The sequence below is a fragment of the Carica papaya genome, chromosome 8 (genome assembly GCF_054855325.1).
Source record: "Carica papaya isolate Zhongbai chromosome 8, ASM5485532v1, whole genome shotgun sequence".
NCBI classification, from domain to species: domain Eukaryota; kingdom Viridiplantae; phylum Streptophyta; class Magnoliopsida; order Brassicales; family Caricaceae; genus Carica; species Carica papaya.
In genome coordinates, this window is record NC_142316.1 from 1,028,026 (window position 1) to 1,316,383 (window position 288,358).

Genomic DNA, 288,358 nt, shown 5'->3' on the forward strand with positions numbered 1-288,358 from the left:
AATAATTGTATATTTAAAATGTTGAGATTTTTCATGGGCCAAATTCCGGGCCTGAGTATTATATTTGAAATCAATACTGAGTGATCCACTTATGTAGACTTAGGGTGAGAAATAAGAGGCCTCATCCGTGATAGCCATCATAAATAGATGACTATTTTATTTGTAATCTTAGTACCAAGAGATCAATGAGTTTTGAATTTCAAATCTTGGATGGGGTTAAAAATGACATGGGACAAGGGTTTAACAACTTTATCCTCGAGCTTTACTCCCTTGTTCTTGCCTAGATTCTTAAAAAATAAACTATTTCTTCCCTTTTTACCATTCTACTTATTATTAAGATTAGGGAGCTTTCAACTCGGGATTGATAAATTAGAGTATCCCATATTCATCTTGAGAGTGAGTGTTGCACGAACAACCTAACCCATTGGGACAATCTGTAACGCCCGGGAATTGGAAGAGGAAAAAAAAAAAAGTCACGTCAGCAGACCCAGTCAGCAGTCTCGGCCAACCAGGACCTGCCACGTGGCAAAACCACATCGACCGGGGACGGGCCACGTTGGCGATCCGCGTACGTGCGATCGGACGGCCCAGATCAAGCGGGCGTACGGATGGCCCAGATGAAATCGCACGGACGGCCCATATTTAATCAAAAAACGAACGGCCCAAATTAAAACAAAATGGACGGCTGAGATCAAAAGGCAAAAGGGTATAAATAGAACCCCCACACCAGACCACACAAATCCTAGCCGCCTGCCCTCGCCGGAGAAGACGAACCAGACGCTGGAGACGCCGGCCGCCGCCACCCGCCGGAGAAGTGATTGTGTAACGGCCCCGGAAATTTAAAATGAAATGTATATTAAAAATATCAAATGCGGAAGCGAAGTCAAAAATTCGATTAACATCCCTTACACTAAAACAAAAAACGTGCTCACAAAATATAAAAGATCAAACTACCTAAAGGAGAAACTTGAAAATAAAAGCTACGAATATGACTATGGAGCCTTTAGGCGTCCCCTTCGTCGTCCTCCTGCGGAACCGGCTCGGGAACAATGTCTTCCTGATTTGAAATGATTAAATAAGGAATGAGCTACACTAGCCCAGTAAAGACATCACGATATCTCACCGTCACGGAGGTAAAGGTGGGTAGAAAACACAAAAAGACCAATGGAGCATAATTTACAACAAATTCTTTTATCAATAATAAATCATTCACCATCCACTTACCTCGGTGAAATTCATAAAACAGTATACGAAAACAATAAAATTATTATCAACATGAAATCATATATGAACTGTATAACATAATACTTATCAAGCCTTTTGTAATTCAATCGTTACACAACATATTTTCCTCACTTACCAGCCCACTAGTATCCATGGGGATCCATAGGGGTCCCGCTACCCGTTAACCCTTAACACTTCAAATCATATTCCAGGGCCGTCCCCATACCCCGTCCGGTATGGGCGCCAAAACTATAAACCTCATTACCCCGTCCGGTATGAGGGTGAAACGGGTCGTCCCCATACCCCGTCCGGTATGGGCGCCAAAACACATAAGATCTCCATACCCCGTCCGGTATGGGAGACCACAATCCCGGTAGGGTTCCCTACGGACCCGATCCGTCCACCATCTCCCAGGATATCTAGTCAGGCTGACCACATTATACAATTATCCATTTACATAATCTTTCATTCTCCTTTCCCTCAGTCAGCATTATCAATCCACATACAAACAAGCAAAACGGTAATTTATGCCAAACAGACAACATACAGCATCAATATCCCAGTCATTCAATCCATAATCGGTAAAACAGTAAAATATGCACACGAAACTATAAAATGAAAACATCAAACCTCATACTGCATTTAAAACTGTAAAACAGTCCAAATAACAGTTAACCGACAAACACACTAGACTCGGGCTCCATTAGCGACCTTAAGCAATTTCACACATTCGTTGATTCATGAAATACCATTTTATCATTTATTGAACTTTAATACCGTTATAGGAAATAGGGTGAGGGGTCCTTACTCGTTTCGGGGTTCGAACACGGCTTCACAGTGCGCCTACAGGCTGTTCCTAATTTTTCCTGAATTTTTTCCGGGGAACTGAAACGCACTACTGGTACTTGCACGTGTTCCAAAAAATCACAAATTAGGCCCAGGGCCCTTTTTTGGCCAATATCGCAATTCCGGCACGGCGGCTCCGCCATGCTCCGGCGATGGCGCCGCCGCAAGCAGCGGCGATTCGCCTCGGTTTGGCCATTTTCGGTCGAATTCGGCCACACTTGCATCGATCCTTGCGATTAAACAACTCTAGGGGCCCTCGGGGGGCCAAAAAATTACAGAAAACCGAAGCTTACCGGCGGCGGTGCTCTCGGGTGCGGCGGCTCTCCAGTGAAGTTCGTGTTTTGGTGATTCGGCTCAACCTGTAGAGAAAAGAATGGTGATCACGGTGATATAAAAATTGCATTAAACGGAGGCCGAGAAGGGCCTCATTGGAGGTAAAAACCGAGGAGGGGTGCGGCGGCGCCGCTGGGTTTCGGCCGTGTTTTTCGGCCGTTTGGCTGGGATTTTGGCTCTAATTTGGCCACAGGGGAAATCAGCATGAAAAAACGAGTCAGGGGTATTAAATTTACCTCTATCGGCGGTCGGAAATCCCTCCGGTGCGGCGGCGGGTGGCGGCGGTCGGCTTCTGGTTCGTCTTCTCCGGCGAGGACAGGCGGCTAGGGTTTTGTGGTCTGGTGTGGGGGTCTTATTTATACCCTTTTGCCTTTTGATCTCAGCCATCCATTTTAATTTAATCTGGGCCGTCCGTTTTTGATTGAATCTGGGCCGTCCGTGCGATTACATCTGGGCCGTCCGTGCGATTGCATCTGGGTCGTCCGATCGCACGCTTGATCTGGACCGTCCGATTGCGCATATGCGGATCGCCAACGTGGCCCGTCCCGGATCGACGTGGTCTTGCCACGTGGCAGGTCCCGGTTGGCCGGGACTGCTGACTGGGTCTGCTGACGTGGCTGTTGACGTGACTTTTTTTTTTCTTTCTTCTTCAATTTCCCCGGGCGCTACAAGTACCATTATTAGATAATCTGAAGCTCTTGGTGAATTTATTTGTTTTTTTTATTTATATGACTTTGATGCAACGTTAACTCATGTAATTTGTATCTTTTTCATATTCTTAAAGATTGTATAATATTTAGAAGAATTATACCATAAGTATATATATTCATATAAATTCTTATAATTGATTGATATGAGAGTATTCCCTTATCATAGTTAAATATCAAAAACATTTGCATAGTTATAATCCTCCGTTTGTGTGTGTGTGTGTGTGTATATATATACTGAGCTTAGAATGTGAAATGTATGCATTTTAAAAAAAAATTATATTTAGCTTTCATTAAAGATAATATTTATAATATTAAATATATCAATAACTCATTAAATATATGTTAATAAAACTATTAGATAAACAAAAATATTTAAAATAAAAATAAAAGACCTCCTAAACGAATGTTAATATCATCTTCCATAAAACACCCAAATGTTCATCTTTCTTTCTTCTTCATCTATCTCCCTTATGTTTCTTCTTCATCTCATTTGAGTCAACCATCACAAGACCATGTTACATGGTTTAGGTGAAAAACCCAAAAACTCCATCTATTTGTTATAATTTTTCGGCAAAGGGAAAAAAAAAAACCCTAATAAGCCTCTCATTTCCTCGATATTTTAACAAAACAACTCAGATGAGAAAGTTTTAAACGATTATGTTTATTATGATAATTTTCTCCGTATTGAGTTAAAGTATGTTGTAGTCTCAACTTTTAGTGATATTATTATGTCGATTCCTTTAAGTTTTAGTCTTGCGACCATATTCCTCTCGAGACTCAAAGACTTTAATTTCTCTACTCGACTTTAGTTTCTCGAGAGTTTAATGTAAAGGAGAAAGGAGATTTTGGAGAGATTAATAGAAACCAATTTTTTTTTTTAGGATTATAATTAATTTGATGGGGTAGTTCATATCTGAATCTGACTATTCTAGGGAACTTAATTATATATAGTCCACACAATTTTCTCATGTATTGTAAAAAATTGTGGTAGGTAAGCATCTTCATCAGTTAACCAGAAATGGCAGATGCAGAGCAGAGCAAAAGTGTTGCTGGCATGTTTTCCTTTTTTATATTTTTTAATGTATTAATTTGTTTTTTCCTCTAAAGGTGTCAATTTCTATAGGAAAAAAAAATATATATATATATATATAATATGCTTCACAATTTAATTAATTATCCCTAAAATTAAAGAAAAAATTATTAGTAAAGATTTATATATTTTAATTAGTAAATAGCAAAATAATAACATAATACATTATGAGAATCTAAAAATAATTAATACCCAAATTTCATAGAGAGTACATACTTTAAAATTTGTAATAAAATAAATGATATGTATTATATATTATTAATTTTTTAATAAAAATTTACACATTTTATTAATGATTATTATGTAATAGATTATAAATTTTATATAATTTAATTGGAATTAATAAATTTTTGTACAAGAAAAGGGTGGTTATCAACCACTTAAATAATAAATAATAGAAATTATTTTATTGAATAATTAATATTTTATTATTTTTAAAAATTTTTATAAAATATTATATATTTAAGTGGAAATGTATTTTGATGTGTTTTTATTTAAAATTTATGATGTAATTATTTTACATGAATCACTTGTACGGATTAATTTCTAATAAAAAAAAACAAAACTGATTGGACTTCTTGTTTTTAATAATGAAACGAACCAGACGAACATCAACCACAAGAGAAGCAGCTAGCTAGAAGATAGAGGAAGAGGAAGAAGAAGAAGAAGAAGAAGAAGAAGAAGCAAGAGAAGAAGAAGACATGGGTGTTATAAGATCAGCCATCGGCGATTCAGTCTTGACATCCATGTGGGTTTTTAACTTGCCGGTGATCGGACTTCTCGCCGGCCGAGCATCCGACTTTCTCCGAACCCATTACATCTCCCTTCCATTTACAGGTCTTTTCATAACCATACTCTTAGCCACTATTAACGTCTTGCTCTTCACCTTACTCGGCACTCTTCTTGGCGGCGCCAGCTTCAACCCATCCACCACCGTCTCCTTCCACGCCGCCGGTCTCACCAAACCGGGTTCTTCTCTCATCTCCATGGCCGTCCGTCTACCAGCACAAGCCGCCGGAGGAGCAATCGGCGCAATGGGAATCTGGCAAGTGATGCCAGTAGGATGGCTCAAGGGTGGTCCTTCTTTGAAAGTGGATTGGCATACAGGAGCTTTAGCTGAAGGGTTACTAGCTTTCGCTCATTGTCTGAGTGTGCTTGTTGTTGTGGTGAGAGGTCCGAGGAGCGTTTTTGTGAAGGTTTTGTTGCTGGCTATGGTGACTACTGGTTTGGTTCGGGTCGGGTCGGGGTATACAGGACCGTCGTTGAATCCGGCGAATGCTTTTGGTTGGGCGTATGTGAAGAACTGGCATAATAGTTTGGAGTTGTATTATGTTTATTGGGTAGGACCTTTGGTTGGAGCAACAATGGCGGCTTGGGTTTTCAGGGTTCTGTTTGCTCCTTCCCTGGTGAAGAAGAAGAAGAAGAAGAAGAAGAGGGAGTAATTATAATTGCAGAGGGTTTTATTTTTAATTAATTATTGATTAATGTAATGACATATTCTAAAAAAACTAAGCAGGATTAGTTGCAAAAAAAAGTAATTTAATTAGTCGGTATTTAATGAGTATTTTTATTATTTACTTTTATGTTTATTATAAGTAGTTTTAAATATTTTATGAGTAAAATTATTAAATTAATTTTGGAATTTTTATATTTGTTATAATTTAATTTTTAATTTTTTTAAACATTTAGTTTTTTTATAAAAAAAAATTAAATAATTAAAATATTTTAGAAAATAATTTAAAAAATCTAAATTAATTAAACTAAAAAACTAATAATATTATTATTAATTTATTAATCAATTAATTTAATTAATTAATCAAATTCATTGTTTTTAATTCCAAATAATCATTACTAAGATTACAAAAAATATCAATTAATTGAATTAATTAAATCATGATATTAATTTAACTTTTTAGATTAGATGGAAGTAAAACCCATTACCCATGAGTATTAAACAATTAAAAAAGAAACTTTCGAATACACTATTTTACTTACCACTAATCATGGTTGTATTAGTTAATTAAATTATATTAATAATTAATTTGTTTATTTTAATTAAAAAGTAATTAATACTATATTTATTAAGAACACTTATCACAATCTAATTTTCAAATGTGTTTCCAACGAATAAATTCATCAAAATCTAATTTCTAAATGTGTTTTGAATGAATAAATTCTAAAACATTTTAAAATTCATCTATAAACCTTACTATTCTTTTCCTTATGTAGTTGTATATATTGAAATAAATTTTGGTCATCTTGTTTTAAATAATCATGTCATAAAGTTATATATATGTGTGCATATGCATGTGTGTGTATATATATATATATATATACATGCATGTTAGATGGGTTAATTCTTCAATTCTTTTGAATGGTTGGTTGAGAATCCTAGAATCAATTGGTGATATTATAGGAATCTTAGAATATGACAAGCAAATCCATACAAGAACAAAAATCATTGTGTTAAAAATAAATATATATACATATAAATTCATCAAAATCTAATTTCTAAATGTGTTTTGAAATGAATAAATTCTAAAACATTTTAAAATTCATCTCCAAAACTTACTATTCTTTTCCTTATGTAGTTGTATATATTGAAATAAATTTTGGTCATCTTGTTTTAAATAATCATGTCATAAAGTTGTATATATGTGTGCATATGTATGTATATATATATATATACATATACATGCATGTTAGATGGGTTAATTCTTCAATTCTTTTGAATGGTTGGTTGAGAATCCTAGAATCAATTGGTGAAATTATAGGAATCTTAGAATATGACAAGCAAATCCATACAAGAACAAAAATCATTGTGTTAAAAATAAATTATGTGAGATGTTGATTTTAAGCATGGGAAAAACATGTAGGTCATTTGAAAAGGATGTACACCAAAAAGAAAATGAGAGAATATATATATATACACACACACATATTTTGCACAAACCCTAGAAAGTTACCATTAATTAAAGTATAGAAGAGCCAGTGACTACAAAAGATAGATTTTACAGAAGTAACAAGATTAGAGTTCACTTTTATATGCCACAGTAACAATAGTGATTGAGCATGACTCAGAAGTATATATGAAGCTATATAAGTATTAAGCATATGAAGCTATGTAAGTATTAAGCATCAAATACTCATGTTCGCACACATCTTCTCTTTGTTTCCCAACCCTTTAATGAGTTACGGACAGAGTTCGAAAAGGTCAAATCTTTGATGATTCTATCATACATTGTAGCACCCGGAAAGGAGGAGGAAAAAAAAAAAAAAAAAAAAAAAAAAAAAAAAGGGGGGGGGGCCACGTCAGCAACCACGTCAGCAGGCCCGGTCAGCAGTCCCGGCCAACCGGGGCCTGCCACGTGGCAAGATCGCGTCACTCCAAAAGGAGCCACGTTGGCGATCCGAGTGGGTGCGATCCGACGGCCCAGATCAATCGCGCGATCGGACGGCCCAGATTCAAACGCACGGACGGCCCAGATTAAAACGAAATGAACGGCTGTGATCAAAAGGCAAGGGGTTATAAATAGAACCCCCACACCAGACCACAAACCCTAGCCGCCAGCCGCTCGCCGGAGAAGACGAACCAGAGGCCGACCGCCGCCACCCGCCGCCACTCGCCGCCGCACCGGGGAAATTTTCGACCGCCAATCGAGGTAAATTTCATACCCCCGACTCGTTTTTCCCCACTGATTCATCCTATGGCCAAATCGAAGCCGAAATCCCGGCCAAACGGCCGGAATACGCGGCCGAAGCCCAGCGGCGCCGCCGCGCCCCCTCTCGGTTTTTGCCTCCGACGAGGCCCTTCCCGGCCTCCGTTCGATGCAATTTTTATATCACCGTGATCACCATTCTTTTCTCTACAGGTTGACCGAAGCCAAATCACCAAAACACGAACCTCGTCGGAGAGTCGCCGTACCCGAGAGCGCCGCCGCCGGTAAGCTCCGCTTTTCCGTGATTTTTTGGCCCCCCGAGGGCCCTAGGGTTGTTTTCTGACAAGGACCAATGCGAGTGTGGCTGAATTCGGCCAAAAACGGCCGAAAACAGTCAACCCGAGGCGACTCGCCGCCGCCAGCGGCGGCGCCGTCGCCGGAGCACGGCGGAGCCGCCGTGCCGGAGTTGCGATTTGGGCCGAAAGAGGCCCTGGGCCTAATTTGGATTTTTTTTGGAACACGTGCAGGTACTGTTAGTGTGTTTCAGTTCCCCGGGAAAAATTCAGGGAAAATTAGGGACAGCCTGCAGGCGCACTGTGAATCTTATTCGGATCCCGAAAACAAGTAAGGACCCCTCACCCTATTTTCTATCACGATATTAAAGTTCAATAAATGATAAAACGGTATTTCATGAACCAACGAATGTGTGAAATTGCTTAAGGTCGCTAATGGAGCCCGAGTCTAGTGTGTTTGTCGGTTAACTGTTATTTGGCCTGTTTTACAGTTTTAAATGCAGTATGAGGTTTGATATTTTTCATTTTATAGTTTCGTGTGCATATTTTACTGTTTTACTGATTATGGATTGAATGACTGGGATATTGATGCTATATATTGTCTGTTTGGCATAAATTACCGTTTTGCTTGTTTGTATGTGGATTGATAATGCTGACTGAGGGAAAGGAGAATGAAAGATTATGTAAATGGGTAATTGTATAATGTGGTCAGCCTGACTAGATATCCTGGGAGATGGTGGACGGACCGGATCCGTAGGGAACCCTACCGGAATTGTGGTCTCCCATACCGGACGGGGTATGGAGATCTTATGTGTTTTGGCGCCCATATTGGACGGGGTATGGGGACGGCCCGTTTCACCCTCATACCGGACGGGGTAATGAGGTTTATAGTTTTGGCGCCCATACCGGACGGGGTATGGGGACGGCCCTGGAATATAATTTCAAGTGTTAAGGGTTAACGGGTAGCGGAACCCCTATGGATCCCCATGGATACTAGTGGGCTGGTAAATGAGGAAAATATATTGTGTAACGATTGAATTACGAAAGGCTTGATAAGTATTACGTTATACAGTTTATATATGATTTCATGATGATGATGATGTTATTGCTTTCGTATATTGTCTTATGAATTTCACCGAGGTAAGTGAATGGTAAAAATTTTATTATTGATAAAAGGTTTTGTTGTAAATTATGCTCCATTGGTCTTTTTGTGGTTTTCTACCCACCTTTATCTCCGTGACGGTGAGATATCGTGATGTTCTTACTGGGCTAGTGTAGCTCACTCCTTAATTAACCATTTCAGATCAGGAAGACATGGTTCCCGAGCCCGTTCCGCAGGAGGACGACGAGGGGGATGCCTAGAGACTCTGTAGTCATACGCATAGTTTATTTTCGAGTTTTCTTTCTTAGTTAGTTTAACCTTTTATATTTTAAGTACGTTTTTTTTTGTTTTTCGTGTAAGGGATGTTAACTGAAATTTTGATCTCGCTTCCGCATTCGATATATTTAAATACTCATTTTTTTTTCATTTTTTTTTTTTAATATTTTCCGGGGCCGTTACATACATGATTGAGTTGCAAAAACTTCCGGATAGATATTCTACATCTGAACTGAATTCTTTCTAGTTAAAGAATCTCTTTCTAGTTGTTCTAAAACAATTAGGAGATTCTCTATAAGAAATACAGAGTTAGCTAGATTGAGATAATAGTTTATCTCTTTGAATAAATTAAGGAAATTGTTTACTCTTTTCGAGTCTACGATGTCCGAAACACTTTTTTTTACTTAAAAGTTTAAAGGGTACCCAAGGCTCCAAGTGCAAAAGGTACAATTGCCTAAAGCATATAGACCCCCAAGTCCCATAAGTATAGAATATCTAAAATCTACCAAGGAAAAGAAAAAACAAAATCTAAGTTGCTTAAAGACAAAATCTCCCAAAAGTCATTGACACCTCAAACTTCCTCAACACCAAGTTGTCACTTTAAGCCTTTTAATACGATCCAATATAGATAGAGTATCCTAGATGTATGAAATCTTGGTGGCTATCTCCAGAATGTAGATGAAGTAACATATTTTTGTGGTAAAAACCATCCACTAAGTGCTAATCAAAGGAAAAGAAAATGCTAATCACATGAAAAAGGGACAGACTATTAGACAGACACTTCAAAAATGGAATAGGATGAAAATGACAAGAAGAAGAAATCCATAGAGATCATTAAGAACAAAATAAAGATATCAGAGGCGTTTATCACACATATACATATATATACACATGTTTATAGATGAGAAGATCTATTAGATATAGATTTAGGCACCCATAGACGCAAACTACTGGGAAAAGAAAGCAGATTGCCTGGAAGGTGACACCTATTTTCTATAGTTAATTTAAGAGAAAGGTATCCTGAAAATGCTAAAATGATAAGCCATTTTCAGCTATTCGCTTTCTCATTGAAATAAAAGAATTCAAACATAAGAGCTAGTAAGCATATTAGAAAGAAAAATCATAAGCTAATGATGCAAGAGATCAACTTGCAAACTACTATTGTCATAGAACAAGTACAAATAATCTCAAACTCAGAAACTGGGAAACAAGGAGATTACAAAAAATTGGAAGTGATGACACATAAAACCCATATCCATGGCAAAGGGGTGAGATCAAGGATTATCTTTTTGTTTCTTCCATGTCTAGTTGATGTGAACAAAGGGGTTTTGGATCATGTATTTCTTATAGGCTTCAAAGAATTCCTAACAAAAAGCCAAGAAAGGTTTCTTCCTTGAAAGAAAGAAAAAGAAGCAAACAGGTTATGAAAATAGAATCCAATTCACTTGAAATGATATTGGAGAATACAAGAAACAGAAACATTAACATAGCATAAACACGGAGACCCAAAGATAGAACCAAATAGCAAGGCTGTGAGGGTGCAAGTCTTAACAAAGTATATGAATCACAATTACTCCAATTAAAACAATTAAAATGTGTAATATGAGATAAACCTCAAAGCATGAGGGCATGATTAAAAATAACCACTTGAATGATCAACTCGAACAATTCGAATGCACTGAACAAAATCGGGTTAGATGGTATAGAAAGGCAAAACGAGGAGACAAGTAAAATAGAATGTGGGTATTAAGAATTCCAACAAGACCTTACTTTAGCTATTTTCTTTCTGTAAAATTTACAAATAAGCATAATGGAATGCTAATACTTCTCCAATTCTCCACTTAACCAAAAGAATTCATTCTGGACTAGCCTAATGGACTATCAACTTACTTAGAGAAAATCAAAGACAAACCCCTCAAACCACAAAAGAAAACTTTACTTAAATTCTATTTACGAGAAACTGACTAATCAAACATGTACTCATTCAGTTAACCACAAAGGAAATAATCAAACATCAGAACATGAAAAAGAAACAGATCATTAGACAGACACTTTAAAAATGAAAATGACAAGAAAAAGAAATCCATGGAGACCATTAAGCACCAAACAAATTCCCAGATTTAACAAGTAATATAAAGTAGATAAAAATCAAAATGAAACAAAACCCATTACTTAAATCCTCGCTCTTATATAAAAAATTATCCTAAAAACTTTAAATGTTATGCAACTAGTAATCAAACGAAACCTCAACGAAATTTAATCAACGCTTTGCATGATATCCTCGGCGGTGAATTTGGTTCCCTTATCCTTGTCGGCGGCTGCACGGCCCTTAGCTTTGCGATCGAGTAAGGACTTACGGTCCTTGTCGAGCCTCAGCTTGGTGATGACTACCTTAGAGGGGCAGATACCGACATTGACGGTAGATCCATTGACCTTCTCTCTGGTTATGCGCTCTATGTGGATCACCCATTTCCGGCGATAGACTTGGACCACCTTTCCCTCACGACCCTTGTAGGTTCCTCGCACAACCTGCACTTCATCATCCTTACGTACCGGCATAGACCGGACGTTGTATTTCTGGCGAAGGTCACCAGAGAGAGGTGCACTCATCAGGACTCGACGAACGCTTGATGGGGCGGTGAAGTGGGCCTTCCTGTTTTTCCGGCGAGAGGAGCTAACACGAGGGTTGTACTTCATTTTGGTTGCTGTTGTGCAGATTTCCCTCTGGTCTGGCTAGGGATCCTCTGGAGAGTGACGGCGAATGAAGGAGGTAGGAATGAGGAAGGGGTTATACAGAGTGGGAGGGATATGTGAGGAACGGTGCCGTTTTGTAGTTGAAAGTACAACTAGGGTTTTGTTGGGGGGATTTAGGGTTTCTGTGGACTCAAAACTATGGGCTGAGCCAGAATTGAAGCCCATACAATATGACAATTAATAACCCAAGGGGCCAAAAGTTCTCTTTTTAGTTGAAGTGCTTTGTGCAGCCCCAAATAACTATAAATTTTTACTGATAATTGAATATACATATATTTATATATATATATATATGTTGAATTATTCCATTACATTAGTTGTTCTAACTAAGAAATGAAACTTAAGCAATGAGTTTCAAAAGAGGTAATTGGTTGATATTCTACTTCTACGTTCTTAATATTAACATGTTAGATGAATTTATTTCGTAATCATTGAAAATATTTATCGTCTATTTAAAACTTTTTCTATTTATTACTAATGTTATTTGTTTTCTCCTTTAACTCTCGAGCACTCAAAAGTTTGTTTTGTTCGACTCGAATCATGCGTTTCTTATTTATTTTATTACTTTTATTTTTATATTAATTCAATGTGTCACTTTATCTTATTCGATTATCAAATACGATTATATTATTTTTCTTACGAGACTTATTTGCTTTAGAGGCAAACTTCAAATCTGCCATCGACACACTTTTTACCTATACGAGTTATGCAAACTGGATTGTACTCCATTGATCAGTTCCGCCAAATTGAAAAAAAAAATCTAATCCTGGTTAGCACCAAGGGGTTTGCAGAGATTTTGACTTAGTTTGTTTTGCACATCAACCATGCAAACCTTTCCCCCATGCTTATATCTAGAATCAAATTAGGAAACTGATATGCATAAAGAGAAACCCAAAAAAGGAAAGAGAGGAATAGGCTTCCCCACAATTCAACCTCAACAGGGAAAGAATCAATCATACACAATATGTATATACATACATTGTAAAAGAGCCAATTTTTATTTACTAAGACCACTAAATTCAGTATATCAATAACACATTCTAAAATTCAAGGGAGAGAAAAGGCTTCCACCCTCTTCATATTTAACAGGGAAAGAATCAATCATATACGAAGTTTTAAAAATCACAAACAGAGAAAACCCAAAACTCGAAGAATCAAAAAGATCAAACTCCATTGACGTCTACTTATTCAAATTTACACTCACAATCACAAAACTTTCTACAATTACAAAACCTATCTTGTAAAATCTCCTTCCTAAATCTGTACTTCCGGCCAAAAACGAAAAAACAAGACTCAGAACTCGTAAAAAGTCAACATTCAGAGGTTGACCAACCCGAGCGAAATCCCTTGCAAGACTTTCAAGAATCGTCCGCCTTCGACATTCTCGATAAAGGACTCGGCCGAGGAACGAAACCTTCTCTTCGTCGCTTAAAGATATTCACAGACGGCACCACCGGATTCTTCAAACTAAGTTTCGTTGCTTCTGAGTCTTTTCCCATCTTCACGAGCAAATTCCTGATCGCCAATACCCGTAACTTCAGACTATCGATCGACTGCTTCGAAGACGCCGTTTCTTTCTTGGATTTCCCTCTGTGAAGAGCGCAGCGAAAAGCCCCCGGGTGCGTACTGGGAGAACAGGCGCACCTCTTCTTCTGCCCACCAGTCGATACAGACTCATGGCTCAGACTTCGCTTCGGGGTAGAAAGACTGCGAGAAATCAAACTGGGTCCAATCAAGAACCGTGACGGAGGCGAGGATGGGTTCTCACGGCCGTGGAGGTTGAGACGTGTGGGGGTGCGGGAAAAAGTTGCAGAGCGAGACGCCATTGATGTGGACTTGTGACACTGAAGTAAAGAGAGCAGGAGAAAAAGAAACGTTGCGGACCCTGTTTCTTGATTTTCCTTAATGATTCCAGAGAAACAAATAGATTTCGAGTTTGGCGGAGCGTAATCGTGGTTATAGTTATTTATAGGGGTCGCGTGTTCGAATCCTATTAGGAATATGGTTTTGTTATATTCCTTTTTTCTTCTTAGCCGTTGGAGTTTTAAATCCGTTGGTTTCTTGTTTAAGATGGAGTTAGTTTCTTGTTTAAGATTGATTAAGCGCCAAGTTTATATTTTTCAATCAATTTATATATTTTTTTAAATAGAAGTAAGAATTTGAATTATAAAAAAATTATAAATTAAATTTAAAATTTAAATCTAAGTTTAAGATATTTAAGATTATATTATATAAATGTAATATATAGTTATTGTAATATTAACGAAATAGAAGGAAAAAAAAAATATATTACATAATATGAAATTGATCTATGTTTTAATAAATAAATACAAATAACAATATATTAAAAAAAATGCTTAGGATATAATATACTTTTATTTAGCAATCAAGAGTATGTAGAAAATATTTCATTTTTTTATTGTTTATTATTCATAAAATATTAGTTCTTATATATTTCAATAAGTATCGTAATTTTTTAATTAATACTATATTTATTACTTTTTATTAATTTAGTATTTAATATATGTTTCATAATTCATATATTTTTATTTTATTAAATCAATAAAAGTTTATTCTTATAATTTAAAACGACTTTTATACAAAGAACATAATTATTTATTAAAATAATAAATTAAAAAAAATTTCTGAATTGAAAATAAAGCAAATATTATTATTATTATTATATATCTTATCAAAATACAATAAAAAAGAAAATTGCTTCAAAAAGAATTATGTTTTAAAGCTTTTTTTTTTAACGTTATATTGTCAAGTTATGTAAAGGTTTGAAACCTTAAGAAAATAAATATATATTAAAATAGTATTAGCAAATAATAGTTAGGGTCTACATTACTTATACAGTAATTTAAAATGTCTAATAGAATTACGAAAATGTCCCTAAAAGAAACTTAAATAATAGAAATAGAAATTAATTTAAAATATTATGAGGTTAATCTCTACTAACAAATTTGATGATGTTCAGGATGTAAACTTTACTCATAACCCTTATGTTGTTCAAGATATGAATCTTGATCGTCTTAATCTGAAATGATTAAATAAGAGGATGAGGTACATTACCTTAATAAGAATATCACATTAACCACTGACATGGAAAACTGAAGGTTGGTAAAAATTATAAAATAACTAATGGAGTCATTTACTTTCTTAAATAAATTCATTTAACATAAAACTATTTATTCTATACTTACCGTTACGAGTTTTCAAAATCGATACATAAGGATAATAATTCAAATAACATTATCATTTCATATATAAGTGAGTAAGAACAATAACTTTCATTTTTACCTGTTTACTAGTACCTTTAGGGGTTCATAGGGAAGTCTTCCCTACGGATGAACCTAATATCCAATTTTTTATCAACCAACCGTCCTCATACCCTGTTCGGTAATAGGCACCAAACATACAATCGTCTCGATACCTAGTCCAGTATGAGGGTGAATCATATCTCCCAAACCCTTTCGATATTAGACTTCCCAACCTCGTCCGACTGAGATAACGTTCATAATAGGTTTTTTTTATATGTATTAGCTTTTGTTTTTTTCCTAAGATACATAATAAGCTTTCATACATAGATTTACATTATCAACCAATTCCTAATTACATATTAATATCCCATATTTATCAACTAACAATAAGTTGTGCAAAGAGACGGTATGTAAGTCAAGACAACATAATTGAGACACTTATTGCAAATGAACCAACAATTGGGGATATGCAGTTAAATAAACTAAATAACTGAGAAAGTAGTGGAAACTAGCAATTTAACGTACACAATATAATAATAAATATTTTATGTAGTATAAGAGAAAATAGACAGTAAATTAGGACAAATATACATTGACCGGTTCTGACTCCACTAGTGATCTATAATTAATTTTAGAGTTTTCTAATTTTTAAAAAGCACAGCATTATTGATTATTAAGCATCAATTTGCCTTAACAAAAAAAATGGTGAGGGTTTCTTACCCCAGATTGGTGTTCGAAATACTGTACTATCTACTAAGCCTCCTAGCAGTCCCTAGGTTTTTTGAATTTTTTCTGTTGAATTTAAAACACCCGCCACATATCCAAAAATACTTTAAAAGGCCAAAATAGGCATTGAAAAATTTTTTCAGCCAATTTTAGGTTTTTGACACGGCGCCACCATCGTGCTTCGGTGCTGGCTCTGTTGCCCACGGTGGTGGTTTGCCTTTACCTGGCCGATTTCGGCCGGTTTAGGTCGATTTTAGGACTATTCAATGATTTTCCATTTAGCTTATTGCAATAACGAATTTGGACCGTCTATCGTGATCAACTTCATCTATCCGAACGTGCCTGAAAAAGAAATGCATATGGTCATCTGTGCGCGCGGGATGTGATCTGGATAGTTAGATCGCCAATCACGTGGATCGCCCACATGGCCTCCCGCGTGGTACCGATGTTAGTGTGTTTGTCACATGGCATGCTCTGGTTCACTGTGGTTGCTGACTAGGCCGTCTCACATGGTTAAATTTTTTTTGGTGTGATTTTACCCCCTATTTTCAAATTTTCTTTAAAAAATACTCGTCTTATTCTCAATTTCACCATTTTTCTCCAAAATTATTTTTAATTTCATTTTTAATTTATTTTTCTCAAAAATTTAATAAAATTTAAATTAAAATATGTAACAGCCCCGGAAATTTAAAATGAAATGTATATTAAAAATATCAAACGCGGAAGCGAAGTCAAAATTTGAATAACATCCCTTACACTAAAACTAAAAACGTGCTCACAAAATATAAAAGATCAAACTACCTAAAGGAGAAACTTGAAAGTAAAAGCTACGAATATGACTATGGAGTCTTTAGGCGTCCCCTTCGTCGTCCTCCTGCGGAACCGGCTCGGGAACGATGTCCTCTTGATATGAAATGATTAAATAAGGAATGAGCTACACTAGCCCAGTAAAGACATCACGATATCTCACCGTCACAGAGGTAAAGGTGGGTAGAAAACACAAAAAGACCAATGGAGCATAATTTACAACAAATCCTTTTATTAATAATAAAATCTTTACCATTCACTTACCTCGATAGAATCCATAAAACAGTGTACGAAAGCAATAACATCATCATCATCATGAAATCATATATAAACTGTATAACATAATACTTATCAAGCCTTTCATAATTCAATCGTTACACAACATATTTTCCTCATTTACCAGCCCACTAGTATCCATGGGGATCCATAGGGGTCCCGCTACCCGTTAACCCTTAACACTTCAAATCATTTTTCCAGGGCCGTCCCCATACCCCGTTCGGTATGGGCGCCAAAATTATAGACCTCATTACCCCGTCCGGTATGAGGGTGAAACGGGCCGTCCCCATACCCCGTCCGGTATGGGTGCCAAAACACATAAGATCTCCATACCCCGTCCGGTATGGGAGACCACAATCCCGGTAGGGTTCCCTACGGACCCGGTCCGTCCACCATCTCCCAGGATATCTAGTTAGGCTGACCACATTATACAATTACCCATTTACATAATCTATCATTCTCTTTTCCCTCAGTCAGCATCATCAATCCACATACAAACAAGCAAACCAGTAATTTATGCCAAACAGACAATATACAGCATCAATATCTCAGTCATTCAATCCATAATCAATAAAACAGTACAATATGCACACGAAACTATAAAATGAAAACATCAAACCTCATACTGCATTTAAAACTGTAAAACATGCCAAATAACAGTTAACCGACAAACACACTAGACTCAGGCTCCATTAGCGACCTTAAGCAATTTCACACATTCGTTGATTCATGAAATACCGTTTTATCATTTATTGAACTTTAAAACTGTGATAGGAAATAGGGTGAGGGGTCCTTACACGTTTCGGGGTCCGAACACGGCTTCACAGTGCGCCTACAGGCTGTCCCTAATTTTCCCTGAAATTTTTTCCCGGGGAACTGAAACGCACTACTGGTACCTGCACGTGTTCCAAAAAATCCCAAATTAGGCCCAGGGCCCCTTTCGGCCAATATCGCATTTCCGGCACGGCGGCTCCGCCGTGCTCCGGCAACGGCGCCGCCGCTTGCGGCGGCGATTCGCCTCAGGTTTTTCCGTTTTCGGCCACACTCGCATTGGTTCCTGCGATAAAACAACCCTACGGCCCTCGGGGGGCCAAAAATTTACGGAAAACCGAAGCTTACCGGCGGCGGTGCTCTCGGGTGCGGTGGCTCTCCGGTGAAGTTCGTGTTTTGGTGATTCGGCTCCGATCAACCTGTAGAGAAAAGAATGGTGATCACGGCGATATAAAAATTGCATTAAACGGAGGCCGGGAAGGGCCTCATCGGAGGCAAAAACCGAGGAGGGGCGCGGCGGCGCTGCTGGGTTTCGGCCTTGTTTTCCCGCCGTTTAGCCGTGATTTTGGCTCCGATTTGGCTACTGGAGAAATCAACGTGGAAAAACGAGTCGAGGGTATGAAATTTACCTCGATCGGCGGTCGAAAATCCCTCCGGTGCGGCGGCGGGTGGCGGCGGCCGGATTCTGGTTCGTCTTCTCCGGCGAGGGCAGGCGGCTAGGGTTTGGGTTCTGGTGTGGGGGTCTTATTTATACTCTTTTGTCTTTTGATCTCAGTCGTCCATTTTGATTTAATCTGGGCCGTCCGTGCGCGCGATTGATCTGGGCCGTCCGATCGCGCGCACGCAGATCGCCAATGTGGCCCGTCCCCGGTCGACGTGGTTTTGCCACGTGGCAGGTCCTGGTTGGCCGGGACTGCTGACGTGGCGCAAGCGTTTTTTTTTTCCATTTCCCGGGCGCTACAAAATAAATTTTTAATTATTTATATATATTTTATAAATGAGAAAAATTATCTCAGGCCAAATTTTGGACCCAAGTATTACAACTCTCCCCCTCTTAAGAAGAAATTTGGTCTCTCACTTAGTCAAACAATTGGGGGTACTAGACTTTGAAGTCCGATTCTAACTCTCAAGTGATTTTTTTCTATGTGTGATTTTGCCATAAGACCTTGACGAAGAGAATTTCTCTGTTGTGAAGTATTTTGCTCTTCTAGTCCACAATATTTACCGGTACCTCCTTATAGGATAGATCTTCTTATAGTGAAATGGACTCATGAAATAGGATATGCGAGAGGTTCGGATTGTACTTGCGTAACATAGACACATGAAACATATTATGAACTCTAGATAGCTCTAGAGGTAGTGCTAATCTGTACGCAGACGTCCAATCCTGTACAAAATTTTAAACGGTTCAATGAACCAGAGATTTAATTTTCCTTTCTTACCAAACTTGTTAATCCCCTTAGAAGGGGTGATATTAAGAAATACCCGATCGCCTTTCTTAAATTCCAAATCTTTCATCCAGGTGTTCGCATAACTTTTCTGTCTACTCTGAGCTGTTTGGATGTTCTTTCTGATTTTAACTATTTTGGTTGTAGTCTCTTCTATAAGATTTAGCCCAAATAATTTTCTCTCATCCATCTCTTCCCAATAGATCGACGACCTACATGGTTGGTCATACAGGGCCTCATATGGGGGAAGGGGGGTTTATACCGATACTTGCTTGGTAGTTATTATTATAGGCGAACTCTATCAAAGGTAGGTGATCATCCCAATAGTCTTTGAAGTTTAGAATACAAGTTCGAAGCATATCCTTCAGTGTGCGAATTGTCTGTTCTAATTGTCGATCGGTTTAAGGGTGGAATGTGGTACTGAGGGACAGCTTCATTCCCTTTACTTGCTGAAAACTAGACCAAAATCGAGAGGTGAACCTGGAGTCTCTGTCGGATACCACTGTCACCGGAACTCTATGTAGCTTAATTATCTTCTGGATATAAATTTTTACTAACTTATTTAAGGGGTCAGTCATCTTGTTAGCCAAAAAATGAGGAGATTTGGTGAGTCGGTCAACAATTATCCAGATAGTATCATATCTTGAGCGTGCCTTTGGCAGCCCGCCCTATCACAAAATTAATGGTGATATGTTCCCATTTTCACTTGGGGATTAGCAATGACTGAAGTAGTTCACCTGGGTGTTGATGTTCTGCCTTAACTTGTTGACATACAAGGCACTTGGAGATGAAATCGATAATTTCTTTTTTCATCCCGCTCCACCAAAAATGGGATCGCATACTTAGGTACATCTTAGTACTTTGGGGATAAATGGTGAACTTTGAACTATGAGCTTCTGTCATGATGTTCCTTTTTAGTTCACTATCATCTAAGACACACATCCTATTCTAGAATCTGAGCAACCCATCGATAGAGACTCAGAATTTTGAATTAACTCAATATTCTGTATCCTTCTTGAGAGCTGCTAGAGTGGAATTGATCAATTGAGTTTTCTTTATTCTCTGAATCAATTCAGGTTAGATATTTAGATGAGCCAAAATATAACCATCTTCAAGTCCTGAAACCATATCTGTTGTACAGCTCCTATTACCCTGCATTCAGAAACCATTAAGTGAGTTAATATACCTGCAATTTTTCTGCTAAGCTCATCGGCTACCACATTGTCCATATCCGAGTGATACAAAATTTTGTAATCGTAGTCATTAAGGAGCTCTATCATATGCCTCTAACGAATATTGAGATCTTTCTGAGTAAATATATGCTTCAAGTTGTTATGGTTACTATAAATATCAAAAGTCTCCCCATACAAGTAGTAGCGTCAGATCTTCAAGGCGTGGATAATAGTGGCAAGTTCCAAGTTGTGGGTGGGGTAATTCTTCTCATTACTCTTCAACTACTTATATCCTATATACCTGCACTTTTTCTGCTAAGCTCCTCAGCTACCACATTGTCTATATCCGGGTGATACAAAATCTTGTAATCATAGTCATTAAGGAGCTTTATCCAATGCCTCTAATAAATATTGAGATCTTTCTGAGTGAATATATGCTTCAAGTTGTTATGGTTACTATAAATTTCAAAAGCCTCCCCATACAAGTAGTAGCATCAAATCTTTAAGGCATGGATAATAGCGACAGGTTCTAAGTTGTGGGTGGGGTAATTTTTCTCATGACTCTTCAACTGCTTATATCCTATATACTTGCACTTTTTCTATTAAGCTCCTATGCTACCACATTGTCCATATCTGGGTGATACAAAATCTTGTAATCATAGTCATTAAGGAATTCTATTCAATGCCTCTAACGAATATTAAGATCCTTCTGAGTGAATATATGCTTCAAGTTGTTATGGTTACTACAAATCTCAAAAGTCTCCCCATACAAGTAGTAGCATCGGATTTTCAAAACGTGGATAATAGCGGCAAATTTCAAGTTGTGGGTGGGGTAATTCTTCTCATGACTCTTCAACTACTTAGACCCATAGGATATAACATTCTTATACTGCATCAGAATACAACTCAATCTCAGGTAGGAGGTATCACTATACATTGTGTATCCACTTGTCCCATTCGGTAGAGCCAATATAGGTGCAGTAGTCAACCGCTTATTGAGTTCTTTAAAACTCATTTCGCAATTCTCGTTTCACTCAAACTTGACGTTCTTCTTTATAAGTTAGGTCAATGGAGTAGTTGCGCTACCATTCTATAAAACTACAGATCTCCTTAACCGAAGTCAATTTTTTCCAACAAAATACTGCCTCAACTTTCTGGATTCATTAACACCTTATCATTTGATATTATGTGCCCCAAAAAATTAGCCTGCTCAAGCCAAAACTCACACTTACTTAATTTTATATACAACTTCTTTTTTCTAAGAACTTCTAAAACCTAAGTGAGATGATGAACGTGTTCTTCTTTACTCTTTGAATAGATTAGGATATCATTAATAAATACAATGACGAACTAATCTAAGAACTGTCTAAAAATTCTATTCATAAAGTCCATAAAAATAGTTAGTACATTAGTTAGCCCAAATGGCATGACCAGGAACTTATAGTGTCCGTACCTAATTTTGAAGGTTATCTTGAGAATGTCATATGCCCTGATCTTTACTTGATAGTAACCCAAACGCAAGTCTATCTTGGTGAAAACCTGGGCGTCTTGTAACTGATCCAAAGATCATCAATATGAGAGAGGGGGTACTTGTTCTTGATTGTGACTCTGTTCAATCCTCTATAGTCAATGCACAACCTCAGTGACCCATCCCCCTTCCTTATAAATGTGACTCTAGCACTCATAGGAGATATACTGTGTCGGATGAACCCACTATCTTGCAATTCTTTGATCTATTTTCTTAACTCTTCTATCTCTACCTGACTCATGCGGTAAGGGACAATCGAATATTAAGATCCTTAAGGAAAGGAATATATATTAAAGTAGCATAAGTAAATAATAATTAAGGTTTATACTCCTTACATAGTAATTTAGAATACCCAATAGGGCTACAATAATATTTTTTAAAAAAGTTAAAATAACAAAAATAGAAATGAAACTAAAATCCTATGGGGTTAACCTCCACTAGCAACTTTGATGGGGTATGGGAGGTAACCTTTATTCGTAATCCTCATGCTATTTAGAATCTAAATTTTGGTCTTCTTTATCTGAAATGGTTAAATAAGGGGATGAACTACACTAGTTCAGTAAGAATATCACACTAATCATTGACATAGAAAATCAAATGTTGGTAAAAATTATAAAATAACTAAAGGAGCCATTTGTTTTTTTAAATAAATTCATTTAACATAAAACCATTTATTCTATACTTACCGTTATGATTTTCAAAATCGACCTATAAGGACAATAACTCAAATGACATTATAATTTTATATATAAGTGAGTAAGAATAACAACTTTCTTTTGTACCTGCTTAATGGTGCCTTTGGGGGTCTATAAAGATGTCCCTTCTACGCGTGAACCTAATATCCAAATTTGTTAATCAGCCAGCCATCCACATACCTCGTTTGGTAATGGACACCAAACATACCATCACCTCAATATCTCGTCCGGTATGAGGGTGACCCTTCTTATATGGGACATCTTAGTCTCGTTCGACTGAAGTAACGTTCACGGTAGAGTTTTTTCTATGTACCAAGTACGTCTACCATTTCCTAGGATACCTAATAAGCTTTCATACATAAATTCACATTATCAACCAATTTTCAATTACATATCAACATCCCATATTTACTAATCAATAATAAGTTATGCAAAGAGACGATACGTAAGTCAAGATAATATAATTGAGATACTTATTGCAAACGAACCAACAATTGAGGATATGTAGTTAGATAAACTAAATAACTGAGAAGGCAACGTAAACAAGCAATTTAATGCACACAATATAATAGTAAGCATTTTAGGCAGTATAAGAGAAAATAAATAATAAACTATGACGAATATGTACTAACTAGTTCCGACTCCATAAGTGACATGTAATTAATTTTAGAGTTTTTTAATTTTTACAAAACATAGTATTATTGATTATTAAGCTTCAGTTTACCATAACATGGAAAAATATGAGAGACTTTTATCTCGGATCAGTGTTTAAAATACCGTACTATCTACTGCGCCTCCTGGTGATTCTCAGTTTTCTGAATTTTTTTATGTGGAATTTAAAATACCCGTCGCATATCCAAAAATGCCATGAGAGACCAAAATAGACATTGAAAAATCTTTTCGGCCAATTTTAGGTTTTTGGCACGGCGTCGTCGCCGTGTTCTAGCACCAGCTCTACCGCCCACGGTGGCGGTTTGCCTCAGCATGACCAGTTTCGGCTGGTTTAGGCTAGTTTTGGCTTGTTTTATGCGTAAACCTACGAAAAAATGAGTTAGAAAGTCTCGATTTGCCGGAAAAGGTAAAAAACTAAAACCTAATGGTGGAGGATCTCTGGGTGCGGCGGCTTTACCAGTTCTCCTTCGTGGCTGGGGTTCCTTTTCAACTAACATGCACAAAAAAAAGACGGTGAACATAACGGTCAAAAAATAATGTAAAACAGAAAACAAAAAAGGAGTTATCGAAGAGGGTTATGGGCTTTGGTTGCGGCAGCTTGACCGAGCTTTGTCTGCAGTTTTCGGCTCACCTGTTGATCCTTTGGCTCTGATATGGGTATAGGAAGCCTCATGATTGAATTCTGAGGGGGAAGGGGAAAAAAATACCTGTTTTAGCGTCGGCAGTGGTTCCGGTGCGGTGACGACGGTGGTCGGCCTCATTCTCTGATGTCTGATTCTTTCCACAGTTGGTATTCTTCTTTTTCTCTAGTCACTCCTCTATCGACTAGGGTTTTGATTCCCTACGAAAAGGAGTTTAAATACTCATCTCTATTCAATCCAAGTTGCTCGTTTGAGTCGACGTGGAGCAAGGCGGATTGTTTGATGATTTTCCATTTAGCCTGATTGCGTAACGAATCTAGATCGTCCATTGCGATCAACTCCATCCTCCGATTGCGCTTGAAGAGAAAATGCATCTGGGCCGTCTGTGTGCACAAGATGTGATCTGAACTATCGGATCGCCAAGCATGTGGATCACCTACGTGGTGCTGATGTCAACATGTTTGTCACACGACGTATTCTGGTTTGCTATGACTGCTGACTGGGCCGTCCCACATGACCAAACTTTTTTTTTTTTTTTTTTTGATTTTACCATTTTTTTTTTATTTTTCTTTTAAAAATTCCCATTTTATTTTCAATTTCACCAATTTTTTTAAAATTATTTTCAATTTCGTTCATAATTTATTTTGATTTAAAAATTTAATAAAGTTTAAATTAAAATAAAATTTTTAATTATTTATATATATTTTATAAATGAGAAAAATTATCACGGACTAAATTCTGATTCGGAATATTACAAGTTATATATATATACTCCTAAATAACATTGTATATATAATAATAATAATAATTATTGTATGCATGTATTACTAGAAATATAAATATATTTTTGAAATATAAGATTTATATCAAAATTCTGGAATCAATTTAATCACATTGTGATTAAAATAGTTAATAAATAATTTTGTACACACATATATATATATGTATGCACTAAATTCATTATGAAATTAATTAATATCTTTTATGGTTAAGCTTAATGCGATGTGAATGACACTAAACTTATATATATAAGTTCATATAAGACAAAATGTTATATATATATATTTATTAAACTAATTACAAATTAATTAATCTTTTTAATTATTTATTTATATACAATAAAATTCGTATTAATTATCTATCATAAATACATCTTTTATTTATTAAACAAATTAAAAAATAATTAATAATTTTTTATAAGGTGACTTAAGACAAATAAAATCTACATCTAGTTACATATATAAATATATATAAAATATTAAAATACTACTTTATATGTATATATATTAAGAAATTAAATCGAATTCTAATTTATGGTATGTTTTTTAAAAGACATATTGTCTAACATTTCTAAATATTTATAATTACATTTAATTAAAGAACATAAAATTAGTTTTGGTGGGTTTTTTTCCTTCTTTTTATTTTTTTTAAATTAAATTAAATTCTTAATATATCGTGATTATTACAATTAAAATAATTTAATTATTATTAGATGTTATTTTTATTTAAAATATAATATTTTAATTAATATTTTATATAATTTAATTATGCAAGTTTAATAATATATTAATGAATTAAATTTTTAATTTTTATTAAATTATAATATATTTATTAAATGATATATTTTATATTATTAATTAAATTTAAATTTATAAACTTAAAGTAGAACAAAAAGAATTTAACTATTAAATTATCGTGTCTCTAATTAATAATGTATTATTACTGTGATATTTATCATTACGTAATAACGTAATGCAAAATGGTAAAGACGAGGATGTTTAACATTTAAATTTTATTGAGTCTTATAACTAACTAAGTACTCCCCTAATTCCTCTGTCAAATTTTGAAAATCCGAGCGCCTGCAGATTTGAGAGGAACAGCAACGAAGATGAAGAAGAAGGCTACTTGCAAATCCTCTGTATCTCCATTGGCGGAGAAATTATTCTGTCCTCCTCTTGCGAAAGACTCTCCAAAATCCACAGTCATCAATAAGAAGAAGAGAACTCTCGCTTACGCCTCCACCTCCGCCTCTGCTTTCTTCAAACTCAAATCATCACCGCTTGTTGATAATAATCGCAGCGACAATCACAAAAGTCCGGCCACTATCTCCGATCTGAAGGACTTCGCCTCGTCTCGCGTGGACGACATCAAGCGCAACCTCATCGATCGCTCTCACTCTGAGATTGTCAAGGACTTCGAGGCCTCTTATTCTCGATTACACAAACGCTTCAAGGTCATTCCTCTTTAGATTTTGTGATTTCATTTCTGTATTCCGAAACTGGCTCTGATTTACTTGCATGTACTTTTTCTGCTATTAGAAATAGAGAGAATAATCAGTATACATAAGCTCTTTCGTTTTGAAAAAGGAGTTTTGAAACGGTCAGTTAATTTCTGTTTTTCTCCTGAGGATCTGTTTTTTTTTTTTGGGGATTTTTAGTATGTTCATGTAATTTATTGATATGAAACAGTTAATGTTTGCTCGCACTCGTTGATTATGTATCTTTTTTTTGAATTTGTACGATAAATTTTGAGAACGATTGCGTTATTGGCCATTTAGCATCATACGAAGCTTAGTTTAATGAAGAGTTAGAACTTAGTTTCGTTGTGTATGAAGAAGAAAATTAGAGTATCTGCATTCTGCTTAGTAATGAAAAGTCTGCAAGTTAATGAGGGCTGAGTTGCTCTCCATTTCAATGGTGAAAGTTCACACTTGGAGTTTCTTGCTGTGTTTCGACATGACCTCCTGGCAATATTATTGTATTAGTCACAATTGAAACTTACATTAAAATTCATTCACGTCCTGAAATTTTGATTTTGCTGGAGTCATTAACTGTTCTATAATTCTTTAATTAATTTCATTCTGTAATTTATACAAGCTTTGAAACTTTAGCTGGACCGATGCTGCCTTTTATTAATAAGTGAATTCCTATAGGTATTCTTTTGTTTTACATCCATGAAGAATCCTAGCAATTCCTAGCTTAATTCTTTGGCTGCTCAGTATTCTCATGTTAATGAAAGGTGTTTGACCAATATGGATAATCTTAGTACTCTATTTTTTCCCTAAAGCTTCATGTATCACAAAAAATATTTTGAAGTTTAAACCTCATTAATTGCTTTCAAGAATTTATTTTTCACAATTAATCTTGGATTCAATGTACAGATACAGACACAAATGTGTCAGCAACTAATGGATGAAGTTGAGAAGGAACATAAGAAGATGTCTGAATGGACTAGCGAAACTCAGGAAGCAACGATGGTATATCTTTCTAAAGTAAAGAAAAGAATTTCAATGAAGCATATTCTGTTTCTTATCTTTCATTGGGAGGATTTGTATCTCATGGTTCTTTTACTTTTCATAGGCTTCATATAAAGAGCTCCAGGAAGAAGTTGAAGCTACTGCATCTCGTGGTATTGCAGTTCCATTTCCCCTTTCTGTGATTCTGTATTTTGCATTATTCCAGCTTGAGGAAAAATTAAACAAGCTGCTTACAGAAATTAATAGAATTATGGAACAAATTTTCTTGGTGGTTCTTGTTATCCTAAACTGACCATTCTGATGATAATAGCTAACTGAGTTGTTATGTTGATCATGAATTTTGAAAACTTGGGACATGAATTTATGTTTAATGACTTGTTATACTTGTAACTTTTGTTTGTCAGGCTTCACTTCAGTAAATGAATGTTAGATTCACTCCCGTGCAAATACGAAAAAGTCCATTAATGCTTTTATAAAGGGACCTATTTGTTTCTAGGATACCAAGATTTAGCCACTTAGGTATTGATAGTGCATTATAATTATTTTTAGCATGATACAAATATAAACATTATGAAGATTTATGAGAATAATCATTTTGTAAGTCTTCATATTCTAAAGTAAACACTGAATTATGATAAATCAATTGTTTATATACATCAACTATTATTTAACTAAATGTTTGATACATCTCTCCCTTATAAGAGATTATAGATTCGAGTCAGGTTATGTTTCTTTATGTGTCTTCATTTCAATATTATTTTTTATTGTATTATTATTGGTGTTAAGTTGGACTTTGCTCCTATATGTGTCATCATTTGGAGGTTATTTTCTATTGTATTGTGATTAGTGTTGAGTCGCACTGTACTCTTGTACGTGTTCTCATTTGAAGATTATTTTCTATTATATTATGATTAATGTTTTCGTATTATTATTGATTAATATATGGTTTTTGCTCAAAAAAATTATTTATATACAATGGTATTACAATTAATTCTTTATTATTTTAATTGTTCCAGGGTGCAAAACCACTCTTGAAGAGCTCTCCAAGTCCTTTGACAAAGGAATCAATGACCTTCGAAGCTGCTTTGGGATTCCAGCACCTTAAAAATAGTTTCTGCAATTGCAAGGTTAGCATTGATATTTTCTCATGCCCTAATTTCCAAATGTTGTTTAAATAGCCCTAATTCGTGTAATTGGTTAAAATCTTCTACATCCATGTGAAGTTTGCAAGTTTTAGGGATCTGTCTGGGGAAAAATGATATTGCTTAACAAAGACAAGATATCAGTTATGAAATCTCTGTTAAGCCATGCAAAACTTATTGGTTGTTGTATGTTAAAATTGGTACATCACCAAACTTAGTAGAGTCAACTTGTTTGTCTTATGAAACCTTGTTTAAATCAAAATAGACCAAGCACTAAGTTCAGTACATCAGTGAAAGTTTGCTTTTGAATCTTCGTCAAAAGTTAGGATAGTAAGTTAGTAAGGAAGATTACATCCAACAAATGGATAAGGATCACCATTTAATTACTTCCTGTTGAAACAACTCTTGATTTTGGTTTTAGTGAGGATGAACTTACACATCTCAAAGAATGAAGAGATGATTGTCTAACAGTTATGGAGGCATGAGCCATTGGATGTCAGATTTCTTTTATTCAAAATAATGGTAGCAGAAAGAAGCTAACAAATTCTTAAGCTTAGAAGTTGGTTCAAATGTTTACAGCATGGAATATGAATAGTAATACAGCAAACCTGAGATAAAGTTTTTATTTTTTTTAAAAAAATTATATTATGTTATTCTAATTTCTTTTATATATAATTTAAGTTAGGTATTTTTATAATTTGTTTGTTGATAAGTGAAAATACAAATTCGTTAATGTTGAATTAAATATGTAAATAGAATTATCAACCACTACTTGATTCAATAGTTAGTATGTTTATTTTTTATAAGAGGTTGTAGGTTTGGGTTAGTGTGTACTCCTATATGTATTTCTTTGTATTTTTGTTATGATTGATATTTATATATCATTAATTGATAAATCTATCAGTTTTTATTAAATAAAGAAAAAATTTTGTTAAAGCATTTAAATATATAAATACAATTAAATCATATATATTAAATAATTAAAACATGAGAATTAAATAAGAATAGAATGAACATCAAAGAAGAAACAACTTATGTGCATATAAATATGTTTTAATACCAACCTTCTTGTTTTTGAGAAATCTCCACCCAACCTTGACTGCCAATGCAAAAATGGACTTGATATTCTAACCTTTTGCTTCAGTGTCTAATATTTGAACGGAGCTTGTTGTAATTCTGTTAAACTTCAGCTTGTCTAGGACCACATTGTTGGTGCAAGAGCTTCTTATTTGGCTCCTGGATCTCTTGAATCGTCTGTAAGTAGCAGTACAACAATTTAATTGCTCAGACTTTTGTATGGTTTATAATTCACTGCTTATAAATAAAAATTGCTTCTTATACTCAACCAACATCTTGTGCCTAGCGAAATATGACTGGTTCAGATAATTAAGGACCTTATTTGTAGCATCAATGCGAAAACCACACGATTCATGCATTTTGATTGTTAACTGATAAGTCATCTTTGAGCTGATTAATAAATTTTTCATAACTAATAGATTTATGTATTGTTTTAGATGAGTTATCACTACCATTTATTATTATTATTGTTATAGCATTGATCATCTGCCTCATAGAGTACTACTAGAATAGAGATTATAATCTGTCACAATTAACTATTTTTATATAATGTAGAATCAGAGATTTTGAACTTTGATTATTGCCTATTTTTAGTGATTAACCCATAACTCTCCCTCACTTTTTGCCCTTTGTTAAGATGATTTGTGTTTCATATACCAATTTAATATTTAGGCCCATTCTTTTAGTAACCCAAAACACCCTTTTATTTTAATAGTTTCTTATTTACTTCTAATAAACATTCTCTACATTTTTAATTTTTTTTAAATATAAAAATTATCTACCTTATTAATTTAAAAAATTATTTAAGATATAAATTTTAAATTACACCCCTAATAACTATTTTCCTGTCAAAAAATGTACTCTTTATCAATTATTATGTACTCATCCATCTCTTTCTGTTTGCTATTGGCCATCACTTGTTATTGCCTTTATATTTTACCCTTTTCAGATAAAACTATAATTTAAAAAATTATTTAAGATATATTTTATCATTTTAAAGAAATTATTGATAAAAAATCATACTAATTAATAAATTAAAGAAGATTAGGATGATTCAACTAGGTGACAAGAATTTTTTAGAGAACCATTAGGTGAAAAGATTAAGATAACATTTGTTTGCAGTCTTATCTTACTCTTGTGCAATACAAGTAAAAAATATCAAGATATGCTGTTATGTTTGTATTTCAAAATATAATATTGCAATTGTTAATAGTAGTATCCCTAAGCCAATTATGTAAGATTGTATTATTGTAATAGTTTAATTTTAATCATTTTATTTTATAAAGGATAAGTTATTTAATTTCATCATATTGTTGCAAAGATAATTGATATCAAGATATTCATGTTGGATCCCGTTGTAAGATAAAGTTCATTGTTTTAATACAAAGAATGGATTCTTGCATGGAGTTTTCCGATGAGTAAACTAAGAATCCAAACATAAATGTACTATTTATTTTTTGATTTAATGCCTCCATGGTTTACTCATATGGACTAAGTTATATTTTGATACTAATAGTTCTTGAACAAAGTATCTATTAGGTTCAGATTCTGCATAGTTGTGTAAGTAGTAATTAATGCTCTGCCACTCGTTGTATAAGAGTGATGGTATACTATGGTTGTTCATTATAAATAATTTTAAAAATTTATTATTATGATAATAAAAACTAGAATATTTTCTTATAAATATAATTGATTTAAAATGTTACTGAAATATAAAATGTGACTAAAGATATATAATACTATTCACTTGAGGTTTCATTAGAATTAATGTGTTCATTGTTTTGTTTAGAATGAAAAACAGTACCAAAACAACGTGTTTGGTCTAGATCAAATTGAATCGATCGATATAGTCTACTTTTTGGTTCAAGGTTGTCTGGATCGAGAAATCTAATTTCTATCAGTTTAGTCTTAGTTTGGTCCGATCAATACTAATTTTTTCAAGCTTTTTCAAAAAATAAAAATTAAAAACTCACTTTTCAACAAATGACTTGTTATCGGGTCTGTATAAAATAGAGCCTGACCCGACCCATATGACAAAATCAAAATGCACCGTTTCACTAATGAATGATCCAGTGCGTTCGAGCTTAGATAAGCTTGGAGACAAAATAAGTATTTAAACCCGTCTTTTTTCCCGAAAAACCCTAGTTTTCTCTTCTCTTTGTTACCATCGACAGACACCGAAAGCTTCCATTTTTCTCTGTTTTTTCTTGCATTCTTTTCTAGTTGTTTTGCAGGTAAACACATACACACATCGCACAGCCACTCCCGCAAAGAGCTTCTCTCTTTGTCCCGCTTTTGTGAATTCCACCTTCACCAAGTTTCTCTCTCTGTTCACTCGCTTCCGTACCTTCTGCCTTCACCGAGCACCACCTGTGCAATCCGGTATTTTTTTTTTCAATTTTACTTGTTATTTTTTATACGAAAACGTTAGTTTTTGGATGGCTTGATTGGTAAACTTCATTTTCTTTCATGATATCAGACCACTTCCGCCTTCCACCTCCATATTAAGAATGGAGAGTCAAAATTCTTACCAAACTACTGCAAATCCGAACCCAAATTTTAGGAATTTGGCCATAACAAACTTAGACATCTCAAATATCAACAACCCATATTATCTTGATAAATCACTAAATTCTACAGCGATTTTTGTCCCGGAACTGTTTAATGATAATAACTATTACACATGGACAATTTTCATAAAGCGGACATTGAGTATACAAAACAAAATAGAGTTTATAGATGAAACCTTAACACAACCTATGAATCCAACGGATCCATTGAGAATACACTGGAAATGGTGCAACAATATAGTGATTATTTAGATACAGAATGCACTATCACCTGATATTAAAGACCGACACATTTTATGCTCAAACAGCACATCAACTATGGCATGAACTAGAATAAAGACATTTTGAACAAAATGAAATTAGGGTGTATCAAATTAAGTAGTCGATATCTGTACTCACGTAAAACCAAGAGCTGGTATGAGTTTATTTTTCAAAACTCAAATTTCTGATTGATGAACTCGTACTCATTCTCATATGCACATATAGGGGACTTAAACTGATTATTGGGTACTAGGAGAGAGATCACACAATAAGGTTTTTGATGAGACTTAATGAGTCATATAACCATTTGACATCCCAAATCTTGGCAAAGAAGCCTCTCCATAGTCTTAACGATGTATTTTCTATCATCCAACAAGAGGAGAAAAAAAGAAAAATTTCTTTGAAATCTGTCACTAATTGGGCTATAGCTTTCAGTATAAAAAAGGTCAACAAATCATAGAGAATTGCTAGCCCAAATAAGGAGAATTATTATTATACCTATTACAAGAAGACTGTACATTCTTTGAAAAAATGCTTTAAGGCCAATCTAAATAGACTTGTATGCACCAATTGCAATATGTTAGGATATACAGCTGAGGTATGCTATAGAGATAAGAAACAAGCAAATGGACAAAGGACCCAAAACAAGATAAGATAACCCACTATCAACCAAGTATTCTCTGTTGATGAATAAACTGAACTCAAGAGAAAAGAGCACAATCTATTGACAAAGGATCAACTCCACCAACTTATGGCCTTCATTCAACAAAGTCAAGCTATTGTCAATATGGTACAAAAACTTTAGAGCAAACTCAGGATCAGAAACTCACTGCACTCTCTGGTATGTTTTTTTATTTCAATGTATGCACAATAGATAGAAATATTAACACACACACAACTTGGATAATTGATACTGGGGCCTCAGATCATATAGTACACACACCACAATTATATACTGAGATAACATCAAATGTTAAATTTAAAGTTGTATTACCAAATGGAGAAAGTAGAGATGTGTCTCATATAGTAGTAAAATTAAGTGATAAGCTTCTATTAAACAATGTATTATGTATGCCCTCATTTAGATTTAGTTTAATATATGCAAGAAGGTTAACACAAGATATTAGGTGTTATCTAATTTTCTTACAATAATATTATGTCATCTAGAACCTTTTGACTTGGAAGACACTTGAGATGAGTGAGATTAAGGATGGAATATATCAGTTTAGACAACCCAAGGATTCAGAAAAAACAAATCAACAAATCTTTGTAGGAATGAAACTACAAAGTTCCAGCAAAGAGGAGAGAAACTTTGATATGTGGCACTACAAACTTGGACACCATTCATTCAAATCTAGTTTTGATTTTGATATGTTAGCAAATAAAGACTCTAAGTTATGTTATATATGCCAATTGGCAAAAATGCATAAACTTTCATTATCTGATAGTACTAATAAAGAAGAACAATATTTTGATTTAATATATTGTGATATTTGGAGACCTTGTAATGAAATTTCTAATAATGATTTTAGATATTTTTTAACGATTGTTGATGACTTTACTAGATGTACTTAGGTATATATGATGCAAAGTAAGGCTGAAACAGGTTCACATTTGTAATATTTTTGTACTTTTGTTGAGACTCAATTTGACAGGAAAGTAAGAGTAATTAGAACTGAGAACGGAAGAGAATTTGAAATGAAGAGATTTTATTATGAGAATGGAATCATGCATTCAAAAAGTTATGTGGAAACTCCACAACAGAATGAGAGAGTGAAAAAAAAACATCAACAAATACTCAATACTGCAAGGGTGTTAAAATTCCAAATTGAATGGACACTAAATATTGGAGCGATTTTGTTCTTACTACTGCATATTTAATTAAGAGAATAACCTCCTCCGTGTTAGGTAGGAAGATACCTTTTGAGGTTCTACATGGAAATAAACCAAATTATAGTCACATGAAAGTATTTGGATGCTTAACCTTCGTGTCTACTTTATTGAGTGGAAGACGAAAACTCTATGCAAGAGCAAGAAGATGTGTATTCATAAGGTATCCTTCTGGTATAAAGGGATACAAATTGCTAGATGAAGAGACCAATGAGTATCCCATAATGAACCAAGTTCATATGAGGAGACTAGTAAGGACCCCAACTAGAGAAATGCCATGGAAAACAAACCCCAAGCTCTTGAAGAAAACAAGACTTGAAAACTAGTTAATTTACCGACAGGGAAGAGAGCAATATGATATAAGTGGGTTACAAAGTGAAATTCAAAGCAAATGTGTAACAGCCCCGAAATTTTAAAATGAAATATGTGTATTAAAAATGTCAAATGCAGAAGCGTAATAAAAATTTTGATTAATATCCCTTACACTAAAACCAAAAACATACTCAAAGTATAAAAGAACAAACTAACTAAAAGAGAAACTCGAAAATACAAACTATAAATATAACTACGGAGTCTTTAGGCGTCCCCTTCGCCGTCTTCCTGCGGAACGGGCTCGGGAACAATGTTTTCCTGATCTGAAATAGTTAAATAAGGAATGAGCTACACCAGCCCAGTAAAGACATCACACTATCTCACCGCCACGAAGGTAAAGGTGGGTAGAAAACACAAAAAGACCAATGGAGCATAATTTATAACAAATTCTTTTATCAATAATAAAATCCTTTACTGTTCACTTACCTCGGTAAAGTTCATAAAACAACATACGAAAGCAATAACATTATCATCATCATGAAATCATATGAACTATATAACATAATACTTACCACGCCTTTGCATTTCAATCATTACACAACATATTTTCCTCATTTACCAGCCTACTAGTATCCATGGGGATCCATAGGGGTCCCGCTACCCGTGGACTCTTAACATTTGTAATCAGATTCCAGGGCCGTCCCCATACCCCGTCCGGTATGGGCGCCAAAACCATAAACCTTAATACCCCGTCTGGTATGAGGGTGAAATGGGCTATCCCCATACCCCGTCCGGTATGGACGCTAAAATACATAAGGTCTCCATACCCCGTCCGGTATGAGAGACCACAATCCCGGTAGGGTTCCTTACGGACCCGGTCCGTTCACCATCTCCCAGGATATCTAGTCAGACTGACCACATTATCCAATTATCAATTTACGTAGCCTTTTATTCCATTTTTCCTCAGTCACCATCATCAAATCACACACAAACAAGCAAACTAGTAATTTATGCCAAACAAGTCAACACACAATATCGGGTTCTCAGTCATTCCACCCAAAATCAATAAAACAGTGATATATGCACACGAAACTACGAAATGAGAACATCATACATCATACTGCATTTAAAACTATAAAATAGAACAAACAACAACTGACCGACAAATACACCAGACTCGGGTTCTATTAGCGACCTTAACCAATTTCACACATCTATTGATTCATGAAACACCGTTTTATCATTTATTGAACTTTAATACCGTGATAGGACATAGCGTGAAGGGTCCTTACTTGTTTTGGGATCTGAATACGGCTCTACAGTGCGCCTACAGGCTGTCCTTAATTTTTTCTGAATTTTTTCCGGGGAACTGAAACGCACTACTGGTACCTGCACGTGTCCCAAAAAATCCCAAATTAGACCCAGGGCCCCTTTAAGCCAATATCGCAATTCCGGCACGGCGGCTCCACCGTGCTCCAGCGACGGCAAGCGGCGGCGATTCGCCTCGGGTTGGCTGGTTTTGGCCGTTTCTGGCCGAATTCGGCCACACTTGCATCGGTCCCTGCGATAAAATAACCTTAGGGCCCTCGGTGGGCCAAAAAATTACGAAAAACTGAAGCTTACCGGCGGCGGTGCTCTCGGGTGCGGTGGCTCTCCGGCGTGAATCGTGTTTTGGTGATTTGACTCCGATCAACCTGTAGAGAAAAGAACGGTGATCACAGTGGTATAAAATTTGCATCGAACGGAGGCCGGGAAGGGCCTCATCGGAGGCAAAAATCGAGGAGGGGCGCGGCGGCGCCGCTGGGTTTCGGCTGAGTTTTTCGGCCGTTCGGCCGGTGGTTTGGCTCCGGTTTGGTCATAGGCGGACTCAGTGTCGAAAAACGAGCAAGGGGGAGAAAAATTACCTCAATCGGCGGTCAGAAATTTCTCCGGTGCGGCGGCGGGCGGCGGCGGCCGGCTCCTCTGGCGACTGGTTCTTTTTCTCCGGCAAGCACTGGCAGCTAGGGTTTTTTTGGTCAGGTGTGGGTGGGGGTATTTATACCCATCGCCTTTTAATCTTGACCGTCCATCAAGATTGAATATGGGCCGTTCGATCGCGATTTAATTGGGATTAAATTTAGACCGTTCATCGCGATACAATCTGGGCTGTCCGTGCCTGATTGAATCTGGACCGTCCGTGCGCGTGAATCTGAGTCGTCCATGCGCGTGAATCTGGGCCGTCCGTACGCACGTTTGATCTAGGCCGTCCGTGCGCGTAGGAACGGATCTGGGCCGTCCGATCGCGCGCACGAGGATCGCCCCCGTGGCCCGTCCCCTGGTCTGCGTGTCCTTGCCATGCGGCGCGTCCTGGTTGGCCGGGGCTGCTGACCGAGCCGCTGACGTGACTGCTGACGTGGCACAACTTTTTTAAATTACGTTTTGATTCCTGGTTTTCGATTTTTTTTTCAAAAACACCCCCAGAATCCAAATTTTCACCCTTTTTTCCCAAAATTAATTTTAATTAAATCCAAATAATATTTTTACCCAATTTTATCATTATTATTATTCTTATTTTTATTAAATTAAATTAAATTAAATTAAATAAATCAATTAAAATTTCAATAATTACAAAATAAACTGAATAAAATAAATTAAAAATTAATAATAATAATAATAATAATAATAATAATAATAAAATTAATAGGTGTTACAAAATGGGACTATTGAAAGACATAAATCTAGACTTGTTGCTAAGGGCTTCACTTTGTAATGAACCAAGTTCATATGAGGAGACCAATAAGGACCCAAATTGGAGAAATGTCATAGAAAACGAACTCCAAGCTCTTGAAGAAAACAAGACTTGGAAAGTAGTTAATTTACCTACAGAGAAGAGAGCAATAGGATGTAAATGGGTTTACAAAGTGAAATTCAAAGCAAATGGGACCATTGAAAGACACAAAGCTAGATTTGTTGCTATAGGCTTCACTCAAAGAGAAGGTCTAGACTATCATGAGACATTCTAACCTGTGACCAAAATCGTCTCCGTAAGAGTATTGTTGGCTCTAGCTGCAATCAGAGGATGACACCTTCAACTGTTAGATGTCAACAATGCTTTTTTACATGGAGATTTAAATGAGGAAGTATACATGGAGCTTCCTCATAGACATCCTAAAAGGAAAGAAGGGAAAGTATGTAGACTTCAAAAAAGCTTGTATGGGCTTAAGTGGTATGCCAAATTTTCTGTGTTTATTACTCAACAAAGATTCAAACAATCCAAGGTTGACTGCAGTTTATTCGTGAGAACCAATGGCGAAAGCTTTACCGTACTACTTGTATATGTTGATGACATTATTGTAGCATGTAATGATAAATCTGTTATTAAAAAATTAAAGATAACATGGGATAACAAATTTAAAATTAAGGATTTAAGAAATTTAGAGTATTTCCTTGGCATTGAAGTTGCTAGGTCAAAGAGAGGGGTTCATATATGCTAAAGGAAATATGCTCTAGACCTTCTGAATGATGCAGGAGTTCTAGGAAACAAGATCTAATCACTCCCCTTGGACCAGAATATTAAACTTTCGAATGATGAAGGAGAACCAGTACTAGATCCAACGGTGTACAGGAGGTTGATTGGAAGTTTGATGTACCTCACATTGACAAGACTTGATCTGACTACTCTGTTTAAGTTCTCAGCTAGTTCATGGAGAGTCCTAGAGACTGTCACTTAAGGGTTGCATACAAAATTCTAAGGTATGTTAAGAGTACATTAGGTCAAAGTTTATTTTACTCAAATACATCTGAGTTAAAACTAAATACTTATATTGACAGTGACTAGATGGGATGCCTAGACACAATAAAGTTTGTTACAGGATATTGTATTCTTTTAGGCAATTCATTGATATCTTGAAAATTTAAAAAACAACAAATAGTTTCTAAATTTTCAGTAGAGGCAGAATATAAAGTGTGAGCTAACTTGGATAAGATGCTTGATGATCTTAAAGTGTGTAATTTAGATGCAGCATATTTATATTGTGATAACAAGTCTGTCATATGCATAGCTGCTAATCCTATGTTTCATGAAAAAACCAAACACATTGAGATAAATTGCCATTTAGTTAGAGATAAAGTACAAGAAGGGAGTATAGTCACGAGGCATGTGAGCAACAAACAACAATTAACAGATATTTTTGCTAAAGCTCTATCTAGTTGGCTTCTCAAAGAGCATATGATCAAAATGAGAGCAAAAAATGTCTATTCTCCATCTTGAGGGGGGATGTTATCTGAGCTGTATAAAACAGAGTCAGACTCGACCTATGTGATAAAATCAAAACGTATCGTTTCACTAAAGAGTAATTTGGTGCGTTCGAGCTTAGGTAAGCTCAGGGACAGAATGAGTATTGAAACCTGTCTTCTTCCCTGAGAAACCTAATATGCTCTCTTCTCTGCTACCATCGACGAGCACCAAAAGCTTTGATTTTGTTTTTTCTTGCATTCTTTTCTGGTTGTTTTGCAGGTAAATACGTACACACATCGCACAACCACTCCTGCGAAGAGCTTCTCTCTTCGTTCACCCGCTTTCGCACCTTCCACCTTCACCAAGTTTCTCTCTCTACTCACTCGCTTCCGTGCCTTCCACCTTCATCGAGCACCACCTGTGCAATTCGGTATTTTCCTTTAATTTTATTTGTTATTTTTTATACGAAAACATTGGTTTTTGAATAGCTTGATTGGTGAACTTCATTTTTTTTTTCATGATCTGTACTTGCTTCTTGAGTGTCCTAAGCATTTCACCACCAAAACCCTAAGCTCATGCGATTGTATATGCTGTCAATTGCTCCTCTCACAGTCCTCAGCCTCGCAACCTACTCCCAATCCTGAACGACCAAATTGGCGGCACCACCTACACTTAATTTGTGCTTGAAGTTAAAGTTGCATTCCTCTTCTAAGCTCCATCAAAGGCTTGTTTGTAAATTGAAGTCTGATTTTTTTTTTCTTTTATTTTCATAGAAATTATAATTTTACTATGTGACTTATAATTTTGTTTATAAATATTGATTGTGAACTTGGTTGAATAAATATGAGACGAGTCAATTTTACACACAAAATTTGTGCATTTTACATATTTAATAAAATACTTAAGACAAAAAAATTAAACAAAAATTACAGAGTATCATGTTATAACTTATATTTTATGTTTCTTTAAACATATAGACCATAAATATTTGTGCATTAATAGCATACTTTTTAATCAAAACATATAATTAAGTAGTAGTTAAAAAAAATTTAAATAAAACTAATTACTTATTAATCTATGAGAAAAAAAAAATAGAAAAAAGTTCTATTAATTTTCCTATAATGACAAAAAGTGAATGTAGTCATACGATATTAATATGGACTGATAATTATTATTATTACATGTATGTGCATTTATTAGAACTTGAACTAGAAATTGTTGGAATTATTATAAACACAATGAACTTGTAGAAAACGTCTGAGATTTATTTATTGCTAACGTGCTAAGATATTTAAGTGGAGCACCATTAGGACTAGTTTTTTTGACACGTGTACTTTTTATTTGTTAAAATATGTAATGGATAATAAGGGGAATGTACTAATTTGAAGATATCTTGAAAGTATATGTACTAATTTAATGTAAAATTGAGATAAAAAATTAAGTCTTATATTTTAGCATAAAAAATTAAATTCAAAACTATATAAATAAATAATAAATTAAATACATACAAAATAATAAATAAGCATATGACTATTATACAAGAGATTTAGAGAGGGGTTGGGGGTTTCGGCGCAGTTATACGGGATTCTTTTGACAAGATGATCGTGATATTTTTTGAGATTCCGATTGAGTGTCGTTCGTCTTATATCGTAGAATTTTTGACTTGCAGAAAACTATTTAGAAACAAATCTCTTAGGCCTATGTATTGTTGAGGTAGATGCATTACAGGTTCAAAGAACTCTTGCAGCGAAAAAAACAAACCGTTTAGAATTTGGGTCGATTGCGAAAGAAAATGTAATGTTGTTGCCCATAAGTTGCTGTATTGCTTCTTCAATTGTGATTGAATTAATATCATTTCTATTTTTTTTTTAAAGTAAATGATTATTATAGTAAATTTAGACAATTATATTTAATAATTAATTTCACGATTAATGGATGAATGTTATTATAGTTAATGAAATAAATAGTTTTTTTTTTAAAATATAAATCCTAGAAAGTGAAAAATTTTCAATTGAATTGATTTTCATAATTTCTCTTTATTTTAGAATATAATTACAGAAAGTAAACTGATTGTACTTTGAGTGTAATAATTTTATATATCTTGAAATGAATTTTCTTACAAGCACTGAATAACTGTAATGTATTATTATTATTATTATTATATTTAAAAAGTATGATAAAATAAAAAAATAAAGATGGAAAACAAGAAATAAGAAATTACAAGTTCACTGTGGAGTGTATTTATATACTCCAAATTTTACAAATCTCTGAACTGCATATTTGTGATCTCCTATCAATGTTAATTTCACCTTTTATATTTTTACATAAATATTTCAGTTATGAATGTAATAAAGTTAATTATTACGTGTATATTAATTATTTTTAGGTTAGATTTTTTTTAATTCGAAGTAATTATACTAATTAAAGAAATTTAATCGTCACGAAATATTTATTTTATCCAAATATATCATGACTGATTGAAATAAAATTCAATTTAATTAATGCAGTTCTATCAATATACTAATGAGTTAAGTATTTAGTCCCGTCGAATCAAATATTTTGAGTTGATAGTACATTCACAAATTTCTTTAATAATTTTAAATTTATAATTTTTAAATAAAATACAATAATTTTAATTATTAAATCACTCCGAAGCAGCTTTTGTAACATTTTAAAAATTCTATGGGCTGAGTCCCCCTTATCTTTTTTACTTGTTTTTTTTTATTTTCAAGCTATTATTTGGGTATTAATTCCTTAATAAATTGTTGATTCAATTAAAGATATGTGATATTTACATCAGAAAAAATTTAATTAAGATAAGCAGAAGCAAGTAAAATAGTTTATTCAATTACGATCATTTATGTTAATTTTTATTTAATTTCTGATCTTAATTTTAAATATTTTTGTAAAAATTATTGATATCATATTTTACATAAAAAAAAGGTATATGTATTTAATTTTTTTGGTTCGAGTTGATCTTTATTTCGAATTTTATGTTAATTTATGATATTTAACACTATTAATATTTGTACTATATCTCGTTAAAATTGATATGTAATATTTTTCTATTAAATATTTTTCTTTATTTTATTTTTTTTAATATCAAATGTCAAGTATTATTTTATATTTACTTTATATAACAATCATTTTATTCTGAACGAATCTGAACATGTACAAAATTAACAAAAAGAAATACTCAAATCCTTAAATCCTCAAACCCAATAACCTTCTTCTTCATCTTCTTCTTCTAGCTTCCACGCATCTTCATCTTGTCAATGGTGGTTGACTCCACGGTCTTCTTTTTCCTCACCCATTCTTTCACACACGATGTTCTTCCAAGAAAAATCATAACCTTCTGCACTAACAATAAGTTAAGTTATAGGTAAAATATGTTTTTAACACTCGGAGGTTTAAAAAGAAGAAACAAGTAGTGATTTCACTTGATTCATGTGGGTGTCATAGGTATCCAAGTAAGTAGGTTAACCCAAAAGTTTACATCACATCCACAATATATCATTTAACAGAGAAGAATAGTTCAAGAGTTAAGAAGATGTTTGCATATGTGATGCCATGTTTATGGAGTGCCAGCTCCGAGCAACAATTTTAATAAGATTCTCGTGAAGTCTCTTAAGTATTTTTACTATCTACTTTCAGAACTTGAGCCTGGTAATGGAGTCCAGAGTTTTATAAAATATATATTTATATGTATAATTACTAATTCCTCTCTGTCTGTCGCCTTCATATATATATATAATATAAACTAATATGTACAGCGTATCGTCCATGTTCAACTTATCACATGCCTTTTTTTTTCAATGGTTCCCAGATAATTTTCTTCATCACTACATTGGCTTAATATCCAAAAACTCCAATATGTGAACATGTAATGCTTTTGATATTTTCATTTTAAATACAAAATTTGTTACAAAAGTACCTAAAATGAGTACATAGTGTGTGAAAGGACTAGTTTAAATAATTTAAAACTATATATCCAAAACAAATTTAAATACTACTAACTTTATATTAATTACAACAAGTCATCATTTTATTTTTGAAAAAGACATACGTAGTATATATACATATATATATATATGTATCTCAAATACGTGTCGTGTCGTGTCTGTAACATTTCAGAACTGAAAGAGAGATAAAAACATGAATTGAATGTGGAAGCGAAATGATAAAGTTAGAGTTTACATTTCTTACACAATAATTTAAAATACTCAATAAATTTACGGAAATAACCATTCTAAAAAAATAAACGAAAAATTAAGAAATAAATAAAAAGTAAACAATTAGATATCCTAAAATGACATTCACTAGCCTTTGAAGGGAGTTCTGGTGGTGAACTATTCACAACCCCCTTGTTGATTGGGATCTGGATCTTATTTCTCTTGATCTGAAATGGTTAATGAAAGGGTGAGCTATACTAACCTAGTAAGAATATCACACTATTCACTGATATAGAAACTGAAAGTTGGTAAAAATTATAAAAACAACCAATGGAGCTATTTATTTGAATAAATTTATTTATCATAAGTAAAACCATTTATTGCATACTTACTATTGCAAGATTTTCAAAACCGACCTATAGAGACAATAACTCAATAATATTATAATATCATACTTAAGTAAGTAAGAATAACAACTTTTTCTTTTTATTTACCTACTGGTATCTATGGGGGTCCATAGGGATGTCCCACTACGCGTGAACCAACATATAATCTTGTCAACTAACTGATCGTCCCCATACCCCCGTCCGGTATAAGGATAAAACGGGTCGTTCCCATATCCCGTCTGGTATGAACACCAAAAATACCAATTCTTGATATCTGGTTCGGTATGAGGTGAAACGGGCCATCCCCATACCACGTTTAGTATGAGCAACAAAAATACCAATCCTCGATATCTCGTTCGATATGAGGCGACGTTCACGGTAGGGTTCTCTATGTACCCGATTCGTCTACCATCTCTCAAGATATCCAGTAAGATTACCATTCATTCATTCACTTAACCAACCAATTTTTTGTTTACATTTAATTTTTAGTTTCATAATTTAATCGTAAATCAACGCAAGACAAACAATACATGCATAAAGGAAACATAACTGAATCATTTTACCAATTCCAGTATATTATCAAACATTTAAAGCTGTAGAATTAAACAATCGGTTAAACAAGATAACAATAATAAATAAACAGTTTTGACTCCATTAGTAACCTATAATTAATTCTCGAAATTTTTTAAATTACGTAAAATAACGTATTATTGATAATTAGACTTCAATTTCATAACAGGGAAAAAGGTAAGGGATTTTTACCTGAATCGGTGTTCGAAACACTGAACTTTCAGTTGTGCATACTAACGGTCCCCGAGTTTCTTGAATTTTTATGCGGAGGAAAAAATACGCTTTACGTACTTAAAAATATCATAAAAATCCAAAATCGGTGTTAAAAACTTTTTATAGCTAATTTTGGAATTCCGGCACGGTGGCATCGCCGTGCTCCAGCAATGGCACCATCGGTCGCAGTGGCGGTTTGCCTCGGACTTTTCGACCAATTTTGACTAATTTTATAGCCATCATTGCGAGAAAATAGGTTAAGAGGCCTCGATTTGCCGAAAAAAGTTGAAAAAATAAGAACTTACCGGCGACGGAATTTTTTAGTGCGGCAGCTTTGCCGACTGACCTTCATGGTTGAGCATTTTTCTTTAGTCAACCTATAGAAAATAGAATGGTGAATACAATGGGAAAAAAATTGCACGAAACAGGAAATAGGAAGGGGTTCATCGAAGGTGATTTTTAGTTTTTTTCGCGGCGACGCCGTCGGTCTTTACTCCGATTTGCTCCCATTTAGCTATGAGGGTGTTCAAAATTAAATTCCAAGCGAATAGAAATTTTTGTACCTTTTTTGACGGTCAGAGGTGGCTCCGATGTGGCGGCGGGCGGCGATTGACTCTCTTCTCCGGTGACTAGTTTTTCTTCTCCAGCAGGAGGTTAGCGGATAGAGTTTGGATACAGTGTGAAGTGAGATATTTATACCCATCTCCCTTAAATCTGAGCTGTTCATCGCGTTTGATCTCGATCGTCTGATCGCGTTTAAAGAAAAAATGAATCTGGACCGTTCATCACGATTTGATCTCGACAATACAATCGCGTTTAAAGAGGGAACAAATTTAACCATCAGTTTCTGATTTTTCTTTCAAAAATACTATTTGAACCCAAAATTTCACCCATTTTTCAAAAAATTATTTTCAATTTCATCATTCACCTATTTTTTCCTAATTTTACATTAAATAAAAATTTATAAATTTAAAAATTTTATCTATATATATTTTTTAATTTTAAAATTAATCCCAGACTAAATATCAGGCCCGAGTGTTATAACTCTCTCCCTTTAAAAGAAATTTTGTACCTAAAATTTGTCACTCTCTTACTCAACCAAACAGTTGTGGATACTAGGCTCTGAAGTATAATTCTATCTCCCATGTGACATCTCTCTGTGTGTGATTTTGCCATAAGACTTTAACGAAGAGAATTTTCTGATTGCGGAATACTCTATTCTTTTGGTCCACAATACCCACCAGTACCTCCTTGTAGGATAGATCCTCCTAGAGTGAAAGGGGCTCGTAGGTCAAGACATGAGAGGAGTCCGGGTTATACTTGCGTAGTATAGACATATGAAACGCATTATGGACCCTGGATAGTTCTAGAGATAGTGCCAGTCTGTAGGCGACAGTTCCAATTCTGTTTAAGATTTCAAATGGTCCAATAAATCGAGGGATTTAGTTTCTCCATTTTTCTAAACCTATTGATTTCCTTAAAAAGAATGACCTTAAGGAAAACCTGATTACCTTTCTCAAATTCTAAATCCTTCATCCAAGTATCCGTATAATTCTTCTGCCTACTTTGAGCCATCTGGATGTTCTTCCAAATCTTAACTATTTTGGCTGCAGTCTCATCCACAAGATTTGCACTAAATAATTTTCTATCACCCACCTCTTCCTAACAAATCAACGATCTGCATAGACAGCCATATGACGCCTCGTACGGAGTCATACTAATACTTGCTTGGTAGTTGTTATTGTAGGCAAACTCTATTAAGGGTAAATGATCATCCAAATGGTCCATGAAGTCAAGAACACAAGCTTGAAGCATATTCTCTAGTACGTGGATCGTCTTTTCTGATTGTCCATCCGTCTGAGGATGGAATGCAGTACTAAGGGACAGTTTCATTCTTATGCCTTGCTGAAAACTAGACTAGAACTGAGAAGTGAACCTAGGGTCCTTGCCGAATACTACTGTCACTAGCACTCCATGTAACCTGATTATTTATCTCTTGGATATATATTCTTACTAACTTGTTCTATGGGTCAGTCATCTTGATGACCAAGAAGTGGGAAGACTTGGTGAACAGGTTAACAATTACCTAAATGACATAATGTCCCGAGTGTGTCATAGGTAATCCTGTCACGAAATCCATTGTGATGTGTTTCCACTTCTACTACAGAATTGGTAATGGTTGAAGTAGCCTGTCTGGGTGTTGATGCTTTGTCTTGACTTACTAACATACCAAACACTTGTAAACAAAATCGGTTACCTCTCTTTTCATCCCATTCCACCAAAATCAGGATCATATACTTTGATACATCTTAGTACTTCCGGGATGCATGACAAACTTTGAGCTATGAGCTTTTGTCATAATGTCCATTCTCAGCTCAATATCATATGTAACACACACCCTATCCTAAAATCTAAAAAACACATCGACAAAGACTCAAAATTCTAGATCTACTCCTTGTTCTGCATCTTTTTCTAGGCTGCTAGGGCGGAATCAGCAGATTGGGCTTTCTTTATTCTCTGGATCAACTCAGGTTGAACAGTCAGATGGGCCAAACATGCAACTCTCTTCAGGTCCTGAAGTCGTACCTGTTGTGCGGCCTCTATTACCCTATATTCGGAAATCATTAGGTGAGCTAATATACCTGCACTTTTTCTGTTGAGTACGTCGGCTACCACGTTGCCCTTACCTAGGTGATACAAGATGTTGCAATCATAATCCTTGAGGAGTTCTATCAATCTTCTCTGATGCATGTTTAGATCTTTTTGAGTGAATATGTGTTTCAAGCTCTTATGATCAGTATATATATGAAAAGTCTCCCCATACAAGTACTGACGCTAAGTCATCAAGGCATGGATAATCGCGATAAGTTCTAAGTCATGGGTAGGGTAGTTTTTCTCATGACACCTCAATTGCATAAATTCATAGGCTATGACCTTCCCATGTTGTATCAGAATACAACTCAACCCCAGGTATGAGATATTATAAACTGTATATCCATTTGTCCCGCTCGGTAAGGCCATCAAATGTGCAATAATCAACCGTTTATTTAGTTCTAAAAAGCTCATTTCACAGTTCTCGTTCTACTCAAACTTGACGTTTTTCTTTATGAGCCGAGTCAAAGGAACAGTTAAGCTAGAAAATCCTTCCACAAATTTACGATAATAACCTACCATCCCCAGAAAGCTACGAATCTCCTTAACCAAGGTCAATTTTTCCTAGCCAAGCACAGCCTCAGCTTTTATGGGGTTCACAACCACTCTATACCTTGATACGATGTGTACTAGAAAGGTAGTCTACTCGAGCTAGAACCCACACTTACTCAACTTTGCATACAACTTCTTTTCTTTGAGAACCTGCAAAACCTGAGTAAGATGGTAGGGGTGTTCCTCTCTACTTTTTTAATAGATCAAGATATCATCGATAAATACAATGATGAACTGATTCAGAAATTGTCTGAAAATTCTATTTATCAAATTCATGAAGATGACTAGTGCGTTGGTTAGTCCAAATGGCATGACCAGGAACTCATAATGTCCATACCTAGTTTGAAAAGCTGTTTTGGGAATGTCTTCTGCCTTGATCTTTACCTGATAGTAACTTGAACACAGATCTATTTTGGAGAAGACCTGGGCACTCTGCAACTTATCAAAAAAGTTATCGATCCTATGAAGGAAGTACTTGTTCTTGATCATGATCCCGTTCAGTTATCTGTAGTCAATATATAACCTTAATGTCTCATCTTCATTCTTTGTGAATGTGACTCCAGCACCCCAAGAAGACACACTATGTCGGATGAATCCACTATCCTGCAATTCATTGATCTAGTTTCTCAGCTCATCTATCTCAACACGACTCATGTGGTAAAGGACAACCGAAATAGGCTGGGTGCCTAGCTGAAGATCTATGGTGAATTCAACTTCTCTGTCCACTAGTAGTTCGGGTAGTTTATCCGAGAACAGATCCGAAAAGTCTCGAACTACCAGAATTTCTCGAATACAAATTTTTTTCTTAGGTTTGCCCTGTATAATGTCTGGGTTGGTTTTTGCATGTTGCTGAGTGAGGTTGTAACCCCTGCTCAGGATAGGAGGTTTGGCCTGGTTCTGATTTCTCGGGCACTCTCTCGCATAATGCTGGGCACTCCTACATATACAATAAGTATTGTTAAGATGATAGCATTTCGGTCCCCATGATCCTTACCACAGTGTTGCCAAGTCCTACCGCGTCCTGTTGTAAGAATCTAAGGAGGAACTTGAGTCACTGACCTAGGTTTCTTGTTCTGCTGAACAGGTATAGTGGGTGCTGGTCTACAATGTGAAACCGAGGGCCTGAGGTTCCTTTTCACTAGCTGTGCCTCGTCCAAAATAGTCGAGTAAGTACTAACATCGAACACATACAGCTGCTGTCTAATCTCAGGACGAAGGCTCCACTCGAACTTTCTTACCTTTCTGCCTTCATCCATCATGCTCTTTGGGGAATACCGGCCCAACTTTAGGAACTTTCAGTCATATTTTGATACAGTCATATCACCTTGAACCAAGTGTGTAAATTTTATTTCCTTCAGATGTCGGAGATGTTCTGAGAGGTACTCTGCATTGAAAGCCTTCAAGGACTATTCCTAAGTGACTGAAATGGCAGGGTGGCCTGCTTGAGTTGGCATCAGCAACCTGCCTCTCTCACCAGCGGCTTGCCTCTCCCACCAGTATGTAGGTGGCAAGTATGACTCTTTATTCGGAAATCACCTGAAGAGTCGTGAAAATCTTCTCTGTCTTAGCTAAGTCGTACTCGACCTCTTTAAAGGAGGATGCCCCTGCAAAAGTAAATGTGTTTAGTCTTTTGTATCTCTCATGTAGTCTGGGTCCGTAATGGAAGGAATTGGACCCCATGGAAGATGGACTGGATTGTGCTGGGGATGGACCAGATGGCCTTGTGGTGGTACTAGATGATACGGTGGAGGCACCAGATTGTAATGTGGTGGTGCTGAGTGATGCAGTTGGGGTACCAAGGTATATTATGGTGGCGTCAGATGATGCGATTTGGGCACCAGACCATACTGTGGTGGTGCTGGATGGTACTATAGAAGACTAGGTCGTATCGGGTGGCTCAGAATCCTCCCGCTGCAAGGGTGGCTCGACATGTGGCAGGGGGAGAGAGTCAGGTGGCTCCCTTCTTTCCTCCCGAGCCTGCTGGGCAGCGATGAGTCTTTGCAACATTTCAAATAGTCAGTCAACATCCTCTCGAAGCGAACCCTCCCGGGTTGCTCGGTTTAATGGGGGTCTTCCTCTTCTCATATATCTGTACCTGCATTTCATAAGGAATGGTACGAGTGATAATTCATTTTTTGGGTGTTTTTTAAGGTTTTTGGGTAAGGAATAATTCCGAGGAACGCGGCTCTGATACCAACTGTAATGTCCTGAAACTAAAAGGGAGATAAAGACATGAATTGAATGCGGAAGCGAAATAATAGAGTTAGGGTTTACATTTCTTACACAATAATTTAGAATACCCAATAAGGTTACGGGAATGATTCTTCTAAAAGAACAAGTAAAAAATCAAGAAATAAATGAAAAGTAAACAATTAGGTATTCTAGGATGACCTTCACTAGCCTTTGAAGAGAGTATAGGTTTTGAACTGTTTACAACCCCCTTGTTGATCGAAATCTGGATCTTGCTCATGTTGATTTAAAATAATTAATAAAAGGGAGAGCTATACTACCCCAGTAAAAATATCACACTACTCATCGATACAGAAACTGAAGGTTGGTAAAAATCATAAAAACAACTAATGGAGCTCTTAATTTAAGTAAATTTATTTATCATAAGTAAAATTATTTATTACATACTTACCGTTGTGAGATTTTCAAAACTGACCTACAGAGACAATAGCTCAACAATATCATAATCTCATATTTAAGTAAACAAGAATAATAACTTTTTCTTTTTATCTGTCTACTAGTATCTATGGGGGTCCATAAGGATGTCCCACTATGCATGAACCAACATCCAACCTTGTCAACTAACCGGCCGTCCCAATACCACGTCCGGTATGAGTGCAAAAAATATCATTCCTCAATATCCCATCCAGTATAAGGGTGAAACAGGTCGTCCCCATACCCCATTTGGTATAAGCACTAAAAATACCGATCATCGATACCCCATCCGGTATAAGTGTGAAACGGGTCGTACCCATACTCCGTCCGGTATGAGTGCCAAAAATACTAATTCTCAATACTCCATCCGGTATGAGACGACATTCACGGTTGGGTTCCCTATGTATTCGGTTCATCCACCATCTTGTAGGATATTCAATAAGGCTACCATTCATTCATTCACTTAATCAATCAATTTTCTGTTTACATTTAATTTTTAATTTTACAATTTAACCGTAAATCAATGCAAGATAAACAACACATACATTAAGAAAACACAACTAAATAATTTTATCAATTTTAGTATATTATCATGCATTAAAGCTGTAAAATCAAACAATCAATTAAACAAGACAATAATAATAAATAAACGGCACTGCCTCCATTAGTAATCTGTAATTAATTTTCAAAATTTTTTAAATTACGAAAAATATCTTATTATTGATAATTAGACTTTAATTCCATAACAGGGAATAAGGTAAGAGATTCTTATCCGAATCGGTATTTAAAAAACTGAACTTTCAGTTGCACCTACTGGCGGTCTTCGGGTTTCCTGAATTTTCCTATGGAGGTAAAAACACACTTTACGTATCTAAAAATATCTTTAAAAAATCCAAAATCAGTGTTAAAAATCTTTTTTGACTAATTTTGAAATTCCAGCACGGCGGCATCGCTGTGCTCCAGCGACGACACTGCCGCTTGTGGTGGCGGTTTGCCTCGGACTGGTCGTTTTTGGCCAGTTTTTGCCAGTTGTGGCCAGTTTTATACCCATCTCTTCGAGAAAATACGTTAAGGAGTCTCGATTGGTCGACAAAAATAAAAAAAACAAAAACTTACCGGCGGTGAGATTTTCTTGTGCGGCGGCTCCGCTTGTTCACCTTCACGATTGGACGTTTGTTTTTCGATCAAACTGTAGAAAATAGAATAGTGGAAAGATTGAACGAAACGGGAAACGAAAAATAGGAAGGGCCTCATCAGAGGCAATTTTTTATTTTTTCCGCAGCGGCACCGCCAGGCTTTGCCCATGATTTTTGTCTCATCCGTCATTCCTTTTTCTCTATTTTGGCCATGAAGGTGTTCAAAATCAAATTCCAAGTGAATATGAGAAAATTTACCTTTTTTTCACAGCTGGAGGTGGCTTCGGCGCGGCAGCGGTCGACAGTCAACTCCCTTCTCTGGCGATTGATTCTTCTTCTCTGGCGGGGGGCTGGCGGCTAAGGTTTGGATTTAGTGTGACGTGAGATATTTACACCCGTCTTCCTTAAATCTGGACCGTTCATCGCATTTGATTTCGAATGTCTGATCACGTTTAAAGAACAAATGAATTAGGACTGTTTATCGTAATTTGATCTCGATCGTACGATTGTATTTAAAGAATGAACGAATCTGGGCCATTCATCACGTTTAATCGCGAGCATCCGATCGGGTCTGAGGAGAAAATGGATTTGGACCGTCCACGCGCGCGAAAATGCATTCGGGCCGTCCGATCACGTACACGTGGATTACCAGTATGGCCTCCTGCGTGGCACTGAGTCAGCGTGCCTTGCTACGCGGCGTGCTCCGGTTCATCGAGGCTGCTGACTATGCAATTCTACGTGTTACATTTTTTTTAATTACGTTTTGACCTCTAATTTCTAATTTTTCTTTCAAAAATATCCCCCAAATTTAAATTTTAATTACTTTTTTTCAAAATTATTTTCAATTTTATATTTTATTTATTTATTCCTAATTTTTCATTAAATAAAAATTTATAAACTTAAAAATTATATTTTTTTTAAAATTTAAAATTAATCTCGTACCAAATTTTAGACCCGGATGTATGTGCCAAAAATATATATATACACATAACAAGACATTGTTTGAAGTACTTGTGACATAATGAACTCTTTATTCCAGGCTTCCTTCTCTAAACATGCATTTCCCGTAAGCTGCATCCCAATCACCACCTCCACAGAAAACATCTTCTCCTCCAACTTTCATTTTTCTAGTAATATTTCAGCAAGACCACCAATTAGAATCTCTTGTCAAAACACAACATCACTAGTAACAGTTTCAGACCATGTTGACGTTAGAAAGGGAAATTCATCTGCTACCAGGGATATGTCTAATCATGGTATTGGCATTACCAATTTCCTTCAGGGCAAGAGCTATTTTATCACTGGTGCCACTGGATTTCTTGGCAAAGGTAATACAGTTTATGTGTGTGTGTGTGTATATATATTCATCAATCTGTTAAACGATACTCAGCTTCTTCCTATATGTATATTACAAAGTAACATGTCTGATTTACTCTGATGATCCTTAATGCATTTAATCTAAAAACTGCAGCTTTAATAGAGAAAATGTTGCGCGCAATTCCGGATGTTGTCAACATCTTTCTGTTGATCAAGGCAAAAGATAAGGAAGATGCCAAGGCCAGATTGTATACCGAAGTGTGTGCTAGCAGATAGATAAACACTTTTCTCTTGCTTTCTTTTCTTTTTTTTCTTTTTTTCCTAGCACGAGCTTGAGCTAAAACTGATTAATTCCATGAATAATTATATGCTTTAATATTTTTCAGATCATAGAGTCAGACCTGTTCAAGTTCCTGAAGCAAATACATGGTGAATCTTATAAAGAATTCATGATGAGCAAGCTGGTACCAGTTATTGGGAACATGAATGAGCCTGATCTGGGGATGGATGCTGATACAGTTGATGAGATCGCCAAAAAAATTAATGTCATTATTAATTCTGCAGCTAATACAAACTGGCATGAAAGGTTCTTTTTATATATTATCTTACCATCTATATATACAATCGCATTTATTATCATACATAATTATATAATCACATTCCTTATTATATATGATTATAATACAGGTATGATCTTGCTCTGAACACGAACACGAAAGGACCTTCTCGACTCCTTAGCTTCGCAAAGAAATGCCCCAAACTTAGTCTTTTCTGCATGTTATCAACCGGTATAGATGTGAAATGCATTAGTACTTACTCAAGTCCTATTTATATATATATACACACACACATATACACATGCTATATATGTACTTCAACTAATGTCTCAAAATTGTTGCAGCATATGTTAATGGAAATAGACTAGGAAAAAGCATGGAGAAACCTTTCTCAATGGGACAAAGCATAGCTGCTGAGAGATCATTCGCTTCGGAAGATCCTATCCCAGAACTGAACATAGATGCTGAAGTAGAATTAGCTTCGACATTAGCTGAAACTTTTCACGTAAAGGAAGCAAATCAGAAGATAAAGGATCTGGGTTTGCAAAGGTGACAACTTTATTATTATTATAATTGTTATTGTTATTATTTTCTATGCATTAATCAAATAATTAATTGATGATGATGAAATTAGAGCAAGAATGTATGGATGGAGAAGCACTTATGAATTCACAAAAGCCATGGGAGAGATGGTGATATCAGAGATGAGAGGACAGATACCAGTAGTCATAATTCGTCCCAGTATCATTGAGAGCACTTATAAAGAACCTTTTCCTGGTTGGATCCAAGGCAATAGGTATGTATGTGTTTATATATATATATATATAATTTAATTTGTTTTAAAATAAATTAGTTAATATTAAACTTGTCAATTTATTAGAAGTTAACATTTTCAGTTTATTCTGATTAAAAAAATACATAAATCAGAATGGTAGATCCATTCATTTTGCAGTATGGGAAAGGCAACCTGCCAGTCCTTTTTGGAGATTCCCAAGCAGTTGTAGATCTTGTAAGACCATTTCTTGTTCTTAGTTGATTAATTACCATAAGTTGGAATCTTATAAAATGTCGAACTCTATTACTCATGTTCTATTAATATATATTTTTTATAGATTCCTGTCGACATGGTTGTGAATGCGACATTGGCAGCCGTCGCAAAGCATGGAATTTCAGGAAAACCCGAGGTAAATGTGTACCATGTGGGATCTTCGGATATGAATCCGCTGTCATATCAGGATATGTTCAATTTTTGTTATGAACACTTCATTGCTTGTTCATTGATGAAAGCCAAGATAAGAAAACTTGAAATTTTGAAGTCCATGGACGAATTCTCATCCTATATATACAATGTCATGAGGCCAAGTGAATCGGAAACGGATCCAGATTCAAAGCTGCATCAGAAACTTCAGAAGCAAGCTAAGAGGAAAGCAGAATACTTTATTCAATTGGCAAATATATACAAGCCCTACATGTTCAACAATGGATTGTAAGATTTTTTTTCCTTTCCTTTTTCTAATTAAAATCCATTCATGAGTATACATGCACACACATATAATTACATATTTTAGAACAAAATGATTTTGAAGATATTGTAAGTTTTATCAATACAGCTTAATGTTTGAAGATATATCGAACTGATTGTTGTTGGTAAAAAACTAAAATGAATTATCGATGGCAGGTTTGACAATAGTAATATGCGGAAGATGATGGAAGAGATGTCATTCGAAGAGAAAAGGAATTTCGGGTTCGATGTTTGCAGCATAAATTGGAGGGATTACATCACAAATGTTCACATTCCAGGCCTCAAGACTCATGTCATGATGGGAAGATGTTGATATTTTGTAATTCTACTATATTTACAATTTCAGCAGCAACAGTATATGTATATGTATACATACTTCCATAAATTATCTAGAAGCAGAAAAATCTTTTAACTTTCCTGAGAAACAATCACTAATTTCCATTTTCTAGTTATTTTGCTCTTTTATGAAGCTTGAAATTCATTAGAATCAAATCTTAGAATCTTGGAATTAAATTGTGTAATGTAATTGATTTTGGGGTGAGATGTGAAGAAAAGATAATTTGAAGAAATAGAGAAAATTGGAGATCATAATTTTACTATGAGATCATAATTAATTTCACATATAATCAAATTATGTATTTTACATATTTAATTTAATTCTTAAGACAAAAAAAATTAAACAAAAATTATGGAGAATCATGTTATAACTTTTTATTTTTTTGATATTTTTCTAAACACATAGAGCACAAATATTTATGCACTAACAGCATATATTGTGATATTGAGTATATTGCGAACTCTTATTAGAGAACAAAAAACTTGTTAAATCACACATAAAGAAATGTCACTCACATCTATCTAATAAAAAGGTTACAAACACAAGTATAAACCTAGTTGAATTTTAAGCCATGATTGATAGCTAAGGAAGAAGGATTGTTGTCTTGTTGAGAATATGATCAAGAGGTTGGTTGAGATCAATCGACATGAATGATTATGATACGAACTACTATTTGAATTTGTTGATCGAGAAGGGTTCCGTGATTTTGTTTCATATATTATCCTCGATTTCTTACTCCTTAATGAATAACTATTGCACACAACTGTTGTAGGTTATATATTCAGTAGAAATTAAAATCGAAGGAATTTTGTAAGTTTCTTTCTTGATGGGTTTGTCTTACGATTAAATTGACACATAAAACTCAAATTATAAAATTAATTATATTTGTGTTATTGCACATTTCATTAATGAAAATTAGATTTTGCAAAAGAAAAATTATTGATATCAATCAAATACATAGTCATAAGGGTGAAGACATTGGGAGAATGATTGAAGGGGGTTATGATGTTTCTTGATAATATTTGAAATGTAAACTCATTTTTATAGGAGTTACAATTTGTGAGGGAAGAACTAGATACCACGTGTTATTTGACGTGACAGTCATTTTATTTTGGATAGATTAAAAACCAAAATCCTTAAATTCCCAAACCCGACAACTTTTTTATTCTTATTCTTTTTATTCTTCATCATCATCATCTTCTTCCTCCGAAACTCTCCCGATCTCTATCGAGCATGCCATCCTTCAAAGATGCACATATGTGCATAACATTTGGTGAATAGTGGCAAGCTTCATGGTTTCCTTCTTCCTCATCCATCTTTGTCATGCATGATGTTCTTCAAAGATAAACTAAAATCTTTTTGACTGAAAATATATAAAATTATAGGTAAGATTCATATTCAAACTCGAGATAAAAAAAAAAAAACAAACAATAATTTTTCCAGTGCATCCCCAAAGATCCTATACACATTGGGTAGCCAAGTAGATTGGTCTGTGCTAAAGTTTTTGTAACAACAATAATATATCATCTAATGGAAGGAGAAGTGAAGTTTAGGGTGTAAAAAGTATTTGCAAATTTGATGCCATGTATATGGAGTGCGAGCTCTATAATTAATAACATATTCAATCAAAGTCTATAAAGTTCCTCAATACAATTATATTTAATAATGAATCTAATGTTTAATTGATCAGTGTTATTATACCTTATAAAATTAATAGTTTCTTTTAAAAAAAAACTTACAAAACTAAAAGGTTCTCTTTGGAATTGATTTTCATAATTTCTTATTTTAAATTATAATTACATAAAATAAACTGATTATATTTAAGTGTAACAATTATAATATATATTTAATAAAATGAATCTGATTATAAGTATTGAATAACTTGAATGCATTATTATTTTTTTAAAAAAGTATAATAAAATAGAAATTGAAATATGAAAACAAGATACGAGCGATGGAAAAAATAGAAACCCTAATTCTGAGTCTCGACTTTGCTTTAACGGAGAAGGGGGAGGCACCGCCTTGCCCGGAAGAGCATCGATCCACAAAGAAAGTCAAGATATGGCTAGAGAAAAGTCACTCTCTGATACCTGGTGATGATCTGATGATGGAGGAAGTGATGGCTGCTGAAGAAATGGTAACAGATGGAGCGCCACTCAACCCGGAAGTGAGCTGCTCAAGGAATAATGAGGCGACCCAGCTTGGTGCCATCGGTGATGCGTCTGTGGTAAGCGAACATATTCAGGATGGAGTGCTGGTGGAAAGAGAGGCAAGAATAGGGGTGACGGTGCCCTGCTCTGGTGCGACCCTAGCGGCCCAAATCGCGACCCGGCTGAACTTGACACAAGCTGAGGTTGCTGAGGATGAACAGATGCTGGAAGCATCGGCGGCTGGTGGCAAGTCAACAATTGAGACAATTTTTCCTTGTTCTGGTGCGGCTCAATTGAAATCCCAAACTAGATTCCGACCGGCAGCTAAAAAAGCACCCTTTGAAAATGAATACATGACTAATGTTGTGATAGGGGAGGGAATTTATGGAAGAAATGGGGAGACTATGATCCCCAATCATATAGTTGCCGAGCAACAATAAATCCAACACCCAGGGAAATCTCCATTGTCACAAGGGGCACCGATGGTGAAAATCTCATTTAGAGATAAACTCATCAGTAGTCCTTAGGCTGCAAATAGCTAGGAGGAAATCGAGATCAGGGATGGAGATGTTAAGTTTGACATAGAGAATGAAATATCTAGAATTAATTTTTCTATCAAGTACACAATCTCCTAGCTCAGATTATGAAACTTATTGTAACTATTTGGTTGTTTGGAAAGTTGATTGGGTACAAAGCACTCTGGGCTAAACTCCACAACCTGTGGAAGCCTACAGATTGACTACACCTTATAGACCTTAATAACGATTACTATATGGTCAAACTCCAGTCAACAAAGGACTATCTACATGTTCTTACAGATGACCCTTGGGTTATATACAACCAATACCTCACGGTGCAGTCTTGGTCCCCTAGCTTCTCAATTGCAAACCCAGATGTTACAAATATTGTGTATTAAGTGCATTTTCCTAGTTTCCCTATCCACTACTACCAAAAGAATGTGCTTAGAGCTATCTCCAGGGTAATAGGGTAGGTGTTTTGCATTGATTACAATACAAAATCTACTGAACAAGGAATGTTTGTCCGTTTGGCAGTTGGTATTGACCTGACAAACCACTCATCTCAAAGTTCATGCTTGATGGGTGCTTTCAAAGGGTGGAGTGTGAGGGTTTTCCAACCATCTGTTTCGACTGTAGAGTTTATGGGCACCTCAAAGATCAGTGCAAGAAGAACAATGAGACTGTGATTGATTCAACTAGGAGTGGAAGCACAACTCCCGACGAACAAGAAAATGTAGTAATGTCAGAGGAGACTTACAGTCCCTATACAAGTCCAACACAAAGGGAAGAAAACAAAAAGAAAGGACCCTAGCTTGTTTGTCAAATGCACAAAGACTACAAGAGGTAACAAAAAGAATGGGTCAAGGTTTAGTACACTCCCTGACACGGAGTGAGCTTTAGAAGGACCAAATTGGCTAGTGGTGAGAGATCCTAAACAGGTGAAGGCATTGAATGGGAAGCATCCCCTGATGAATAAAAGAAATGCATCAGTGGTGGGAGGTAATGATTTAAGTATAATGGATTTCATCCCTAAAACCATGGACTCTGCCATGCCAGTCAATAGAACGCCCACCATTAGACATGGCGCAGGGAGAATCCTTAAAGAGAAGCTTGTAATAAGTCAAGGTGCTACTACACTAGAACCTTCTATAAATACAGAAATAATAATTGAGGATAAGTTGGACCATGAATATGAACACAATCTGGTCCCTCCCTCTCTCCTCATGTGACCAACGCTCTCCTTGAGGGATCGCTCTAGGATGACAAACAAACCACCTTATAGGCTTGGTATCAGCAAAGGTATAAAAGTCAACAAGACTTTTAAAAGACAAATTAAGGCCCCAAAAGTAGACCAAGCACCTACAACCACTTCATTCGCTATGATCAGCCCCTTGATGTCGAAGCTCAAAGAGCTTGCCGATAAGGATGTAAGTATCGTGTTATGCGTGGTTGATGCCCTTCAGAAGGAACAAACATAGTTTTCCTCTTGAGCTTTAGCTCATTTCCATCTTTTCTTTATTTTATGGATTGCTCATTTTTAGTGTGGAATTGTTAAGATACAACAAAAGCAGGCTTCCGACGTGTTCTTAAATCCTTTATGAATATCCACAACCCCACCTTGGTGGCTTTGTTGAAGCTTAGGATTGCAAGCGAGAAAGCATACAAAGTAATTAAGACCTTAGGGTTCGATTACTTTTACAGAGTCGAGGCGGTCACTTTTCGTGTGACATTTGAATGAGGTGGAAAGAGTCTATTCAGGTTAATGTTGAATATTATCACTATCAGTTTATCCATTCTAGGCTTAATAGAAATGATGGATGAGAGGACTTTTCTATCTCCATCATCTATGGGAGTCTGAATTCCTAAAAGCACAAAGATCTTTGGGAGGAGCTCACTGCAATTAGGCAGCACAATGATCGCCCATGGCTCCTAGCTGGGATTTTAATGTCATTTTAGAGGTGGTTGACCAAAAAAGAGGAGTGACTAAATGATCTAAAGGTTGCACCCTCTTTAATCACTTCATTGATATCAACTCTTTGCAACAACTTGATTATGTTGGGTTTGACGACAAGGGACCTTATTTCAACGCCTTGATAGAGCCATTTGCAACTAGAGATAGTGTAACCAGTTTCTGGAGGCTACCATTCACCATTTTTCTAAAGTGCAATTAGATCATAAGCCTCTCTTAATCATCCCTTACCCCTGTCATACCCCCAATAAGGACCCTACGCCTTTTCAGTTTTTAGTTGGGTGGTTGTCCCATCCAGATTTTCCTAACTTGGTTAAAACAAACTGGCACAATCATCTCCCAATTTATGATAACATTAGTAGTTTCAATGAATATGTGTAGGATTGGAATAAGAATGTGTTTGGCCATATTATTAAGAGAAAATGCATTCTCTTAGCGAGACTTAATAGGATCCAACAAGCTCTAAAAAGACAACATTTTGGTAAGTTTCAAGAGTTAGAGAGATCATTGGCTGAGGAATTAGATGAGGTGTTACTGCAAGAAGAAATGCTCTGGAAACAGAAATCTCGTTGTAATTGGATTTTCTTGGGGGACAGGAACACCAAATACTTTCATGCTCAAACCATCTCTAAGAGGAAGAATATAATTAATATGCTAAAGGATGTGAATGAAAATTGGAGCACCGATGAAGAATAGTTTTAGAGGATGGCTGCCACTTTTTTTGAGCACCTGTATGCGGCAGATGAGGGATCTATACCTCAGTACCATATTAAAGGCTTGTTTATGAAGTTAACAACTTCTATAGTTATTCAATTCGATATGGGGTGACGAAATAAGAGATTCATGACGTTTCGTTTAGCATATACCTGCTGAAGGCTCTTGCCGTTGATGGTCTCCTTGCAGCCTTCTTCCAAAACCAATGGGAGATTGTTGGTGATTCAGTCTATGTGATGGTCAAAAGTATTTTTCGAGGCGAACAACTACCTGCTGGGATCAATAATACTCTTATCACTCTCATTCCTAAAGTTGCAAGACCGAAAGCTATTAAAGAATTTTATCTGATCAGTTTATTGATGGTTCTATATAAAATTGTCATTAAACTTATCGCGAATAGACTCAAGAGCCTTATGCCTTTCTTGATTGGCACTACCCAAGCTAGCTTTATTACTGGATAGAGTATCATTGATAATATTATTATTGCCCAAGAGATGGTCCACTCAATGCAGAATTTGCAAGGAAAAAACAAGTGGATGGCCAGTATGGTAAACTTAGACAAAACACATGATCACATCTGTTGGAGTATGTTGAGGACACCCTGATTGATGTTGGTCTCCCTCCTAACCTTATCAGAGTAATCATGCATTGTATTTCCTCTTGCTTCATGCAATTGCTGTGGAATAGTTGTCTCACCTATGAATTACGGCCTACCATAGGCATTCGCTAAGGAGACTCGCTTTCACCCTACATATTTGTGCTATGCATGGAAAGACTATACCATTGCATCAATAACTTGTTTAGAAATACTACGTTGAAGCTGATCTATTTTGACAAGAAGGACCCTACCTTTTCACACTTTTTTTTTGCAGATGACCTTGTGATCCTTAGAAAAACCACTGATGATCAGGTTTGGGTTATTAAAAAGGCTTTGGATGATTTTTATGCTAATTCAAGTCACAAAGTAAGTGTGAATAATGTACTTATCTTCTTTTCTTGCAAAATTAATACATGTGAGGCTAGTTGTATTAATAAGAATTTTGAATTTCAAGCATTTAATAACCTTCGTAAATACTTAAGGGATCTATTGTTATATGATAAGGTCAACAAAGAAACTTACCACTATATCATTGAGAAAATTAACTAGAAGTTGTCTAGCTGGATATTAACCTTCTTTCTTTTGTAAGGCGTTTAACTTTGGCCAAGTCCGTCCTTATGACTATCTCTGCCTATGCAGACAATAGTTTTACCAAAGACCTTATGTGATCATATTGAAGTGGTGGTCAGGAAGTTTGTGTGGGGACATGTTAATAGCAACAAGAAGGTCAACCTTGTCAGTTGGGATGATATGTGCATGCCTTGTGATACTGGGGGGAGTGGCCTTCCATCTATCCATAAGCAGAATAAAGTTTTCTTTGAAATTAGGCTTTGCTATGGTGGCTAAACCCAACCTCTTTTGGGTCCAAGTTCTCACCCACAAGTAAAAATGACCTAACTTGTTGGTGAGCTATAAACCGACTAAGACGACCTCCCATCTTTGGCGCAACCTCAACTATCTTTGGACAGACCTTCAAGTGGGCATCAAATGGTCTATTGGTTTTGGAAAAAATGTTAAGTTCTGGGAAGACTGCTGGCTAGAGAACCTGGGGATGCTTAAGCTTCTAGTCTTTGTGTTTATCGAGGAACAGGACATCAACAAAAGTTTTAGGGATTATGTGGCACCGTCTGGATAATGGGATTTGGAGGCCCTACACCAGGTGTTGCTGATGGGTATGCTGTTCCAACTAACAGTGATGTCGATTCCTAACGAGGATGATATCTTGGATTTGTATTATTGGGGTATGAAAAGTTCTGGATGTTTCTCGATTTGCTCGGCTTAAGTCCTTCTGCAAAGCGACTGTTGGCTTCCGGTAGATAGGAACTGAAGAGATATTTGGTGTTAGTCAGGTGCTCAGCGGGTGCGCACTTTTCTTTGGTTGGTTGCTAAGGGAAAGCTACTGATGAATTGAGAGTTTTACCGACATCACATGACCCCTACTACGGAATGCAGTAGGTGTGGCGGACATGTCGAAGATGTGGATCACGTCCTCCGTACATGTAACACTACTAAGCTACTGGGGTTGAAAATCATCCCCTGTTGTAGCACATGATTAGTTAATGCTGAATCTTAAAAATAGTTGGCCCTAGTGCAAGACATTTCAGGATTATAAAGTAACTTTTAGCCTTACTTGCTGGATTTTGTGGATTCATAAGAATAAATTTATTTTCTAAGGGAGTGATAACAATATTAATGAGCTTGCTAAGGAAGTTTCTTTCATGACTGATTATACTTTTATGGTTACTAATATGAATCTTTTTATTCTTTCAAGTATGGCACACAGATTTGAAGAGCTTATTGTTTGGCAGAAACCACCCAGATGATGGCTGAAGGTGAATTCTAATGGTGTTTATCGTGCTACAACCAATCTTTCCTGCTGTGGTGGACTTATCAGAGACGAAGATTGTGTTTGCCTGAGAAGCTTCAGTAGAAAAATTGGTAGTTGTTTTATTTTGCAGGCTGAACTTTGGGGAGCCTACGATGGCCTCTAACTCACTTGGGATACCTAGTGTCATAGCATCATCTTTGAAATGGATAACTCTCTGGTTGTGCAGTTACTCACTAAGGAGGATTACGGGGCTAATACGCATGTTGCCCTCATCCGTGCGATCAAGCACTTGCTACTACAGGATTAGCAGATCCACGTTCAGCATATCTATCGCGAAGGGAATAAATTTGCTGACTAGTTGGCGAATACTGGCTTCTCTCTTCAGAGACCACCCACATGCTCAAGTGCCAGATGATCTCCAACAACTTCTCACTGATGATATCATGGGCATTTCTTGGCCCAGGATGTGCATAATGACTTTTTAGTTTTCTTGACTTTTGTCTCTATTTGTAGTGCAAAAAAAAAAAAATGAAAACAACATATAAGAATTAACAAGTTTATTAAGGAGTGTACTTATATTCTTTAGATTCTACAAATTCTAAACTAGATATTTATGATATACTATAATTAGGGAAAACATGATGTAATAATTTGTTCTTACTCGGCTGGATAACTACTGTAATAAAGTTAACTTCATCCTTTATATTTTTAATGGAATATTTTTTGTTGTCAATGTAAAAGTTAAATATTACATGTACATTAATTATTTTTAGAATTTAGAAATTTCTTTTTGGTGAAGAATTGAGAGTAGAAATTAAAAATAGAAAAAGAATATTTTCCTTCTTTTTCAAGAAATAAAAGGTAGGTTGGATTCTTTTAATCCGATATTACTATACCAATTAAAAGTCTGTTTGGATGATGATTCAGTAATGATAATATGATTTTTTCATGATTTTTTTCTGTTTGCTTGCACTTCCAAGCACATAGTATGGTTTTTTGTGAGTTGAGTCATGGTTCTCAAAACCATGATTTTTTTCATTTTTTCAAACCATCGATTCAATGATTTTAGGATGGTTTGATAAATTTTTTTTCCTTTATACCCTTAATATTTTTTGTTGTTTACAAAATTAACCTTCATTTTAAATCATTCTACGCGAAACTTTTCACTCTTCTTCTTCTGCCCGAATCCATCATTCTTCATTATAACAAAATTCAATTTAGTCACTGCAGTTCTATCATATTACATATGAAAAAATTAATTAGGATTAATAAGAACAAGTTAAATTAGTCGATTCAATTAAAATTAATGGTTAAGATTTGATTATTTAAGTTTTTATTTTTCTTTAGTTTTTAACTATTATTCTAAATGTTTAATTTATTTTTGTAAAAATTGCTGATATCATACTTTAAGTAAAAGGGCTTAAGTACATTTTTGGTACATGTAGTAATTGTTTTGGTTTTATTTGATCTCTATTTTAATTTTGTGTTAATTTAATATTATATTTTCAAAAAATATTTGATTTAACACATCTTAATTTATGATATTCAATGCCATTAATATTTATGCTATGTCTCATCAAAGTTACAATAATATATTTTTGTTTAGTCTTTGTTTCATGTCAGATGTCATGTGTCAATCTTACATGCACTCAATGTAATAGTTATTTTATTGTGGATCAATATAAACAAATAAAAAAAAACTTAGGCCTTTCAAGCCTTAAATCCTCAAACCCGACAACCTTTTTCTTCTTCTTGCTTCCACGCTCCTCCATCTATATGGCACTCGGTATCATTTAAAGGTGGATACACACATTTTGCACCTTATGGACGTTGGTCAACTCCATCGTTTTCTTCTTCCTCACCCATTTGTGTCACACACGATGTTTTTCCAAGACAAACCGTAGTATTTTTTACCGAAAATAAGTAAAATTACGAGTAAGATCCATGTTAAAATGAAAAGAAAAAACAAGTATTAATTTCACCTTATTTAGGTGCATCTTTGAGGACTTTATGGGCATCAGGTATCCAAACAAGCAGGTCAAGACCAAAAATGCTACGTATCAAAATCAATTACACATGTTATCGAATGTTAACAGAATTATAGGATAATACTGTAAAGGAATTAATTCAATTTTTCTGAGAAAGTATAAGGATTAAACTTAATAAAAAACCGAACGAGAGACTAAATCAAATAAAAATCAATAATATATGAACAAAAATTATATTTTAGCCTAAAAACATGTATTTGTATGCATAATTACAAATACGAGAATCATCATAATCAGATAATGATCCTCTATGTCTGTCACCTTCATATACTTATAATATAAAATAATATGTATAGCTTATAGGTCATGTTCCATTTATCACATGTTTTTTTCTTTCTTGCTAACAAGTAATTTACATATTAAAAAATTGTTCTCTAAATAATTTCCTTCATCATTGCGTTGGCTTAAATATCTCAAAACTCCAATACGTGTAACGTAAAATAAATTTAAATATTACAAACTTCATATTAATTATAACAAGTGATCATTTTATTATTGATAATGACATATACATGCATATGTATATACATCGAATAAGCTTCTATATCTGTGCCATATATATATACATACACAATAAGATATTTTTTGGAGTACTTGTGTAAAGGCCTGAAACTTAAATTAAATAAATTTATAATTTAAATGCGGAAATGAATAATAGAGTTAGGGTTTACATTCTTTATATAATAATGTAAAATTCCCAATAGGAATATGAGAATGTCCCTTCTAAAAAACAAACGGTAATTAAAGAAAAATAAATAAATAAGCATCGTAGGACAACCTTCACTAGTATTTAAAGGGAGTCTGGGTGGTGAATTACTCACAACCCTCTTACTGATCGGGATCTGAATCTTAGTCTTCTTAATCTGAAATAATTAATGAAATGGTGAGCTACACTAACCCAGTAAGAATATCACACTAATTACATATACGAAAAACTGAAAATTAGTAAAAATTAGAAAAATAACTAATGAAGCCTTGTTTTAATTAAATACATTTAACATAAAAATATTTGTTTGATACATACCGTTACAAGTTTTCCAAAAAATAACCTATGAAGACTCATATCCATACCATTTTTTATTTTCACACACAAGAAAATAAGTGATGAGAATTTTCCTTTCTTACTTGCTTACTGGTACCCCTGGAGATCCATAGGGATGTCCCCCTACTCGTGAACCCAATATCAAAATTTAACAACTAATCGATTATCTTTATACCCCGTCCAGTAATGGGTGTCAAATATTCCATTGCCTCGATACCCCGTCCGGTATGAGGGTAAACCATATCTCTTAAAATTTTCCGGTATGGGACTTCCCAGCTCCGTCCAACTGAAGTGACGTTCACGATAAGGTTCTCTATGTATTGGGTCCGTTTACCTTTTCCCTGGGTACCCATCAAGCAAAATAACTAATAAACGCATACCAAAATCCCATTTCATATTTACAGATCAAATAGACTACATTTATACAGACAATATAACTTATCATAACAAGGGATTAAGTAACAAGATAACCAAATAAACTAGATAAATCGATGAAACCATTGAAACTATAAATTAAAAACATGCACAATACGATAACAAATAAGTAGGACAGTATAGGAAAATAAACAGAAAATCAATACCATTATGAACTAACCGGTTCTACCTCCACTAGTGCCTCGTAATTATTTTTAAGATTTTTTAACTTTTCAAAAAAATACAAAATTATACATCGTTAAGCCTCAATTTATCGTAACGGAGAATAAGGTGAGAGATCCTTACTCAAATTAGTGTTTTGAGATATCGTGTTGTCTACTACGCCTCCTAACGGGTACCGAGTTTCCTGAATTTTTTCTGTAGGATCCCAAAACACTCGTCACGTACCTAAAAATACCTCAAAAATCAAAAATTAGTGCCCAAAACTCTTTCTAGTCAACTTTGAAGTTCTAGCACAGCGGTGTCGCCGTGCTCCAGCGCTGGCTACACCTCCACAGCAGCGATTCACCTCGGTCTGGCCAGTTTTGGTTGGTTTTACATGTATCCCTATAGAAAAATAGGTTTAGGGGCCTTAGTTGGCCAGAAAATCACAAAAACCAAACCTCCATGAGGCCTTCGGGTACGGCTGCTCCGCCAGTACTCCTTCTCGACTGGGATTCCTTCTTTACCTAACTTGCACTGACAGTGAATACAATGATCAGAAAATCACGTGAAACGGGAAGCTGAAAGGGGCTCATCAGAGGGATTTTTAGGTTTTGGCTGTCGCGGCTCTACCAGGCTTTGCCTGTGATTTCCAGCCCACCCACTGTCTCTCTTGCTCTGATTTGGCCACACAGATGCTCAGAATCGAATTCCAAGCGGGTAGGGGGAATTTTTACCTTTTTTTTGTAGCTGGCAATGGCTTTGGTGCGGCAATAGTTGGCGGTCGGCTTTCTTCTCCAGTGTCTGGTTCTTCTTTTCCGACGGATACTATCGGCTAGGGTTTGGGCTCTCATGCGATACGAAGTATTTATATTCATCCTGTGTCGATCTGGATCATTCATCACGATTGATCTCATCCATCCAATCATGCCTAGGAGGAAACAAATTTGAACCGTCCATCGTGATTGATCTTGGCCGTCCGATCGTGCCTAAGGATAAATAAATTTAGGTTGTTCACGAGCACGAAATCGATCATGGGTCATCCGATCGCAGGGCACGTGGATCACCCGTGTGGCCTCTTGTGTGGCACCGATGTCAGCATGCCTTTCCACACGGAGTGCTTCGGTTCGTCGGGGTTGCTAACTGGGCAGTCCTACATAGACGAAGTTTCTCTATTGCACTTTGACCCTCTGTTTCTAATCTTTCTTTCAAAAACACCCACCAAATTTAAATTTTCACCCCATTTTCTCAAAAATTGCTTTCAATTACATCGCAACCTATTTTTTTCAATAATTTAATAAAATTAAGTAAAATTAATTTATAATTAACTTTTTCTTTATTTTTAAAATACCAAACTTGATCCTGAGCCAAATTTCGGGTCCGGATATTACAACTCTCCCCTTCTTAAGAATAAATTTGGTTCCTCAAATTTGTCACTCTCTCACTTACTCAAATTGGGGATACTGGGCTCTAAAGTTTGATTCTACCTCCTATGTGGCCTCTTTCTGTGTGTGATTCTACCATAAGACCTTGATAAAGGAAATTTCTTTGTTGCAGAGTACTCTGCTTTTTCGGTCTACAATTCTCACTTGTACCTCCTCATAGAATAGATACTCCTAGAGTGAAAGGGGCTCGTGGGACAGAATGTTTGAGGAGTTCGGGTTGTACTTGTGTAGCATGGATATATGGAACACATTATGAACCCTAGATAACTCTGGAGGTAGTGTCAGTCTGTAGGCAATCGTACCAATCCGGTCTAGGATCTCAAGTGGCCCGATAAACTGCGGATTTAATTTTTTCCTTTTGTCAAACCTACTAATCCCCTTGAAGGGAGTGACCTTAAGAAACACTCGATCGTCTTTCTCAAATTCCAAATTCTTCCTTTGGGTGTCTGCATAACTTTTCTGTCTGCTCTAAGCTATCTGAATGTTCTTCTTGATCTTAATTATCTTGGTTGTAGTCTCCTCCACAAGATCTTGACTGAATAATTTTCTATCACTCACCTCTTCCCAACAGATTGACGATCTGCATAGGCGGCCATACAATGCCTCGTACGGAGCTATATCGATCCTTGTTTGGTAGATGTTATTGTAGGCGAACTCTATCAAAGGTAGGTGATCATCCCAATGGCTCCCGAATCTAGAACACAATCTCAGAGCATATCCTCCAGTGTGGGAATCGTCCTCTCTGATTGTCCATCAGTTTGAGGGTGGAATGCAATACTAAGGGATAATTTTGTTCCCATGGCCTACTGAAAACTAGACCAAAACCAATAAGTAAACCTGGGATCTCTATCGGATACTACTGACGCTGTAACTCTATGTAACCTGACTATCTCCCAAATATACATTATTACTAGCTTGTCTAAGGGGTTGATAATCTTGATAGCAAAGAAATTAGAAAACTTGATGAGCTGGTCTACAATTACCCAAATGACATCATGTCCTAAGCGTGCCTTAGGCAACCCTATTACAAAATCTATTGTTATATGCTTCCACTTCTATTTCGGAATCGGTAATGGTTGAAGTAGTCCGATTGAGTGTTGATGTTCTGCCTTAACTTGTTGACATACTAAACACTTGGAACCAAAGTCAACTACCTCACTTTTCATCCTGCTTCACTAAAATTGGGGTAGCATATTTTGATATATTTTAGTACTTCTAGGATGCATGGCGAACCTTGAGTTATGAGCCTTTGTCATGATGTCCCTTTTCAGTTCACTGTCAACCAAAATACACACCCTGTCTTGAAATCTGAGCAACCTATCAGTAGAGACTCAGAATTCTAAATTTACTACCTGTTCTGTATCCTTCTTGAGTGCTGCTAGGGTGAAATCGGTGGATTATGATTCTTTTATTCTCTAGATCAATTTGGGTTGGACAGTCAGGTGGGCCAAACATGTAACTCTCTTCAAGTCCTGAAGTTGTATCTGTTGTATGGCTCCTATTATCCTACATTCAAAAATCATTAGGTGAATTAACATACCTGCACTTTTCTTCTGAGCGCATCAGCTACTACGTTGCCCTTTTTCGGATGATACAAAATATTACAATTGTAGTCCTTAAGGTGCTCTATCAAATGCTTCTGACGTATGTTGAGATCCTTTTGAGTAAATATGTGTTTCAAACTCTTATGATCAGTATAAATCTCATAAGTCTCCCCATACAGGTAGTGGCGCCAGGTTTTCAATGCTTGGATAATGGTGACAAGTTCTAAGTAGTGGGTGGGTAATTTTTTTCATGACTCTTCAACTGTCTAGACCCATAGGCAATAAACTTGTCATGCTGCATCAGAACACAACCTAATCCCAAGTAGGAGACATCACTATAAACTGTATATCCACCTGTTCCACTTGGTAAAGCTAACACGAGTGCAGTACTCAACCACTTCTTGAGTTCTATAAAACTCTTTTCGCAGTTCTCGTTCCATTCAAACTTAACATTCTTCTTTGTGAGTCAGGTCAAAGGAGCGGTTAGGCTAGAAAATTCTTTCACAAACCTGTGATAACAACCTGTCATTCCTAAAAAGCTATGAATCTCCTTGATCGATGTCAATTTCTTCCAACCAAGCACTACCTCAACTTTTTCAAGGTTCACTGATATTTCATCCCTTGATATGATGTGCCCTAGAAATGTAGTTTACTCGAATTAGAACCCACACTTGCTTAATTTGGCATACAGTGTCTTCTCCTTGAGAACCTGTAAAACCTGAGTCAAGTGGTGAGTGTGTTCCTCTTTGCTCTTTAAATAGATCAGGATATCATCGATAAATACAATGATGTACTGATCTAGAAATTATCTAAAAAACCTATTCATCAAGTCCATAAATGTGGCTTGTGCATTGGGAATGACCAAGAACTCATAATGTGCATACCTGGTTCTGAATGCTGTCTTGAGAATGTCATCTGCCCTTATCTTTACCTGATGGTAACCTAAAAGTAAGTCTATTTTGGAGAAAACTTAGGTATCCTGCAACTGATCGAAAAGATCACCGATCTTATGAATGGGTACTTGTTCTTGATTGCGACCTTGTTCAATCCTCTGTAGTTAATACATAATTTTAACGTCTCATCCTCTTTTCTTACAAATGTGACTCAAGTACCCCAAAGAGACACACTGTATCGGATGACCCCACTATCTTGTAGTTTCTTGATATGTTTTCTCAACTCTTCAATCTCTACATGATTCATGCAGTAAGAGGCAATTAAGATAGTCTTTGTGTAAGGTTGAAGGTCTATAGCGAACTCAACTTCCCTGTCCACTGACAATCTAGGTAATTCATCAGGAAAGACATCCAGGAAGTCTCATACTACTAGGATCTCTTGAATGCAAACTTTTTTATTAGGTTTGCCTATGTAGAGAAAACAACTGAGTTAAAGCGCTATGTAATAAGAAAATTGTCATGAGGGAATAATATTCAAAACTTTTATTAACTTGTAAATAATTCTTCATTAGGAGGCTTAAATACAAGTTTCTTGTTGAAACAATCCACGGTGGCATGATACGCCGCTAACTAGTTCATTTCTAGAAATACATCAAGGTCCCTCGTGTCAATATCTATTACGATCATCATGGGTGAAACCGAGTCCCATGAAAAAGGGACCATATGGTGTTAGGGAGGGACCGGGTGGCCTTGTGGCGGTGCTGGATGATATGATGGAGGCTATAAATTGTATTGTGGTGGTGACAGATGATATGGCGGAGGAGCAGGGCTGTACCAGGGTGGCTCCGGATCATCTCACTGCAAGGGTGGCTTGAACTGTGGCAGCATGGGAGGGTCAGACAGCTCCCCCCTTTCCTCCTGGGCTTGCTGGACAGAGATGAGTCTCTCCAGCATATCAAAGAGTCGATCAACATCCTCTCGAAGTAAACCATCCCAGGCTACTCAGTTTAGTGGGGGTCTTCCTTTCCTCATATCCTTGTACCTATATTGCACAAGGAAGGGTTAGACAGTAGTGTGTATTTGGTATTTTTAAGTCTTTTCGTAAGGAATGGTTTCGAGGAACGCAGCTCTAATACTAACTGTAAAGACTCAAAACTTAAATGTAGATGAATTTATAATTTAAATGCAGAAGCAAATAATAGACTTAGGGTTTACATTCCTTCCACAATAATTTAGAATGTCCAATAGGGCTATGAGAATGTCCATTCTAAAAGACAAACGATAATTAAAGAAAATCAAATAAATAAGCATCTTATGACAACTTTCACTAGTATTTAAAGAGAGTTTGGGTGGTGAACTAACTCACAACTCTCTTGTTGATTGGGATTGGGATCTTGGTCTTCTTGATCTAAAATGGTTAATAAAAGGGTGAGCTACACTAACCCAATAAGAATATCACACTAATCACAGATACTGAAAACTGAATATTGATAAAAATCAGAAAAATAACTAATGGAGCCTTTACTTTAATTAAATACATTTAACATAAAGACATTTGTAAGATACATACTGTTATGAGTTTTCTAAAAAATAACCTATGAAGACCCATATCTATACCACTTTTTATTTCGTACATAAGAGAACAAGTGACGACAATTTTTCTTTCTTACTTGCTTACTGGTACCTCTGGGGTTTCACAAGGATGTCCCCCTACTCGTGAACTCAATATCAAATTTTAATAATTAATCAATTATCCCCATACCCCGTCCGGTAATGGGTGCCAAACATTTCATTTTCTCGATACCATGTCCGATATGAGGGTAAACTATATCTCCCAAACCTTTCTAGTATGGGACTTTCCAGCTCCGTCCGACTGAGGTGACGTTCACAGTAGGGTTCCATATATACCGGACTCGTCTGCCCTTTTTCTAGGTACCCAGTAAGTCTTTCACATAAAGGTTCCCATCAAGAAAAACAACTAATAAATGCATACCAAAATCTCATTTCATATTTACATATCAATTATACTATAGTCATGTAAACGATGTAATTTATCATAACAAGGGATCAAGTAACCAGATAACTAAATAAACTAGATAAATCGATGAGACCATTGAAACTGTAAATTAAAAATATACACAATATGATAACAACTAAGTAGAACAGTACAAGAAAATAAACAGAAAATCAGGACCATTATAAACTAATCATTTTCGGCTTTACTAGTGCCTTGTAATTACTTTTAGGATTTTCTAACTTTTTGCAAAAACACAAAATTATATACTGTTAAGTCTCAATTTACTGTAACGGAGAATAAGATGAGGGATCCTTACCCGGATCGGTGTTTCGAGATGTCGCACCATCTACTACACCTCCTTACCAGTACTAGGTTTCCTGAATTTTTCCTGTGGAATCCAAAATACTTGTCACGTACCTAAAAATACCCCCAAAATCAAAAATCGGTGCCCAAAACTCTTTTCGGCCAATTTTAGAATTCCGACACGGCGTTAGCTTTATCGTCCACAGCGGTGGTTCACCTCAATCTGGTTGGTTTTAGCCAATTTTAGCTGATTTTACACGTATCCCTACAGAAAAACACGTTCTTGGGCCTTGGTTGGCCGAAAAATAACAAAAATTGAACCTACCGGTGGGGGATCATTCGAGTGCGGCAGCTCCGTCGGTCTTCCTTCCCGACTGAAATTCTTTCTTCAGCTAATCTGCATAGAAAAAGACAGTGAACGTAATAATTAAAAAATTGCATGAAATGGGAAATGGGAAGGAGCTCATCGAATAAATTTTTAGATTTTGGCCCCTGCGGCTCCGCCGGGCTTTGCCAACGGTTTTCAGTCACCCACCATCCCTCTTGCTCTGATTTTGCCACAACTCAAAATCGAATTTCAAGCGGGTATGGGAAATTTTTACCTTTTTTGGCAGCTGACGGTGGCTCTGGTTCGGCAACAGTCGGCAGTCGGCCTCCTTCTCCGACACCTAGTTCTTCTTCTCTGGCTAGGGCTGGCGGCTAGATTTTAGACTCCCATGCGACGTGAAGTATTTATACCCATCCTGTGTCGATCTGGGTCGTTTATCGCGATTGATCTTGTCCGTTCTATTGCGCCTGAGGAGGAAATGAATCTTGGCCATCCATCACGATTGATCTCGGCCATCCAATCGCGTCTAAGGGGAAAACAAATCTGTGTCGTCCACACACGCGGGATCGATCCTGGGTCGTCCAATCGCAAGGCACGCGAATCGCCCGCATTGCCTCTCGCATGGCACTGACGTCAGCGTGCCTTGTCACGCGGCGTGCTCCAGTTCGTTGGGGCTGCTGACTGGGCGGTCCTACATGGCTTAATTTTTTCTATTTGTATTTTGACTCCCTGTTTTTAATTTTTTTTAAAAAAATACCTCCCGAAATTAAATGTTCACCCATTTTTCTCTAAAATTATTTTCAATTACATCCCTACGTATTTTTTTCAATAATTTAATAAAATTAAATAAAATTAATTTATAATTAATTTTTTTTATAATTAAAATACCAAAATTGATGTCGGACCAAATTTCGAGACCAGATATTACAACTTGTGACATAATGAACTCTTTATTCCAAGTCCAAAAATGAATTTCCCAGAAGCTGCTGCATCCCAATCACCACCTCCGCAGAAAATATTTCCTCCTCCACCTTCCATTTTTCTGGTAGCATTTCAGCAAGACGACCAACTAGAATCTCTTGTCAAAACACAACATCATTAATAACAATTTCAGACCATGTTCATGTTAGAAAGGGAAATTCATATGCTACCAAGGATATATCTAATAATGGTATTGGCATTACAAATTTCCTTCAGGGCAAGAACTATTTTATAACTGGTGCCACTGGATTTCTTGGTAAAGGTAATATAATTTATATATCACTCAGTACTTCCTATATATATAAAGCAACATGTCTCATTTACTCAGACGAGCCATAATGATTTTAATCCAAAAACTGCAGCTTTCATCGAGAAAATGTTGCATGCAATTCCAGATGTTGCCAACATCTTTCTATTGATCAATGCAAAAGATAAGGAAGCTGCCAAGGCCAGATTGTATATCGAAGTGTGTGTTTGCAGATAGATAAACACTTTTCTCTTGCTTTCTTTTGTTTTTTTTTTCCTAGCACTAGCTTGAGCTAAAATTAATTAATTCCATGAATAATTGCATGCATTTGTCTTGTTTAGATCATAGAACCAGACCTGTTCAAGTGCCTGAAGCAAATACATGGGGAATCTTATGAAGAATTCATGATGAGCAAACTGGTTCCAATTGTTGGAAACATGAATGAACCTGATATGGGGATGGATGCTGATACAGCTGATGAGATTGCCAAAAAAAATTGATATCATTATTCATTCTGCTGCCAATACAAACTGGCATAAAAGGTTTATACACAATCACATTCCTTTGTCACATAAATATATAGTCACAATTCTTAATTACGTATTATTAAAATATAGGTATGATCTTGCTCTAAACACGAACACAAAGGGATGTTCTCGCCTCCTAAGCTTCGCAAAGAAATGCCCAAAACTTAGTCTTCTTTTTCATGTATCAACTGGTATGTGATATGTGTTAAGATCCAGCCCAAAGGGGTATATTAGTAATTTAAAAAGATAAGAAAAAAGAAAGAAAATTAGGGTTGCAGCTCATACACATATATATATATATGTATGTTGCTAGATCAAGAAGAATAAGCGAAGAAAAATTTAGAAAAAAAGAGTGGTTGTGCGGAAGAAAGAGAGAAGAAAAAGAAGAGAGTTAGAGAGAAAGAGAGAAGGGTGTGCGGCAAGAGGAAAGGAAGAAGAGAACTTGTATATATATATAAATGTTGAGTGGCTACTAAGAGAAGGCAGAAAAAGTGGTTTTGATTCTCTCTCCTTGATCACATCATCGTTGACATCAGTAATTTTATCCTTTTTTAGGAAAGTTTAAATTTGATTTGTTTACCTTTTTTTTCTACTTTTGCATAGAGAAAAAGTTATTCTTTTTATGTTCTGGGTTTAATTCTTGATGGATTACCTTATACGTATTTTATTAGTAGTGGATTTGATTCGGAACTTGACTCATAGTTTTTTCCTTTACACTGAAGGAATTTTCATGTAAAATTCTATATCTATTTAATTTTGAGATTATTATCTGCTTATTATTTTTACTCGGTTGTACATCAATTTGGCTTGAAATTATTAGTATTAGCTTCTACTAATTAATTTGATATTACCTTAATTTACGCAATTAATTATATCTTTATTCGGGATCCAACAAGTGGTATCAAAGTTTGGTTGACTGGTTTATTGATTGATCTGTGGTATAGAATTAGTTGTACAAATTAGGATCGATGAATACACAGGTACTATGATTAAACTGACGGCTTCAAATTATTCAATTTGGAAGATGAAGATGGAGGATCTTCTTTATTACAGAGATTTGTATGATCCTATTAAATTAGGAACTACCAAACCAACTAGAAAATCAGAAGATGATTGAGAGAAAATGCACAGGAAAGTTGTTGAGACTATTCGACAGTTGATGGATTATATAAGCAAAAAAGTCAATGTACAGGATTTGTGGAAAAAAATTAGAGAATATAAACGAGAGAAAAAATGCTCAAAATAAAGTTTTTATTATTAGAAAGTTGGTGAATCTAAAACTGTAAGATAGACAGTCAATAGCAGAACACTTGAGTGAGTTCCAATATCTGATAAATTAATTGAAAATTATGAAATTAACTCTAGATGATGAAATGCAGACATTATTACTTTTGAGATCATTGTCAGATAGTTGGGAAACCTTTGTGTGTCTCTTAGTAACTCTGCTCCAGATTGTGTTTTGTCTTTATCCATTGTAAAGAATAGTCTCTATTATGAAGAGATCAAAAGGAAAGAAATGGGCATTGATACCTTACAGGCCCTTGTCACATAGAGTAGGGGTAAAAGTAAAAGCAGAGATCCTAAATGACGCACTGAAGGAAAATTTAGTTGTTATCATTGTGGTAAGGAATGACAGATGAAATGAAACTGTAGAATTTGGAAAAGAGAACAGAATAATCAAAAAAATGCAAATGATCATAATACCACAGCAATTGTAACTGATAATGAAGAACTGGTTGCACTTTCTTTTGTTGAGGATCATGATCATGTTATTGATCTTGATACTGAGTGAGTTATTGATTCAGCAACATCCTACCATGCTACACCCAGGAGGGATGTCTTTACTATGTATAAAGTATGAAACTTTGGCAGAGTAAAAATGAATAATATCAGTTATGTAGATATTGTGGGTATTGGTGATATTTGTGTACAAACAGATGTTGGTTGCACATTGACTTTGAAAAATGTGCGACATGTATCTGATTTACGCTTAAATCTAATTTCTACACACGCTTTGGATCTTGATAGTTATTACAACTCATTTGGTGGTAGAAAATGAAAACTCATCAAAGGTTCAATTGTTATTGTAAGGGGTAGACTGTGTCACACACTATACAAGACTCAAATTAAGATAATTAGAGATACTCTGAATGCAGCATAAGAAGATGTTTTGCCAGATTTGTTGCATAGGAGGTTAGCTCATATGAGTGAGAAAGGATTACAGATTCTGGCAAAGAAGTCTCTCATTTTCTTTGCCAAATGTACAAGTTTAAATTCTTATGATGATTGTTTATGTGGTAAGAAACATAGAATTTCTTTTAGTGATTCTTCTGAAAAAAAAAATGAATGTACTTTAGTTAGTTTATTATGATGTATGTGGTCTCATTGATGTGGAATCATTAGGAGGCGGTAGATACCTTATTACATTTATTGATGATGCTTCACGAAAAGTTTGTGTATTTGTTTTGAAAAGAAAAGATCAGGTTCTACAGTGTTTCAAACAATTCCATGCTATGGTAGAAAAAGAAAAATGAACACTTTTAAAGTATTTTTGCAGTGATAATGGTGGCGCAAATACACTTCAACAGAATTTAAAAATTATTATTTACAGTATGGAATCAGTTTTAAAAAGGTTGTTCCAGGTAGCCCTCAGCGCAATGGTGTTGCTGAAAGAATAAATAGAACCATCCTAGAGAAGATAAGATACTTGTTAAAAATGGCTAATCTACCAAAACAATTTTGGGTTGAAGCACTCTACACTACTTAATACTTGATGAATCGATCTCCATCAGCTCCTTTAGATTTTAATATTCTTCAGAGAGTATGGTCTAAGAAGGATGTTAGTTATTCTCATTTAAAAGTTTTTGGCTAAAAGTCATTTACGTATGTATCTAAGGAGTAGAGACAGAAGCTTGATGAGAGGATAATTTCATGTGCTTTTTTGGGTTATGGAGATACTGAGTTTAAGTATAGATTATGGGATTCAGTGAAGAAGAAATTCATCAAGTCGAGAGATGTAATCTTTAATTAACACAAGACCCTACTAGATTTTGAGATATTTAAAAAAACCTCAAGTGAAGAGATTTATTTTCCTATATTGATTCCTCCTATAATCAGAAATGTCAATAGTGAAGGAGATGGAAGTGATTGTGTGTTTGCACCAATAAATGTAAAGATGATGTTGAGTAGGGGGAACAACCCCCTTCACCTCAGATTGTTGAAGAACCACAAGTTAAAAGATCAAGCAGAACACATTATTTATCTACTAGATATCCAAGTTTTGAGTATATTATAGTTATAAAAGAGAGAAAGCCAGAGAGCTTTCAAGAAGTGCAAAATCAGTGAATAAATACAATGAAGCAAAAGATGAATCATTTGAAGAAGATTTAAACTGATCTGGTTAACATAGTGACTAAAATTCGTGACAAGTATCAATCTTGCACTAAAACTGAAGGATTGAGTGAAAATTGAGTAATAGATGAGTGAATACCTTCCATGGGCTGGAAGGGGAGATTGTTAAGATCCAACCTAAATGGGCATATTCGTAATTTAAAAAAAAAAGAGTTAGGGTTGCAGCTCATACACATATATATATATATATGTATGTTGCTAGATCAAGAAGAATAAGAGAAGAACAATTCAGAAAAAGAGTGGTTGTGTGGAAAAAAGAGAGAGAGAAGAAAAAGAAGAGAGTTAGAAAGAAAGAGAGAAGGGTGTGTGGCAAGAGGAAAGGAAGAAAGAACTTGTATATACAAGTTGAGTGACTACCAAGAAAAGAAAGAAAAAGTGGTTTTTAGTCTTTCTCTTTGATGACATCATTATCGACATAAGCAATTTCACCTTTTTCCCATAGAAGTTTAAATTTGATTTTATTTACTTCTTTCTTCTAATTCAACACAAAGAAAATGTTGCTCTTTCTGTTCTGAATTTAATTCTTGGTGGATTACCTTGTACTTATTTTATTAATAGTGGATTTAATTCGGAGTTTGACCCGTATTTTTTTCTTTACACTGAAAGATTTTTTATGTAAAATTCTGTGTCTACTTAATTTTGAACTTATTATCTAATTATTATTTTTGTTCGATTGTGCATCAATTTAACTTCAAATTATTATTATTAATTCTTGCTAATTAATTTGATATTACGTCAATTTACACCATTAATTATATCCCTATTCGGGACCCAACAATATGGATGTTGCATTAGTATTTATTCAACTCCTATTGATATGTGTATATATACATGTATGTACGTCAATTAATGTCTCAAAATTGTTGTAGCATACGTTAATAGAAATAGAAAAGGGAGAAGCATGGAGAAACCTTTCTTAATGGGACAAAGCATTGCTGCAGAGAGATCATTTGCTTTGGAAGATCCGATCCCAGAACTGGACGTAGATGCTGAAGTAGGATTAGCTTCGACATTAGCTGAAACATTTCATGTAAAGGAAGTAAATCAAAAGATGAAGGATCTGGGTTTGCAAAGGCGAACATTTTTAATTATTACTATCTTAATTTTATTGTTATTATTCACTTTGCATTAATCAGTTAATTAACTCATAATGATGAAATTAGAGCAAGAATGTACGGATGGAAAAACACACATGAATTCACAAAAGCTATAGGAGAGATGGTGATATCAGAGATGAGAGAACAGATACCAGTAGTCATAATTCGACCCAGTGCCATTGAGAGCACTTATAAAGAACCTTTTTCTGGTTGGATGCAAGGCAATAAGTATATATATATGTTTTTACAGCCCATGAAATTAAAAGGAAACGCATATATAAAATTCTAAGTGCGGAAGCGAAATAAAATATTATGATTAACATCCCTTACAAAAATAACCAAAATGTATTAAACGTATGAAAGAATAAGCTAACTAGAGTAAATACTATAAATGAATACTATAAGAAAAACTATAAAATCTTTAGGCATCTACTCACCGTCTTCCTGTGGAACGGACTCGGAAACCAAGTCCTCCTGATCTGAAATGGTTAAGTAAGGAATGAGCTACACTAGCCCAGTAAAGAATGTCACACTATCTCACTATCACAGAAGTAAAGATTGGTAGAAAATAAAAACGACCAATGGAGCATAATTTATAACAAATTCATTTATCAATAATAAAACCTTTTACTGTCCACTTACCTCGGTGAGATTCATAAAAACAACTTATGAAAATAATAACATTATAATATCATGAAATCATACGCACTTTGTAATATAACACATGTCATACTTTTAATATTTCAATCATCAAGCAATAAATTTCCTCTTTCACCAGCCTACCAATATCCATGGGGATCCATAGGGGTTCCCGCCATACGTGAACCATTCATTTTAACAACTTAATTCCAGTGCCGTCCCCATACCCCGTCCGGTATGGGCGCCAAAGCAATAAACCTCAATACCCCGTCCGATATGAGGGTGAAACGGGCCTTCCCCATACTCTGTCCGGTATGAGTGCCAAAACATTAAAAGTCTCCATACCCAGTCCGGTATGAGAGACAACATTCCCGATAGGGTCCCCTATGGACCCAGTCCGTTCACCATCTCCCAGGATGTCTAGTGAGGCTGTTAACTTATCCATTTATCAACTCAATCCCATTCCTATTTGTTCTTAGTCTCAATTACCCAATCAAACATGAATATGTAAACTAGTAACGAACATCAAACCAGGCAAATATAATATCGGGTTCACAATAATCAAACCATAATAAATTAAATAGTGAATCATGCATACGAAGCTATAAAATAAACAAATTAGATACTACACTACATTTAGACTGTAAAATAAATCAAATAGGAATTGACCGAAAAACATATCAGATTCGGGCTCCATTAGCAACCTTAATTAATTATACATATCCATGAATTTATAAAATACCGTTTTATCATTTATTAGACTTTAGTACCGTGATAGGAAATAGAGTGAGAGATCCTTACTTGATTCGAAATCTAAAATTAATTTTTCACTGTACCTATGGGCAGTCCCTATATTCTCTGAATTTTTTTCTCCGGAAACTGAAACACACTTTTGGTACCTGCACATGTCCCCAAAAAACTCTAAATCAGACCTAGGGCCTCCTCGACCACAGAATTCTGACATGGCGGCTCCGTCGTGCTCCGACGACGGTGCCGCCACTTGCAGCAGCGATCCACCTCGGGTTGGTCGTTTCCGGTCGTTTTCGGTCGAATTCGGCCAAACTTGCATTGGTTCCTGTGATAAAACACACGTAAGGCCCTCGATGGGCCGAAAAAACTCAAAAAATCGAGACTTACCGGCGGCGGAGCTCTCGGGTACGGCGGATCCTCCAGCGCGAGTTGCGATTTGGTGTTTTGCTCCGGTCAACCTGTATAGGAAAGGACAGTGGTCACAGTGGTGTAAAAATTACATCGAACGGAAATCAGAAATGGCCTCATCGGAGGTAAAAATTTAAAAACCCGCGGCGACGCCACTGGGCTTCGACGGCATTTTTTGGCCAATTGGCCAGTGGTTTTGCTCCAATTTGGCCACAGATGGGTTAAGCATTGAAATTCGAGTCAAGGTGGAAATGAATCTGGGCCATCCATCGCGATGCAATCTTGGCCGTCCGTGTGTGATTCAATCTGGGTCGTCCGCACGTGCGTTTGATCTGGGCCGTCCGTGTGCGCGGGAACTGATCTCAGCCATCCGATCGCGCGCACGCTGATCGCCCACGTAGCCCATTCTGCATGGCCTTCCTGCATCAGCATCTCTGCCACGGGGCGTGTCCTAGTTGACTGGGCCGCTAACGTGGTGCAATTTTTCTAAATTACATTTTGACCCCCCGGTTTCCGATTTTCTTTTCAAAAACACCTCCAGAATCTGAATTTTCACCCCTTTTTTTTTCCAAAATCATTTTCAATTAAACCCCAAAAATAATTTTACCCATTTTTATCATTATTATTATTTTTATTTCCATTAAATTAAATTAAACTAAACTAAAACAATTATATTATTACTTAAATAAATAAATAAAAGAAAAATTAAAATAAAATAAAATTATAATAATTCCAATAATAGTAATAAAAATAAAAATTAGGGTGTTACGATATGTATATATATTACTTTTTTATTATAAAACAAATTAGTTGATATTAAACTTGTCAAGTTATTACAACTTAACAAGTTCAGTTTCTTTTGACTAGAAAAAAATATATATATTAGAGTGCTAGATCCATTGATTTTGCAGTATGAGAAAGGCAACTTACCTGCCCTAATTGGAGATTCCGAAGCAGTTTTAGATGTTGTAAGATCATATTCAATTTTCATTCTTAATTGATTAATTACTATCAGTAAGAATTTTATAAAATGTCAAATTCTATTATTTATATTAATTTTATATAAAAAAAATTATAGATTCCTGTCGACATGGTTGTGAATGCGACATTGGCAGCCATAGCAAAGCATGGAATTTTGGGAAAACCCGAGGTAAAAGTGTATCACGTGGGATCATCAGACATGAATCCGCTTGTGTGGAGTAATATATTCAAGTTTTGTTATGAACACTTTGTTGCTTGTCCATTGACGAAAACCAAGATAAAAGAATTTGAATTTTTGAAGTCTGTGCACGAATACTCGACCTATATATACAAAGTCATGAGACTAAAGGAATTAGAAACAAGTCAAGATTTGAAGCTGCATCAGAAACTTCAGAAGCAAGCCGACAGAAAAGCAGAATACTTTGTTCAATTGGCAAAAATGTACAAGCCCTACATGTTCAATAATGGATTGTAAGTTTTCTTTTTTTCTCAATTAAAACCCAAAACGCACATACACACAGACAAAGACACATATAATTGCACATTCTAGAACTGAAACCTTTTCGAAGATCTTGTAAATTGTATCCGTACAACTTAATATTTAAATATATATCGTACTGATTATTGTTGGTAAAAAAACCAAATTATTTTGTGGTAGGTTTGATAGCAGTAATAAGCGAAAGATGATGGAAGAGATGTCGTTGGAAGAGAAGAGGAATTTTGGGTTTGACGTTGGCAGCATAAATTGGAAGGATTACATCTCAAATGTTCACATTCCAGGCCTCAAGATTCATGTCATGAAATGAAGATTTTGATGTTATGTAATCCTACAACACAAGCAAGTTCAGGAGCAACAATATATGTGTGTATATATATACATATTTTCATAAATTGTCTAGAAGCAGAGAAAGTTATAAAAAATAAAATAATTTCTCTTGCAATTTTGATTCATATGCTTGTGGACGGATTGAATCAAATGTTAGAACTTTTGGAAGTAAATTGTGTAATCTAATTGATTTACGGAAGACTAAACTAGAAATAGATGAAATTAGAGGATTAAAAGAGAATGACGAAATCTAAAATGTTTCGAAACCTCTTCTCAGAAAATTCGTAACCACTTATATATCAAGTGTTGTTGTAACTTACTGAAAACGCATTATATGCTAAGGGGAAAAAATATATTTTTCGATCTTTGAAGATTCTTCCCTTACAATTATTCCTTTTATAATAAACAAATAAAATCAAATTGATTTATTAAACTATGCTTAAGTTGGACTTTTCATGGAACCCTAATTTTTTTTTTTTAGGAAACCTAACACCTTTTTGTGCTTATAGAATGCATAGTCTGCACTTTTCTTAGTAAAAAAGAAAAAAAGAAAGAGAAAGAAAGAATGTCCAAGTTTTTTAACTTTTTTGTATAATTGGAATTGTCTATTTCAAGAATTGAACATTAGCACAATCTTAGGTTCGTTGTATCACTAAAAATTTTCAAAAAAAATTTGTTAAAATTTTGAAATATTTTTCCCTAAATTTCTAAAGAAAATTCAGTAAATTATGATAAATAATAGTTCTTGTTGGTACATACTTCAAAATTCTCTCTAATTGTAGATGTCATTTAATATGTTACCTATAGATAGAAGCTTCATTAGGAAATCTATAATTATTTTCTCATTCGTACATGTTCAATTACATTTTTAACTCAATTACCCACGTCAAAAGTAAAATTTCAGTATGTTTCATTTAGAATAAGGATAACACGAGAGACTGAATTGAAGACCAAATTGTAGAATATGTTGAATCAAGGAATTGACTAAACGAAATTGAAAGTTTTGTGCCCCATCTCTTGATCAAAGATTGGACGAACATAAATCATACTAACAATGTTTGTTACAAAACATCAATAGTAAATTATCCTTCACTACATAACAACCAATTTATTTCAGGGTAGTGATATAATTGATAATACGATTATGTCGTTAATTATATCATGAAAGATATTAGATCATCTTCAATTTAATTATATCATGAAAGATATTGGATTATCTTCGATTAAATTATATATGGTAAAGTATCGTATTTAAAAGAATTATTTAATAGAATTCCTTAATTTGTAAAAAAAAAAATTACTATTTGAATAATAACATTCTTTGTATGTAAAAAATAAAAAATATCGTAATAAATTCATCTTACTATTTTATTTGTCCTTGATATTAAATTTTAACACTTCTCATGAAATATAAAAATAACTTGCAGATAGATAAAAGAAAATCTCTATCCCAAAAAATAATTGAGATCTTTTTCAAGTACAATTAAGTTTAAGAATGTAACACATGTAGGAAACATGATACCAATAGATTATGCTTATAATTAAACTTTAAACGTATGCTAATATAATAAAGTATTTTATTATTAAACGGAAAAAATTAAAAGTACTTTTGGTCAAAGTTGAAGTTAAAATATATTTTTAACTTAGTTTTCTCTTATATTATTTTTTATCATTTAGTATCTATAGTTATTTTTATCAAATACAACAATTTTTTTTCAACTAATAATATTTTTTTATAAAAAATTATTAGGCTTTCGAGCGTCAAGAGGTATAACTCAAATTTTGTTGAGTAGATCTTTAGTTGGCTGACATCAATATAAACATATTGACTAGTCCGAACAGCAAAATTTGAAATAGATATTATTTTGATAAATTTTCAATATATCCCTTCAATGAAATAATTTGCATTTTAACCCCAATAATAATGGATCCTGTCGCACTAGTCCCAACAGTGATAAGGCCATTGAGCTCTCATTTTATCCCTGAAGATATGATTATTGATAAGGTTACAGTGTGGATTTACTTCTTAGAATTGAGCATGGAGTACTTTAATAACGATTTCCTATAGCAAAAACTCAACATTTACTTAGGCTTTGTATTCTTGGTTAATGCCACCATATCTTTAGTCATAGATTGCTCGTACTTACATTAATCACTATGTATAAATAGGAGCTTAGGAATGGATTTACACAACGATTTTATTTTTAGCAAGTTTCCTTTACACTTCGGGAAGCATGATGACGATGATTGTGTGAAATCTAAAAAAGACGATAACATGATTAATTTTATTATAATTTATTTTTATTTCTTTTCCTTTTTTAATTTAGATGTATTTATAATCACTTCCTCTCTTTAGGGTTGGAATAAAAAATTACAAACAGAAATTTGTGATTACACATCTGCACTATAGATTAATAAATATGAATGGAAAAAACATTTAGTCACTCTCTATCACATAATAGGTGTCTTATGCCTTCCTACTGGATACCATATCAAACTCTAAATTTCTAATTTTTTCTATGTATGTCTTAACGTCTAATTTCACCTTAAGAAGATATGCAATAACTCTAAAATTTTTAATATTGATCATTTTTATATAATTCTGTGACATGTCACTGTCATGACACTATTACATGGTTGTTCTCTAAATAATTTTTTTTGTCACTATTTTGGCTTAATATCAAAAAAACTCTTATATATATAACACGTAATGCTTTTTTTTTCATTTTAAATACGAAAATATTATCAGAGTAACTAAAATAAGCACATATAATATGTAATATATGTATTTTGAGATTCTAAAAGTTTTCTTAACTTATTCATGTATTATATTTAATTATAGTTTATTTATTTGAGATTTTAAAAGTTGTGTTAATGCTTATATATACTCATTTACTTGATAATTAATTTGTATTTCAACAAATTAAAAATTGAGTCTTTCAATTAATTTCTCATTTTTCTTCTTTTGATTTTCAATAAAGTATTATTTAAAATTAGTTTCTCTCTTAAATGTTTTTAAAATAGGTGACGTAACTATTTTAAATATTTTTTAAGATTTTATAAAAAAATTAGAACAGTTCAGATTTATTATTTATTTTTTTTTTTCATGTCAGATGTCATGGTGCGCCTTCACAAATTAATGACATACCAAAAAAATGTAACCTATCAAAACTAATTAAACGTGACATTGGATGTTAATGACACTAATCGATAATGATAAAGAATGATTAATTCAAAATTTTTTAAAAAATATTAGAAATAATTTAATATAAAATTAAATAAGCAATCAAATCAAATAATAATTGGAAATTATATTTTAGCCTAAAAAATATATTTGTATGTATAATTAGTAATACAAGAATCATCATAATAAGATGATAAGCCTCTCTGTCCGTCACCTGAATGTACATATATATATATATATATACACACACGCAACAAAACATTGTTTGGAGGACTTGTGACATAATGGAGCTCTTTATTCCAGGCTTCCTTCTATTTCCCAGCACATGATAGATTATAATATGTCCATAACATATAACATGCAGCGAAAGATAAAAAATATTTAATTTAATCTATTTGTGCTTAAAAATTATATTATAAGTCAAAAATTAAATTTAAAATATATATGTCACCGAATTCTTAAATTAAAATTATTTAAAAATACGAACACTTTATGCGTATCTACACTGAAACTAACATTTGCTATTTAACTCTTTGATTAACGGAATACACAGATAAAATGAACAATATATATAAAAAATTTCTAACAAAATCTTAAGAGAAAAAATAACTTATTTTTCTTTTTAATGTGCAGCTAATATTTTAATTAAACTCTTCATCTTTTTTCACAAAAAAAAAAAAACCCACACACCTATATATATATATATATATATAAGTGGAATGAGTGGAATAGATCCTTTTGTACCCTTTCTTTTTGGAGTATTCTGTTTATAATGAACAAATAAAATCAAATTGATTTATAAAACTATGCTTAAGTTGGACCTTTCATGGAACCCTAATTTTTTTTCTTGGAAACCTAACACCTTTTTTGTGTTTATAGAATGCATATTCTACACTTTTCATAGTAAAAAAGAGATAGAGAAAGAGAAAGAAAGAATGTCCAAATTTTTTTGACTTTTCTGTATAACTCAAATTCTCAATTTCAAGAATTGAAACATAACATAATCTTAGGTTCGTTGTATCACTAAAATTTTCAAAAATTCTTTGTTAAAATTTTGAAATCTTTTTCCCTAAATTTCTACAGAAAAATCAGTAAATTTTGATAAATAATAATTCTTGTTGGTACATACTTGAAAATTCTCTCTAATTGTAGATGCCAGTTAATATGTTACATATAAATAAGGGTTTCATTAGGAAATCTATAATTATTTTCTCACTCGTACATGTTCAACTACTTTTTTAACTCAATTACCCACGTAAAAAGTAAAATTTCAATATATTTTATTTAAAATAAGAATAACACGAGAGATTGAATTGAAGACCAAACTGTGGAATATATTGAACCGAAGAATTGACTAAACTAAATTGAAAATTTTGTGCCCCATCTCTTGATCAAAGATTGAACCGATATAAATCATACTAACAATGTTTGTTACAAAACATCAATAGTAAAGTATCCTTCACTACATAACAACTAATTTATTTCAGTGTAGTGATATAATTGATTATACGATTATGTCGTTAATTATATCATACAATTTAATTATATATGGTAAAGTATCGTATTTAAAAGAATTATTTAATAGAATTCCTTAATTTGTAAGAAAAAAAAAATTACTATTTGAATAATAACATTCTTTGTATGTAGAAAATAAAAAATATCGTAATAAATTCATCTTACTATTTTATTTGTCCTTGTTATTAAATTTTAACACTTCTCATGAAATGTAAAAATAACTTGCAGATAGATAAAAGAAAATCTCTATCCCAAAAGATAATTGAGATCTTTTTCAAGTACAGTTAAGTTTTAAAATGTAACACAAGTGGGAAACATGATACCAATAGATTATTCTTATAATTAAACTTTAACATATGCTAATATAATAAAGTATTTAGTATTAAATGGAAAAAATTAGTAGTACTTTTGGTAAAAGTTGAAGTTAAAATATATTTTTAACTTAGTTTTTTCTTATATTATTTTTTTATCATTTAGTATCTATAGTTATTTTTATCAAATACACCAATTTTTTCAACTAATAATATTTTTTATGAAAAATTATTAGGGTTTTCGAGCGTCAAGAGGTACAACTCAAATTTTGTAGAGTGAACCTTTAGTTGGCTAACATCAATATAAATGTATTGACTAGTCCCAATAGAAATAAAAATAATTTTAATTTTAACCCTGATAATAACAAATCTTGTCGCACTAATCCCAACAGGGATAAGGCCATGGAGCTCTCATTTTGTGTAACACCCAATCATACCGGATGGGGTATTGAGATTTTAATGTCTTGGTACTCATACCGGACGGGGTATGGGGACAGCTCTGTAATTAAAATTGTTAAGGGAAATGGTTTACGTGTAGTGGAGACACCCCTATGGATCCTCATGGATATTAGTGGGCTGGAGAAACGAGAGACGGTTATGATTTAGTTATTATTAATGAATATGAATTTATGATATGTTTTATGTTACTGATTGTGCATGAAGTTATGATCTGTATGATGTTATTATTTTTATAGGTTGTTTTCATAAATTTCACAATGGTAAGTGAACGGTAAATGGTTTTATTTTTTATAAATGTATTGTTTTAAATTTAGTGCTCCATTGGTTGTTTTTGATTTTCTACCAACCTTTACTTCTGTGCCGGTGATATAGTGTGATGTCCTTACTGGGCTAGTGTAACTCACCCCTTATTTAACCATTTCAGATCAAGAGGACCTGATTCCCGAGCTCGATCCGCAAGAAGCTTGCGAGTAGATGCTAGATACTTTATATTTTCCTTTACTTTACTCATTTCTCGTGTTTTTTTCAGAGATTTCATTCCGTGATGTTTGTTTAGTACTTTTAAGTTATTGTGTAAGGGATGTAAACCTTAACTTTTTATTTCGCTTTCGCACTTAAATTATTATATATTTCCTTTTCGGTTTCCGAGCTCGTTACAATTGGTATCAGAGCCGCGTTCCTCGGACTCGTTCCTTACACAATAATACTTAGAGAAACACCAAACTAATGAATTATCACTCAACTCTTCCTTGTGAAAAGCAGGTACAAAGAGATGAGGAGAGGAAGACCCCACTAAACCGAGCAGTCTGGGATGGTTCGCTTAGGGAAGACGTTGACAGGATATTTGAGATGCTGGAAAGACTCATTACTGCCCAACAAGGCCGAGATAAGAGGAGGGAGCTACCTGACCCTCCCCCACTACCACAGGTTGAGCCACCACTGTAGCGAGAGGATCCCGAGCCACCCCGGTACAACCTACACCTCCATAGTACCACCTGGCACCACCGCAGTATGATCCGGTGCCCCAGCCACAATACCGCCCGGCAACGCCACAGTACAATTTGGTGCCCCCACCATATCAGCAAATACCACCACAGGGCCCCCTAGTCTATCCTCAGCTTGGCCCAGTCCTTTTTTCACGGGACCCAGTTCCTCCCACGATTGACCCAGGCTACATAGAGAGGTACAAGAGACTAAATTCATCTACTTTTACAAGGGATCCTCTTTTGAAGATGTCAAGTACTGGTTGACAGAGACAGAGAAGGCCTTCAAGACCTTATGGGTGACTTTTGAGCAGAAGGCCACCCTTGCTACCTACATACTAGTGGGAGAAGCAAACCACTGGTGGGAACTCAAACAGACAACCCTGCCTGTTCCAGTTACTTGGGAACAGTTCCTAGCAGCCTTTCATGCAGAGCACCTCCGACATCTGAAGAAGATTGAGTTCGTCCAGTTGATTCAGGAGAACATGACTATATCAGAATATACTCCTAAGTTCCTAAAATTGGGCCGATACTCCCCTGAGACATTATTGGATGAAGGCAGGAAGGTTAGGAGATTTTAGTGGGGCCTCTGCCTAGAGATCAGGCAGCATATATTTGTGCTGGAGCTCAGGACTTATTCAGCCGTTCTGGCCAAGGCACAGCTGGTGGAGAGGAGCTTCCACACCCTCCCTCAGGCAGCAGGGAACCTCAGACCCTCAACTCGACCTCGCAGGCCAGCAACTACTATGTCTATCCAACAGAACAAAAGGCCCAAGCCGGTGATCCAAGCTCTCTCTCAGGCTCCAGTGGCAGGACGTGGTAAGATCTGTCAGCAATGCGGCATGGATCACGATGACCGATTCTGCTACCGCCTCAACAACACATGTCGCATATATGGTAGTGCCCAACATTATGCGAGAGAGTGCCCAAGGAACCAAAATCATGGCAGACCTCCTATCCAGGGCAAGGCTTACAATCTCACCAGCAGGATGTTGAAGTCCACCCGAACGTGGTACAGGGTATGTACACTATCTGTAACTATCTTGCTCATGTTTTGATTGACACCGGTGCATCGCATTCATTTGTTTCACCTATTTTTGCATCCAAATTTAAATTATTATCTGATAAACTTGATTCTATGTTGTTTGTGTCTACTGTTGGGAGTATGACACTATTAGAAGAAGTTGTCTACAGGGCTTGTGTCATAGAGATAGCAAATAGAAAATAGAGTGTGGACCTAATAGAATTAAATACGGGAGATTTTGATGTAATTTTAAAAATGAATTAGCTAGCGGCGTATCACGCCACCATAGATTGCTTTAGCAAGAAGGTTGTATTCAATCCTCCTAATGAGGAGCCATTTACAAATTAATAAAATCATTTAGTACTTATTCCTTGATGGTAAGTTTTTTTATTCGTCGAGTACTTTAACCCTACTATTTTCTTTAACTAGGCAAACCAAGAAAGAGAATTATATTCAAAAGATTTCGGTAGTCTGAGACTTCCCATATGTGTTTCCGGATGAACTATCTGAACTGCCAGTGGACAAGGAATTCGAATTCATCATAGACCTACAGTCAGGCACCCAGCCTATTTTGGTTGCGCCTTACCGCATGAGCTACGTCGAGATGGAGGAACTGAGAAAACAGATCACTGAATTGCAGAATAGTATTTTTATCAAACATAGTGTGTCCCCTTGGGGTACCAGAGTCACTTTTACCAGAAAGGGAGATGGAACTTTGAGGCTATATATTGATTACAGATGATTGAACAGAGTCACAATCAAGAACAAGTATCCCCTTCCCAGAATTATTGAACTCTTCGATCAGTTGCAGGGCACGCAGATCTTCTCCAAAATAGACCTGCTTTCAGGTTACCATCAAGTAAAAATCAGGACAGAAGACATTCCCAAGACAGCTTTTCGAACCAGGTATGAATGCTATGAGTTCCTGGTCATGCCATTTGGGCTAATCAATGCCCCAGCCATCTTCATGGATCTGATGAACAGGGTCTTCAGACAATTCTTAAATCAATTTGTTATCTTGTTCATCGATGACATCCTAGTTTATTCAAAAAGCAGATAGGAACATGTTCACCATTTAGTTCAGATTTTGCAGGTTCTCAGAAGAAAGAAGTTGTATGCAAAGTTGAGTAAGTATAGATTTTGACTTGAGTAGACCACCTTCCTAGGACACATCATATTAAAAGATGGAGTATCAGTGAATCTTGAAAAAGTTTAAGCAGTGCTCGGCAGGGAGAAATTGACATCAGTTAAAAAGATCCGTAACTTTCTGCGAATGGCGGGCTATTACCGCAGGTTTGTTGAAGGATTTTCTAGTCTAGCTGCTCCCCTGACCCGGCTCACAAAGAAAAATATCAAGTTTGAGTGGAATGAGGAATGTGAAAGAAGTTTTTCAGAACTAAAGAAGCGGCTGACTACTGCACCTGTGCTAGCCTTACCAAGTGGATCGGGGGGATATACAGTTTACAGTGATGTCTCCTATATAGGCCTAGGTTGTGTTTTAATGCAGCATAGAAAGGTCATAGTCTATGGGTCTAGATAGTTAAAAAATCATGAGAAAAACAATCACACCCATGACTTAGAGCTTATCGCAATCATACACGCCTTGAAGACTTAGCATCATTATTTATATGGAGAGACCTTTCAGATCTATACCGATCACAAGAGTTTGAAACACATAGTCACTCAAAAGGATCTCAACATGCGTCAGAGAATGTGGATAGAACTTCTTAATGACTATGATTGTGACATCTTGTATCATCTAGGTAAGGGCAATGTTGTAGTCGATACACTCAGCAGAAAAAGTACAGATATATTAGCTTATTTGATGGTTTCAGAATGCAGGCAGATTAGAGCCACACAACAGGTTCGGCTTCAGGACTTAAAGAGAGTCACATGTTTGGGTCATCTAACCGTTCAGCCTGAGTTAATCTAGAGAATAAGAAAAACTCAGTCAGCCGATCCCGCCCTAATAGCCCTCAAGAAAGATGCAGAACAGGGAGTTAGCTCAGAATTCTGAGTCTCCACTGATGGGTTGCTCCGATTTTAGGACAGGGTGTGTATTCTAGGTGACAGTAAGTTAAAGAGAGACATCATAACAGAGGCCCATACCTCAAAGTTTGCCATGCATCCCGGAAGTACTAAAATGTACCAAAGTATGTGACCCCAATTTTGGTATAAATGAATGAAAAGAGATATAGTTGACTTTGTTTCTAAGTGTTTGGTATGTCAGCAGGTCAAAGTAGAGCATCAACGCCTAGGTGGGCTACTTCAGCCATTACCGATCCCATAATGGAAGTGAGAACATATCACCATGGACTTCGTGACAAGATTACCTAAGGCACACTCAGGATATGATTCCATCTCGGTAATTATCGACCAGCTTACCAAGTCTTCTCACTTCTTAGCCATCAGAATGACTGATCCCTTGAACAAGTTATCAAGAATATATATCCGAGAAGTAGTCAGATTTCATGAAGTCCTAGTGACAGTGGTGTCCGATAGGGATCCCAAGTTCACTTCTCGATTTTGGAGTAGCTTTCAGCAAGCCATGGAAACGAAGCTATCCCTCAGTACTGCATTCCCACCTCAGACTGATGGACAGTCAGAAAGGACAATCCGTATACTTGAGGATATACTCTGAGCTTGTGTTCTTGACTTCAGGGCCATTGGGATGACCATCTACCTCCGATAGAGTTCGCCTATAACAACAGCTACCAAGCGAGTATTGGCATGGCTCCGTATGAGGCGTTATATGGGCGTCCATGCAGATCGCCGATTTATTGGGAAGAAGTGGGCGATAAAAAACTATTCAGTCCAGAGCTGGTAGAGGAGACTACATTCAAAATAGTTAAGATCAGGAAGAACATTAAGACGACTCAGAGTAGGCAGAAGAGTTATGCGAACACCCAGAGGAGAGATTTAGAATTTGAGGAAAGCGACCGGGTGTTCCTTAAGGTCACTCCTTTCAAAGGAATCAGTAGGTTCGGCAGGAGGGGAAAACTGAACCCCCGATTTATTGGACCATTTGAAGTCTTAGGCAGGATTGGTACTACCGCCTACAGACTAGCATTGCCTCTAGAACTTTTTAAGGTCCACAATGTGTTTCATGTGTCTATGTTATGTAAGTACAACCCGGATCCCTCTCATGTATTGGCCCACGAACATCTTCCACTCTATGAGGATTTATCTTACGAGGAAGTACCAGTCAGCATTGAGATCGAAAGAGCAGATTACTCCACAACTGAAAAATTTCCTTTGTAGATCGTATGGCAGAACCACACACTGAGGGAGGCTACATGAAAACTAAAATCAGACTTTAGAACTCAGTATCCTCAGCTGTTCGATTGAGAGTGATAGACAAATTTGAGGGACTAAATTTCTTTTATAGGGGGGAGAGTTGTAACACCTAATAATTTCTTTTATCTTTATTTTTATTTTTTTAATATAGTTATTTATTTATTTATTTATTTTAATTTAATCAAAAAATGGGTAAAAATTTGTTAATGATTAAATTAAAAATAATTTTAGGAAAAAGGGGTAAAAATTTAGGTTCTTGGAGCATTTTTTGAAAGAAAAATTAAAAATCGAGAGTTAAAACATAATTTAAAAAAATTGTGCCACGTCAGATGCCCGATCAGTAACCCCAACCAACCAGGATGCGCCAAGTGGCAGAGGCGCTGACACGGGAGGCCACACAGGGGAAGCCATGTGGGTAATCCGCGTGCACGCGATCGAACAGCTGAGGTCCGTTCCCGTGCGCACGGACGGCTCATATTGGAAGCGCACACGGACGGCCCAGATTGAATCGCGCACGAACGGTTCAGATTGAATCGCGATGAACAGTCCAAATTCACTCCCTATTTAATCGCGATCGGACGGTCTAGATCAAAAGCGATCGACGGCACAAATCAAAAGCGGATGGGTATAAATAACCTCATCTGCACCCAAACCCTAAACTTAGCTGCCATAACCCCTCGCCAAAGAAGACAACCCAGCTGCCGGGGAGCCGACTATCGCCACTCGCCGCCGCACCGAAATAATTTTCGACCACCAAACGAGGTAAAAATTTCACCATTTGCTCAGAATTTAATTTTAACCACACCATGACCAAATCGAAGCAAAAAGACCGGCTAATTAGCCGAAAAACAATGGCAAAGCCCGGCGACACCGCCGTAGGGTATTTCAAAAAATGCCTCTGATAAGGCCCTTCCCAATTCCCGTTCGATGTGATTTTTTCCCTGTTGTAATCACTGTTTCCTTCTCTACAGGTTGACCGAAGCAAAACGCCCAATCACAACGTGAGCCGGAGGAGCCGCCGCACCGAAGAGACCCGCCGCCAGTGAGTTTCAGTTTTCTATATTTTTTTGGGCTAATCGAGGGCCCTAAGTGTATTTTCTCACAGAGACTGATGCAAATTTGGCTGAATTCGGTTGAAAATTGCCGAAAATAGCCAACCCGAGGCAGATCGCCTCCGTGTCGAATTTCTGAAATTGGCCAAATAGGCCCTGGTACTGATTTTTGGGTTATTTGGGACATTTATAGGTACTATAAGCGCGTTTCAGTTCCCGAAGAAAAATTCAGGGATCAGGGACCGCCCGTAGACACAGTAAACTATTTAGCTTTTCGGCGTCAAATCAAGTAAGGAACCCTCACCCTATTTTCTATCATGGAATTGAAGTTTGAATAAATAATAATACGATATTTTGTGTGAATTTAGAAAATGTGCATAATTGATCTTGCAGTCTAAAAGTATGATGATTTCTGGTTTATCTATTTTAGGGTTCAAATGCATGTATTATTGTCTTACTTAACCACTGTTTGATTTTGAGATTTGAGACATGATTGTGTTACCTGATGCATGTTTATTTCTTTATTTGATTATATTTGATTTGGTAACAGAGACTAAGAGAAAATAGGAAATGGGTGTGATCAAATAAACAGATAAGACGACAGCCTCACTAGATATCCTAGGAGATGGTGGACGGACCGGGTTCATAGAGAACCCTACCGTAAACGTTGTTTCATACCGAACGGAGTATGGAGACTTAGAAATTTGGCACTCATACCGGATAGGGTATGGGGACGGCCCGCTTCACCCTCATACCGGATGGGGTATTAAGGTTTTAATGTCTTGGCACTCATACCGGACGGAGTATAGGGACAGCTCTGTAATTAAGATTGTTAAGGAAAATAGTTCACGTATAACGGAGACACCCCTATGGATCCCCATGGATACTAGTGGGCTGGAGAAATGAGAGACGGTTATGATTTAGTTATTGTTAATGAATATAAATTTATGATATATTTTATATTACTGATTATGCATGAAGTTATGATCTTTATGATATTATTGTCTTTATAGGTTGTTTTCATAAATTCCACAATGGTAAGTGAACAGTAAATGGTTTTATTTTTTATAAATGTATTGTTTTAAATTTAGTGTTCAATTGGTTATTTTTTATGTTCTACCAACTTTTATTTCTGTATCGGTGATATAGTGTGATGTCCTTACTGGACTAATATAGCTTACCTCTTATTTAACCATTTCAGATCAAGATGACTTAATTTCCGAGCACTAGATCAAGAGGACCACCTGAAGAGATGGTCATTAATAGGGTGACAATGTGGATTTACTTCGTAGGATTGAGCATAGAATACTTTAATAACGATTTCCTATAGCCAAAACTCGACATTTGCTTAGCCTTTGTATTATTGATTGATGCCACCATATCTTTAGTCATAGATCGATCGTACTTACATTAATCACTATGTGTAAATAGGAGCTTAGGAATGGTTTTACATAACGATTTTATTTTTAGCAAGTTTCTTTCACACTTTGGGAAGCATGATGACGACGATTATGCAAAATCTGAAAAGGACAATGACACGATTAATTTTATCGTAATTTATTTTCTTTTCTTTTCCTTTTTCTATTTAGATGTATTCATAATCACTTCATCTCTTTAGGGTTGGAATGAAAATTTAGAGTAAGAAGATCACGATTACACATCTGCACTATAGATTTGATATTAATAAATATGAATGCAAAATATATTTAGTCACTTACTCTCTATCACAAAATGGGTGTCTTATACCTTCCTACTTTATACCACATCAAACTCTTAATCTCTAATTTTTCCTATGTATGTCCTAACGTCTAATCCCACTCTAATAAGATATGTGATAACTCCAAATTTTTTAATATTAATCATTTTTTATAGAATTTTATGACATGTCACTATTGTAACACTATTAAATGATTGTTATCTAAACAATTATCTTCGTCATTTTGTTAGCGTAATATCAAAAAACTCCAATATGTATAACACGTAATGCTTTTGATTTTTTTCATTTTAAGTACAAAAATATTATCAGAGTAACTAAAATGAGCACATATAATACGTAATATATGTATTTTTGAGTTTTTTTTTTAAGTTATTCATGTATTGTATTTAATTATAATTCATGTACTTGAAATTTTAAAAGTTATATTAATACTTATATATCCTCATGTAAACAAATTGAAATTTGAGTTTTTCTATTCATTTTTCATTTTTCTTCATTTTATTTTCAATAAAGTATTACTTAAAATTAGTTTCTCTCGCAACCGCTTTAAACATTTTTTAAAATTTTATTATTTATATTTTTTTTTTTCGTGTCAGATGTCATGATACGTCCTCACAAATTAACAGCATACCAAAAAGATGTAACCTATCAAAACTAATTAAACGTGACACTAGATGTTAATGATGCTAATCGGTAATGATAAAGAATGATTAATTCAAAATTTTTTAAAAAATATAAGAACTAATTTAATATAAAATTAAATAAGCAATCAAATCAAATAATAGTCGGTGGTAGTATGGAAATTATATTTTAACCTAAAAAATATATTTGTATGTATAATTAGTAATACAAGAATCATCATAATAAGATGATAATCCTCTGTGTCCGTCACCTTCATATACATACATATTTATACTATATATATATATAGAGTATAAACTAATATTTACAGCATGTCGCCCATGATCCACTTTATCACACATGCTTTTTTTCTTTCTTGTTAACAAGTAGTTTACATATTAAACAATTGTTCCCTAAATAATGCTTTTGATTCTTCCATTTTAAATACACTAACTGTTATAAGAGTATCTACAATGAGCACATGGTGTATCAAAAGACCAGTTTAAATAATTTCGAGCTTATATATTCAAATCAAATTTGAATATTATTAACTTTATATTAATTATAACACGTGTATCATTTTATTTTTTATAACGATATATATGTATATATATATATCGAACAAGCCTCTATGTCTGTGGCATATAAACAAGAAGCCATTGTTTGGAGGAGTTGTGACATAATGGACTCTTTATTCCAGGCTTCCTTCTCCAAAAATGCATTTCCCAGAAGCTGCCTCCCAATCACCACCTCCATAGAAAACATCTTCTCCTCCAACTTTCATTGTTCTGATAATATTTCAACAAGACGACCAATTAGAATCTCTTGTCAGAACACAACATCATCGGTAACAGCAGATCATGTTGATGTTAGAAAGGGAAATTCATCTGCTACCGTGGATATGTCTGATCATGGTATTGGCATTGCCAATTTTCTTCAGGGCAAAAACTATTTTCTCACTGGTGCAACTGGATTTCTTGGTAAAGGTAATATAGTTTGTACATACATTACTCAGTACCTCCTATATATATATAAACTAACATGTTTGATTTACTCAGATGACCCATAATGCATTTAATCTAAAAACTGCAGCTTTCGTCGAGAAAATGTTGCGCACAATTCCAGATGTTGCCAGCATCTTCCTGTTGATCAATGCAAAAGATAAGGAAGCAGCCAAGGCCAGATTGTATACTGAAGTATGTGCTTGCAGATAGATATTTGTTAACGGATATATATATATACAAAGTAACATGCTTTCATATTTTTTAGATCATAGAGTCCAAACTGTTCAAATGCCTGAAGCAAATACATGGAGAATCTTATGAAGAATTCATGATGAGCAAGCTGGTGCCAGTTGTTGGGAACATGAATGAGCCTGATCTGGGGATGGATGCTGATACAGCCGATGAGATCGCCAAAAAAGTTAACGTCATTATTAATTCTGCTGCCAATACAAACTGGCATGAAAGGTTTATACACAATCACATTCCTTTGTCATATATATATATAGTCACAGTTCTTAATTATATATGATTATAATACAGGTATGACATTGCTTTAAACACGAACACTATAGGACCATCTCGTCTCCTACGCTTCGCAAAGAAATGCACAAAACTTAGTCTTTTTTTGCACGTATCAACTGGTATGTGAAATAGATGTTACATTAGTACTTACTCAAGTCCTACTTATACCTGTATATATGTACATTTACTTCAACTAATGTTTCAAAATTGTTGCAGCATATGTTAATGGAGATAGGCAAGGGAGAAGCATGGAGAAACCTCTCTTGATGGGTCAAAGCATTGCTGCAGAGAGATCATTCTGTTCGGAAGATCATGTCCCCGAACTGAACGTAGATGCTGAAGTAGAATTAGCTTCGACATTAGCTGAAACATTTCATGTAAAGGAAGTAAATCAAAAGATGAAGGATCTGGGTTTGCAAAGGTGACAATTTTTTTTTAAATTATGACTATTTACTTTGTTAATTACAATTAATTAGTTATAATGATGAAATTAGAGCAAGAATGTTTGGATGGAAAAACACATATCAATTCACAAAAGCTATGGCAGAGATGGTGATATCAGAGTCGAGAGAGCAGATACCAGTAGTCATAATTCGTCCCAGTGCCATTGAGAGCACTTATAAAGAACCATTTCCTGGTTGGATTCAAGGGAATAAGTATGTACACACATACATATATATTTTTCAATTTGTTTCTTGCTTTTCTTAACATTAATTAGTTAATATTAAACTTGTCAATTTACTACGAGTTAACAAATTCGGTTTCCTCTGATCTGAATATATATATATATATATATATATATCAGAGTTCTAGATCCATTGATTTTGCAGTATGGGAAAGGCAACCTACCAGTCCTTGTTGGAGATTGCCAAGCGGTTATAGATGTTGTAAGATCATATTCAAATTTTGTCCTTCAGTTGATAAATTACTATCAATTTGGATTTTATTAAATGCCAATTTTTATATTTATATTCTATTTTGTTAAGAATAATTTTTTAATTAATATATCTTTCATGAATATTATAACTCTATATGTACATGTTTTGAACCAGGAAAAAAGAAATATACACTTAATACAATTAATTACAAAATATATATTTTTCTCTTTTAACCTGATTGTTTCTATTTTAACACTGTTATTTATTTTTTCTCTAACAGTCTGATTTATTTTTTTTTAATATTTTTTAACATCTTAATTTATTTCTTTTTTAATACCACGATTTTCTTCCTATTTAACACTTCTCTTAAAATTTAGAAATAAATAAAATTCATTCTCAACTTACCGATAAGAGTTTGGAATGTTGGATTGTTGGATTGTTTTATGGTTAACTTGTTTATAAGTTGAGAATAGTAGACATGTATGATGTACATATTAAGCCGTTGTCAATGTTTTTTAATAAAATGTCTATTAATCTCAATATATTTGGTTCAGTCGTGTTGCATCGAATTATGAACGATACTTGTGGTCGACTTATTATCCTAATATAGATATAGAGGATCTTCCTATTTGATTCTAAGATCTTCCAAAATTTCTTTTATCTATAATATTTCACATACCCTTTTGCATTATCGTCTAAAACTTTAATTACAAACTTGATCTACCAACTACATTTTGTTTTTTATTTCTCTAGGTGATTAGATTGTCATTACAAAAGGTATAGTAGTGTCCTATAATAAATCTTCTGTTTAGAAATGACATTTTATAATATGTGAATAGGATTTATAAAAGAGTTTAAAAATTTTTTAACCTAAATCTCTAACACCATATTAAAAATAATTTTTTATTGATGTATTTTTCATTGAATATTATAATTCTATATATATATACTTTTTTTTCTATAAAAAGAAAGGAAATGGACAATTAACTATAAAAGATTTATTTTTTCTATGTAACCTAATTTGTTTTCTCTTTAACGTTCTAATTTATTTCTTTTTTAAGAATCTAATTTATTTTCTATTTAATATATTGATTTACTTCTTCAATATCATAATTTTCTTCATCTTTAATATATTTAAAAAAAATCTTGTAGATCCCTGTCGACATGGTTGTGAATGCGACATTGGCAGCCATGGCAAAAAATGGAATTTCAAGAAAACCAGAGGTAAACGTGTACCACATGGGATCGTCAGACATGAATCCAGTGTTGTGGGGGGATATATTCAAGTTTTGTTATGAACACTTTATTGGTTGTCCACTGATGAAAACCGAGATTAAAAAACTTGAATTTTTGAAGTCCATGGACGAATACTCGACCTATATATACAATGTCATGAGACCACGAGAATTGAAAACAAGTCCAGATATAGAGCTGCATCAGAAACTTCATAAACAAGCCAAGAGAAAAGTAGAATACTTAATTCAATTGGCAAATTTGTACAAGCCCTACATGTTCGACCACGGATTGTAAGTTTTTTTTTAATTAAAGTCCAAACACACGCATACACACACTACAGTGACACATATAATTATATATTTTAGAGTTGAAACGTTTTTGAATATATCATAAATTATACACATACAACTTAATGTTTAAAAATATGTCATACTAATTATCGTTGATAAAAAAACAAATCATTGATGTTAGGTTTGATAGTAGTAATATGCGGAAGATGATGGAAGAGATGTCATTGGAAGAAAAGAAGAATTTCGGGTTCAATGTTGGCAACATAAATTGGAAGGATTACATCTCAAATATTCACATTCCAGGACTCAAGACTCACATCTTGAAGGAGAGATTTTGATCTTGCAAATTCAGCAATAATAACATATATATTTATATATTCATAAAATTATCTAGAAAGAGAGAAAGTTATAAAATAAAATAATTTCTCTTGTAATTTCATTTATGTACTTATGGTTTGAATTATTTTAACTTTGTTGAGAAACAATTACTATTTTCATTTTCTAATTATTTGTACATTGATGAAGCTTGAAATTTATTATAATCTAATCTTGTTCTTATTCACCCAAATAGAGCATAAAAAAAATAATAAACTTATATCTAAATAAAAAATTGTAGTTACAATAAAAATCATCGCTATATAGTCATATTTTATTGATATAAACCTTAAAAGATATATCAACGACTATATTTTTATCATATTTATTGAGTTTATACGAATAACTTAATTGGTTATAAGAACATATTTTATGGTACATACAAATATCAGTATGTTTTCAGTATAAGTTAATAAATTATACCAACGACTTTTTCGTTTATATAAGTTGGACTTTTACAAATGTTCAACCATTTTATAAAAACTTCTACAACCTACCCATTACCTAGTAATTGCACAAAATTTTAAAAATTATATTTATATTGTTAATTAAAATATTATTATTCAAATCCATTAAGAACCATATATATATATATATATATATAATTTACAAGCATATAACTAAAATAAGTAAACTTTATAATCATTCATAGTATTTATTTACTTTTATCAATTCATAAAGTTCTAATTATTTTTATGCTTGAAAAAGTTCAAACATTGTTAGATCAAATCTTACTTACCAAATAAAGCAAAAAAAACAAATAGAAAAGTTACATCCACATAAAAAATCATGCAAGTAAATATATTGTGAAAGATAATTAAACATTTAAAGTTTGTACATTCAAAAATCATATTATAAAAAGTAAGAGAAAATATGTCTACTTAGCTATTGATTTGTACTTTCATCTTCCTAATTATAAGCTCTATATATAGATCAATAAATTAATAAAATAATTAAAAAAAAACCCATATAAATAAGAAACACTAGGTTTGGTACATTGGTAGAATAACATGATAGGCGGGATAAATATATTATTCATGAACTATATTTCTACTTTATCGTATTTTTATAACGATTAGGTACAAAAATAAGTAGTATAATATTAAAAATTCTATTACTGATAATAGTGATACTAACGAATTTAACGAGAATGATAACCGTAACAATCTAGCAAACAAGTAGTAATAACTATAATAGTAACGACAGCTATAATAACAATGAGAATTGTAGTGTTTTTGTTTTAAAAAAAATATTTGTATAAGAAAAAATAGGAAGAGTATTGATATTTTATAATACTACTTGGTAATGATTGTAACATTTATTTATATAACACAAAAAAGTGGTTTTGTCAAATATTGGGTTCATTAAACGGTGTCGTTTTTATATGGGTTGACCCATGTGGGCTTCTTTTTAATAAGTGAATGATTTGGACTTGGGCTGTTAAGGAGATTGGATTAGGGTTTTAAATAAAGTATTTAATTATATATTATAATCAAAATTAATATTAAATTTTTAGCATGAATTATAATTCAATAATTAAATTAACTATTTGATTAAAAAATGAAGAAGAAGAAGAAGAAGAAAAATAAATTTGGATATAAAAAAAATGAGAATAAAAAATGTTAATTTAATTAATACTTTCCTTTTGTGGAACTATAGTAGTAAATATGATGAAATGTATATTACCCAAAAGAGAAAATAGGAAAGAAAATTTATATTTGGAAAAAATTATATAATGTGCTAATATATACATATATATGGTAAATAATATCTGTAAAATTGGAATAAAATAAAGAAAAAAAAGGGTCATATTTAAATCAAACAAATATGGAAAAATAAGATTTAAAATCTTAATTTGTTATAAAATTTATTTTATTTTATTTTATTATACCAGTTATATATATATTATAAAACAGTATAAATCAGTGTAACTATGGACTTGAAAACAGAGGGATTAGGTGGGTTTCAAATTTAATAGCCAACTGAAATTAAATAATAAATCACCATATTTATTTCAAAAAAAAAATAACAGAGAGTCACCTGCGTGTGTATATATATATATATATGTATGTGTGTGTGTGTGTGTGTGTGTGTGTATGTAATGATGATATGACAGCCGCGTTTTTCAAACAAAGGCGGTGAGCTGACCCAAAAAGCCTGTTCTTTTCTTTTTTGTTTTCTTCTTCCTCTTTTCCTCTCTCTGAAAATCAAATTTCTATCCAAACAAGTTCATGTCTTTTTCCTGCTTTCTTCCTTTTCTTCCGTTCTACGCAGCTTCACGTTTGAATCTTCTTTTTTTCATTTAGTATCTTTCTCTTTCCGTTTTCTTCAACAACCGACACCATATCTCCCGATTTTCATCCCAGAAAAACTCCGCCTGCGAAGCGAGGAATATCCACCTGAAGAAACGACATCGCTTTTTAACCCAACCATCATCTTCTCTGCCCGCGAATTACGCATCCGACACCGCTCTGGGGTACGGTCTCTTATCTGTCTTGTTTCTTGTTCTTGGTTTTGTTGGGGGCTGCGAAAGATTTTAGTTTGTTTTTCAATTCTGGGTTAGCCCTCGATTTTTGGGAAGCTAACCCGAAGCTGAAAAAAGAATTTTCCGCTGGAGGTTGTTGAATTCTTTGTTTCTGTTTCGTTTCTTGATTTGGGTTAATGGCGGAATTCGAAAACAACATGGAATTTACGGGAAAAGCTAAGTCTCGTCCATCCTCTACCTCATCTTCCTCCTTGTTCAGTCGTTCGCTTACCATTCACGCGACCTCCATTGATGGAACCCCCAAAGCCTACCCCAATCTCTCTCTCAACCGGACAACATCCATCACTAAATTCTACAATCCAATTGAATCGATGGGGAGTTCGATCAGAGGAAAGGTCAAGAACCTTTGCCGATTATTTGAATCCTCCAAATCCCCTAAATCCATTGCCAATGAATCACCGCAAACAAAGCTGAAATCCGTGAAATCCACCGTGCCTGATTTTAGGGTCTCTCCTTTTTCGAGTTTCAACTGCTCTACCATCCGGCTACCGGGCACGGAGGATCGAATTGTGGTGTATTTCACTAGTTTACGAGGAGTTAGAAGGACATACGAGGATTGCTATGCGGTACGGATGATATTCAGAGGGTTTAGGGTTTGGATTGATGAGAGGGACATTTCGATGGATTCAGCATACAGGAAGGAATTGCAGAGTGTTTTGGGGGAGAAGAATGTGAGTTTGCCTCAGGTTTTCATCAGAGGGAAGCATGTGGGTGGTGCTGATGTGATCAAAAGCATGTTTGAGATTGGGGAATTAGCCAAGATTCTTGAAGGGTTCTCTGTTAGAGAGCCAGGGTTTGTTTGCCAGGGTTGTGGGGATGTAAGGTTTGTGCCTTGTGGGAATTGTAGTGGGAGTAGGAAGGTTTTTGATGAGGATGAGAATATGCTCAAGAGGTGCCTAGAGTGTAATGAGAATGGATTGAAACGGTGCCCGGATTGCTGTTCATGAACAACCTGTTAATAAATGGTGATTTGTTCCTCACAAAGGATTTCATCAATGCATATATTCTGATGGTATGATTACATTATGAATTCAAAAGATATTTTGAATTCATAGGCTTTTTCTTTTCTTCTTTTTGTTGTTGTGGATTCATCGGTAAGGAACTGATGATGCTTGATTGTCAGAGTTGACAGGGTTATGACATTATAATAGCGTATGTGATCAAAATGCAGATTGGTTGATGCATTTTGATTGAATCTTATGTTTAAGGAGATTGGTTCTCCCTATAATTGATTGTAAATACTTAGTGTTATATGCTATAATGGATGTGTAAAAGCTTGGAAAAACAAAAAAGAAAAAAAATTTGTAATGATAATGGGTTCATTTAGTACCCTTGTCTATGTTCAATGCTTGTACTTAGATGTTCTTAAGTTTTCATATCGAACAATCTACTGCACTGGAGATATATTTCCTAATGCATTATCTTTGAAGTACCATTATTTAGGAATTGATTTTCAAATGTGTTTGTACATGAAATTCAACATAAGTTTGTTCCTTGTTGGGAATCGGAATGGTGTAGCAACCAACATATAATTGTTGTTGATGATTGATGGGGATTATCTTCGAGAACGATTGCTCTGTTCGCCTGATTACTCTCTTCTGAGTTGCTTGTTTTGGGATGCCTGTGATGTCGCCACAACTTTGGCGCATTTTTTAGGTTTTTAACTTTTAACTAATATTTGGGTCTATTGTTGTTCAATTCATAGTTAGTTTCTGTACATATCAATATTAGTTTTGATGCATACGATTTATAACATGATTTTATGAGCCACTTAACCCATCTTTAAAGTAGCTAGTATCTAGGAAGGACAATGGTTTGAAATGTGAGAACTTGGAGATGCTGCAAATTAATGGATTATTTCTGTTTTGTTCTAAATCATGTCTGTTTAATCGATTTTTTTTCGTTGTTAAAAAACTATCTATTTCGGATAGCATACCATTCTGATTAAAAAGTTAACGACTCGACCTCGAGTCTTATATTTCACTACTATTTCAATCTTTATGATTCGCCGGATACAATAGATTCTCATAATTTAGTTGTCAGCTTTCGGTGCATGAACTCCCTAAGTCTTAGCGGAATCTTTAGTAAGATTATGGCGAATCGAAGTTATAAAAATAGCTGAAAGTATTCTTCTTTTTGTTCGAAAATCTTCTATTTTTTCTGTTTTCTCTGCTGTTTAACCTTCCTTGCTTTCTTGCTTTGCTGAAACTTGACAGGGGATTTGATTGGTCATGTAGGATTTTAGCATCCATTTCCATTGAACTCCATAGTTGTTGATTGAATTTATGTTAAATGAGAAAAAGGGTAAGTTATGAAAATACATGGGTAGATTACAGGAGTTGAAAAATATGATTTATGAAAATATTCAAAATTTTAACTGTATATTTTGTAGTTAAATAAAATTATTCACAGTTGAATAAAATTTTATATATTTTTTATAATAAATATTGTTTTAACTTTAGGTGCAAAGAACTAAAAATTCTAAAAACTAATTTATTCGAAGCTTATTAACTAATACGAGGAAGAAGCTCATGTGTGCGCGCGTGTGGTACGTGTGTGCGCACATGTGTGTGGTGCACGTGCGCGCGCGTGTGTGGGTGCACGTGTGTGTTGTGCGTGTGTGCGTGCACGTGTGTGTTGTGCGTGTGTGCGTGCACGAGTGTGTAAACTTAGTCTATTGCGATTATAACGAGCCTTAACCTGATAGTTTCACCAAAACTATTTTCGGTTTCAAAGAAGTTAATATTATAAATTAATTATAATGAATTTATAATTTATATATAAAATATTTTTTAATAAAATTTAAATTAATTACTATTAAATAAAATATAAAAATTTTAATTATTAAATTATTTTATTATTGATAATGCAATTTATATATAAGATAATTAAATTTAAAAAAAAAACATTCGACCGAAAAAAAACACAAATAATTTATACTTTATAAACAAAGTTAAAATTGTAAAGTTAATTAATTACTTTTATTAAAATAGGTAAAACTATTTAAACATTTTCTAATCTACAAATCTACCTACTTTTTCATATATAGTTAAAACTATAAAAAAAAAATAGTTTGATTTAACATTTCTATTTGCATCAGCAATTAGTGTAAGAGACCTATTCACACAAACTAGCATCCTTCTGAACTTGAGCATGAAAAATCCATATATACACACACAAAAAGTACCATCCTTTCTGAGCTTGTGCATGGATGTACATCAGAATGGTGATACATGAATATGACATTAGAAGCTTCAGTTGCCAATGAACGTTCAAACTATCCAGCATAAGATTTGGGGAAATCCAGTTTGCCATTTGGATCGCAATTTTCTAAATCTACAATCGATCCATGTAACTTTCAGGGGGGAAAAAATGACCCCTAATCCTTTACTCTTTCAAATGGCACACAACTACGGGTGTGAAAAGAAAAAAATTCTGTCTCGGCTGCAAAGTGCTTCCTAGATTAAAGGTTCGTTTTAACCTCAAGTCACAAACTACTGAGTAAGAGGGACACATTCGAGCTCAATCTCTAGCACCCCCCTCTCAACATTCTGCAGTCTAAGACTGATTTCTTGTTTTACTTTTCCATCAACTAGGGTGATTATACCATCTTTTGCTAAGGTGTTGTCTATGCTTGCCACCCACTTCCCCAGCTGCATCGACTCGTTGATTGTTGAGCTCTCATAGGCTTTTGCAGCACTTACAAGCGGTTGAATGTCAATCTCGGCCTCCCCCATAAAGTCATCTGTCGAGAATGTATCCTTATCGTATACAAGCTGCATAACCATTCAGACAAAGTCTTAGTAAGATTAACTCAACAACAAGTCTAGAATTCAGTGTTACAATTGTTACGAAGGTATTAGAATCGACTGTTTGGAGTATTCAGAGTCTCCTAGATGGGAAAAGCCACGTGATGACTATTCGAACACTTCCTAGGCCTCTCCCTTGTATAAATCCATTGTTACCTTCCAAGCAATACTTTCCTTCCAGAAACTGAAACTCACCACTTTTAAAGGAGGGATGTGATCTGGGATTGATAACATTAGACTTTCATTCCAGACTGGATTTAGGTTGTTTTTTATGACACGCGTCTTCACTGACTGCAAAACGAAATTATAAAGAAGTACATCACTGACCAAAATGAAACTACATCTTGTTAACATGTTTAAGTTGAACATTATATTACTGTCAAGAGGTCCTTAAGGAGGAGAGAAGCTCACTTGGTGACCCAATGCAAGAATGACATACGGATCACTGCTCATCACATCTCGGACAGCCAGGTTGGTGCCTTTCACTACATTGACCTTTATCAGCCCAACGAATTCAACCATACCTGCCTATAAATAGTATATTCCAATACCAAGATTCAGCATACATATCATAGTGAGAACACATATGGCACATTTTTATATTTTTCCTTGCATGGTAACAACATTTCTATATTTGCTATCTAGTTAACACCTTGTTCCATTGCCTTTTAACTTGTACTATATGCAATAAAGGTATTCAATTTACAGCCTACTTATACTGCATTTAAATAATGATTAATAATTGGCAACCTAACAATTATTCAAGGATTAACCCATAAAATAGTAATTCAAATTTTTGTGAAATGTGTTAGATGCACTTGTTCAATCTTTCTTCCAAGGGAATTATCAGAAAGCAACTGCATCATAAAATTAGTAAATAAATAAGATAAAAAATTAGTGAAGAGGTAAATATTAATCAAATAGAAAAGTTTTACCAAGGAGCTGCTCTTCTTAGGGCCCTTGCTCTCAGAATCTTTCCTTCCCCAACTATTACGAAATGCATGTCCAATGCGATGTCTGGTAGAGCGGTGATTTGAAGAACAAGCTAGGGAGGATGCTGCATTTCTATTAGGATAGGGACACATGATCGGTTCCTTGGTATCCAAGAATTGCAGCTGCTCATATTTTCTCCTGTTTTCCAAGTAGAATCCCACTTTAGAACAAAAGAGGTTGTTGCAAAATGCTAAGACCAAATAACCTATAATTACCTAATGAAATCAGAACGCTCCTCTATGGAAGAGTCTGGTTTTGGTTTTCTGAGGTTACCAGGAAGACAAGCTTCGTACTTCTTGTTTGCTGTAGTATTACCACCCAGACCTGCCAGGGCATCAACTTGTTCATCTGTCCAGTCATCTAACTTCACAGATAGAACCTGGCATGATTTTTGATTGAATTAGGAAGCTCCGTAACAGAGAGAGAAAGTTCTCCAATTAGCCAACTGTTTTTACCCAAGGTTTACTCAGGTTATTATCCTTCCCTTAAAAGCAGCTAAAATGAATTTTCCTTTTCTGTTATTCTTTTTTTAACATTTAGAAACGGGAAGGAGGCAGGGCTTTGGGGCTAATGGACCTAATGTAATTTTCATCTTAATTGAATTGAGTAGGACTTAAATTGAATGTGGCCATATTCATAGATTTTTTTAAAAAAAAAAGAAGGAAAGAGCTGCCAGACTAGCAACATGGGATTCAGCTTCTGATTATGCTACTGGATTTTTCCACTTCCACACATTGTTTACATTTCTCTCTCTTTGACATTCTGTAGATAGTAACATATCTAACTTAAACTGAACTACAAGTACCTCAACCATGCTAGAAAGTACGAGACAAAACATATCTAAAAGAGTTATTATGAAATTCTGTTGTTCACGACAAGGTTAGAGATTGTCTACCTTTGATATATGCACCCCAAGGCTTCTATGTACCCCAGAACACTTGATACAGATAAATACTCCAAGACTTAATGATCTGATATCCACGAAAAGAAATAGTCAAAACAAGGTGAAGCCCAGGTTAAATATGTGATGAAGATGCCCTAACATGAGTTAATGCCATCATGAATTGTGGAAGGGATCATACTCTGAACCTTCTCTATTAAGAACTCAAATAATGGCAATTGGGAGAGAGAGAGAAAGAGAAATGCACAGAAATCAAAAGTGCAAGAAGAATGCTAGTAGAAGCTTCCTTATTTGTACTATTAGAAAGCAAAATACACACTCTTCAGCTCAGTATCAGCATATGCATGATTAAGCATGCAAGTAAAAATTTAAAAATTCTTAGTGTATACCCTCATGCGCATATTTCAATGTTTACATAATATTAGGTGTTCATGATGCATGATTGACATTTTCTTAACAATTTATTGACACCCTATTGAATATCAAGTCCAATACAAAAAAACATTAAAAAAAACAAAGCAGAAAACAGAGGTAAACAGTATTACACTTAACAATCAACACATACACTTCACCTCTATTTAATCTGAAGTTCTCTGCTGATGTGAGTTAATCTTTATCCAAAAGCTACCATTTAGTGAACAAACAATACTTACACCAATTTTGAATCAGGTGGTCCACAATTCGTGCACTTTATTGTGTACATAAGTTGTTACATGTTCATGAGGCCACATTGACAATTTCTTAAAAGTCTACTGATACCTTACTTAACATCACTTGATCAACACAAAAACAAAAAAAAAAAGGAAAAAGCAAAAAAAAAAGGTAAACAGAATATTACACTTAACCATCAACACATGCACTTTGCCTCTATTTAATCTGATTTTTTTCATGTATTTCAAATCTTATCTGGGCGAGCAAATCTTTATCTAAAAATTATCGTTTCATGAACAGACAATACTTACACCCATTTTGGATCAGGTGATCCACAATCTGCGCAGAATTTGTTGCCAGACTGCTTCAACAGTTTCTCAAGCCTCCCCTGGGTACCTAATTGAACAAAATTGAACTTCATCAAGTGATACCCCCAAAAAAGCTAAGAGAAAATATAAAGTCAATCCCTAAGCCATCTCCTAACCCCCCAAGAGTCTTAGAAAGAGAGATCATTAGGTTTACAAAAGCTGGTAAGAATTTTTAAATTGTTAAATGAGGTCAACCATTTGAGTTCTAATAAACAGTTGCAGCTGACTATTAGCTCCATCCATTATTGGCTTCAATTTAATCTTTTTTAAAGAAAAATAGGAACAAACGGTTTCAAACTTCCTTAGTTTGGTTGAAGAGCAAAGAAGTCTAACACATTACAGCACCGAATTTTAGTCTTTTCATCTCTGAATGCTCTTGCAATAATATGTCATCAGACAGGCTAAATTTTTAAAAATTCCTTTCAGATAGAAAGACAATAGCATCCAAGGGTTTAGTTCTTTCCTGATTTGCATGGTAAAAAATTATCCTTCAGCAGATAAAAGATTGCAATTACAAACTAGTGAACAAAATCTGGATCCATGTGATTATAACAGCTGTATCTGCTAGTTTTCTTTAGTTTTAGACCAAATAGTTAGATGTAATGGCTGCAGGGTCACTGGACTGATCTGAATAGTCACAGCAAGAGGTTCAGATAATAAAGAAAATATACGAACATCACTAAACACCCATCCATCAAATAAATTGCAGCTAAAGGCCCCAGAAAAAAATATGGCAAAAAGGCACAATGCACCTAATTTACGGATTTTCTCTCCAAGAATCAGTCTACATCATTTCATGGAAGGGATAAACTTATGCTCTAATATGCAACTTAACAACATCAAGCCTTGGGGATTCAAATTTGCAGTGAACTTCATCCCAAAAAAGGAAAGAAGTTGGCTATGATTGGATGAGAAAAGAGGTGGGGTGAATCGATCGCGCAGTATGTCACTGAGCAGTTTCATGGGCCTCCAGAAGGTCCTCATTTTGGATTCACTGTTTGCTTTACTCTGAAATAATGTAAAGTAGCTCCTCATGGATCCAGGACCTCTAAGACTTAAGCATCAGTTTGAAAGAGTATTTCAGACATAAAATCAAAGCTCAACATACCAGAAGATGTCTTTTGATCCTTTTGATTCCTCCAACTTGGTGCATCTGAGCACAGAAGATCATACAGGCAGGACTCCGGTTCTTCTAGTATTAAACGTTTAGCCAATAAAAAACACCATCAATGAGTAACAGGCACAGGATGATTATGAACATTAATTCATCAAGGGGAATTTGTCCTTAATATCAAAAAAAAATTATACCAGAAAGGAAAATAAACCAACAAGCTAAAAAAGCATGAGTTTCAAACAACAAAAGAATCATGCTGCCAGCAAAATTAATTAGTCATATTTAATGAGAAACTCTCTCATGCATTACCCTCCCAATGACGATAAATTTTGTCCTACTTGATACAAGCATTTTCTCATAAAATAGTTATGACATGTGAATACAATGAACTGAGACAACATTATTATTTACTATTGACTGAATATATACGCTCAAGTTCCACAAGGTCCCTCAGTCAAAGTTGGATAACATACACAATCAGAAGCTATACAATGATGGAAATAAATTAAGCAGCTAAAATTGAGAAGCAAAAGCTTTTTCACCATAATTAGAGGTCAAAATCCATAATTCACTAGATGAGAAGCCACATAAGAGGCCTAAACATTAATCCTCTCTATATCAGATAAATGTTACACACTCTTCAGCAGCATATTGCACCAAGTTATTTTCTTTTTTCTTTCTTCGGAAACCAATTGACATTAGGTTATGTTTCCAATGCTCGACAACCAAAGGACATACTAACAAATGAAGATGAAAATCAGCAGTTGATTCTGCAACTTCTCATTTGTAAAAGGTAACCCACTACAACTACAGCTTTTAGATGAGCTTATGAAAAAGCACTTGTACTGGAATGTCAAAAATATGCCAAATGCACAAATGATAAACACCATATAACAAGACATTGCAAGCAAAAAGCAATAAACCACAGTAATATTTATTCTACACAAGCATCAGATGCAGTTGATCTAGGGAACAGGTAAAACAACCAATACAGCATAAATGGCATTCCTTTCAAGCCTTGAAGAAAGGAAGACTTTAGAATCTCCCTTTAGTAGGCCAACATAAGATTGCAAGAGAGCAGGAGGGTATATCCTACGAATGTACCAAGATTCTCAATGATTCACTAAATAATCTGTTTTACCTTTTTTTCCCAAATCACTAAAAAGCAATCAAAGTCCTTTTGATATTCAAATAAATTACAAGCCATCTATGTTTTACCACACATTGCCCTATAATCCATACACCACATGCAGCTGAACTGCAACTTCTCAATCCATTTGCCTTAATTCTCTTTCTAAATATCAGAAATGAGAAGCTTTGCTTTCACTAAACCATCAGTTGGACAGTAAATTGGGCAATGTGCTTACTATCATAGTTATTCTGATCTATGACTTCTTTCAAAAACGTTACTATGATTTACTTGAATAAATTAATGGTTTCTCCCAGAAAAGTTGGTTTTCTGCAATCAAATCTCATTTGGCCATTAGAGGATCTGTTGTCAGTTCCTCCTACGGAATTTTTCAGAATGACAAAACACAGCAGGAAGAGATCAAAGAATGTTCTTTCCAGTCAAACTGGATCTGCCAAAAGGAAATCAACGATCAAAATCAAATATTACCTTCATCATTGACTGGTTCAAAATTTTCTTGCTGGGTAGACATCTCCAGCCTCTAAAAATGACCCAAATCATGAATATCCACAGCTGCTACAATCTGGGGATAAAATCTGCCTCAAAAACAATATTGGGCACCCAGAAAGACAAACGATTTCACAAAAATTCCAGGAACATGCATCTGTTAGGCCTCTTAGAAAGAAAATGAAACAACCCAACTAAAATGAACAGAAAATGTAACAGTAACAACAATCAGAGGGTCCTCACAGATAATATCATTGAAGGATTTCTCAATCAATCTCCTTCCTGAACGCCAAACACAAGGAAGGAAAAATCAAATAAATCCTGAATCAATACATAACTAACAACAGGAAACCAACTAAAACAATAACACCCATTAAAAAGAAAACTTACAATAAAAGAAGAAACTAAAGAACGTAATGGATTTTCAGAAGGGAATCCGATTGGAAGCTATAAATTCTTCTAAATTTGATATAATTTCAAATCAAAGGAAAAACATGGAGTGTGATTTGGCCAACAAGAGGGAATATTTGTTTGTGATTATTGTTTGGGAAGAGAACAAAATTGGAGATTCAATTCAAAGAAAAATTATGGTAATGGAATGATGAGGAAGAATCTGCAAATTGGTTCCTTCTTCATTTTTCTAATCTTTTATTGTTATTTTTCAATTATTAGAAAGAATGGGAGACGTGCCTCCAAAAAAAGTCAAAGATGGGATTTTGAGGAAATGGAGTCTTTCTTGGTCATAATTTCGTGAACAAACGCTAATGCCGTCCTTATCCCACGCGCTCTATACTCACGCGCGAGATTAATTTTATTTTCTTTTAAATCAAATACAAATATAAATCTAATATTTATTGTATTTCTTTTTTATTGAATGTTATATTTCCTTTTTTAAATAAATAAAGTCTACAATCTAACATTATATTATACAATATTAGTGAAATTATAGGCCAAGGTCTCACCATTTTCCTAAACTTTCTAATTTTAATGTAGATAATTTATTTTTAAATAATTAAATCGAATAATAAATTAATTTGATGTATGAATAAATTATTAATAATGTTAATTGTATTGTCAAAATTTCGTCGAATCTAAATGATATAATGTTCTATTAAAATTTTGCTTTAAAATATATTCCACTAGAAGCGTACAAAAAATTTCTGACTGATTTAGAACAAATTATTTATAAAAAATATTTTATGTAGTAATGTAATTTCTCGGTTAAAGAAATTTATTTAACCAATTTAATATTTTAAATTAAAGAGTATTGGAGTTGGTTGTTAACGATTATATTCTCACACACCTCTATCTCGTGGTGTACTTATTTTATGTATCTTTAATTTTTATAAAAAGAGTCGGAGTTTTAAAAAAAAAGTAAGATATCTAAAACTATTAAAAGTAAAACTTACTTCATGTTTAAATATAATTTTTTAAAAAAAAAAATTATTTTGAGTTTCTCTCTATATTTTTTTATGCATAAAAAATGTGTATACTTGTTAAAATAAAAAATAATTTAAAAAATGATGGTGAATTATATATATATATATATATATATATGTACTTTGAAACAATAGAACATATTTTCTAAGTTATATCATACTTTTATTATTGTCTTAAAAAATGATATAACACTTTTCACTCATAAATGTGATATATTTTTAGGTTTTTTATATATTTTTAATTTTTTATTAAAATTTAAAATATATAATATTTTATAACATATATATATATATATACACAATACCTACATAGTCTCAATTAGATTTTTAAAACTCAAATATGAACTTATTTTTTCTAGTTGAGTAGATTTTTGATCCAACCCAAATCGATTTGTTTTATACTATGTTAAAAATTAGTTTATAAAAAAATAGAGGTTTAAATAAGAAGAGAATTGTACAAATGGTACATTATACGACTAAATGGTCAAAATTACCCTTTTATATAAAAAAGAAGAATAAAAATACCTAATTTCAGCCTCAATTTACGAAAAATATTCAAATTGCACGATGAACTTATTTTAAGTTAAATCAACTCTTAACTTTAAAAAATATTTAAATTGCATTTTTCATTATTATTACCAATTAATATCGTCAACGACTACATATACTTGCTAACATGTATAAGTAGGTATTACGTGGATGTCATGTCACCACTCGTGACATACATGTCTGCTAACTCAAAAATACATCACAAGTGACCCTAAAACCTTACTTAGCACCAAACTATTGCAACCTGTAGAGGAATTAAACTACTTTCATCGCCTTCATTCGCGTTGTGAAACTCTCTAAATTCCAACCAATATTTTTATGAATCAACTTGAATATGAAAGAAAGGTATCAAGTCCATCAACATCTTGTTTCACTTAAATGAAGAGAAATAGGTAATAAAGGGACGAGAATCACGCAGATACATCCTTATGTTTCATAAATAAAAGATTTTAAAGTGATCGTGAAGATGCAAGATTATGATAAGAGTTGAAGTTGTTTACTTGATTTTAGAATAGAGCATTACACGATGGAGGTTGTTTGTTTTTTGAGGAATCATGGTGATATTGAAGAGATCTGAGTTTAAAAGGCAAATAGAGCAAGAAACAAAAGACTAGAGAGGAAAGTGAGAGGAAACGGCAAGAACCCAACTATCTAAGTCGGCTTGCACTTGTGAATGTTTCATAAAAAAAAGTACACGTTACTAGAGAAAAATGAGTGCTCGAAGTTGGTTAGATAAATTTGATCAATGAGAGAATTTTTATACGGGTTAACATGAATATCATGTATTATTAATATGTACGGATATTTAATAGTATTATTTTTTTTTACTATGATCATCTATGTATAGTTTAAAATATAAGAGTTAATTTAAAACTTAAAAAAATTCAGAGTGCAATTTGGAAAGGTGAAATCAGTATTTTGACCAAAAAAAAAAAAGAAGTAACTTCAAAAAGAAGTTTGGGCAGCTCAATCCAATAGATCCAAAAACCCTACAAAAATCCTCTCCGCAGTCCCCCATCCCCGCTCTTCATCAGCAGCAGCAGCAGCAGCAGCAGCAGCAGCAGTCTTCCTCAGACACCAAGAGATGTCAGGAATGGAGTCTCTCATCCTGCAACTTCATGAGATATCCGCCGTGAAGTTCGGGAACTTCAAGCTGAAATCCGGCATCTCCTCCCCAATCTATATCGATCTTCGTCTCATCGTCTCTTATCCCTCCCTCCTCGGCCAGATTTCTCAATCCCTAATCTCTTCCCTCCCTACCAACACCACCTTCGACCTCGTCTGCGGTGTCCCCTACACTGCTCTCCCTATCGCTACATGCGTCTCTGTCTCCAACAACGTTCCCATGCTCATGCGTCGCAAGGAGGTCAAGGACTATGGCACCTCCAAGTCCATCGAAGGCCATTTCCAGAAGGATCAAACCTGTCTCATCATCGAGGACTTAGTCACCAGCGGAGCCTCCGTGCTCGAGACCGCAGCCCCCCTCCGCGCTGCGGGGCTCAAAGTGAGCGACGCGGTGGTGCTCATCGACAGGGAGCAGGGTGGGAGGCAGAACCTGGAGGAGAATGGCATCAAGTTGCACGCCATGATCATGCTGACAGACATGGTTAGGGTTTTGAAGGAGAAAGGGAAGATCGGGGAGGAGATGGAGGGGGTCGTGATGAGGTTCCTGGAAGAGAATCATAAGGTCTCGGTCCCAAATGTCGAGAAATTTGGGGCTAGGGTTAGGGTTCCCGGATATGGGGAAAGAGCAAAACTGTCCAAGAATCCCACGGGGAAGAGACTTTTTGAGATAATGGTGCGGAAAGAGAGCAATCTTTGCTTGGCTGCTGATGTTGGGACCGCAGCTGAGTTGCTTGACATCGCCGAGAAGGTGCGCAAATCTTTCTCTGTCATTTTCCGTGAATTTCTCGGGAAAGTTCTCTTGTTTTCTTTTTCTGTGTTCCCCGGCAAGTTTATATGTTCTATGATATTTTCATTTCCATTTTCACTTTCACTTGCTTAGCACAAGGCAATGGTAGAAGGGTTTCATTCTAGGCGCGTGACCTATACTTTCAGTTTCCCGGGAGATATTTTGGGTAAACTGTTCTTTTCTTAGGTCGGGTGAAGATAAGACTCTCATCCAAGTTAAATGTTTTTAACATTAGCAGTCACTAATTTATTTTGCTAATATGCAAATTTAATATTTACACTATGTTTGGATCGTAGTAAATTATAAGATTTTAATGTATAGTATTATACGGGTGTGAGAAAATATATTTATTTCAATTTTTAATGATAACAAACAGTATCTGACTGTTAAATTTGGGATGAATTTTAAAACTATCGAATCGCTGGTGCCTGAATGACAGGTTACTTTTTTTCCCTTTATACCTCCCATATAATATACTTAATTCTATTTTTATCATCATAATTTATTATTTATTTTATTAAATATTAAAATTTAATTTATAATAATTATTTATTTAAATATAAATATGAGTATATTGGCAAATAATTTAATTTTTTTTATTATATACTTTTTATATACCACTTATTATTACATAAATAGGTAATGATAAATTAGTAATTTGACTGAAAATACAAGCATACTATTCTATCATCCAAACAAAAATATGTTATTAACATACATTAATATACAATAATTCAAATATAAAAAAATTTTGTCATCCTCATCCTATGTTATTCTCATCTAATTACTGTCATTACTATACATTAATTAACCATAATTAAAATTTATCCAAACAAGATGTTAGAAAAAATTCTATCTAGCATTGCCATATACGAAAGTGATTCAATGAAAAAGTAATTTTTTTTTCATAAGAGCTATTAATATTTTTTAAGTGTATAAATACCAATTCAATCACGGACATTCTGCAATTAAATATATAGTAAGTGGAGAGGACTAAATTCAACCGTTATATTTGCATAGAATATTTTTCTTTTAGACATGATCTGTCAAATGGGATTCAGCATCTGTGTCTGGGCACCTCCATAGTCATGATTCCCTACTTGAGGATTATTTCTAGACCTGGTTTGTCAAGCGGGACAAGTTTATTTGTGCCCTCAGCCATCATTTCCCATTTGCTGTAGCTAGTAAATTTAGTTAATTTTTTTAGTTTCCTTTTTCCAGATTAAGCTGAAGACTTAAGAGAGTAGCTTGCAAAAAGGGGTCCGAACCAGGGGTTCTGCACCTCACCCGTAGGGAAAAGAAGACCTATGAATCCTATTTGGATAGTGAATTTTCTTTCTTGGGTAATAAATGAATTCTGTGTTTATTTTGGCTTTACAGTGGGAAATATGATTGTGTCATCGGATCCTAGGGAACCAATCTCCTGAGGCCTCATGTGCTGAATGAAGTTGCCACTGAGGATTAGTAATTTTGTAATAGGGCTTTTACTTACATTTGGGCCATAACTTTTAGGCACACCAAATCAAATCATAGCATACATGTTTGATATGTATAAATATTCACAGTTTTAGTTATTTGAAGCATGATAGAGATGAAAAGGAATAATGATTTCGAGTAGCATAACATCTCACTAGCTATTGAGTAGCACTGCCACTGAGGATTGTTTGTAATAGGGCTTCTTAGTTTCATTTGGGCCATAACTTTTAGATACGCCAGATCATAGTACAGTGCAGTTGTTTGAAGTATAAATATTCACAATATAGTTACAAGATCAAGCACAGAGTTAGGATACAAAACATTGGCAGAAGGGGTATATGAGATACTATGGTTGAAGAGACTCTTGGAAGATCTAAGGGTCAAGTGGGATGGCTCAATGCACCTTTACTGTGACAACAATGAAGGCTTGCCCACAATCCTGTACCGTGTGACAGAGCAAAACACATTAAAATTGATAGTCATTTATCAAAAAGAAGCTAGACAGTAGCCTGATATGTACTTCCTCTGTACCCAACAAGTTACAGCTTGTAGAACTATGGACTAAAGGCTTGAATAGTCCAACATTCCATGATACTTACTCCTTGTGTGGTCACCAAGTTACAACTTGCAGACGTGTTGACTAAATACTTGTGTAGTCCAACATCGCAGACTATCATTACCAAAATATACTTAATGTATAAATAAGGTTAAACTATATTAAAGAGTATTAAAGTAAAATATACCTTTTATGATTAATTGTAGTTTTCCTTGTTCTTGTCTCTAGAACTTGTAGATATAGGAACATATTATTCAATGAGAATACAACACAATTATTCATGAAAAGATGTATTTTGTTAGGCTTCCAGGTAGTATCAAGACTTAACATCAAACTTGCCAAGTCTGTGTTGGTGAGACTAGGTGATGGGAGAGATGCAAGCAATTTGGCTAGTATTCTGATATGTAAATGTGTAGAGTTGTTTATCAAATATTTGGGATTGCTGTTGGGAACCAAATATAAGGAAGTCTCATATCAGAATCTAATGTTTGCACATTTTGAATAGTGGTTGGCTGGATAGAAGAGAAACTTTCTACCAAAGGGGAGAGACTTACTCTCATCAGAAGCATAATGGCCAACGTACCTATTTATTATGTGTCTCTGATGATGATCCCTGAGAGTTTGGCCAAGAGGCTGGAGTCCACACAGTACAGTTCTTATGGGGAGACTTCGAGGAGAAGAGGAGATACTATTTTGTGGCTTGGAACGAGGTCAAGAAGTAAACTCAACTTGGTGGATTGGGTGTGAGATCATTGTTTTAGGTTAATAGAGCTCTCTAGGGGAAATAGCTTTCGAGATTCATGAACAAAGATGGTAGTCTTGGGTGGATGGTGATTAATGCGAATTTTGGTACTGTGGACTGGGGGTGGTTCACTAAAAAGGGGTCTAGAACCCATGATATTGGGATATAGAAAAAGATTTGCATGGATAAAAGGAAATTCCAAGACTGCATCAAATTGAGGGTTGGCCACAAGGTCAGTTTATGACAATGGCGCGTGGTCGAAAGGTGGTACTCTCAGAGTTTAGTTTCCTCAGGTTTATGCTATTGCTCAGTACAAGGATGCAGTGTTCCAGGACTCCTATGTTGGCAATATGGAATGGGGAGTGTTTTGCAGACGTCACTAGGAATCTAAATAATTGTGAAGTTATAGAGTGCAAAGACTTACTCCTTGCCGTTGCTAGGGTAAGGTCTTATGGATAAAAGAGCAACCCCTTTGGAGCCTCAATACTAGGTGGATTTTCTTTGTTAGATCCTTCTACAACCACTTTATCCATATTGCCATTCAAGCAAATTTAGAAGGTTAATCTATTGCCCCCAAATTGCCTTTTTTTTTTGCATGGAAGGCAGTCAAAGGGTAGATTCTAACTCTGTACAAGCGGATTAGGAGGGGAAGGATTCTGGTTAATAGTTGTTATTTATGCAAAAGGGATACATAGTCGTGCAACCATATTCTATTGTGATATCCCTTTATCTATAGACTTTGGGCCCTTATTTATGGCATTTTCGGCATTTAATTGAGTGATGACTGGCTCTATGAAGGACATTTGAGCGTGGAAAGGAATCAAATGGTGTGAAGAAGCACATCGACCTTATCTCCCTTGCCACATTTTGGGTGGTCTGGAAGGGAAAAAATATGAGAGCTTTTGAGGGCAAGGAAATGGGTTTCCATAAGGTTAAAGATAGATAGTTCCAGAACCTAGGTTTTTTTATTAAGGGTCATCCTCTTTACTCCTCTTAGGATCTTGGGACCTTTTTGACATTTTAATTAATATGTAAATACTTTGTATATGTGTTGACATCCTTTGGTGCCTGTAAATGAATCTTATTATACTTTCTATTTCGAAAAAAAATTATCAGTTGTTTGTTTATACATGTTGCATGATTAATCTGATATGCCTGTGTAGATATACCTCACACAAAAATATTTTCTTTCCCCCTTTCCTTTATTACTATTGATTTTTTTGCCAATTTCTATGCAGGTTGGACCAGAAATATGTTTGTTGAAAACGCATGTTGACATATTGCCTGATTTCACTCCAGATTTTGGTTCAAAACTTCGCTCTGTATGACTCCAACCTCAATTACCTTCTTATTTTTTTTATCAGAAAATTTGTTATTTATACTTACATTATTGCATTCTAAAATATGTGCCATAAAATTTATTTATTTTGTTTCATTTGGTGCTGTTAACACTACATTGAGAATCTAGGGACTGACAAATTGATAATTACATGGAGTTTCCAATTTAAAGGGCTTGTTTACATAAACTGAAGAGGTTTACTTCAAGAAGGTTTTTGACCGTGTTTCTATTACACATATGCATTAAGAAGGTTTTTGACTATGTGCATTGTGCTTATTGATGGTTCCAATTTCCGATATGTCCCCAGTTGAAAATAGCCATTTCCATGGCATCTAGCAATTACGTGCATGTTCCATTTCTCAGTGAAGATATTAATTTCATGAATATGATATGTACCAAAAATCTAGATTTTTTGTGTTCATGCCATTAAATTCATTTTTCTGCTACCTGCTACTACTCTCTGTTCGCTTTTATTCTCTAGAGAAAATCTTCATCAAATGCAGTTTGGCATCCTTTGCACTTCCAGCTAGTATCTGTATGTTTCACAATGCATCATACTGGGTGTAGGTTATTTTATTTGTCTAGTCATGTGCACGGGGTCAACTGAGGAATTCCTTGTAATTTTTCATGTGTTTCAGTCATAATATTAAGTCCATTTTAGGAGTAGAAGAAGACAAAAAGAGAGATGGTCGGAAATTTTTAGGAAAGTTTCTTTCCATATATTAAAAATTTGAATACAGCAAAAGGATTCATGTAACTAATTTTAAATTGGTGGTAAAAGGGCTTAATTTGGTTTAGTTTGGTTCATATAGTAATGCCAGGCACTATTCAGACAAAGTCCACATGTTTATGGTATGGGACTAGTAGGGATCAGAGGCCCAGCTGTAGTACTGTGGCTCAAAGAACTGCCATTTGTGAAATTTCTTTCTCGTTACTTCATATGCTGATGAAAAGCATGACCATCTCCAAGCTGTAACTTCCCACCATCCGGTGTTATTTCATCTTTCTCCAGTTGAACTACCCGCAATAAATGCATTGCATCTTGATGTTAGTCCTTTATCTTTTAAAGTCTAACTACTTGAAACAAATGATAAATGTGTAGCATATGAATTTGAAAAGATAGTATCCTGGGAATAAAACTCCACTATATTAAGATTTTGATTTGAAGAGAACATATAATCACACTGAACTTAATTGATTTGAGCTGGTTTTATATTGTTGTTTTTACGAGCTTTTGAACATTGTGAGATGGTGGTGTTGTTTTTATATCTGGAAGTGATTCTGCCATAAGTTTTCTTATTTTAAGTTTTCTAACTTATCTCTGTTGTACTTTTTCTAATTTAGATTGCAGATAAGCATAATTTCCTAATATTTGAAGATCGCAAGTTCGCAGACATTGGTAACACTGTCACAATGCAGTATGAAGGGTAAGATATCTTTTCTTCCTTATTTTTTTTTTAAAAAAAAAGATTTCTTTCCTTCCTAGTCCATAGTTCCCTTTCTATAAGTTACCTTGCTTTGCCTGAATGTTATTTCTCCTGTTCTCTAGAGGTATCTTTCACATATTAGATTGGGCTGATATAGTCAATGCTCACATAATTTCTGGCCCTGGAATTGTGGATGGACTGAAATTGAAGGTTGGAATTAATGGTCCACCTCACCTTTCATTTGATGCATGAGAGTTCCTCAGAATCGTTGCTTATTCTTGAGTATTCTGAAATTGTGTTTAGGGTTTGCCACGTGGTAGGGGCCTGTTGTTGCTTGCTGAAATGAGCTCAGCCGGAAACTTTGCCAAGGGAGAGTACACCACCGCAGCTGTGAAAATTGCTGAGGATCATTCTGATTTTGTCATTGGATTCATCTCAGTTAATCCAGCGTCATGGCCAGGGGCACCTGTAAATCCAGCATTTATTCAGGCCACTCCTGGCGTTCAAATGGTAAAGGGGGGCGATGCTCTTGGCCAGCAGTATAACACCCCATACTCTGTAAGTTACCTTCAATATCACGAGTATGGGTTCTACCCTATCAAAATGCACACACTTTGAGAGAAGCTTTATGAAATCCATAATTTTAGTGAGCAAACTGGCTGCATTGTTTCAGAACATAATCCTTGTTTAGCCTGCCAAAAAATTACAAACCTGAGTCCAACTTCAGTCCAGATGATATTCTAGATCCATAAATGGCTCATGTAGTTAGTAGCTACTTCCGTTATTTAATTTGAATTGTCAAATTGACATGCTACATCAACTGAATTTTCTACTAAATGGTCTATGTTTTAGGAGTCAAAATAAATCTTAATTGTGAAATTGGAGAGAGGCCCTTGTCTTTCAATTTCATCATTGTTTTAATGATTTGAAATTGTTGAAAAGTTTTAACAACCATTATGTGAATTCTTCTTTATCAGGTTATTTATGATAGGGGAAGTGATATAATAATTGTGGGCCGTGGAATTATTAAGGCAGAAAATCCTGCAGAGGTGGCTCGCGAATACCGACTTCAAGGATGGGATGCATATCTGGCTAAATGCAAATAATCCTTCTGTTAGTCTTGTTCACAAGGTGCATGCTTAACTTGTTTGTCTAATGGGATTGTCATCTTTGGCCTCATTTTGTTTTACAATAAACTTAGAGAACTGCTGAGTCTTGTTTTTGCACACAAACACTCTTTTCAAGTTTAGCTATATATATATATATATCTGGGTGAGATTTTTTTTTTTCCACTCTTCCTCTTTCTGGGTTGACCAAATGGAGTTGGTGTAGGTCCTCATCATGACTTTCTTTCAAGGGATTGAGATAAGAAATGAACTCACGAGACATTGCATAATTCATCTGTGGTTTCATATTTTTATGTTTAAAATTATTACAAATATGATGTTCATTTAGAAATGAATTTCATGTCAGATTTAAGTGCATTTCAAATTTTATTTAATTCAGTAGAATCTGGAATTGAAACTGGGGAGCAAATTGATTTTACAAAAGATATAGATTTTATTTACATTTTCACATTTTTATTCACATTATGCAAATGAAATATAGATTTGAAAATGAAATCTCTACTTGGAACTTGTGCTTCAAAATGATGGAGTTTGGAGTAAAACAATTGAATTATTTGCATCCTTATGAGTTTGGATGGATATACAGATTAACTTTTGAGTTTTTATGATCTACCAACTAAACCATATCACTCATACTTTCTGCCTTCTCTTGGAGAAACTAATATCATATCCCGACTTTCTTGGACCTTGAATGTCTGACCTCCTGCCCATATGGTTCATGCATATCACATTCGAAGAAACAATTTCTATTAATTATCTTATACTGTTTGATAGAAAGCTCTGTTCAGCCAACCATCTCCCACATCCTTCAAGTAACTGAAAGCTCGTGTTGTCAAAGCTCTGTTGCTCTTTCCACTTCTACCATTTCTCGGAGGCTTATTTTTTATGATTGTTGTCGTCTACCTTGGACTTCCTTTTTATGATTTAAATTGACAAAACCTCAAATACAAAATGAAGCACTAAAACAAGGACAATTTTGGCACACCATAGATTGAGAACTCTTGTAATAGAAACTGGGGATTTGGGGTATAGCAAATTTGAAGTTGACTTATCAGAAGCAAGATAGGAAATTTGGCTCAAATCAATCTCTCAAATCTTATAATTGAGAACTTTTGCAGGTAAAGTTAGTAGTTTATATAGTATTAGAGATTGATGGATGTATCTTTTTGGAATCATTTTATTAGGTCATGACATTATTAGTGACGTGAATTTTGAGAATGTCATTGATACTCTTAACTCTTTTGTAAATTTTTTGTACACGGCTGGTAATACCGTTTTAGTATTCTGTTAATATAATACTTCACATTTTATATTTTAAAAAATAATAATTATGTAGAAGAAAATCCCATTGAAGCAGAAGTTAGAAGCCAAATAGATGATATGAGACTGCATCATAATGTGTTTTGGTAGGCTTACTAGGAATGTGAAGGCACAGAGCTTGTATACATCATCAATCACAGCAGCTAGGAGAAAAATGTAAATTTCACCAATCAGATTATATATATATATATGTAACATGATTTTTTGATGATGACGAATGAGAATGCATAATTTAACTTGAACCAACATTTTTTATGGAAGGAGTAAAATAGCAATCATCTAATGAAAAAATAATTTTATCTGAATAGTTTTAATTATTAAAAATGCTTGTGCTTTATGGATTTCAGAGCAGTTTCAGTGCTTAGACATGCACTGAAAATAGTTATATAATTATGCACTGAATTATAACTGGAAAAGTAGAACTAAGCTGCAAACCTATATTTTGGGAATAAATTAGTAATTTGCGTTGCAACTGATTATATAAGTTGTGAACTGTACTGAAACTACAAATTTTAGTTTATAACAAATTCTAACATTTTCTATTCCTACCAACTTCGAAGTCATTATATTTAACAAAAAATTAAGCAAGTGATGTCATGGTTAAAAACCATCAAAATCCTCAACACCCTGTTTATATACCCTTGATTTTGAGTACTAAAAAGACCATTACAAAGAGAAAAGAAGTGAGCTCCTGCATCCAAAACTGCTTGATCATTCATGGAAACTTCAATTCTAGGATTAGATGTGACAGAGATGTTGATAAATCAGATTCTCTATTAGATATTCTAGTCCTAGACATAAAACTTGTCTTTCCAGTCATGTGTTGGATTAGCAAAGAGAGTTTGCTTTCTACAAATCCAAGAAACAGATGACCAGAAGACCACAATACTACTTGAACAAATCGATCTACTTGATACCATGGTTAATCGCAAAAAGGAACGAGTTAGAAGGATAATCAAATCACTGTTCTTTCCAGATTCTACCAGTCACCCTAAGTTTTAGTTCTTTCCGATCTCCACCCGAGAAGAAAAGGGCCATATTCCGTTGGATAATGAGACCATCAAAACTATCACGAACTTTGCGATGACTGTCTCTTATGCTCCGAGGCACCCCTTGCCAGATCATCTTTCTCCCATTTCCACCCACTTCAAGACTGTAACTATAGTTCTTCGCTTCATTGTCATCACCCATGAACCGTAAGAATGCTATGTAGACAGGAGCCATCCCAAGCATGAAGGCCTCAAAGTGGAGGCAAAAGTACTGACCGAAGCAACTGAAAACCTATACAAGACATAGGTCACATATTTGTCACAAAAAGGTGAACATGAAATTGAAGAACCAAAGCTAACCAGAAAATAAAAACAAAATCATAACTCACAGTAGTAAGGAAAATGGTAAAGTGAGCAGAACCATAACTATATAATATTAAAAGAGACTAATGATCTACCCTCTCAGCCCATCTCCTCTTCTTTCTTCCATTTAACAGATAATCCTTGTTGTTTGTTCACCATTAGAAGTGCATACTACTGTGCCTATAATTTCCTTTGTTGTGATAAACAGTATAAGGGTAACCATACTTGGTCAGTGTTGTATGCAAAGCAATAAACTACATGAGAGATATGTTAGATGAGGAGAAAACAATGCAATACCGTCAACATCCACGTGGCGTTCTCAACCTCAAGGGGATTCGATTTGACATATCGATGGTTGAAAGTACTCCCATTGTGCATGTCAACTTTGTGATCATCCTTCAGATGGGCCACTAGATAAGGAATATCACCAATGACTGTGCATTCTGAACCGGCATAGGGGCAGTTATATGGTCTGTAAATACACTGAGATTCATGCTTGAGCTTGCTGTAATATGGATATATTCCAATGCACCCAAAACTCTGATATTTACATGGAAGCTCGAAAGATGCAGCCACTTTCTCCAAAGCAAGGCACCTGATGTTTCCAAGTTCATGCCTGCAAGTGGGGCACCTGTTGTGGACCCTAGGCTTGCATCCAGAACACAATGTATGCCCATTTGAACACTACAAAAAGAAAGGAACCTAATAAGAGAAGAACAAGGGATTTGCAGCAATTACATTCTCTTTAGATTAAAGAACAAGAACCATCCTAGTATAAATCAAGGCTGAACAGAAGAAGAGTAGTTCATATCAAATATAAAAATTAGTGTTCCACCCTGTTGCATCTCTGAATACTATACAGCAGTTTGATTGGATTAAATGACATGCACGAGTATGCAATGGCAATTTGTTTGGAAGGTGAATTATGTGCAGCAACTAGCAAAAACATGTCTTGCACTACTCGACTATTTTCTGTTTTTTTTTTCCCCTTTACAATAGATTGTTCAAAATGGAGCCACTGATATGCATATGTTATCTCCGCAAATTTTACATCTATCTTCATTTCTTCTGAACTGTGCAGAAGGCCATAGAATCAATCGATTTTGCTGTTTAACTACTTTATGTTTTCTAGGGAGACACGAAAACATGTTTGATTTTCCACAAGTAGCAAATGATACACAAACAGATTATAGATATACAAGAAAGCTTTCAGAAGGCACCAAATCATTATATCAAAAGAATAAATGCAAGATCCAAAACAACCTCCACTCCCATAAAGTTGGCTCAAACTTTTACAGAACTGAGCGAGACAATGTTTATAAATACATTATTCATCGATCTAACAGTCAACATGTCTAGCAAATTCCACCATAAATAATATCAGCAGCAAAAAGTCATTTGACCAGACCTGATGAATAGGAGGGTACATTGCATTTAGGCACACAGGGCACTCCAACAGCTCACGGACACTGCTAGACACAGTCACATTAGGTTTTAGAGGAGCTTGAGAATGATCATTCACATGTTCCCCTATGTTCAAAATATCTTCATTTTGAGGAGGGTCAATAACCTCAGGTTCCTCCCGCAGGTCGTCAAAAAATGGATTGCCAGATGCCATGCATACAAAGCCTGCCTACACAAGAGAAAGTAGGAAATTAGTGTTTAGATTGATGAATGCAGGTTATGTAGATTGATTGACTGGTTTGTACATGCTTAAAGGCACCACTACTCATATATATACATATGTAAAAGCGGATTTATGCTTTGCATTTTGGCCTGCTCGAGGGCAAATTTATCCGGTAATGCCTCCAGCCATATTCTAGCAACCATCACTAGAAGGCTTAATAACTTTCCATCAGATTAAAAGGTCCAATTCCATGACTAACAATAATCAACACGTGAAATAAGCATCTACATCTGTCATTTCAATTTCGACAATCAATTTAAGACGTACTTAAAACATTAAATTCAGTAAAAATTCTCACCAACAAATCTCGTGTTCGACTCGATGTTCTAGTGTGCTCTATTAATGAAGGCACCAACCAATGACGAAAGAACCTAGAAAGAAAAATTAATCACAAAATCAAAATAAAACTTCATCAACCCTCAGAATTCAAAACGTCAAAACAAACAGAATATTATGAATCCAGCACAATCAAACACAAGTTATAATGAATGCACGTGTAGAATGACACAGCCCATGAAGAAACAGTAGTGTTCTTTTAGGAAAAGAAAAATTGCCCAGTAAGATTAAAAGACATGACCAAGCTTTACATATGGCTTCTTTTTCATGGGGAGGACATAAATCCAGAAACACACACAGAGCTTCTTTGTCTTCCCACATAGGGCATAAATACTTGACACATGTAAGACTATTAGTAGTTCAATTAAAATATAAAAATAGATGAGTCTCCTTCTGGTTTAGTCTAACTATGTACTTCCTTAGTGGCAGCCATCACAGTAGTTGCAAGGTTTCCTAGACAGCTTATCCAACCAGATCACCAGTTTGACTACAGCCCATAAAGACAATGAAATCAATCCCAGTTAACAACATCAGCAAAATACAGACTTGAAAAAATGCAGCCTATCCATCTTATGAAGGAAGAGGTAGTTTTCTTATAATACTCAGTAATCTCCATGGGGAAAGATGATTATTTTCACCAACTCAGCCAAAAGCCGTCACTCTGAAGAACTCAAGCCTTGAGTAAGTTCATACGATGATACAAAAGTTTAACGTATAATCTCGTTCTCGTACTTAAACCTCTCTACTAGTCATCATTAAAAAGATAGATCCAGAAAACCCCACATAAATTAAAAAAAAAAGTAATCAACAGATTGCAGTTAAATATCATAACAGAGATAAGAGAGTGATGACAAGGAAATCGAGAATGATCATTGCGGCCATGGGAATACGTACTCGAGCAAGTTTAGGTTAAACACGAAACGCCAACATTTACCCAATAAGAAACGCAGAATTTGAAATTTCCGTGAATCGAAAGACAATCTACAATAGCCTTTTATGCATGGCATTATCAACAAATGAAAACTCGAAAACACAGCGAGATAAAACTTTCAGACCCAAAAATGAGCGGTAAATCCACACCCCACGGAAGCAAACCCGATACAGATCTAGAATATCCCAAAAAGGGATTTCATCCAAAAAAGAAGAAAACAAAAAAAAGGAAACTTTTTGCAGACAAAAAAAAAAAAACCCAAATTTGAAATGAGAGACCCAAAAACAAAAGCGCCCACAGAAAACACTCGAATAACCACAACAGAGAAATAAAAGAGCACCTTGATACAAAGACTGAAACTGAAATCGAAATCCTATCATCGACCAAAACCAAAAAACCCTATTAGAGAGAGGTTTGGCGTATGGACCTCGTATTAATGTGTGCAAGCAGTAAATAACAAGAGACAGAAAGTGCGCGTTAATGGAGAGAGAGAGAGAGAGAGAGAATGAATGAGATTTCAAATTAAAGCCGTTAAGGATGGAGCAGAGAGGTGAGGGAGGAGCGTAGTTTGAGTTGGGACTTGATCACTGGGGAGTTGGGAAGTTGAGGAGAGAGAAATTTCTCGAGAAAATACAAAAAGAAAAAAAGATTTCAACTTGACGTGGGACCCACTCCTCCCGGTCTTTTTTTATATTTCTCTCTTTAAGTGTTTAAATTTGATGGCGGTGCTTATTAAAATATAAGACCGGTTTAATTCTGAACCGGATGATTAATCGGTTCGATTTAATCTTAATATAAATAAATATATAATAAAGTTTCGTAATAATGTTACCATATTTAATTCATATTATTAAAAAAATATATTAATTATACGTACAATTACGTCATTAAGAATATGCTAAAAATAGTATGACGAGTGGTAGTGTTAATAATGAGTGAGGGGATTGTGGACTAAATATTTTGATCTATTATAATTTAATTGTAATGTTGTTACATTTCAATTTTATTTTATAAAATAAACCAAACATATATAAATAAACAACAAAATTATAAAGCCAAATCGTACGTCTCATTTTATTCTTTACTTAAATTAAATAATTAAAAAAATATTTAAAATATATAAATATTAAACAATTTAAAATTTATAATTAATTAATTTTTATACGGCTGAAAATGAATAATATGAAAGAAATATTTTATTATTTTTAGTTTCTAATTTACCTTTAAAAATTTAAAACAATAAGATTTATGAATTGACAAAACAGAATTATGGTAGAAAATAAAATAAAAATAAGTAGAAAAATGTGTTCATAAATTTTTTGATCATACCCAATAAATTTTTATACAAATTTAATATTAATAAATCGATAAATTTAAAAATTCATTTCGAGCAATTGAGTTTTTTTTTTGAACAGTTCATTTTTAAGAAAAAAAAAAAGATTCGTGCGAAAATTAATAATGTCAGAAATAACAAAAGATTTTTCGACACGTGATGAATATTGAAATGTTATTTTTATATACATTAATAGACCAGTAAACATGTATTTAAGGATTCGGTTTTAAATAATATAGTTAAATATTAATTTTTGATCATACCTAATTGCCAACGAGAATTTGCTTCTCTCGGACGAATTTGATATTAATAAATCAACAAATCTAGAAATTCATTTCGAACAATTAAATTTTTTCGGATGGTTTCTTTTAAAGAACGAAAGACTTTCGGCACGTGATGGATCTTGAAGTACTATTTTTATATCGGCCCCAACAAACATGTACGTAAAGTTTCAATCTTAAATGATATAATCATACATATTTTTTAGTAATTTTATTATTTAAAAACAAAATTACAAATAATTGAAATTAAAATTAGTTTTATCTTATTATTAAAAATACATAATTAAACTTTGGTTTCTCCTCACTTAAATTGATTTCCAATTCAATTTTATACGTGTAGATATACTCATAAAATAAAATAGTAAATAATATATTCAATATTAAAAATATAAATAATAGTGGTATCATAATACCTTAAATTTCTTGCCAATTTTCACTCACACTCTATATATATATATATGTGTGTGTGCGTGCGTGTGTGTATATATATATGTATGTAAGTATACAGAAAATATTGATTTTATTTTCGAGCAATTTATTTCTAGAACTCTTCGATGCGGTGATCAGAGGAAACGATCGAGGCTCGAGGATGTTTTTGTTTTGCCTGCGAAGAGAGGAAGTCTGATATCTGAAAGGAGAAAACTATCACGGGACGGAAAGAAGAATTGAGGGCAGCGAAGGGGAAAATGTTATTAATTTGAGAGTCGCGAGAAAAAAACGAGAGACAGAGTGAGAGAGAAGTGGAGCTTTGCTGAAATTTGGGCGGAAGGGGAAATTAGGGAATATAAGCAAGCTTTTAAAAGGCGTTTTCGGTCGAAATTCAGAAGAGGTAAGAAAGGTTTCTGCTAGGGATTGCTGCTGGGTTCGTGAAGGGAAAAGCTCAGTATCCACTTGCTTTCAAGGCTTTAGTTGTGTCCCTTCAGGTATCTATGTATTAATCTTACGATTGGAATTTTAGAAAAATGTAATTGGTTCCCTGATGATTATATGTTGTCAAGTCTCAGAAATAGGGAACAGCACCGAATGAGTTTCAAACGTGTCCGATGCTTGATATTTCAATTGCTTTGCTGCTTATAGTTATGGTTCTTTCGTTTATTTACTTGTTGTAATCCAATTGGATGAGTCGATGAAATAAGGATTAAGGTTATGGAGCGAGTTTTAGAAGGGCACCTGATAGAAATATAGGACTGACTTCTAAAACAAATTGGCGAGCTGGGAGTCAAGAAAGACGGAGGGTAGTTTTATTAATCAAAACACTGATTGGGAGTCAAGAAAGAGGTTATTTGTAAGATGAACTTTTGCTCTAGGCTTGTGGGGTTCACTGGATATGATGTGCTATGTTGATCTTTTATGATTGGCTTTCTGCTTGGTGTTAATTCTCGGACTGAGTTTTTTGTACCCAGTGGCGAGTAGGGTCTCTAGTAGACTTGAGTATTGGAATGGTGGGTTGATCTCTCCTAGTGGTACGGTCGTCTTTATCTCTTGCTGTTTAGCATTTCTAAGCGGTTGCTTGTCGAGGTAGAAAGTATAATAGGGAATTTCTTATGGTCTGAGAGGGAGAGTTTTCAAGAGACAAATGTTTTTAGGCTTTGAGAATTTCTTATCTAAACAACCTGCCTTTATTGGTTAAATGAATCTAGTTTTTTCCATTGGAATATTTTTCTTTGTTGCATAAGGTGGTAAAGAGTAAGTACGAATTCTGAGATGACAAGATAACTGTGAGCCGTTGGATCCCAAAGGACCCATTTCAACTTTTTTATGTTTTTTAAAAAAAATCTCAAGTCAGGCAGGGTGGGGTCAGGCTAATTTTCTTTGTGTGCTAGATTGAGTTTTGGTTTTTTTGGATAAAAGAAGAAGATTGGATTGAGTTTAGTCTTGACTTCAGTCTTTGTATCAAGGTACTCTTTTATTTCTCTGTTGTTGTTATTTGAGTGTTTTTTGTGGCACTTTTGTTTTTGGGTCTCTCATTTCAAATTTGGATTTTTTATTTGTCTTCAAAAAGTTTCCTTTTTTGGACAAAATTCCTTTTGGGATATTCTAGGTCTGTATCGAGTTTGCTTCTGTGGGGTGTGGATTTATCGCTTATTTTTGGCATTGAAAGTTTATCTCGTTGTGTTTTCGAGTTTTAATTTGTTGATAATATCATGCATAAAAGCCTGTAGATTATCTTTCAATTCACGAAAACTTCAAATTTACCATTTCTTATTGGGTAAATGTAAACGTTTCATGTTTAACCTAAATTTGCTCAGGTATGTACTCCCATGGCCACAATGATCATTTTCGATTTTCTTGTCATCGCTCTCTATCTCTGTTACGATATTTAACTGCAATCTGTTGATTGCTTTGTTAATTTATGTGCTTTTTTTGAATATATATTTTTTTTACGATGACTAGTGGAGAGGTTTAAGTACGAAAACGAGGTTATGATTTTAAATTTTTGCATTATGGTATGAACTTACTTTAGCTTGAGTTCTTCAGAGTGACGGCTCATTGCTGACTTGGTGAAAATGATTTTTTTTCCCCACGAAGACTAATGAGATTATTATAAGAAAACTAATTTTTCCTACATAAGATGGATACGCTGCAATATTTTCAAGTCTGTATTTTGCTGATTGTTGTTAACTGGGATGGATTTTATTGTCTTTATGGGCTGTAGTCAAACTGGTGATCTGGTTGAATAAGCTGTCTAGAAAACCTTGCAACAACTGTGATGGCTGCCAATAAGGAAGTACATATTTAGACTAAACCAGAGGGAGTCTCATCCATTATTATAGTTTAATAATCTTACAAAGAGACTCTGTGTGTTTCTGCATTTATGCCCTACAGCTTGAAAAAGAAGGCATATGTAAAAGCTTGGTCATGTCTTTTATCTTTACTGGGCAATTTTTTTTTCTTCCTAAAACAACATTACTGTTTCTTCATGGGCTGAGTTATTCTGCACATGCATTCATTATAACTAGTATTTGATTCATAATATTCTGTTTGTTTGATGTTTTGAATTTTGAGAGTTGAATAAGCTTTATTTTGGTTCTGTGATTAATTTATTTTAATTATATATCAAATTACATCATTAAACATATGTAAAAAAATAGTTATTTTGAAATTAATTTAATATTTAAATATGTATTAATAATTTTTAAATTAAATTAATGTATGCATATAATTAATTATATTTAAAAATTAATTTTTTGGATCACTTCAATTTGAGTTTGGTTAGATAAAAAATTTCCGATTTCAACCGACCCATGACATTGGTTTGGACTTCCATCTGAAAAATTCTTCATATTAGAATTGGTATTTCCAGAAAAAGAAAAAAAAAAAAGAAAGCCGAACCCAAACAGCGCTACAGCAGCCATTATCTCTTCCATCTACACAATTGCGTCGCTTGCCCCCTCCAACAGTTTCTTCTTCTTTCCTCAAATTGGTGCCCTCATCTGTGATCAACACTGAAATTCTAGAAAATCCCCATTCTCTTGCACCCAAGCGACTATCGGCATAGAAGAGAGAATCCTTAATCTCACCCTTTTTTGATTTCTGGAATCTCCTTAGTCGTTCAGTGTGAATCTTCCCCTCATTTCACATGTTTTGAAGTGCACGGGAGATTGGGGTTGTTACTTCTTCAGATCCAGATAGAAAGGGAACTTTAAGGGAAAATACTCAGTTGTCTTGTGTTAATTAGTTGCCAACTCGCATTTCTATGTATGTCCTCCTATTTTGCGAGCATAAGTCTTCTTAGTTCTTTCATTTCATTTTTTATTCTGTTCCTTTGTTGATCCATACATGTTTTTCGCTAATTTTTATATGCTTTGATATAATGTCCATAAACCATTGCATATTTTTGCCTCCTTAGTTGGTTTTGAGTGATAGAATGGTTGGTATTGAGGTTCCAGATCAGACTGATAACCAGTTTCTTCCCATTTTATCCCTTTATACATGCTATTTTGAATCTTGACGTATCTGGTTTTTGAGTTTTGAGAATTCTGGTCTGAATGTTCATTTAATCTCCTCTGCTTTGCATTTTCCTTTCATGTTTATTTTCTGTTCTTCCTTTTGTCTATATTACTCACTAGCTTTAAGTATTGTGACCTGCTTTATATCTATGTATATTGATAGTTGCTATGTTTGGATTTTCCTTTATCTGTTCCTTTTCTGCATATTACTTTCTGGTTCGCATGCATTTATCCGTTTCTGCTTTGATTTCAATGACTTGGTTTGATGGTTTTCTCATGAGTTGAGAGTGAAGTATGTAGAATTAGGATAATATAGGAATAAATCCCCGAATGGTTATCACTAAGGCGGCTAAAGAAACTGGGATGTAACTTGGAGAGTGGAATTTAAATACTTGGTATTTCGAATATTTCTGAATCAATTGAGAAGAAGTTGAGCGCTATTTTGAGGCCATGGGAATTGATCAGGACATATTTTTTTTCCATAAATTGGAATAGGGATGAAAACATATATGTATAGGAATAAACCCACGAATGGGTTTGTTCCTACACTGGAATAATATTGGAATAAACCCACGAATGGTTATCACTAAGGCGGCAAAAGAAATTGAGATGTAACTTAGAGAGTGGAATTTAAATACTTGGGATTTTGAATATTTCTGAATCAATTGAGAAGAGGTTGAGCTCTTTTTTGAGGCCATAGAATTGATTGTGACATATTTTTTTGGATAAATTGGAATGGGGATGCAAACAGATATGCTATTTTGGCCAAGCCTAATTTCATTTCATTTAAAATTCAAGCGAGCTTTAAATCCAGATTTTTTTTTGAAATAAGAAGGTGTATATGTGTATTAATATTGGTACAAGGGGGTACCGCCCATTTACAAATTATTTAAATCCAGAAAACTTAAAAGAAAAAACAAGCCCCAAAATAGCCCAGTCTAAGCCTCTCCCTTTTCTTTTTCCTTCGGCCCTAGCCCATACGAGCCCCTTCAAATTAGCTTCCTTAAAACATCACCATTTTGAGGAAACATTTTTTTAACTCTGCCTTCCTCTTCTATTGTTTGACCAGAGGGAAGAGAGGAAGGTTAGATCAAGTTCTGAAAATGAAAGGAAAACAGAGGATAATTCGTTAACCTCATTTAAATTGAGGCAAAAACAGTTGGAAGTATTTTCTTCTCTTCTCAGGTAAACTTTGTTGATTTCAGGTAAGTGAAAAATTTGGTTTATTTTTTTATTGTTGCAGTTCACTATGTTCTTTTCCTGTTGGTTGCTGAGGAAGCAGAAGAAGCAAAGGAATTACACTAATCTATTGATATATCAACAGTTACAATGGAGAATTAATATTTGTGAGTTGGTTTACAGGTGAAATTTGGGAATAATCATGCCAGATACACAAGCCCTTGTCAATGACTTTCTTAACAAGCTTAGGAAAAGGTTAGAGAGTTTTTCAATATGCCTATGAGGTTTGTGAAAGAAAAAAAGAAAGAATATTTGGGGGAAAATTGAATTTAATCATGAAAGCTAATACTTGTATTATCCTTTTCATTTTTTTGGTGGCAGAAAGATTGAGGGATCACATGCAACAGCAAGGCAGACTGCTGAGCTTCTACGATCTGTGATTTCACAGCAGAGAGTGCCTTACACAAATCAAGCTGGAGCCCTGATTGATGCTGTGAGGGCTGTTGGCGAGCAGCTGATTGCTGCAAATCCTGTTGGTATGTATTTTGATTGGTATCTTTTCTTTTAGATACATATTGGCCTATAGATTTGTGGGATGTGTCGGAGTGTGGAAAACATCAAAAGAGAGATGCAAATATTGTTGTTTCATCGAACATTCCTTGTGATTGTATGAACTCTTCAATCAGATGAAAAAGAATAAAATGCAGGATATGTTTCTGTGCTTGTGCTTAACTTGTTATAAATACTTTACTTTCAAATAAATATAGACTGATAAAACCAGTTCGTTCAAGATTTGTGACTCTTTTGTTGAGAATAGTGGTGGGAAAAAAGTATGGCAAGTGTTAGTGTCAAGAAATGTTAATAATTGGAAAATTAGAGAGTGAATATCACTATGATCCCCTCTATTAATCCACCTCTATTTCAGTTAAATTAGCTGAATGGTCCCCTTGTCTTAAACCTTCTGAAGCCTTAAAGAAATTCTGTTTCTTGCCATTCTTTTACTTTTTCTTTTTAGGGTTGTCAATAATAAATACCGTCCCTTACTTACATTTTTGAAGGGCCTCCATTAACCAAAACAGCAAAGGAGGTAGTGGAAATACAAGTATACATCCGGCTTCTCCACTTTAGCCCAAAATCCATTCTCATTACCATGTAATCAACAAATTTCCAGTTCACGTTGTTATATGCTTTTTCCATATCAAGTTTGCATACAAACCCATCCTTTTTATCAACCAATAAGTCGTCTACAGTTTCGTTTGCAGCGATCATAGCATCGAGGATTTGTCCCCCACCAACAAAAGCATGTTGATATTCTCCAATGACCTCACCAAACACCTTAAATAATCTTCTAGTCAACACCTTAGCAATGAGTTTGTAGATATATCCCACCAAACTAATTGATCTGTATTCTTTAAAATCATTAGTTCGCCTTGTTTTAGGAATTAGTGTAAGGAAAGTTGTGTTCAATGATTTCACAAATTTCCCCAAGGAATGAAGATCCTTAAATATTCCCATAATATCTTCTTGTAAACTTCTACTTTGGATTTACCTCTGCTTGGTCAAGAATATTAAACTTCCACTTTTCATTAGCAAAAGCTGAGGTAGAAACTTGACCAAGCAGACAGTATGCATTCTAAGTTTAATATTCCTTAGCTCCAACATGCTCACTTATGTGAAAACTTTCTATTTAAACCTTAGATGCTAGATACATGATTATCACACATCTTGAACGACTATTTGCCACTATCATGAAGTAATGTCTTTTGACAATTTGGTTTTCTTTTATCTCTTACTTACTTCCCTTGTGTTTGGATATCTAATTTATACTTTTCTTTGACGGTTTTTGGGTGCTTATCTACTTTTTTCTGATAAGACTATATGCACCTGATTGCAGAGCTTTCTGTGGGTAATATTGTGAGGCGCGTTCTGAACATTATAAGAGAGGAGGATCTTTCTTTGACAACAGCTGCCATGGCAGGGCTGAACTTGTCTGCAGCAAGTGATGAAGAAGATGATAATGAGCGACGCGACCACCCAATACTGTCAGCTGCAGCTCTTGCAGCTGCTTCTAGGAGCACTTTGCGTCCCCCTTCTTTACAAACACTGCTTGAGGATGCACCTGGATCCGCAGCTGTTCCTCATACTTCGTCATCTGGTGGTGATTCTGAAGGAAAAAGCAAATGTAAGCCTCTCTCTCTCTTCACTCCCCATGTCCCCAATCTTTACCCATGCATAGTGATTCCCTTTTAAGGATTAGTTTTTTTTTAAAAAAAAATTAAATAAAAGGAAGTATTATTAGTAAGAGAAATAGAATACATAAGGGGAGGATAAAGAAGATAAGGAAATAAAACTGGACAAACTTCAATACAAGATTGTTGCCATTCCTTTGCAAAATAGCTAAAGAAACACCATGGAGGAGAAGCCTTAGTGCAATCTAGTGTCAAATAAATCAATTTACTGAAGAACTTTAGATAACTTATCATGCTTGAAATTTCCACCCTTGGACAAGCTTTGATAATCGTCTCTCAGGATACCACTTAAGGGTAAAAAGGAAAATTCACAAAAAAGGCGAAATAGCCTTTTTGTTTACAAAATTATCCTGCAGCCGCCACTGTAGCATGAAATGGCCGCGCGATTCAGGCCACAGAGACCATTTGATTTTATTGCGTTAAAGTGTGTAAGAGGCTCAATCCTTTTATTCTTTTTATTGTGTTTGATTTTTTTATTCTTTTGATTTTTTCTTTTTCGTCTTACCAATAATGGTGTCCAAAGTCTCTTGTCCTTGATTTTTTTATTCTTTGTTTGTATTGCTGAGGATGTTCGTGGCAATGCTAAGAGGTGGTGATGGTTTTGGTTTTATTTTCTTTTAGCTGCTGACAGAAGTTCGAGAAGTCGGAAGCTAAAGCATGACGTCATTGAAGCAGTTAATGAACTTATTCAGGAGATTGCTACTTGCCATGAGCAGATTGCCGAACAAGCAATAGAACATATACATCAGAAGTATGTCCTCTACTGTCCGAATTTGCTATCAAATTTTTTATTCTAGTTCCTCCATCCTGCAATTTCTGCTTTGTGCTTTATCACCTGCCTGGAACTACACTGGTTACTTGCCCATGCCTTTTGAAGTATCTATTAGACGTGTAGTTGTCGAGTGTGTGATTAAATTTTCGCTCACAGGCATTTTTTTGGTTCTGCAGCATCTATGAGGCGCACTTAGTTCTCTTTTACTTTTGAGAGGTGTGTTTCATGTAACTGAACAGGGTAGATATTCCGGACCAGAATTGGCTCATTTACAAGATTCTGGACTTTTTTGGCTGAGTATTTTTTGGGGGAATTGGGGGTGGGGGGGTTGTTATGGGAAGGAAATATGATGTTAGGTTGTTGTCCCTTTTATCCATAGGAAGAGGAAAAAGAAAGGATTTAGAGAAAAGAAATAGGATTAGGTCAAAAGTAAGAGAGAAACAGAACAAACTAGGAGGAAAAAGGATTGAATATAATAGAAGGTCGATAGGAAAACTGTCAAGTAAATTAGGTACCACTTAGTACATGAAAGGGTCTTGTATTTTTCATTTCTGAAATACATGTGTTTACTTATTTGTTTCTTCATGAAACTATTATGAGCTGCATAATAGAAGGTTCTTTTGGGTGCATGAAAATGTTTTCTGGTTTTCATTATATACGTATATATTTGTTTATTAATGATGGTGTATGCTAATGTGTAAATGATTATGTATTTGGGACCATGACAAAACTTGTTGGTGCCAGAAAGTTGAACAATTGTACGCTGCTGGCTTCCTCCAACTACTGGAAATTCCGGGATAGATATTGTCTGATATTTTTTAGATTTTGTGGAATATCTTCGTCCTAAGGGAAAATGATACTTTTGGTGGTTGTGGGTCATTTTTCTAAAAATATGCAACTTCCTACCACTAGATGGGCCACATGAGTCAATAGTGACAGGAATGTCGCCTTCATCTGTACCTTCTGGAAAGAACTCTTCTATCTTTTCAAAAGTTCATGTTGCTGGTGTACTCCCCTTTTCATCCTTCACTTTGTTGATGTTGGGGGGTGGATCTCGTTTTCTATTTTGCAAGGATTCTTGGTTTTGGGATTCTTCCTTCGCTATTTTATTCCCACGCTTTTGTTGATAATCTTCATTTTGTTATATAATTTCATATCTTATTTTATGATATGCAAGATTCTCAATTTTTTTGAAACATTCATTTTTATTGCGACCTAAATGATAAAGAGACCTCGGCTTTATTGGCATTAGTTACAATGCTTTGAGCTTTTCCTCTTGCCTTGAGCTAATAAATCCCAATGGAACTTAGACTCTTCTTGTTTCTTTACTTGCAAGTAATTTCTTAGTTTCTAGAGCCACGGGCCCTTATCATCATGAGAAAACTTGGGTCTAAAGTTTATTATGAACATAGGTCTTGACTATAGATGATTGTTTTCCAATTAAGACTAAGCCTCTTGCTTTTGGTTAGCAATGCCTTTGTAGGTTCTCAAGTTCCTGAGGTGTTACCATTTCCACCAACTCTGTTTGAGTTGATGGTCTTTTAGATGTAATACTATTATATCCTCCAATGGAGTTCTTGATTGATTCTTCTTGTGTTGGAAGAGTTGTCTAGAAGACACTTCATGACTAATTGAAGAAGGGCTTTCTTTTTACCAAACTTTTGTGATAATTATCTTCAGGCATCCCTTCTAGAGTCTAGTTCTTCTAAGGAAGGAGTGATGCAGGTCATCTAGCATTACTTTTCTATTATATTACTGTGAGAAAATATGAGAAGAAAAGAAAGATCTCTATTTTTGAATTGATAATACATGGTATTTATTAATAGGTTACATGAGAAAAAAATAAGAAACTAATTCATTTTTAAATAGGACACTAACTCAACAGGAAACTTACTCATTCCTAAATAGGACACTAACTCATTAAGAAACCTAACCTCTTAATCCCTCAATTTACAAGATTTCCAATTAATTCTCCTAATCTCTTGCCAGCATATCTATATCTTGACATTCCCCCTCGAGCTAAGGGATGGATGTCTTCTATTCCCAGCTTGAATACAAGATCATGAAAATTTGAACTGTTAAGCCCCTTTGTAAGAACATCAGCTACTTGACGTTCTAATTGAACATAAGACATACACACTAACTCTTCCTCCAATTTTTTTTTAATGAAATGTCTACCAATTTCGATATGTTTTGTCCTATCATGTTGTATAGGATTATAAGAAATATTAATAGCTAACTTGTTGTCACAATAGAGCTTCATAGGTCTTTCCTATTTGACTCTTAAATCATCTAGAATAATCTTCAACTAGAGTAGCTCACATAATCCATGAGCAATAGTTCTGAACTCTAATTCTGCAGATGATCTTGCGACGACATTCTGTTTCTTACTCATCCACGTTACCAGATTACCTCCAAGAAAAGTACAATACCGTGTAGTTAATCTTCTATCCACTAGAGAACCTGCATAGTCAACATCGGTGTAAGCTTCTAGAGCAAGAGTGTTGTTCTTCTTGAACGAAATTCCTTTTCTTGGATTGCCTTTCAAGTAATGCAGTACCCTGTAAGCAACTTGAAGATAAGGTTCTCTTGGATCGTGCATGAATTGACTAATCACGCTCACTGAGTATGCTATGTCAGGCCGAGTGTGGGCAAGGTATATGAGGTTTTCGACCAACCTTTGGTACATTATTTTATCAATAGTTGGTTCTTTTTTAGCTTCTCCCAACTTATGGTTTGAATCCATGGGTGTAGAGACTGGTTTACACCCAATTTTTCATGTTTCTGTTAATAGATCAATCATGTACTTTTGCTGAGATATGAAGATGCCCTGTGCACTTCAATACCGAGCAAATACTTCAGTTTTCCCAGTTTCTTTATTTCAAATTCTTTTGCTAGTCTCAGCTTCAGTTCTTGCTTTTCTCTTTCATCATTTCCAGTCACTAGGATGTCGTCCACATAGACTAGAAGTGCAGTTACTCCCCCTACAGTCGAATGTTTAATGAAGAGAGTGTGGTTACCTTGGCTTTGTTTATATCCCGACTCCTTCATAACTTTTGCAAATCTCTCAAATCATGCTCTAGGAGTTTGTTTTAACTCATAAAGAATCTTTTTCAACTTTTATACCTTGTTACCTGTGTCCCCCTCAAATTCCGGTGGGATATTCATATATATCTTTTCATCTAAATCGCCATGGAGAAATGCATTCGTAACATCATATTGTAGGAGTTGCCACTTGAAGTGGGCAGTCAATGACAATAGAATCCTCAATGTATTCATTTTTGCAACTGGAGCAAAAGTCTCCTGATAATCTATCTTATAAGTTTGAGTATGCCCTTTGACCACCAGTCTTGCTTTATATCTCTCAAGGGATCCATCAGCCTTGTATTTCAGTGTGAAAATTCATTTACAGTCAATAATGTTTTTCTCTTTTGGTTTATTAACAATCTTCCATGTTTTATTCTTTTCTAATGCAATCGTCTCTTTTCTCATAAGATCCCTCCATTCTCTTTTCGACAATGCCTCAGAAACAGTGTTAGGGTTAGTAATGGTGTTTAAACTTACAATGAATTTTTTGTGGGATGGTAATAAGTGTTTAAGAGAGACATAGTGAGATAGTAAGCGGCTGTTTGATGCATTCTCCGGTACCTTTTCTCACAGCAATGGGAAGGTCTAGATCGTCTTTTGGATTATCAGGTATTTCAACAGATTGTGTGTGTAAAGGTGGGTCAGATCTTATCGTGATCTCATTTCCAGAGTCTGGGTTAGATTCTTAGACTTCTATCAGTTTTGGAACGACCTTTCTCCTTAAATACCTGAGTGAATCTTGGTAACTTTTGACTTACACTGGTAGGGACAAGAGGTGACACGAGTTCAGCAGCAGAATTGGGTGACTCAGATGTTATTAGGTAAGAGTTTTTGGATTCAACAGCATGGACTGGAATCTGAGGAAGGTCAAGGATTTTAATTGTTTCAAATGACTTACAAGTACTATCTTCCATAATTGAAATCTCCCCCTGAAGAGAGGATTTGAAGAAAAAATGTTTATTTTTTGGGAAGGTGACATCTGCAGAGATGTAAAATTTTTTGGATGAAGAGTTGTAACACTTGTATATCTTTTGAATGGTTGAGTAACAAAAAAAAACACATTTTATGGCTCGAGGATCTAGCTTGCCTCTTTGTTGGTTTTGGATATGAACTAAGGCAGTGCACCCAAATACTCTGGGTGTTAGGCCATTTGAGATTCTGAAGTGAGGGTAAAAACTATTAAGGATCTTTATGGGGCTTTTGTTGTGTAACACACGTGAGGGAAGTCTATTTATCAGGGGTGTAGCAGTAAGAACAACCTTTCCCCAATAGGACTTAGGAACATTCCCTTGAAAGAATAAGCCTCGGATGGTGTTAAGTGCGTGCTCATTTTTCTTTTCAGCTACCCCATTTTGCTGAGGTGTGTTAACACGTTATTGAAAATAGGGTGACAAAATCTGGTTGAAGTAGTCTCTAGCATTGTCTGCTTTAAAGCTTTTTATTTTAACCCCAAATTTGTTTTGAACCGTTGAGTGGAAGTTGGGTATAACAATGTTAACATCAGATTTTTGTTTAAGAAGAAAGAGACAAGTAATTCGAGTGCAATCATCAATTAAGGATATAAACCAACGAGCGACAGAAACATTTGGTATTGTAGAAGGACCCTATATGTTACTATGAATTAAATAAAAATGATGAGAGATTTTTTTATTGTTGATAGGAAAAGATACACGGGCATGTTTTGCTAATTCACAAGTTCACAATGAAATTCAGACATATTTAATCCATAGAACAAATGAGGAAACATGACTTTTAAAACCCTAAAGATGGATAACCAAGGCGTAGGTGATACAACTAAATGACATCTTTATTTGTGGACTTGAAGAAAACTAAAGACAAATTGCTTCTACCATTTTTTGATGATTCAAGGTAGTAAAGACCGTTTCTTTTTTTAGCAAGTCCAATCCTCCTTCCTGAGTGCTAATCCTGAAAAACACAATAAGAAGGGAAAAAAGTGACATAACATTAAAGATCATGGGTTAGTTTTTAAATGGAAACCAGGTTGGTTGATAGTTTCGATGCATGGAGGACATTTTTAAGGATAAGGATAGGTGTGATATGTATATCTCTAAACCCTGCAATAGTAGCTAAAGAGCCATTAACCACTAAAATTTTTTTGTTGCTTGGGTATGGAGTACAAGTGTGAAAAAGTTGAGGTATGAAGGTCATATAATTTGTGGCACCAAAATCTATTATCCAAAAATTAACATATAATGTTTTCGAGGTGTTCATGCAAAAATAGAATGAAGGTTTACTTATAAGAACCAAAGAACAAGTTCTAGAAGGCTTCACAAGAGACCCCAGCAGGTTTCTCAGTTTCTCAATTTTTTCATTGTTGAATTCCCCTGTTGCTGAATTTTCCTTAGTTTTGGGTTGCTCTTACCATATGTGCTTGATGTCTTTGTTGCCCCCCACGATTCCCCCATTCTCGGCTTGGTGACTTACCATTAAGTTTCCGACACTTCTCTTTTGTGTGCCTCAGTTTCTTGCAATAGGTGCACCAAAGATTGTCCTTGTTCTCCTTCCACTGGTTTTCTTTACCAGAGTGTTGAGTTAGATTATCATTTCATTTCTCCTGATGATCTGTTTTTGTTATTAGGGCTGACTCGTTCACGGTTTGTTGTGTTTGAAGCATAATACTCCTTTGGCTTTCTTCTGCTCGAATAAATGATATTGTCTCTTCTAGAGGAGGGGTGTCCTCCTTGCCAATGATTTTGATCCTAACCTGATCGAATTTAGAATTCAATCCAGCCAAAAAATCATAAATTTGGTATTTTTCAATGAAGTTCTTCAAGATGACAACATTCTTGGGGTGTTTCATCTTAAAAACTTGGTAATGATCAAGTTCTTGCCACAGGTTTTACAGCAGGTTTGCATATTTTGTGATAGATTTGTCTGCTTGCTTAGTGGCCATAGTTCTTACTTTGATCTCGTACACTTAAGCAGCATCATGGACTTTCGAATATGTGCGACGAATGAAATCCCAAATTTCCTTTGCTGTAGCAAAAAACATACACGTATCACTGATTATGGGATTCATATAATCCCATAGCCAAGACATTATCATGGAATCCTCCTCATCCCAGGCTTCAAATGGTGGGTCATCTTGTACTGGTCCCGTTCTAAGAACGTGATTAAGTCTCCCTTTGCTCTTGAGGTACGTGCGGAAAAATTGAGATCATTTGAGGTAGTTCTTCCCATTGAGCCTATATGAGGCCTAAATATTCTGCAATTCTCCAATTTTCTTAATAGAGTTGGACTCTTCGGGTGGATTTGAATTGCTGGAGGCAGTGGTGTAGGTGGTTTGGGAGGTTGACATGATGAAGGAAGGAAATCAACAGCAATTAAGACTGCTCAACTGGGAATTAAAGAAGAAGGAGAAATAAAAAACAAGATTAGCAATGACTGAAACGAAGATCGTTCAGCAATTAAGCTGAAGAGAATAGAGGCAGAATTCCTAGAAAAGAGTTTAGAGCTCTGATACCATATGAAGAAATATGAGAAGAAAAAAAAGATCTCTATTTCTGAATTGATAATACATGGTATTATATAGGAAGTTACAAGAGAAAAAAATAGGAAACTAACTCATTTCTAAATAGAACACTAACTCAACAGGAAACTTACTCATTCCTAAATAGGAGACTAATTCATTAGGAAACCTAACCTCTTAATCCCTAAATTTACAGGATTTCTAATTAATTCATCTAATCTCTTGCCAGCATTTCTATATCTTGACAATTACTTGTAGGTTGGATATTAAATTTGAATGGGTTTATTTTTTCTTATTTGGTTACAATTCCTATTTATGTTTTACTATTTAACTAAGGTGGTGAAATTCTCTCGTAAATGATAAAAATTGACATCATAAGAAATTATGTGAAACTGTTAGTACATGGGAAGTTTCATCTATTTATCCTCTTCTATTGTTTCAAGTATGCGTAGACGACCCTTCACGAGTAATTAAAGAGGAGCTTTCTTTTTATGGATCTAAACTTGTTTGTCGATTATCTTCATGCATCCCTTCTAGAGTCTAGTTCTTTTGAGGAAGGAATAATGCAGGTCATCTAGCATAATTTTTCAATAATATTATTTATAGGGTGGCTGGTATATATTAATGGGTTTATTTTGTCTTCTTTGGTTATGATTCCCATTTATTTTTTATTATTCTAGAGATAATAGGATCTTGTGAAACTTTATGGCTATGTTTGGAATAAGTTCAGATTTTTATGGAATTCATTTGCAAATTCATGCTTAGTTCAATTAAGATGATGAAAATTCTCTCATAAACAATAAATATTGACCACTTGTAAGGAATTATATGGAACTGTTAATGCATGCCAAGTTTCATCTATTTATCATCATCTTTCATTGTTTAAAGTGTGTACAGAAGTCCCTAGAAAGTTATATCTGGCCTTTATGCTTCATGTTTTCTTGCTTTTGGAACTTTGAGGATGGGTGATGCCCTCGTTTTCTTATTTTCGGAGGATTCGTGGGTTGATAATATCACACTTACCTCTTGATTTCATCACCTCTATAACTTTTCCCGGAATCATAATTCTCCTATTTCCTCTTTTCTAAATCACTCTACGATTTGCATTATTGGAATATGTCCTTCTTTTGGCACTTCAATGATCGAGAAGCTAATAATGTGATTATTCTAATTCAGCTTCTTAATTCTGTTGTGTTTTCTAACAATCCAAATTGTATGTTATGTTTAGTTCAATTCTAATTCATGGAATGAGAATGAGAATACAATAACAGCCTAAGTCTAAGTCAGTTCCACATCCAATGTAAAAAAGATGTTCTGTGATTTCTTTCTTGGTATATGCAGAAACAAAATCTAAGATTATACAATTGAAAAATAGGAGGAATCTTGATTTAATTATGCATCAAATGTGTAAATTAATTAATTAATTAATTCCATTTCTGATTCTTTCTTTGAATGTTGATTTAATTCTAATTCTTGGCATGTGACTTCTTTCTTGATTCCTTCAATGCTTCCTGCTATACATTTATTCTTTTCTAGACTAATTAATTATAGATCATTTCTGTTGCCAGTGAGGTAATTTTAACTCTAGGCAGTTCAAGAACAGTATTGGAGTTTCTTTATGCTGCAAAGGAGAAAAAGAGATCATTTCGGGTGTTCATTGCAGAGGGTGCTCCAAGGTATGTATCAGTAGTTTCTACATTCGAAGGTGAAGGAATTCGTATTTAATTTAGCAACTTTTATTTCTTTATGGGCAACACATTTTACATTTTTTTCCATTTTGGTAATTTCATTTCAAATAATTAGGTATCAGGGGCATCTTCTAGCCAAAGAATTGGTTGCAAGAGGTTTGCAAACCACATTGATTACTGACTCTGCAGTTTTTGCTATGATTTCTCGAGTGAACATGGTATATTATCAGTCTTAGCTTTCTCTATATTTGGTATTGTTGGATTTCTTGGTTTGCCACCTCTTTAGTGAAAATTTTATTTTGAAGGTTATAGTTGGAGCTCATGCTGTCATGGCTAATGGTGGGGTTATAGCACCTGTTGGGTTGAATATGGTTGCACTTGCAGCTCAAAAACATGCTGTCCCTTTTGTTGTGCTTGCTGGCAGTCACAAGGTAATCTGGTCCACTGTACTTGCCCAAAACTTTTACTGGAAGTATACAAGTTGATTTCTTTATTTTTTATTTACATGTTCTTGATTTTTTGTGCTCTGGAGGGATAATGATAATTATGTCGTGTTGAAGTGTATGTGGGATAGAGAGTCTGTTTGCATTTGCTTAATTTTATAGTTCTTTATATATATATATGTATGTTTATGTATATATGTATGTGCAGATAACGGGAAATGTAGTTTGTAAACTGAAATGGAATGAAGTAGAATCTGTTATCTGTGGATATTATTTCTACAGTTTTCTGGCTGCTGCTTAATTACCATTATACCCTTTTCAAGCGTTTGCTGAAGATCATAGAAGAACAGTAAACTAATAATTTGATGAGCTTTAAGCTGGAAAAGTATTTACTTTTTATTTTCCATGACATAACATATTATAAATCTACAAATTAGGGTTTTTAAAGTTAAAATTTTGGTAAATGAAAAAAGATAATATACTTGCCCAAGAGTGGCATTTTCCGTAAAATCTTATTACTCTTGTAATCCTATTTGGCCAAAAGTAGAAGGATCATGGGGGATTTTTCATGTAAACTGATTTGGAAGATCTAAACATCTCCTAGAGTAGCGTTTTTGCATGAGAAGCAGCAACAAGTTGTATTCTTACCATAGACAACTCGATCAAGATGGGGAAGGTCATTGTGAATGGGTACTACTTGTGTAACAGATCTGCAGAGTCAGTCAACCGGCTCCTTTAATGTCCTGTTTCCTACCTAGATGGAGTAGCAGCATAGCGACATGTCTATTCTTTTGTAAGGTTAGGGGAAAAGACTATACAACATTTTTTTGCTGGATGGTGAACATTCACCTTAGAAAAAACTTCATGTCCAGTTTGATCATCAATGGAATAAATTATAATTTGGAGAATGGGCCAAACTTGGCTGTCAAAGAATTTTTAGAGTAAGGTTTATACTGAGCTAGGGGATTTTATGTCAAGCTATTTTGATGTATTATAATTTGAATAAAGCCCTAGACCCAAATAGCTTTACTATGGCTTTCCTCAAAAAATTTGGCAGGTTGTTTGCATAGATATCTAAAGCCTTTTCGAGAAATACCATGGAACCACCAAGTCTGTAACTTCTTCAGTCAACTTTTTTGGTTATGATTCGAGAGGATCAAGAATTTCAGGTCAACCAGCTTGGTAGAAGTGCCATAAAATGTTTGCCAAATTCCTCACCATCAAGGGTTATTTGTCAGGTGATAGGGGAAGGTCAACATGCCTTTGTGAGCGGTCATCAGATTTTTGTGCTGCTTTCATCATAAAGAAGGTGGTGGATTGTGTTACAATTAGAGAGCAGGGCCCTTCTGTTGGAGCTGGATGTTCAGAAAACTTATGACCACGAGTCTGGTCCTTCATGTACTTGTTAAGGCAAATGGGATTTGGTTGAAATGGCACAAGTATCCTTCAATTCATCTTCTCTTGTTCTTTGACAATCTTCGTTAATGGAGCTTTAACGAGTATTTCTCATCCTATAGGGGCTTATGGCAAGGAGTTTCTTGTCACCCTTGCTTTTTGTCCTGATTATGGAGACTTTTAACAAGATGCTTCTAAAGGAAAAAGGTAAATGATCTGAATCAATGATCGTTTGTGGAAGGTGGTGAGAGGTGTAAAGACTGACTAGTGTGTTGGTTGCTAATGAGTCCATTGTTCTAGAGGCCAGACACGGTCTAATCACTAAATGTGAGATGCACTTATTTTTGTTTTTAAGCTGTCTCTAGCGCCAAGATTAACCTGGAAAAGTTAAGAGTTGGTACCATTTAGAGAAGGCATTCATGTGACAAACTGTGTTTCAGTTCTTGTGTGTAAAACCTGTAAGTTGCCTTCGAAATATTTGGGTTTACCTTTGGGAACCTGATTTAAGTATTTAAGAATTTGAAACCAATGGATTTCTAAGATGGAGAGGAGGTTAGCTAGTCAGAAGAGGATGCACCCAATGAGGAAGATTAACTTTAAGTACCTAGATATCTCAAAGATTGAAAGGTTCTACTATCTTGGAGGAATCTCTCAACCATCCCCTTCGTCAATGTTGGACGCTAGAAGGTTGCAGAATTCAGGAGAAGGTTTTTACTCTATTTTCTCCTTATTTTGTGACATGCACTAATAACAGGTCACGTAATGAGGTACAGTGATTTGTTTAGTAGTTGATAAATACTTTTTTGCTTGTGATTTTTATGTTCCAATTCATACTTCCTATTTTTGTTGACTTCTACTTGTTCTTCTTCATAACAGTTATGTCCTCTTTATCCGCACAATCCTGAAGTGTTATTGAATGAGTTGAGATCTCCATCAGAACTGTTGGACTTCGGAGAATTCTCTGACTGCATGGACTTTGGAAGTGGCACTGGCTCCCCTACTCTTCATGTTGTTAATCCAACATTTGATTATGTTCCACCGAAGCTTGTTAGTCTGTTTATCACTGACACGTAAGTTCAAATGCCTTTTGACTGCATCCTACATGAGATTCAGAAGGGTTAAACGAATAAAGTGAAATGTTGTTCTTGTTATTATATTGAAGAAATAGCTTATGCATTTATAGATATGCCTAACAAATAGTGAAAGAAAACTGAAAATGGAATCTAAATTAAGAGACATTTTTACTATAGTTATAGCTTACTATTCTCAAATAGGCTATATAATAAATATTTCCTTATTTAAAAAAAAAAATAAATATTCTTATTCTTTAATGCTTTATCTCTCAAGATGAACTTGGCACAAGATTAAGCTTGTTTTAAACAAGGTAGTCAAGAACTTAAAGCTAAATTAAGCAACTGGTAGCTTGATGAACTCCTTAGACTTCCTTGCAAATATAGTAATTAAAGACAACTTAAAACTAAATTAAAAAACTGGTAGCTTGATGAACTCCTCAAGCTTCCTCCTGACAAGGGTGATGACTTTCTTAAACCACAAATTGCAAACAAGCTCAACCAAATATCAATTTGGTACTTGTGACAAGCAATAGATTCCAAATGAGCTCAACCATCAAGAAGTACCATGTACAATTAACAATAGGCCGCCTGCAGAGTGCTGGAGGTCATCAAGGAAAGGATTCATATTTAGAAAAAATGACAAGTTGCTCTTGTAATCTTATTATGAATGCAGACTACGTAAGGTCAGTTGATGGGCAGAAGATCTACCAAGGGTTATTGTCTCTCTTTTGGGGGCAACTTGGTTATATGGAAAAATAAGAAGTACAACATAGTTGTAAGGTCAAGTGCAGAATCAAAATTTCGAGTAATGGCTCAAGGGGTATGTAAATTACTATGAATTTTAGTAAACCCAAAAATCAAGTAGGACAACCCGAAGCGCCTATGTTGACAATAAATTGGCCATAAGCACTGTCCATAATCCGCTGCAACATGACCAAACCAAAAATATTTGAGTTGATAAACATTTTATCAAAGAAAAGGTAGACAGTGGCTTAATATGTACCCCATACATACTGACTAGCTCACCTTTGCAGATTTGTTGACTAAAAGGCCCGAGTAGTCCACATTCCAACTATCATTAGAAAGTTAGGAAGGAACAATATTTATTTCACAACTTGAGGGGGAGTGTTATACGAAGTGTGTAACCTTTTGGATAAGGAGACTTTGCACATGCTGACCTTATTGGATTTATTGGCACCTATCACTATGACCCCACAGGCTAATCAAAGATTGTGGACCTTGGAGTAATCAGGTCCTTTCACTTGTAAATCCCTCTTTCAACATGAAGTTTTTTCCTTGGACTGCTGTTCACGAATGATTTGCTCCAGACTTGTCCTTATCGGCCTGTTTTTCGTGTTGTTTGTGTTATGTGCTTTAGAGGAAGGGAAATACACGCTCATTTGTCTCTTCACTGTGACACTGCTTGGAAATTATGGACTTTGATCTGTAAGGTTGTTATCTGGGTGTCACCCCAATAGTGGAAACATTCCTTAGTGTTTCTATCAATGAGAAAGGGGTGAGGGAAGAAGCCAAACCATTGTAGCAAGGCGTCCTCTTTGCAGGCCTATGGTGTATATGGCTTGCTCGCAATTCTACAATTTTTTACAACAGAGTTCCTACACTGAATTTTGGGAGAGGGTTAACTTTTTGCCTTCATTATGGGCCAAAGTGCATAGTCACTTCCACGACATTAGCATTTCAGTTCTCCACCGAAGATGGAATATATTTATTAAGAGCACGTAGCCTTTGTATTATGTTCGTTACTTTCTCTCTTTTCCTATCTTTGTTTGGAGTTGTTTCCTTCTCTGTGTCTTGAGGAGGATGTCTTATTCTCCTTTGATGTAATTTCTTCCTCTTTTTCTTGATAAAGTCTTCGTTTATCTGCAAAAAAAATCTTTTTTACCAACTGAAGAATATGAGTAGAGCAAACGAATGAAAGGACGAGAACTTGATTATTTATATTTCTTTTCTTGAGCAGAATGAAATGGGAAAAGAAAGAACTGATTTTTTTTTTAAGAGAGAAAAATTGGGCAGAAACAAACATGAAGAGAATTGGATTTCTTTCTTGTAAGAAGGGAATTTGAGTAACATTTAAAAAAAGAAAAAAAAAATCCTTTTTTGCTTCATAGGAGATCTCTAGGAATGGCTAGAAAATGGAGTAAGAAATAAAACAGTAGGATTAGTAGGTTCCATAACCTATTCCTTTGGTTCCATGCTGAAAGAATAACGTGAAATAGAGTTCTTGTTATTGTAATGAAGAAATAGTACATGTATTCATAGAGATACATAGGAATAAGAAGAAAACTAAGACCAGAAACTAATTAAATAGGAGCACATGTAGACCAGTTAATCTAATGTTTAACCTTTATTAAAAAATTGTTGAAATTATATGTAATTATCAAATGTATACCAGTTATATCTAATGTTTAAATAATTCTTTTGACTTTTATCTATGCCTTTAAAATTTTGTAATTATTTGAATACACTAACAATATAATACTTCGAATTTTGTTCTAAATTAAATGTTATACTGGTATGATATTGAGGATGCACTCTCCAATATTAGGTTGCTATGTTCAAATTTTTATCATCAAAAAATTATTACGACTTTTACTAGGGCATTAACTACATAGGAAAAGACTAAGAAAAAGCTTACCATTCTCAAATAGACGATATAAGGAACATTTCTATTCTCTAATGAAAGGCGTAAGTGAATAAAATTTTAACAGCTGTAAATGATTGGACTTGACTATGTTTCCCATCCTAAGTGCCAGTGCATAAAGTCGTAAATCACAAAACGTAAGAGTCTATTTTTACATAGGACATTAACTACATAGGAAAAGACCACGTAAAAAGCTTACTATTTTCAAAATAGTCTATATAAGAATATTCCTATTCTCTAACAGAAGGCATAAGCTAATTGTACTTTTAACAGCTGTTACATGATTGGTATCTTAGGACTCGGTTATGTTTCCTATCCTGATAAAGTCATAAATCATAAAACCTAATTTTCTCCTCACCATGTGAGTCCTAGTGTGTTCCGTGGATGTAATGTTCAGTTGTGAATATATCATTCAGAGATTATTGCTCACAATTTGCACAAACACCTCTTCCCTCCTTCCCTTCTTCCTGTGGTTCCTGACAGTCATTGTGGATATAATCAGGTGACACGGTATGATATTTTGGTCCAGGGCCTTTTTTTTCTATCATGCGGGGTTTTGAGTTGTCTCTTTAATCCATATCTAAGGGGAAAACCCTGACAGTAAGGTTTAAGTTTTTCATAGTGAATTTGCAGTTATCTCTGTAGATGTACATCTCTGAGCCAAGTTAAACTTTCTTTGTTTCTATTTCGACTTTAAACTGTGTTGCGTAAGTAATTTCTTTGATGTATTCTCTGTTTAATTTCAAATTTTCTATATTCCCGATATTAATTCTTTTACTTGTCCATTTTCTGGAAATGTATTGCTAATCTTTTTTTCACCCTCTAAAATTTTACAGAGGAGGGCATAATCCGTCGTACATGTATCGGCTTATTGCAGATTATTACTCTGCCGATGATTTGGTGTTGCAGCGAAAGCCTACAGGGAATTGAGTTTAGAGGTAGAGCATTCAGTTGTACTTCACACTAAGTGAGACCTTTTCTCTGTTCTTATTAACCAGACGACAAATATGTGAAGTTTTGCTTATTTGACATTGATATATTAAAAAGCTAAAGCAAATGGTTTGATTTGGCATCCACGAAAATGGGATGCTCGCATCTTGGTTTGGAACTGGGTTATTCATAATTGATTTCGGAATCCAAATAATTATGAAGCTTTTAATGCATAACTTGCAAGTTATGTGAATCACTGTGCTTAGCATTTGGATCTTTGTGGAAGAATCTGAGCCGTGCAAACATGAAGCTGTTCCAACCATTTGAATACTGGAGAAATATTGGAAACTACAGTTGAGGAATATGGAATGAGGTTTAAGCTAGTATAAGAGAATCAGGAGATACTGTTTTTATGATTTGGGAGGTATATGGAGATGACAAAGAAGAGAATTTTGGACATTGCAACAGGTTGAGATAACTTTGTAATCTGTAGCATTAGAATTCCAACATATGGTTCGACAAGCAATTATTTGTGCATTGCATCAATGTGACAATTTTGGTCGCGGTCTGTACTTGGGAATTATTACAGTGTTATGTTACATTCAGATCATAAGCTCTGAAACCTTCTTGAATCACTTTCTCTAGTCTTTTATCTTATATAGCAAGTGCCATGTTGGTATGCTTCTTGGAAGGTGTTAGAGGAGCTTCCATATACAACCTCGATCTATACAAACACAGCAATTGCAAATGCTGGCCATTAATCAGTAACTTTCTTTTTGTGAGAATGTTCTAAAGTTACAATTCTTTTCGCTGACCAATCATCAACTCTGTTCAAACTGAACAGTAAAGATTATTGAAAGTACACTTGGAGAACATACAATCTTGAGACCTTTCAAATAAATTATGTAATAAAAAATAGAACTTTACTTGAACAGAGACATAAACTTGCATACAAGCTGTGGCAATAATCATCATTGGTAATCTACATCAAACCAGAAATAGTGAGAAGTGCGAGCATAAATCACTCGAACACGCTGCAGTGCTAGGTCGCCACTTGTCAAGACAGCCTTAGTGCCTCCTTCAATCCGGGTGTGAGAGACAGAAACTCTATCACCACGAGCCTTAAAAGTTGACGGAAACACTGCATGGCAACCGGCTGTACTGACAATAGGACATGAAAGGTAATCCAAAGGGTTTGACTCACATTGAAGAATGCAGCCATCTATGGTCAGCTTTCCACTCCTATGAAGCAAGCAGTAACCAAGCTCTGCTTTCACTGTTAAATTTGCCAACTTGCAGGTGGATAGGAACTCCAATGCACTGCTCAAAGAAAAGGAACAGCACATACAAAACCTTGCTGCTTAAAAGTACAGGAGATTTTTTGAGGAGCCAACTTCAAACTGCTGGATAATGAAAAATCCTTTTTGATTGGCTTGGAAAGGAACCAATCCACCTTTAGATTTATGGGAGCAATTGAAATCAAGCAATATGGAGTGGCTCCTCATAATATCTCCAGTAAGAAAACTCTCGCTAATAATCATCAACACAACAATACAATATATAGTAATTTAGCGAACCTGTCTGAACCTCGAGAACAGATGAGGGTAGTTTCATCCGGACGCTCACCTCCACCAATCTGAACAATATAAGTTGAGAATTAAAAGAAAGAAAGAAAGGAAATATAAACATCCTTATTGCGTTCAAGAGAGACATTTAGTTATAAAGTGCACAACTATCTTTCTTGTTCCTCATATAACCAAAAAAGAGAAACCCATACAATCTCGGTTCACATAAGAAATTACCGAAAGGATGTCATTAAACCAAGAAATACATATTTAAGAAAAAAAGAGTGCAGGAGTTATATAATTGTCATTGTCATTTTTTTGTTAACTCTAACTAATATGACGAGAACCAATGACTTTGTTGGATTGCCCAATTTAAATCTTTCCTTCACACATGGTGTATATGGAATTGACTAGCTTTGTAGTCATCAGCAGTGCCAAGAAGTGGTAAACCTAATTATTTTTGTAACGGTAAGACTAACATTAACAACTTGAGACACACCAAAATAAAAATCAATGGTTCCCATACACTGTTTAACTCAAATAACCATCATCAATGGTATAAGACCTAGTTGGAACAGTTCGCAATTAGTACAATCTGTAACATAAGCTTATATAGCTGCTCACTAGAACAAGAATTCCTGTCAATTACTTGGTCTTGTGGACGAGACCATTTGAGAATGATTTATTATCAAGTTCGAGAAAGTTTGCAGGGTAAAAACATGGATTCCTACAAAAAGAGACAGGTTAGCTTTATTAGTACTCCTGCTGTAAGCCATTCATCCACCTTCTGTCTTTGTTTTCAATCCCTGCTTGTATTGCTAAAAGACAGGAGCCCTGTTTCTTTTGACAGAATACACGACCATTGCCCATTTCCATTAGTGGCTTGAAATTTGATGAAGAAGCCTCTTAATGAAGGGGATCACAGTTTCCAATCACCTGTATGTTCAATATGGCCTTTGCTTGGAAAGTGATTCTGGAGGTTAATGAAGGATAACAGTTGTGGATTTAGAGAGAAGCTGAAATTTTTGTATATTGAAAAGGAGCATAGACATACATAGATATAGGTGTTGCAAGGAGTAAGAAACTAATTGCACTAAACAAATCCACTTATCAATGTGATTCCCCAACCAGTATCATATATTTTTGAAAAATTAATTTCCTAATATTGAAATAGAAGATTGAAGGATTTTCCAGCAAAAACTACTCATGGCAGGCAGAGGATGTTCAGAGCCAAGAATAGACTTGCGGGTAGTAGAACAAGGGAATCCCATGATTTGGGTGATTGTTAGTGCATTAGTGCCGTCCAGAAGAACTTTTATACACATGTTTAGTTCTAGGTGTGGATGCCACTCGATGAGAACTTGGGAGGGAGTTTTTGGGTGTTTCTATCCCCTTATGCCTCATATCTTAAAATTGCTAGGTCTAAGGAGGTTTACTTGGAAGAGTGCCATGTAATGGTGTCAGATAAAAAAAAAATGGATAGTGGCCTAGTTCGATACCTAAATCACTGCGACTTGCAAACTACAAGGCTTAATTGGAAGAGTGCCATGCAAGGCTTTCTTTTATTAGAGAAATGAGAGAAAATTACAAAGGCCGAAGATGAAATCCTTCTAAAAGAATCTTAAAGAAAGGAATACATCAAGAAGGTAAAGCAAGACCAGGCACTTCGCAAAATTGCCAAAAGGCTTATAGTAGCCACGAGCCTTAGCCCATAAAGCAACAAAAAAGCCACATGGCCACATAAAAAGAGAATTGGCTAACTTGGTATTTTAAGATCCTAACATTCCACTCGATCCACAACACTCAGAAACCTACACAGTTCTAATGACAACTCATAGCCAACTGCCATTTCTTTTTTTTTTTTTTAAAAAAGAAAAGATATATTACATTTAACAGCACTAACACGGTGCAAACCCGTAGATAAAGTATTTAGAAATCAAATAAAACGCCTATTAAGTTCCCTAAATCCTCACAATAAGGAGGATGACTCTTAATCAAAAAGCTTAGAATCTGGAACTAGTCCTTAAATCTATCAAAATTAGCCTCTGTATCCTTAAAAGCTCTCCTAGTTCTTTACATTCAGATTAACCAAAAGGTATACAAAGGAATAAGCCTTGAAAATCGCCTATCCTTATGCATTTTACTCCCAGCCTGGATCTTATCCCTCACTGAACCCACCATCACCCAACTTATCTCTAGAAGACCGTAAACTAAGGTCCACAAATGATATGCAAACAGGCACCACAAGAGAGTATGACCCTTGGGCTGTTAATAGGTCAAGATTAGGAAAAAGATGTGTCTGTAGAGGTGGTAAAAAGCTATGCAAAAAAAATGTGTTACATGAGTTTATATATGACCTCGGGAATTTTAACCCTTTTATCTTCCACCAGTTTCCTCTTCTGGATGAGAACAGGTAAATGCACAAAATTCAATCCATGGCCCTTTAATGCCTATGCATGTTCCAGTCCCAAGTGATGAGGGGTTGAAAAAATTGCTGAGGGTTAAAAACTTGGATAAAAGGTTGGACAGGGCAGATATGAAACCTTACATATACATGAGGCCATTGAGCAAGCTCTACCTAGTCAAACACAACTACTGAATCCAGTTCTTGAGTAAACATTTAGGAAGTCCTACCCAACTCTTGATACCATTATTGTTGACCTTGATAATCCCTATACTGTTATAAAAGAAACACGTACTTGCACCAAACATTCCATCCTTTAACTTTGTCTCAAATGACTCATTATCACCTTCTCATAAAGTTCTTTTTATCATTGTTATCTTCTATATTTTTTTAATAGAAAAAGAAGTATTATTAGGAAGAGAAAGAAACAGATTATAACGATCAATCAAGTAGAAAAATTAAATTGATCTCTGACCCAAGATAGGTGTGAAAAACTATGGCTTCAAAAAATGAAGCATGGGTAAAAGGTTCTGGGGAGAGGAACCAATTATATCATTATATGACAACAAAGTGTACATTGGGTGAATTAGAGGTTTTTAGATGGGGTGAAAGAGAAAAAAAGATTTAAATTATTTATTTATTTATTTTTTATATGAAGGAAGTTTATTGAGAAAAAAAGGAAAACATTACGTAGAAAACAACATATAAGTTATCCAGCTGAAGCCAAAGAAAAAGAAAATAGCATATACTAAAAACAGAAAAACCCAGAAGGGGAAAAAAACCACATGACTATAGCATCCCAGCTCCTGTAAAACACAGCAAGGAAAAGGTCAGAGTATTTCCCATAAGTCTTGGGCCAAAGGGAAGCCATCTTATCCCAAATGGAGCTTTTGATGAGTTCCTGCACTCATGGTTGATGGCATCCATAGGGTGGCTATAACCTTGTGGAGAGGGGCTATACTTGCCAGTCTATGAATTCTTTGGCTTCAAAGGAATCATAGGATTTTTTACTACCCCTCTTCGTCAAGTCAGGAGTTGTGGGATTTCCTTCTTTATAGGCTAAAGCCCATGGATGGTTTTCAGACACTGCTTTCTCTATGCTTCATAAGACTTGGAAGCGAAAGTCTAGTGACTTTTTGGCTGTCATTATCTACTGTCTTTTATTTTATGCTATCATAATCTTCTTATAAAGGATTAGAGGAGGATGTCTCCACTCTTATGTCTTTCTTTGTCATCTTAATGATATATATTTTTTTTCTATAAAAATACATAGGACAAAAAAGCTGTAATGGCAAAAGCTAGTTCAACAAGACAGGACAAGCGCATTGAGATTGACCTGCAATTCATAAAAGAAAAAAATAAGTTCTGCATTTTAAATATCCTCCATGAGACTTTTGGACAGCTAACTGATGTCTTAACTAAAGAATTGGACATATCTGTGAACCATCTTGGGGGAGAGTATTGACTGCTGAGAATAATTCCAAAAACAATCTATGTTCTATTCTTGAGATATTTACTCATTAAAAAAATGTGGATTTCTTTATTTATTTGTAAATTTATAACTTAATAGTAACACGATAAAAAGTCTCGACGTATAGATAGTTTCCTAGCATGGAAACCATGTGTGAAATATGTGTAAAACAGCACAGCAACACTACTCTGAAAATTTTCCTTCAATCTCAGGTCTTTAACCCCTATTTCAACAACCTTTTTGATGTTTTGACAAGACTGTAACTTGTTCTCTTAAAATTTGTGCCACACTCAGCACCTTTTTTTTGGGCTTAGGGTGCAGCCCTTTGTAAGACTAGAACCCAAGGATTCTGTAAAATGCTGGATATTAGTGGCCATTGGGATAAACTGCTAAGGTCCCTTGGTGCCTTGTTAATATACTCTTTCTTTCAAAAAAGAAAATACAAAAATTTCTATTCCTAATGTCAAATATCATTGTCAAATTTAAGAGTAAAAGGAATTTTAGTGGCTGGGTAAAAACTGTGTTCATAGATATCCCAGAGAAAAGCAAAAGGCTGAAGGAGTTTTCTGTCGACCAACTTGCAGTAGCAGACATCAAACAACTCACAAGCTTCCCAAAACCAATGGCTTATTAAATAATGATCATATTAACTAGCTTTCCTTCAAGATCTATTAAAGAGTCAACATTAATCTATGTGAGCATTCTTCTGAAGGAAGAACATATACCAGGCAAAGAGGTTTTTCAATCTGAATATTAGATGCATGATGAATCCCGCCTGCTGCAATTAGAATGGTGTCGCCAGGTCTAGAAGAAGCAATTCGATGATCACATGTGAGAGCTACAATTGAATAAAGAATCACGCAACACAAACTCCACAAACCTTGCTGCTGATACAGCTGATTCAATATTTGGGAAAACTCCAGGTTCTGATAAATCTTTAATGGATCGGTCTACTCGCAGCCACAAGCGAGGGTGACCCGCTAAGTAATGCCATCTCTGGCAAACGCGGGCAGCGTTATAGCGATCTGCAAACTCAACAAGAATATGTCAAAGAGATCATATAAATTATCTATGCATTAAAAAAATAATAAGGATGTCTTGCACGCACTGAACGAGCCAAATGTATGCCAAAGAACCCAGAGAGCATAGAAAAGAGAACACTTTAGGTGGAAAAACTTTCATTCAAAGACTAAAATGATGTATCTGGTACTAAATGGGATGCCTATATATAGGCATTTAGCAACAGCTGCATCAGGTGGAGAGCTATGAATATCTTCTCTAGTTTTGTTTCGAAAGAAACATATTTATCTATAAAATATATAAATTGTTGAAAATAAAAACAAGGGTTAGAAAATGATTTTAAAAAAATTCATAATTTTATCTATTAACATATATGAATTCAGCAGAAAAAACGTTCAAAAAATATTTTGATTTACTAAACAGCGCTTAAGTTTCGAATTCTCATACACTCTAAAGCCACACGAAGCTCAAAGAAAATCTATAACTAGACAAAGGAAACCTCTAATCCAACAAAGGAAACCTCTAAACCAACAAAGAAAGCTTATAAGGTGTCAAGCCCATATGCCCTGTTAGTAAGTTGTCAAATGAAACCATCAACCACAAAACCTCAACGTAAATCCATGTCAACATAGTTACAAAAATCTCTTACATCCTTCTTTTTCTTCCCGGTTAGGGTCCACTGCCTAACTCATTTGAAGTATTAAGCACCCAAACACTAGCAGAGAAAGAAGCACAATTAATCGGCTAAACAATTAGCTGGAAGACATTACAGAGCAAACCCTAGCTAATCATCATTAAACCAGTCTACCATGAACAAGCGAGAAATGCTCAATTCCAAAAAGAGAAATCAAAATAAAAGCTACTTTACGATACTTATACACACACACACACACCAGCGTATAGGAAAAACAACAAAATTGACCATAAATTAAGTGCCGACGGCATACATGGAGATAAGAAGAGAAAAAAAAAAAGGTTGACTGAAGTACCTGGAAGAGGGGATAAGAAACTGAAGATGTGCATGAGGCAACCATCGTCAAGATTGTTAATAGATGCGGAAGAAGAAGCAGCAGCAGCTGCAAATTTCCCAGTTTTGTTGAATCTCTTGAACTTTTTTGTCTCGTTCTCTTCGTACTCAATCTCCATCTGCATCCCTCTTTCAGTTTTTCCCCGTATTTCCCCTGCCTTTCACCAACCATTCTGATACAGATACTTACATATTATATACGCCCACAGATCTTATGCGTTGCCGATGCAAAGCAGAGTCCTTTGCCACTGGATTTCGACGTACCCCCATAAAAGCGTTGGATTTTCTTGGGTTGTAAGTGGGCTAGGGCTGAGAACTTGACCAACACTGTTATTAATATTATCCTAATTTATATTATTTATAAATTTTTAGTTTAAAGTGATAATATATATGTGTGTATATATATATATATATATATAGTAGGAGAAACAAAATCAATGTAATAATAATTTTAAATATAAAAATAGAATTTAATTTTTAATAATTAGCTACAAATATGTATAATAATATATTTACTATTTAAAACTATACACTATATGAACTCTTGATCATTTATATGTTTTCTATACTTCATTCACTACGCATATAATTATAAATTTTTTTTTTAATGTAAAATGATACTTATATTATCTTTTATAAAATTATGAAAAATTCTTCTAAGATTATATTATAAAATTTTAATACAAATATGTACATATATATATACACGTATGTATTTGTATGCACTCCTCAACCCATTAAGTCACACCACTAAAAGATATTATTTTCATAATTAATTTAATACATGTGTAACTTACTTTAATTATTATTATTATTTTTATTTAATATGATTCGATGAATACAATATATTTAATATTTGCATTATATGTAACCTAGTAAACTATTTTACTAACCTTTTAATAATTGACTCAGTATTAAAATGCAAATACAATAGGCTAACTTTTAGAATATGTATGAAAAATAAATACATGTTAATTTTAACTTTACGATACCGAACTTTTTACTTAAAATAATAGAAATTTTTTTAAAAAAAATCATGCAAAATTTTATTTAACTAAATTATAATAGGTCGAAAGTAATCTTTTACATATATTAAAATATAAACAATTACAAACTTTTTAAGCAAACTGGTAAACCGATACATTTCCATTTCTCCGGATGCAACTAACTGATACATCCTAACGACTCTTGAACATCTCACGACATTCCTTGATGATGAACTCGAATTTAGCATGCATTTGGTCAGTAGAAATAAATACTTGTTTCAAGTAAAGGGCGTCGACTTCCAGAATGCCCAGTCCCATCATGTTTGGTTGAATGTATTGTAATGTTTTCGAACATCTAAAGAGTTCAGTCAGAAAAGGTAATCGACATCCCGTAACAAATTCTTAAGAAATATCGTATAAAATTGAAATAATATATCTTAAATTTTATCCAACAATGTTAAAATGTAAAATTTCTATTTCATATAAAATTGTATACGAACTCAATTTTTTGCTATTTTAATACAATTTTTGACTTTTGCTAATCAAGCTAAATATAAATTTATAAATAAATTCTACAAAATTTTCAGATTTGTTTCAAATATTACAATAGATAGTAGCAACCTGATGCGAATACAATGTTGGTGAACAGATTTGTGCTTTCCAGAGGAACCAACATCCTTGTTCTTCGCTACTAACACATGAAGATGCTTTCCGTGCTACTCGAAACTTATGCGTCAAATGGAAAAACAAAAACACATATACATGTTCAGAGATCTAAAGACGAATTATGTCATCGCATTTTATTGTCTAGACATACATTTCAAATTCTGTATAAATATGTTCCATAATGAAGTTCAGTTCTGCAACTTGGTAACAGAACTCGTGAAATTCCATCGTCGTCAACATCAATCCATTAGGGTTTATTGATACTACACAGCTTCATGATTTCACACAATTAGGACAACAGATCACAACATAAAAACATAACAAGTTGTCATCTCCAATAACATTTATTACAGACAATTCGATCTTTTGGAGACACATGTAACTTTGACAACTTCAGAGACGAGCAATTAAGTAACTTCTGACATGTGAATGCAGAAAAAATAGGAACTCTTTTCATTTCTTTCCTGCTGGTATATAAGAAATCAATCACCGGCAGAAGAAGCGAACTGACATGACTCCGAAAGCTCCAGAGGCCACTGTTGATGACAATCAAGTTGGCTGACAATAATAGAAAACCTTGGGATTACCACTAAATCTGTATAAATACAAGGATGGTATTTTCAAAGATATGGATGCAATAAAGGAAGGAATTACCCTCAAAAAGTTCTGCATTGTGATCTTCATTGGGAAGATTCGGCCTCAGCAGCTCCAACATCTGCCGATCCATAATTTGATGCATTCTCTGAAATGTTCATGCAAGGACTGGTTTCGAATATATCAATTTTAAGAGATTCAGGCCTATCTGCTAATGGGGGAGGACTTTTATCCTCTTCTTGAGGATAGCTTTGTCTCATTTTAGAACTCTCAAGTTTATATCCTAATTGCATGTCCGCTATTCCCATTGTCTTCCTTTCTGACTGGAGCTTTGCAGATGCAGGCGATTCTGGAGTTTCAGGATGCTTTCCTGATAACTCCAAGGGCCTATGAAAGAGCAAATGTGCCACTGTCCGGTCTATGGGGTTGGTCTCTGTTTCTGCATCTGGCATCTTCATGTATCTGCCACAATAAAAGGTTCAGGATCAAGGAGGGAAAATAGAACAAAAAAAGAGAAACATATTTCATAGGGGAATAAGAGATACAAAATTGATGGAGATTTGGAGTTTGTTAAGTCAAAGGAAAATAACTTCCTCTTTTTCTAAAGGGGAAAGTTGACTCACATAGTTACATGAAAATATTTTTACTTGTTGTTTCTAAAATTTATATATATTTATATAAAAATATATAATAGATAAAATATATAATAAGTTAAAACAATTTTCTTGAAACTGATTGCAAAAATGTGGCATGCATTTAAAAATAATAAAAAATTATCTTTACCATTTTAAGAAAAAACTGTTTTTATATACTTGAGTATAAAAGTTACATTATACAGCCATGCAAAGTTCAGTGTTTATATATACGTTTCAAAAGGGAAAATTTAAAAATATTTTTATGTATCAAATGGAGTTTTTGCTTTTTTCTTGTTTTCTTCTGAAAAAAAAAAGTTTTTCATTCTCTCTCCTTTTTCCTCTGAAACACAAGAAAATTAAAAAAATTAATAATTTCCAGGAAGCCATTTCCTGCAAACCAAGCAGAGACTTATTCCGTTATTATACATATTTCCTGAAAACCATGCAAAGACTTATAACCGCTATTATACATATCATAATTGTCGTTAGTAACAAAAAATGAAAGAAAAAAAAACAACAGAGGAAGTCACAAGAGACCAAGTTTGCACTGTCCATGGTCATTTCTGACAAGGGCGAGTAAATCTCACGACAAATACGTGAAACTGGAGGAGCATGAACAGGAAGGAATTTTCTCATTTACTTGAAACTGAAATATATGAACTCCTTTCACTGGTGAGTGTGGCTGCTGGAGTGAGTGTGTGAGCTGGAGGATTGGGAGAGGAAATAATGTGTTCTTTTGGACTGATGATTGGGTGGGGGGGGCTGTCTAAAAGATAGATTCCCCAACATTTATGCTATAGCTCAAAACAAGAATATTCTGGTGGAGGATGTGTGGAATGGTGTTGGGGAATGGAGTGTGATGGTTAACAGATACCTCAATGATTGGGAGGTAAAGGAACATGAGAATTTACTGTTTTTGCTCTCTAAAATTTCTTCATCCACTGACAAGGATAAGCTGGTATGGAAACATAAGGAAAATGGGGAGTTTTCCGTGAAATCATATTATGGCCACATTATGGGGCAGGGGGATGGAGGCCAGACGCGGCTTCCTGCTAAACTGATCTGAAGAACTCAAGCTCCGCCAAGGTTAGCTTTCTTTGCTTGGGAAGCACGCAGAAACAGCATATTGACGGTGGATAATCTTATGAGAAGGGATATGGTGATGGTCAACAGATGTTTTTTGTGTAAAAAGGAGTTGGAAACTTGCTGTCATCTTCTTCTCCACTGCTCTACTGTACAGGAGTTGTGGCACATGATTTTCGGACTTATTGGGATCAGCTGGGTGGTGGCAGGTTCAGTAAGAGAGGAAGTGGGGGCTTGGTCTGGTCTGGGTTTAAGGAAGAAGAAACTGACTAGATTAATTCCATTTACTATTTTTTGGATTATTTGGAAGATAAATAATATGTAGGGTGTTTGACGGGATTGAAAACGACATTGGAAAGATTAGGAATAGATGGTTCTATTTATTTGGTTCCTTAATTATTAGGCATGACTTGTATAGGGTGGATGATTTTGGGTACATAATAGATTGCCTAACAAAACTTGTAATATTTTTGTATATGGTTGCACTTCCTTGGTGTTCTGTTTATATATTTAAACTTTTTATTTTTTTAAAAAAATTGATGAGTGGCTCAAACTAGCCTTTTCTATGCAAAACATAAAAAAATAAGTAATGTAAAAATTGCATAAAGTTAACTAACCTATTACAGGCTTTAGCCTCTTCTTCTGCAACAGCTTCAGGTTCATCCCTGCTACTTCTATTTGAACTGCTTGTATCACTTGGATAATGCCTCTGCATTGCACTTTGAGCCAACCGGAACAAGCTATCTCGTATGCAAAGTCTTATATTCATATCCAGCTGTTGGTAAGCACATATTATCACTGAGTCCAAATTTTTACCTACACAGTAAAAAACCTACAGGTACATCAAGCACACCTTTGCAACAACATCTTGAAGCCGATAAAGTACTGATTCCTCTGCTGAATAATCATCAGCTGCCACAGATATTGTATTGGAATCATCATGTTCTGTAGGTGAATTTTGATCAAAAGAAGGAAGAGTACTTAAATCTTCAAGGTCAGCAGCATCAGCTAGTTGGATTTGACTATCTTGGGGGCTTTTTTGCATGACAGGATGATCTGCACCGGCAACTTGATGACTAAACTGCTGCTGTTGTCTCTGAATAGCAAGCATAGCCTGCATTTGCTGCCGCCGCCGTAGCTTTTCAATTTTCTCCCGCGGAGTCATTGTCAAAGGTCTTGAAGGAGCGTCTGTTGACCTGCTTAATGGAATTGGAGGACCTGGAGAAACCTCATAAGAAGGATGCAATAATTGATTCTTGAATTCAGCAGGCTGAACAGCGGATAACACAGGCATAGCAGGGTATGGATTTGTCAAGTTCCCATATACAGAAGTGGCCATAAATGGATTGGAGATACTTTGATATTGTGAGGTCTCTGTTCCTTGAAGTTGCCTCTGCTGATTTAGAACTGAAGAAGATGAATGCACAATGGCTGGTTCCAACTGATTCTCTAATTGTCCCAGTGGGTTTCTTGATGGAGTCCAGGTACGGTACAAATCTTGCAATGACCTTGCATCACTCCTTTCTTCTGACTTCTTCCGAAACTTCAATAATTTCTTCTGCCTACAAGGCTGTGCACACAGAAAGTCTATTACAATTGGATATTGACATTTCAAAATTAATAAAAAAGAACATAAATATGTTTCTAACCTATGAACAAAATAGTTAAAACATCCTCCACCCCTTCCCTAGAGATAACAAGAAAAAGGAAGAATAATTGTTATGGCCCAAAAATTACAAAGAAAGAGAAGAAAGAAATGGCAGAGAAACGAGTATCAGAGGAAGCTGTAGCAGAGGTCCCTATTTTACAAGAGAAAGAACAGAGCAGCTTCTCTCATTATATGGGAACTCTCTTTTGGTTATGTCTGTAGTTTAGGCTTAATTAGGAGATAGATGTTAATAGATTAGGAGTTACCCAAGAATAAAACCAAATACGTGGTTGACTATGTAGGAATAAAATAAAACAGGAATTGTTTTACCTTAATTAGTCTAGATCAACTAAGAATCCTTGTAGGAAACCAGTAATACTGTCCAAATGTAAGCTAATTCATCATTAAACATCATTCAAGAGTTTAGCAAGTAAAAGGGGATTTTATGATAACTTCAGAAGAAAGAAGGATTCCTTCTAACAAGTCCCAATCATATTACATTAAGGCCGAGAATCAAATAAACAAGCTTCAAGCATGCTGCATGATTTTACAATGAATACTCATGACTAGATGCTGAACCAAGTACTGTAACAATGATGCTCAGCTTCTCCTTCCTTGAAAAAGTACTAAGAAAAGGAGTTGGAAAAAGAAGAAACACCCAACCAGACACTTGATAGGATATAGATTCAGTGATGCAGAACAGGAAGATCTTAAACTGGACATTTTCCAACAATAAGACATATTTACGTAATTAAATGTTCTTGTTTTCTTAAGGTATTTAGTTTATATAGAAACTAGTATGTATAGGCTTAGTATATGTTTATTATTTCCTAGATAGTTAAGATTTTATATAGTTATTTTCTATGACAGGATATACCAATTAATTAGTTTATTTTCCTATTTTGTAGAATTCCTATATAGATTTAACAATTCCTACTATGACTGTATTTTGTTGCTTTTAAATAGGATGTCTTCACTTAACTATTTGGTAGACAATTCATATGATTGTTTTACAAATATTGAGTTACTGATTTGATTATTGAGATTTGAGACTCCATCTTTAGATCTTAATAAATTTTCTCAGAGTTTTATGTTCATTTGCCTACATCATTCAGTTTTTACTTCTCCAATATTTATCTTCGTAGAGCGCAACATAAACAGACAACTTTTTGAGTATATTTATAGTTAATGAAATGAAAACCATTGTGTGAATCTATCCTAAATTTACATGGTATTAGAGCTTCTCTGGGTTTTTTAGAACATTGGTAATCTTTCTCCTCTCTTTTCCAACCACTCTCTTTTCCATCCATCATTTGGTGTCTCTAACACCAAGAATTTTTGTTAGTGAAATTCTCAACTCCATAGATTTCTTCACATGAAGATCCCTTTTTCTCCAGTTGTCATAGGTTATAGTATTGTTTACTACATTGATGGTTCAAGGGTTTGTCTATCCTTTTGTTAGATACTTTTGACATGTACACTATGAGTGTGAGAATGTGAAGAAGATATGATTAGACGAAGGAGAGGGGAGAGGGAGAATAAGGGAGAAAGAGGACTTCAAAAGATTATGAATCGGAAATATTTTCTTAATATTCAAACTTATGGTGCTTAGATTAAAGACTATTTGACATATTTAAACCCCAAAGAGGCTAGAATTGCCATGAATATGTCCTGAAAACCCTTCATGTAAACAGAGGAATGGAAGAAGAAACGAAATGACCATTTGAATTCGAGACTCTTCTTCCAACCCTATGTCCCTTTAAATAGCTAACCTAGATTTTTGCCACATTGCCCCAAAATTCATTGATTAACGCCACGTATCCCACTTTTCCCTGCTTAAGCTAATTGTCGAAACATGCCCCCCACTTACTCCTGATTAAGCCACGTGTTACCAGTTCTCCGCTTATAAACCGCCACCTCCTTTTGTTCTCTGCTTTCGGTTCCATTTCTAACTTCATGAGCTCGTCCTGATTGCCTGTTTCTGGTTTCATTTTCTCTTGTTTGAGCTCGCTTCATGACAATTCCTTCCCCTGGAAAAGAAACCTTGCTCTGGCATAAGGACAATGCCCATCCCTACCCCACAAGCGTCTGCTTCGAGGATGAACTGCATGGAGAAATCAGGCAGTTTCAGTACTGGTCTCTTGGTCATGGTTTCTCTTAATATTTCTAAAGCCCTTTTTGCTTCTTCTGTCCATTTGAATCCATTCTTTTCTTAATATATCTGTCAAGGGCTTGCTAATAGTGCCATAATTGCGAATGAACTTCTTGTAATAACCGTCGAATCCAATAAAACCCCGAAGACCCTTTAAGGATGTTGGAAGAAGCCAGGCTAGCATTGCTGCTATTTCTAGAGTTAGTCCTAAACCCCATGTTTACAGATGATATGCCCCAAGTATTCAACTTCCTTTTGAGCAAAGCAACACTTGAACTGTTTGGCAAACAATTGATGCTTCCTGAATAAGGTGAACACCAATTCCAGGTGCTTATGTGCTGGTCTAGTGATGGGTGGTATATCAGAATGTCATCAAAGAAAACCAATATAAATTTCCTCAGGTAGGTCGTAAATACCTGGTTCATGAGGGATTGAAATGTGGCCGGTGCATTGGTCGAGGCAAATGGCATGACTCTCCACTTATAGTGCCTATGATTGATCTTGAAGGCTGTTTTCTGCTTATTTCTCTTTCATTCTGATTTGGCGGTACATAAACCTTAAGTCAATTTTTGAGAATACTTCTGTCTTCTGTGATTCATCTAGAAGATCATCAATCACATGGATTGGAAATTTATCTTTGATGGTGATCTCGTTGAGCTCCCTATAATCCACAGATTCTCCAAGTTCCATCATTCTTTATGACTAACAGGACTGGTGATGCAAATGGAGAAGAGCGCGGTTGGATGATTGAAACATCCAACTTTTGTTTAACATCATGTTCAATCTCCTTCTTTTGGAAATATGGATAGCTATAGGGCCTTGGATTAATTAAGGAACTGCCATTCACTAGAGGAATAACATGGTCTAAGCCTCTGGAGGGTGGGAGTCCTTCTGGTTCCGCAAAGATATCATGGAAGACTTTTAACACTTGCTTCATTAGTTTGTCATCATCAAATTCCTTGACTCTTGGGTAAGTAAGATTCCATAAACCATAGATAGTGAACTATTCCGGTACTATGCTTGCCTCTCCCCTTTAACATCTTATTAAGTTTATCTCTCAACAATTTGGTTAGTTTATCAGGAACCTTCTCTCCAAATAATGTTATCAGTTTCCTCTTCATCTTGAAACTCACGTTTGATTCAGCAAAATAAAAAACTGAGATTGTCCATCCTTATCCAATTTATCCCCAAGATCATACATAGCCTCCCAATTGAATGATCATGAAATTGTAGCACAAGTCATAATTCTACATTCTCCATTGGACTCTCACATACTCCACTTTGCTAGTAATCTTGTGACCATTAGCCACCACCGTGAGTGACCTATAGTATACCAATTTCTTTTGTAATCCTTCAACCACAGAGGAGTCCAAAAATGAATGTGAACTACCAGTGGTTAGGAGGATCATAATGGGTTTTTTGTTGAGTAGTCGTCTGATTCTTACTGTTCCACCCGAGGAGATACCTCAATAGCTTGTAGCGAAAGGGTTCCAGTGTCATTCTTGTTTTCTTGTTGATCTAACTCCTGATTTTCTTCTTTCCCTCTTCATCATGTTCCTCACATTCTTCCACTACCATAACTGTTTTCAACTTACATTGATAGTCTGTGAAGTATCTCTCCATAACAGTAACAAGAATTGCGATGTTTGCTTTCTTGTGGAAATTGGGATCCCCCCTCCCTCCCAGTTATGTTTATCATGATTGATAGTAGATGCAGTCCTGTATCAAGGAGGAACCCCATAGAAATCAAGATTCCGGTAGGACAACTACCCGGGAGTCTGCAGCTGCATGGAGAGAAGGGCATGCAACATGCACAATGCGCAAGCGCAAGGATGCCGCGCACACATGCCGCACAGCATGCAGACGCAGAGACAAGCAGTACAAGCCAGCCGCTTTCTGCGCATGTGCAGGCATGCACATGAGCAAGAAAGAGCACCGGCACATGTGGGGACATGTTCCGCGTGAAGAAGCACAGAGGTGCGCGAAAGGACTGAAGTCGCACGCAACAAAGAGGTGCACTTATGCAGCCAGAAGCTGCCGCACGCACGCTTGAGCTCGCACACACCAAGGGGAGCGCTTGTGTGGACTGTTCCAGCTGCACGCCCACACTAGAAAGCCCAACCTCAGGAGAATTTACATTATTAACTAATAATCTTTGTAATCAGACACAAAAATATAAGAATATTTTTTGTTATTTCATTCCAATAGGTTAGGGATATATGTACATACAGAGTGATTTATGTATGGTAACAAATATAAATTACTCTATTAATTTGTGGCCTATAATTATGTTAATGCATACGGAAAGTCAACTTATAACAATCACACTATTATATAAGGGAATATTTTTTAATCTTATAACAATGCCCAATCGCCTTATACTTTAAAAGTCCACTGTAATTACTTTCCAAGTTCTGTCCAAAGTCAGCACCACAAACCATCTCATTCCTCCAATATTTAGGTGTTTGCCTTTGTTCATATTGATTCTCATCAAAGAGGAAAACTTGATCCTAAAGCCTTAAAATGTGTGTTTGTAGAGTACTCTCTTCTCAAAAAGAACACAAGTGTTACCATCCACCCACATAAAGATTTTATGTGTCGGGGAATATTTTTTTTTAAAATAAAAAGTGTAAATAGTGATATTCACAAGATATCGAGAGAGTAGCACCCGTGTACAAAGAATTACAATTGTATAAGAATATTGATAACTTTCCCAAAATCTTCCATCCAAAAATATGTCCCAAAAGTAAGGACCCAAAAAATGCAGTCATCTATCTTTGATCTTAGCTATCTCACCTTTACTACCCTCAACGGTCCTACTATTTTTTCCTTTCCATAAAACTCAAAGTATAGTAAGTAGAATAAATTTTACAAATTGTCTTTTTGTGCATAATCCTTTCCAAGTCCATAGTTCCTCTTTCACTGACCCCGACATAACCCAATTGGTCCTCAACAAACTGTAAACTATTGTCCATAATTCATACGCCACCGGGCACCAAAGTAGAATGTAATTACATGATTCAACAGCTTTCTTATAACACCTGTTTACCATTATTTTTCTCTTTTCAGTAACTTATCAATTGTCAATATGCACTCACGGCTTGTCTTTAGGTAGAAAAAGCGACCCTTGAAGGTGCCTTCCCTTTCTAAATCTGATAGGCCAAAAAATTAGGAATCCCATTCTACTCTCTGTCCTAAGATACTTATAATAAAACTTTACTATGAATTGCCCATTTTGTTTAAGTTTTCACTCAATCTGGTCCCTATCCTCATTCACATGCACTGTGGAAAGGAGCAAAAGCATAACTTCATACTCTTCGACTATATAAACTTTGCTGAAACATACTTCCAGTTTACCCAACTTTATATTCAGGTGAAACCTATATTAGAAGATAAAAATACAAATTTCTTGGTTGACATTTAACTTTCTACTCTTACCACTTATGTAATCACCATTAGCCCCACTAAAGAAAAACTTCGAAACCCACCAGCAAATCAACCTATCCAAGTGACAACAGATGACCCAAAATTTACTCAGGTGTACTCAAGAAGGAAGAATTTGGGTGCTGAGTTGAAGTAGCTTCAAACATTAGAAGCAAGTTTTGCAACTGAAGTAAATCTTGGAAACTCTACACAACCTGACATTAGTATACCCATTGCAATCCTTAAAGGAACCAGGGAATGCAAGAAACACTCTTTTTATCCAGTTTTAAAGTTTGTGCATTTGATAAATATTCGTAGTCTGATTAGAATTTCCTTACGAGTTTGAATGCTAAATTTATTCCTAACATTGTATCCGAGACATTATTTTGTGAGGATTAAAAAGTACTATGAATATTAAAAAGTAGGCACTAAGACAAACTATACATAGGAAGTGGTGGAGTTGCTGAAAGAAAAAAACTTGTGGCATGCAAGTGGGTATTCACAATGAAATACTAGGTCGGTGGAACAACTGGGAGGTACAAAGACTAGTGGCAAGAGTTATATTGAAATCTATAGGATAGATTATTAAAAGACATTTGCACCAATTACTAAAATGAATACAGTGTGAATCTTACTGTTGTTAACTGCTAACTTTTACTCGAAATTGCTACAATTTGATGTGAATAATATCTTTCTACATGGGAATCTACAAGAATAAATTTATATAAAAATCCCACTAGGATTTACCAAAGAGGTAGGGACAAATAAAGTATGTATATTGAACAAAACACTCAATTTGCTCAAGCAATTACCCTAGAATATAGTTTGACAAATTTGCAAAGGTAATGTTAGACTTCAAATATAAGAAGACATAAGCAGACCATATCCTATTTATCAAACACTCTCCTTTAGATGGAGTCATAACTCCTAGTGTATGTTGATGATATTATTGTGATAGGAAACAATGAAAAAGAAAATGAATGCTCAAATAATGTATGCCAAAAGAGTTCAAGATGAAAGAGTTAGAAAAGTTGAAGTACTTCCTAAGAATTACAATCCCCCGCTCAAAATTAAAAAAACAAAAAATATATTCAGGATCTGTTAAAAGATACTAGTAAACTAGAATGTAAACTAGTTAATAATCTTATCGCTTCCAATCATAAATTAAACCTAACAGAAGAGGATACTGAGGTTGATAAGAAGATGGATCAAAGACTGGTCGGAAGACTAATATACTTTCCATACACAAGATTGAACATTGCCTATGAAATGGGTGTGATAAGTCAGGTCATGCAAAACCCTAAAGAGGTGTACTTACAAGTAGCCTACAAAGTATTATATTACCCAAAGGGGACATCGGGGAAAGGTATCATGTTAAAAAAGAATGATAGACTACTCTTAGAAACCTATACTAATGCAAACTTGCAAGATTAGTGGAAGAGTAAAAACGAGAATGTAGTTGTAAGATCGAGTGCGGAGTTAGAATCCGTGTAATGGTTCAAGAAGTATATATGCTACTATGATTGAAGAGGATTTTAAAATATCTAAGAATCAAATGAGATGACACCATGCGTCTATACTGTGATAACAAATCGGCTATTAGTACCGGATATAGTTCAATACAACACTACAGGACCAAACACGTTAATGGTGAACACATTTTATTAAAGAGAAGCTAAGCAATGACATGATATTTACTCCATACATGCCTACCAGTTTACAATTTGTAGACAGATTGACCAAAGGTTTGAATAACCTAGCATTCTGAAATATCATTGGCAAGATGGGGATAAATAATATCCACTTCCCAGCTTGAGGGAGAGCGTTGAAGAATGTATTATATGTAGTTAATCTAAGAGAATTAAGTTAAAGTAGGGTTCTAATAATTTAGTAATCTCATGTAATTATAACTCTATTAGAATAAAACTACTTAAAGATGAGAGATTATTCATATTTTGTGACAATAAAACAGCTATTAACATTACTTATAATCTAATTCAACATGACAGAACAAAACACATTGAGATTGATCAACATTTTATAAAAGAATAAGTGGTTGATGACTCCCTATGCTTATATCATGTATTTTCTAGTGATCAGATGACAGATATCTTTACTAAACGACTATACAATAAATCTCTTCAGAACCTAGTTTGCAAGTTGGATGTGTGATATCTTTACAACAACTTGAGGGGGAGTGTTACTAAGGATTCCATGTTAAGTAGGATATTATGCTAAATACAATATTTTATTATTTAGAGTTCTAATAATTCAATAATCTCATATAATTAGAATCTTACTAGAATAAGAATAATTCTCTATATATATTATAATTGTAACAACATAAAAAATAAGAAATAGAAAAAGAGAATATTTTTTCTTTAAAAATCTTCAATAATTAAATGTTAATTTTCTTTTTTTCGTTCAAAATTAGAACGAAAGAGAATATAGAGTATTGATATTCAATAAAATACACATTCAATTATTCTTAATGCTTCTAACTTTGAACCAAATATGACTAAACGCTTCTAAAACAAGAAATTAAAAAAAATAAGCAAAGAAGATCGTACTATCTCAAGCCTCTAGAGGATGGAAAGAATTTCAATGGCTCGCTGTTAAAATAATTGCCTCAAAATACAAGATCTTACCCAATCTCTCCATTTGGCCCTAAACCCATCCCCTTAAGTAGATACAAAAGAAAGTGCGAAGAGACATGATCATATGCTTCCTCGCTAACCTATTGCACAAACGTCGATTATCCTCATTTTTAGGATGGTATCAACCATTTCATTTGCCATAAGAGACACATTTAAAATTTCTCTATCCCAAACTAATAGATATTGAACCTATATCAACCACTGAAATCAAAAAGTTGCTCAAGATTTTTGCAAAAACTCTCTCAATCAATTTCTTAGATACTATCAACCTAGCTAATATGTTTGAAGTTCTTAAGGTTAATAGCCCCGTCCACCTTGGGTTGAAAATAAGGAAAGAGAAATTTAGATTTTCACAATTTTACCATTAGCATAAAATTCATTGAATAACTATATTTCATCCTTAATCACACCCCAATTGTGTTGCAAGAATGACATAGGAAAACCATCAAGTCTAAACACTTTATCCCCATTGCAAAAAAAGCGAGCCTCTTATAGTCCTTTAGCCAAGACGGGACCTCTTAAGAGTTAATCTAAAGGGGCCTCCCCTAAGGACAAAATTCTGGCCTATCCAACTTTGGCCTCTTCTATTTGGTTCTCATAAAAATCTTTTGTTGCACTTCTTATGTCACTATCATCACCAAACTCAAACTCCCCAATAACCGACATAGAAATAGATTATTCTTGTGATGGGCATTTTCCATTTGATCAAAAAATTTTGAATTCTTGTCTCCCTTCTTGATGCCATACCAATAAGTTAGGCATCTCTACCTAAGCCACGCTTCTTCTATGTTTTTCTTCTTCAAATAATCTCACATCAAATTCTTTGTGTTTTGAATTAATCTCTACTATTACACTATCTCTTTTCTCAGTTACATTACCAAATATGATTTAGGAGAAATTAGTGTTTATTTATCTACTTAGAGACTTGGCGATAAACACCTAAACATCACACCTAGAATTTTTTAGACATAATATATAAAAAATTTTAAGCATCACACTTAAAAATTTGACTGTATGTGACAAGCATAAAATTGACAAATTCTCAAAATATTTCATTAAATAACTAAGTTTTGTACCAAGAACTAAAATTACAAAGATATTCATAATGTGTCTTAAGTGGCTTTTATTGAAATAAGATTAAACTAATAAATACCAAAACTAATAAGATCATAAATACTACTCCTAATAATATCACTAATATGAATTGAGAAACTAAATACTAACAAAAATAAAATCTTAAGATTACTAAATTATCATATAGACTTCTATAGCATAGTAATTCTATATTTAATAGAATTATGATTTCTAATTTATTTAAGCAACAAAGAACTAATTCATTGTGCATTCTTCTTATGTGGTTGGAAAAAAACTTGATCATGAGTTTGAAGTGACAAATGATTTAAAACCTTGATCTTCGAACTTTCCCATAAACCCTACCAACTTTTCTACTCAGTTGTTTGACGCGGGACGGAGATGGATGACTCCACAGATCGAAAATATCTCAATCATGAACCTACTATATTTAGCAATTTAAGAACTTAATTACCTAAATTCAACCCTCCCTACTGGAATCACAGTCAACGTATTGAAAGTTTATTCAGGTAAGACATCATGGCTTACCTAATAAGTCGATCCCGATTCCCTATCTCAACAAAGCAGTCTGAAATTTCCCATCTTGAAGACGCCTGGAGAATACTCAAAAATTAGCAAAGCTAATTTCAAGAAAACAAAATCTTTTATTTATTGATTTATAAAGTTGTAAGTTGTTTTTTACAGCTTAATGGCGAGGCCTTGTTATAGGCTTTCACGCGAATACTTCTAATCAAATACAAAGACTAGAATTTAATAAAATAATAATCCTATCCTAATCCCTTAATCTAAAATACTAATTAAAGACTTTTAAGGGATAAAAATATAATAAAAACTTAATAAAAATATTAATAAAATAATGTTGCAATTATCCCATGTGATTTTGGATTAAATTACAGGGAGAAAAGGAGGAGTCCTTCTCGGCAGCAATTTCCCGTCCACACACCTAACATACACAGAAGGCTTTCGCATGTGCACAACCTGCAGGTGTGCAACCTCTCAGGCGTATGTGTGTGCCCCCATGCGCGCTTTACGTGTGTGGCATGTGGCGCTCACACAAGCGTGCCTCTTCAACGTGTGAACAGCCCAGCTTGCACAAGCAGGCATATGACAATTCCTGTCCACGCACAGTCTGGCCTTCCCATGTGTGCCTCGTGTCCACATGTGCAGATTTTGCTTTCCCGCGTGCCCTGCGTGCTTCTTCATGTGAGACATGTCCCTGTATGTGTAGATGCTCCTTCTTGCGCATGTGCATGCCCACACATGCATGCCAAGCTCCTGGCTTTGCGGGAATCTCCTTTTTCCCGTGCGTGCAACGTGTCCGCATGCAGTGTGGCATGCATGTGCGGTTTCTTTGCGCTTGCACATTGTGCGCGCTGCAAACTCGCAAGAAATTCTCCTGCCGGAATATGGATTTCCGCAATATTCCTTCTTGATGCGGAATTGCATCTTTAGAACTAAACTTAAGCCTCCTGGGATCACGTCATTGTTATTTTAAATACCTCAAATAATAGCAAAATACAATTATTTGTGGAGTGATATCCTAGTGAGAGGACGAACTCAACAATTAACTAATTGGTGCATCAAATCTCTCCATGCATGGAACTACCACAAATTGTCTCTTGAGGAATAGGAGCACATGGTAGTTCTTCTTGCTTTTCATCATTGGAGTTTGCTAATATGCACCTTCCTATAGACAAAAGAGATGTATTTGTTCACGAGGAGCTAAATTAGTATCCTCACATAATACATAACCATTATCACTTCCTTGCATCACCTCTTTTTGTTTCTTTCCAACATGCAAATTGTTCTTCTTTGGCATCCGTAACTCATGTGTCCACTTTTTCCATATTTAAGCTAACAGTTTCCATACCTTTATAAAAAGTATAGAAAATTGATGTTGATCCATTCTTTAGATTATTTTTTGATTCAAAGGTATACGTTAGGAGTGGGTTTCATGACTGGAAACTCATGTTTATTGGAATTGAACATTTCAAATATTCTTCCACATTAAGTGCAACTGGGTAAGTTTGTGATATGATCAAAGGAGATTTTCGAATTAACTCTCATGGGTCCACTTTTTCCATATCTAAAGTTAACATTTTCCTTGCTTTTAGAAGAAGTCTTGGAAATTGGTATTGACTTGTTTTTGAGCTTATCTTTTGATTCAAAGGTATCATAAGGGGTGGATTCCATGACAAGAAACTCAATGTATCTTGGAATTGAATATTCCAAGTATTCTTCCATACCAAGGGCAAGTTAGTAAGTTTGTGCTATCAGCTTTTAGCCCTACATTGAATTGAGATGTTGCTTAACTATCATCTTCTACAAACTGACTGAATTTTTAATCCTTCAAACTGGTGTGTACTCGGTTATTGACATGTTGCCCTAAATTAAAGTATCAACTTGATCATGAAGTTTATTCAAGTAGTTGGAAGGTAAATATTTTTCATGAAGAATGACTTCCATCATATCCCATTTTTCAACTGTCAATTGCTTTCTTCTTGTTATGTTTTCATCAATATTGTACCACCACATTTTTGATAAATCAAAGACTTCATGCATCTAATTTGTCATACTAGATGAAGTATTCCTCCATTGAATTAAACCAATTGAGGAAGAAATAGGGATCTCTTCTTCTATCAAAATCATGAGCTTCTTCCTTTGCCATCTTAGTAATGTCTCCAGAATTGTCTTCAATGTTTCTTCTATCAGCGGCTAGTGCGGCTTGCAAATTTTGAACTGGTAAAGCTACTTTCCAGTGCACAAGTGTCTTAATTATTTCAAAATTGGATCAGCTGTGTTTTGCAATGTCTTGAATCTAGTATTAATTTATGTCTCCTGCGCATCTTGCCTACCATTTAATTTAACCTTAGTTACTATTGAAGAGCTAGAAATTTCCTTGAACAAGTGTCTGACTAGTCTGTTTAAGGTGAGAACTGATCAAGGAAACCAGTTTAGTCAAACTTGAAGTGAACAGCCGTTAAATAGAGCATATTGAGCGAGCCCCACTTGTACCTAGGTGCGCATATGGCTCATGCATTAGCTCCCGCTCAACAAACTGAAGTGAGATTTTGTCAACCAACTTAATGTAGGTGAGGGATACAAGTCGGAAGTACAATGAGTGGCCCATTTTCTGGCGGAGTTTCATGGAAGGGCTTTTAGGAGTTGCCAATCAGGATCTTCTAATACTGGTGGTGGCAGCTTTGTCAATCACTCTCCACTAGTGACTGTGATCTAGGATGGTGCATTAGACTAGGTCAAGGTTTGTATTCTATTTTATCTGTATAAGTAAATATAACTAAGCTATTATCAAAATACCTATTTTTCACATTAGAATTCCTTTTGACAGCTTTGAAACTAGCAACACCATAATTTTCTGAGATCATTTCTCAGAATATAGTTTTGTATTATGATGAAGAACAATACAACAATATATAGGAGAAGGATTACACCAAGAAACTACTTTATATCATTAGTTCGGTAAGATAATGATAGAAATTTGGGTGCAGGATCTGATTATTGAATAACCGAGAATTCCCATGTTATGGGAATCAACCAAATCCAGGATTACATGGAATCCCACATCATTATTACTTTCCTAATCTAGAACCTACAAATACTCGTGGACTTCACCTCATTCCACAAGATTTTAACCAAGTTCTCAAAATCCTTCATCTTTAACCAAATACCTTCCAATTTGAAATGTAGAGGATGCAGGAAATTCTTTGGAATAAAGTTGGAAAACAAACCACTAAATCTACCAAATGAAGATAAGTCCACATTAAAGCCACCCCCTATAATCCAATATCCAACTTAGCATGACATGCATAAAATCCTCCAACCCACTCTCCTTTGCTGACCTTTGCCTTTTTTGTACATGCAATGAAAATCTAAGAAATCTAAGAGTAGCTAGACTTGCTCACCTTAAATTCACAAGAGATTGATACAGACCCAGAATGCCTCAAATGAATCAATTGTTTTCCCTTTTTTTCCTTCTCTAGCACAAAATACTTGATGTGGACCATGGGTTAAGTTATAACTCGATCAACAAGCAGCTTGTGAGGATTGGTTGTTATCCCTAGACTCCTCCGTAGATGCTGTGTGTCATATTCTACACTTTAGTCTCCAATAAACATACAAGCTCACCTCCCATTTACTCAAAGCACTTCAGATCAAACTCTCTTTCCAATATCATTGATACCCCTAATGCTCCAAGAAATCACCTTGCTAATGATTGAGCACGGATAGAAATAATAACTCCTCCTTCCTCAACACTCTTGGCTTCCTTATCCTTTCTTTAGTAAGTAAGAGCATCCTCACCTTTTCAATTTTCTCATCTTCCTACCTTTTTCCTTATTCATCTTTGGTCTAACCCTTCCTTTTCTGCACTCCCATTAATTAAATTCGTGTAAAGTCTCTTGAAGAGTTTGAACACTTGTCTCTTAAAATTCAAAGTTCTACCCAAACAACTTACTTACCTTATTAAATGTTGTTTAACATCTATTGGGATTTCAATACTATCAATAATTGTTGATATATTTTATTGAATATTACAGCCCTATATATACAAGTTTCTTAGAACAAAAAATTAAATAAATAATTAATTATAACTAATCATATAAGTATAATTTACTCTTATACCCTTTAATTTAATTCACTACATTAGGTGTAATTGACCTTTATGCCCTTTAACCTTATTCGTCATTTCTCTAACACTCCCCCTCAAGCTAAGGAGTAGACTATTGTCCATCCCTAGCTTGCCAATAAAAAGTATAAAATTTTGTATTACTTAAATAATTAATCAACACACTTGTAAGTTGAGAATTGGTAGACATGTATGAGGTACATGTTAGCCAACTGTCAAGTTTTTCTTTAATAAAATGTCTATCAATCTCAATATGTTTGATTCTTTCATGTTGCACCAAATTGTGTAAAATGCTTATGCCTGACCTATTATTGCAGTATAGACAGATGGGGCTTTCTCACTTAACTCCAAGACCTTCTAAAAGTTCTTTTACCCATAATAATTTACATACCTCTTGCGTCATTGCTCGAAATTCTACTTCTGTACTTGATATTGCAATTACATTTTACTTCTTACTTATCTAGGTGATTATGTTGCCCCCAAGGAAGGTATAGTATCATGTGGTAGATTTTCGATCTTGCATAATCTACATTAGTATAAACTTGTAAGAATAATTTCACATTCTTCTTGAACATAATTCATTTCCAGGTGACCATTTTAGCTAGTGCAGTATTTTGTGGTTGCTCGTAGGTACACTTCTTTCGGACTATGTATGAATTGACTTATAACACTCACCACATTAGGTGATATTTAATCTCGTGATGGATAGGTATATCAATTTGCCAACTAATGTCTGATACATTTTCTTTTTACTAGCATATCTTCTCCTGTTATTCTTATTTGTAATTAGGACCAATAGGAATCCTACCTGGTTTTCATGCTAACTTGTTAGAGTTCCTTAATGGGTTATGAATGTAGTTCTACTAATAAATAAAAATTCTAAACTTTGAGCGGGCAACTTCAATTTTGAAAAAACACTTCAACTTATCAAGTTCCTTGATATCAAATTCTTTTACCAGACGTTGATTTAGTATTAACTTTTTTTTCTCATTATCTCCTATTACGATGATGTCATCAACGTATACTAAGAGAGTTATCACTCCCCTTGTTTCTAAGTGTTTGATGAACGGAGTATGGTCCTCTAAGGCTTGCTTCAATTTCATATCTATCATCACCCTTATGAACTTGTCAAACTATGCTTTAGCAACTACTTGAGTCCATACATGGTCTTCTTTAATTTACATACTTTGTCTCCTCATACTTCTTTATTAAAGCTTGGTGGAATATCCATGTAAATTTCTTCTTCTAGATCTCCTTGTAGGAAGGCATTTTTCAATCAAATTGTTATAGTTTCCAATCAAACTAAGTCGCTAGTGACAACAAGATTAGCACAACATTCATCTTGACTACTGGTACGAATATCTCCTAATAATCTATCTCATATGTCTGTGTATAACCCTTTGTCGTCAATCTCGCTACATATCTCTCAACTGTCTCATCTATTTTATATTTGATTGTAAATACTTACTTGCATCCTATCAGTTTCTTTCCTTTTGATAAATCCACCATTTCCCATGTCTGGTTTTTTTTCAAGTGCCTACATTTCCACATTTATAATGTTGTTTTTCATTTTTTTACAAGATAATGTCTCAGATACTATGATAGGAATATACTCAATATTTAAACTCATGAGAAAATTTTTATGAGATTGTAAATATTTATCAAATGACACAAATTATGAGATAGGATAAAGAAATTGTTTAGTTCACTTATATCTTTATAAAGTACAATAGGTACATCATTATTGTTATGTATAGGTTCTTTGAGACTTACCTCAATTCTAGAATTAAGGTCGGATTCTTGAATTGATTTGGGCTCAATACTTTACATTTTTTTTAAATAACTTAGTACGTAGCATCTTTCTCCTTGTATATACCTAAGAAAAACTAGGGTCTAGTATGATCTTATTAATCGGTGATTGTTCTGGTGGATTTTGAAGGTTCTCTTGTAATGATGGTGTTGGTATGTTTCGTAACAATAGCAGGGGAAAGTCTGTTAAGAATTTAGTATCCCTATCTTCCAATATAGGCTCCTCCTAAAGTTAAGGTTGGACGAAGTAAGATTTCTATTCAACAAATCTATAAACATAAAATTTTTGGGTGGACGAATGAGAATATTTATATCCATTTGAAAGCAGTACCCCACAAATACATATTTCAAAACTACGAGACCAAATATCCAAGAAAACATATGGTTGGGGACACTTACTACTAGGTAGATAAAGACGACTTTGCCCCAATATTGTTCTGGGACGTGATTTTAAAACATAAAATCTCTGGTTGTGGTTAAAAAGTGAATGTTCTTGCGTTCTGTTACTCCGTCTTGTTGTATAGTGTGGACGCAGGATGATTCATGAAGAATTCATTCTTTATGAAAGAATGATGAACGTGTGTGATAAAAAAATCTTTGGCGTTGTTGATGCTGAATTGAGCTTTTATCATGTTGCAAAACTGAGGTATGATATGGTTAACATCATATTTGGTTTTGAGTAAAAATAGCCATGCGACTCTAGTGCAATCGTCAATAAATTATATAAATTATTGAATCCTAAAAAGATTAAGTGTGTGAGTGGATTACCAAATATCACTATAAATTAATAAAAAAGAAGTTAATTTACAAATAGTCTCTCATGGCTTTACTGGCGCTACACTTTTTTTCTTGGCAGGAATGAGTTATGATAGAATACATCTTGTTTATCTCGATGAAATGAGAGGAATGGCTATTTCAATACCAAAAATATTCACGATGTTCAGTATCTTATTGATGGTTTCCCTTGCATTACCAAGCATGAATGGGTTTGTAATGGCAAAAATACTAATTACTTTTGTAATGGCAATGGGAATGATATTAACTCCTATTTATTCATTATCTATGCAACGCTAAATGTTCTATGGATACAAGCTAATTAATGCCCAAAACTTTTGTTTTTTTTATTCTGGGCCACGAGAGTTAATATTCTTTTATTACTAATTTAAAAATGTTACACATTTATATTTTGCAAATTCGCAAATAGAACATAATACATTTCCATATTTTGAATTTTTAAACAATAAAGGAAATATAACATTCAAGGTGGAGAATGATGAGTTCCAAGTCTTTTATGGTAGAGCCAAATCTTATGTATAGGATTAATGGTAATTGTAAAGAAGGCCCCCTCAAGTGCATCCAAATAGATGAGTCTATTTCTGCTTTCAGCATGTCTAATCATTTTCTTTGAATTCTGATTCTAAAAATCACATTGAGAAGAATCAAATGTAGTTTTGCAGTTCAAGTTTTGTGATAATCTATTAACTTATACAAATTAGTACACAATTTGAGGATATATAACACATTTTTTAAGACAAAATAGGACAAATCTTAATGTTACTCTTGCTCGCAATAGTATTCAAAAAACCATCTACAGTATTAATCTTCTTATTATTTGGACATAAAACATATGTATGAAAATATTTAGAAATATTACTCATATGATCTATGGCTCTAGATTTTACAATTCAAGAATTCTCAGTGTTTACCTGAGATATTTAAACCGTGTGAAAAAAATACATATTTGAGTATTTTGTTACAATTGTACCTGTGAGTTTCTCCGGCCTTCCATATGACTACGTAGTCATTCAATTTCACATTTGAAAGCAGTGAGATTGACAGGTGTTTCTTCTTCTTGTTGGTTGGCTATGTGGACCTATTTGTGAATTTTTAGTGAGTTATTTTTGTATCCTCACTCTTTACTTGAAGTACAGGGCTTCTTATGTAATTCATACACTTTCCTTTGTATGTTTAGGTTTTTTACAAAGTACACAAAGATTGTCCCTGCTATCTCTTCCTGGGTTTGAATTCTCAGAGTGATTCACCTTCTTCATCTGTTGGCTATGTTTGGAATTTCGTAAAATCAACGTTGAACTATTAGTGGGACGATGTTCTAAAATAATCCCTCTTATACTCTCTTATTTCATTACAATAGAAATGAATTCATTAATGTGATGACGTTTCCTCTTTTTCCAAGATATAAATTTGTAATTGATCGTATTTAGGATTTAATCCTGCTAGAAGTTGATATGCACGGTCTTTTTCTATAAAGTTCTTACGTCGAGCAACATCATTACTACAATCTATGGTCAAGCTGTGGCATTGATCCACTTTCTATGACCAATTTTTAACATGTTAGAATACTCATTTACTGATTTGTTCCCTTGTTTGGTGGACCATGTCTTGGTTGCCAGGTCATAAATTTGTGCGACGTCCTTGACTTTAGAGTAGATTTCACCGATTGCATCCTACACTGCTTTTGTCATGGAACATCACGGTCTTCCTGATTTCTAGAGGCATGGAGTTCCATAACCATGTCATGATCATGGAATCCTTTTCATCCCAAGCATCAAAATAGGATCAGGTTCTATTTTGAGTTTGCCTTTTGCCTTTTCCCTAGAGGGTGGTCCAGATTAATTGGGATCAACTCAAATAATCTTTTCCCATAAAGCGATAGCCTACCTAGATTGACTGAAATTCACTAGTGGTATTCCTATATGAAAGTCAGTTCCAGTATTTTGAGATGTTACCTCTGACATTCTTTGAGTGTTTTTGTGATAATTATGATCAAATAAAAAATTACAGGAAGGATTTTACTAGGAGGGTGTGCAGCTATGTGTGTCTGTTCAAAGTTGTTGTGCAGATAGGCTGGATCTCAAGCTGCTATGTGGAGTGCGCACCTCTGTTTCTCTCTTGCATAGTGTAGTGCTTCCACTCCTACAACAACCAAGCGATCCTTTGAATTCTCTTCGAGACCCAAAGCCCAACGCAAACAACTAGCTCTCCAACACTGTAGAGAAGAAATTGCCAAACAGAAGCATTGTCTCGAAGAACTCAACTGTCCTTCCTTTGATTCCGATTGCCAAGACCAGGATAGGGACCATCATGACCAAGAACCCATTTAGAATGGCAGAACGTGAAAGCGAACGGAAGCATGAGGTTGTGCATATGGATGGGCCAAGATAGATCGTGTAGCTCAAGTAGAATCATGTGACCGCTGCCCTAATAGCTTAGATGGAGGGCGACCGTGGCTGGGATATGCTCAGATGGTGGCGACTAGAGTTGCGCCTCTGGTCCGACTGGATGACTGTGTGACCGCGGCTGGGGTTGTGCGCAACTGGTCGGATTGTGCGAGACTAAGTGACCATGCCTGGACTGTGCATGACTAGACTAGGCAAACTAGATCCAACAATGAAGGCTGATCTTGGCAAAGATGGTCAGCTACAATGTCCACTGGTTGTGGAGGTGGCCGGTCGGTGGCTGATGGCTAGGGTTGTGATGGCCGGCAATGAAAGCTAATCCTTTTTAGGGTTTTCTTATTTCGACAATGAAGACTGAATAGAACTTTTAACTAAGGTTAGGGTTTCTTTAATGTAGGCATCTGATACCATATCAAGAATGATTGATATATTTTATTTAATATTATAGTCTTATATATACAGATTTTTTAAAACAAAAAGAAATAAACAATTAATTATAACTAATTACACAGGTATAATTTACTCTTATACTCTTTAACATAATTCACTATATTTGGTATAATTGACTTTTATACCTTTTAATCTAGTTTGCTATTTCTCTAATAGATACCATAGACAACTATAAAAAAAACAATTTTCTTTGTCACTTTGCCAACTATCCAACTCCAAGGTCAAATAATCTTTGCTTTGATGCAGACCATGAGACTGAACAATAGCCACAAGCCAATTCTCCCTACAAGAAACTTCCATTTCAAACGTGAGAACATGTGCTAGGTGTATGAGAAAATCCCTCCTTAGGAATGATCCTTGGTAAACAAAGAAGTTCCACTCTTCATCCACCGACACCCCTTACCTCATTAGGCTCACCAACTTAAAACAATTTAACGTCCTAAGTTCTCAAAGGAAGAAGAAAAAAGCATATAGGAAATTTACCTGGAGACTTTTCTAGAATTGTGACCCTTTTGTCTGTCTAACAGGCCAGACCTTGGGTCTTACAAATGTTGGTAGTTTTTGACCCATTTTCCTGTAGCTTACTAAGATAACCTAGGCTTTGTAGCTTTAGTATTTAGCTTGAGCTTTCAACCAAAATTTATTTGTTTGAAGGCTTTTCCTGCTTGCAAAGAAGTTGACCTGTCAAAACCCTACCTGGAGAACTCATCTGGTTATTTCTAAAGGAAATTTTTTTGGTTGATGATTTGCTCTGATACCATAAACTGGTACCAAAAAAAAATATTCAAGGTGATTTTATTAACCACATGAATGTTCTATTTGTAAGTTTACAAGAATTAGGTTGTAGAGCCTTAGTAATACAAAAATAAAAGAGTAGTGGTATAAACAAACTATATGAAAAATTTAATAACAGATTAACTACAAGAGTATTTTGTATGCTTTTAGATGGCACCATCTGTCAACTTTTATTTTCTCCAGGAACAATATCATTCACTTTCCACCTGAATTCCATTCACACAGTTCTGAAACCTTCCCCTCTTTTGTTTTAACAGAGGAAAACCAAGTCTTTATCACCCCCCAGAAGTTTCTTGCTCCACATTTTGTGGCCTTGTAACTAGAAGAACTCATAAGAAGCTCTAAAAAGCCATCTTATTTCTGTATGAAAGAGATAATCCTAGAAATGAAAATCATTTTCCCTTACGTGAAGAATATAACAAACTTCACCTTCTAACTCTGTATTGTAGGACTTTCTCTCTACCACCAAGAACTTTCTCGGTGGGTCGGTTACCATGACTCCCAGAGCAAGCCAAGCTTAATGGGAGAGAAATTGAACAAGCAAGCCAAGCTATTTGCATAAGGCAGAAAGAGATGAGGCAGGGAGGGATAAAGGGAGAAAATGAAAGAGATAAGAGAGAATCTTTGAGCTAGGAGAGGAATTGAGAGCATCGGCAGGTGTTTACAGTGCATATCTCAATTGAACATAATCCGTCAATTTATGCTCTTATTCAATCATACTAGAAAACTTTCTTGCTTGTCCAATGAAATTGAGAAGAAAGACTGATCAACTATCATGTTGATAAGGTCTTTTAACCATGGCTAGCTTGTTAGCTAATGGTCCCTTATCCAAGTATGTTATCGAGGAAATTAGCACAACTGGGATAAAAAGATTTCAGTGTTCGGTGCCATTTATGGAATTTAGAACACATTATTTTAAAAATTAAATTAACCAAGTCATCAAAACATTAACACAAACAAGCAAAAACAACAAACACCAGTTCTCATTAAAATTATTCATGTGTTTCTGTTAGACCAAGAATATGGAAGTATAATAACTGGAGTCACATAACCCTCAAGCTGAATGAATCAGAGTAAAGGATACCTTATCAACAAGTTCATTAGGAGTCTCAACTTTTTCTGCGGCAAGGCTATGATTTGTTTCAGTGATATTCCCCCTAATGACTCCATCTGCCTGCAAGAGAGAAAATAATTTATATATATAATTAAAATTATTTTCTTGACTCCTTTAACTGAAAGTGCTCAGAGTGTCTACCACGCTAAGACATATCTATTACCTGTTCCTTTGTTGTGGGTTTATATTTTCCTCCAGGATATCTGCCATGATCTAGAGGTAAATTTGCATTATACGGACCATGAGATGAAGGGTCACTCAGTTCCCCGTAGCTAAGGGTAAATGGCTGGTTTTCTTGTTGCTCATTTTCTGTTTTATTGTCCAAATTCTCCGACGTAATCCCTAATGCTCCCAACCCTATACTTGGAGAATCCACAGTTAGGGGGAAGTATTTTGGTGGGCTGTTAATCACATCTTTAGAAGAAGACCATAGCTCATCAGCACTACCAAGACTTACATTGCCAAATAATGGGTCATCATTACTGCAAAATATCACTTGTGAGGATACTGAGTCAGATGGAAATAGTTATGAATGTGGTAAAGAAAAAAGGAAAGTGTCATTAGATGAACGAGATGCAAACAATTCTACCACCACTTGGTAAGTTGACTTATGTCATCAACATCTCAAGAAATTCTGGTCTTCTAAATTGAGATAAGGTGCTTACAAACATAACATAAGGTAGAAATATCTGGACAATTGTCAAGTTAAAGAAATTCAGAAGAAAGAAAATTTGTTGGGAAAAGCTCAATTGCTCATTTCATGCCTAAAGCAGGGTCTAGAAAATGAATAACATAGTATGAAAAATATCCAAGCACCAAAACTGCTGAATTCCATCAGTGTTATTATATGATTCATATTTGAATGTTGAATATGTTTAAATAAAATTTGGGGAAACAATGAGCATTCAATTCTTAGAAGCTCAGGATAAATTACTCTGATTCCAAAGAGATCAACTCTCTTTTGAAGCTCAAAGTATTCTCTACATCAAGTTCATTTGTAGAATTAAAAAAATAGAAACAATAAGGCATGTCAGTTGGATTATTGGTGGCTGTGAGTTCTGGACATAAGAATCAAAAAATATATATTTAAGTTATTACAGAAACATAAATTTCACCAAAGAAAAAATGAAGGATATGTATAATTTGCATTACCTGAAAATTCGATCAAGATCATCGAAACTTCCAATGTTAGCCCAGCTGTAGTCAACCAAATCACCTTGCTCTTTCCCTTCATGTGAACTTTGAAAAATTTCATTATTTTTGTCAATTTCGGCTGTCTCTGCTGTGAAGAGGTAAAGAAGTATATTTTTCTTAGAGATAATAGGAGAATGATACTAGTTTTATATGTCTCCTACAGATGATGAGAACTCTCACCGCCAATTTTAGAACTGTATTTTTCCGCTAGACTTTTTGAAACTTCAGTTCCCATGGAATCCTGATCAGGTTTGGCAGCATTAGATGACGACAAATCAGGCCATGAGCCCATTTCAAAGCCTGAAGTGGGAATTCCTTCATTACTTGTGTAGTTGGAACTGCTTTCCAGCTTTCTACCATAGAGGTCAACTTTAACACCTGATGTCTTCTGCTCAGTAGGCTTGGTGGTTTTAGCTTCTTGATTCAATCCCCTCTTGTTGCGACAAACTTCATTTCCCTCTGGATAAGGCACAATATGGTCCTCACTCTCACCAGCCTCACCCCATATTATATTTGTAAGCTAAAGATACAGGAAATCAACCATAAGTATCACAATGAAACAACTTATAGCAATCATGAAGGAGGAAAAATTAAAAGAAAGAATACATAAACAAATATATATACGCACACATATATACATGTATATAGAAGCTATTGCAGGCCACTATCCATACAAACATATGCACATACACTAACATATACAGGGCAGCGTGCAGGCAAGAGAGATAGACAGAATATAAAAAATTATTAACTAGTTACTATATACCCCTTACTCTAATTATATATATGCACTTTCCAACACTCCTCAAGTTGGTGAATAGATATTATCCATTCACAACTTGGCAATGATTATCTGGAATACTAGATTATTTAAGCCTTTAGTTAATACATCAGCAAGATGAGAATCAGTAGGCATGTGAGCTGTACATATCAAGCCATTATCTAATTTCTCTTTAATAAAATGTTTGTTAACTTCAATATATTTCGTCCTATCATATTGCACTAGATTGTGAGCAATGTTAATTACAGATTTTGTTGTCACATTAGAGTCTCGTGAGACAATCCCATTTTATCCTTAGATCTTCTAGAATCATCGATAGTAGCTCACAAGCTTTTTGAGTCATTACCTGGAATTCTGACTCTAAACTAGACATTACAACAACATTTTGTTTTTTACTTCTACATGTGAATAAATTTTCTCCAAGAAATGTACAATAGCCAGTAGTTGATCTTTTATCAACTACTGATCTTACATAATGCCAATGTAGGCTTCAAGAAATAACATATTGTTCCTCCTCAACATGATACCTTTTCCTAGTATCGCTTCCAGGTAATGTAACACTCTTTATGCTACCTGTAAATGCACTTCTTTAGACTTGTGTATAAAATTAACTTACTACACTAACGATAAAGACAATATTTCTGATCTTATATGTAATAAATATATCAATTTTCCAACTAGTCTCTGGTATATCTCCTTGTTGACTTTCGTGTCTTCCTCTACTAGTCCTAATTTATGGTTGCGGTCAATCGGTATGCTAGCAGGCTTGAAAATCAAGTTACTTGTATTCTTTAGTAGATCACTTATATACTTCTATTGTAAAATGAAAATCGCATATTTGAGTGAGACACTTCAATTCAAATGAAATATTTTAATTTGTGCGATTTTTTAATCTCTAATTCTTTGGCTTAGCATTGCTTTAGCACCAATTTCTTCTTTTCATCATCACCTATCATAATAATATCATCAACGTACACCAAGAAAGTTGTAACTCCCTTTGAGTCTCAGTGCTTAATGAACAGGATATGATCTCCTTCACTCTGCTTAAACCCTAGTGCCAGCGTTAACTTTGCAAATCTTGCAAACCGTGTTCTAGATGATTGTTTGAATCCAAAGTGCCTTTTTTAGTCTACAAACCTTAGTTGCTTCTGCATCAATAGTGAATCCTAGTAGAAATTTCTTCTTGCAAATCTCCAAATAGAAAAACATTATTTACATCAAATTGCTACAGTTGCCAATCAAAGTTGGCAGTTAGAGACAATAGGACTCACACTATATTCATTTTGGCAACTGATACAAAAATTTCTTAATAGTCTATCCCATAAGTTTGGGTATATCATTTGGTCATCAATACATTTTTATGGTACCATTAGCCTTTTTATCTTGCCAACCGGTACAAAAATCTCTTGATAGTCTATCTCATAAGTTTGGGTATATTCCTCAGTCACGAGTCTTGCCTTGTACCTTTCTATGATACTATTAGTCTTGTATTTTATCGTGAACATCTACTTGCATTCTACTGATCTCTTTTTTCTTAGGTATGTTTACCACTTCCGATGTTTGCCTCTTCTCCAAATCTTATATTTCTATATTTGTGACACATTTCTATTTCTCACAAGATAATGCCTCAGATGATGAGTTAAGAATAAACATTACATTTACACTAATGAGAAAGTTTTTAGTGAGATCAAGGATACCTGTCAAGTGACACAAAATTTGTAATCAGGTAGAGTGGGTGTTTAGTACTCTTCGTAGTCCCTTTTCATATTACAATAGGTATATTTATATCAAAAGGCAAAAGATTATTAGAGGTTACATCATTCCCAAAACTTGATTTAGATGCTTGAACTTGCTTCAATTTAGCATCCAAATTCTTCTTCCTTAAGTACATTTGAGAGAACCATGGTCCTATATGGTTTACTGGTCTAGGTTATTGTCTTGATGGGGTAACTGGGGTTCATTTCTTGGACTTTAGGGTAACTAAGATTGTGTAACGTTTGGCCGTGTAGAAGGTAGTGGGATCTCAACAGAAATTAAGTTTTTATGTTTTGATACAGACTCTCTCTGAAGATAAGCTTTGGTTGAAGAACTTAATTCTACCAAGTGTGACATCTATGATACATAAAATTTTTTACTGAATGATAATAACATTTGTACCTCTTTTGTGTAGATAAATATCCCACGAACACACACTTTATGGACCTTGAGCCAAGCTCCATGGGACTCTGAAACTCCAACACTCTAAAGATAACCTATTAATAAGATAGGTGACAATTAGAACAACCTTTCCCAACATTGCTTGCACACATTATTCTGGAAAAGAAGGCACAAGTAGTAGCTAGTAAGTGACTTTTTCTTTTCAGTTACTTCATTTTGTTGTGGAGAGTGAGCACAGAAAGACTCATGAACAATCTCTTCACAGTAAAAAATAAGGATAACGTTTAGTTGAAGAAATCATTTTAGCATTTTCAAACTGTAAGCATTTAATTTTCATCCAAAACTGAGTTTTAATCATATTGTGGAATTGGCGAAGGATATGACTCACTTTAGATTTTGACTTGAGTAAGAAGAGTTAAGTTGCTCATGTACAATTATCTATAAATGAAACAAACCATCTAACACCAGAAATGTTAGGGATGTTTGATGTACCTTAAATGTCACCATGAATTAATATAAATGAAGTTGCTTTTTTTATTACTAAGGAGAAATGTTACATGTTTGTATTTTACTAGTTTAATAAATCACATTGCGAATTTCTATCATTGGATTCTTTAAATAATAAAAGAAACACAACCTTAAAGATAGAAAAATAAAAGTGTCCTAATATTCTATACTAAAATCTTATCTGTAGTTCTAGTAAAAAAAAGTAGAGTGTGGCATTTCAAGCGTATCCAAGAAGTACAACTTGTTCCATACCTCAACATATTCAATCATCCTCCCTAATGTCTGATCATGAAATTCACAATGAGAAAAAAATATATATATCACTTTACAATTTACATCATGAGATAATTTGGTCAATGAAGTAAAATTTGTGCACAATTTTGGAACATGAAGCATATTCGTACGCGTAAAGTGAAGACTAATCTTTATTTTGCCGACCCCCACTATAGTGGTTAATAACCATTTACAGTGACTATTTTCTTACTACTAGGACACGAGGCACAAGTACTAATATATTTGGATGAATTGATCATGTGATCTGTACCTCCTGAGTCTATAATTTAGGATAATGCAAATGATTTATTCAAGACATTTAGTCTATGTGAGATAAAAGACGTACCTAAATGTCTCAATAAAGTTATACCTCTAGGTTTTTTTTAGGACTCAAGTCGAGTTTTTAGTCATTCGATCTCTACTTTGAATTTGCTGAGATCAAATGTCTTCTCTCCTTATTAACTGACCATATTTTCTTGTCCTTGATGCTTCTGGGTTGTATTTTTGTATCTTCAATTTTGGCTAGAGGTACTTGATTTACTGTGGGGTTTCCAACATTTCATCTTGAGTATGCTTGAGTTTCTTACAAAAGGTATACCATAGATTATTTTAGATCTCGACTCATATTTTGGTGGGGGAACTTTGACTCTGCTCCTTCCAAGATGGGTAACATCTTGTATTATTACCTCTCTCTTTTCTTTCTTCTGCCACAATGAGTGAAGTAACCTCCTTCAGTGGCGATGTTACATCTTTATTCAATAATTCAACCCTTACAGAGTCAAACTCCACATTAAGACCTGCTAAGAACTCAAGGACCATGTTTTTCTCAATAAAGGCATTCAATGCTATAGCACCTACACTATATTACATGTTGAGGCAACGTCGATGGTCTATCTCTTGCTGCCAAGTCTCAAAAGGTTGGCATATTCTGTAATTATCAAACTTTGATTTTTAAATCATATGATGGGCTGCACCGTGGACCTTAGAATATGTTTCTTTCACCGCCTCCCAAATTTCTCTGGTATTGGGTAGGAACATACAGGTGTCACTAATCTGTAGAATCATAGAATTCCAAAGTGAGGTTATAATCATGTAGTTTTTTCTTCCCATGCATCAAAGCGAGTCTCCCTAGTTGTGATCCAGCGCTTAAGAGATGTTTAATTTTTCATTTACCTCCAAGGATAATTCGGAGCACTTGAGATCCCTTCAGGTAATTCTTCTCATTCACGCGATAGACCGCCTGATATTGTAATTCTCTAGTTGGACTTTATAAAGTTGCAATACATGAATTAGCGCTTGTGGCTTGTGATATGACCTCAAACATGATCTAAGAAATATCTAAGTAATGAAGGCCAGTTTAGTTAAAAGCAGGGCAGCACACAACTGGTGGTATGCACTGCAGAGGAGCTACAACAGATGAAGAAGATGGGTGGGTCCAGATGTGTGCGGCTGGGCAGTGTAGACGTGCACGACTATGTGCAACTGAACAAAGAAGACGCATCCCATGCATCTTGAAAGGTTAGCGAGCAGCTGGACAGATTAGCGGCTGTTTCGGTGGTGCACGGCTGAGACAGCAACATACGGATGGGGCAAGGGCATGCCTTAAGAGACGAAGCCGGCTGGAGTTGTGCGCGGATGTAACTGGTGTGCAGAGGTGTTACAGGACGTAGCTGGAGAGACTAGGGCAACTGAGTGGAGCGCAGCAGTGGGCCATGCATCTGGAGTTTTTCTGGCTATTAAGGTCGGATATGAATGATGGTAGCGAGTTGTGCTGGCTGGCTGCTGTAGTGGTGGCTAGCCGTGCTGGCCGAATGTTGCGTGGAGGCCACCTATGAAGGTTGGGACTCTTTAAAGATTTTTCCTTATTATGGCAACAAAAGCGGACTAGAGTATCCTTCCTGAATCTCTAATACCGTATGGAAGAACGGAATCATTTGTATTTCATTGAATAACAAGACCCTATATATACATACTTTTGAGTATAATAAAGGAAGCCCTATAATTAACTATATAAGGGCATTTTACTGATATACTATTTACTCTAGTTGTGCATACAGTTTTCAACATTATTATCATGGAAAATTTAATATTTTAATCTATGAACTTTGGTATGTAATACAATTTAGTCCCAAAAGTATTTTTCATTATAGTTTAGTCCCGAAATTTTAAACTAATTTCAAAAGCACAGACGTTGTTCAACTTTAAAAAAGAAAATGTCATAACACCATTTTTCATACTTGGAAACCCCCCAAAAAAAAAGTTAATGACTTTTTTTCTTTTAATTTTAGAGGCCTCCATTTTCTTCCTGTGTCTTCTACTTTGACTTGAGGTAGAGAGGAGAAAAGGTTCGTAGCCATGATAGGAGAGAAAAGGGTTGGCGGTCATGGTAGAAGATGAGAAAGGGTCAGCAGAAAAGAAAGAGGCTCGGCAATCACAGTAGGAGAGAGAGGTGAAAAAGGCAGAGAGGGGAGTGGGCCTTCATAGCGAAAAAGCCAAAGAAGAAAGGAGAGAGCATTGCCAGTAGTAATAAGAGAGAGAGGCCGAGGTGACGACAGCGAGGCACCAAAGGAGGGAGAAGAGGAAGGGACAAAGAAAAGGGAATTAAGATAGAGAAGGAAGAGAAGATCTACTACAAATTCTTGCATCTTCCTTCAACGGAATCTGGTCACCTGGAGAACCAAGAAATAGAATATGGTGGCCAGATCCAGAACAGAATCAGAATTCTGAGCAATGGTTCAGTGAACATATTAGCTGTTGTTGTTGAAAATAACTTCGGAAGATCTAAGGATTAAGTATCTATTCTTAATACACTATCTAAGATTTTAACTATTGAGAAACAGAGAAATGCTATTAAAGTTGAAATGCAGACTTTGAAAAAGAATCAAATATACAAAGTGGTGGACCTGCCCAAAGAAAAGAAACTACCAGGGTGCAAGTGGATATTTGCTATAAAGTATAAACCTGATAGATGTATAAAGAGATATAAGGCAAGATTGGTGGCTAAAGAATATACAAAATTTATGGGATTGGTTACTAGGAAACCTTCGCACCAGCAGAAAAGATGAATACAATACATGTTCTACTATCTTTGGCTGTAAATTTTAATTGGCAATTATAATAATTTGATGTGAAGAATACCTTCCTACTTGGAGAATTAGAAGAAGAGATCTATATGGAAATCCCTCCACGGTTTTCCAAGGGCACAAAGGCAAATCAATTATGCAAGCAAAAGAAGGCATTGTATGGGTGCAAGCAATTCCCCAAAGCATGGTTCGAAAGATTTGCAAAGGTTATGCTAGTTATGGGTTACAGACAAAATCAGGAAGATCATATCCTGTTTGTTAAACATTCCAATTCAATGGGATTTGCACCCTCCTAGTATACATTGATGATATAATTGTGACAGATAATGATAAAAAAGAGAAAACAGTGCTCAAACAATATCTAGTAAGAGAATTTGAAATCGAGAAATTATAGAAATTAAAATACTCCCTCGAGATAGAAGTGGCCCACTCTAAAGCAAAGATATTTATATCACATTAAAAGTATATCATTGACCTTTTGAAAGAGACTGACAAGCTAGCATGTTAACTTGTTGGTACCCCTATTGATCCTAGTGATTGGTGGAAGACCTGGATATTGACAAGGAAATGTAACAAAGATTGGTGGGAAAATTAATATACATGTCACACACCAGATCAGATATCGCCTACGCAGTAAGGTAATAAGCCAATTCATGCACAAGCCCAAGGAGGTACACTTGCAAGCTGCATATCGGGTGCTCCATTATTTAAAGGATACACAAGAGAAAGGTATTATGTTTAAAAGAAATAATTGGTTGATGATTAAAGCTTATACTAATGTAGATTATGTAAGCTTATTAATTTATTGAAGATCCACCATTGCTTACTATACTTTCCTTAGAAGAAAGATGATCACATGGAGAAGTAAGAAACATAATGTGGTAGCCCGATCTATTGCAGAGTCGGAATTCGCGCCAATGACCCAAGGGGTAAGTGAACCTTTATGGCTGAAAATAATCTTAGAAGACTTGAAAATTGAGTAGGAAGGGCCTATGAGACTCTATTGCAATAATAAGTCAGCAATTAGTATAGAGCACAATTTAGTACAAAATGACAGAACCAAGAATATTGAAGTTGACAGACACTTTATCAAGGAGAAACTAAATAGTGGTATCATTTACACGTTATACATATCCACCACCTTACAATTTTTTTATGTGCTAACTAAAGGGTTGAGTAATCTTGAAATTCATATGATAATTTTCAATATGGGAATAGACAATGTCCATTCACCAGTTAGAGGGGAAGTGTTTGGAAATATGTATTAAATAAGAATGTCTATCTTTATATAATCAAGATAAAATGTATACTAGTAAAATACCTAGATATATAATTAATTATACGTTTCCTCTAATCCAATACTACACATAATATTCATTATTCCACAGGCTTAATATCAATGAAATGTTGTAAATGCGTAGATCAAATTGTGCTCTTCTTCCACATGTGTGCCTTATGTATAAAATACAACGCTGAGACACATAACCATATTTTTCTACAATGTGACACCACATGGAAGTTGTAGAGTGCATTGTTTGATATGTTCAGACTAATGTAAAAGTAATTTCACCTTCTATAGGGAGTTTTTTGTGTCTCACCTCCTTAAATCGTAACAATCAAAGTTCTTAACCTGGATATTTTCATCTTATTTATATCATTTGTGGGAGAGATTCAACTACTTAGAGAGCTTATTTCTGTTCTCACCTCATTCTCACCTCTCTGAACCTAGATCTCTCTATCTTTTTTGGAGGAGATTCAACTACTTGGGAAAAGCTTTTTCTGCTCTCACCCTCATCCTCACCTGTCCTAGCCTGGATCTTTTGATCTTATTCACATCCTTTTTGGAAGAGAGTGCAGCACCTACCATGGCCATAGACCACTTAATCCTGATGAAAGCGGAGTTTGAACCATTGATTCCGAAGTAATAACTAAATTTGTAGAGCATGCAGGCACTCCATCTCCTTGACCCTCCCTGTATTTCAGTTTAATTACTGAGAGGAAGTTCCAGAAGCACTATTCTGACTAACCCCCAAGTTTCAATTCCCATCCCACAATTATATCTACCCTATTCCAAAAATTTGCAGTCAGTCATGAGAGGCATTTTTACATGTCCTGCTTCTGATACTAAAACTGTATCACATCTCCACAACTGCGACATACAAAGGGTAAGCAATCCCATAAACATACCTCCCTTCACTATCTAAGCAAAAATGCCAAGGAGTATGAATCAAAACCCATGTGATTAAATCATCCTAGCAACCTGGAATTTTATGCATTTCCTTTAACAACATCCTTCAAAATCTTTTCCAGTTCCCAACACCTAGGATTTTGAGTGGCATCTTATTGATCACTTGGATTCATGTCAAGAATTATGAACATTTTTTTACCTTCATTATATGTCAAGATAACATCCAAAAACGATTTCAAAACACTCCAAAGCATTTCCACCCTCTGTCCTTGACTCCTTAACAAACCAACACAAATTCACTACTCTACTGTCAACCAGGAGCTGGAACAACCCAAACAGGTGTCCTCAACACACAAAGACTAGTCTAGTCAAGACCTAGAAGCCAACAATCTAAGCAGACACCTAGAAAGCCAACCCACATCACATTTCAGTTCCGCAGGAATTATCATCATCAGACCAAAAAAGTTCCCAAATTCAAAACTATTACGAGCTAACAAAACAACAGATAAAGAACTGGTTCCTCTTAATAAGCGAATTACAAAAAAAAAAAAAAAAAGCATGCCAGAAAACACAAAAAGATAAACAGAGTAGTGGTTTCTTACCTCTTCGTCGTTCCAATCAAACATCTCTAGAGAACCGGCACAGATTCACAAAACCAAAAGTAAATCCAAAGAAACACTCAAGAATTAAGCCACACATCGCCAAATTTCCCCACAGAAAAAAGCCAAAAAAAGCCAAAAAGAAAATGATACTAAAACGAAAAATTAAGAGAAAATACTATTAATATAAAGCATGAATTACTGCCCCGAAGATCACTGTTCCTTTTTCAGTGAATAACAGATAAAAGAAGAAAAAACAGAGGAAAAGGAGAAAAAGAAATCCAACAAGCAAAAACAGAGGAAAAGAGAGAGAGAAAATAGAGTGACAGTGAAAGTCGCAGAGAAGGAAGAAGAAGAGAGAGAAAGAGAGGAGCAGAAGGGGTGGAGTTCAGTTTACGTGACGTCACGCGCCATTCAATTGGCAGATACGGAAAGTGGGCCCACACGGAGTGACACGTGCGAAGGAGGCGTATCTAAACTTGTGGCCAGGAAGGAAGCGATCTACTGCTGATGCGTGACTTGGCTGACCTGCTTTGAATTTCATTTGAATTTGAATTTCATTTCATTTTTTCTCATTACAAAAAATGAATATATTTTTTTGGTGGGCCCCATCGAGTATTTGACTACGAAGGGCGTGTTTGGTGGTGGTGATTAATTTGGGAGTCGCATTCATGGGGTCAGCAATGGAAGAGCATGAACCAGAGCATATCTTTATCTATTTTTATATAATTTTTGGGATTTAATTTATTAAAAAATTACATGTTCTCAAAAAAATATGCATAATAATTTAAAAAATATAACTAAATTATATATATATTTTTATTGATTATACGTATGGTCTATTAAATTTAAATATAAATTAATCATCATAACAAAACTAATGTATTAAGTAGATCTTAAAATTTGTTTAATTAAATATTATAAATTAATTATGATGAATTTATAATATTTTATAAAATAATAAATTCTTTACAAAATTTAAATTCATAATCTTTAATCAGAAAATAAAAATTTTAATTAATAAAAATTATTTTTTATTAAAATTAAATTAATTAAGATCCATTAAGATTCGTTTAATTAAATATTATGAATAAATTACTATTAATTTATAATATTTTATAAAATAACATAATTTTTATGAAATTCAAATTACTATCAAAAATTATTTTTTATTAAAATTAAATTAATTAAGATCTATTAGTTGTAACACTCAAGTGTTATTATTTTTTTTATTTTTTAATTATTTGAATTTTTTAGATTTTTATTTAATTTAATTTTATAAAAATAAAAAATAATAATAATAAAATTGAATAAAAATATTATTTAAATTTAATTGAAATTTATTTTGAAAAAAATTAGTGAAAATTTAGATTCTGAATGTATTTTTAAAAATAAAATAAAAAACTGAGAGTAACGCAATTTAAAAAAATTATTTCCACGTTAGCACCCAACTCAGGGGTTATAACTAATTAAGATGCATTAGGGGCTATAACTAATTTTTGATTTATTAAAAGGATATATATATATATATATATATATATTGCTTTTACCGTTCATACGCATCCACTCAAAAACAACCATTTCTCTTATCCTCTAAAAGTATTAAAAAAAATTAGGTCCAACCAGAAATAAGACGTTTTTTTTTTTCCAAAAAAGAAAAAAAAATCTATTTTTTATATTATTTTTTAATTCATAAGTATTTATAATATATTTATTTACAAATTTAAAGTAATAATTATACCTTAACAAATTTTTAAAAAAATTAACATATATATCTAATTTATAAGTAATTAAAAATATAAAGTAAAAAATAATTTAAAAATAGTATTTTTACATTTAATTGATATTTTAATTTTATAAATAAATAAATTTTAAACAAAAAATAATAATGTTGTCTTTTTTTCTTATTTAGAGAGAATTAATAATTTATAAATTATATATTCACTAATAAAATAAATAAGTTCATGTAGCTTATAAGAAAATATGACATAATATTTAACAAATTAGTTATTAAAAATATTTGTATTAGCTTATATATTATTAGAAAAAAAAAATTGTAAGTTTTATAACTTATAAACTCTTATAGAATAAATTAAATCAAACGCATATATTTGAATCATATGTTTTTATAAATATATTTGAAAATTAAAAGTTGAAAACTTTTTGATAGCAAAAAATATCTTGTATTTATATTTGGGCAATATGAACATAAAATTGGAGGGAAAAATGTTAGGCAAGTGAAAAAAAATCTTACCAAATCATGTGTCACGATTACATATACATACATATATATATATACAAGTCTCTCAACACATGTTATATATATGTATCTATATATTGATATGTGCATGTGTATATGGGATTATTGAAAAAAAAAAGGAGAAGGAAAATAATTGATGGGGTATGGGAAACCATTAGAATGCAAGAAAATTATAAAACAAAACAATCTCCATGCTGCAACATCTCTAGAAGACTCTCTCCTCAAGTTCATCCATTTGTAAACTCCTTTCAGATTTACCCTCATGGGCCACCATCAAGTTTTTGAATGGATAAAAACAAAAAGATAACTTTAAAAACCATGCTATATTTGAGCATGTTTGATTGAGGGCAATAATCTTGCAATGCAATTACATTTGTAATCAATTTTAATCAATTTCTACATGGTGCATACGTTTTCAAGAGGTTAAACTTTGGTAACAATTATGGTATCAAGCAGGGCCAACAAATTGCAGGTGCTGAAGACATCACAAGGACTCATGGGTTGTCAATAACATAAATATGAGTGTGACTACGTTTGTATGAGGACTAAAGAGAGCTGGACTATGTTAGCGTGCTGCATGAGCATGAGAGTGAGATTGTTATACGCGTGAGGACCGAAGAAAGTTGAACTTTGTGAATGACTTGCATGAGCATGAGAGTGAGAGTGATGATAATTTTTCTTTTTTACTTAATTACTAGTATCCTTGAGGGTCTATAGAAAAGTCTCCCTACTCGTGAACTTAATACCCAATTTTAACAATTAACTAGTCGTTTCCCTACATCGTCTGGTAATGGGCGTCAAATATTCCATCGTCTCGATGCTCCATCCAGTATGAAGGTGAATCATATTTTCTAAACTTTTCTGATATGAGATTTTCTAGCCCTATCTGACTGAGGTGGCATTCATGGTAGGATTCCTTACATACATGGCTCGTTCGCCCTTTCCCTAGGTAACTAGTAAGTTTTTTACATAAAGATTCTCATCAAGTAAAATAACCAATAAACGCATACTAATATCTCATATTATATTTACAGATCAATTATATTATATTTATGCAGAAGATGTAACTTATCATAACAAGGGATCGAGTAATCAGATAACCAAATAACCTAGATAAATCGATAAAACCATTGAAACTATAAATTAAGAACATGCACAATACAGTAACAAGCAAGTATGACAGTAAAAAAAAAACAAACAGAAAATTAGGGTAATTATGAATTAACCGGTTTCGGCGCCACTAGTGACTTATAATTATTTTTAAGATTTTTTAATTTTTTATAAAAATACAAAATTATATATCGTTAAGTCTCAATTTACCGTAACGGAGAATAGAGTGAGGGATCCTTACCCGGATCAGTGTTTCGAGATGTCCGTTGTCTACTACGTCTCCTAATGGGTATCGAGTTTTCTGAATTTTTCTTGTAGAATCCAAAACACTCGGCATGTATCTAAAAATACTTCAAAAATCTAAAACAGAGCCCAAAACTCTTTCCAGCTGATTTAGGGGTTCTAGTATGGCGTCGCTGCCACGTTTTGGTGCCGGCTCTGCCGTCCACCGTGGCAGTTTACCTCGGCCTGACTAATTTTAGCAGGTTTTAGTTTATTTTGGCCGATTTTACACGTATCCCTTCAGAAAAATACGTTAGGGGGTTTCAGTTGGTTAAAAAAATACTAAAAACACCAAACCTACCGGCAGGGGGTCACCAGGTGCGGTGGCTCCGCTGGTCCTTCGTGGTTGGGGTTTCTTTTTCGGCTAACCTGTACAGAAAAGGACGGTGAATATAATTATCGAAAAATTACGTGAAATGAAAAACGGAAAGGGGCTCATCGGATGGATTTTTGGGTTTTGGTCGCGGTGGCTCCACCAGTCTTTAACCACAGTTTTCGACTCACTCGCTATCCCTCTTGCTCCGATTTGGTCACATAGATGCTCGGAATCAAATTTCGAGCAGATAGAAATTTTATTTACCTTTTTTGGTGGTCGGTGGTGGCTCTAATGTGGCAGCGGTCGGCGATCAACCTCCTTCTCCGGCGCTTGGTTCTTCTTCTCAGATGGGAGCTGGCGGCTAGAGTTTGAGCTCCCATGCGATGCAAAGTATTTATACCCATCCCGTGTCGATCTGGACCGTTTATCGCGATTGATCTCGTCTGTCCGATCGCGTATAAAGAGAAAACGAATCTGAACCGTCCATCGCAATTAATCTTGTCGTCCGATCGCACGTAAAAGAGAACGAATTTAAGCCGTCCATGCATGCAGGATCGATCTTGAGTCGTCTGATCGTGGGGTACGCGAATCACCCACGTGGCCTCCTGCGTGGCATCGACGTCAGCGTGCCTTGTCACACGACGTGCTCTTGTTCGTCGGAATAGACGATTTTACGTTACCGAACTTTTTCTATTTGTACTTTGACTCTATATTTTTAAATTTTCTTTTAAAAACACCATCTGAATTTAAATTTTTACACATTTTTCTCCAAAATTGCTTTTAATTACATCATTACCTATTTTTTTCAATAATTTAATAAACTTGAATAAATTTAATTTATAATTATTATTTTTTATTTTCTATTTTTTAAAATACCGAAATTGATCCCTGGCCAAATTTTGGGCCCCGGTATTACAGATGAACTTTTAGCTGTTTATTCTTTTGAAAAAAGTTTGGTTAAGGTTTATTGTCAAAACTAATTGGGCCTTGCAATGATTTATGCTTTTTTTGCAACACATAATTGGGCCTCTTTTGGGCTAATTGAACCTTAGATAAATTATTTGGAATTTAGGTAATTTAATTGGTTTGAGCATTTTGCCAATTTAATTTAAGCCCATCTTAAATAAGTTATTTGAGGCCTCAAGATGTAAAACTATCTTATCAATTTACTTTTGAGCTCTTTAAAATAATTTAAGCCACTTATATTAAGTCCTATTAACTCACATGTTTTGGTCACTTTGGATAACTTATTTTGGGTTTTAAGCCTTTTTATTTGGGCTAATTTTTTTTTTTTTAAGCTTTATGCTTTTTGAAATTGTTTAGACCAATTTAATCACTTTGTGCTTGTGGCCTTTTTTTAAAAATGATTTATGTCATTATGACCATTTTATTTTGGACCTAAGGCCTTTTAATTAAGGTATGCCACTCTCTACTAATTTATTTGGGAATTAAGAAATTTAGATAATTTATATTATTTATAATTTTGTTGTGTAATATATAATATTATATTATTGGCATGGAGCCACATATATATATATATATATATTTACGTATTTATGTATTATAAGACATAGATAATAGTTGTGTTATTGACCTTTAATTTTTATTTCTATTATATCTCTTATTTTAAACATGTGTGCCTACATAAGTTTTTAGTACTATACATATATTCACTCTATTTGCATTATAGGACTCAATGTAGCCTCAAAGGAAAAGCTATGGTAAAATTTGCATAAATTCCTTAATTTTGGGACGTGATAACATAAGTGTTTAGTTAGAGTTATAATATTCAATATCCTCTACAATTAATATACGATTTTTGTGCATAAAATTGTGTATATAATATGTTGATGATAGATATCTCTTATAATGATTACCCGTATTAAAAACTTAGAGTAACCCTTTTGAAATCTTGAACAATTATGAGTGAGAATGTAACGCCCAATAATTTTAGCATTTTTATTATTATTTTTTTATTAATTTTAATTGTTATTTATTTTATTTATTTAGTTTAATTTATAATTTAAAAAAAAATAAATAAAATAATAATAATAATAATAAAAATAATAATAATTATAAAATTGGGTAAAAATATTATTTGAATTTAATTGAAATTGATTTTGGGAAAAAGGGGTGAAAATTAGGATTATGGGGGTATTTTTAAAAAGAAAATCGGAAACCGGAGGTCAAAACGCAATTTAAAAAAATTGCGCTACGTCAGCAGCCACGTCAGCGGCCCAGTCAGCAGCCCTGGCCAACCAGGACTTGCCACGTGGAGAGACCACGTCGACCTAGGAACGGGCCACGTGGGCGATCCGCGTGCGCGCGATCGGACGGCCCAGATGCGTCCCCGCGCGCATGGACGGCCCAGATGCACACACACGGACAACCCAGATGCGTCCCCGCGCGCATGGACGGCCCAGATGCACACACACGGATGGCCCAGATTCAATCAAGAACGGACGGCCCAGATTTAATCAAAATGGACGGCTGTGATCAAAAGGCAAAAGGGTATAAATAAAACCCCCACACCTGACCACAAAAAACCCTAGCCGCCTGCCCTCGCCGGAGAAGACGAACCAGACGCCGGAGGAGCCGGCTGCCGCCACCCACCGCCGCACCGGGGAGTTTTCCAACCGCCGATCGAGGTAAATTTCATACCTCCGGCTCGTTTTTCCACGCTGAGTTCCCCTGTGGCCAAATCGGAGCTAAAATTCTGGCCAAACGGCCGAAAAACACGGCTGAAATCCAGCGGCGCCGCCGCGCCCCTCCTCGATTTTTGCCTCCGATGAGGCCCTTCCTGGCCTCCGTTTGATACAATTTTTATATCACCGTGATCACCATTCTTTTCTCTATAGGTTGATCGGAGCCGAATCACCAAAACACGAACCTCGCCAGAGAGCCGCCGCACCCGAGAGCACCGCCGCCGGTAAGCTTCGGTTTTTCGTAATTTTTTGGCCCCCCAAGGGCCCTAGGGTTGTTTTATCGCAGGGACCGATGCAAGTGTGGCCGAATTCGGCAGAAAACGGCCAACCCGAGGCGAATCGCCGCCGCAAGCGGCGCCGTCGTCGCCGGAGCACGGCGGAGCCGCCGTGCCGGAATTGCGATATTGGCCAAAAGGGACCCTGGGTCTAATCTGGGATTTTTTGGGACACGTGCAGGTACCAGTAGTGCGTTTCAGTTCCCCAGAAAAAATTCAGGAAAAATTAGGGACAGCCTGTAGGCGCACTGTAGAGCCGTATTCGGACCCCGAAACAAGTAAGGACCCCTTACCCTATTTTCTATCACGGTATTAAAGTTCAATAAATGATAAAACGGTATTTTATGAATCAATAGATGTGTGAAATTGTTTAAGGTCGCTAATGGAGCCCGAGTCTGGTGTGTTTGTCGGTCAGCTGTTGTTTGGCCTATTTTACAGTTTTAAATGCAGTATGAGGTCTGATGTTTTTATTTCATAGTTTCGTGTGCATATATCACTGTTTTATTGATTATGGGTTGAATGACTGAGAACCCGATGTTGTATGTTGTCTGGTTTGGCATGAATTACTGGTTGCTTGTTTGTGTGTGATTTGATGATGCTGACTGAGGAAAAGGGGAATGAAAGGTTATGTAAATTGATAATTGTATAATGTGGTCAGCCTGACTAGATATCCTGGGAGATGGTGGACGGACCGGGTCCGTAGGAAACCCTACCGGGATTGTGGTCTCTCATACCAGACGGGGTGTGGAGATCTTATGTGTTTTGGCGCCCATACCGGACGAGGTATGGGGACGGCCCGTTTCACCCTCATACCAGACGAGGTATTGAGGTTTATAGTTTTGGTACCCATACTGGACGGGGTATGGGGACGGCCCTGAAATCTGATTACGAGTGTTAAAGGTTCACGGGTAGCAGGACCCCTATGGATCCCCATGGATACTAGTAGGCTGGTAAATAAGGAAAAATATGTTATGTAATGATTGAGATGCAAAAAGCGTGATAAGTATTATGTTATACAGTTCCTATGATTTCATGATGATGATAATGTTATTGCTTTCGTATATTATTTTATGAATTTCACCGAGGTAAGTGGATAGTAAAGGATTTTATTATTGATAAAAGAATTTGTATAAACTATGTTCCGTTGGTCTTTTTGTGTTTTCTACCCACCTTTACCTCCGTGACGGTGAGATAGTGTGATGTCCTTACTGGGCTGGTCTAGCTCATTCCTTATTTAATCATTTTAGATCAGGGAGACATTGTTCCCGAGCCCGTTCCGCAGGAAGACGGCGAAGGGGATGCCTGAAGACTCCGTAGTTATATTTATAGCTTTTATTTTCAAGTTTATCTTTTAGTTAGTTTGTTCTTTTATACTTTGAGCACGTTTTTTGTTTTAGTGTAAGGGATGTTTAATCAAAATTTTTATTACGCTTCCGCATTTGACCTTTTTAATACACATATTTCATTTTAAAATTCCGAGGCCGTTACAGAAAAGAACTGTATATTTTTTGATAATGTTATTTTCTCTATATAAATATATCGGCTGATCTTTGATAGTTAAAGAGAATTATTAAGAAACATAGTAAAAGTTACTATTTATTAGAATTTTAGGAAAAGATTTTAAAAATTTGAGAACGAAAGTTTAAAAACACTTAGGGATACATGCAATCTAACATTAGATTATGCTTCAATCTTTTTTTTATAGAAAAAAACAACAATACCAAAAAATGATATAAAAAGGACATATTAAAAGAAGCTTGAATATTTTTTCTCTTGTTTTTATTATAAAAAGTGCGGATTATGCATCCCGGATGTGAAAAAAATAGAATAAATGTAACGACCCCGGAAATTTAAAGTGAAATATGTGTATTAAAAATGTCAAATGCAGAAGCGAAGTCAAAATTTCGATTAACATCCCTTACACTAAAACCAAAAACGTGCTCAAAATATAAAAGATCAAACTAACTAAAAGAGAAACTCGAAAGTAAAAACTATGAATATGACTATGGAGTCTTTAGGCGTCCCCTTCGTCGTCTTCCTGCGGAACGGGCTCGGGAACAATGTCTTCCTGATCTGAAATGATTAAATAAAGAATGAGCTACACTAACCCAGTAAAGACATCACGATATCTCACCTTCACGGAGGTAAAGGTGGGTAGAAAACACAAAAAGACCAATGGAGCATAATTTACAACAAATTATTTTATCAATAATAAAACATTTACCATCCACTTACCTCGGTGAAATTCATAAAATAATATACGAAAGCAATAATATTATCATCATCATGAAATCATATAAACTGTATAACATAATACTTATCACGCCTTTTGTAATTCAATCATTACACAACATATTTTTTCTCTTCTACCAGCCTACTAGTATCCGTGGGGATCCATAGGGGTCCCGCTATCCGTGAACCTTTAACATTTACAACCTGATTTTAAGGCCGTCCCCATACCCCGTCCGGTATGGGCGCCAAAACACATAAGGTCTCCATACTCCGTCCGGTATGAGAGACCACAATCCCAGTAGGGTTCCCTACGGACCCGGTCCGTCCACCATCTCCCAGGATATCTAGTCAGGCTGATCACATTATACAATTATCAATTTACATAACCTTTCATTCTTTTTTTTCCTCAGTCAGCATCATCAATTCACACACAAACAAGCAAAACAGTAATTTATGCCAAACAAGACAACATACAGCATCGGTTACTCAGTCATTCAACCCATAATCAAATAAACAGTAAAATATGCACATGAAACTATGAAATAAAAACATCAGACCTCATACTGCATTTAAAACTGTAAAATAGGCCAAATAACAGTTAACCGACAAACACACTAGACTCGGACTTCATTAGCGACCTTAAGTAATTTCACACATTCTTTGATTCAAGAAATACCGTTTTATCATTATTGAACTTTAATACCGTGATAGGAAAGAGGGTGAGGGGTCCTTACTCGTTTCGGGGTCCGAACACAGCTTCACAGTGCGCCTACAGGCTGTCCCTAATTTTCCCTGAATTTTTCCTGGGAAACTGAAATGCACTACTGGTACCTGCACGTGTTCCAAAAAATCTCAAATTAGGCCCAGGGCCCCTTTCGGCCAATATCATAATTCCGGCACGGTGGCTTCGCCGTGCTCCGGCGACGGCGCCGCCGCAAGCGGCGGCGATTCACCTCGGGTTGGCCGTTTTCGGCCGAATTCGGCCACACTTGCATTCGGTCCCTGTGATAAAACAACCCTAGGGTCCTCGGGGGGCCAAAAAATTACGGAAAATCGAAGCTTACCGGCGGCGGTGCTCTCGGGTGCGGTGGCTCTCCGGTGAGGTTTGTGTTTTGGTGATTCGGCTCCGATCAACCTATAGAGAAGAGAATGGTGATCACGGTGATATAAAAATTACATCAAACGGAGGCCGGGAAGGGCCTCATCGGAGGCAAAAACCGAGGAGGGGCGCGACAGCGCCGCTGGGTTTCAGCCGTGTTTTCCGGCCGTTTGGTCGTGATTTTTGCTCCGATTTGGCCACAGGGGAATTCAGCGTGGAAAAACGAGTTGGGGGTATGAAATTTACCTCGATCGGCGGTCGGAAGCGGTCGAAAATCTCCCCGGTGCGGCGGCGGGTGGTGGCGGCGGCCGGCTCCTCCGGCGTCTGGTTCATCTTCTCCGGCGAGGGCAGCGGCTAGGGTTTTTGTGGTCAGGTGTGGGGGTTCTATTTATACCCTTTTGCCTTTTGATCTCAACCGTCCATTTTGATTTAATCTGTACCGTCCGTTTCTAATTGAATCTGGGCTGTCCGTGCGCATGCTTGATCTGGGCCGTCCGATCGCGCGTACGCGAATCGCTAACGTGGCCCGTCCCCGAGTCGACGTGGTCTTGCCACGTGGCAGGTCCTAGTTGGCCAGGACTGCTGACTGGGCCTGCTGACGTGGCTGCTGACGTGGCGCTCTTTTTTTTTTTTAAATAAACTTAATAAAAACAATTAATAATGAAATTACAAAAATACCCATGTTTGGGCGTTACAATAAATCTTTCATAATAAACCATATTCTAATAATTTTTATTTTTTCTATTCATTTTCATTATTTATTCATATGACATTTTATCTGTTTTTCATTAAGTTGTTCTTACTTAACTTATTTTATAATTTATTTTGATTTTATTTGGTCACATTCAAAGGAATTTTATTAAGGACGAATCTTCAAAAATCATTCACTTTATCTTTTTTTTTTGTATTTATTATTTTAATAAAATTTTAATTACACTTTATTGTTTACTAATAATTCGATTCGATAAATGCTTGGTAAAATTTTAAAAAATTGACTAATAAGATTGATTTTTTTTTTATATTTCTTAATCTATGTGAGCTTAACATTGTATAATTATATGATATAGAAATAAATTTTTAAAGCTACCTCCCGTATGCCAAATAACATATTGTGACATAAATACGTACCAAAATAACGAAAAAAATTCAATTCGACCAATAGTTGTAATTCAAATTTATTTATTCCATCTCTTTGATAAAATTGGTTAATCTCTTTGTTAATATACTATTTACTACAAAAAATTAATCTTTAATAATTAAACTTTGCAACAAAAATAAATTTTGTCTCGAAATATCTTTTTTTTTTTTTTGCGTATCTTCATCATAATTTTGATTTCTAATTATTATAATGATTGGAATTATTTGTTGTAGAAGATAAAAAAAATTGTTGAAAAAAATAAAATTTTTCATAATTAATTATGAGATTCATTGAATAAAATATAGATTTCAAAACAAACTATAAAAGTAGTCATAATATTTTGGCAACAATATAATTCTTATTATAAGATATCTTTTTCTTTTTAACCTTTGGCAATCATAATTTATTGCATTTCAACTATTAATATTACTGAAAAATAATTATAATTAATTATTAATGATAGTGAATCAAATATTTTACTGTAATTTGGATTTTACTACAAAATTATTAGAGTCTTGGTGAATAACTATTATATCTTCCTATATATGATAACTTTTATTTGAATAGAAATTTTGAAATATTATATTATAAAAATTCTTCATAACCTAATTTTTTAACCCACAACTCATTTTTTTTGTAGGTTGTACAAATTATGCTCTAAATAAATTTTAAAATTTAAAAAATTGATAATATGTACAATAGTTTATTTAAATTTTTAAGTATACGAAATTTAATTTTTAGTTGATTAGAAATTCTACATTAAATAATTTTTAAATATAAAAATGAAGTGATAATATACATATATATATATATATATAATATGTATCTATTTAAATTTTATACATATACAAATAGAATTTAGTTTTTAGGTAACTACTAATTACACACTAAATAATTATTGAATGTAAAAATAAAACTAATGCGGTAGTATATGATACTTATTTATTTGAATGTTTTAAGGATAAAAATACAATTTAGTTTTTTATTAATTAAAAATTATGTATTATTTATTAATATGCAGTTAATTTTTAGTTTACTACAAATTCTAAACTCACATTTTATCATTTTTATAAATTTTAAACCGAAAGTAAGATACATATATAAGTTATACTTTTAAAGTGATGGTATATGCCGCATTGTGTTGCTTTTCTTCATTAAATATATTGCTATAAAATTAAAATTTATTAAAATTTAAGATATCTAATAAAAAATTTATATTGAAATTAAATTATTTTAATTATAAATTTTGCTAATTGTTTGATTAAAAATTACAACAAAACTAGAACTCATGAATAATAGTTGGAGAAAAATATGTACATAGATATATATAATATGTGGTGGGTGTAATTTCTTTGTTAATTATATTATATATATCCATATTGTGTACGTATAATATTATTAAAATGATGGATTTTCAACTAATTAATTAATTAATTAGACAAGTCAATGATAAATTGTATCAACAAAACTAACACAATTCATGTCTTTCCCAAAAAAAGAAAAAAAAAAACTTTATTCTTTTGCACTAATGCCTTTGTTCTTTTTTTCTTCTTTTCCCCAACAAGATGATGTGTTTTTTGACTCCATCAAATTAAAGGAAATACCTTGAATGTGAATGTGGGTATGAGTACATTTATTATGATTCCCGAAGAAGAAAGGATATAAATGAAAGCTTTTAAAGAGGACATGATATCGATCAAATGAATGCTTAAATATTGTGATATTTAATTACATAAAAATTAAAAAAAAAATCATTCTTTATAAATAGATGAACAAGTTGGAGCAAGGATGAAGTATATTGAGTTCTGTTGAGAAAAATTATTAGAGAAGAGAAGAAAAATGGAATTGCCAAAATATTTTGTGTTATATTCAGAATATAACGAAAAATATTTAGGTTATGTGTACGAAGATGTAGAGGCACATGCATTTCTTCAATTCTGGGGAGAGCATCTGGTGAGCCCGTACACAAAGATGGAAGCGGAGGAAGCTAATAGTGGCCATGGATTGGTACACTTAAAATGTTCTTACAACAATAAATATTGGGTAAGATCTTCTAAAGAAGAGTTGTGGATTATTGCAAAAGCTGACCAACCGAATGAAGATCAATCTAAATGGTCTTGCACATTGTTCAAGCCAATCTTTGAAACTGGTAATCATTATGGACAAGTTAAATTTTTGCACGTTCAACTTGGACACTATGTCTGTCATTCAAAAGAAACTGAACCCTATAATAGTTGCTTGTTAGCAGAGTCTGAAGATCCTAGAAATGATTTATCAGATATTTTCAACTATACTGATTTGGGAGCCATGTTTATGCTTCCTCGATATGTTGCATTCAAAGGCAATAATCAGAAGTATCTCACTAGAGGTCTTCGAGATGATGGAATATCTGAGTATCTACAATTTAAATCTAAGCAAAAAGGAGGATTTCCTTATGTTACTCATAGGGTTTACCAACTTTTTGATGGAAGTGTTCGAATACAATATGGTGGGTTTTGGAGACGAGATCCAAATTGGATCAAACATGATGGAGATGATAACACTACAAACCCAAACTTAAAGTTTTGGCCGGTGAAAGTTAATGAAAATGTTGTTGCTCTCCGTAGTTTGGCTAACAATAGATATTGCAAAAGACTCACAAAAGATTATAAAAAGGATTGTCTTAATGCTGCGGTTTCAACTATTACATCAGAAGCAAAAATGGAGGTTTCAGAAGTTACTGTTTCAAGAAAAATCTATAATGTTAATTATCACTTTCGAGATGCTAGGATCTATGAGCTAAGTTCTTTTATCGCTGCATCAGGAGTTTACTATAATGAAACTAAAGAATCTGTTGAAGCAGAAGTGAATCTCTCATTTACAGATACTCGCAGCTATAGTTGGAATTCTATTATTACATCAAAGTTGAATGTTCCAACTACCATTAAAGCTACCATCCCGGTCATTAATAACAAAACTATTCAAATCGTGGGTTCTTTTGATGGTCCATATGAATGGGGAGATATTAATGAAAATTCCAATGATATGGAGATTACATACAAAGTTCGTGTGCCACCCTTATGCGAGATGTCAGTGAATTTATTTGGAACAGAAGTTGCGTGTGACATTCCTTTCTCATACGTACAACATGACGATCTTATTAATGATAGACAAGATACATATGATATGCATGATGGACTTTATACTGGCATCACCAACATTTACAACTTCAACTATGATATTGCAAAATACCTATGAAATCAATGGCGAAGGGTTGAAGCTGATAATATAAGAAGAAAAATAAAGTGGGGGTATTTATGATTACACCTATATCCCATAACACTTATAATTTTCGTTTTATGTTTATGTGAACATGTCTAAAATTCTAAAGATGTGATCGGTCTTCTACGTTCTTTATATTTGAAGTCTAAGTTGGTATTTTAATTATTTGTTATGTAACTTGTGTTGTGATGTGTGTAGCTAGTGATCGTTTAATTGATTGAAGTCATTTCATGTATTTTTATTATAATCGGGTTAAATATGTTAATAAAGATTGTGTCTTTTCCTATTAACTTGTGCTTTTAGAATAAAATACCATAATTAGTTATTTATCATGTTATTAAAGTCAAATTAGGAAGGTGGCATGCCAAGAGGAACACCATCTTGTTAGTCCCCCCAGCATGCCCTATTGAGTGGTGCTTCATTCTTATCTTTTAAACTAAATCTAACAGTACCCAGTTTGCTATGTTAGTAATTTGGTAGCAATTTGTGTTAAAAGCAATTTGCTTTTGTTCAACATAATATATTTGTGTGTATATGTATATATATATATATTTGATAATTATTTTTGATAAAATAGACTTGAGTTTCTGTATGAAACATTTTTCTTTGGCAACAACATCTTATATTAAAAAATTATGGAAGTACAAGTAACACAATTATATTTTGTTCAAGGAATATTATTATTTAAGGATTTTTTTTTTTCATATATTCACCATAATTTTAATTTTTAATTATTATAATGATTGAAACTATTTACTAATAAAAATATATTTTTGTGACGTCTTGAACCCCAATAACAAGACACGGATGTACTCATGTTATTTCTAACTAACGGGACCTATGAAACAATAACATGCATAGCGCTTAACAATAACATGTAATAAAACTCATCATCCCTTGTAATAAAAAAAAAAAAAAAAAAAAAAATATATATATATATATATATATATACAAATTTTTATATGTACGAAGTATGAGGATCAAAATATAGAGCTTAACAAAAAAGGACAATCTTTTAAAAAAAACAGAATACACGACTAATCATGACAACTTCACGAGTGCCCCACTCGTCTGACACTTGCTTTGAATTCACCTAATTTATAAAATATTATAGTGAATTTTAATGAGTTTGACCAACTCAATAAGTATTCCTAGTATTCTAATGCCTTAGTTATACATTATGCAAAGACATGCAAACATATAATAAATACAATGTTAATAATTTTCAAATACAAAATTCTTTTATAAAATTTCACAATGTTTTTTACTTCACGGTTTTTATGTTTAATGGTTCACTTAATTTTCTTAATTTTTATCTTGTAACGACATATCAATTTTTATATTAAAATTCATAGGCATATACACCGTGCACGTAATTCTCACACATAGGGTTCATACCAAAATTCACACATACACATTCTATCTTGGATAACAGCAACGCTCTTAAGATTTCACAAAAAATAATTAAATTTTCAACGAGTCTTTGTCATCTAATTACTCAAAGTTGTGAGACACCCTTATTGTACCATTTTGGGATGTCTTTGCGCATACTTTTCAATTATAATTCACTCAATTTTGCTATATATATAGTTGAATGAACACCCGACCAATCTTGTTATTACAGTTATCAATGAACTAATATCTTCTTCTCAGTTGTAAATTTTTAGTTCTTATATGAATAAATAATTTTACATTCATTCAACTTAATTTACAACGTAATTAAAATAAAATTCTCATTAACATAACTGAAGGATATGATATTTTGGTAGTACATTGTCCATTAAATATATATGTAACGGCCCCGGAAACATTAAAATGGTATGAGTATTTAAATATATCAAATGCGGAAGCGAGATCAAAATTTCAGTTAACATCCCTTACACGAAAAACCAGAAACGTACTTAAAATATAAAAGATTAAACTAACTAAGAGAGAAACTCGAAAATAAAACTATGAGTATGACTACAGAGTCTCTAGGCATCCCCTTCGTCGTCCTCCTGCGGAACGGGCTCGGGAACCATGTCTTCCTGATCTGAAATGGTTAAATAAGGAGTGAGCTACACTAGCCCAGTAAGAACATCACGATATCTCACCGTCACGGAGGTAAAGGTGGGTAGAAAAACACAAAAAGACCAATGGAGCATAATTTACAATAAACTCGTTTATTAACATGAAAACCTTTACCATCCACTTACCTCGGTGGAATTTATGAAAACAATATAAGAAAAATAATAACATTATCACAATCATGGAATAATATAAGCTGTAAAACATAGCACTTATCACGCCTTTTGTAATTCAATCATTATACAACATATCATTTTCTCATTTACCAGCCTACTAGTATCCATGGGGGTCCCGCTACCCGTTAACCTTTAACATTCATAATCAGTTTCCAGGGCCGTCCCCATACCCCGTCCGGTATGAGCGCCAAAACCATAAACCTCAATACCCCGTCCGGTATGAGGGTGAAAACGGGCCGTCCCCATACCCCGTCCGGTATGGGCGCCAAAACCATAAGATCTCCATACCCCGTCCGGTATGTGAGACCACAATCCCGGTAGGGTTCCCTACGGACCCGGTCCGTCCACCATCTCCCAGGATATCTAGTCAGGCTGACCCCATCATACAATTATCAGTCTATACAATGTTTCATTTCCCTTTTCCTCAATAAGCATCATCAATTCACATTTAAACAAGTAAATCGTAATTCATGCCGAACAGACAACATACAGTATCAGTTCTTCAGTCATTCAACCCATAATTAATAAAACAGTAATATATGCATTCGAAACTATAAAATGAACACATCAAACCCCATAATGCATTTAAAGCTGTAAAACAGTGTAAAACAGGCCAAATAACAGTAAATCATCAATCACACTAGACTCGGGCTCCATTAGCAACCTTAAGCAATTTCACACATGCGTTAATTCAAGAAATACCGTTTTATCATTTTGAACTTTAATACCGTGATAGGAAATAGGGTGAGGGGTCCTTACTTGTTTTCGGGATCCGAATACGATTCACAGTGCGCCTGCAGGCCGTCCCTAATTTTCCCTAAATTTTTCCCGGGGAACTGAAACACACTAACAGTACCTGCACGTGTTCCAAAAAAAATCCAAATTAGGCCCAGGGCCCCTTTCGGACCAAATCGCAACTCCGGCACGGCGGCTCCGCCCTGCTCCGGCGACGGCGCCGCCGCTGGCGGCGGCGAGTCGCCTCGGGTTGGCTGTTTTCGGCCGTTTTCGGCCGAATTCGGCCACACTCGCATTGGTCCTTGTCAGAAAACAACCCTAGGGCCCCCGGGGGGCCAAAAATCACGGAAAAGCGGAGCTTACCGGCGGCGGCGCTCTCGGGTTCGGCGGCTCTCCGGCGAGGTTCGTGTTTTGGTGATTCGGCTTCGGTCAACCTGTAGAGAAAAGAATGGTGATCACGGTGATATAAAAATTGCATCGAACGGAGGCCGGGAAGGACCTCGTCGGAGGCAAAAACCGAGAGGGACGCGGCGGCGCCGCTGGGTTTCGGCCGCGTATTCCGGCCGTTTGGCCGGGATTTCGGCCTCAATTTGGCCATAGGAGGAATCAGCGGAGAAAAACGAGTCGGGGGTATGAAATTTACCTCGATCGGCGGTCAGAAATTTCCCCGGTGCGGCGACGGGTGGCGGCGGTCGGCCTCTGGTTCGTCTTCTCCGGCGAGCGGCGGGCGGCTAGGGTTTGTGGTCTGGTGTGGGGGTTCTATTTATAACCCCTTGCCTTTTGATCACAGCTGTTCATTTCGTTTTAATCTGGGCCGTTCGTTTTTGATTGAATCTGGGCCGTCCGTGCGATTGAATCTGGGCCGTCCGATCGCGCGATTGATCTGGGCCGTCGGATCGCACCCACGCGGATCGCCAACGTGGCTCCTTTCGGAGTGACGCGGTCTTGCCACGTGGCAGGCCCCGGTTGGCCGGGACTGCTGACCGGGCCTGCTGACGTGGCTGCTGACGTGGCCCTTTTTTTTTTTTTTTTTTTTTTTTTTTCCTCCTTTCCGGGTGCTACAACTCTCCCCCCCATAAAGAAATTTGGTCCCCAAATTTGTCTCATTACTCTTGATCAAACAGATGAGGATATTGGGCCCTAAATTCTGATTCCAGCTCCCAAGTCGCCTCCCTAGGCGTGTGGTTCTGCCACAAGACTTTTACAAATGATATTTCCCGGTTACGGAGTATTCTGCTTTCTCGGTCCGTGATACTGACCGGTACTTCTTCATAAGACAAGTCCTCTCGGAGTGAGAGCGGTTCATGAGCCACGACATGAGAAGGGTCCGGATTGTACTTGCGCAGCATAGATACATGAAACACATTGTGAACCCGGGAGAGCTCAGGGGGCAGTGCAAGTCTGTAGGCGGTGGTACCAATCTTGTCTAAGATTTCAAAGGGTCCAATGTATCTGGGGTTAAATTTTCCCCTTCTGCCGAACCTACTAATTCCCTTGAAGGGGGTGACCTTAAGAAACACCCGGTCACCTTTCTCAAAGGCCAGGTCTCTCCTCCGGGTATCAGCATAGCTCTTCTGCCTACTCTGAGCTGTCTGGATGTTCCTCTTGATCTTAACTATCTTGGACGTGGTTTCTTCCACCAAATCCGGGCCAAACAATCTTCTATCGCCCACTTCCTCCCAACAAATCGGTGACCTGCACGAACGCCCGTATAGCGCCTCGTATGGGGCCATGCCGATGCTTGCTTGGTAACTGTTGTTGTAGGCAAACTCTATTAGGGGTAGATGGTCGTCCCAATGGCCTCCGGAGTCAAGGACACAAGCTCGGAGCATATCCTCCAGCGTACGGATTGTCCTCTCTGATTGTCCGCATTTGATATATTTAAATACTCATACCATTTTAATGTTTCCGGGGCCGTTACAATATATATATATATAGAATCAAGAATCTAAATTTCCAACAAAATATCTTGCATAACTATAGAAGTAAATATCACCTCGATTATTAAGGTATCTTCGCGAATATAACCTTTTGATTCATCGAGTAGATCTACTAATGAAATAAATTTTTTAAAACCCCAAGCCTTCCATGGCGGATATCTAAATGTAGTAGTCACTGAAAACCAAATAGATTTAAAAAATAATGTTAGAAATTTTTTTTAGAAAAGTGTGAAGTTGAAAAATAATGAACTTGCAACTAAAAAAAAAACTATGCGATCAAAAGTATAAGTGAAAGTTTGAACTTACATGACATCTGAAAATGGTTACTAGTGACTTGATCTCTTATTCGAAAATTGCACTTTATCTGATATTCCTGCTTCAAAGGTAAGGATTTTGCGTTAACTGAGTATAAGTAGAGTGAGAGCCATTTGTCAGCTACTTCTGTCCCATCTCCTTTTGGATAAATTGCTAAGTGCCTGAAATAATAGATGATATAAATTAACTAACAAGATTTAATTTTAGCAAATTTAGTTTTTTTTTTTAAAATTTTTTTTGAAAGTTTCTAAACTTTTGTGGCTATCCTAACTGAAGGAACCTAATTGCTCTTAATGTTCTTTTCACTCAAAAATTAATTGGTTCCCTAATATTAAGTCCAACAAGATCAATATAATCTCATAAACACATTAATGAACTAAATCTTTAGTCCTACTGAATTAAATATTATAAAGCAATCATTGTCAACCTATAAAATGTCCGTGAAATAGTAAATTCTACATTCTCAATGATACTTGAATTCATAATTTTTAAATAAAATATAAAAAATTTAACCACTCGACCAACATATTATTAATTTTGGCAAACTCATTAACTGTAAGAGCAATAAATACTTATACATACATATATAGATATTATATTTCATACATACCATTTTCTTCCACATATCGTGAAAGTCTCGGACTCATGTATTTTCGATTTTAATGTGCTAAAGTTGTAAATCGGCCAAGTGTATGTACTGCAATTAGCAGGATCTTTTGTCATAATATCTTTGTTGCACATATGCCTAATAATAAATATCTCTAGACCAAATAGACAACGATCGTTAACAAGAAATCCACTATGAGGATCATTGAATGTCTTCTGGGAGACTAAATGAGTAAAACCCAATTCTTTCGTGATTCCATTGAAGCACTTTGGAACCCCATCAGCATCTGTATGTATTAATTTAAACATTTTAATGCATTTTTATTGTGTATGTATGTATATATATATGAATTAATTTTATGTGAGAAAAGATACCTTGGAAAATGTGGTACTTGTTTCTTATTTGGTCAAAAACAAACATTTTAAAGTTCACATTCACCTCCCACCCAGAAGGAAATGTTCCTTCCTTTAAAATTTCCAAGTAAAGAGAAATATAACCACTTCCATTTCTTTCCTTACATCCTTTAGGATAAAGACATAACTTCCTGCAATTTAGAAAAAAATTATAAGATTATTTACAACTATATATATAATATATATAGACATATATATCTAGAATACCAGTTTAAACCTCCAGCTTCAAAAGTGTCAAATTCATGTATTTGGATATTGTCTTTCCAAAGCAGTGAGAATGATTTTATTTCGAATATATGAGCCGGTGGAAAATCTCTTGTGGTTCTTAAAATTCCTGAAAGTATGAATATAAAATCAGCTTTCAATCTCTACAAAACAAAAAAGAAAATTGCAAACTATTTTCCCATAGTAAATACTTGGTACTTATAAACTACTCCTACTTATATTAAGGTGTATTTTAATGTATTGTTTAAGAGCTTCATTTATCAATTATATATACCTTCACTTTGATTTAATTGCAAAGAGGAATCTTGTGAAATAGGAGCTATCAATTTCCTATAATGAAAAAAGATAACTATTTATCATTAAACATCAATTAATTCCATAATTAGAAGGGATTATATATGAACTGGAAGTATATATAGTTTACTTGTACAATCACTTACTCTTTTTTCGTTTTAGTGACAAGAGCATTAGAGATGTTAGTATAGTATCCTTGAGACTTCAAACGAGATATCTGAACTGAATTATCTTTAACAAAAAGATTATCGTATTCTCGAGTTGATTTAGCAACAAAAACCTCTACGCCAAATACACAAGAATCCTCAAAAAGATATCCATTATTTTCCTCTTTAAAATTTTCAAGAGAAAGAAATTTTGCAAACCCCAATACTGTTCGACTTCTGTTAAAAACTCTCATCGGTCGTTTAGCATCTGCATACAAATTAAATTATGTATGAAAAGTTATTAAAAATCTTTATTAATGTGCAAGTAATTTGAAAAAATAATTAAAGACATTCATTAAAAAATTTATATATATATATATATTAAAAAGGAAAAACATTATTTAATGAAGTTACCTTGGACTGCAAGAAACTTCCCTTGTAATTGCTCTGAGACAAAAACTCTCAGATCAACATTGACTTCAAACGTAGGAGGTAAGGAAATTGTATCTTCCATTGCCAAGTAGAGGGAGATGTGGTTTTCCCCTCCTGCCTTTTCATTTCCATTCGGGTACAGAATCAACTTCCTAATCAATTTACTATTTCATCATCATATTGACATATATATATATATACACATTATATATAATAAATAACTTATGGTATTAATGTTTAGAAATAGCTTATATGTAAATGTTTAATATGCATATACATACATGTGTAATAACTCACTAATTATAAAAGATGATATATAAAATATAACACACCATTTATAACCTCCTACAAGGAAGACACCTGATTCAACTTTTTTCACTTGTGACTCCAATAATGATGAAAAATTATTTATTTTGAATACGTAGTGACGCGGTGGCGGATCTCTTATGTGTTTCAAAAGTCCTGAAGAAGAATTACTTAATTAATTCACCAAAACCTGTATACACACACATATATATATATAAATCTATATTTAGAATAAAAGAAGTGAGGAAAGAGAATTACCAGATAAAGTTTCTGTTTGATGAATGTACTTGTAACTATATTTTTTAGTGAGTACTTTATTGTAACTATCAGTAATTCTTGAATCTGACAAATTACGATCTCCAAAAGTTGTAGTTTGGGAGCCAGTAGTATCTCTAACAGAAATACTATGACCAAAATCATGGGAGCCAGTAGTATCCCTAACAGAAATACTATGACCAGAATCAGCATCGTACACATAATCCTCTTCATCTGAATGATCAATATATTCTTTTTCCATTTTCATTGCTACTGCTTTAACTTCAAACACTTGAGTATCCATAATATATATATGTGTATATATCCTCCACGCAGAACCTATATAAAGAAAAAATAACTAGGTTAGCTTGGGAACAAACAATTGAAAAATTGATATATTATGCAATCCTTACTTGACCTTTTTTCTTATATTCTATGATTTTATTTCAGTGAGAGAGTTCGACTTATATAATCCACTAACTATACTTTTCTTGAGTTTAAAGAAAACGATATTCTATACTTCAATTTACACATACAAGTAAAGCATTTGATATAAGCCTTTTTACTTGTTGCTAAAGTTTAATATATTATTTAATTTATACTATATTGTTTGGTACATCATTGTACGTAGAAGGAAGAAAAACTAAGATAGAATTAATCATATAAAATTAGAACATATTGAATTTAAATAATTTATATATAGAAAACAAGTATATAATTGAGACGCTGTAGTAACCAATAAATAATAAAACAAGTACCAATTATGAATTACCGGGGATTAGAATGAGATTTCTCAACAGAATAAATTATATATAAAAGAATTAAAATGATGGTATTTGACTCTAAATTATTTTGTATATAGGCTCCCCAATTTATTGTCATATGAAGTTGTATTATGAGTGACTGGCTCAACAAGTTTTTTTTTTGTAACCGGTTCAACGAGTTTAAATATTATACAAATATTTTACTTGCCAAAGGTTGTGATTTCTCCTTTTTAATCCAACGGATTTGATTAGATTAGTACTAATTTAACGACATGTTCAAGAATGAAAAAAAACACGACATTGACATTGACAAGCACAACATCCGAGTACACAAAACAACAACACTTAACTCATTTTGCAGAATTTGATCGATGTAACTTTTGTACCTGAATGATCACAATTTTTTTCTTCCATTTTCTTAGTTACATGTACAAGTTGAAATATGTGAGGATACAGATATACACGTATGTAGATCATCCATGCAAAAACTATATAGAGAAAAATAAGTAGGTTAGACTGGATACAAACAATTAAAAAACTGATATATATTATGCAAATCCTTACTTGCCATTTTTCTTATATTATATGATTTTATTTCGAGGAGAAAGTTCTAATTATACAATCCATTACTTGTGGAAAAAGAGACATACTTTTCTTTGGCTAGAAAGAATAAATATACCATACTTTGATTTACACATGCAAGTAAAGCATTTGATGCAATCTTTTTACTTACATATCACTCTAAGAAAAGCATTTGACACTTCTTTTTTAAAGATATGTAGTTTCAATTTCATACCAAATTAAACCTCAAGAATATTTAAAGATCAAAACATGAACTGAAATTAAAGTTCAAAAGATACAAGCTTATTTATGATAAAGAGGACTGAATTAGACAATACATTGAATACAAATTTGAGGAACTAAGACGACAAAAAAAATGTAAAAATTAAAGAGAATGAGTTGTTCTTCTCTTCGTAAACCTCTATATTAGCATAACACTTCTTAATTTTCTCAAATTAGTAAATGTTTTCTTCTTATTAGGAAGTTTACTAAAGATAATTTTGTCAAATGGTGATTTCACTTTTAAGTATTTTACTATAAGTAATTTTGTTCTCAACAAAATTAGAGAAGTTGTTATAATCAACACAGCTCGTATGATCAATTAAATACATATGTTTCTTCATGATGTTAGCTTGTCCTCCAATCTTGTTATTGTAGGAGTTCAAGCTAAAATTGATTTGCTCTCAAATTCAAGGAGAATTTTTAAAAAAAATTAAAAGGAAAAGCCGCCCTGTTATATACGAAGGAGTAGATTGAATGTTAAGAATCAACAATCTAATTATTAAACGAAGAAAAAAAAAGTCCCTTACATACCCGAAGGAGGATATCAAACTTGAAAACAAATGGAAGTAATCGCGAATTCTTTTTATGTTCAATAATCCATAAAATAAGGTTTCATAGTAGATCAATGTGTCATTAACAAATTGTATATGGAAATTTTTCTCGACAATAAAGTTTGAACTTGCAATTCTAATCTCAAAACATTAGAAGATATAATAAGATGTATCAAATGCTTTTCTCCAGGAAAATCTTGAAGAAAATATATACACGATAAAAACCCATCTCCTACCCTCTAATTTTGCTCTTTTGATTAGCCCGAACTTAATGTAAAGACCTAAATTAATCTTCATCCTATCTACTCTTTTAGCCCATATGAAACTCAAATCCAAAACAAAACTAAAAAAAAAAAAATCAAACTATTTAGTTCATATGTAACCTAAACTTTCAAATTTTATTTGAATAATTTATTATCATGAATGATGTGTCTAACGCCGTTCAACAGATATTTATGTAGTAGATTTATAGATCTATGTAAGCATTTTATTTTTAAAATATTGCATGCGTGGTTGCCATGTGATTGCCACACCGACAATCACTTCGTATCCTTTTTTTTTTTTCCTTTCATTCTTTTATTTTTAAGTAGTTATAAATTAAATTTAAATACATAAAAAGATAACAAGAAGGCATAAAATCACAAAGAAATTTCTGGTGCCAATATCAACCAATGTTTCTCAGTATCCCATTTAAACACTATCACCCAGTTTAACGACGACAACTGAAAATAAAATGTTATGAAAGAGCACACCAGTAAAGACAAAACAATTATGTAGTTGGCATACCGGTAATATTTTTAAAACTCTATATTTTAGTAGACATGTCTCATGCCACATGGGCATACATCTAGCAAGTATTAGATATGTCGTTAAAAATAAGGGTTTTTTCGAATAAAATTTAAAAATACGTCTTATAATTGAAGTGAAAAATAATGAAGTAATTGATTTAAACTCATTTGAATAGTACAAAGGGTTTTTAAATGTATTATATATATATATTTGTATATCTCTTATAATATTATATATTTGTATATTTAGGTTAAGTTAATAAGAGCAATACTTTTAATGTGACAATACTTTGTAAATTAACTCTAGAAAATTATTTCAGCCAGAAACATAACATCTATTTTTATAAAAAAATTTTACCGAAAAGTTAGTCTTACAACATTTTTAAAGTTAACAACACAAACTAAAAGCTGTCTCAAATTCTTCTTTAAAAATATTTTTATTTCTAATATTATCATTTTAAGCACTCTGTTTACAATATGTTTCTCAACCATGACAAGCAAAATCTCCTTTTAAGATTAGGAAATATAATCTTGAAAAAGTAAAAGAGAGAATATAATCTTTCCTTTTTTGGTATGGTCTAGATTTTCGTTTATAGTTCCACCATTTAATTCTTTCTTACGATGTCGTAAATATGTTTTTGCGAGGAAGTTGAGTTGGAGTAGATCGAGTTTCGCACTTGAGAAAAATAATTTTGTTCTTTTCCAATTTGTGTATTTTTCCATAATGACAATATCTCAATGTAAGATTTGGTCAAGCTTTTGCGAAAACGTGTATGAAGAGGACTTCGCGAAGAATTCGTTTGAGTTCTTTGTCTTTATTTTAAAGTATTTTTTAATCTATATCTCCTAATATGTTACGTAAATAAATTTTACTTATGAATAAATATCACGATTACACACTTGCATAGTGACTAACTAGTTCAAATATACATATCGGTAATAATCTTAATTAATTAGTCTACACTACGAGATGTGTGTCTAACACATTCCCGTTGTAATACTCTCATTTTGTTCAGATTAATTTTGTTATTATTATTATTATTATTCTTTGTTTAACTCAAATATATTTCAAAGTATTTTTGTTGTTAATTTAAATTCAAAATTTTAATTTTAGGACACCGAAATGGAAAAAAAAATCTTTTTCTTTTTAAATCCAACTCAAATTTTTTTTTAAAAAAAGAAGAGTCAGAAGGCCCTTTTAATTTCACCCCAAACAAACCAAACCCAGCCCACCAGAAATACCAAAAAACGGCGCCGTTTGATATGTGCTTCATTGTCGAAATAAATGGCGAATAAAGGAGAGAAGCTCATATAGGACCATGGTAGAGAGGCATGCATCGGGAAGAGGGAAGCTCACAAGGAAGGCGACAGGGCGACAGAGGCAGAAAGGGTATTAGTCAGAGAGACGATGAGACATAGCTAGTCACAGAGAGAGAGAGAGAAGCTCATATAGGACCATGGTAGAGAGGCATGCATCAGGAAGAGGGAAGCTCACAAGGAAGGCGACAGGGCGACAGAGGCAGAAAGGGTATCAGCCAGAGAGACGATGAGACAGAGCTAGGCACAGAGAGAGAGAGAGAAGCTCATACTCCCAGCAGTAGACATAAACAACACAGAATCAAGTTTATAAGGTAATACATTAAATTTTGATGCAAAAATAGGTGAAACAAATGAATGTGATACACTAGTATCAATCAAAATATGAGCAAGATAGTTACAGATAGTTTACGTACCCTGTACCACGTCCGGGTAGGCTTTTGCATCCTGCTGGCTGAGATTGTAAGCTCTGCCCTGGATAGGAGGTCTGCCTTAATTCTGGTTCCCTAGACACTCCCTCACATAATGTTGGACACTATCACATATGCGACAGGTGTTGTTGAGGCGATAGCAGAGTCAGTCCCCATGATCCCTGCCATAATGTTGACAAATCTTACCGCATCCTGTCATTGGAGCTTGAGGGGGAGCCTAGATCAGCGGCCTGGGCCTTTTGTTCTATTGGACATGCGCAGTAGGTACTGGTCTGCGGGGTGGAGCTGAGAATCTGAGGTTCCCTGCTACTTGAGAGAAGGTGCGGAAGCTCCTCTCCACTAGTTGTGCATTAGCCAGAACAGTCGAATAAGTCCTGAGCTCCAGCACAAACAACTGCTGTCTGATCTTTGGGCGAAGACCCCACTCGAACCTTCTAGCCTTCCTGGCTTCATCCAACAATGTCTTAGGAGAATATCGACCCAACTCTAGAAACTTGCGAACATATTTTGACACAGTCATATTCCCTTAGATCAACTATACAAACTCCATCTCCTTCAGATGTCAGAGATGCTCTGGAAGATATTTTGCACGAAAAGTCACCAGGAACTGTTCCCAAGTAACTGGAATAGGCACGGTGGTCTGTTTGAGTTCCTACCAGTGGTATGCTTCTCCACTAGCATGTAGGTAGCAAGGTTGACTTTCTGTTCGGGAGTCACTCCTAGGGTCTTGAAGGTCTTCTCTATATCTGTTAACGAGTACTCGGCATCTTTAAAAGAGAATTCCCCTGCAAAAGTAGATAAGTTTAATCTCTTATACCTCTCTATGTAGCTTGGGTCCATCATGAGAGGAGTTGGGTCCCGTGGAAGAGGGACTAGGCCATGTTGAGGATGGACTGGGTGGCCCTGCGGTGGTACTTGTTGATACGGTGGGGGCACCAGATTGTACTGTGGTGGTACCGAGTGGTACTGTGGTGTTGCCGAGTGGTACTGTGGCTGGGGTACCGGAGCATACTGTGGTGGTGCCGGGTGGTACTGTGGAGGGATAGGGTCATACTGGGGTGGCTCGGGATCCTCTCATTGCAGGGGTGGCTCAACCTATGGTAGCGGGGGAGGGTCAGGTAGCTCCCTCCTTTCCTCCCAGCCCTACTGGGCAGCAATGAGTCTCTCCAGCATCTCAAATATCTGGTCAACATCTTCTCTAAGCGAGCCATCTCGGGCTGCTCAGTTTAGTGGGGGTTTTCCTCTCCTCATCTATATGTACCTGCATTTCACAAGGAACGGTTGAGCGATAATCCATTGTTTTAATGTTTCCTAAAAATTTTGTGTAAAGAGTGAGTCCAAGGAACCTGGCTCTAATACCAACTGTAATGGCTCCGAAAATATCCAAAGGAATAAAAGATAATTAAGGTGCATAAGCGTAATAAATGTTCAAGGTTTACATTCCTTACATAAATAACTTAAAGTATCAAACAGTATTACAGAATTCACACTTTTGAAAGAAACATAAGAATAAGGAAATAAACGGGAACTAAAGAAATCTAGCATTTACTCGCAATCCTCCTGCGGATCGGGCTATGGAACCTGGTTCTCTTGATCTGAAATGGTTAAATAAGAGATGAGTTACACTAGTCCAGTAAGGATATCACACTATATCACCAACACAGAAGTAAAGGTTGGTATAAAATCAAAACACTAATGGAGTACTTAATTTAAACCAATACATTTATTAAAAATAAAACCATTTACCGTTCACTTACCATAGTGGGATTCATAAAAACAACCTATGCAGACAATAATATCATACAGATCGTAATTTCATATAAAATCAGCAACATAACACATATCATAAGTCTATATACATCGTCAATAAACCAAACAATAACTGTCACTTTTTCCATCAGCCTACTAGTATCCATGTGGGTTCATAGGGATGTCCCCTCTACACACGAACCCTTTCCTTTAACAATCTTAATTACGAGTCGTTCTCATACCCCGTCCGGTATGAGTGTCAAATTATTAAACCTTAATACCCCGTCCAGTGTGAGGATAAAGCGGGTCGTCCCCATACCCCGTCCAATGTGAGCACCAAATTATCATGTCTCCATACCCCGTCTAGTGTGCGACAACGTTCACGGTAGGATTTTTTATGTACCCGGTCCGTCCACCATCTCTTAGGATATCCAGTAAGGCTGCCATATTCATTTATTCATCTTCTCACACAACTTTTTCATTTTTCGTTAGTCTCCATTTTCCAAATCAACCATAATTACACAAGCAAACAAACATGCATAAGGGAATACAATCATATCTCAATTTTCTAACTAAACGGTGATCACATAAGGCAGCAATACATACATTCAAACTATAAAATTGATAAATAAGATATTATCATGCCTTTAAACTGTAAAATAAATCAACAGAGAACAATTTTTGGTTTTGGCTCCATTAGCAATCCGTAATTAATTATGCGTATTTATTAAATTCATACAAAATACTATATTATTATTTATTTAAACTTTAATTATATGATAGGGAATGAGTTGAGGGATCCTTACTCGATTTGATGTTTGAAAAGCTAAGCTGTTCGACTGCGTCTACGGGCGATTCTCGGATTCTCTGAATTTTTTTCGGAAATTAAAATGCACTAATAGTACCTACAAATGTCCCAAACAAACCCAAAATAAGTCCTGGGGCCTACTTGACCAATTTTGGAATTCCGGCACGGTGGCTTCGTCGTGCTTCAGCGATGGTGGCGCTGCTTGCTGTGGCGATCTGCCTTGAGTCGACTGTTTTCGGCTGAATTCGACCAATTTTGCATCGATCCCTGCGAAAAAATATGTTAAAGGACATCGGTTGGCCGAAAAAATACAAAAAACCAAAACTCACTGGTGGTGGGGCTCTCCGGTACGGTGACTCCTCTGGCTCACATTGTGGTTGTGTGTTTTGCTATGGTAAACCTGTAGAGAAGGACACGATGATCATGATAGTGGCAAAATTACACCAAATAGGAATTAGAAAGGGCCTCATCGAAGGCGTTTTGTGAAATTCCACGTAGTGGCATCGCCAGATTTCGCTGATGTTTTTCGGCCAATTGGCCTAATTGGCTAGTCTTTTTGCTCTGATTTGGCCATGAGTGTGCTTAAAATTTAATTTTGAGTAAAAAGGGAAGTTTTTGCCTTTTTTTGGCGGTCAAAAAGGGTTCCGGTGCAGCGTCGGGTGGCAGTGGTCTCCTTCCCGGCGGCCAGGTCTTTTTCTCTAGCGAGGGGTTCTAGCAGCTAAGGTTAGGGTTTGGTACGAATGAGAGTTATTTATATCCATCCGCTTTTGATCTGGGTTGTCCATCGCGTTTGATTTGAACCATCCGATCGCGATTAAATAGGGAGTGAATCTGGACTATTCATCGCGATTTAATCTGGACTGTCCATCGCGCTTTAATCTGGACCGCCCGATCGCATTTGAATCTAACTGTTTGATCGCGTTTAGGAGGGAGTGCATCCAGGCTGTCCGTGCGCGCGGGAACGGACCTGGACCATTTAATCGCGTTCACCCGGATCGCCTGCATGGCACCGCGTCAGTGCCTGTTGCCATGTGGCATGTCCTGGTTCGTCGAGACTGCTGACCAGGCATCCTACGTGGTAATTTTTTTTAAATTGTGTTTTGACCCCTGGTTTCCGATTTTTCTTTCAAAAATACCCACAAAACCCAAAATTTTACCCCGTTTTCTCAAAATTGCTTTCAATTTCATCCTCTATCAATTTTATTTTATTTTTTACTCTAAATTAAAATAAAAAAAAAGAGAAATTGAAAAATTATTTTATTACATTTAGAATAAAATCCTAAATTACAAAAAAAAATAAATAAATTTCGGTTGTTACAAGGGGTTATCGTCTAAATTCAAAAAAACGGGCCACATGGACACCCTGTTAGCAACGCGATGAATCACCACATGCCGCGTGGCGGCCCCGTCAACACGAGCTCCACGTGAGAAGCCCTGCTGGCGATCCACGTGCCAAGACGATTGGACGGCTTAGGGCCACACCCACGTACGCGAACGGTCCAGATTGATTTCCTAAACAGGCTCGATCGGATGACCCTCTTGCCTCCACATCCACCAAATTAGACGACCCAGATAAGATGAAGAGAGGTATATAAACCTCTCTTCAGTCGGCACCCAAATCTTAGCCGACACCTCTGACCGGAGAAGAAGAAGAAGGGCAGTCGGAAGAAGCTCAGCCGTCGGAGGGATGATGATGTCACCGTGTTGGAGACGTAAAATGCATCAGTAAGCATGATTTTTCTTATCGTTCTTTCTATTTTCTCACCCTAGGTCATTTAGAGTAATTCTAATATAGAAAAAACTAAAGAAAGTCACAACTCGATAGAGACAGATGATAGAGCACGGTTGCACCACTGCATCAAAAATTAAAATCCGATCGGTAAGGCTGAAATTTCCTCTATTTTCCTGTGAAACACTCTCCTCTCCATGATTTAACTTGATTTCCATCACGAATTTGCCAGGTTCGGCTTGGCAAAGAGAAAAGAGCGTCAATAGAGGAGAACCAGACGGTAGAGCTCGGTGGCGCCGCTGTGCCGAAACCCCAACTCGACCTAGTGAGTCTTCTGCCCTTTGTTTTCACCGCCCTTTACGTATTTTAATGTTGTTTTGATGTGTGTTTCCTAATTTTACCAGAAAACCCAAGAATTCGAGAGGTGGGAGCCACCGGGAACTATAGTTGAAAAAGATGATGTTCTAGGTCCCAACTCAGTGTAAGAATCCCTAAACTTTTTTTGGTTATGGTTAAATTAAAGTTAAAATGATAATAAATAGTAGTTCTAAATATTTTTGTGATTCCTTGATGATTAAATACAGGTTGTCGATGGAGGCAGTAATCAATTTATTTATGTTCGTCACTAGTTTAATTGTATTATCTATTCGTTATTTTTAATTCTATTATCATTTTCTTTTATCTATTCATTCTTATTTCATTTTATTTTAATTTACTTTATTTTATTTTATCTTAGTTTATGTTCTTTCAGTTGGTGTAATCGTTTCTGTTCTTTTTTCGTTATATCTATCTATAATCAATATATTAATAACAAATTTTGAATAGTTATATTTTATTCCATTTTGCTTCATTATCACTTTTTACTATACTTAATTTCACTTTGATTTATCAGTTTAATTTATTATTCATCATATTACAATGTTTTAAGTTCTTATTCTATTATTCTATTTTATTATATTTTTATCTAGAGTTTATTCTCTAACGAATTTTGAAATATGAATTTTATACTCTTGTGTTGTTTGGGATACAGGCCCTATGTATTATTAGTGGCTAGATAATAAATTAAAAAAAAAGGTATGCATAAAATAATGTTGTTGAATGAAAGGACTTACTGGGTATCGTGAGAAAGAGTGTACGAACTTTGTACATAGGGTGAACTCTACCATGGATGTTATCCTCAGTCGTACGGGTTGAAAAATCCCATACCGGATGAGGTTGAGACTTAATTAATTTTGCTCATACCGAACGAGGTATTGAGGCGGTCTTTAGTATGTGGTGTCCATTATCGGACGGGATATGAGGACAACCGTTGATTTACAACAGAAGTATTATGTACCTACGTGTAGCGAGGATCACCATGGACTCCCAGTGATACCGGTAGGAAAAAATAAAAATGGTAAGACAATAATAAATATGGTAAGTAACTCGATTTTGGGCAAAATAGTAAATAAACCAATGTTACATGTTTATTGGAATGTATGCTTGTTGTGATTAACTCGTCATTATGATTTTATCTAATGTATTGTATTTGATAGACTAATAGTCGGGGAAGGAAATATTAACATTTTCAGCAAAACGAGCAAGGAATGTATTAACATTCGAATTTCACTAAAAATATGGTTCATTGGTCGTTTTATGTTTTTTACAAACCTTTAATTTTTGTGTCAGCGGTAAGGTGTTGATATTCATACTGAGTTAGTGTAGCTCATCCCTTTCTTATTAACCATTTTAGATTAGGACAATCAAGACTTAGATCCTGAACAGTAAGAGACTAGCTAAACATTATCTCTTTTCGCTCTGTCAAAATCGAATCGAGGTTAATAATTATTTTGTAGTAGTTTTTTCGTTTTAAATTCTAAATATTTCTTTAGCCCCTATTTGGACATTTAAAGTAAACGTGCGAGGAATATAACATTTAAACTTCTAATTCTCCTGCTCAATGAAAATTTTAGTATTATCTATATTATTATTATGTCCAGGTCAAACGCTCGAAATCCTTGATAAAGGTTTGAATTTTTACATTTAAAATGTAGATAATTAAGGTGATAAATTTTTTTACTTACTTTTAAGTTCAAAATGATTATTATTAGTCTGATTCCTTATTCTTAACTTGTACCGCATATGATACTCCTGCTTTAAGGGAAGTGATTTCCTCATAAACTATGTTTAGATATAGTGAGAACCCTTCGTAAATTGAATGAATACTTAACTTCCTAAATTCAGTACAGAAGACCAAGAAAGTTAAGGAAATCTTAAAATGAGATAATTTGGTTTCAACAACTTACTATTGTATAAGCATACATGGTAAATAAATTGTTTACAGGTGCTGCTACATCAACATTTTGCCATGCAAAGCTCAGTACTTCATGCTGTTATTTTATTCTTTTATCATAATTCCAAAGTTTGTCTATTTAATAGTTAAAAGATAAAATTCATTATTATTGTTATAATTATTATAATCAACTTAGTGAGACTTTATCCTTTTATAGTATATATGCATATATATATATATATATATGTACGTTTGCACAGCAAAATTCTTAATTTACTTTCACAAGTAAAGCATTTGATACTAACTTTTCTTACTTGTCATCATAAATCATGACTGCTGGATAATACTTAACAAGGAAAAGAAGGAAAAGAAAAAAAAAAGTATTTGATTCTTGTTTTTTAAAGATATGTACTGAAACTAAAGTTCAAAAAATACAAGCTTATTTATGGTAAAAATGAACAGATTAGAGAATGAGTAAATTTTAGGAACTAAGACGGTAGAGAAAACGTAAAAATGAGAGAGAATGAGTCGTTATTCTCTTTGTAAACTTCGAACTTTAAGTCATTTAATTACTTAATGATACTCGGGATTAATTTATTTCAGACTTCGGCGTTTTCAAAATGATTTAGGCCAATATGACTAATCTATTATCGGCCTTGTCCTTCTGAATTAATTTGTAGGCTCGAGCAGGAAACATTCTGCTAGAACTTATAACATGTCCTTTACAATTAATACACAAATTTGACAGCATAAAATTGTGTATATAACATGTTAGAGAATATCTCCTATAAAGAAAGTAATTACCCTTATTGGAAACCTAGTGTAACTCTCACAAATCTTAAACAGTCATGAATAAGAAGATTATATGTTTCTTGATGATGTATGTTCCTATATTTATACGAATGTATTAGCTAAAATTGATATTTAAAGAGAATTTCCAAGAAACATAATAACGAAAGTTATTATTTATTAGAATTTTACCGAATTTTCTTTAGAATTTCAGAAAAAGATTTTAAAATTTTAAGAATGAAGATTAGAAAAACCTAGGGAGACAAGCAAACTAACATTAGGCTATGCTTCAATTCTTGAAAAAAAAAAAAAAGAAGCTAACATTAAAAAACAAACTTCAACATTTTTTTCTCTCTTTTTTACTATGAAAAGTGCGAGGTACGCATTTTACAAGTAAAAAAAGAAGCGTACAGTTTCCACGAAAAGTACAATTAAACATAGTTCGATAACTTTTCTTTTTTCTATTTATTTTAATTATTTATTTATATGATGCTTTATCTGTTTCTCGTATTAAATTACTCTTATTTTATTTATTTATTTTATAATTCACTTTGATTTTATTTGATCACTTTAGAAGAAATAGGAAAGAATACTCAAAGATTATTTACTCTACTTATATTGTTTTAATAGTATTATTTACTAAAATTTCTGAAAATTTTGAATTTAATAAAAACATATTCATATTTTCTATTAACTAATGAGGCAAATTCTTTTATATTTTTCTATTATATGATATAAGAAAAGTCATCATAATTGTTTTTGGCAATAATATATTTTTATTATAAATATCTTTCTTGGGTGATATTTAAAAATCTTTATATCTACATAGTATCTACATATAAAATTTTATAATTTTATCAAGAATAAACTACGACGAAGAGAAAATTAAAATACGACATGTATGATTTTATTAATTAAATAATTACATAAAATTTTATTAATTTATTATTAGTAATACACACTTGGGATATGTATATTTTAAAATAAATTTGAGAAACAAGCTATTTATTTTAGTTGTTTAGTTATAATGAATAAAGCTATTATGTTTATTTATAGGTAATTATAGTTTTCTTTCAACTGTTAATATTACTGAAAAATAATTATAATTAATTATTAATGATCGTGAATTATAATTGTGCTTCAAAATTATTCCGTTCTTAGTGAATAACTATTATTTTTCACTTGTGCTATTAAGTAAGTTAAACATATAATTAAGATAATTGATCGATTAATTTAAAAAAATATTTGAAAAATAGAAAAAAATTTAAATAATTCAGATTATATTAAATTAGAGTAAACTATTTAATACAGTTTTTGGTTTAAAGTTAAAGGTATGAAAAAATTTCATTATTAAATTGAATTTTTACAAAAAAAAATTAACAAAAAAAAACTTTAAATAAATTATTATTTTTATTGTTTTTTTGTTTTTAATCCAAAAGAAAATACAATTCTTTCATTAAAAAAAGAAGATATGTGTATATTTATTATGATTTGCGAGAAAGAAAAGTACATAAATAATGACTTTTAAAGGGTTTATCATTATGGAGGAGTTAATGCTTAAATATTACGATAATTAATTAAATAAAAATAAAAATAATTTAGTCTTTATAAATAAAAGAACAAGTTGGAGCAATAACGAGCAAAGTGAGTTTTATTGGAAAAATTTATCGGAGAGGAGGAAAATATGGTATCTCCAAAATACTTTGTATTACATTACAACCAAAAATATCTGTGCTATGTGCACGAAGATGAGGAGGCACATGCATTTGTTCAATTTTCTGGGGAGCATCTAGTAAGCCCGTACACAAAGATGGAAATAGAGGAAGCTGATACTGGCAATGGATTAGTACACATAAAATGTTGTTACAATAACAAATATTGGGTGAGATCTTCAAAAGAAGAGACGTGGATTGTTGCTAAAGGTGACCAATCAAATGAAGATAAATCTAAATGGTCTTGCACATTGTTAAAACCAATCTTCAAAACTGGTAACGAGAATGGTCAAGTTCAATTTTTTCATGTTCAACTTGGAAACTATATATGTCTTTCAAAGGCAACTGAATCCTATAATAATTGTTTATCAGTACTGTTTGCAATCCCTATAAATGATTCGTTAAAGATTTTTAAATATACTAATTTGGGAGCCATGTATTTGCTTCCAAGAAATGTTGCATTCAGAGGCAACAATGGCAAGTATCCCAGTGCAGGTTTTAAAAGAGATGGCATATCTTTGTATCTACAATTTAGAGCTACAAAAAAAGATACATTTCCACATACTACTCATAGGGTTTACCAACTTCCTGATGGAAGTGTTCGAACACAACATGGTGCATTTTAGAGACGAGATCCAAATGGATCAAACATGATGGACCTTATGATGTCATTGATGCAAACGTAAAGTTTTGGCCGGTGAAAGTTGATGAAAATGTTGTTGCTCTTTGTTGTTTGGCTAACAATGCATATTGTAAAAGACTCACAAAAGATCGTAAGGATAATTGTCTTAATGCTGGGGCCTTTACTATTACACTGGAAGCAAAATTGGTGGTTTCAGAGAGTGCTTATTCAAAAACAAGTTATAATATTAATTATCACTTGCGAGATGTTAGGATCTATGAGGTGAGTTCTTTGATTGCTGACTCAGGATCTTACTTTAATGAAACTGAAGAATATGTTGAAGCAGAAATAAATCTCTCATTTAAAAATACTACTAGCTATAGTTGGAATTCTATTCTCATATCAGATTTGAAGGCTCTAGTTGACCTTAAAGCTACAATTCCGTTCCTTAAAAACAAAACTATTGAATTCTTGAGTTTTTTTCATGGACCATACAACTGGGGAGATATTAATACAAAATCTAATGATATGGAGATCAAGCACAAAGCTAATGTGCCACTGTCTTGTAAGGCATCAGTGGATTTAGTTGTGACAGAAGTTGGTTGTGACATTCCCTTCTCATATAAACAACATGATTATATTGTTGGTAATTTTGAAGATTCATATCAGATGAATGATGGAATTTATACTAGTATCATTACCATTTACAACTTCAGCTATAATATCACAAATGACCTATCAAATTAATGGTGAAAGGCTAAAGATGGTATTGTAAAGAGAAAAATAAAATGGGAGTATTTATGGTTAGATGTGTATCCCACAACATTTATAATTTTCAATTTATGTTTATGTACACATGTATAAAAATTTAAAGATGTGATTGGTGTTCTAGGTTCTTTATTTTTCAGGTCTAAGTTGGTAATTGTGTAGCTTGTGTTGTGATGTATGTAGTTAGTAATATTTTAATTGATTAAAGTTATTTCATGTATTTTTTTTTTATAATTGTGTCAATATATAAATAAAGATTGTGTCTTTTTCTATTAACATGTGCTTTTTGAATGAAAGGCGATAATTAATTATTTAATATGATATTAAAGCTAAATTAAGGTTGTTTATGCATGATAAACAATTTCATCTAAGTTGGTGTATGCACTAATTTTTCGTACATGCATTTCTCGCAACAAAAAAAACTCAAATAATGACATACATATGCATCTTTGTACTAGTAGAATGCTTAATTTGAAATAGTTAAAGGGCCTAAAGACCTAAAACTAGATAGTTCTATGGTAGAATACCATTAATTAGGTAATAAAAAATCAAATATTTGTCAGAATGAGTAAAAGGAGGGAAGAAGCCTAAGATGGCATGCCCTATGGGAAGGTGGCATGTCAAGAGGAAGACCATCTTGTTAGTCCTCCTAGCATGCCCTAGTGAGTGGTGCTTCACTCTTATTTTGTAAACTAAATCTAATAGCAACTAGTTTATTATGTTACTAGTCTTGGCAATTTGTGTGATAATATTTTATTTAACCAATTATTTGGTTATTGAAAATTTTAAATTTAGAGAGCTTTCAAATTAATTGGTAATCAAAATCTTTTGTTTGGAAAGAATTGTAAGATAAACGTAGATTGGGAATCAAGATAATTTAAAATTAGAGAAGATTTCAAAAAATCAAATGAAATCAAACTACACATTAGTATTATCTATTCTAATAACTCATCCATTTTATGAACTTATTCGATACAACATATACTACCACATACATGCCACCTTGATATTAGCATATCACATCAAGTAACTATTAATACCACTACCCTTAACAAGATTATAATAAAAGATGATTTTGGTCGATTCAAATTTTAATCCATGTCTTCTGCTCTTCAGAGTTTCTAGATTTTAGTATTATTCTTATATGAGAGTAAAAGTTCGAAGCTTTTAAGTAAGGAAGAAACGCATGCAAAAGCAATGGGAAGGAGGTGAATGGACAAATCTAGCAGCTAAGTAAAAACTAAAAATTTTCTTCACATATTGTTAAAGAGAATATTTTGATTGAATCAAAAAGACGAAAAATACCATATAGCATGAGACAGAGGGAGAGAAGAAAATAAAGGGTTAACTCAGAAAAGTGAACAAAAATCTTTTTCCAATTATAGCATTGAGGTTTCAGTTGAATAACATGGGAGGTTTTGCTAGTTCAACTCAAAGCTCATTGTTGGGAGGACTCCAAGTACCTATGAGTCTGTGAACAATTTTCTTCTAACTTTTTGAGCTTTAACAGATTTATTGATGAGTGATGGTTGTGTACTTAGATTCATATGGTTAATGAAGTGTCAATATCAGTATTATGTTATGGTTGTAAAACATAGGGGAAATTTGAAAAAAAAAAAAATCCTTCCCAAGCAAGGACTTTAGATAATGTGCACGATCCATTCTTTGAAGATGATGTACTTTTAAAAGTTTAAAAAATGATAAAAGAAAATGTTGTTTGCATTGCATGGGGTTTATTGCACGTTAAGAAAAATATAGTTCTTCATCCATTTATTCCAAATACGATCAACCATCTAAATCCTTTCATTGCAAATTTGATCGATCATATGATATTTTGACCATATGTTTCTTCATTCAAGTTTTTAGCACGTTGAGAAGATAACTAATTATCAACTTTGAATTGTATATTTTCGATTATAATCTCAAAGTTTGCATAAGAACAAAATGAATTGACATTTTTTGTATGGGAAGATAAAATGAAGTTGATATGAATGAATTTTGTAATTTAATCCTTATGAATTTGTGTAAAAAATATTGTAGATGACTATGAAATTTATGTATTTTAATTATGTATTTGTAATTATATATATAATATTTTAATGTATTTTAAATAATAATATTTATATTTAATAATATAAATTTAGAATCTTATACAGGATCAACAGATAGCAGATATAAGTGATAAAAAATTTTATCAACAGTTAACTGTCTGTAAAAGACTAATATATATAAATCGAAAGTCTGTTGATATAGAATAATAACTTATACTGACAATATATTACTATTTGTATACATCCTGTGACCTATTCCGTAGCCAATATAATTATCGAAACAAACCCAATAAAAATCATGGTGTTCAAGAAAAAGATAGAAAAAATCGAACTTTAAAAGAGGGAGACACAACTGATAATGTGTGTCTCACACCTTTCCACCTAAGACATTTTCGACCTTAATTTCTTTAAGGTCGATGATTGTGTGTTTGATATCTAATTACACCTCAAAAAAATCAATAACAACTCTCGAAGATTATTGATGTATATTATCATGTTCGTAATAGATGCCTCACACATTTCTACTTGAGATTATTTCCAACATTTTTCTTTAAAAATGACAAATATGGGTTTTGAATTTTTAATTCTACCTCAAATAAATTAACAGCAACTCTCTTAAGATTTCACAAAAAATAATTAAATTTTCAACGAGTCTTTGTCATCTAATTACTCGAAGTTGTGAGACACCCTTATTGTGCCATTTTGGTCCCGATTTTGGGATGTCTTTGCTCATACTTTTCAATTATAATTCACTCAATTTTGCTATATATATAGTTGAATGAACACCCGACCAATCTTGTCATTACAGTTATCAATGAACTAATATCTTCTTCTCAGTTGTAAATTTTTAGTTCTTATATGAATAAATAATTTTACATTCATTCAACTTAGTCTACAACATAATTAAAATAAAATTCTCATAAACATAACTGAAGGATATGATATTTTGGTAGTACATTGTCCATTAAATATATATATATATATATATAATCAAGAATCTAAATTTCCAACAAAATATCTTGCATAACTATGGAAGTAAATATCACCTCGATTATTAAGGTATCTTCGCGAATATAACCTTTTGATTCATTGAGTAGATCTACTAATGAAATAAATTTTGAAAAACCCCAAGCCTTCCATGGAGGGTATCTAAATGTATTAGTCACTGAAAACCAAATAGATTTAAAAAATAATATTAGAAATTTCTTTTAGAAAAGTGTGAAGTTGAAAAATAATGAACTTGTAACTGAAAAAAAAAAACTATGCGATCAAATGTATATGTGAAAGTTTGAACTTACATGACATCTGAAAATGGTTACTAGTGACTTGATCTCTTATTCGAAAATTGCACATTATCTTATATTCCTGCTTCAAAGGTAAGGATTTTGCATTAACTAAGTATAAGTAGAGTGAGAGCCATTTGTCAGCTACTTCTTTCGTATCTCCTTTTGGATAAATTGCTAAGTGCCTGAAATAATAGATGATATAAATTAACTAACAAGATTTAATTTTAGCAAATTTAGTTTTTTTTTAAAAAAAAAAATTGAAAGTTTTTAAACTTTTGTGGCTATCCTAACTGAAGGAACCTAATTGCTCGAAATGTTCTTTTCACTCAAAAACTAATTGGTTCCCTAAGATTAAGTTCAACAAGATCAATATAATCTCATAAACACATCATTGAGCTAAATCTTTAGTCCCACTGAATTAAACATTATAAAGCAATCACTGTCAATCTATAAAATACCCGTAAAATAAAAAATTCTACGTTTTCAATGATACTTGAATTCATAATTTTTAAATAAAATATAAAAATTTTAATCACTCGCCTAATATACTATTAATTTTGGCAAACTCATTAACTGTAAGAGCAATAAATACTTATACATACATATATACCCGTAAAATAAAAAATTCTACGTTCTCAATGATACTTGAATTCATAATTTTTAAATAAAATATAAAAATTTTAATCACTCGACCAATATACTATTAGTTTTGGCAAACTCATTAACTGTAAGAGCAATAAATACTTATACATACATATATAGATATTATATAACATACATACCATTTTCTTCCACATATGGTGAAAGTCTCGGACTCATGTATTTTCGAGTTTAATGTGCTAAAGTTGTAAATCGGCCAAGTGTATGTGCTGCAATTAGCAGGATCTTTTGTCATAATATCTTTGTTGCACATATGCCTAATAATAAATATCTCAAGACCAAATAGACAACGATCGTTAACAAGAAATCCACTCTGAGGATCATTGAATGTCTTCTGGGAGACTAAATGAGTAAAACCCAATTCTTTCGTGATTCCATTGAAGCACTTTGGAACCCCATCAGCATCTGTATGTATTAATTTAAACATTTTAATGCATTTTTATTGTGTATGTATGTACATATATATATGAATTAATTTTATGTGAGAAAAGATACCTTGGAAAATGTGGTACTTGTTTCTTATTTGGTCAAAAACAAACATTTTAAAGTTCACATTCACCTCCCACCCAGAAGGAAATGTTCCTTCCTTTAAAATTTCCAAGTAAAGAGAAATATAACCACTTCCATTTCTTTCCTTACATCCTTCAGGATAAAGACATAACTTCCTGCAATTCAGAAAAAAATTATAAGATTATTTACAACTATATATATAATATATATACACATATATATCTAGAATACCAGTTTAAACCTCCAGCTTCAAAAGTGTCAAATTCATGTCTTTGGATATTGTCTTTGCAAAGCAATGAGAATGATTTTATTTCGAATATATGAGCCGGTGGAAAATCTCTTGTGGTTCTTAAAATTCCTGAAAGTATGAATATAAAATCAGCTTTCAATCTCAACAAAACAAAAAAGAAAATTGCAAACTATTTTCCCATAGTAAATACTTGGTACTTATAAACTACTCCTACTTATATTAAGGTGTATTTTAATGTATTGTTTAAGAGCTTCATTTATCAATTATATATACCTTCACTTTGATTTAATTGCAAAGAGGAATCTTGTGAAATAGGAGCTATCAATTTCCTATAATGAAAAAAGATAACTATTTATCATTAAACATCAATTAATTCCATAATTAGAAGGGATTATATATTAACTGGAAGTATATATAGTTTACTTGTACAATCACTTACTCTTTTTTCGTTTTAGTGACAAGAGCATTAGAGATGTTAGTATAGTATCCTTGAGACTTCAAACGAGATATCTGAACTGAATTATCTTTAACAAAAAGATTATCGTATTCTCGAGTTGATTTAGCAACAAAAACCTCTACGCCAAATACACAAGAATCCTCAAAAAGGTATCCATTATTTTCCTCTTTAAAATTTTCAAGAGAAAGAAATTTTGCAAACCCCAATACTGTTCGACTTCTGTTAAAAACTCTCATCGGTCGTTTAGCATCTGCATACAAATTAAATTATGTATGAAAAGTTATTAAAAATCTTTATTAATGTGCAAGCAATTTGAAAAAATAATTAAAGACATTCATTAAAAAATTTATATATATATATATATATTAAAAAGGAAAAACATTATTTAATGAAGTTACCTTGGACTGCAAGAAACTTCCCTTGTAATTGCTCTGAGACAAAAACTCTCAGATCAACATTGACTTCAAACGTAGGAGGTAAGGAAATTGTGTCTTCCATTGCCAAGTAGAGGGAGATGTGGTTTTCCCCTCCTGCCTTTTCATTTCCATTCGGGTACAGAATCAACTTCCTAATCAATTTACTATTTCATCATCATATTGACATATATATATATACACATTATATATAATAAATAACTTATGGTATTAATGTTTAGAAATAGCTTATATGTAAATGTTTAATATGCATATACATACATGTGTAATAACTCACTAATTATAAAAGATGATATATAAAATATAACACACCATTTATAACCTCCTACAAGGAAGACACCTGATTCAACTTTTTTCACTTGTGACTCCAATAATGATGAAAAATTATTTATTTTGAATACGTAGTGACGCGGTGGCTGATCTCTTATGTGTTTCAAAAGTCCTGAAGAAGAATTACTTAATTAATTCACCAAAACCTGTATACACACACATATATATATATATATATAAATATATATTTAGAATAAAAGAAGTGAGGAAAGAGAATTACCAGATAAAGTTTCTGTTTGATGAATGTACTTGTAACTATATTTTTTAGTGAGTACTTTATTGTAACTATCAGTAATTCTTGAATCTGACAAATTACGATCTCCAAAAGTTGTAGTTTGGGAGCCAATAGTATCCCTAACAGAAATACTATGACCAAAATCATGGGAGCCAGTAGTATCCCTAACAGAAATACTATGACCAGAATCAGCATCATACACATAATCCTCTTCGTCTGAATGATCAATATATTCTTTTTCCATTTTCATTGCTACTGCTTTAACTTCAAACACTTGAGTATCCATAATATATATATGTGTATATATCCTCCAAGCAGAACCTATATAAAGAAAAAAAACTAGGTTAGCTTGGGAACAAACAATTGAAAAATTGATATATTATGCAATCCTTACTTGATCTTTTTTCTTATATTCTATGATTTTATTTCAGCAAGAGAGTTCTACTTATATAATCCACTAACTATACTTTTCTTGAGTTTAAAGAAAACGATATTCTATACTTCAATTTACACATACAAGTAAAGCATTTGATATAAACCTTTTTACTTGTTGCTAAAGTTTAATATATAATTTAATTTATGCTATATTGTTTGGTATATCATTGTACGTAGAAGGAAGAAAAACTAAGATAGAATTAATCATATAAAATTAGAACATATTGAATTTAAATAATTTATATATAGAAAACAAGTATATAATTGAGACGTTGTAGTAACCAATAAATAATAAAACAAGTACCAATTATGAATTACCGGGGATTAGAATGAGATTTCTCAACGGAATAAATTATATATAAAAGAATTAAAATGATGGTATTTGACTCTAAATTATTTTGTATATAGGCTCCCCAATTTATTGTCATATGAAGTTGTATTATGAGTGACTGGCTCAACAAGTTTTTTTTTTGTAACCGGTTCAACGAGTTTAAATATTATACAAATATTTTACTTGCCAAAGGTTGTGATTTCTTCTTTTTAATCCAACGGATTTGATTAGATTAGTACTAATTTAACGACATGTTCAAGAATGAAAAAAACATGACATTGACATTGACAAGCACAACATCCGAGTACACAAAACAACAACACTTAACTCATTTTGCAGAATTTGATCGATGTAACTTTTGTACCTGAATGATCAAAATTTTTTTCTTCCATTTTCTTAATTACATGTACAAGTTGAAATATGTGAGGATACATATATACACGCATGTAGATCATCCATGCAAAAACTATATAGAGAAAAATAAGTAGGTTAGACTGGATACAAACAATTAAAAAACTGATATATATTATGCAAATCCTTACTTGCCATTTTTCTTATATTATATGATTTTATTTCGAGGAGAAAGTTCTAATTATACAATCCATTACTTGTGGAAAAAGAGACATACTTTTCTTTGGCTAAAAAGAATAAATATACCATACTTTGATTTACACATGCAAGTAAAGCATTTGATGCAAGCTTTTTACTTACATATCACTCTAAGAAAAGCATTTGACACTTCTTTTTTAAAGATATGTAGTTTCAATTTCATACCAAATTCAAACCTCAAGAATATTTAAAGATCAAAACATGAACTGAAATTAAAGTGTAAAATATACAAGCTTATTTATGATAAAGAGGACTGAATTAGACAATACATTGCATACAAATTTGAGGAACTAAGACGACAAAAAAAATGTAAAAATTAAAGAGAATGAGTTGTTCTTCTCTTCGTAAACCTCTATATTAGCATAACACTTCTTAATTTTCTCAAATTAGTAAATGTAGAAACTTGCGAGCATATTTTGACACAGTCATATTCCCTTAGATCAACTATACAAACTCCATCTCCTTCAGATGTCAGAGATGTTCTGGAAGATATTTTGCACGAAAAGTCACCAGGAACTGTTCCCAAGTAACTGGAATAGGCAGGGTGGTCTGTTTGAGTTCCTACCAATGGTCTGCTTCTCCACTAGCATGTAGGTAGCAAGGTTGACTTTCTGTTCGGGAGTCACTCCTAGGGTCTTGAAGGTCTTCTCTATCTCTGTTAACCAGTACTCGGCATCTTTGAAAGAGAATCCCCCTGCAAAAGTAGATGAGTTTAATCTCTTATACCTCTCTATGTAGCTTGGGTCCATCATGGGAGGAGTTGGGTCCCGTGGAAGAGGGACTAGGCCATGTTGAGGATGGATTGGGTGGCCCTGGGGTGGTACTTGTTGATACAGTGGGGGCACCAAATTGTACTGTGGTGGTACCGAGTGGTACTGTGGTGGTGCCGAGTGGTACTGTGGTGGTGCCGAGTGGTACTGTGGCTGGGGTACCGGAGCATACTGTGGTGGTGCCGGGTGGTACTGTGGAGGGGTAGGGTCATACTGGGGTGGCTCAACCTATGGTAGCGGGGGAGGGTCCGGTAGCTCCCTCCTTTCCTCCCAGCCCTACTGAGCAGCAATGAGTCTCTCCAGCATCTCAAATATCTAGTCAACATCTTCTCTAAGCGAGCCATCTCGGGCTGCTCAGTTTAGTGGGGGTTTTCCTCTCCTCATCTATATGTACCTGCATTTCACAAGGAACGGTTGAGTGATAATCCATTGTTTTAATGTTTCCTAGAAATTTTGTGTAAAGAGTGAGTCCGAGGAACCTGGCTCTAATACCAACTATAATGGCTCCGAAAATATCCAAAGGAATAAAAGATAATTAAGGTGCATAAGCGTAATAAATGTTCAAGGTTTACATTCCTTACACAAATAACTTAAAGTATCAAACAGTGTTACAGAATTCACACTTTTGAAAGAAACATAAGAATAAGGAAATAAACGGGAACTAAAGAAATCTAGCATCTACTCGCAATCCTCCTGCGGATCGGGCTATGGAACCTGGTCCTCTTGATCTGAAATGGTTAAATAAGAGATGAGTTATACTAGCCCAGTAAGGATATCACACTATATCACCAACACAGAAGTAAAGGTTGGTATAAAATCAAAACACTAATGGAGTACTTAATTTAAACCAATACATTTATTAAAAATAAAACCATTTACCGTTCACTTACCATAGTGGGATTCATAAAAACAACCTATGCAGACAATAATATCATACAGATCGTAATTTCATATAAAATCAGTAACATAACACATATCATAAGTCTATATACATCGTCAATAAACCAAACAATAACTGTCACTTTTTCCATCAGCCTACTAGTATCCATGTGGGTTCATAGGGATGTCCCCTCTACACACGAACCCTTTCCTTTAACAATCTTAATTACGAGTCGTTCCCATACACCGTCCGGTATGAGTGTCAAATTATTAAACCTTAATACCCCGTCCAGTATGAGGGTAAAGCGGGTCGTCCCCATACCCCGTCCAATGTGAGCACCAAATTATCATGTCTCCATACCCCGTCTAGTATGCGACAATGTTCACGGTAGGGTTTTTTATGTACCCGGTCCGTCCACCATCTCTCAGGATATCCAGTAAGGCTGCCGTCTTCATTTATTCATCTTCCCACACAACTTTTCCATTTTTCGTTAGTCTCCATTTTCCAAATCAACCATAATTACACAAGCAAACAAACATGCATAAGGGAATACAATCATATCTCAATTTTCTAACTAAACGGTGATCACATAAGGCAGCAATACATGCATTCAAACCATAAAATTGATAAATAAGATATTATCATGCCTTTAAACTGTAAAATAAATCAACAGAGAACAATTTTTGGTTTTGGCTCCATTAGCAATCCGTAATTAATTATGCGTATTTATTAAATTCATACAAAATACTATATTATTATTTATTTAAACTTTAATTCTATGATAGGGAATGAGTTGAGGGATCCTTACTCGATTTGATGTTTGAAAAGCTAAGCTGTTCGACTGCGTCTACGGGCGATTCTCGGATTCTCTGAATTTTTTTCAAAAATTAAAATGCACTAATAGTACCTACAAATGTCCCAAACAAACCCAAAATAAGTCCTGGGGCCTACTTGACCAATTTTGGAATTCTGGCACGGTGGCTTCGTCGTGCTTCAGCGATGGTGGCGCTGCTTGCGGTGGCGATCTGCCTTGAGTCGACTGTTTTCGGCTGAATTCGACCAATTTTGCATCGATCCCTGCGAAAAAATATGTTAAAGGACCCCGGTTGGCCGAAAAAATACAAAAAACCAAAACTCACTGGTGGTGGGGCTCTCCGGTACGGTGACTCCTCTGGCTCACATTGTGGTTGTGTGTTTTGCTATGGTAAACCTATAGAGAAGGACACGATGATCATGATGGTGGCAAAATTACACCAAATAGGAATCAGAAAGGGCCTCATCGGAGGCGTTTTGTGAAATTCCACGTAGTGGCGCCGCCAGATTTCGCTGATGTTTTTTGGCCAATTGGCCTAATTGGCTAGTCTTTTTGCTCTGATTTGGCCATGGGTGTGCTTAAAATTTAATTTTGAGCAAAAAGAAAAGTTTTTGCCTTTTTTTGGCGGTCAAAAAGGGTTCCGGTGCAGCGTCGGGTGGCAGTGGTCTCCTTCCCGGCGGCCAGGTCTTTTTCTCTAGCGAGGGGTTCTAGCAGCTAAGGTTAGGGTTTGGTACGAATGAGAGTTATTTATATCCATCCGCTTTTGATCTGGGCTGTCCATCGCGTTTGATTTGAACCATCTGATCGCGATTAAATAGGGTGTAGCGCCCGGGGAAAATTGAAAAAAAAAAAAAAAAAAACGCTCGTGCCACGTCAGCAGCCACGTCAGCAGAACCAGTCAGCAGGCCTGGCCAACCAGGACCTGCCACGTGGCAAAACCACGTCGACTGGGGACGGTTGGCGATCCGCGTACGCGCGATCGGACGGCCCAGATCAAGGAATGTATTAACATTTTCAGCAAAACGAGCAAGGAATGTATTAACATTCGAATTTCACTAAAAATATGGTTCATTGGTCGTTTTATGTTTTTTACAAACCTTTAATTTTTGTGTCAGCGGTAAGGTGTTGATATTCATACTGAGTTAGTGTAGCTCATCCCTTTCTTATTAACCATTTTAGATTAGGACAATCAAGACTTAGATCCTGAACAGTAAGAGACTAGCTAAACATTATCTCTTTTCGCTCTGTCAAAATCGAATCGAGGTTAATAATTATTTTGTAGTAGTTTTTTCGTTTTAAATTCTAAATATTTCTTTAGCCCCTATTTGGACATTTAAAGTAAACGTGCGAGGAATATAACATTTAAACTTCTAATTCTCCTGCTCAATGAAAATTTTAGTATTATCTATATTATTATTATGTCCAGGTCAAACGCTCGAAATCCTTGATAAAGGTTTGAATTTTTACATTTAAAATGTAGATAATTAAGGTGATAAATTTTTTTACTTACTTTTAAGTTCAAAATGATTATTATTAGTCTGATTCCTTATTCTTAACTTGTACCGCATATGATACTCCTGCTTTAAGGGAAGTGATTTCCTCATAAACTATGTTTAGATATAGTGAGAACCCTTCGTAAATTGAATGAATACTTAACTTCCTAAATTCAGTACAGAAGACCAAGAAAGTTAAGGAAATCTTAAAATGAGATAATTTGGTTTCAACAACTTACTATTGTATAAGCATACATGGTAAATAAATTGTTTACAGGTGCTGCTACATCAACATTTTGCCATGCAAAGCTCAGTACTTCATGCTGTTATTTTATTCTTTTATCATAATTCCAAAGTTTGTCTATTTAATAGTTAAAAGATAAAATTCATTATTATTGTTATAATTATTATAATCAACTTAGTGAGACTTTATCCTTTTATAGTATATATGCATATATATATATATATATATGTACGTTTGCACAGCAAAATTCTTAATTTACTTTCACAAGTAAAGCATTTGATACTAACTTTTCTTACTTGTCATCATAAATCATGACTGCTGGATAATACTTAACAAGGAAAAGAAGGAAAAGAAAAAAAAAAGTATTTGATTCTTGTTTTTTAAAGATATGTACTGAAACTAAAGTTCAAAAAATACAAGCTTATTTATGGTAAAAATGAACAGATTAGAGAATGAGTAAATTTTAGGAACTAAGACGGTAGAGAAAACGTAAAAATGAGAGAGAATGAGTCGTTATTCTCTTTGTAAACTTCGAACTTTAAGTCATTTAATTACTTAATGATACTCGGGATTAATTTATTTCAGACTTCGACGTTTTCAAAATGATTTAGGCCAATATGACTAATCTATTATCGGCCTTGTCCTTCTGAATTAATTTGTAGGCTCGAGCAGGAAACATTCTGCTAGAACTTATAACATGTCCTTTACAATTAATACACAAATTTGACAGCATAAAATTGTGTATATAACATGTTAGAGAATATCTCCTATAAAGAAAGTAATTACCCTTATTGGAAACCTAGTGTAACTCTCACAAATCTTAAACAGTCATGAATAAGAAGATTATATGTTTCTTGATGATGTATGTTCCTATATTTATACGAATGTATTAGCTAAAATTGATATTTAAAGAGAATTTCCAAGAAACATAATAACGAAAGTTATTATTTATTAGAATTTTACCGAATTTTCTTTAGAATTTCAGAAAAAGATTTTAAAATTTTAAGAATGAAGATTAGAAAAACCTAGGGAGACAAGCAAACTAACATTAGGCTATGCTTCAATTCTTGAAAAAAAAAAAAAAAAGAAGCTAACATTAAAAAACAAACTTCAACATTTTTTTCTCTCTTTTTTACTATGAAAAGTGCGAGGTACGCATTTTACAAGTAAAAAAAAAAGCGTACAGTTTCCACGAAAAGTACAATTAAACATAGTTCGATAACTTTTCTTTTTTCTATTTATTTTAATTATTTATTTATATGATGCTTTATCTGTTTCTCGTATTAAATTACTCTTATTTTATTTATTTATTTTATAATTCACTTTGATTTTATTTGATCACTTTAGAAGAAATAGGAAAGAATACTCAAAGATTATTTACTCTACTTATATTGTTTTAATAGTATTATTTACTAAAATTTCTGAAAATTTTGAATTTAATAAAAACATATTCATATTTTCTATTAACTAATGAGGCAAATTCTTTTATATTTTTCTATTATATGATATAAGAAAAGTCATCATAATTGTTTTTGGCAATAATATATTTTTATTATAAATATCTTTCTTGGTTGATATTTAAAAATCTTTATATCTACATAGTATCTACATATAAAATTTTATAATTTTATCAAGAATAAACTACGACGAAGAGAAAATTAAAATACGACATGTATGATTTTATTAATTAAATAATTACATAAAATTTTATTAATTTATTATTAGTAATACACACTTGGGATATGTATATTTTAAAATAAATTTGAGGAACAAGCTATTTATTTTAGTTGTTTAGTTATAATGAATAAAGCTATTGTGGTTATTTATAGGTAATTATAGTTTTCTTTCAACTGTTAATATTACTGAAAAATAATTATAATTAATTATTAATGATCGTGAATTATAATTGTGCTTCAAAATTATTCCGTTCTTAGTGAATAACTATTATTTTTCACTTGTGCTATTAAGTAAGTTAAACATATAATTAAGATAATTGATTGATTAATTTAAAAAAAATTTGAAAAATAGAAAAAAATTTAAATAATTCAGATTATATTAAATTAGAGTAAACTATTTAATACAGTTTTTGGTTTAAAGTTAAAGGTATGAAAAAATTTAATTATTACAAAAAAATTAACAATAAAAAACTTTAAATAAATTATTATTTTTATTAATTTTTATTGTTTTTTTGTTTTTAATCCAAAAGAAAATACAATTCTTTCATTAAAAAAAGAAGATATGTGTATATTTATTATGATTTGCGAGAAAGAAAAGTACATAAATAATGACTTTTAAAGGGTTTATGATTATGGAGGAGTTAATGCTTAAATATTACGATAATTAATTAAATAAAAATAAAAATAATTTAGTCTTTATAAATAAAAGAACAAGTTGGAGCAATAACAAGCAAAGCGAGTTTTATTGGAAAAATTTATCGGAGAGGAGGAAAATATGGTATCTCCAAAATACTTTGTATTACATTACAACCAAAAATATCTGTGCTATGTGCACGAAGATGAGGAGGCACATGCATTTGTTCAATTTTCTGGGGAGCATCTAGTAAGCCCGTACACAAAGATGGAAATAGAGGAAGCTGATACTGGCAATGGATTAGTACACATAAAATGTTGTTACAATAACAAATATTGGGTGAGATCTTCAAAAGAAGAGACGTGGATTGTTGCTAAAGGTGACCAATCAAATGAAGATAAATCTAAATGGTCTTGCACATTGTTAAAACCAATCTTCAAAACTGGTAACGAGAATGGTCAAGTTCAATTTTTTCATGTTCAACTTGGAAACTATATATGTCTTTCAAAGGCAACTGAATCCTATAATAATTGTTTATCAGTACCGTTTGCAATCCCTAAAAACGATTCGTTAAAGATTTTTAAATATACTAATTTGGGAGCCATGTATTTGCTTCCAAGAAATGTTGCATTCAGAGGCAACAATGACAAGTATCTCAGTGCAGGTCTTAAAAGAGATGGCATATCTTTGTATCTACAATTTAGAGCTACGAAAAAAGATACATTTCCACATACTACTCATAGGGTTTACCAACTTCCTGATGGAAGTGTTCGAATACAACATGGTGCATTTTGGAGACGAGATCCAAATGGATCAAACATGATGGACCTCATGATGTCATTGATGCAAACATAAAGTTTTGGCCGGTGAAAGTTGATGAAAATGTTGTTGCTCTTTGTTGTTTGGCTAACAATGCATATTGTAAAAGACTCACAAAAGATCGTAAGGATAATTGTCTTAATGCTGGGGCCTTTACTATTACACTGGAAGCAAAATTGGTGGTTTCAGAGAGTGCTTATTCAAAAATAATTTATAATATTAATTATCACTTGCGAGATGTTAGGATCTATGAGGTGAGTTCTTTGATTGCTGACTCAGGATCTTACTTTAATGAAACTGAAGAATATGTTGAAGCAGAAATAAATCTCTCATTTAAAAATACTACTAGCTATAGTTGGAATTCTATTCTCATATCAGATTTGAAGGCTCCAGTTGACCTTAAAGCTACAATTCCGTTCCTTAAAAACAAAACTATTGAATTCTTGAGTTTTTTTCATGGACCATACAACTGGGGAGATATTAATACAAAATCTAATGATATGGAGATCAAGCACAAAGCTAATATGCCACTGTCTTGTAAGGCATCAGTGGATTTAGTTGTGACAAAAGTTGGTTGTGACATTCCCTTCTCATATAAACAACATGATTATATTGTTGGTAATTTTGAAGATTCATATCAGATGAATGATGGAATTTATACTAGTATCATTACCATTTACAACTTCAGCTATAATATCACAAATGACCTATCAAATTAATGGTGAAAGGCTAAAGATGGTATTGTAAAGAGAAAAATAAAATGGGAGTATTTATGTAACGGCCCCCGAATTTTAAAATGAAATGTATATTAAAAATATTAAATGCGGAAGCAAAGTCAAAAATTCGATTAACATCCCTTACACTAAAACCAAAAACGTGCTCACAAATATAAAAGATCAAACTACCTAAAGGAGAAAACTTGAAGGTAAAAGCTACGAATATGACTATGGAGTCTTTAGGCGTCCCCTTCGTCGTCCTCCTGCTGAACCGGCTCGGGAACAATGTCTTCTTGATATGAAATGATTAAATAAGGAATGAGCTACACTAGCCCAGTAAAGACATCACGATATCTCACCGTCACGGAGGTAAAGGTGGGTAGAAAACATAAAAAGACCAATGGAGCATAATTTACAACAAATTCTTTAATCAATAATAAATCCTTCACCATCCACTTACCTCGGTGAAATCCATAAAACAGTATACGAAAGCAATAACATTATCATCATCATGAAATTATATATGAACTGTATAACATAATACTTATCACACCTTTTGTAATTCAATCATTACACAACATATTTTCCTCATTTACCAGCCCACTAGTATCCATAGGGATCCATAGGGGTCCCGCTACCCGTTAACCCTTAACACTTGAAATCAGATTCCAGGGCCGTCCCCATACCCCGTCCGGTATGGGCGCCAAAACTACAAACCCCATTACCCCGTCCGGTATGGGCACCAAAACACATAAGGTCTTCATACCCCGTTCGACATGAGAGACCACAATCCCGGTAGGGTTCCCTACGGACCCGGTTCGTCCACCATCTCCCAGGATATCTAGTCAGGCTGACCACATTATACAATTACCCATTTACATAATCTTTCATTCTCCTTTTCCTCAGTCAGCATCATCAATTCACATACAAACAAGCAAAACAGTAATTTATGCCAAACAGGCAACATACAGCATCAGTATCTCAGTCATTCAATCCATAATCAATAAAACAGTAAAATATGCACACGAAACTATAAAATAAAAACATCAAACCTCATACTGCATTTAAAACTGCAAAATAGGCCAAATAACAGTTAACCGACAAATACACTAGACTCGGGCTCCAGCGACCTTAAGCAATTTCACACATTCGTTGATTCAAGAAATACCATTTTATCATTATTGAACTTTAATACCGTGATAGGAAATAGGGTGAGGGGTCCTTACTCGTTTCGGGGTCCGAACACGGCTTCACAGTGCACCTACAGGCTGTCCCTAATTTTCCCTGAATTTTTCCCGGAGAACTGAAACGCACTACTGGTACCTGCACGTATTCCAAAAAATCGCAAATTAGGCCCAGGGCCCCTTTTTGGCCAATATCGCAATTCCAGCACGGCGGCTCTGCCGTGCTCCGGCAACGGCACCGCCGCAAACGGCGGCGATCCACCTCGGTTTGGCTGTTTTCGGCCGAATTTGGCCACACTTGCATCGATTCTTGCGATAAAACAACCCTAGGGCCCTCGGGGGGCCAAAAAATTACGGAAAACCGAAGCTTACCGGCGGCGGTGCTCTTGGGTGCGGCGGCTCTCCGGTGAAGTTCGTGTTTTGGTGATTCGGCTCTGATCAACCTGTAGAGAAAAGAATGGTGATCACGGTGATATAAAAATCGCATCAAACGGAGGCCGGGAAGGGCCTCATCGGAGGCAAAAACCGAGAAGGGGCGCGGCGGCGCCGCTGGGTTTCAGTCATGTTTTCCGGCCGTTTGGCCAGGATTTTGGCTCCGATTTGGCCACAGGGGAAATTAGCGTGGAAAAACGAGTCGGGGGTATAAAATTTACCTCGATCGGCGGTCGGAAATCTCCCCGGTGCGACGGCGGGTGGCGGCGGCTGGCGTCTCCGGCGTCTGGTTCGTCTTCTCTGGCGAGGGCAGGCGGCTAGGGTTTTTGTGGTCTGGTGTGGGGGTTCTATTTATACCCTTTTGCCTTTTGATCTCAGCCGTCCATTTTGTTTTAATCTGGGCCGTCCGTTTTTTGATTAAATCTGGGCCGTCCGTACGATTGCATCTGGGCCGTCCGTACGCACGCTTGATCTGGGCCGTCCGATCGCGCGTACGCGGATCGCCAACGTGGCCCGTCCCCGGTCGACGTGGTTTTGCCACGTGGCAGGTCTTGGTTGGCCGGGACTGCTGACTGGGTCTGCTGTGGGGGGTTCTATTTATACCTTTTTGCCTTTTGATCTCAGCCGTCCATTTTGTTTTAATATGGGCCGTCCGTTTTTTGATTAAATCTGGGCCGTCCGTGCGATTGCATCTGGGCCGTCCGTACGAACGCTTGATCTGGGCCGTCCGTACGCACGCTTGATCTGGGCCGTCCGATCGCGCGTACGCGGATCGCCAACGTGGCCCGTCCCCGGTCCACGTGGTTTTGCCACGTGGCAGGTCCTGGTTGGCCGTGACTAGCTGACGTGGCCCCTTTTTTTTTTTTTTTTTTTTTTCCTTCTTCAAATTCCCGGGCGTTACAATTTATGGTTAGATGTGTATTCCACAACATTTATAATTTTTAATTTATGTTTATGTACACATGTATAAAAATCTAAAGATGTGATTGGTGTTCTAGGTTCTTTATTTTTCAGGTCTAAGTTGGTAATTGTGTGACTTGTGTTGTGATGTATGTAGTTAGTAATATTTTAATTGATTAAAGTTATTTTATGTATTTTTTTTCTAATTGTGTCAATATATAAATAAAGATTGTGTCTTTTTCTATTAACATGTGCTTTTTGAATGAAAGGCGATAATTAATTATTTAATATGATATTAAAGCCAACTTAGGGTTGTTTATGCATGATAAACAATTTCATCTAAGTTGGTGTATGCACTAATTTTTCGTACATGCATTTCTCGCAACAAAAAAACTCTAATAATGCCATACATATGCATCTTTGTATTAGTAGAATGCTTAATTTGAAATAGTTAAAGGGCCTAAAGACCTAAAACTAGATAGTTCTATGGTAGAATACCATTAATTAGGTCATAAAAAATCAAATATTTGTTAGAATGAGTAAAAAGAGGGAAGAAGCCTAAGATAACATGCCCTATGGGAAGGTGGTATGTCAAGAGGAAGACCATCTTGTTAGTCCTCCTAGCATGCCCTAGTGAGTGGTGCTTCACTCTTATTTTGTAAACTAAATCTAATAGCAACTAGTTTATTATGTTACTAGTCTTAGCAATTTGTGTGATAATATTTTATTTAACCAATTATTTGGTTATTGAAAATTTTAAATTTAGAGATCTTTCAAATTAATTGGTAATTAAAATCTTTTATTTGGAAAGAATTGTAAGATAAACGTAGATTGGGAATCAAGATAATTTAAAATTAGAGAAGATTTCAAAAAATCAAATGAAATCAAACTACACATTAGTATTATCAATTCTAATAACTCATCTATTTTATGAACTTATTCGATACAACATATACTACCACATACATGCCACCTTGATATTAGCATATCACATCAAGTAACTATTAATACCACTACCCTTAACAAGATTATAATAAAAGATGATTTTGGTCGATTCAAATTTTAATCCATGTCTTCTGCTCTTCAAAGTTTCTAGATTTTAGTATTATTCTTATATGAGAGTAAAAGTTCGAAGCTTTTAAGTAAGGAAGAAACGCATGCAAAAGCAATGGGAAGGAGGTGAATGGACAAATCTAGCAGCTGAGTAAAAACTAAAAATTTTCTTCACATATTGTTAAAGAGAATATTTTGATTGAATCTAAAAGACGAAAAATACCATATAGCATGAGACAGAGGGAGAGAAGAAAATAAAGGGTTAACTCAGAAAAGTGAACAAAAATCTTTTTCCAATTATAGCATTGAGGTTTCAGTTGAATAACATGGGAGGTTTTGCTAGTTTAACTCAAAGCTCATTGTTGGGAGGACTCCAAGTACCTATGAGTCTGTGAACAATTTTCTTCTAACTTTTTGAGCTTTAACAGATTTACTGATGAGTGATGGTTGTGTACTTAGATTCATATGGTTAATGAAGTGTCAATATCAGTATTATGTTATGGTTGTAAAACATAGGGGAAATTTGAAAAAAAAAAAATCCTTCCCAAGCAAGGACTTTAGATAATGTGCACGATCCATTCTTCGAAGATGATGTACTTTTAAAAGTTTAAAAAATGATAAAAGAAAATGTTGTTTGCATTGCATGGGGTTTATTGCACGTTAAGAAAAATATAGTTCTTCATCCATTTATTCCAAATACGATCAACCATCTAAATCCTTTCATTGCAAATTTGATCGATCATATGATCTTCATTCAAGTTTTTAGCACGTTGAGAAGATAACTAATTATCAACTTTGAATTGTATATTTTCGATTATAATCTCAAAGTTTGCATAAGAACAAAATGAATTGACATTTTTTGTATGGGAAGATAAAATGAAGTTGATATGAATGAATTTTGTAATTTAATCCTTATGAATTTGTGTAAAAAATATTGTAGATGACTATGAAATTTATGTATTTTAATTATGTATTTGTAATTATATATATAATATTTTAATGTATTTTAAATAATAATATTTATATTTAATAATATAAATTTAGAATCTTATACAGGATCAACAGATAGCAGATATAAGTGATAAAAAATTTTATCAACAGTTAACTGTCTGTAAAAGGCTTTTTATATAAATCGAAAGTCTGTTGATATAGAATAATAACTTATACTGACAATATATTACTATTTGTATACATCCTGTGACCTATTCCGTAGCCAATATAATTATCAAAACAAACCCAATAAAAATCATGGTGTTCAAGAAAAAGATAGAAAAAATCGAACTTTAAAAGAGGGAGACACAACTGATAATGTGTGTCCCACACCTTTCCACCTAAGACATTTTCGACCTTAATTTCTTTAAGGTCGATGATTGTGTGTTTGATATCTAATTACACCTCAAAAAAATCAATAACAACTCTCGAAGATTATTGATGTATATTATCATGTTCGTAATAGATGCCTCACACATTTCTACTTGAGATTATTTCCAACATTTTTCTTTAAAAATGACAAATATGGGTTTTGAATTTTTAATTCTACCTCAAATAAATTAACAACTCTCTTAAGATTTCACAAAAAATAATTAAATTTTCAACGAGTCTTTGTCATCTAATTACTCGAAGTTGTGAGACACCCTTATTGTGCCATTTTGGTCCCGATTTTGGGATGTCTTTGCTCATACTTTTCAATTATAATTCACTCAATTTTGCTATATATATAGTTGAATGAACACCCGACCAATCTTGTCATTACAGTTATCAATGAACTAATATCTTCTTCTCAGTTGTAAATTTTTAGTTCTTATATGAATAAATAATTTTACATTCATTCAACTTAGTCTACAACATAATTAAAATAAAATTCTCATAAACATAACTGAAGGATATGATATTTTGGTAGTACATTGTCCATTAAATATATATATATATATATATATATAATCAAGAATCTAAATTTCCAACAAAATATCTTGCATAACTATGGAAGTAAATATCACCTCGATTATTAAGGTATCTTCGCGAATATAACCTTTTGATTCATTGAGTAGATCTACTAATGAAATAAATTTTGAAAAACCCCAAGCCTTCCATGGAGGGTATCTAAATGTATTAGTCACTGAAACCCAAATAGATTTAAAAAATAATATTAGAAATTTCTTTTAGAAAAGTGTGAAGTTGAAAAATAATGAACTTGCAACTGAAAAAAAAAACTATGCGATCAAATGTATATGTGAAAGTTTGAACTTACATGACATCTGAAAATGGTTACTAGTGACTTGATCTCTTATTCGAAAATTGCACTTTATCTTATATTCCTGCTTCAAAGGTAAGGATTTTGCGTTAACTAAGTATAAGTAGATTGAGAGCCATTTGTCAGCTACTTCTTTCGTATCTCCTTTTGGATAAATTGCTAAGTGCCTGAAATAATAGATTATATAAATTAACTAACAAGATTTAATTTTAGCAAATTTAGTTTATTTTTAAAAAAAAAATTGAAAGTTTTTAAACTTTTGTGGCTATCCTAACTGAAGGAACCTAATTGCTCGAAATGTTCTTTTCACTCAAAAACTAATTGGTTCCCTAAGATTAAGTTCAACAAGATCAATATAATCTCATAAACACATCATTGAGCTAAATCTTTAGTCCCACTGAATTAAACATTATAAAGCAATCACTGTCAATCTATAAAATACCCGTAAAATAAAAAATTCTACGTTCTCAATGATACTTGAATTCATAATTTTTAAATAAAATATAAAAATTTTAATCACTCGACTAATATACTATTAATTTTGGCAAACTCATTAACTGTAAGAGCAATAAATACTTATACATACATATATACCCGTAAAATAAAAAATTCTACGTTCTCAATGATACTTGAATTCATAATTTTTAAATAAAATATAAAAATTTTAATCACTCGACCAATATACTATTAATTTTGGCAAACTCATTAACTGTAAGAGCAATAAATACTTATACATACATATATAGATATTATATAACATACATACCATTTTCTTCCACATATGGTGAAAGTCTCGGACTCATATATTTTCGAGTTTAATGTGCTAAAGTTGTAAATCGGCCAAGTGTATGTGCTGCAATTAGCAGGATCTTTTGTCATAATATCTTTGTTGCACATATGCCTAATAATAAATATCTCTAGACCAAATAGACAACGATCGTTAACAAGAAATCCACTATGAGGATCATTGAATGTCTTCTGGGAGACTAAATGAGTAAAACCCAATTCTTTCGTGATTCCATTGAAGCACTTTGGAACCCCATCAGCATCTGTATGTATTAATTTAAACATTTTAATGCATTTTTATTGTGTATGTATGTACATATATATATGAATTAATTTTATGTGAGAAAAGATACCTTGGAAAATGTGGTACTTGTTTCTTATTTGGTCAAAAACAAACATTTTAAAGTTCACATTCACCTCCCACCCAGAAGGAAATGTTCCTTCCTTTAAAATTTCCAAGTAAAGAGAAATATAACCACTTCCATTTCTTTCCTTACATCCTTCAGGATAAAGACATAACCTCCTGCAATTTAGAAAAAAATTATAAGATTATTTACAACTATATATATAATATATATACACATATATATCTAGAATACCAGTTTAAACCTCCAGCTTCAAAAGTGTCAAATTCATGTCTTTGGATATTGTCTTTGCAAAGCAATGAGAATGATTTTGTTTCGAATATATGAGCCGGTGGAAAATCTCTTGTGGTTCTTAAAATTCCTGAAAGTATGAATATAAAATCAGCTTTCAATCTCAACAAAACAAAAAAGAAAATTGCAAACTATTTTCCCATAGTAAATACTTGGTACTTATAAACTACTCCTACTTATATTAAGGTGTATTTTAATGTATTGTTTAAGAGCTTCATTTATCAATTATATATACCTTCACTTTGATTTAATTGCAAAGAGGAATCTTGTGAAATAGGAGCTATCAATTTCCTATAATGAAAAAAGATAACTATTTATCATTAAACATCAATTAATTCCATAATTAGAAGGGATTATATATGAACTGGAAGTATATATAGTTTACTTGTACAATCACTTACTCTTTTTTCGTTTTAGTGACAAGAGCATTAGAGATGTTAGTATAGTATCCTTGAGACTTCAAACGAGATATCTGAACTGAATTATCTTTAACAAAAAGATTATCGTATTCTCGAGTTGATTTAGCAACAAAAACCTCTACGCCAAATACACAAGAATCCTCAAAAAGATATCCATTATTTTCCTCTTTAAAATTTTCAAGAGAAAGAAATTTTGCAAACCCCAATACTGTTCGACTTCTGTTAAAAACTCTCATCGGTCGTTTAGCATCTGCATACAAATTAAATTATGTATGAAAAGTTATTAAAAATCTTTATTAATGTGCAAGTAATTTGAAAAAATAATTAAAGACATTCATTAAAAAATTTATATATATATATATATTAAAAAGGAAAAACATTATTTAATGAAGTTACCTTGGACTGCAAGAAACTTCCCTTGTAATTGCTCTGAGACAAAAACTCTCAGATCAACATTGACTTCAAACGTAGGAGGTAAGGAAATTGTATCTTCCATTGCCAAGTAGAGGGAGATGTGGTTTTCCCCTCCTGCCTTTTCATTTCCATTCGGGTACAGAATCAACTTCCTAATCAATTTACTATTTCATCATCATATTGACATATATATATATATATACACATTATATATAATAAATAACTTATGGTATTAATGTTTAGAAATAGCTTATATGTAAATGTTTAATATGCATATACATACATGTGTAGTAACTCACTAATTATAAAAGATGATATATAAAATATAACACGCCATTTATAACCTCCTACAAGGAAGACACCTGATTCAACTTTTTTCACTTGTGACTCCAATAATGATGAAAAATTATTTATTTTGAATACGTAGTGACGCGGTGGCTGATCTCTTATGTGTTTCAAAAGTCCTGAAGAAGAATTACTTAATTAATTCACCAAAACCTGTATACACACACATATATATATATAAATCTATATTTAGAATAAAAGAAGTGAGGAAAGAGAATTACCAGATAAAGTTTCTGTTTGATGAATGTACTTGTAACTATATTTTTTAGTGAGTACTTTATTGTAACTATCAGTAATTCTTGAATCTGACAAATTACGATCTCCAAAAGTTGTAGTTTGGGAGCCAGTAGTATCTCTAACAGAAATACTATGACCAAAATCATGGGAGCCAGTAGTATCCCTAACAGAAATACTATGACCAGAATCAGCATCGTACACATAATCCTCTTCATCTGAATGATCAATATATTCTTTTTCCATTTTCATTGCTACTGCTTTAACTTCAAACACTTGAGTATCCATAATATATATATGTGTATATATCCTCCACGCAGAACCTATATAAAGAAAAAATAACTAGGTTAGCTTGGGAACAAACAATTGAAAAATTGATATATTATGCAATCCTTACTTGACCTTTTTTCTTATATTCTATGATTTTATTTCAGTGAGAGAGTTCGACTTATATAATCCACTAACTATACTTTTCTTGAGTTTAAAGAAAACGATATTCTATACTTCAATTTACACATACAAGTAAAGCATTTGATATAAGCCTTTTTACTTGTTGCTAAAGTTTAATATATTATTTAATTTATACTATATTGTTTGGTACATCATTGTACGTAGAAGGAAGAAAAACTAAGATAGAATTAATCATATAAAATTAGAACATATTGAATTTAAATAATTTATATATAGAAAACAAGTATATAATTGAGACGCTGTAGTAACCAATAAATAATAAAACAAGTACCAATTATGAATTACCGGGGATTAGAATGAGATTTCTCAACAGAATAAATTATATATAAAAGAATTAAAATGATGGTATTTGACTCTAAATTATTTTGTATATAGGCTCCCCAATTTATTGTCATATGAAGTTGTATTATGAGTGACTGGCTCAACAAGTTTTTTTTTTTGTAACCGGTTCAACGAGTTTAAATATTATACAAATATTTTACTTGCCAAAGGTTGTGATTTCTCCTTTTTAATCCAACGGATTTGATTAGATTAGTACTAATTTAACGACATGTTCAAGAATGAAAAAAAAACACGACATTGACATTGACAAGCACAACATCCGAGTACACAAAACAACAACACTTAACTCATTTTGCAGAATTTGATCGATGTAACTTTTGTACCTGAATGATCACAATTTTTTTCTTCCATTTTCTTAGTTACATGTACAAGTTGAAATATGTGAGGATACAGATATACACGTATGTAGATCATCCATGCAAAAACTATATAGAGAAAAATAAGTAGGTTAGACTGGATACAAACAATTAAAAAACTGATATATATTATGCAAATCCTTACTTGCCATTTTTCTTATATTATATGATTTTATTTCGAGGAGAAAGTTCTAATTATACAATCCATTACTTGTGGAAAAAGAGACATACTTTTCTTTGGCTAGAAAGAATAAATATACCATACTTTGATTTACACATGCAAGTAAAGCATTTGATGCAATCTTTTTACTTACATATCACTCTAAGAAAAGCATTTGACACTTCTTTTTTAAAGATATGTAGTTTCAATTTCATACCAAATTAAACCTCAAGAATATTTAAAGATCAAAACATGAACTGAAATTAAAGTTCAAAAGATACAAGCTTATTTATGATAAAGAGGACTGAATTAGACAATACATTGAATACAAATTTGAGGAACTAAGACGACAAAAAAAATGTAAAAATTAAAGAGAATGAGTTGTTCTTCTCTTCGTAAACCTCTATATTAGCATAACACTTCTTAATTTTCTCAAATTAGTAAATGTTTTCTTCTTATTAGGAAGTTTACTAAAGATAATTTTGTCAAATGGTGATTTCACTTTCAAGTATTTTACTATAAGTAATTTTGTTCTCAACAAAATTAGAGAAGTTGTTATAATCAACACAGCTCGTATGATCAATTAAATACATATGTTTCTTCATGATGTTAGCTTGTCCTCCAATCTTGTTATTGTAGGAGTTCAAGCTAAAATTGATTTGCTCTCAAATTCAAGGAGAATTTTTAAAAAAAATTAAAAGGAAAAGCCGCCCTGTTATATACGAAGGAGTAGATTGAATGTTAAGAATCAACAATCTAATTATTAAACGAAGAAAAAAAAAGTCCCTTACATACCCGAAGGAGGATATCAAACTTGAAAACAAATGGAAGTAATCGCGAATTCTTTTTATGTTCAATAATCCATAAAATAAGGTTTCATAGTAGATCAATGTGTCATTAACAAATTGTATATGGAAATTTTTCTCGACAATAAAGTTTGAACTTGCAATTCTAATCTCAAAACATTAGAAGATATAATAAGATGTATCAAATGCTTTTCTCCAGGAAAATCTTGAAGAAAATATATACACGATAAAAACCCATCTCCTACCCTCTAATTTTGCTCTTTTGATTAGCCCGAACTTAATGTAAAGAACTAAATTAATCTTCATCCTATCTACTCTTTTAGCCCATATGAAACTCTAATCCAAAACAAAACTAAAAAAAAAAAATCAAACTATTTAGTTCATATGTAACCTAAACTTTCAAATTTTATTTGAATAATTTGTTATCATGAATGATGTGTCTAACGCCGTTCAACAGATATTTATGTAGTAGATTTATAAATCTATGTAAGCATTTTATTTTTAAAATATTGCATGCGTGGTTGCCATGTGATTGCCACACCGACAATCACTTCGTATCCTTTTTTTTTTTCCTTTCATTCTTTTATTTTTAAGTAGTTATAAATTAAATTTAAATACATAAAAAGATAACAAGAAGGCATAAAATCACAAAGAAATTTCTGGTGCCAATATCAACCAATGTTTCTCAGTATCCCATTTAAACACTATCACCCAGTTTAACGACGACAACTGAAAATAAAATGTTATGAAAGAGCACACCAGTAAAGACAAAACAATTATGTAGTTGGCATACCGGTAATATTTTTAAAACTCTATATTTTAGTAGACATGTCTCATGCCACATGGGCATACATCTAGCAAGTATTAGATATGTTGTTAAAAATAAGGGTTTTTTCGAATAAAATTTAAAAATACGTCTTATAATTGAAGTGAAAAATAATGAAGTAATTGATTTAAACTCATTTGAATAGTACAAAGGGTTTTTAAATGTATTATATATATATTTGTATATCTCTTATAATATTATATATTTGTATATTTAGGTTAAGTTAATAAGAGCAATACTTTTAATGTGACAATACTTTGTAAATTAACTCTAGAAAATTATTTCAGCCAGAAACATAACATCTATTTTTATAAAAAAATTTTACCGAAAAGTTAGTCTTACAACATTTTTAAAGTTAACAACACAAACTAAAAGTTGTCTCAAATTCTTCTTTAAAAATATTTTTATTTCTAATATTATCATTTTAAGCACTCTGTTTACAATATGTTTCTCAACCATGACAAGCAAAATCTCCTTTTAAGATTAGGAAATATAATCTTGAAAAAGTAAAAGAGAGAATATAATCTTTCCTTTTTTGGTATGGTCTAGATTTTCGTTTATAGTTCCACCATTTAATTCTTTCTTACGACGTCGTAAATATGTTTTTGCGAGGAAGTTGAGTTGGAGTAGATCGAGTTTCGCACTTGATAAAAATAATTTTGTTCTTTTCCAATTTGTGTATTTTTCCATAATGACAATATCTCAATGTAAGATTTGGTCAAGCTTTTGCGAAAACGTGTATGAAGAGGACTTCGCGAAGAATTCGTTTGAGTTCTTTGTCTTTATTTTAAAGTATTTTTTAATCTATATCTCCTAATATGTTACGTAAATAAATTTTACTTATGAATAAATATCACGATTACACACTTGCATAGTGACTAACTAGTTCAAATATACATATCGGTAATAATCTTAATTAATTAGTCTACACTACGAGATGTGTGTCTAACACATTCCCGTTGTAATACTCTCATTTTGTTCAGATTAATTTTGTTATTATTATTATTATTATTCTTTGTTTAACTCAAATATATTTCAAAGTATTTTTGTTGTTAATTTAAATTCAAAATTTTAATTTTAGGACACCGAAAAGGAAAAAAAAATCTTTTTCTTTTTAAATCCAACTCAAATTTTTTTTTTAAAAAAGAAGAGTCAGAAGGCCCTTTTAATTTCACCCCAAACAAACCAAACCCAGCCCACCAGAAATACCAAAAAACGGCGCCGTTTGATATGTGCTTCATTGTCGAAATAAATGGCGAATAAAGGAGAGAAGCTCATATAGGACCATGGTAGAGAGGCATGCATCGGGAAGAGGGAAGCTCACAAGGAAGGCGACAGGGCGACAGAGGCAGAAAGGGTATTAGTCAGAGAGACGATGAGACATAGCTAGTCACAGAGAGAGAGAGAGAAGCTCATATAGGACCATGGTAGAGAGGCATGCATCAGGAAGAGGGAAGCTCACAAGGAAGGTGACAGGGCGACAGAGGCAGAAAGGGTATCAGCCAGAGAGACGATGAGACAGAGCTAGGCACAGAGAGAGAGAGAGAAGCTCATACTCCCAGCAGTAGACATAAACAACACAGAATCAAGTTTATAAGGTAATACATTAAATTTTGATGCAAAAATAGGTGAAACAAATGAATGTGATACACTAGTATCAATCAAAATATGAGCAAGATAGTTACAGATAGTTTACGTACCCTGTACCACGTCCGGGTAGGCTTTTGCATCCTGCTGGCTGAGATTGTAAGCTCTGCCCTGGATAGGAGGTCTGCCTTAATTCTGGTTCCCTAGACACTCCCTCACATAATGTTGGACACTATCACATATGCGACAGGTGTTGTTGAGGCGATAGCAGAGTCAGTCCCCATGATCCCTGCCATAATGTTGACAAATCTTACCGCATCCTGTCATTGGAGCTTGAGGGGGAGCCTAGATCAGCGGCCTGGGCCTTTTGTTCTATTGGACATGCGCAGTAGGTACTGGTCTGCGGGGTGGAGCTGAGAATCTGAGGTTCCCTGCTACTTGAGAGAAGGTGCGGAAGCTCCTCTCCACTAGTTGTGCATTAGCCAGAACAGTCGAATAAGTCCTGAGCTCCAGCACAAACAACTGCTGTCTGATCTTTGGGCGAAGACCCCACTCGAACCTTCTAGCCTTCCTGGCTTCATCCAACAATGTCTTAGGAGAATATCGACCCAACTCTAGAAACTTGCGAACATATTTTGACACAGTCATATTCCCTTAGATCAACTATACAAACTCCATCTCCTTCAGATGTCAGAGATGCTCTGGAAGATATTTTGCACGAAAAGTCACCAGGAACTGTTCCCAAGTAACTGGAATAGGCACGGTGGTCTGTTTGAGTTCCTACCAGTGGTATGCTTCTCCACTAGCATGTAGGTAGCAAGGTTGACTTTCTGTTCGGGAGTCACTCCTAGGGTCTTGAAGGTCTTCTCTATATCTGTTAACGAGTACTCGGCATCTTTAAAAGAGAATTCTCCTGCAAAAGTAGATAAGTTTAATCTCTTATACCTCTCTATGTAGCTTGGGTCCATCATGAGAGGAGTTGGGTCCCGTGGAAGAGGGACTAGGCCATGTTGAGGATGGACTGGGTGGCCCTGCGGTGGTACTTGTTGATACGGTGGGGGCACCAGATTGTACTGTGGTGGTACCGAGTGGTACTGTGGTGTTGCCGAGTGGTACTGTGGCTGGGGTACCGGAGCATACTGTGGTGGTGCCGGGTGGTACTGTGGAGGGATAGGGTCATACTGGGGTGGCTCGGGATCCTCTCGTTGCAGGGGTGGCTCAACCTATGGTAGCGGGGGAGGGTCAGGTAGCTCCCTCCTTTCCTCCCAGCCCTACTGGGCAGCAATGAGTCTCTCCAGCATCTCAAATATCTGGTCAACATCTTCTCTAAGCGAGCCATCTCGGGCTGCTCAGTTTAGTGGGGGTTTTCCTCTCCTCATCTATATGTACCTGCATTTCACAAGGAACGGTTGAGCGATAATCCATTGTTTTAATGTTTCCTAAAAATTTTGTGTAAAGAGTGAGTCCGAGGAACCTGGCTCTAATACCAACTGTAATGGCTCCGAAAATATCCAAAGGAATAAAAGATAATTAAGGTGCATAAGCGTAATAAATGTTCAAGGTTTACATTCCTTACACAAATAACTTAAAGTATCAAACAGTATTACAGAATTCACACTTTTGAAAGAAACATAAGAATAAGGAAATAAACGGGAACTAAAGAAATCTAGCATTTACTCGCAATCCTCCTGCGGATCGGGCTATGGAACCTGGTTCTCTTGATCTGAAATGGTTAAATAAGAGATGAGTTACACTAGTCCAGTAAGGATATCACACTATATCACCAACACAGAAGTAAAGGTTGGTATAAAATCAAAACACTAATGGAGTACTTAATTTAAACCAATACATTTATTAAAAATAAAACCATTTACCGTTCACTTACCATAGTGGGATTCATAAAAACAACCTATGCAGACAATAATATCATACAGATCGTAATTTCATATAAAATCAGCAACATAACACATATCATAAGTCTATATACATCGTCAATAAACCAAACAATAACTGTCACTTTTTCCATCAGCCTACTAGTATCCATGTGGGTTCATAGGGATGTCCCCTCTACACACGAACCCTTTCCTTTAACAATCTTAATTACGAGTCGTTCTCATACCCCGTCCGGTATGAGTGTCAAATTATTAAACCTTAATACCCCGTCCAGTGTGAGGATAAAGCGGGTCGTCCCCATACCTCGTCTAATGTGAGCACCAAATTATCATGTCTCCATACCCCGTCTAGTGTGCGACAACGTTCACGGTAGGATTTTTTATGTACCCGGTCCGTCCACCATCTCTTAGGATATCCAGTAAGGCTGCCATATTCATTTATTCATCTTCTCACACAACTTTTTCATTTTTCGTTAGTCTCCATTTTCCAAATCAACCATAATTACACAAGCAAACAAACATGCATAAGGGAATACAATCATATCTCAATTTTCTAACTAAACGGTGATCACATAAGGCAGCAATACATACATTCAAACTATAAAATTGATAAATAAGATATTATCATGCCTTTAAACTGTAAAATAAATCAACAGAGAACAATTTTTTGTTTTGGCTCCATTAGCAATCCGTAATTAATTATGCGTATTTATTAAATTCATACAAAATACTATATTATTATTTATTTAAACTTTAATTATATGATAGGGAATGAGTTGAGGGATCCTTACTCGATTTGATGTTTGAAAAGCTAAGCTGTTCGACTGCGTCTACGGGCGATTCTCGGATTCTCTGAATTTTTTTCGGAAATTAAAATGCACTAATAGTACCTACAAATGTCCCAAACAAACCCAAAATAAGTCCTGGGGCCTACTTGACCAATTTTGGAATTCCGGCACGGTGGCTTCGTCGTGCTTCAGCGATGGTGGCGCTGCTTGCTGTGGCGATCTGCCTTGAGTCGACTGTTTTCGGCTGAATTCGACCAATTTTGCATCGATCCCTGCGAAAAAATATGTTAAAGGACCTCGGTTGGCCGAAAAAATACAAAAAACCAAAACTCACTGGTGGTGGGGCTCTCCGGTACGGTGACTCCTCTGGCTCACATTGTGGTTGTGTGTTTTGCTATGGTAAACCTGTAGAGAAGGACACGATGATCATGATAGTGGCAAAATTACACCAAATAGGAATTAGAAAGGGCCTCATCGAAGGCGTTTTGTGAAATTCCACGTAGTGGCATCGCCAGATTTCGCTGATGTTTTTCGGCCAATTGGCCTAATTGGCTAGTCTTTTTGCTCTGATTTGGCCATGAGTGTGCTTAAAATTTAATTTTGAGTAAAAAGGGAAGTTTTTGCCTTTTTTTGGCGGTCAAAAAGGGTTCCGGTGTAGCGTCAGGTGGCAGTGGTCTCCTTCCCGGCGGCCAGGTCTTTTTCTCTAGCGAGGGGTTCTAGCAGCTAAGGTTAGGGTTTGGTACGAATGAGAGTTATTTATATCCATCCGCTTTTGATCTGGGTTGTCCATCGCGTTTGATTTGAACCATCCGATCGCGATTAAATAGGGAGTGAATCTGGACTATTCATCGCGATTTAATCTGGACTGTCCATCGCGCTTTAATCTGGACCGCCCGATCGCATTTGAATCTGACCGTTTGATCGCGTTTAGGAGGGAGTGCATCCAGGCTGTCCGTGCGCGCGGGAACGGACCTGGACCATTTAATCGCGTTCACCCGGATCGCCTGCATGGCACCGCGTCAGTGCCTGTTGCCATGTGGCATGTCCTGGTTCGTCGAGACTGCTGACCAGGCATCCTACGTAGTAATTTTTTTTAAATTGTGTTTTGACCCCTGGTTTTCGATTTTTCTTTCAAAAATACCCACAAAACCCAAAATTTTACCTCGTTTTCTCAAAATTGCTTTCAATTTCATCCTCTATCAATTTTATTTTATTTTTTACTCTAAATTAAAATTAAAAAAAAAGAGAAATTGAAAAATTATTTTATTACATTTAGAATAAAATCCTAAATTACAAAAAAAAAATAAATAAATTTCGGTTGTTACAAGGGGTTATCGTCTAAATTCAAAAAAACGGGCCACATGGACACCCAGTTAGCAACGCGATGAATCACCACATGCCGCGTGGCGGCCCCGTCAACACGAGCTCCACGTGAGAAGCCCTGCTGGCGATCCACGTGCCAAGACGATTGGACGGCTTAGGGCCACACCCACGTACGCGAACGGTCCAGATTGATTTCCTAAACAGGCTCGATCGGATGACCCTCTTGCCTCCACATCCACCAAATTAGACGACCCAGATAAGATGAAGAGAGGTATATAAACCTCTCTTCAGTCGGCACCCAAATCTTAGCCGACACCTCTGACCGGAGAAGAAGAAGAAGGGCAGTCGGAAGAAGCTCAGCCGTCGGAGGGATGATGATGTCACCGTGTTGGAGACGTAAAATGCATCAGTAAGCATGATTTTTCTTATCGTTCTTTCTATTTTCTCACCCTAGGTCATTTAGAGTAATTCTAATATAGAAAAAACTAAAGAAAGTCACAACTCGATAGAGACAGATGATAGAGCACGGTTGCACCACTGCATCAAAAATTAAAATCCGATCGGTAAGGCTGAAATTTCCTCTATTTTCCTGTGAAACACTCTCCTCTCCATGATTTAACTTGATTTCCATCACGAATTTGCCAGGTTCGGCTTGGCAAAGAGAAAAGAGCGTCAATAGAGGAGAACCAGACGGCAGAGCTCGGTGGCGCCGCTGTGCCGAAACCCCAACTCGACCTAGTGAGTCTTCTGCCCTTTGTTTTCACCGCCCTTTACGTATTTTAATGTTGTTTTGATGTGTGTTTCCTAATTTTACCAGAAAACCCAAGAATTCGAGAGGTGGGAGCCACCGGGAACTATAGTTGAAAAAGATGATGTTCTAGGTCCCAACTCAGTGTAAGAATCCCTAAACTTTTTTTTGTTATGGTTAAATTAAAGTTAAAATGATAATAAATAGTAGTTCTAAATATTTTTGTGATTCCTTGATGATTAAATACAGGTTGTCGATGGAGGCAGTAATCAATTTATTTATGTTCGTCACTAGTTTAATTGTATTATCTATTCGTTATTTTTAATTCTATTATCATTTTCTTTTATCTATTCATTCTTATTTCATTTTATTTTATCTTAGTTTATGTTCTTTCAGTTGGTGTAATCGTTTCTGTTCTTTTTTCGTTATATCTATCTATAATCAATATATTAATAACAAATTTTGAATAGTTATATTTTATTCCATTTTGCTTCATTATCACTTTTTACTATACTTAATTTCACTTTGATTTATCAGTTTAATTTATTATTCATCATATTACAATGTTTGAAGTTCTTATTCTATTATTCTATTTTATTATATTTTTATCTAGAGTTTATTCTCTAACGAATTTTGAAATATGAATTTTATACTCTTGTGTTGTTTGGGATACAGGCCCTATGTATTATTAGTGGCTAGATAATAAATTAAAAAAAAAGGTATGCATAAAATAATGTTGTTGAATGAAAGGACTTACTGGGTATCGTGAGAAAGAGTGTACGGACTTTGTACATAGGGTGAACTCTACCATGGATGTTATCCTCAGTCGTACGGGTTGAAAAATCCCATACCGGATGAGGTTGAGACTTAATTAATTTTGCTCATACCGAACGAGGTATTGAGGCAGTCTTTAGTATGTGGTGTCCATTATCGGACGGGATATGAGGACAACCGTTGATTTACAACAGAAGTATTATGTACCTACGTGTAGCGAGGATCACCATGGACTCCCAGTGATACCGGTAGGAAAAAATAAAAATGGTAAGACAATAATAAATATGGTAAGTAACTCGATTTTGGGCAAAATAGTAAATAAACCAATGTTACATGTTTATTGGAATGTATGCTTGTTGTGATTAACTCGTCATTATGATTTTATCTAATGTATTGTATTTGATAGACTAATAGTCGGGGAAGGAAATATTAACATTTTCAGCAAAACGAGCAAGGAATGTATTAACATTCGAATTTCACTAAAAATATGGTTCATTGGTCGTTTTATGTTTTTTACAAACCTTTAATTTTTGTGTCAGCGGTAAGGTGTTGATATTCATACTGAGTTAGTGTAGCTCATCCCTTTCTTATTAACCATTTTAGATTAGGACAATCAAGACTTAGATCCTGAACAGTAAGAGACTAGCTAAACATTATCTCTTTTCGCTCTGTCAAAATCGAATCGAGGTTAATAATTATTTTGTAGTAGTTTTTTCGTTTTAAATTCTAAATATTTCTTTAGCCCCTATTTGGACATTTAAAGTAAACGTGCGAGGAATATAACATTTAAACTTCTAATTCTCCTGCTCAATGAAAATTTTAGTATTATCTATATTATTATTATGTCCAGGTCAAACGCTCGAAATCCTTGATAAAGGTTTGAATTTTTACATTTAAAATGTAGATAATTAAGGTGATAAATTTTTTTACTTACTTTTAAGTTCAAAATGATTATTATTAGTCTGATTCCTTATTCTTAACTTGTACCGCATATGATACTCCTGCTTTAAGGGAAGTGATTTCCTCATAAACTATGTTTAGATATAGTGAGAACCCTTCGTAAATTGAATGAATACTTAACTTCCTAAATTCAGTACAGAAGACCAAGAAAGTTAAGGAAATCTTAAAATGAGATAATTTGGTTTCAACAACTTACTATTGTATAAGCATACATGGTAAATAAATTGTTTACAGGTGCTGCTACATCAACATTTTGCCATGCAAAGCTCAGTACTTCATGCTGTTATTTTATTCTTTTATCATAATTCCAAAGTTTGTCTATTTAATAGTTAAAAGATAAAATTCATTATTATTGTTATAATTATTATAATCAACTTAGTGAGACTTTATCCTTTTATAGTATATATGCATATATATATATATATATATATATATGTACGTTTGCACAGCAAAATTCTTAATTTACTTTCACAAGTAAAGCATTTGATACTAACTTTTCTTACTTGTCATCATAAATCATGACTGCTGGATAATACTTAACAAGGAAAAGAAGGAAAAGAAAAAAAAAAGTATTTGATTCTTGTTTTTTAAAGATATGTACTGAAACTAAAGTTCAAAAAATACAAGCTTATTTATGGTAAAAATGAACAGATTAGAGAATGAGTAAATTTTAGGAACTAAGACGGTAGAGAAAACGTAAAAATGAGAGAGAATGAGTCGTTATTCTCTTTGTAAACTTCGAACTTTAAGTCATTTAATTACTTAATGATACTCGGGATTAATTTATTTCAGACTTCGGCGTTTTCAAAATGATTTAGGCCAATATGACTAATCTATTATCGGCCTTGTCCTTCTGAATTAATTTGTAGGCTCGAGCAGGAAACATTCTGCTAGAACTTATAACATGTCCTTTACAATTAATACACAAATTTGACAGCATAAAATTGTGTATATAACATGTTAGAGAATATCTCCTATAAAGAAAGTAATTACCCTTATTGGAAACCTAGTGTAACTCTCACAAATCTTAAACAGTCATGAATAAGAAGATTATATGTTTCTTGATGATGTATGTTCCTATATTTATACGAATGTATTAGCTAAAATTGATATTTAAAGAGAATTTCCAAGAAACATAATAACGAAAGTTATTATTTATTAGAATTTTACCGAATTTTCTTTAGAATTTCAGAAAAAGATTTTAAAATTTTAAGAATGAAGATTAGAAAAACCTAGGGAGACAAGCAAACTAACATTAGGCTATGCTTCAATTCTTGAAAAAAAAAAAAAAAAAGAAGCTAACATTAAAAAACAAACTTCAACATTTTTTTCTCTCTTTTTTACTATGAAAAGTGCGAGGTACGCATTTTACAAGTAAAAAAAGAAACGTACAGTTTCCACGAAAAGTACAATTAAACATAGTTCGATAACTTTTCTTTTTTCTATTTATTTTAATTATTTATTTATATGATGCTTTATCTGTTTCTCGTATTAAATTACTCTTATTTTATTTATTTATTTTATAATTCACTTTGATTTTATTTGATCACTTTAGAAGAAATAGGAAAGAATACTCAAAGATTATTTACTCTACTTATATTGTTTTAATAGTATTATTTACTAAAATTTCTGAAAATTTTGAATTTAATAAAAACATATTCATATTTTCTATTAACTAATGAGGCAAATTCTTTTATATTTTTCTATTATATGATATAAGAAAAGTCATCATAATTGTTTTTGGCAATAATATATTTTTATTATAAATATCTTTCTTGGGTGATATTTAAAAATCTTTATATCTACATAGTATCTACATATAAAATTTTATAATTTTATCAAGAATAAACTACGACAAAGAGAAAATTAAAATACGACATGTATGATTTTATTAATTAAATAATTACATAAAATTTTATTAATTTATTATTAGTAATACACACTTGGGATATGTATATTTTAAAATAAATTTGAGGAACAAGCTATTTATTTTAGTTGTTTAGTTATAATGAATAAAGCTATTGTGGTTATTTATAGGTAATTATAGTTTTCTTTCAACTGTTAATATTACTGAAAAATAATTATAATTAATTATTAATGATCGTGAATTATAATTGTGCTTCAAAATTATTCCGTTCTTAGTGAATAACTATTATTTTTCACTTGTGCTATTAAGTAAGTTAAACATATAATTAAGATAATTGATCGATTAATTTAAAAAAATATTTGAAAAATAGAAAAAAATTTAAATAATTCAGATTATATTAAATTAGAGTAAACTATTTAATACAGTTTTTGGTTTAAAGTTAAAGGTATGAAAAAATTTAATTATTACAAAAAAAATTAACAATAAAAAACTTTAAATAAATTATTATTTTTATTAATTTTTATTGTTTTTTTGTTTTTAATCCAAAAGAAAATACAATTCTTTCATTAAAAAAAGAAGATATGTGTATATTTATTATGATTTGCGAGAAAGAAAAGTACATAAATAATGACTTTTAAAGGGTTTATGATTATGGAGGAGTTAATGCTTAAATATTACGATAATTAATTAAATAAAAATAAAAATAATTTAGTCTTTATAAATAAAAGAACAAGTTGGAGCAATAACGAGCAAAGCGAGTTTTATTGGAAAAATTTATCGGAGAGGAGGAAAATATGGTATCTCCAAAATACTTTGTATTACATTACAACCAAAAATATCTGTGCTATGTGCACGAAGATGAGGAGGCACATGCATTTGTTCAATTTTCTGGGGAGCATCTAGTAAGCCCGTACACAAAGATGGAAATAGAGGAAGCTGATACTGGCAATGGATTAGTACACATAAAATGTTGTTACAATAACAAATATTGGGTGAGATCTTCAAAAGAAGAGACGTGGATTGTTGCTAAAGGTGACCAATCAAATGAAGATAAATCTAAATGGTCTTGCACATTGTTAAAACCAATCGTCAAAACTGGTAACGAGAATGGTCAAGTTCAATTTTTTCATGTTCAACTTGGAAACTATATATGTCTTTCAAAGGCAACTGAATCCTATAATAATTGTTTATCAGTACCGTTTGCAATCCCTATAAATGATTCGTTAAAGATTTTTAAATATACTAATTTGGGAGCCATGTATATGCTTCCAAGAAATGTTGCATTCAGAGGCAACAATGACAAGTATCTCAGTGCAGGTCTTAAAAGAGATGGCATATCTTTGTATCTACAATTTAGAGCTACGAAAAAAGATACATTTCCACATACTACTCATAGGGTTTACCAACTTCCTGATGGAAGTGTTCGAATACAACATGGTGCATTTTGGAGACGAGATCCAAATGGATCAAACATGATGGACCTCATGATGTCATTGATGCAAACATAAAGTTTTGGCCGGTGAAAGTTGATGAAAATGTTGTTGCTCTTTGTTGTTTGGCTAACAATGCATATTGTAAAAGACTCACAAAAGATCGTAAGGATAATTGTCTTAATGCTGGGGCCTTTACTATTACACTGGAAGCAAAATTGGTGGTTTCAAAGAGTGCTTATTCAAAAATAATTTATAATATTAATTATCACTTGCGAGATGTTAGGATCTATGAGGTGAGTTCTTTGATTGCTGACTCAGGATCTTACTTTAATGAAACTGAAGAATATGTTGAAGCAGAAATAAATCTCTCATTTAAAAATACTACTAGCTATAGTTGGAATTCTATTCTCATATCAGATTTGAAGGCTCCAGTTGACCTTAAAGCTACAATTCCGTTCCTTAAAACCAAAACTATTGAATTCTTGAGTTTTTTTCATGGACCATACAACTGGGGAGATATTAATACAAAATCTAATGATATGGAGATCAAGCACAAAGCTAATGTGCCACTGTCTTGTAAGGTGTCAGTGGATTTAGTTGTGACAGAAGTTGGCTGTGACATTCCCTTCTCATATAAACAACATGATTATATTATTGGTAATTTTGAAGATTCATATCAGATGAATGATGGAATTTATACTAGTATCATTACCATTTACAACTTCAGCTATAATATCACAAATGACCTATCAAATTAATGGTGAAAGGCTAAAGATGGTATTGTAAAGAGAAAAATAAAATGGGAGTATTTATGGTTAGATGTGTATTCCACAACATTTATAATTTTCAATTTATGTTTATGTACACATGTATAAAAATCTAAAGATGTGATTGGTGTTCTAGGTTCTTTATTTTTCAGGTCTAAGTTGGTAATTGTGTGACTTGTGTTGTGATGTATGTAGTTAGTAATATTTTAATTGATTAAAGTTATTTCATGTATTTTTTTTCTAATTGTGTCAATATATAAATAAAGATTGTCTTTTTCTATTAACATGTGCTTTTTGAATGAAAGGCGATAATTAATTATTTAATATGATATTAAAGCCAAATTAGGGTTGTTTATGCATGATAAACAATTTCATCTAAGTTGGTGTATGCACTAATTTTTCGTACATGCATTTCTCGCAACAAAAAAACTCTAATAATGCCATACATATGCATCTTTGTATTAGTAGAATGCTTAATTTGAAATAGTTAAAGGGCCTAAAGACCTAAAACTAGATAGTTCTATGGTAGAATACCATTAATTAGGTCATAAAAAATCAAATATTTGTTAGAATGAGTAAAAAGAGGGAAGAAGCCTAAGATGACATGCCCTATGGGAAGGTGGCATGTCAAGAGGAAGACCATCTTGTTAGTCCTCCTAGCATGCCCTAGTGAGTGGTGCTTCACTCTTATTTTGTAAACTAAATCTAATAGCAACTAGTTTATTATGTTACTAGTCTTAGCAATTTGTGTGATAATACTTTATTTAACCAATTATTTGGTTATTGAAAATTTTAAATTTAGAGATCTTTCAAATTAATTGGTAATTAAAATCTTTTGTTTGGAAAGAATTGTAAGATAAACGTAGATTGGGAATCAAGATAATTTAAAATTAGAGAAGATTTCAAAAAATCAAATGAAATCAAACTACACATTAGTATTATCTATTCTAATAACTCATCCATTTTATGAACTTATTCGATACAACATATACTACCACATACATGCCACCTTGATATTAGCATATCACATCAAGTAACTATTAATACCACTACCCTTAACAAGATTATAATAAAAGATGATTTTGGTCGATTCAAATTTTAATCCATGTCTTCTGCTCTTCAGAGTTTCTAGATTTTAGTATTATTTGTAGCGCCCGGAAAGGAGGAGGAAAAAAAAAAAAAAAAAAAAAAAAAAAAAAAAAGGGGGGGGCCACGTCAGCAGCCACGTCAGCAGGCCCGGTCAGCAGTCCCGGCCAACCGGGGCCTGCCACGTGGCAAGATCGCGTCACTCCGAAAGGAGCCACGTTGGCGATCCGCGTGGGTGCGATCCGACGGCCCAGATCAATCACGCGATCGGACGGCCCAGATTCAAACGCACGGACGGCCCAGATTCAATCAAAAACGAACGGCCCAGATTAAAACGAAACGAACGGCTGTGATCAAAAGGCAAGGGGTTATAAATAGAACCCCCACACCAGACCAAAAAACCCTAGCCGCCAGCCGCTCGCCGGAGAAGACGAACCAGAGGCCGACCGCCGCCACCCGCCGCCACTCGCCGCCGCACCGGGGAAATTTCCGACCACCGATCGAGGTAAATTTCATACCCCCGACTCGTTTTTCCCCACTGATTCCTCCTATGGCCAAATCGAAGCCGAAATCCCGGCCAAACGGCCGGAATACGCGGCCGAAGCCCAGCGGCGCCGCCGCGCCCCCTCTCGGTTTTTGCCTCCGACGAGGCCCTTCCCGGCCTCCGTTCGATGCAATTTTTATATCACCGTGATCACCATTCTTTTCTCTACAGGTTGACCGAAGCCAAATCACCAAAACACGAACTTCGCCGGAGAGTCGCCGTACCCGAGAGCGCCGCCGCCGGTAAGCTCCGTTTTTTCGTGATTTTTTGGCCCCCCGAGGGCCCTAGGGTTGTTTTCTGACAAGGACCAATGCGAGTGTGGCCGAATTCGGCCAAAAACGGCCGAAAACAGTCAACCCGAGGCGACTCGCCGCCGCCAGCGGCGGCGCCGTCGCCGGAGCACGGCGGAGCCGCCGTGCCGGAGTTGCGATTTGGGCCAAAAGAGGCCCTGGGCCTAATTTGGATTTTTTTTGGAACCCGTGCAGGTACTGTTAGCGTGTTTCAGTTCCCCGGAAAAAATTCAGGGGAAAATTAGGGACAGCCTGCAGGCGCACTGTGAATCGTATTCGGATCCCGAAAACAAGTAAGGACCCCTCACCCTATTTCCTATCACGGTATTAAAGTTCAAAATGATAAAACGGTATTTCTTGAATTAACGCATGTGTGAAATTGCTTAAGGTTGCTAATGGAGCCCGAGTCTAGTGTGATTGATGATTTACTGTTATTTGGCCTGTTTACAGCTTTAAATGCAAAATGAGGTTTGATGTGTTCATTTTACAGATTTGTGTGCATGTACTACGTTTTTATTAATTATGGGTTGAATAACTGAGAAACTGATACTGTATGTTGTCTGTCTGGTATGAATTACGATTTGCTTGTTTAAATGTGAATTGATGATGCTGATTGAGGAAAAGGAAAAATGAAAGATTGTGTAGACTGATAATTGTATTATGGGGGTCAGCCTGACTAGATATCCTGGGAGATGGTGGACGGACCGGGTCCGTAGGGAACCCTACCGGGATTGTGGTCTCACATGCCGGACGGGGTATGGAGATCTTATGGTTTTGGCGCCCATACCGGACGGGGTATGGGGACGGCCCGTTTCACCCTCATACCGGACGGGGTATTGAGGTTTATGGTTTTGGCGCCCATACCGGACGGGGTATGGGGACGGCCCGTTTCACCCTCATACCGGACGGGGTATTGAGGTTCATGGTTTTGGCGCCCATACCGGACGGGGTATGGGGACGGCCCTGGAAACTGATTATGAATGTTAAAGGTTAACGGGTAGCGGAACCCCTATGGACCCCCACGGATACTAGTAGGCTGGTAAATGAGAAAAAAAGATATGTTGTACAATGATTGAATTACAAGAGGCGTGATAAGTGTTATGTTTTACAGCTTAGATTATTCAATGATTATGATAATGTTATTGTTTTCTCATATTGTTTTCATAAATTCCACCAAGGTAAGTGGATGGTAAAAGTTTTATTATTGATAAAAGGTTTTGTTGTTAATAAACGAGTTTATTGTAAATTATGCTCCATTGGTCTTTTTGTGGTTTTCTACCCACCTTTATCTCCGTGACGGTGAGATATCGTGATGTTCTTACTGGGCTAGTGTAGCTCACTCCTTAATTAACCATTTCAGATCAGGAAGACATGGTTCCCGAGCCCGTTCCGCAGGAGGACGACGAAGGGGATGCCTAGAGACTCTGTAGTCATACGCATAGTTTATTTTCGAGTTTTCTTTCTTAGTTAGTTTAACCTTTTATATTTTAAGTACGTTTGTTTGGTTTTTCGTGTAAGGGATGTTAACTGAAATTTTGATCTCGCTTCCGCATTTGATATATTTAAATACTCATTTCATTTTTATATTTTCCGGGGTCGTTACATTATTCTTATATGAGAGTAAAAGTTCGAAGCTTTTAAGTAAGGAAGAAACGCATGCAAAAGCAATGGGAAGGAGGTGAATGGACAAATCTAGCAGCTAAGTAAAAACTAAAAATTTTCTTCACATATTGTTAAAGAGAATATTTTGATTGAATCAAAAAGACGAAAAATACCATATAGCATGAGACAGAGGGAGAGAAGAAAATAAAGGGTTAACTCAGAAAAGTGAACAAAAATCTTTTTCCAATTATAGCATTGAGGTTTCAGTTGAATAACATGGGAGGTTTTGCTAGTTCAACTCAAAGCTCATTGTTGGGAGGACTCCAAGTACCTATGAGTCTGTGAACAATTTTCTTCTAACTTTTTGAGCTTTAACAGATTTATTGATGAGTGATGGTTGTGTACTTAGATTCATATGGTTAATGAAGTGTCAATATCAGTATTATGTTATGGTTGTAAAACATAGGGGAAATTTGAAAAAAAAAAAATCCTTCCCAAGCAAGGACTTTAGATAATGTGCACGATCCATTCTTCGAAGATGATGTACTTTTAAAAGTTTAAAAAATGATAAAAGAAAATGTTGTTTGCATTGCATGGGGTTTATTGCACGTTAAGAAAAATATAGTTCTTCATCCATTTATTCCAAATACGATCAACCATCTAAATCCTTTCATTGCAAATTTGATCGATCATATGATATTTTGACCATATGTTTCTTCATTCAAGTTTTTAGCACGTTGAGAAGATAACTAATTATCAACTTTGAATTGTATATTTTCGATTATAATCTCAAAGTTTGCATAAGAACAAAATGAATTGACATTTTTTGTATGGGAAGATAAAATGAAGTTGATATGAATGAATTTTGTAATTTAATCCTTATGAATTTGTGTAAAAAATATTGTAGATGACTATGAAATTTATGTATTTTAATTATGTATTTGTAATTATATATATAATATTTTAATGTATTTTAAATAATAATATTTATATTTAATAATATAAATTTAGAATCTTATACAGGATCAACAGATAGCAGATATAAGTGATAAAAAATTTTATCAACAGTTAACTGTCTGTAAAAGACTAATATATATAAATCGAAAGTCTGTTGATATAGAATAATAACTTATACTGACAATATATTACTATTTGTATACATCCTGTGACCTATTCCGTAGCCAATATAATTATCGAAACAAACCCAATAAAAATCATGGTGTTCAAGAAAAAGATAGAAAAAATCGAACTTTAAAAGAGGGAGACACAACTGATAATGTGTGTCTCACACCTTTCCACCTAAGACATTTTCGACCTTAATTTCTTTAAGGTCGATGATTGTGTGTTTGATATCTAATTACACCTCAAAAAAATCAATAACAACTCTCGAAGATTATCGATGTATATTATCATGTTCGTAATAGATGCTTCACACATTTCTACTTGAGATTATTTCCAACATTTTTCTTTAAAAATGACAAATATGGGTTTTGAATTTTTAATTCCACCTCAAATAAATTAACAGCAACTCTCTTAAGTTTTCACAAAAAATAATTAAATTTTCAACGAGTCTTTGTCATCTAATTACTCGAAGTTGTGAGACACCCTTATTGTGCCATTTTGGTCCCGATTTTGGGATGTCTTTGCTCATACTTTTCAATTATAATTCACTCAATTTTGCTATATATATAGTTGAATGAACACCCGATCAATCTTGTCATTACAGTTATCAATGAACTAATATCTTCTTCTCAGTTGTAAATTTTTAGTTCTTATATGAATAAATAATTTTACATTCATTCAACTTAGTCTACAACATAATTAAAATAAAATTCTTATAAACATAACTGAAGGATATGATATTTTGGTAGTACATTGTCCATTAAATATATATATATATATATATATAATCAAGAATCTAAATTTCCAACAAAATATCTTGCATAACTATGGAAGTAAATATCACCTCGATTATTAAGGTATCTTCGCGAATATAACCTTTTGATTCATTGAGTAGATCTACTAATGAAATAAATTTTGAAAAACCCCAAGCCTTCCATGGAGGGTATCTAAATGTATTAGTCACTGAAAACCAAATAGATTTAAAAAATAATATTAGAAATTTCTTTTAGAAAAGTGTGAAGTTGAAAAATAATGAACTTGCAACTAAAAAAAAAAAACTATGCGATCAAATGTATATGTGAAAGTTTGAACTTACATGACATCTGAAAATGGTTACTAGTGACTTGATCTCTTATTCGAAAATTGCACTTTATCTTATATTCCTGCTTCAAAGGTAAGGATTTTGCGTTAACTAAGTATAAGTAGAGTGAGAGCCATTTGTCAGCTACTTCTTTCGTATCTCCTTTTGGATAAATTGCTAAGTGCCTGAAATAATAGATTATATAAATTAACTAACAAGATTTAATTTTAGCAAATTTAGTTTATTTTTAAAAAAAAAATTGAAAGTTTTTAAACTTTTGTGGCTATCCTAACTGAAGGAACCTAATTGCTCGAAATGTTCTTTTCACTCAAAAACTAATTGGTTCCCTAAGATTAAGTTCAACAAGATCAATATAATCTCATAAACACATCATTGTGCTAAATCTTTAGTCCCACTGAATTAAACATTATAAAGCAATCACTGTCAATCTATAAAATACCCGTAAAATAAAAAATTCTACGTTCTCAATGATACTTGAATTCATAATTTTTAAATAACATATAAAAATTTTAATCACTCGACTAATATACTATTAATTTTGGCAAACTCATTAACTGTAAGAGCAATAAATACTTATACATACATATATACCCGTAAAATAAAAAATTTTACGTTCTCAATGATACTTGAATTCATAATTTTTAAATAAAATATAAAAATTTTAATCACTCGACCAATATACTATTAATTTTGGCAAACTCATTAACTATAAGAGCAATAAATACTTATACGTACATATATAGATATTATATAACATACATACCATTTTCTTCCACATATGGTGAAAGTCTCGGACTCATGTATTTTCGAGTTTAATGTGCTAAAGTTGTAAATCGGCCAAGTGTATGTGCTGCAATTAGCAGGATCTTTTGTCATAATATCTTTGTTGCACATATGCCTAATAATAAATATCTCTAGACCAAATAGACAACGATCGTTAACAAGAAATCCACTATGAGGATCATTGAATGTCTTCTGGGAGACTAAATGAGTAAAACCCAATTCTTTCGTGATTCCATTGAAGCACTTTGGAACCCCATCAGCATCTGTATGTATTAATTTAAACATTTTAATGCATTTTTATTGTGTATGTATGTACATATATATATGAATTAATTTTATGTGAGAAAAGATACCTTGGAAAATGTGGTACTTGTTTCTTATTTGGTCAAAAACAAACATTTTAAAGTTCACATTCACCTCCCACCCAGAAGGAAATGTTCCTTCCTTTAAAATTTCCAAGTAAAGAGAAATATAACCACTTCCATTTCTTTCCTTACATCCTTCAAGATAAAGACATAACCTCCTGCAATTTAGAAAAAAATTATAAGATTATTTACAACTATATATATAATATATATAGACATATATATCTAGAATACCAGTTTAAACCTCCAGCTTCAAAAGTGTCAAATTCATGTCTTTGGATATTGTCTTTGCAAAGCAATGAGAATGATTTTATTTCGAATATATGAGCTGGTGGAAAATCTCTTGTGGTTCTTAAAATTCCTGAAAGTGTGAATATAAAATCAGCTTTCAATCTCAACAAAACAAAAAAAAAAATTGCAAACTATTTTCCCATAGTAAATACTTGGTACTTATAAACTACTCCTACTTATATTAAGGTGTATTTTAATGTATTGTTTAAGAGCTTCATTTATCAATTATATATACCTTCACTTTGATTTAATTGCAAAGAGGAATCTTGTGAAATAGGAGCTATCAATTTCCTATAATGAAAAAAGATAACTATTTATCATTAAACATCAATTAATTCCATAATTAGAAGGGATTATATATTAACTGGAAGTATATATAGTTTACTTGTACAATCACTTACTCTTTTTTCGTTTTAGTGACAAGAGCATTAGAGATGTTAGTATAGTATCCTTGAGACTTCAAACGAGATATCTGAACTGAATTATCTTTAACAAAAAGATTATCGTATTCTCGAGTTGATTTAGCAACAAAAACCTCTACGCCAAATACACAAGAATCCTCAAAAAGATATCCATTATTTTCCTCTTTAAAATTTTCAAGAGAAAGAAATTTTGCAAACCCCAATACTGTTCGACTTCTGTTAAAAACTCTCATCGGTCGTTTAGCATCTGCATACAAATTAAATTATGTATGAAAAGTTATTAAAAATCTTTATTAATGTGCAAGTAATTTGAAAAAATAATTAAAGACATTCATTAAAAAATTTATATATATATATATATATTAAAAAGGAAAAACATTATTTAATGAAGTTACCTTGGACTGCAAGAAACTTCCCTTGTAATTGCTCTGAGACAAAAACTCTCAGATCAACATTGACTTCAAACGTAGGAGGTAAGGAAATTGTATCTTCCATTGCCAAGTAGAGGGAGATGTGGTTTTCCCCTCCTGCCTTTTCATTTCCATTCGGGTACAGAATCAACTTCCTAATCAATTTACTATTTCATCATCATATTGACATATATATATATATACACATTATATATAATAAATAACTTATGGTATTAATGTTTAGAAATAGTTTATATGTAAATGTTTAATATGCATATACATACATGTGTAATAACTCACTAATTATAAAAGATGATATATAAAATATAACACACCATTTATAACCTCCTACAAGGAAGACACCTGATTCAACTTTTTTCACTTGTGACTCCAATAATGATGAAAAATTATTTATTTTGAATACGTAGTGACGCGGTGGCTGATCTCTTATGTGTTTCAAAAGTCCTGAAGAAGAATTACTTAATTAATTCACTAAAACCTGTATACACACACATATATATATAAATCTATATTTAGAATAAAAGAAGTGAGGAAAGAGAATTACCAGATAAAGTTTCTGTTTGATGAATGTACTTATAACTATATTTTTTAGTGAGTACTTTATTGTAACTATCAGTAATTCTTGAATCTGACAAATTACGATCTCCAAAAGTTGTAGTTTGGGAGCCAATAGTATCCCTAACAGAAATACTATGACCAAAATCATGGGAGCCAGTAGTATCCCTAACAGAAATACTATGACCAGAATCAGCATCATACACATAATCCTCTTCGTCTGAATGATCAATATATTCTTTTTCCATTTTCATTGCTACTGCTTTAACTTCAAACACTTGAGTATCCATAATATATATATGTGTATATATCCTCCAAGCAGAACCTATATAAAGAAAAAATAACTAGGTTAGCTTGGGAACAAACAATTGAAAAATTGATATATTATGCAATCCTTACTTGATCTTTTTTCTTATATTCTATGATTTTATTTCTGCAAGAGAGTTCTACTTATATAATCCACTAACTATACTTTTCTTGAGTTTAAAGAAAACGATATTCTATACTTCAATTTACACATACAAGTAAAGCATTTGATATAAACCTTTTTACTTGTTGCTAAAGTTTAATATATAATTTAATTTATACTATATTGTTTGGTATATCATTGTACGTAGAAGGAAGAAAAACTAAGATAGAATTAATCATATAAAATTAGAACATATTGAATTTAAATAATTTATATATAGAAAACAAGTATATAATTGAGACGTTGTAGTAACCAATAAATAATAAAACAAGTACCAATTATGAATTACCGGGGATTAGAATGAGATTTCTCAACAGAATAAATTTTATATAAAAGAATTAAAATGATGGTATTTGACTCTAAATTATTGTATATATAGGCTCCCCAATTTATTGTCATATGAAGTTGTGTTATGAGTGACTGGCTCAACAAGTTTTTTTTTGTAACCGGTTCAACGAGTTTAAATATTATACAAATATTTTACTTGCCAAAGGTTGTGATTTCTTCTTTTTAATCCAACGGATTTGATTAGATTAGTACTAATTTAACGACATGTTCAAGAATGAAAAAAACACGACATTAACATTGACGAGCACAACATCCGAGTACACAAAACAACAACACTTAACTCATTTTGCAGAATTTGATCGATGTAACTTTTGTACCTGAATGATCAAAATTTTTTTCTTCCATTTTCTTAATTACATGTACAAGTTGAAATATGTGAGGATACAGATATACACGTATGTAGATCATCGATGCAAAAACTATATAGAGAAAAATAAGTAGGTTAGACTGGATACAAACAATTAAAAAACTTATATATATTATGCAAATCCTTACTTGCCATTTTTCTTATATTATATGATTTTATTTCAAGGAGAAAGTTCTAATTATACAATCCATTACTTGTGGAAAAAGAGACATACTTTTCTTTGGCTAGAAAGAATAAATATACCATACTTTGATTTACACATGCAAGTAAAGCATTTGATGCAAGCTTTTTACTTACATATCACTCTAAGAAAAGCATTTGACACTTCTTTTTTAAAGATATGTAGTTTCAATTTCATACCAAATTCAAACCTCAAGAATATTTAAAGATCAAAAGATACAAGCTTATTTATGATAAAGAGGACTGAATTAGACAATACATTGAATACAAATTTGAGGAACTAAGACGACAAAAAAAATGTAAAAATTAAAGAGAATGAGTTGTTATTCTCTTCGTAAACCTCTATATTAGCATAACACTTCTTAATTTTCTCAAATTAGTAAATGTTTTCTTTTTATTAGGAAGTTTACTAAAGATAATTTTGTCAAATGGTGATTTCACTTTTAAGTATTTTACTATAAGTAATTTTGTTCTCAACAAAATTAGAGAAGTTGTTATAATCAACACAGCTCGTATGATCAATTAAATACATATGTTTCTTCATGATGTTAGCTTGTCCTCCAATCTTGTTATTGTAGGAATTCAGGCTAAAATTGATTTGCTCTCAAATTCAAGGAGAATTTTTAAAAAAAATTAAAAGGAAAAGCCGCCCTGTTATATACGAAGGAGTAGATCGAATGTTAAGAATCAACAATCTAATTATTAAAAAAAGAAAAAAAAAGTCCCTTACATACCCGAAGGAGGATATCAAACTTGAAAACAAATGGAAGTAATCGCGAATTCTTTTTATGTTCAATAATCCATAAAATAAGGTTTCATAGTAGATCAATGCGTCATTAACAAATTCCATATGGAAAATTTTCTCGAAAATAAATTTTGAACTTACAATTCTAATATCAAAACCTTAGAAGATATAATAAGATGTATCGAATGCTTTTCTCCATGAAAATCTTGAAGAAAATATATACATGATAAAAACCCATCTCCTACCCTCTAATTTTGCTCTTTTGATTAGCTCGGACTTAATGTAAAGACCTAAATTAATCTTTATCCTATCTACTCTTTTAGCCCGTATGAAACTCAAATCCAAAACAAAACTAAAAAAAGAAAAATTCAAACTATTTAGTTCATATGTAACCTAAACTTTCAAATTTTATTTGAATAATCTGTTATCATGAATGATGTGTCTAACGCCGTTTAACAGATATTTATGTAGTAGACTGATGGATCTATGTAAGCATTTGATTTTAAAAATGTTGCATGCGTGGTCGCCATGTGATTGCCACACCGACAATCACTTCGTATCTTTTTTTTTTTCCTTTCTTTTTTTATTATTTTTAAATAGTTATAAATTAAATTTAAATACATAAAAAGATAACAAGAAGGCATAAAACCACAAAGAAATTTCTGGTGCCAATACCAATCAATATTTTTCAGTCTCCCGTTTAAGTACTATCACCCAGTTTAACGACGACAACTGAAAATAAAATGTTATAAAAAAGCACATCAGTAAAGACAAAACAATTATGTAGTTGGCATGCCGGTAATATTTTTAAAACTCAATATTTTCGTAGACATATCTCATGCCACGGGGGCATACATCTAGCAAGTATTAGATATGTTGTTAAAAATAAGGGTTTTTTCGAATAAAATTTAAAAATACGTCTTATAATTGAAGTGAAAAATAATGAAGTAATTGATTTAAACTCATTTGAATAGTACAAAGGGCTTTTAAATATATTATCCCTATATATATATATTTGTATATCTCTTATAATATTATATATTTATATATTTAGGTTAAGTTCATCAGTTCAATACTTTTAATGTGACAATACTTTCTAAATTAACTTTAGAAAATTATTTCAAATTAACTCTAGAAAATTATTTCAGCCAGAAACATAACAT

General features: G+C 34.3%; 19 protein-coding genes, 1 long non-coding RNA gene and 1 pseudogene across 37 annotated transcripts; 11 read left to right on the forward strand and 10 right to left on the reverse strand.

Moving 5' to 3' along the window:
- The first annotated feature begins 4,779 nt into the window (after positions 1–4,779).
- LOC110825248 (aquaporin SIP1-1 pseudogene) lies at positions 4,780–5,792 on the forward strand (annotated as a pseudogene).
- Positions 5,793–11,599: 5,807 nt separating this feature from the next.
- On the reverse strand, positions 11,600–12,336 carry LOC110825208 (large ribosomal subunit protein uL24z). The gene has a single exon (XM_022055664.2). It carries the CDS (start codon positions 12,228–12,230, stop codon positions 11,790–11,792), a length of 441 nt encoding a protein of 146 aa, XP_021911356.1. The 5' UTR covers positions 12,231–12,336; the 3' UTR covers positions 11,600–11,789.
- Positions 12,337–13,645: 1,309 nt separating this feature from the next.
- On the reverse strand, positions 13,646–14,113 carry LOC148240331 (uncharacterized). The gene has a single exon (XM_088209716.1). It carries the CDS (start codon positions 14,111–14,113, stop codon positions 13,646–13,648), a length of 468 nt encoding a protein of 155 aa, XP_088065842.1.
- Positions 14,114–26,080: 11,967 nt separating this feature from the next.
- On the forward strand, positions 26,081–30,177 carry LOC110806367 (uncharacterized). 4 transcript variants are annotated; one of them, XM_088209977.1, is made up of 5 exons: positions 26,081–26,519; positions 27,447–27,542; positions 27,646–27,691; positions 28,559–28,669; positions 29,875–30,177. In XM_088209977.1, exons 1-4 carry the CDS (start codon positions 26,175–26,177, stop codon positions 28,645–28,647), a joined length of 576 nt encoding a protein of 191 aa, XP_088066103.1. In that variant the 5' UTR covers positions 26,081–26,174; the 3' UTR covers positions 28,648–28,669; positions 29,875–30,177. The 4 variants fall into 4 exon arrangements, with proteins under 4 accessions (XP_088066103.1, XP_021886888.2, XP_088066102.1 ...); XM_022031196.2 differs by having other exon boundaries at positions 26,082–26,519; positions 29,884–30,177; XM_088209976.1 differs by having other exon boundaries at positions 26,083–26,519; positions 27,646–27,694.
- Positions 30,178–52,451: 22,274 nt separating this feature from the next.
- Positions 52,452–55,163, forward strand: LOC110806370 (fatty acyl-CoA reductase 2, chloroplastic-like). The gene is made up of 9 exons (XM_022031198.2): positions 52,452–52,683; positions 52,827–52,930; positions 53,059–53,258; positions 53,360–53,460; positions 53,574–53,778; positions 53,864–54,025; positions 54,157–54,238; positions 54,342–54,715; positions 54,908–55,163. The coding sequence occupies exons 1-9, from the start codon at positions 52,599–52,601 to the stop codon at positions 55,062–55,064; spliced, it is 1,470 nt and encodes a 489-aa protein (XP_021886890.2). The 5' UTR covers positions 52,452–52,598; the 3' UTR covers positions 55,065–55,163.
- A 19,541-nt stretch (positions 55,164–74,704) lies between these two features.
- LOC110812539 (fatty acyl-CoA reductase 2, chloroplastic-like) lies at positions 74,705–82,908 on the forward strand. The gene is made up of 6 exons (XM_088209721.1): positions 74,705–75,007; positions 79,097–79,301; positions 79,391–79,552; positions 82,008–82,089; positions 82,200–82,573; positions 82,761–82,908. Exons 1-6 carry the CDS (start codon positions 74,731–74,733, stop codon positions 82,906–82,908), a joined length of 1,248 nt encoding a protein of 415 aa, XP_088065847.1. The 5' UTR covers positions 74,705–74,730.
- Positions 82,909–97,421: 14,513 nt separating this feature from the next.
- LOC110817221 (fatty acyl-CoA reductase 2, chloroplastic-like) lies at positions 97,422–101,526 on the forward strand. Of its 2 annotated transcripts, XM_088209220.1 has the most exons (9): positions 97,422–98,077; positions 98,184–98,287; positions 98,361–98,560; positions 98,636–98,736; positions 98,834–99,038; positions 99,112–99,273; positions 99,423–99,504; positions 100,648–101,021; positions 101,203–101,526. In XM_088209220.1, exons 1-9 carry the CDS (start codon positions 97,723–97,725, stop codon positions 101,357–101,359), a joined length of 1,740 nt encoding a protein of 579 aa, XP_088065346.1. In that variant the 5' UTR covers positions 97,422–97,722; the 3' UTR covers positions 101,360–101,526. The 2 variants fall into 2 exon arrangements, with proteins under 2 accessions (XP_088065346.1, XP_088065347.1); XM_088209221.1 differs by lacking the exon at positions 101,203–101,526 and having other exon boundaries at positions 99,448–99,504; positions 100,648–100,853.
- Positions 101,527–103,503: 1,977 nt separating this feature from the next.
- On the forward strand, positions 103,504–105,355 carry LOC110806369 (Glutaredoxin family protein). The gene has a single exon (XM_022031197.2). It carries the CDS (start codon positions 104,058–104,060, stop codon positions 104,886–104,888), a length of 831 nt encoding a protein of 276 aa, XP_021886889.1. The 5' UTR covers positions 103,504–104,057; the 3' UTR covers positions 104,889–105,355.
- Positions 105,356–107,077: 1,722 nt separating this feature from the next.
- Positions 107,078–114,122, reverse strand: LOC110806364 (Calcium-dependent ARF-type GTPase activating protein family). Of its 4 annotated transcripts, none has more exons than XM_022031185.2 (11): positions 113,804–114,122; positions 113,657–113,695; positions 113,396–113,489; positions 111,772–111,855; positions 110,607–110,691; positions 109,639–109,714; positions 108,959–109,122; positions 108,686–108,881; positions 108,162–108,278; positions 107,946–108,041; positions 107,078–107,717 (listed from the first exon to the last, which is right to left on the reverse strand). In XM_022031185.2, the coding sequence occupies exons 3-11, from the start codon at positions 113,436–113,438 to the stop codon at positions 107,436–107,438; spliced, it is 1,143 nt and encodes a 380-aa protein (XP_021886877.1). In that variant the 5' UTR covers positions 113,439–113,489; positions 113,657–113,695; positions 113,804–114,122; the 3' UTR covers positions 107,078–107,435. The 4 variants fall into 4 exon arrangements, with proteins under 4 accessions (XP_021886877.1, XP_021886876.1, XP_021886881.1 ...); XM_022031184.2 differs by having other exon boundaries at positions 113,396–113,502; XM_022031189.2 differs by having other exon boundaries at positions 111,772–111,852; positions 113,804–114,121.
- Positions 114,123–116,341: 2,219 nt separating this feature from the next.
- Positions 116,342–124,249, forward strand: LOC110806371 (uridine 5'-monophosphate synthase / UMP synthase (PYRE-F) (UMPS)). The gene is made up of 6 exons (XM_088208784.1): positions 116,342–117,274; positions 121,326–121,409; positions 122,771–122,853; positions 122,976–123,063; positions 123,157–123,411; positions 123,831–124,249. The coding sequence occupies exons 1-6, from the start codon at positions 116,486–116,488 to the stop codon at positions 123,957–123,959; spliced, it is 1,428 nt and encodes a 475-aa protein (XP_088064910.1). The 5' UTR covers positions 116,342–116,485; the 3' UTR covers positions 123,960–124,249.
- Positions 124,250–125,894: 1,645 nt separating this feature from the next.
- Positions 125,895–130,237, reverse strand: LOC110806366 (E3 ubiquitin-protein ligase DIS1-like). Of its 5 annotated transcripts, none has more exons than XM_088208789.1 (5): positions 130,034–130,237; positions 128,638–128,710; positions 128,061–128,281; positions 126,950–127,336; positions 125,895–126,581 (listed from the first exon to the last, which is right to left on the reverse strand). In XM_088208789.1, the coding sequence occupies exons 3-5, from the start codon at positions 128,268–128,270 to the stop codon at positions 126,261–126,263; spliced, it is 918 nt and encodes a 305-aa protein (XP_088064915.1). In that variant the 5' UTR covers positions 128,271–128,281; positions 128,638–128,710; positions 130,034–130,237; the 3' UTR covers positions 125,895–126,260. The 5 variants fall into 5 exon arrangements, with proteins under 5 accessions (XP_088064915.1, XP_088064913.1, XP_088064914.1 ...); XM_088208787.1 differs by having other exon boundaries at positions 129,947–130,236; XM_088208788.1 differs by having other exon boundaries at positions 128,061–128,285; positions 130,034–130,235.
- Positions 130,238–131,679: 1,442 nt separating this feature from the next.
- LOC110806361 (NagB/RpiA/CoA transferase-like superfamily protein) lies at positions 131,680–154,303 on the forward strand. Of its 3 annotated transcripts, XM_022031181.2 has the most exons (11): positions 131,687–132,143; positions 136,240–136,355; positions 136,533–136,604; positions 136,731–136,885; positions 138,244–138,531; positions 139,220–139,349; positions 147,516–147,623; positions 147,751–147,853; positions 147,941–148,066; positions 150,350–150,543; positions 154,045–154,303. In XM_022031181.2, the coding sequence occupies exons 3-11, from the start codon at positions 136,552–136,554 to the stop codon at positions 154,136–154,138; spliced, it is 1,251 nt and encodes a 416-aa protein (XP_021886873.1). In that variant the 5' UTR covers positions 131,687–132,143; positions 136,240–136,355; positions 136,533–136,551; the 3' UTR covers positions 154,139–154,303. The 3 variants fall into 3 exon arrangements, 2 of the variants coding, with proteins under 2 accessions (XP_021886873.1, XP_021886874.1); XR_015814065.1 differs by lacking the exons at positions 136,240–136,355; positions 154,045–154,303 and adding an exon at positions 149,317–150,240 and having other exon boundaries at positions 131,680–132,143; positions 150,350–150,489; XM_022031182.2 differs by lacking the exon at positions 136,240–136,355.
- Positions 154,304–154,863: 560 nt separating this feature from the next.
- Positions 154,864–161,941, reverse strand: SKIP5 (SKP1/ASK-interacting protein 5). Its single transcript, XM_022031183.2, has 5 exons — positions 161,588–161,941; positions 160,459–160,603; positions 160,304–160,382; positions 155,716–155,774; positions 154,864–155,458 (listed from the first exon to the last, which is right to left on the reverse strand). Exons 1-5 carry the CDS (start codon positions 161,748–161,750, stop codon positions 155,110–155,112), a joined length of 795 nt encoding a protein of 264 aa, XP_021886875.1. The 5' UTR covers positions 161,751–161,941; the 3' UTR covers positions 154,864–155,109.
- A 1,445-nt stretch (positions 161,942–163,386) lies between these two features.
- Positions 163,387–199,687, reverse strand: LOC110806365 (agglutinin-like protein). Of its 3 annotated transcripts, XM_088210038.1 has the most exons (10): positions 199,357–199,686; positions 192,704–192,798; positions 189,946–190,285; positions 189,724–189,853; positions 188,735–189,053; positions 188,542–188,631; positions 166,443–167,159; positions 166,207–166,364; positions 163,932–164,333; positions 163,387–163,835 (listed from the first exon to the last, which is right to left on the reverse strand). In XM_088210038.1, the coding sequence occupies exons 3-9, from the start codon at positions 190,055–190,057 to the stop codon at positions 163,958–163,960; spliced, it is 1,902 nt and encodes a 633-aa protein (XP_088066164.1). In that variant the 5' UTR covers positions 190,058–190,285; positions 192,704–192,798; positions 199,357–199,686; the 3' UTR covers positions 163,387–163,835; positions 163,932–163,957. The 3 variants fall into 3 exon arrangements, with proteins under 3 accessions (XP_088066164.1, XP_088066163.1, XP_088066162.1); XM_088210037.1 differs by lacking the exon at positions 192,704–192,798 and having other exon boundaries at positions 189,724–189,850; positions 199,357–199,687; XM_088210036.1 differs by lacking the exon at positions 192,704–192,798.
- A 13,054-nt stretch (positions 199,688–212,741) lies between these two features.
- LOC110809137 (uncharacterized) lies at positions 212,742–214,007 on the forward strand. Its single transcript, XM_022034868.2, has one exon. The coding sequence runs from the start codon at positions 212,742–212,744 to the stop codon at positions 214,005–214,007; it is 1,266 nt and encodes a 421-aa protein (XP_021890560.2).
- Positions 214,008–215,747: 1,740 nt separating this feature from the next.
- Positions 215,748–222,364, reverse strand: LOC148240332 (uncharacterized). Its single transcript, XM_088209793.1, has 12 exons — positions 222,356–222,364; positions 221,946–222,281; positions 221,714–221,843; positions 221,364–221,533; positions 220,950–221,217; positions 220,784–220,839; positions 220,492–220,618; positions 220,246–220,415; positions 219,875–220,157; positions 219,256–219,425; positions 219,006–219,124; positions 215,748–216,063 (listed from the first exon to the last, which is right to left on the reverse strand). The coding sequence occupies exons 2-12, from the start codon at positions 222,244–222,246 to the stop codon at positions 215,953–215,955; spliced, it is 1,905 nt and encodes a 634-aa protein (XP_088065919.1). The 5' UTR covers positions 222,247–222,281; positions 222,356–222,364; the 3' UTR covers positions 215,748–215,952.
- A 13,765-nt stretch (positions 222,365–236,129) lies between these two features.
- On the forward strand, positions 236,130–237,064 carry LOC148240333 (uncharacterized). Its single transcript, XM_088209723.1, has 2 exons — positions 236,130–236,190; positions 236,322–237,064. Exons 1-2 carry the CDS (start codon positions 236,130–236,132, stop codon positions 237,062–237,064), a joined length of 804 nt encoding a protein of 267 aa, XP_088065849.1.
- Positions 237,065–240,036: 2,972 nt separating this feature from the next.
- LOC110806372 (uncharacterized) lies at positions 240,037–243,719 on the reverse strand. 2 transcript variants are annotated; one of them, XM_088209951.1, is made up of 11 exons: positions 243,693–243,719; positions 243,284–243,619; positions 243,046–243,175; positions 242,698–242,867; positions 242,282–242,549; positions 242,116–242,171; positions 241,824–241,950; positions 241,578–241,747; positions 241,205–241,487; positions 240,435–240,604; positions 240,037–240,301 (listed from the first exon to the last, which is right to left on the reverse strand). In XM_088209951.1, exons 2-11 carry the CDS (start codon positions 243,582–243,584, stop codon positions 240,135–240,137), a joined length of 1,842 nt encoding a protein of 613 aa, XP_088066077.1. In that variant the 5' UTR covers positions 243,585–243,619; positions 243,693–243,719; the 3' UTR covers positions 240,037–240,134. The 2 variants fall into 2 exon arrangements, with proteins under 2 accessions (XP_088066077.1, XP_088066078.1); XM_088209952.1 differs by lacking the exons at positions 243,284–243,619; positions 243,693–243,719 and having other exon boundaries at positions 243,074–243,175.
- A 13,874-nt stretch (positions 243,720–257,593) lies between these two features.
- LOC110825407 (uncharacterized) lies at positions 257,594–261,817 on the reverse strand. The gene is made up of 10 exons (XM_088209724.1): positions 261,381–261,817; positions 261,080–261,278; positions 260,797–260,978; positions 260,383–260,650; positions 260,217–260,272; positions 259,925–260,051; positions 259,679–259,848; positions 259,306–259,588; positions 258,537–258,706; positions 257,594–258,404 (listed from the first exon to the last, which is right to left on the reverse strand). The coding sequence occupies exons 1-10, from the start codon at positions 261,679–261,681 to the stop codon at positions 258,238–258,240; spliced, it is 1,923 nt and encodes a 640-aa protein (XP_088065850.1). The 5' UTR covers positions 261,682–261,817; the 3' UTR covers positions 257,594–258,237.
- Positions 261,818–275,047: 13,230 nt separating this feature from the next.
- On the forward strand, positions 275,048–275,645 carry LOC148240334 (uncharacterized). The gene is made up of 2 exons (XR_015813955.1): positions 275,048–275,391; positions 275,611–275,645. It is a non-coding gene; the product is annotated as an uncharacterized LOC148240334 (long non-coding RNA).
- Positions 275,646–281,833: 6,188 nt separating this feature from the next.
- Positions 281,834–285,512, reverse strand: LOC110806373 (uncharacterized). 2 transcript variants are annotated; one of them, XM_088209678.1, is made up of 11 exons: positions 285,486–285,512; positions 285,076–285,411; positions 284,846–284,975; positions 284,496–284,665; positions 284,080–284,347; positions 283,914–283,969; positions 283,622–283,748; positions 283,376–283,545; positions 283,003–283,285; positions 282,234–282,403; positions 281,834–282,100 (listed from the first exon to the last, which is right to left on the reverse strand). In XM_088209678.1, the coding sequence occupies exons 2-11, from the start codon at positions 285,374–285,376 to the stop codon at positions 281,934–281,936; spliced, it is 1,842 nt and encodes a 613-aa protein (XP_088065804.1). In that variant the 5' UTR covers positions 285,377–285,411; positions 285,486–285,512; the 3' UTR covers positions 281,834–281,933. The 2 variants fall into 2 exon arrangements, with proteins under 2 accessions (XP_088065804.1, XP_088065805.1); XM_088209679.1 differs by lacking the exons at positions 285,076–285,411; positions 285,486–285,512 and having other exon boundaries at positions 284,874–284,975.
- Positions 285,513–288,358: the final 2,846 nt, after the last annotated feature.

Excerpts from the sequence above, each read along its gene's own strand:
- LOC110825208 (XM_022055664.2), bottom strand. The coding sequence starts at position 12,230 with ATGAAGTACAACCCTCGTGTTAGCTCCTCTCGCCGGAAAAACAGGAAG.
- LOC148240331 (XM_088209716.1), bottom strand. The coding sequence starts at position 14,113 with ATGGCGTCTCGCTCTGCAACTTTTTCCCGCACCCCCACACGTCTCAAC.
- LOC110806367 (XM_088209976.1), top strand. The coding sequence starts at position 26,175 with ATGAAGAAGAAGGCTACTTGCAAATCCTCTGTATCTCCATTGGCGGAG. Across the intron at positions 27,543-27,645 it reads AAACTCAGGAAGCAACGATG|GCTTCATATAAAGAGCTCCA; the intron begins GTATATCTTTCT and ends TACTTTTCATAG. Across the intron at positions 27,695-28,558 it reads TGAAGCTACTGCATCTCGTG|GGTGCAAAACCACTCTTGAA; the intron begins GTATTGCAGTTC and ends TAATTGTTCCAG.
- LOC110806370 (XM_022031198.2), top strand. The coding sequence starts at position 52,599 with ATGTCTAATCATGGTATTGGCATTACCAATTTCCTTCAGGGCAAGAGC. Across the intron at positions 52,931-53,058 it reads AGGCCAGATTGTATACCGAA|ATCATAGAGTCAGACCTGTT; the intron begins GTGTGTGCTAGC and ends AATATTTTTCAG. Across the intron at positions 54,716-54,907 it reads TACATGTTCAACAATGGATT|GTTTGACAATAGTAATATGC; the intron begins GTAAGATTTTTT and ends TATCGATGGCAG.
- LOC110812539 (XM_088209721.1), top strand. The coding sequence starts at position 74,731 with ATGAACCTGATATGGGGATGGATGCTGATACAGCTGATGAGATTGCCA. Across the intron at positions 75,008-79,096 it reads TCTTTTTCATGTATCAACTG|CATACGTTAATAGAAATAGA; the intron begins GTATGTGATATG and ends AAATTGTTGTAG. Across the intron at positions 82,090-82,199 it reads CCGAAGCAGTTTTAGATGTT|ATTCCTGTCGACATGGTTGT; the intron begins GTAAGATCATAT and ends AAAAAATTATAG.
- LOC110817221 (XM_088209220.1), top strand. The coding sequence starts at position 97,723 with ATGTCTGTGGCATATAAACAAGAAGCCATTGTTTGGAGGAGTTGTGAC. Across the intron at positions 99,039-99,111 it reads AAGGATCTGGGTTTGCAAAG|AGCAAGAATGTTTGGATGGA; the intron begins GTGACAATTTTT and ends TGATGAAATTAG. Across the intron at positions 99,274-99,422 it reads GGTTGGATTCAAGGGAATAA|AGTTCTAGATCCATTGATTT; the intron begins GTATGTACACAC and ends TATATATATCAG.
- LOC110806369 (XM_022031197.2), top strand. The coding sequence starts at position 104,058 with ATGGCGGAATTCGAAAACAACATGGAATTTACGGGAAAAGCTAAGTCT.
- LOC110806364 (XM_022031185.2), bottom strand. The coding sequence starts at position 113,438 with ATGTCTACCCAGCAAGAAAATTTTGAACCAGTCAATGATGAAG. Across the intron at positions 108,882-108,958 it reads GAGCGTTCTGATTTCATTAG|GAGAAAATATGAGCAGCTGC; the intron begins GTAATTATAGGT and ends CTTGGAAAACAG. Across the intron at positions 107,718-107,945 it reads ACATCCCTCCTTTAAAAGTG|CTTGTATACGATAAGGATAC; the intron begins GTGAGTTTCAGT and ends ATGGTTATGCAG.
- LOC110806371 (XM_088208784.1), top strand. The coding sequence starts at position 116,486 with ATGTCAGGAATGGAGTCTCTCATCCTGCAACTTCATGAGATATCCGCC. Across the intron at positions 123,064-123,156 it reads TGGATGGACTGAAATTGAAG|GGTTTGCCACGTGGTAGGGG; the intron begins GTTGGAATTAAT and ends AATTGTGTTTAG. Across the intron at positions 123,412-123,830 it reads AGTATAACACCCCATACTCT|GTTATTTATGATAGGGGAAG; the intron begins GTAAGTTACCTT and ends CTTCTTTATCAG.
- LOC110806366 (XM_088208785.1), bottom strand. The coding sequence starts at position 129,682 with ATGCCATGCATAAAAGGCTATTGTAGATTGTCTTTCGATTCACGGAAA. Across the intron at positions 127,337-128,060 it reads TGTACCCTCCTATTCATCAG|TGTTCAAATGGGCATACATT; the intron begins GTCTGGTCAAAT and ends TTCTTTTTGTAG. Across the intron at positions 126,582-126,949 it reads ACGCCACGTGGATGTTGACG|GTTTTCAGTTGCTTCGGTCA; the intron begins GTATTGCATTGT and ends TGTCTTGTATAG.
- LOC110806361 (XM_022031181.2), top strand. The coding sequence starts at position 136,552 with ATGCCAGATACACAAGCCCTTGTCAATGACTTTCTTAACAAGCTTAGG. Across the intron at positions 139,350-147,515 it reads ATAGAACATATACATCAGAA|TGAGGTAATTTTAACTCTAG; the intron begins GTATGTCCTCTA and ends TTCTGTTGCCAG. Across the intron at positions 147,624-147,750 it reads ATTGCAGAGGGTGCTCCAAG|GTATCAGGGGCATCTTCTAG; the intron begins GTATGTATCAGT and ends TCAAATAATTAG.
- SKIP5 (XM_022031183.2), bottom strand. The coding sequence starts at position 161,750 with ATGCAGATGGAGATTGAGTACGAAGAGAACGAGACAAAAAAGTTCAAG. Across the intron at positions 155,775-160,303 it reads TTGAAAAACCTCTTTGCCTG|ATTGGTGGAGGTGAGCGTCC; the intron begins GTATATGTTCTT and ends TATATTGTTCAG. Across the intron at positions 155,459-155,715 it reads TGTTCTCGAGGTTCAGACAG|TGCATTGGAGTTCCTATCCA; the intron begins GTTCGCTAAATT and ends TTCTTTGAGCAG.
- LOC110806365 (XM_088210036.1), bottom strand. The coding sequence starts at position 199,380 with ATGTTTGATTGGAACGACGAAGAG. Across the intron at positions 190,286-199,356 it reads TTGATTGGAACGACGAAGAG|CTTACAAATATAATATGGGG; the intron begins GTAAGAAACCAC and ends CTGTATCTTTAG. Across the intron at positions 189,854-189,945 it reads ATACAGTTCTAAAATTGGCG|CAGAGACAGCCGAAATTGAC; the intron begins GTGAGAGTTCTC and ends ACCTCTTCACAG.
- LOC110809137 (XM_022034868.2), top strand. The coding sequence starts at position 212,742 with ATGGAAGCGGAGGAAGCTAATAGTGGCCATGGATTGGTACACTTAAAA.
- LOC148240332 (XM_088209793.1), bottom strand. The coding sequence starts at position 222,246 with ATGGATACTCAAGTGTTTGAAGTTAAAGCAGTAGCAATGAAAATGGAA. Across the intron at positions 220,416-220,491 it reads GAAGCTGGAGGTTTAAACTG|GAAGTTATGTCTTTATCCTA; the intron begins GTATTCTAGATA and ends TCTAAATTGCAG. Across the intron at positions 216,064-219,005 it reads AAGATACCTTAATAATCGAG|ATCAGGAAGACATGGTTCCC; the intron begins GTGATATTTACT and ends TAACCATTTCAG.
- LOC148240333 (XM_088209723.1), top strand. The coding sequence starts at position 236,130 with ATGTATTTGCTTCCAAGAAATGTTGCATTCAGAGGCAACAATGGCAAG. Across the intron at positions 236,191-236,321 it reads TGGCAAGTATCCCAGTGCAG|AGACGAGATCCAAATGGATC; the intron begins GTTTTAAAAGAG and ends GGTGCATTTTAG.
- LOC110806372 (XM_088209951.1), bottom strand. The coding sequence starts at position 243,584 with ATGGATACTCAAGTGTTTGAAGTTAAAGCAGTAGCAATGAAAATGGAA. Across the intron at positions 242,868-243,045 it reads CTTGTAGGAGGTTATAAATG|GAAGTTGATTCTGTACCCGA; the intron begins GTGTGTTATATT and ends TAAATTGATTAG. Across the intron at positions 242,172-242,281 it reads GTCACTAAAACGAAAAAAGA|GAAATTGATAGCTCCTATTT; the intron begins GTAAGTGATTGT and ends TTTTCATTATAG.
- LOC110825407 (XM_088209724.1), bottom strand. The coding sequence starts at position 261,681 with ATGGATACTCAAGTGTTTGAAGTTAAAGCAGTAGCAATGAAAATGGAA. Across the intron at positions 260,273-260,382 it reads GTCACTAAAACGAAAAAAGA|GAAATTGATAGCTCCTATTT; the intron begins GTAAGTGATTGT and ends TTTTCATTATAG. Across the intron at positions 258,405-258,536 it reads TAACCATTTTCAGATGTCAT|TGACTAATACATTTAGATAC; the intron begins GTAAGTTCAAAC and ends TTTGGGTTTCAG.
- LOC110806373 (XM_088209678.1), bottom strand. The coding sequence starts at position 285,376 with ATGGATACTCAAGTGTTTGAAGTTAAAGCAGTAGCAATGAAAATGGAA. Across the intron at positions 284,348-284,495 it reads GAAGTTTCTTGCAGTCCAAG|ATGCTAAACGACCGATGAGA; the intron begins GTAACTTCATTA and ends ATTTGTATGCAG. Across the intron at positions 283,546-283,621 it reads GAAGCTGGAGGTTTAAACTG|GAGGTTATGTCTTTATCTTG; the intron begins GTATTCTAGATA and ends TCTAAATTGCAG.